At 44.3% G+C, this 275518-nt stretch overlaps 18 protein-coding genes and 1 long non-coding RNA gene across 25 annotated transcripts; 9 read left to right on the plus strand and 10 right to left on the minus strand.

Moving 5' to 3' along the window:
• Positions 1-23720: 23720 nt before the first annotated feature.
• On the minus strand, positions 23721-27165 carry si:ch211-151h10.2 (uncharacterized protein LOC567699 homolog). The gene is made up of 6 exons (XM_061072595.1): positions 27157-27165; positions 26928-27064; positions 26658-26838; positions 25285-25368; positions 25096-25191; positions 23721-24069 (listed from the first exon to the last, which is right to left on the minus strand). Exons 1-6 carry the CDS (start codon positions 27163-27165, stop codon positions 23758-23760), a joined length of 819 nt encoding a protein of 272 aa, XP_060928578.1. The 3' UTR covers positions 23721-23757.
• A 1065-nt stretch (positions 27166-28230) lies between these two features.
• LOC133003907 (uncharacterized) lies at positions 28231-29622 on the minus strand. Its single transcript, XR_009678312.1, has 3 exons — positions 29559-29622; positions 29408-29472; positions 28231-28359 (listed from the first exon to the last, which is right to left on the minus strand). It is a non-coding gene; the product is annotated as an uncharacterized LOC133003907 (long non-coding RNA).
• Positions 29623-32902: 3280 nt separating this feature from the next.
• Positions 32903-44517, minus strand: prdm10 (PR domain containing 10). 4 transcript variants are annotated; one of them, XM_061073310.1, is made up of 23 exons: positions 44384-44517; positions 43476-43584; positions 42184-42345; positions 41989-42048; positions 41801-41905; positions 41438-41612; positions 40824-41065; positions 40373-40573; positions 40210-40282; positions 39997-40114; positions 39793-39913; positions 39416-39691; positions 38724-39068; positions 37958-38113; positions 37691-37870; positions 37497-37607; positions 37170-37370; positions 36911-37054; positions 36646-36810; positions 36324-36458; positions 35131-35308; positions 34949-35046; positions 32903-33777 (listed from the first exon to the last, which is right to left on the minus strand). In XM_061073310.1, exons 2-23 carry the CDS (start codon positions 43545-43547, stop codon positions 33577-33579), a joined length of 3519 nt encoding a protein of 1172 aa, XP_060929293.1. In that variant the 5' UTR covers positions 43548-43584; positions 44384-44517; the 3' UTR covers positions 32903-33576. The 4 variants fall into 4 exon arrangements, with proteins under 4 accessions (XP_060929293.1, XP_060929295.1, XP_060929291.1 ...); XM_061073312.1 differs by having other exon boundaries at positions 39416-39688; positions 44241-44517; XM_061073308.1 differs by having other exon boundaries at positions 44241-44517.
• Positions 44518-47768: 3251 nt separating this feature from the next.
• Positions 47769-107644, plus strand: aplp2 (amyloid beta (A4) precursor-like protein 2). Of its 3 annotated transcripts, none has more exons than XM_061072788.1 (17): positions 47769-48078; positions 76040-76213; positions 77095-77224; positions 83763-83875; positions 86792-87030; positions 87296-87501; positions 87930-88097; positions 89961-90094; positions 91451-91525; positions 91879-92037; positions 92921-93049; positions 96686-96785; positions 98602-98781; positions 101353-101432; positions 103312-103389; positions 105216-105371; positions 105634-107644. In XM_061072788.1, exons 1-17 carry the CDS (start codon positions 48007-48009, stop codon positions 105733-105735), a joined length of 2295 nt encoding a protein of 764 aa, XP_060928771.1. In that variant the 5' UTR covers positions 47769-48006; the 3' UTR covers positions 105736-107644. The 3 variants fall into 3 exon arrangements, with proteins under 3 accessions (XP_060928771.1, XP_060928772.1, XP_060928770.1); XM_061072787.1 differs by having other exon boundaries at positions 47770-48078; positions 101353-101435; XM_061072789.1 differs by lacking the exon at positions 87930-88097 and having other exon boundaries at positions 101353-101435.
• Positions 107645-109516: 1872 nt separating this feature from the next.
• Positions 109517-122988, plus strand: st14a (ST14 transmembrane serine protease matriptase a). Its single transcript, XM_061073386.1, has 19 exons — positions 109517-109569; positions 113427-113586; positions 114084-114214; positions 114331-114401; positions 115168-115334; positions 115445-115480; positions 115558-115792; positions 116583-116725; positions 116817-116920; positions 117008-117120; positions 117210-117346; positions 117440-117544; positions 117622-117729; positions 117816-117935; positions 118595-118717; positions 118881-119064; positions 120613-120884; positions 121490-121626; positions 122113-122988. The coding sequence occupies exons 1-19, from the start codon at positions 109528-109530 to the stop codon at positions 122269-122271; spliced, it is 2547 nt and encodes an 848-aa protein (XP_060929369.1). The 5' UTR covers positions 109517-109527; the 3' UTR covers positions 122272-122988.
• A 712-nt stretch (positions 122989-123700) lies between these two features.
• Positions 123701-132768, plus strand: dhx34 (DEAH (Asp-Glu-Ala-His) box polypeptide 34). The gene is made up of 16 exons (XM_061073232.1): positions 123701-124441; positions 125413-125724; positions 126988-127242; positions 127328-127430; positions 127518-127735; positions 127820-127994; positions 128617-128810; positions 128924-129025; positions 129109-129372; positions 129721-129894; positions 130027-130129; positions 130477-130583; positions 130820-131086; positions 131188-131367; positions 132231-132375; positions 132456-132768. The coding sequence occupies exons 1-16, from the start codon at positions 123758-123760 to the stop codon at positions 132596-132598; spliced, it is 3426 nt and encodes a 1141-aa protein (XP_060929215.1). The 5' UTR covers positions 123701-123757; the 3' UTR covers positions 132599-132768.
• A 3172-nt stretch (positions 132769-135940) lies between these two features.
• spred3 (sprouty related EVH1 domain containing 3) lies at positions 135941-141585 on the minus strand. Its single transcript, XM_061073758.1, has 6 exons — positions 141575-141585; positions 138935-139100; positions 138628-138796; positions 138479-138540; positions 138224-138382; positions 135941-136933 (listed from the first exon to the last, which is right to left on the minus strand). The coding sequence occupies exons 1-6, from the start codon at positions 141583-141585 to the stop codon at positions 135941-135943; spliced, it is 1560 nt and encodes a 519-aa protein (XP_060929741.1).
• A 2485-nt stretch (positions 141586-144070) lies between these two features.
• psmd8 (proteasome 26S subunit, non-ATPase 8) lies at positions 144071-147423 on the minus strand. The gene is made up of 7 exons (XM_061073531.1): positions 147290-147423; positions 145831-145903; positions 145637-145739; positions 145379-145544; positions 144794-144894; positions 144529-144640; positions 144071-144277 (listed from the first exon to the last, which is right to left on the minus strand). Exons 1-7 carry the CDS (start codon positions 147392-147394, stop codon positions 144140-144142), a joined length of 798 nt encoding a protein of 265 aa, XP_060929514.1. The 5' UTR covers positions 147395-147423; the 3' UTR covers positions 144071-144139.
• Positions 147424-147526: 103 nt separating this feature from the next.
• On the plus strand, positions 147527-149745 carry nup88 (nucleoporin 88). Its single transcript, XM_061073528.1, has one exon. The coding sequence runs from the start codon at positions 147527-147529 to the stop codon at positions 149717-149719; it is 2193 nt and encodes a 730-aa protein (XP_060929511.1). The 3' UTR covers positions 149720-149745.
• Positions 149746-153505: 3760 nt separating this feature from the next.
• On the minus strand, positions 153506-160130 carry ehd2b (EH-domain containing 2b). The gene is made up of 7 exons (XM_061073045.1): positions 159861-160130; positions 158332-158784; positions 158021-158197; positions 156916-157013; positions 155465-155877; positions 155218-155382; positions 153506-154153 (listed from the first exon to the last, which is right to left on the minus strand). The coding sequence occupies exons 2-7, from the start codon at positions 158550-158552 to the stop codon at positions 153602-153604; spliced, it is 1626 nt and encodes a 541-aa protein (XP_060929028.1). The 5' UTR covers positions 158553-158784; positions 159861-160130; the 3' UTR covers positions 153506-153601.
• Positions 160131-160773: 643 nt separating this feature from the next.
• bicra (BRD4 interacting chromatin remodeling complex associated protein) lies at positions 160774-173525 on the minus strand. 2 transcript variants are annotated; one of them, XM_061073578.1, is made up of 14 exons: positions 173488-173525; positions 171206-171251; positions 171065-171110; positions 168174-170171; positions 167782-167970; positions 165770-166372; positions 165072-165258; positions 164882-164979; positions 164648-164782; positions 164509-164558; positions 164271-164419; positions 164092-164186; positions 163886-163991; positions 160774-163785 (listed from the first exon to the last, which is right to left on the minus strand). In XM_061073578.1, exons 2-14 carry the CDS (start codon positions 171244-171246, stop codon positions 161984-161986), a joined length of 5499 nt encoding a protein of 1832 aa, XP_060929561.1. In that variant the 5' UTR covers positions 171247-171251; positions 173488-173525; the 3' UTR covers positions 160774-161983. The 2 variants fall into 2 exon arrangements, with proteins under 2 accessions (XP_060929561.1, XP_060929562.1); XM_061073579.1 differs by lacking the exon at positions 167782-167970.
• A 1354-nt stretch (positions 173526-174879) lies between these two features.
• Positions 174880-181087, plus strand: napab (N-ethylmaleimide-sensitive factor attachment protein, alpha b). Its single transcript, XM_061072762.1, has 11 exons — positions 174880-175088; positions 177213-177292; positions 177401-177517; positions 177862-177908; positions 178022-178099; positions 178211-178266; positions 178424-178508; positions 178596-178700; positions 178816-178884; positions 179513-179563; positions 179861-181087. The coding sequence occupies exons 1-11, from the start codon at positions 174991-174993 to the stop codon at positions 179960-179962; spliced, it is 888 nt and encodes a 295-aa protein (XP_060928745.1). The 5' UTR covers positions 174880-174990; the 3' UTR covers positions 179963-181087.
• Positions 181088-182601: 1514 nt separating this feature from the next.
• b3gnt2l (UDP-GlcNAc:betaGal beta-1,3-N-acetylglucosaminyltransferase 2, like) lies at positions 182602-184608 on the plus strand. The gene has a single exon (XM_061072596.1). It carries the CDS (start codon positions 182602-182604, stop codon positions 184606-184608), a length of 2007 nt encoding a protein of 668 aa, XP_060928579.1.
• A 276-nt stretch (positions 184609-184884) lies between these two features.
• Positions 184885-190700, minus strand: bckdha (branched chain keto acid dehydrogenase E1 subunit alpha). Its single transcript, XM_061073097.1, has 8 exons — positions 190429-190700; positions 188382-188558; positions 188204-188290; positions 188023-188131; positions 186660-186821; positions 186367-186573; positions 186135-186276; positions 184885-185723 (listed from the first exon to the last, which is right to left on the minus strand). Exons 1-8 carry the CDS (start codon positions 190534-190536, stop codon positions 185381-185383), a joined length of 1335 nt encoding a protein of 444 aa, XP_060929080.1. The 5' UTR covers positions 190537-190700; the 3' UTR covers positions 184885-185380.
• A 15684-nt stretch (positions 190701-206384) lies between these two features.
• Positions 206385-210817, plus strand: exosc5 (exosome component 5). Its single transcript, XM_061073098.1, has 6 exons — positions 206385-206646; positions 208222-208335; positions 209132-209253; positions 209519-209659; positions 209791-209880; positions 210626-210817. The coding sequence occupies exons 1-6, from the start codon at positions 206541-206543 to the stop codon at positions 210719-210721; spliced, it is 669 nt and encodes a 222-aa protein (XP_060929081.1). The 5' UTR covers positions 206385-206540; the 3' UTR covers positions 210722-210817.
• Positions 210818-212798: 1981 nt separating this feature from the next.
• Positions 212799-217977, minus strand: tmem91 (transmembrane protein 91). The gene is made up of 3 exons (XM_061072446.1): positions 217549-217977; positions 214930-215076; positions 212799-212954 (listed from the first exon to the last, which is right to left on the minus strand). The coding sequence occupies exons 1-3, from the start codon at positions 217975-217977 to the stop codon at positions 212799-212801; spliced, it is 732 nt and encodes a 243-aa protein (XP_060928429.1).
• Positions 217978-240753: 22776 nt separating this feature from the next.
• On the minus strand, positions 240754-257062 carry ppp1r13l (protein phosphatase 1, regulatory subunit 13 like). The gene is made up of 13 exons (XM_061072851.1): positions 256931-257062; positions 250146-250208; positions 249919-250040; positions 248539-249043; positions 247717-247809; positions 247507-247595; positions 246881-247229; positions 246333-246790; positions 245167-245307; positions 244460-244593; positions 243471-243637; positions 242754-242947; positions 240754-242649 (listed from the first exon to the last, which is right to left on the minus strand). The coding sequence occupies exons 2-13, from the start codon at positions 250180-250182 to the stop codon at positions 242614-242616; spliced, it is 2325 nt and encodes a 774-aa protein (XP_060928834.1). The 5' UTR covers positions 250183-250208; positions 256931-257062; the 3' UTR covers positions 240754-242613.
• An 8211-nt stretch (positions 257063-265273) lies between these two features.
• On the plus strand, positions 265274-266562 carry LOC133003010 (optic atrophy 3 protein homolog). The gene is made up of 2 exons (XM_061072597.1): positions 265274-265538; positions 266279-266562. The coding sequence occupies exons 1-2, from the start codon at positions 265397-265399 to the stop codon at positions 266560-266562; spliced, it is 426 nt and encodes a 141-aa protein (XP_060928580.1). The 5' UTR covers positions 265274-265396.
• Positions 266563-271538: 4976 nt separating this feature from the next.
• On the plus strand, positions 271539-272707 carry LOC133003011 (optic atrophy 3 protein homolog). The gene is made up of 2 exons (XM_061072598.1): positions 271539-271680; positions 272424-272707. The coding sequence occupies exons 1-2, from the start codon at positions 271539-271541 to the stop codon at positions 272705-272707; spliced, it is 426 nt and encodes a 141-aa protein (XP_060928581.1).
• Positions 272708-275518: the final 2811 nt, after the last annotated feature.

A 275518-nucleotide genomic window follows, 5' to 3' on the forward strand; every position in this document is an offset into this window, starting at 1 on the left:
GGTTTTGCAACAGTCTTTGAGCCTTTCACTCATTTATGCGTTTCCAGTTTCCCCAGGACCTGTGTCACACAGTGGGTTTCCTTGTGTTTCTGCAGCATCTCTCTGTTCAGATGGTGAAACTCCTCTTAACCGTCGTGGATTCGTAAACATGCAGAACTCAACAGAGAGTCGACCTTGTGTATGTGAATAGGTGTTTGCACGTAAACACACGGCCTGCAGCACATGTTGGTGTATATCAGGATAATTTGGTGGGAATTTTCACGAGCTGCATTAGGCCACAGCTGGGATACAGGTGGTGGGGGGGGGAAGACACAGGACTGGGGTGGTGCCTTGAGGACAAACCCTTGTTCTGAATGACACAAAGACACAGGGAGGAGGAGGGGGGGCCAACACGGCAATTATCCAAATTATTATTGCCCCTAATCATTTACTGTAGGTCCTGTGTGACTGCTGACAGTACGGCTCTGGCTCTGTGTGACGGATGCACCCAGTGAACGCACACTTTAACAAGGGCTGTTTTGTGTGTTTTTCCTGCCAACGACTCGGCGCTGTTTTAAAGTATATGAAGCAACAACAGAGAGGAAAAAAAGAAATGTAGAAAAAAGAAAGCAAGACGTACGGAGTGGCAATTACCTCAGCTCTTGGCAGGAGCTCTAATTAAAACCAAGCTTGTTTCCTTCAGTGAACAAACATGACAGGCGCTGAAGCACAGAAACTTTTTTCCTTTTTTTTCTACCCACTCCTGCCAAAATATTAAGTGAGTGCAGGTGCTCCAGGAATGTCTTCAAGGGTGGGGGGGGGGGCAAGGCAGAGCTGACCTTTGTCTCTCTCTCTATTGTGCATGCAACTCCCCATATGGGTTGTTTGTTTATGTATTTGCGCATGTGTTCCCTCCGAACCCTGACTGGTTTCACGCATGCTTCGGTTTCCCAGCTGAGGAGCACACACACCCAGCGGATGGTCCTGTGCTCCTCTGCAGCCTCGCGGTGGTGGAAAACTGGAGCGAGAGCACAAAAAGCCCAAAAAGAAAAAGGGATTCTTAGGTTCCTCAGCAGGAGAGGCTGGCTGGGGGGGGGGGTGCTGCCCTAAGCAGGACCAGATGCAAGGGTCCTGGCAGCTCCCGGGCCTGATTGAAGGAGGCTCAGTGGCCCCAGTGGAGCCTCACACAGGATCCACGGAGGCTTGGCACACGGGACAATTTCCTCCGTGCGCCCATTTCAAAACACAATGAACACAACAACACCTGAGCACAATGGGGATGATTGGCTGCAGCTCTCAGGAGGTCACAAGGGGACAAATGAAAGACTGGAAGAAGAGGATCAAAGCTGTGAAACGTGATTGAATCCAGGACTTTCTGCCTGAGAGACACACTCTCTAATCGCCATGCCGACCCACTGCTACTAATAATTGCTCATAACTCCTCATCAATCACCATCCGAGGCTGCGGGATCGCACTCATTAGCAAAAGTTTCTCATTTTAAGCAGCTCCAACCTCCGGACGTTCACAGTCACTGTAGCGTGTCTTCTTCCAGCTGTCGGCAGGCGAGAGGAGATGCAGGCCGCCCGTGCAGGTGGGATGTTTTGGCGGCCTCCTGTGAGTCAGACAGCAGAGAGGTGAAGGGTAGAGAGGGACACCTGGTCCAGATTGACACCTCAAGGCCAGGCAGCCAGGTGAAGCGCCCGAGGACAAGGACGCAGCAAAGAGCTGTTTTGACTCATTCGAGTGAGCAGAGAAAGATCCGTTGATGTGTAAGACAGTCCGGCTGCAGGACGCTGAATGTTACTGCTTAACTTTGTTGTTCTTCATTTGGTTTTAACCATTTAATGCAAACTGAAACAGTCGGTCTCTGTTGGACACATACAGACATTGGACAGTCCAGTGAGGAGGTCAGTTCTTCATCAGGATTGAAGCTGTGCAACTTAAACTGAGCGTTCACCCCCCAACCAGCGTGTTGTTACTTCTGTCCTGTGGTGGGAGACACGTGACCCCACAGAGCTTCTTCCTCTTCTGGGCCATAAGAGAATTAAACAACTATAAATCTTTGCTGTATTAAGTTTTCAGCCTTTGCTCCTATCCACATTTTACATATCTGCACCATTCTGCACTGTATATTTTATGTAAATAGTTTTTATTTTATGATTAATGTATTTATCTTAAATTTACTACATCTTTATCTTACTCCTTCACTTCTCAAATACAAATTTTATTGATATTTTTTTGTGAATTTGCAGGATAATGAACTACCAAATATGAACCATGAAACTTAATGTAAGGATGTGGTTTAGGTCGGGGAAAATATCATTTTGGTGCCAAACAGGGTTTTGCTAATGGAGAAAGTTTTTCACTTGTTTGTACATAAACACTGTGCCAGTAAACATCTTGGATCTCTCGTCATAAACCAGTGTCTGAGATGGAAATGAATTCGACCTCCTCAATATATAAGTGGACAATAAGTGTTTTCATTTCACATGAAGTTTGCTGAGCTGGATTTACCTCAGTTTTATTGACCTAGATTCAAATCACCTGCACTAGATTGAACTGAGGCGTGTTTCTGTTTCTTTATATTCATTAGAAATCATTACTGTAGGTACAGTTCTCATTTTTGGTCAAAAAACAGAAGAGAGATCCATGTCTTCCAGCCGTCCACCTCTTCAGGACACGCTCCCGCTGTAGTTCTGGTGAGATGCCGTTCCTCTCAGTCACGTCTGCCTCTCAGATTCCTGCTGAGTCCCACAGCGCCGGGCAAGGCGTCTTGGCAAAGCACCGACAGGGAATTTTCCACAGGTCGTCAGTGGAAGGGCCGCACAGACTCACCTTTGTCTGTGCCCGCGCTCGCCCTCCTTCGCTGAAGACCCTGCTCTCTCACCAGCACACACACACTCACTGTGTCTGCCACCTCTCACACACACACACACACACAGACACACACAGACTCACAAATATACCCTGACATGAAGCCAGATGTTGCCATTTTTTAATCTGAACCATATTTTATTTGTCATTTTGACCTCAAGCCGTATTTTGCATCAGTGACGTGTCGGAAAGAGATTTGAACAACATCTCACTTCAGCCTCTTCTGAATCGTAAACAAGTCGTCTCTCTCTCTGGGTCATTACATGAAAATGCATGAAGTCAAAGGCATGAAATCAGTTTCCCCCTCGTTTCATTGCTGTGACATCATCCTTGGCTGTGAGAGGTGAGAATCTTCTCTCTGGTTATATGAAGTGTGTCGATCATTAGCAGGTGCAGCAGGTCTGAGCTGAACAAGGACCAAAGACACACTGATGGAGCCGAGGAACCACAACTAATAAACGAAGATGTTTGATTCCCAATCAGCATCTTCTCGATTTTGTCACCTAGACAAACACACAACCTGTTACACACAGACTATCATAAACCTACACAAAGTTCACATTGCAAAATCACTGCTCTCTTGGGGCCTGAGCTGCAGTAACTGTTTTTATTTGTAGAAATGTTGATCGTATGTAACGCCGAACACATTATGCTGAGGGAAAAATAAACAATTTAAATGTGTTTGACATATTTAAATGTAATTGTGATAATTGATAGGATGTTTTGCGATGCATCAGTAATGGCCGACATGCTTGGCTGCAGAACCATATTGCGACAGTGTGTTTAATAATAATAATTCCAAATTGAATAAATGCAATTAAATAAATATGATTTACTGAGATAATTGTGAATTTTCTCTCGCTACATGTGGTAGCGAGAGCCTTAAAGCATAAGTGGTTTACATGATGGATATGGAAGGATATAAAGAAATTCTATAAAATATCGTCTTGTTTTGTTTTTAAAGGTGTAACAAAGTTAAAGCTGCATTTAATGCAATTAATAAATATAATTTATCTTGTAAACATTTTGAGATGGTAACAAACTAACGTACAGTTGCACCAAAGCTTAACAATCAGGGTTAAAAAAGTTGTTGTCAGTGCTCAGCACAAGTTCGGGATCATTCCCACGTGAAAAAAAAAACAGACGCTGTTGCCCGACTTCCCGCTTGTCACCCGCCGGGCCGCTCTGAGGCCCCCTGGTGGCAGGGTAATTAAAGCACCATAGCCCAGCCAAGCCGCAGTAACTCTACCAAATCCACAGAGAATGACCTGGAGCCGTGGCCGCTGCTAATCCTGTTTGGGGCCAACGGGACTCGCTCCAGCCGCGGCCGGAAGACGAGGAGGTCGGGGGACGGCGGACAATAGCCGAGCCCAGGGAGAGGGAGCAGTGGGGGGGGGTCGGGGGGGTGGGAAGGAGCGAGGACCTGCATTCACCCTCCCTGCACGTCTCCCTCTGTTTCACTGCTTTTGTTGTTGAGGAAAAAAAAAAAAAATCTGCAGAACCTCCCTCTCCTCTTCACCATTGTGGTGTTATATCTGAGCGGCTCCGCCTCCGATGTTTTTGATTCAGTCAGTTCAGTGAACGGGAGAAAAGGGAAAAGGCCGTAAACAGGAGTCAGGCAAAGATTCACCATCGATAACCACGTGTCCATATAGTTCACGGGTGTGATGGAGGTTTGAATAGCAGCAGCTGACCTACACCAGATTATCCCGTTAGCATTTGTGTTCAAAGCAGAATTTGTTTAGCCTCGCATGACCTGTCCTGTATCTGAACAGGCTGAACTCATGAGCCGCTGCTCGCCGGCCTCACTGCTCATGCACACGATAATCCTCCGACCTTGGGAAGAGCGAGCGGGAGAGGAAGGAGCACAGTGGTGATCCAGCTTCTCTCCCAGCAGGGGGTCCGGACCGGCCACGCCCACTCCTGAATGCCCCTGCAGCAGCCCAAGAAATCCAATTAGACTCCTTCATTAACACACCCGGCAGGAGAGGCACACACACACACACACACACACACATGAACACGCACACCTGCTCGTTCTCACACTCCTGAGCGGTGACGACAGGACAGAAGACTCCGGTGGAATCTGTTGACTCGTTTTCCGACAAGACTTGCTGAGAACTTCCCGTCCGGAGGTCTGCGCTGGGTTTTCCATGATGCGATGTCCCCAGTGGATAGACCCAACGCTGTGTCTCACTGCGACACCCTATTACAGCATGAGCACTACCTCACCGCCCAGGCACCGGCTGCTCAGGCTCACCACCCTGTGACCGCCTGGAGGAGGAGGGAACAGCACAGAGGTGGTTACAGTTAGTGTCCAGACAACAGTAAATAATACATGGAAGAAATGTTAGTTTATACATCTATAAAAAGTCATTACTTATGTGTTGCTAGGTGATGAAAACCGCATTTGGCTGCTCGAACCATAGATATATATAAAGACTAGATGTCTCGACGAACGTCCGCACATGGCGGCCATCTTGCCAGGGGGCAGCTCGCTCACCCATAACATTGTGTTGGTAGTGGTGAATAACCATAACTTGCTCAATTTTCAACCGATTTTTAAACGGTTTGGTTTGTTCTAAACGTCAGAGATGTAGATATGACACTGCATACTTATGAATAATTATGTTATTTTCTAAAAAAATTAATAATATATGCAGTGTCATAACTACATCTCTGACGTTTATAACAAACCAGAGCGTTTAAAAATCTGTTGAAAATTGAGCAAGTTATGGTTATTTAAAAAGTAAGTACCACTACAACACAATGTTATGGGTGAGCGAGCTGCCTCTAGCAAGATGGCCGCCATGTGCTGACATCCGGCTCCGTCGAACAAGACATCTAGTCTTTATATATATCTATGGCTGAAACACCTCCGTCACATTAACTTGTAATTTCATTGTCGAATAGTCTCCAGTTTGACAACTTACATTTCTAGAGCTGCAGGGCAGTCGTACCAAAACTCATTTCAGTGAACCTCACAGAATCCATTCAATCTACGTCTGCACGCTCACAACTGATGACCAGCGACAGGTACACAGATTTAAAAGTGAGAGACAAGTTCTCGCAGGACAGAGAAAACTATCGCTTGCACGTACGTGAACAACTGCATCTGGAACTATGAGGTCCAGATGTTGATGAGAGGCCAAAGATGGAAAAAGTTTCCAAATCCCTGCAGACAGGTCAATGGTCTCTGTCCTGTCCACTGTCCTCTGTCAGTTTGACTTTGAGCTTCTGTTCTCACCCTTTGCTCCTGATTCCAGCCGCCACGCTCTGGTTCCTCCGGTCAGGACCAATAATTACAAGCATCATTTATCTCGACACCACTGAGCTGTGACCGGGAAACTCGTCGTAGAACGAAAATAACTGTAACTGTGTTAATTGCTTCCACTGAACCGTGATGAGCTGTGTCTCCTGTTTGGATTGTTTTTGGTGTTTGTGTTCTTTTCATCCAGGAACAACAATAACCGCTCACTTCTATAGGGCAAATAAACCTGAACCTTGATGCTGATATTCCCATAATTTGATTAGATTCAACTTTATTGTCATTGCACAAGTACTTATACAAAGAAAGGCAGTTTAGCATCTAACTAGAAGTGCAAAAAAGGCAGTGAAAGTGCAGAGTTTTGTGCATATTAAAGTGAAAATGTAAATATATAACATCTGTACAGTAAGAAATATATATGTGGAATATTACAGTATTAACAGGAATTGTAAGATCTAAGGACGATGAATACACTGTGAGCAGGATAAAAATATAAATATATATAAATATGAATACACTATTGGTGGAATATACAGCAGTAAAAAACAGTCAATGCAAATGTACAAATGAGGAGAGTCCAGCGTCCGTTCCCAGAAATCCTGTGATGCATCGTCCAGCCTCGGCCCTGGAGAGTGAGTGGGGGGGGGAGTGCGGGTGGGACACTGCTGGTTAGATGGCAGGTTGGACACTTGGCCACGGACTGGTATCCACAACCAGAGCCGGCCAGAGTAAACAGTGCCTGGAAGCTCGGCACATGCTCTCTCCCCCGTGTGTCACACAATTCGCTGACACTCGGAACAGAAATGGAAAACATGTGCTCACGTAGGGAGTCGAGCGGGAGGGAAGTGTACACAGAGCTCTGTTGTTCCCACAGCGAAGGATACACAACGTCTCCCGACTCCCGCCCTTTTCTCCAGACTCAGCTTCTTTTAAAAACACACCAGGGAATATTTGTTTGGCGTTCCCTTAATTAATATTCAGGCTCGTAGCGCGACCTGGAGTGACTGAGGATTCAAATCTGCTTTGTGAGATGTCGACCTCGGTCAGATTCATAACACAAACACATGACACTCTGTGTACGCTACACTTCAAATTCATAATAATGCAATATGCACCAGTGTAGTGAGCATTATAATTCAATGATTTAGAAACACAGGGGAGATCGGTGCATATCAACGATGATTATATTCCCGTCTTATGTTTTAAATAAATGATAAATCAATATGTTATATGAAGGCATAATAACTAGCCAAAACTACTTCTTTCTTTATTTTGTTAGAATTCTGTCAGACACAAACTATAGTTAAAATATTGAAATCCTTACAATATCAACGATGATTATATCCCCGTCTTGTGTTTTAGATAAATGATAAATCAATATGTGATAATTATATAACACCAAAAACAAACTTTTAATTGTGCAATTGTTTTTGTGTGCACAGCTTCTAAGAGACAAAGGATTTTTTCAAAGGCAGAGATCAAAGCACATCACGAGTCCTTGTTTACACTCTTCTTCTTCTTCTTCTTCTTCTTCTTCTTCTTCTTCTGTGCCTTCATCTATATCTCTGTGGAGCACGAGTCTCTCTCTCTCTCTCTCTCTCTCTCTTTCCCTCTCTCTCTCTCTCTCTCTCTCTTGCACATTCCTGGAGAAATCGCAGAATCAACAGGCATGAAATTCATTTCTCACATGGCCGCATCTGCGCCTCCTAATCATAACCCGGACTGACAATTCAATCCTGTAGTGCCACCACCCCCCCGCCCCTGCCCCCCCACTCCGCCCCCTGTCTCACTCAAACCTTCTTCACCTCCCTCCACCTTCTTCCTCCTCCTTAACTGCATCACCCCCCCCACACACACACACACACACCTCATTAGGCCCAACCAAAAACAATTAACAACGCCAACTCTAATTACAGTAATGGCTGTAAGGGAGCAGGTGACCTGGTTCCATGCAGCCCCCCCCCCCCCCAGCAGGACACCCACCTACTGGCCTGTGTGCTGGGGAGCGGGGGGGCGGTGTTGTGGAACCGGAGGTGGTGTCTGAACCCACTGACTAATGGCTGGTCAGGGCCGGTAAATAGGCTGTGAGAGGCTGCAGCGGGGGGGGGTGGGAGAGGAGGTGCAGCTCGGTCCCCTGGCGAGACATGTTGTCAGGGCTGTTACAGCAGGGTAGGGTGGGGGGGGTGGGTGTGTGTGTGGGGGGGGCACAAACACTCCAATTCATCATCCGTGCGCCGAGAGTTTTATGAAAGTGATGAATGTGTAACGTCAGGTAAACGACTGAATTAGAGTAATGGCTGATTACTGCAATTTACCCAGAGCACTGCCAGGAATATACATTCCAGACCAAAGCACACGATGCTGGAGGATCCCAGATGCTTGGGAGGGGGGGGGGGGTGCAGTTACTGGTCAGTTACAACCAACCTTAAAACCACTGGATGGATGCAAAGGGCCCAGAATACAGCTGCAGGGAACAGGAGGGATGATCACATGTCTGTTCGCTGGACACTGATTGGTTGGTAGACGGCGAGCACCTGATATTAGAGTCCTGTCATTTCTGCGATTGTATTCGCTGTCTTGTTTTAGATAAAGTGAGCAGAATAAAGTGGTCTCTCTGTTTGAAAGGAGAAAATGAATTAACCTGTTCTCTAAATGTCGTTGCCACTGGTTTTACGATAAAGCAAAATCAACGTCCTCATCGTTCACACATATTTCAACTGAGACGAAAAGCTTCTGCCTCCTTTTCATCTTGATCTGAAAATCAAATTTCAAAATAAAAATGTTCTCACGCTGCAAATGAATCGAACCCTGATTCAGCTTGATCCAGACTGAAATTTTGGTCCAAAGAACTTTTTACACCTGTTATTTTTATTCAGACTTTATATATTATTCCTACGATTGTATTCGCTGTTTTGTTTTAAATAAAGTGAGCAGAGTAAAGTGGTCTTTCTGTTTGAAAGGAGAAAATTAATGAAACTGTTCAATCAACATCCTCGTCGTTCACACATTATTTTAACTGAGGCGACAACTAAAAGCTTCTGCTTCTTTTTCATCTCGGTCTGAAATTCAAAATTCAAAATAAAAATGTTCTCACGCTGCAAACAAATCGAACCCTGATTTAGTTTGATCCAGACTGAAACCATTACTTTTGGGTCGGACTCAATTTTGGTCCAAGTTATGTTTATTCAGACTAAACTGGAAAAGGCCAAAGGTTCCGGACCAGACAAATGTAGGACCCCCCCCCCCCCCCCCATGAGACTTTCCTTGATATTGACCCTGCTCCAGATTTCAGACCACAGGAAAAGTTGCATCATTGAGGACGTCACGATTCAGAGACTTGAAAGACTTTGACAGAATCTTAGAAGCAACTCTGCTGAGGGAGAAGTCACCACACTGTACATTACACAACACTACAGAGCCTTATTAAAGGCTGCACGAGTCTGTGTGTGTGTGTGTGTGTCAGTCTGTGTGTGTGTGTGTGTGTGTGTGTGTGTGTGTGTGTGTGTGTGTGTGTGTGTACAGGAGGTGTAGAGCAGCATGCAGCAGTGTGAGGGTCCTGGCAGCGCTGTGCTCCCGGCCCCTCGCTCCCTGGATTAATGCCGATTGTTTGGGGAATGACTCGGAGCTGCGGACCACACAAGGAGACCGGGTGGGGGGGGACGCCGACCTGCGAAGCGGAGGCCAGGGAGAGTTTTTCAGCCTCTCGCCATTTTCCCTCCGTTTTCCTCCTTTCCTCCATCACACACACAAGACTCCTTCTCTCTCTCTCTCTCTCGACAGCTCTCCATCTTTCTGTTTCCCTTTTTACCTTTCACCCTTTGAAAACCAATGAGCTGCACTCGTGCCTCTGCTTTCCAGGGGTCACGATGACACGACCTTTCCCCTGAGTGCAGTGTGTACATGTGTGTGTGTGTGTTTGTGTGTCTGCCTGTGCGTATGAGTGTGTGTTGTGAGTCTCCTGCGGGAGGTCTGACGCACAGTGTGGGAGGAGGACGCTCAGGGAGGGACAGGGAGAGGACAAGGATTCATCAAACAGCAAAGACACTGGATTCAATTAGATGAACTCTCACTCGGGGTGAGTCGTTAGAGACGGGAGGAGAGAGGGAAGCTCGGGAGGAGAGAGGGAAGCACGGGAGGAGAGAGGGAAGCTCGGGAGGAGAGAGGGAAACACAGGAGGAGAGAGGGAAACACAGGAGGAGAGAGGGAAACACAGGAGGAGAGAGGGAAACACAGGAGGAGAGAGGGAAGCACAGGAGGAGAGAGAGGAGCTCGGGAGGAGAGAGGGAAGCACAGGAGGAGAGAGGGAAGCACAGGAGAAGAGAGGGAAACACAGGAGGAGAGAGGGAAGCACGGGAGGAGAGAGGGAAGCACAGGAGGAGAGAGGGAGACACGGGAGGAGAGAGGGAAACACAGGAGGAGAGAGGGAAGCTCGGGAGGAGAGAGGGAAGCTCGGGAGGAGAGAGGGAAACACGGGAGGAGAGAGGGAAACACAGGAGGAGAGAGGAAAGCTCGGGAGGAGAGAGGGAAGGACAGGAGGAGAGAGGGAAACACAGGAGGAGAGAGGGAAGCTTGGGAGGAGAGAGGGAAACACGGGAGGAGAGAGGGAAGCTTGGGAGGAGAGAGGGAAGCTCGGGAGGAGAGAGGGAAACACGAGAGGAGAGAGGGAAACACAGGAGGAGAGAGGGAAGCACAGGAGGAGAGAGGGAAACACAGGAGGAGAGAGGGAAGCACAGGAGGAGAGAGGGAAACACGGGAGGAGAGAGGGAAACACGGGAGGAGAGAGGGAAGGACAGGAGGAGAGAGGGAAACAGGAGGAGAGAGGGAAATTCGGGAGGAGAGAGGGAAGCACAGGAGGAGAGAGGGAAACACGGGAGGAGAGGGAAGATTGGGAGGAGAGAGGGAAGCACAGGAGGAGCGAGGGAAACACGGGAGGAGAGGGAAGATTGGGAGGAGAGAGAGAAGCACAGGAGGAGAGAGGGAAACACAGGAGGAGAGAGGGAAATTCGGGAGGAAAGAGGGAAGCACAGGAGGAGAGAGGGAAACACGGGAGGAGAGGGAAGATCGGGAGGAGAGAGAGAAACACGGGAGGAGAAGCACGGGAGGAGAGAGGGAAGCTCGGGAGGAGAGAGGGAAACACGAGAGGAGAGAGGGAAACACAGGAGGAGAGAGGGAAGCACAGGAGGAGAGAGGGAAACACAGGAGGAGAGAGGGAAGCACAGGAGGAGAGAGGGAAACACGGGAGGAGAGAGGGAAACACGGGAGGAGAGAGGGAAGGACAGGAGGAGAGAGGGAAACAGGAGGAGAGAGGGAAATTCGGGAGGAGAGAGGGAAGCACAGGAGGAGAGAGGGAAACACGGGAGGAGAGGGAAGATTGGGAGGAGAGAGGGAAGCACAGGAGGAGAGAGGGAAGCACGGGAGGAGAGAGGGAAGCACGGGAGGAGAGAGGGAAACACAGGAGGAGAGAGGGAAGCACAGGAGGAGAGAGGGAAACACGGGAGGAGAGAGGGAAACACGGGAGGAGAGAGGGAAGGACAGGAGGAGAGAGGGAAACAGGAGGAGAGAGGGAAATTCGGGAGGAGAGAGGGAAGCACAGGAGGAGAGAGGGAAACACGGGAGGAGAGGGAAGATTGGGAGGAGAGAGAGAAGCACAGGAGGAGAGAGGGAAACACAGGAGGAGAGAGGGAAATTCGGGAGGAAAGAGGGAAGCACAGGAGGAGAGAGGGAAACACGGGAGGAGAGGGAAGATCGGGAGGAGAGAGAGAAACACGGGAGGAGAAGCACGGGAGGAGAGAGGGAAGCACAGGAGGAGAGAGGGAAATACAGGAGGAGAGAGGGAAGCACAGGAGGAGAGAGGGAAGCACAGGAGGAGAGAGGGAAGCACAGGAGCCAACAGTGACAGGAGACACGAGACTGACAGCTGTGTTTACAGAGAGACGGGTGATGGAAGATGGAGCCCTGTGGATTCTCTCCATCCAGGACCAGAGCTCCCATGACTCGGCCCCAGATTCTCCCAGTGACTCGATAGTGTTCATGTGGGAGCAGCGTGCAAATCAAACACGAGCTGGATATCAAATGGTTTTCAAACCCTGTCTGTGACGGGTGAACTCATGGTGTCTGGGAGAGGGCGGTTTGGGGTTCTCCAAAGACAATTACAGAGTGTGTGTGTGTGTGTATGTGTGTGTGTGTGTGTGTATGTGTGTGTCTGTGTGTGTCTGTGTGTGTGATGATGGTGGTGGAGGGGTGACGTGGAGGTTGTAGCCGCAGATCTTCTTTTAACTGTGAGACGGCGAAAAATAACAAGACAGGAAACCCTTGAGAAATGTTTGAGACTGTGAAGTGGGATGGGAGGGGGGGTTCCAGAAAGGGCAGTGTTTGTGTGTGTGTGTGTGTCTGTGGTTCTCTCTCTCTCTCTCTCCCTCTCTCTCTCTCTGTCTCTGTGTGTGTGCAGGGTGTGTGTCATATCATTGTCGCTAAGGGAGTAGGATTTTTTCCATAATACAGAATGTTTACATGTGAAAGAGTTCTGGGGTTTTCAAACTCTCTTTTCAAAAAGCTGTGTGATTTGATTTACTTTGAAAAACTGTCACATTCAAGCAAAAATGTGTAAAAAACAAAATCTATTCCTGAGAGATTTGTCAAAACTTGAACATCTGCTGCATCGTGATGGTGAATAAACTCTTTCCAGTCTTATACTGGACAGGTCACATTCACAGATTCATACAGCTCTTTGAAATATGTGAAATAACAAAAACTTTAGATTTGTCAAAGTTAGGGTTGCAAAAGTCCGGGAATTTTCAAAGTTGGAAACTTTCCATGGGAATTAACGGGAATTAATGGGAATAAACTGGAAATGTTGTGGATAATTTATACTAACTGTATTTACCTTGTCATATACAGACATAAATATAAACATTTTGTTTTGTCATAGGCTGATTTGAGCCCTGAGGAAACTTTGGGCACTTGACTATATGCTTCTGCATCGTTGTGTCATTCTTAACATAGGTCTTTGCACAGTATTTGCAAATGTACACAGCCTTTCCTTTTACATTGTTTGGGGTGAAATGTCTCCACACATGAGAGAGTGCACGTGGCATTGTTCTGTAGAATAAGATGAGAAAAAAGTTTGTAAAAAAACACTAATGCAATGCCCGAGATATAAATAGTTAGCCAAACAATTGGAATCGTCTGTAAACATATTTTACAATTGATGGATAAATGAATGGAAATAGGCTAGATGAACAGATGAACAATCCTCAATCAGCATGCTCATATATTTTCCCCAGTAATATCATTGAAACTTACCTGACTAGTCCTGCACTCTACAGCAGGCCTCAATAGCCCTGCTGTAGAGTGAAGGATGCTGGGAATTATCTGTGCATGTGATGGAAGAATGAACAGTGGAGGGTTGAAACTCAACGTGCAGTGTGTGCTGTGTTCCATACATCTTTAAAATAGAGTTTTGAATGAGGCTTTTATTGCTCAGCATTTAATTTGCTTATTTTTTTTTTTCAAAATTCCCATAATTCCCGAACTAAACTTCCCATGTAAAGTTTCCGGAAAGTTACCGGAAAGTTTCCGCCCCTTTACAACCCTAGTAACTAACACTAGAACAGTTCTGCCAGCACTCACACACTCACAGACATCAGAGCCACCAATGTGCCTGATTCTTTTCCTCAAGATCAATGAATTATTCTCTGGGAAAATTGTGAAGATATCAAAAAATTCTCACAATGTGAAAGAAGATGAATGTGTCACGAAACTTCAATTAGTTCTGTCTCGATCCTTCGTTTGTCACAGAAATCTGCTCTGTAGTTCTACTGACAATCTGAATATTTTCTGTCTTCTTCAATAAGTTATTGTCACATAAAAAACCTTTGTAACAGTCAAATTTGTGACTTTTCATAATGCAGGAAAATCATACCTGAATGATGTTAACAGAGCCATTGTTAAATCAAATAAACAATCTTTAACACATCTCTTAAACATCACTACCTATGATGCTATCGTGTAAATCTGTAAATATGAAACATCCAACTTTCTCCTTCCATCTGACCCCCCCTACTTCAACTGTAACCAGCTCCTCCTTCCTCCCCCTTGTACACTACCCCCAAAAAACCCACCCCATAGTAGTCTGCCCCTCTGCTATGCAGCTGCCAAGAATAAGACAGGCTGATGTGTAGGACCCCATGGGGGGGGGCTCACTCCACTGAATTCAGCCACTTGGCTCTGTTTATTTAATATTCAGTCAGCTGTGGGGAGCAGGGTTAGCCACAGCTTATAAAACTCAGTCAGCATGACCAAGATATAACCCCCTACCCCTCCCCCCCCATTCTCCAACCACCACGCACACGCAGACATGGACACGCACACACACACACATGCGTACATACAGTAGACATGGACACACAACCTGACACTGATACGCTTTAACATGAAGGATTCAGATCCCAACACAAGACTTTCTGTTTTTATTCATCTTCTAATTTTCTTTCAACAACAACGATTATAATAATAACCATATATGGTTTTATGGAACAGAGGAAAATCATAAAAGAGCTGAGTGTGTTGAGTCTTTGGCAGAAAATCTACTTGAATAAAAGAAATAAATGTGTAACTATAGAACAGGACAAACGTCCGCCAAGCAAAACCAGGCCCTTTAAATTCAATCAGGATTCACCACAGACTCATAGATATCATTTCCATAAATAAACCCACTTGTTTTCATCTAAAAACAGGAATTATTGCCTTGGAAATTAGTAAAAGTGTCCAAAAAAAAACTACATCGTGATCCACAGACTCTTCTGATAATCCGTCTGGTATTTTTTGTGAAATCCTGCTGATCAACAAACAAACGCAAATAAAAACAATCGTCTTCGAAGAGGAAATAATAACAACCTTTGTTTCAAATGGTGCTAAAATAAATACAGTTGTGTTAAAGTGTTAAAGCCATGAAAAAACCACAACAACATTCAATGGGCTCTTCAGACTCATTCTTCCAACGAGCTTTTAGTGGGAAATCCTGCAAACAAACATCAAACCCAACCAACAGAAGTGAATCCTCTTCCTCCTTCGCAGATTTTAAATGTAAACTAGTTGCAACACACAACAGCCTCACTAACGCAGCGCAGCTAACGCATACATTCAAACCACACTGGGCCAGTTCGCCCATTAGAAACAAAGTCGAGAGAGAGAGAGAGAGCGAGAGGAAAAAAGAGGTTCCGCGATTCCGTCCTTTGATCTCCGTCTTATGTAAACGATCACACTTTCTCCTCCGTGCAGATCAAAGTCGAACCCGGAGACGTAATGAGCTTAACTGTGTGACTGCACAGAAACAAAGCAGGAGGCGCTCAGCACATGAGCCGCAGCACCACCGGGTTCACCAGCGCCCAGGGTGGACCAGTATGGATCTGTGTGTGCGTGTGTGTGTGTGTGTGTGTGTGTGTGTGTGTGTGTGTGTGTGTGTGTGTGTGTGTGTGTGTGTGTGTGTGTGTGTGTCTGGGTCTTAATAACTCTCACAGCAGCCCATACTCACTCTGCCCAGCATGCTCCATCCATGACTCGACTGGAAGGCTCCATGGCAACCTCCAGGGGTCAGAGGTCACGGGGAAAGGTTGCTTTTATCTGCTAATGAGGTCGGTACCTGGGGCTCCTTGTCTCTCCGCCTCTGTCTCTCTGCATGGGGGGGGGGCGGGGGGAGCGGTGCCCATGAATGCCTGCCAAGTGACACCAATGCCATCTTCACTCATCCCCGGCTTGTATCAGGTCCCGGGCCTGGAGGGAAGATAACAAACGGCTCAGAAATTGCTGCCCCCCCCCCCCAGTCTGGCTCCTCATTGTGTGATAAGTGTTCACATGCAAATCAAAAATCACCCCCCCACCCGAGCTTGGTGGATGCTGTTCCCGCACCTTCAGCTCGGGGGTGTGATTGATCGCCTGCACACACCAGCTCGGTTTGTGTAGCGCTGCACTTAGTGTTACACACGTCTCTGAGTGACGTTGTGTTATTCTTTGCCTCTAACGCACTAATCAGTCGTGTTGAAGGAGTCGGGACATGAAGAGTCAAACAGAGCAGGTGATTAACACTCTCTCTCTTTAAGCTACAAGTTCTGAGCAAACTGTAGATTATTCTTCACAGAGCTGGACTGGGGAATAACCACTGGGCCATGATGATACATACATGCATTGATTGAAACCTCAAAGTCTTTTTAATATTTTATTTCAGAGTGGAATCTTATCGCTGAAACTCAATAAAACAATGTAGAAATAATAATGTGAGCTACAAGTTCTGAGGTGACCGTAAATAAACATCAAATCATCATTTTGATATATGCATTGATTAAAAACCTCAAACTTCTCTTTCAAATATTCTAGTTTTCAAATGTGCAAAAACAGGCAGAATATATTATAAACTCAACAATCATAACACACAGACGACCAAAAAATTCAGGAGACTCACTCATCTTATATCATAAGCTTTGTTTCGCTGAGACACTTCCAGCAATATCCCTGAATTAAACTCTGAAATCTAAATCCTACATTTTAATCCTGATCCCAAGATTTACAAATAAAACCAATTGTGTGATTTTAACATCTCGTGTCTTGTGTTGCTATAAAAACAGAGCTTCTCAGATTTAATTCCTCTTCTTAGAGAGTTGAAAATTTCCTAATTTCTAACTTTGATGCTTATCAAGAGGAATTTGGGGACAGAAAATGTTCAATTGAATGTTTATTTAATTAATTCTTCAGTCAAATTACGTCTTAAATTCAAATTTTCATCACAATCTATTAATTTATTATTAATTTATCGATATAAGACACTTCCAGCAATATCCCTGAATTAAACTATGAAATCTAAATCCTACATTTTAATCCTGATCCCAAATCAGCGGAGCAGTTTCTCCTCTGAGTGATGGAGCCTGAGAAGCAGGTCTTCTCCATTGAGTGAGATGTTAATTCCCGAGGAAAACACACTTCTCTCGCCAACCTGCCCTCACTATATCACACAAGGCTCATTGGCCCATGTGCCCCTTCAATGGGGCAACCAGGCGCCCTCCCACCCCCCCACTCTCACACACACGCCCCCTGTCATGTTCGCGGCACTGAGGAAGGAGTCCATTAACTCTGATTTAGTGGCAGTGTGATGCCGTCCCCTTTGTGAGCTGGTGACATCCAGTGAATAGGAATCAGAACTCGCTCCCCCCCCCCACCCCTCCTCCATCTTTCCCTCCTCCTCCTCCATCTTTCCCTCCTCCTGGCTCCACGCTGGCTCCTGGCTCCCTATCTCCTTTGGACTGATACCCGTAAAATATTTTATCTAGTGTAGGTGTTTTATCTAGTGTTGCCAACGGGACGGACAGTTGGATTTCTCAGGATTACTCCTTAAGAAATAACTTTTTTTGGACACATCTGCGACCAGATGCTGCTTCTTTTGACTTGATTTTCTAAATGTCCCATTTAACATTTTATTCAGGCAAACACTGAGCTTCTGGAAACATGGAAACTTAACCCCGACAAAGGGTCCTTCATCAAAGAAGTGGTCAGCTGATTAGAGAAGATGTAAACAAGCCACAAAATCACTTTAAAGCAGCAAAATGCAAGATTAACTGCCGGTTATTTTAAGGTATAAAAGCTGCTTAATGTTGCTTTAATTGGGGGTAAAAACCGAAAGTTAATGCCCTTCAGATATTGGTAATAATCCCTTTTTACAGTGTGCATTCATGATGTTTATCCAGAAACTTACAACACAAACAGACGTCAGTTCACATCCTTTAAGTCACATTCAGGGTCCAGTGTCTGAAGCATTGTTTCTGGGCGTCTGATTGTTGGAGCTCATCTGTTTCTGGATAAACATCATGAATGCACACTGTAACTGACTTGGACTCTTATCCCGCACCCACGTCTCAATTCTGTGTTACATTAACACACATAACATAACAGCATATTGCATATTGCACATCCACATTTCTTTCCTGCTTTGCTTTTTACTTTTTATTTAACTTTTTATATCTTGTATATAGCTGTTTTGCATTTTACTCTTTATTTAAATGTTTATGTCTTGTATATATTTTTGTTTTGTTTTCTATACAGTTATTTCTTTCTTATGTGAAGTACTTATTGTGTTTTTATGCTTTATGTTAAATGTATGCACCTATTTACCAAAGAAAATTCCAGGTAGGTGTAAACCTACTTGGCAATAAATCCTTTCTGATTCTCATTCTGATTCTGATGTAAAAAGGGATTATTACCAATATCTGAGGGGAATTAACTTTTGGTTTTTACCCCCGATTAAAGCAACATTAAGCAGCTTTTATACCTTAAAATAACCGGGAGTTAATCTTGTATTTTGCTGCATTAAAGTGATTTTGTGGCTTGTTTACATCTTCTCTAATCAGCTGAACACTTCTTTTGTTGAAGGAAACTTTGTCGGGTTAAAGTTTCCATGTTTCCAGAAGCTCAGTTTTTGCCTGAATTAATTGTGAAGTCCGACATTTAGAAAATCCAGAGTTCAGAGCAGCAGCATCTGGTCGCAGATGCGTCAGAACCTTTCCAAAAGTTATTTCTTAGGGAGGAATCCTGAGAAATCCAACTGTCCGTCCAGTTGGCAACACAGATAAAACACCAACACGAGATAAAAGATTTCACATGTATCGGTCCAAAGGAGATAGGAAAAAAATACCAGGAAGAAAGATTTAAGATGTAATATTTCAATGTTGCAGACATCTGGAATCTTACATTTATCACAAATAACTCTCGCTGGGATTCCACTCCTTCAAATGTGGCGCAACGTATTTCTCAAGAACGTTACATTTTGCAACTATCAATTCATGGAATGACGGTTCAAACCTGAAAAGAATAAAAAATGCACTTTGGGTCTTAAGCATCAGAAACAGCCTTTAAACTGGTCCCACAGCTGTTCCCCATTGGGATCAATGGCTGCTGCTCGTGACCTCTGGAGAATCCATCCAGTCTTGACTCACCCCCCCCCCCCCCCCAACCTCCGGTCAGTGGTGTCGACGCAGAAGGTGAGCGGCCATGTGACGGGGGGGAAACAGGAGGTCACAGAGGTCAGCCGCGATTATTCTACCCCTCTCTCTTGAAAAAACACAATAAGAGAAATATTTACACAAACAGGAAGCTTAGCGTTTCCTAATGAGTGGAAACAGGTTGAGCATTCAGTCCCTGCCCCCCCCACCCGCAACACACACACACACACACACACACACACGATGGGAGAGTTTATGTTACACACTCTGGAGAAGGGGAAATGTAAAGAAGGAGTCTCAGACACAAAGCCTCCTCTGTGGTCGCTGCACCGAAGACGTATTCTTTACAGATCTTCACAGTTTTTACATGGATACAAAGTTCCTCCAGTACAAAGAGGGGGGGGGGGGGGTCACCATGAACAAGAGTGAGGTGAAGTATCAATGTCACCTCGCAAGGATTTAATAAAATATAATATATATTATATGAGCAGTATATGAAAAAAAAGAAATTGAAAAAGCTGCAAACTTTGCCTTTAAATTTCTTTAAAAACACATTAAGTTATATTGAATATTCCTTCTCATATACTTGTTAATATATTGTGTGGAAAATCAAATGACCATAATAAGTATTATTAAATTATTATAATTCAATGTTTGTCTTATTTTCTGCTCTGAGCACCATTTCAGTTTTTTTTTAACTAGTTTACTCACAACATATCATTTATCAAATAACAAATTAACAATCATTCAGTATAATAACAAATCATAACCACATGTGCTAAAGCTCCAGATCTGATTTACCTGAAACAGGTGAAATGTAAACAAAGACTCGATTCTTCCTCTCAGGTCTCAGTCTTCACAGGGAATGAGGCCTTGTGGCCCAGAGCGCCTCCTACAGGCCTCTGCAGGTATCACAAGTAGTGGATGAACAGGTAGATCACAGTTTATTTATATTTCTAACATTTTACAGAAATCAAGCTTTGTTTTTATGAGATATTTTACATTCACGGTTATGAATTCATCACTTGTTTATAATATATAACTTTTTGTGTTTTAAAGATTCTCAATGTGAATAGAAACTGATTTAAAATGTTCTGCTGGAGAAGCGAGTCCTTCTCCGACATTAGATTCTCGGTTGTGGAAACTTCCAACGTGAAGTAAAGACCCATTAACGTGTTTGAGTCTCGGCTTCCCTCCAGACACGTTAGATCGACCATAATAACTCGCACGTTTATGGACCTTTGCTCCCCAAATGTCTACCATGTTGCTAATTGCGTCCATGTGGTGCCGGTGTTTTGATGTTTTGTCTCGGCGTGCAGCTGCACGTTGTGTTTCCAACAGCCTCCGGTGAAACGTGCCGAGGCCTCAGCGTTATCTGTGTCAGGCGCTTTAATAGCAGCCATGCAGCGACGCTCTGTGATTCACCGGGAGGCCTTCGCTCTGTTTCTCTCTCTCTCTCCTGAACTTCATATTCGCACAGCTGAGTTTCTGGGCTGTAATCAAAGTTCCCATTAAAGCGTCCAGCTGAGGACTGGTTTGGTTCAGACTGTAACGTCCAGCAGACACCTGCAGCTCGTGGAAACAGTGTCAAAGGAATGGAAGAATAAACACTAATGACCTTAAGACATTAGAACTAACGTTTGATTTGATAGTAAAGTATCTGTAGGACGTACGTGTAAATGTATTTTGTATATATTTAGAGTTCGATATTCTTTTCTTCTGATATACAGATACAGCTGTAAAGAATTCTTTTTTTACATTTTTGTTGACATAGTTGCTTACATACTTTGTAGGTTTATCCATGATCAATTGGTGAATTAGTCAGTCAGTTAGTTAGTTAGTTAGTTAGTTAGTTAGTTAGTTAGTTAGTTAGTTAGTTAGTTAATTGATTCGTTTGTTTGTTTGTTTATTCGTTCTATTGAAACCGTTCTTATTTTATGAACATTTATATAAGATATTCATAGAGAGGATAAATTCAGGTTCCCAACTTGAAACCTTGTCCCATGAAACAAACATTGTTAACTATTAACCAGTCCATATTACTACACACTAACAGTTACACCAGTAAGAATAAAGGACATCTCATTAAAACAAGACATTGAGTGACAAGTAAAAGATGACAAACGCATTTTCTTATTATCTCTCTTGTATTATTTATTATCATGTCCTAACAGACAACAACTGCCGATCAAGTTCAACCAGGTTTTTTGTTTTTCACATTGTTTGAGAAAAATGTGATTTGAGGACTTCAGGAAAAGCTGCTTTGCTACAGTAGCTGTGAGACATGACAATGTTGTCACAGACTTTAGATCATTGGACATATGTTTATTTGAAGAGGACACACACACACACACACACACACACACACACACACACACACACACACACACACACACCTGTCCATGCTCTGCTTCTTCTCTTTAGTATTTATCTGTCCTCCTCACTTCCTCTGCAGCATTTTGTTGATAATATTACTTTGCACCCTGACACTGTGAAGGAAACACAAACACACACACACAAACACACACACACACAACCCTACAGGGAAGTGGAATTAAAAACAGTTTATTTAACTTTGCACTTGAAGGTTTTGTGACGAGGTCTTCAGTTTGTCAGTATCAGCTGGCGGCCGTGCGTCCTGACTCTCAGTGCCATCATCACAGGAGGGATCAGCGCTGTGTGCACGCCGCTGACACCCGATCCTGAGTAATTGTCAGGATAAGGCGAAGGATTGACCTCTGCCATGAACCATATTTTCTGAAACAACACACACACACTCGAGCCGGCTTTGAAACGGCCTCGGCTCCGGGACGCGGACGGGACGGCGAGGAAGCTGCTCATCAACTTTTTTGAGTGTAACCAAACAAAGCCAGTGGTAATTTCACTGGCTCACTCTTACATTCTGAGCAGAGCAGATAGCCCCCGGTGCCCCCCCTGCCCCCCCCCACCCGTCCCTCTGCTGGCCGTGACATCACATGCCAATTATGTGAGCTCATCCAGTCGGGCCTCATGAGAACACGGAGCAGAGGTTGTTTGGTTTTCCATATTCATACAGCGTGTCATAACACATCAAGCCTCTGGTCACTAACTTTAAAAAAACCAAACACACAACACGCTTTACATTCCCCCCCGCTCCAGCCAGACATGGTGTGTTTGTGTGTCTGCTGTTGTGACAGCTCGGATCCTGGAGGATTCAGCTCGCATTCTTTTCATCCCAGATCCCCCCCCACCCCCCCCTCCAGGGGTCGGGGGTCCCACCTCTCCCAATCACTGCCCCTGTGTGAGGGAATCAGACAGATGGTCAGCAAGTCCACGGTCACACGACACCCCCACACCCCGGCGTACTGTACGCTCTCCCGGGGTCCGGCGTGATTCTCCTGGATTCAGCCGGAGGAGGCGGAGCCCGGTTCAGTGTGGAGCGGGGGGGGGGGTAATTGAATTTGGATCAAAGACATTCACGTCTTTCAAACAGGTCGAGAGAGGGCTGCTCAGTTTTTTAGTAATAACAGAAACGCTTCCGGCGTTGACCTCCAGTGACCCCTGTATACCTTTCCTCCCTACCCCCACCCCCCCTCTGCCCTCGACCTGAAATCCTTCGCTTTGAAGAACTCAAGTCACGGCTCAGGCTGATCGAGAGAGACAGAATGAAAAATTGTTGTGGAAAAGAAAGAAAATCTGGGTTTCCTTAACATGCGAGTTGATCCTCCTCATGGACGAGTCATCGGTTCAAAGGGAAACAGGAACAAGTCACTGGGACAATACAGATCTCCAGTTAAACATGAAACTGGGGATGTTTGATGAAATCAACCAGAAAATTAATATTCTGAAAACACGTAAAACATGTGTCTGGAATCCATTTGTAAGAAATATGGAAGATTCTCAGGTTGTGACCGACCCGACCTCGAAGAAAGATCCATGTGTTTAAAGTTAGAGTCGATTCGAGAGAAAAGGTCTCGGCCATGGTCGGTCATTGAATACAGATCTCAGCTGAACATATATATATTAATGTTGGATCATTTGTTGAATGGCTGCTGTGAGACACTTCAACTGTAATGACTGGTGGAAGTGCGCCCCCCTGTGTTTAAAAAGCGAGATGACACCCCTTGGGACAGGTTTTGAAATTACATAAAGGTAAATAATGATCCCCACTAGGACTCTGGTTTTATTGTTTTGCTGTGTTTCTCCCAAGTGGGATCCTGTTATACTGTATACCTAAGCAACATGTCTATATGATGTATGCTATATCATGTATGGTGGGGTGTGCAGGTATGCAATGAAGGTATGAGTGGATATCATTATGTGCTCACTTTGTATTGTAATAGCTGCCTATTTTTGAGACAAATATGTGCGAAGTCTGTTATTAGAGTAAATTCTCAACCATATACCACTTGTTCCTGTATAAAGAAACATTTTTAATTTGCCATGTACCATGCCTAAGAAAAGTTAAATAAAAACTTAAGTTCAAAAAAAAAAAAGCGAGATTACATATCAAGAGAAGATGAAGAAATTCTGGATTTCTGATACAACAACAAAGTAAAATGACACAACACCAATATATAGTTATTTTTGAGGAAACCAGCAAATGATCAACATTTGACAATGAAAAGTGTTTTCTGTTTAACACACACAAGCACATTTTGATAAAAAACAAATCATTTCCTCTTTCCAGATTTCCGCAGGCGTCCGATAGTAGAGGAGAAGGTCAGAGCCGACCTCTCGCAGAGGGAGAGAGGATTGTCGTCCTCCAGGTCTGTTTCCATCGAGGAGACGGAGGTGGAACAAGGCTCCAGTGATGAATCGCTTGTGTGTCCCAGACCTGGGGACCCCTGTGGTGAGGCTGGACCTGAACCAGCCAGGGGCCTCACGTGTCCTTCCTGGTCCGCCTTCCTGAGGCCCTCCAGGTGGGCCTGGAACGTGGAGGTCTGTTGTTCCAAGGAGAAGAAACTCTCCTGCACCTTGTCAAACTGCAGTGAGAGAGAGGGGGGGGGAGTTAACCCTATGATCAACACAGAGCTGTTTGTCTGAGGGGCAGAGTTGACTGTACCTGCAAGTGATCCTCTCCTCAGGCAGCGAAGAGGTTTTAGAAAGAAATCAGTGGAAAGAGAGAGTGAAATAAAAGGGAAGAACATCTGGTGCCAAATGGGAAGAGAATTGAAATAAATTTTGATGCAAATATGAATTTAAGACGTAATTTGACTGAAGAATTAATTAAATACACATTCATTTGAACATTTTCTGTCCCCAAATTCCTCTTGATAAGCATCAAAGTTAGAATTTAGGACATTTTCAACTCTCTTAGAAGAAGAATTAAATCTGAGAAGCTCTGTTTTTATAGCAACACATGAAATGAGATGTTAAGTGGCAGAGATCTCGTGCTTCGGCTTCACACAACTGGTTTTATTTGTAAATCTTGGGATCAGGATTAAAATGTAGGATTTAATGCAATTTTTGGAAAGCGAGCAAGTGGAAATTAATGAGTGAAACAGAATAAAATAGCAGCACCTAATAGGATGAATATTAATTGTAACTAACTAATATTATGAATAAGAGAACGTTATTTTATCTAGGCTTTTGATTTGATTGATTGGAATTTAATTTAATTTATCTGTATTTGTATAATTATGTCTTTATTTACTTCCATTTATTCTTATATTTTTATATATGTATTTTTTTTTTATTATTTTATTTAATCTTATTTAAGTTATTTAATTTCTGCCTCTTTTTCTTTACCCTGAATGTTTGATTGTGGGTTGGGGGTGTTCATAAACGTTTGTATGTTTCTTAAATAAAAAAAAAAAAAAATGTAGGATTTAGATTTTAGAGTTTAATTCAGGGATATTGGTTGAAGTGTCTCAGAGACACGAAGGTTATGATATAAGATGAGTGTGTCTCATGATTTTTGGTCGTCTGTGTGTTATGATGTTGAGGGGGGGGGGGTTAACCCTTAAACAACATAGAGCTGTTTGTCTGAGGAGCAGAATCCACTGTACCTGCTCGATGTTGGTCTGCAGCAGCAGCTCGGGCCAGACGGACTCGCTGCGGCTGCTCACCCTGTGGCTGATGTGAGTGTGACTCCACGTTAACTCCTGTGAAACACGGGAAACAGATGATTTCTGTGTGAAGACGGCAGGGAGATATCACAGGTGAGAGATGTTTGTGTTGCACGAGGAGAGGATCACCTGCAGCTGCCGTGTGCCGTCCCTCAGGTGAGTCTGGCAGCACTGAAGTCGGCTCCTGTAGTGACTCAGGACTGCAAATAAATTCTTTGCCAGACAAATAAAATGAGAAATTAGGTCTCAAAGGCGAAGACAGAGCAAACGTTGATGCACCAAGATTCAAGCATATTTCTTATTTGACTTATTTAACTGTACTAAATATTGCTGTCTCCTTGCACTGTGTACCCTGTACAACACTCCGCTCCATATACACTTACTTACTTCACATCATATGTGATATGTGTTAATATAAACCATATTGATTTAATATATCATTTATACAATAATATTGTCTTTTGCACACTCTGTCTACATATTCTTACACTCATAGTATATTATATTATCTATTGTATAGTCAAATACTTATATTATATATATATTATATTTATACCTCTACTATATATCATACTCTTTGTATATTCTTTGTAAATATAAGTCTATATACACATATTTATACATGTGTACATGTTATTATTATCTTTATTATTATATTTACTATTATTATTATATATACTGTTGCTGCCATTATTACTATATACTGCTATTATATTGGTATAATTACTATCATATATAAATATATATTATGTTATATTATATACTATATATACTGTACTATTCTTATATACTGTCTAACAATAACATTACCATCATATCATCAGTACTATTACCATCATCTTGCCACTGCACCTTATCTACCTATTTATCTTGTGTTTCTGTTTTTATTCTTTCTAACTCAATATTTTTTATTTTATTCTATTGTATTTTATTTTATTGTATTCAAATATACCGGCTGCTATGACAACTTAATTTCCTTTCGGGGATGAATAAAGTAATCTATCTATCTATCTATCTATCTATCTATCTATCTATCTATCTATCTATCTATCTATCTATCTATCTATCTATCTATCTATCTATCTATCTATCTATCTATCTATCTATCTATCTATCTATCTATCTATCTATCTATCTATCTATCTATCTATCTATCTATCTATCTATCTATCTATCTATCTATCTATCTATCTATCTATCTATCTATCTATCTATCTATCTATCTATCTATCTATCTATCTATCTATCTATCTATCTATCTATCTATCTATCTATCTATCTATCTATCTATCTATCTATCTATCTATCTATCTATCTATCTATCTATCTATCTATCTATCTATCTATCTATCTATCTATCTATCTATCTATCTATCTATCTATCTATCTATCTATCTATCTATCTATCTATCTATCTATCTATCTATCTATCTATCTATCTATCTATCTATCTATCTTATTTCTATTAATACAACCAAGCTGCAGACAGACTTCCTGCTTACCTCAGCGTCGGTCCGGGCCAGGGCCACGTCTCCCTGGTCCTCCCCCCCCTCCTTGGTGAGAGTGACCCCGGTATGCAGCTCCTCCAGCTGAGCCCAGAGGCCGGCCACGCCCTCCAGCATCTCCTCCACGCTGGCCTCGAACTCCCCCTGCACCTGGACCAGAGCACGCAGCGACCTCATCCTGTCAGAGCCGAGCGCGACACGTTAATGAAACTGAAGTCGTGTTCAAAACAAACAGGAAAAGCAGATGGTGTCAGTGCTGAGCTTCACCTCTGCTGGAGGTAGGTGCAGAGGAGCTTCACTTTGTGTTTCAGCGTGGAGACTCCGTCCTCCTGGTCCAGCCTCACCTCTGACCCAGGATCAGCCTGTGATCCAGGATCAGTCTCCTCAAGAGCCAGAGACACTGACTGCAGGGGGAATAGAGGAGTGGGTTAGTTTGATGGGTTTAGTTTGGTTGAACAAGGCCATTTAAAGGACTTCTTTAAAATACTTATTCTACCTGTTGCATTTCATATCCGTTCTATACGCCGTCACATCTGTTCAACACATTTCAATCAGTTTAAAAAGCAAATAAACATTAAAAAATATCTGTTTTCCTATTGAGATTTAAGAAATGATTGATGTGACATTCATCAAAAAAGGTTCCAACAAATTAAATGATAAACCAAACACGTCACATTAACCAGAATGTCACTCAGTAGATCTCAGGCCTCCAACAGGGTCCAACTCTCTGACCCCTCGTGAAACCACAATTACCTTCACTAGATCCAGATCCTTATTTCAATCTGCACCAAATTGCACACACTCATAAATAAAATCTCATTCCCACGTCTAATATTTAATGTGTTTTTCCCTAAATCCATCCCTCATCCATGTTAATCCATCGTTTGTGCCAAACTAACTAACTGACAGGAGAAGACATAACTTCCTTGTGAATTAAATAAACTTAACATTAGATGGAGGAATATTGTTCAAACTAGATTAAAAGTTGAGAGCGAGAGGTTTTTATGAAGATGATATTTATTTTCTGAAAATCTTACTCTCTTTAGCCAGGCAAAAAGGAAAAGTTAAAGTTTGGCCTGAGGCCGGTGCACGAACCAGCGGTCGTGTTCTTAATCCAACGTGTCAGAACATTTGTAAATAAGGTGAAACTGAATCTACTGTAGAAACAATGATGTTGAACATCTGGATATTTTTGACCTGCCGGTGAATTAAGTGAAAAAACCACGTGTGGGACAAACCGGCTGAAATCTCACCGCCTCTTTACTGAATGTTGCACTCACAGGAAAGACAGATGGAAAAGAAACATTGAAATAAATCTCCTCTGGCTGTCTGGTTGGTTCAGACGACAGCCGCTCACTGATGCTGAGTGTTTCGCCCGGGGTTAAAATATCTGTGTATTCCTGAGTGACACGTCGGAGTTCTGTAATATGTAATATCACCTACAAAAATGTTTTAACACAGATCTACACGCAGAGAGAAAGTTGAACAAGCAGAGGAGATGACAGGGATGGCTGGAGGCGGCCGGGTGTGAGAGAGTGAGGCTGGTTCGACTTGTCTTACCTTTAGCCTGGAGAGCAGAGCCTGGATGTGGGGGACGCTGGGGTCCGGGAGCGGCTCCTGGAGGACACACAGCAGCAGGCTGTTGACCAGGGCGAGGGCCAGAGGGACGTGGAGGACTGGGCTCCGGGACGGGGACGCCCTGCAGGAATAAAGACACGGTGACTATTGTTTTATTTTGCAGTGATCGGCCTAAAGGAGGACATGTCCCTCTGCTGCTCATCGTCCTCCACTGGACACCAGCATCAAACTCAAGTGACCCTCTGGTTCTGCACCAATCTACTCGAACTTGATCCTTTGCTCATCTGGATCTGCAGCAGTGGCTCAGGAGGGAGAGCGTGTCGCCTTCTAACCAGAAAGTCTGTAGTTCAAGTCCCTGACTCCTCCATTACGCATGCTGAAGTGTCCTTAGGCAACATCCTGACCAAAACTGATAACTGGTCTCTTCAGATTTAGCTCTCAGTACTTCTCTTACTGAACTGAAACTTTGTTTAATATCGTCATACGTCATGTTTCTGGATTTTTTCACATTGTGTCCATCCTATTCCTGTTAGTACTTCCTCCAAGGAGATTTACTTTTCTTCTGCATTTGTTTGTTTGTCTGTTAGTTTGTTTGTTAGTAGAATTACACAAAAACAATGTAAAACAGGTGAAAGGAAAGTGAATCTATCACACATGGTCCTGAGAAGATTACAAATCAGGTAAAAACATATATTTGAGGTGTAGGAGGGAGAGGAGGTTATGCTTTCAGTTATGAGTGTTTGCTTGTTTGTGTGTTTATTTGTTTGTTTGTTAATAAGCAAGGTTAAGCAAACATTACTGGACAGATTTCTCCAAAACTTGACAGAAAGATGTGATGGAGATCAGGAAGGAGCTCATAACATTTTGTGCAGATCCAGGATTAGTTTTATCATATTTTCATTACTTTCTCAGGGAATAATTCACGGATCTTGATGGAAATTAATGTCAAGGCGACTTAAATCTGCAATTTGGTGCAGATCCAAATAAAATAGGGTTTCATAGAAGGAATGAGTGTCACTGAAGAACTGAAACATGTGATTTGAAAAACTATTCATGCAAAAATAAAAGTGTACACAGGTGTAAAGATGAAGACACGAGTGGTTCCTCTGCATGCTTTGAAATGACACTTCTTAATCTCATAAATAACTATGAAAATAACCACGTCTCACCATGAACACTGGATATTTCTGTTTTCCGTCACCTCCTCCGGCTGTTCCCTCTGCGGTGGCCCCCCCTTGAAATAAAACAAAGACCCTGAATAAACATGAGAGCATTAATATGCAGGATGAAGTGAGATCCGGCTCTCGAGGCCACGCTCACCTGGTGGTGTCCTGGCTGCAGGCAGAACCTCAGGGCCTGGACACAGCCTCCCAGCACCAACCACAGGAAACACACCAGCAGCAGCCTCCAGCACACATCTGGCGGCGCCTCCACTTGGCAAACTAACCACACTACACCCACTGGGGCAAAGTACCAGTAGCTTCTCCAGGGTCGCAGAGTCCTCACGACCTGGGACCAGGCTGACGGACGAGGCTGAGAATCAACTGAAGATTCGATCTGTGGAAGTAAAGAGGTGATGGAGAGAGATCAGTGGAAAGAGAGAGTGAGGAGTTGTTATTTCAAAATAAAAGGAAACAACATCTGGTGCCAAATGGGAAGAGAATTGGAATAAATTGTGATGCAAATATGAATTTTAGACGTAATTTGACTGAAGAATTAGTTAAATAAACATTAATTTGAACATTTTCTGTCCCCGAATTCCTCTTGATAAGCATCAAAGTTAGAATTTAGGACATTTTCAACTCTCTAAGAAGATAAATTAAATCTGAGAAGCTCTGTTTTTATAGCAACACAAGAAACGAGATGTAAAAGAGCAGAGATCTCGTTCTTCGGCTTCACACAACTGGTTTTATTTGTAAATCTTGGGGTCAGGATTAAAATGTAGGATTTAGATTTTAGAGTTTAATTCAGGGATATTGGTTGAAGTGTCTCAGCGAAACAAAGCTTATGCTATAAGATGAGTGTGTCTCGTGATTTTGGGGAAGAGAATTAGAATAAATTGTGATGCATATTTGAATTTAAGACTCAAAACACATGAGGTGAACTAATTTGACTGAACAATAAACATTCATTTGAACATTTTCTGTCCCCAAATTCCTCTTGATAAGCATCAAAGTTAGAATTTAGGACATTTTCAACTCTTTAAGAAGAAGACTTAAATCTGAGAAGCTCTGTTTTTATAGCAACAAAAGAAACGAGATGTTTAAATCACACAACTGGTTTTATTTGTAAATCTTGGGATCAGGATTAAAATGAAGGATTTAGATTTCAGAGTTTAATTCTGGGATATTACTGGAAGTGTCTCAGCGAAACAAAGCTTATGATATAAGATGAGTGATTTTTTTTGTCGTCTGTGTGTTATGATTGTTGAGTTTAAAATATATTCTGCCTGTTTTTGCACATTTGATAACTAGAATATTTAAAAGAGAAGTTTTAATCAATGCATATATCAAAAGGGTAATTTCCCAAATCAGCTATGTGCAATTAAATCAACCGTCACCTCGGAACTTGTAGTTCAAACCATGGCAATTTCCAATATATGCAAATATAATTGGCAATAAAAAGAATTCTGATTCTGATTTCCACATTGGTTTCATTTGTCGGTGCAATCAAGTATTGAGTTTCAGTGATTAGTTTCTATTTTAAAATAAAATATTAAAAAGACTTTGAGGTTTTAATCAATGCATTTATTTATTTCATGATGGACCAATGGTTATTCCCCAGTCCAGCTCTGTGAAGAATAATCGACAGTTTGCTCAGAACTTGTAGCTCCCGTGTAATAAGCGTTTCGATGTGAACTCTGACAGATTCTCACCCTAATGGAGCAGAACAGCAGTTTTCTTTCCTCAGTCTGAGGAGAGAGAAGCTCTCAGACGTCTCCTCCCTGCAGCAGCGGCTGATCAGAGACCTGTCACTCAAACCCACAGCTCTATACATACCTCAGCAGATCTCCTCTCCTCTCTGCAGCCCCCCCGTCCTCTCTGACCTCCTCCATCCATTTACGGCCTCCTCCTCCGGCCGCCCTCTGACCCGCGGCGTGGACGACCGTCAGCTGAGGCATGAGAGCAACTCGGGCACAGACATGCTGCCGGAAACTAAAGTGACTCGAGCAGCCCTCACCTGCTTGATATGTGATGGTTGCTGTGACAGGACGAGCTGGTTAGACTGGTTCTACTGGTAGATTAGTTTTATTTAGGCAGCGACTCTTTCCCTTTCCCACATTCTGACAGAGGAATGTTTTAAACATACTGGTCTCAATTGTTGTGAGGACAAGCCCTGCTCCACCCAGGAGACAAACACCACCCGACCAACAGTCACCTCAGTCTGAATCACAGTCACAGACGTGTGGTGTTGGTTCACACCTTGTGAGCAGCCTGCAATAAATTCATCCTCACAAGACGACACGTTTCAATTCATTCATATCTGAGGTTTTAACTCATTCTATTGTTTGAAGATGCTGCAGAACTTTGCTGTTGCTGATGAATTAAAACCCGACTGATGAAGACGAGCACATTTAAAGACGCTGAAATTATCGGGACATCTTTTGCTCCATAGTCCAACACATTCATATGGAAGTGAGCAGAAAATCATGTGCACATGGAAAACAATACAAATGTTTAACACATGGTTATTACTATTCATAATAATTGCAGTTATAGTAAATGGAATAGTTATCATAACATTTCTCCAATATTTTGATAAAGTATGTCTTAGTATACTTTAAATGCCATATTTTAACTGTTTTGAAGAGATTTTGTTTATCTTATTTTTGTTTGTTTTATTCACAAATCATTTGTAATGCAAAGTGCAATATAATTTACTATTATAATTATTGTTTATACTGTCGTAGACCTGCATCAACGTGTGCAACACCAGCCTTAATCCCATTGTTTTCTATGAACAGACATGCCTTGCTTGTGAGCACATCAGTAACACAGGAGGATTTTTCATTATATTTTATTTTTGAACTCTTCCTGCTGAATTATAGTCTCATTTTCTCAGTTAAGTGCAAAGGAAATATGAGATGTGATGAGTGAAATTATACTTTACTGGTCTTTGCCCTAAAATACGAAGCTGCACTTTACAGTTTTTTGTGGGGAAATAATTGTTCAGCTGCAAACCTGTGATGCTGCGTGTAAATATTTAACTAGTAACACCTGAGGCTCTAAAGTGATATGTTGTACTTTCAAGTCATTTTCTTTGTACGTGTGAATCACGGAGGAAAATCAGTTTTTTATTTGGCTCCAAGCTGAAGGATTTCTGCACCGGGTTAAAGACATAACCTCCATGTGTAGAAAGCTGAACATTTGTCTTCTCAAGACAATTAAAGTGTCGGGGAAAGAAACATAAAACTTCTTCTTGAAATCCAGTGTTTCCTGTTTGTGTACAGGTGTCTACCACAACCCTGTGACATCACTGGTGGGTGTGGTTACAGGTGTAACAGCGGTGTCCCCATGACGATCCCCTTTTAGATATTTCAATAATTCAAAAATGTATCCATGGTAACTCTGCATCACCTTGTAAAATCAAATGTGATGTTTGATTTGTAATAACTGACCCACAAAGCCCTTGAGATCATCCAATGAAGTTTGGTGACGCAGAACTGATTGTGTTTGCTTTTCTAAAGTTTTATTACAAAAGCACAGACGTTGTAGTTGTTGACAATGAAGAAAGAAAAGGAGTAAAACAAACCAGCATGTGAATTAAAACAACAAACGTGTGACACATTTCAAGGAGGAAGTTCAGGGAGAATTAAATCACACCAGATTTCAGCCACAATGACAAACACACTACACAACAGAGGGTGTGTGGTTCACTCACACAAACACAACGAGCCGTCCTGTACAGTGTCCTCCATATTTTTCCACGCTCTCTCCAGACTTTCAGTTACAAATATTTTACTTCAAGAAATGTCAATAAGTTTATAAATATGTAAAATGGCAACAAAACAAAGTGTAAGAACTAAGCAAAACAAAACTTGTGCAACTTTTCCGGACATTAACGTGATTTCTGTAATATTTCATATTCACACAGGAACCCTGCACATATCTCTGAATAAGTCCATAATTTTTCTTGATTCTGTTTTCCTTTTTTATTTCTGTTAAACTGACAGACACATAAAACTGTGCTCGTCACCTTCATCCCTTCATTCTTCACTTCCGTATGAATCTGTTTTTTTCCGTTTGCATATGACTTTGTGTTTGCCCGTTCGTGTGCGTACGAGCGTCTGAGGTCTGCATGCGTGGTCGGTCTCGGCGAGAGTTCGTCACTTTGCGCTTCAGGGTTTTGTGATGTGAACTTCACTGGCGCCGCTGCTGTTGGTCGTCGTGGTGATGATGTACTGGGTGGGGCCTTGGGAGTTGTTGGGCTGCTGCTGCTGCTGCTGCTCCAGCTGCTCGGCGTGGGCCTGCGTCGTGCCCTGGGGAACCGGCTGCTTGGACTCCAGCTCGGTCTGACCCTCGGAGATCACGTAGTGCGTCTGCAGGACGGGAGAGAGAACGTTTCTGTTATCACATGATGTCACCACGATCAAATCACTACAACTGAAATGCTTCTGTCCTGGAACTTCAGGGTAAGAGACACCGACGACTCTGACCCGCTACAGATGATTTGTTTGAAATGACGCCAAAGTATCAACAATGATCATCACACAATGATCGATACTTTTCTTTAATGAGTCAAATTATAACTATATGAGTCTACCTCAGTCTGCCCTCCCCTTTTCTACTCTTTTCATCTCATTATTATGTACAAACCCGCTGTCCATCCCTTTAGTGGCTTTACCCCATGCACGGACTTTACCTTTACCACTACTTATTCTTATATATTTACATATTTATATATGTATATATTTTTGTTGTTTTTTATATATATATATATATATATATATATATATTTTTTTTTTTTTATTGTACTTTCCACTCCAGCAGCACAAGAACACTTCCCTACTGGACACTGACACAATCACATCATTGCATCCCATTCCTGTATCTGTATATATATTCTCCGTATGTGATTTATGTATGTATTGTCAGTGACGTGTTTTAAGTGTTAACTGTATAAGCTACTGGATGTTCTAAATTTCCCTCAGGATTAATAAAGTATCCATCTATCTATCTATCTAAATCTTTCTTCATAGCTGCGAGTGCAGTCGTTCATAATTCAGCTCGTCTGTTTTGCGCTGACACACAAACCGATACATGCACTCACGCATGTGTAGTCACAAGTCAGACTGGGTAAAAACAACAGAATTTGTATGAGAATGGTTGAAGAGCCGGAGGAGATGGTAGCGTGTTGAGTTTGGCTCGATTCGGTTGTCGGAGCACAGAGTGAATTATAGAGACACAGAGAGGAGCAGTACAATACTGACTGAGCCGTTAAAAACTGTAAAATATATTGTTTTTAAGGTCCCAACATGTATTAAAAGACAAAACACTGTAAGCAGATTACTTGATACCTGAATTTAAACAGTATTTGTGTAGGAACTATTCTTTTCTTAGCTTTTTTAACCATTTAAACAGTTGATTCCTAATTTCTGGTTTCCACTTTATAGGGAGAACGATCTAACTGCTTCAGATGTACAGGATCCTGGTTTCCTTAACCACACCTTCACTGGTCTTTTCCTCCCAACACGAGTCTGCGTCACTCACCGTTTTCACCTGGTTGTTGTTGACTCCGGCCCCAGGCTGGCTGGCCTCGGTGATCACATACTGTGCGTGAGGTAGAGCCATCATCTGGATCTCCGACGCTGGAGCGAAGAGACGTAAACATATTAACCAACATGCAATCCGACAGTAGAGAGCCATCACACTATAAAGCACACGTGACTTACAGTAGCCTCGGTAGTTCCAGTTCCCGGGGATGTAGGCGTGCTGGACGGTCCCCTGCTGCGACTGGGAGCTGCTGGTCTGCAGCGTGTGGCTCTGGGATAAAGTGACGGGGGTCAACTGGGTGGGGCTTAGCTCCTGACTGGGCTGCTGGGAGGTGGGGCTTAGTGGCTGACCAGTTACCTGAAAGAGGGAGGAGTGGTTGTTATCAAGTTTAATCCAATTTCCTTAAGAAAATACAGAGGTAATATAGCAATTGATGAACAACTCTGGTCAGATTTGTGCCAGAACAGTCTGTCAGCAACGGTTAAAGCCCGGTACAGACTTGTGCATTATAATTGTCTTCATCAACTGTACCTCACCCCACAGAAGCAACATAAATCCAAACCTAAATTGTCAGAAATGTGTTTTAGATGTGGTATAGAGGTTAACTCCTTCCTACACTGTACCAGGCTTTGCACAATGGTGAGATCCTTTTGGTATGACTTTTGTAATGCCTTAACTAAGATCACAGGAGTTACCTTTCCATTGGATCCTGACCTATGTTTACTGGGAAACTTCACAACTTTCAACGGGTCTTTAACGAAGCTCCAAATTAAATTTGCAGAAATTGCTTCATGTGTGGCCAGGAAATGTATAGCAATGACTTGGAAGTCTGATTCCCCGACTCTCATAGACCAATCGTCTGTGGAAATGAACAGTTGTATTCCTCTTGAAAAGATTACATATAGTCTCAGAAAGAAATATAAGTTATTTTTGAAAATCTGGCAGCCTTATTTGGAGTACATGGATACACCACCAACAGTACCATAGTACCAACAGACCAATCTCTATGATGGGTCATCCTATGTACCAACTTTTTTTTTGTTTTTTGTTTTCTCTTTGGGCGGAGGGAATTATTTACTTTATTTATTTAATTAGTTTTATTTCATCTATGTGTGTATTTTTTTTAATTTTGTTATGTAATTTTCTGTAATGTTTAATGTAGAGTGTACTGTATGCTCTGCATGTTCTCATGTTGTGAAAATCTTTGGAAAAATAAAATATTCAAAAAAAAAATACAGAGGTCAAATACAGAGGTCAACGAGATACTGACATTATTTTAAAACAAAACAACAATTAATACAGGTCATAAATAACTTATGTTTACTAAATTCTTCATGGAATGACTCCCAGAGTGAGTGTGATGAGGGTTTACCTGCGTGGCGCCTTGCCCGGTGCCTGGCGGCCCGGTGACCTGGATGTGTTGGACCTGGATGGAGTGCTGACTGTAGCCGTGAGGGTCGTGCAGCTGACTCACATCTGTCGGGTGCTGTGAGTGTGGAGAGGAGGCCTGTGGAACACAGAGAGAACAACAAGGACACGTTAAGGTTTATAAAAATCACCTCAACCTTCAGCCACAATGGTTCATTTACTCCTACGTTAGACGTGCAGGTCCTTCAGTCTACACTGACTATCAAAGTAAATGACTGTGATTGTGAGGAAGGACGTTGTTTGGATACTCAGATTCTGGATCTTACCGGAGCCACCTGCACCACCTGCAGCTGAATGTGCTGGGACTGGTTGCCTCCGGTCTGAGAGACGGGGATGTACTGGATCCTCTGGTAGTCGCCCTGCCCCGTGCGGTAGTCTGTCGTGAGTGTTTGTGAAAGCTCGGTCATGGCCTGCGTCAGCAGATCTGTGGTCTGTGGATAGAAGTATTTAATTAGTTGATCATTTGTTCTTATTTCCTCCTTTGTTTCTGTCTTTCTTCTTCTGTATCGAGTGTTCAGAAGTCTTTCTTACCACTACAGTCTCGGCTGTGGCTCCGTCTGCACTGACGACGGCAGGAGAACTACTGATGACAGCTGTGGTCAGAGGAGCCTGGATGGAGTTGGCGAGCTGAGCAAACTCTGGATGTTTCTTCCTGATGTGCTGCACCATCTTAGTCTGAGACACGAACACAGAGAAAGTCATCTGTCAGGTCTGTAGTTGAATCGTGTTGAAATGTACACTGAAGATTCTCCCTTGGATAAAACATGTTTAACTCAGTTTCGGTACAAACCTTGCTGCTGTACTGCTTGGCGCAGTGTGGGCAGCAGACCGGGGCGGTGGCGATGGTTCCGGTCAGCTGCGTGTGTGTGCTCAGCATCGGGTCCGGTTCCCCGGGAGCAGCTGGTCGCAGCTTACGGATGCTCGGAGGCAGTTCTGACCCCGGGTGGTTCTTCAGGATGTGGGCTTTCCTCTTGCTGGCACTCTTATAGACCTGCACAGAGATCAGCTCATTACAGAGACCGATGCGTATCAAAATGAAGACTGTTGTCCTCTGATCTGATTCAGGTGAAGATGTCAACACTCACTGTTTGAAATAACCGGAAGTGGAAAAACCAACCTTGTCACAATACTGGCAGAAGTAATCTCTGTTGGGTTTGATGATTGGCAGCGTTAACTCCGGCACGTCATCGATCCGCATCTCAGGATGACGCTTGGACAAGTGATTAACCTGAAAGCAGAAAGATAAAGCTGTGAAAGGTGCACTAAAAATAAATAAAAACAAAAAGAGCAGTTCTGTGACTTGTTGCTCACCAGCATTCCTCTGCGTCTGAATCCCATCATGCACACTCGGCATTTGAACATGAAGCTCTCGAAGTCCGAGTTGGGCACCTTCAGCTTGAGGGTCTTGGAGCGGAGGATCCGATCGGCCTTCTTGGCCTCTCGGTCCGGATTGTGCATCCGCTGCATGTGCTCCCGCAGCTTATCTTTCCTCTGAAGGTCACAGGAGGGTTACGGGTTAGACCTCACAGATCTACGCACCACGACGTCGTCTCTCGGGGTTTTCAACACTCATCTTACCTTGAACTGTTTTCCACATGTCGAGCACAGGAAGTCCTTGCGGTCCGAGTGGCGCAGCATGTGCAGACGCAGCTTGTCCGGCCGGCAGAAGGCCTTGTCGCAGTGAGGGCACTGGAAGATCTTCTCTGAATGGAAGCAGCGTATATGCTTCTTCACCTGAGGACCAGAACATTTTTTAATAATTTGAAAGCAGACTTTAAAAAGATCTATTGCTTCAGTCAAGAGAACAGACATGGGTTTTTGCTTTTCGGTGATTTAAAAGAAATATATTTTTAATTAAATTAGATGTTTTTGTCGAGAAAGACATTTTTTACAAGACCTGGACCAAATGGACTGAGTATGTAAAACCAGTTAGATCTGATTTTATTTGAATATACTTGTGTTTTGTGTGATCCTCTTTTTTTTTGATGTGATGTGCGCTCCCCGGTTGTGTTCTCTTTACCTCTGTTATTGTTCCTACATGGAGTTATTTAGGTCCATAAAACAAAACCCCAGAAAGGCAGAATGAACAAAATCACCCAAACTTACTACATCCATCAGTCCTAAAGCTGACTAAGCTGTATTTAATGTATGTGATGGAAATGTGCTTTTCTAAATAAAAAGACAATTTCAAAAAATAAATTCCACTTCTTGACATATTTAACAAACTAGAACCTAACCAATATGGATTTTGAGGGCTGATGCCAATACCGATATCAGATTGAATATATCGGTTAATGATGATACATCAGTTGGGCACAAAAAAAAGAGACAAACATTTACTAACCTGGATGAAGTCCGTGAACTTCTTCTTGCAGGAGGGACAGGTGAAGCACCCGTCCACAGCATGCACCACTATGTGGTCTTTGAGCAGGTCCAGCTTTTCAAAGGTGTCCTGGCAGAGGAGGCAGGCGTAGGTGCGGTTCTCCGTGTGCACCAGCAGGTGGTCCTCCAGGGCCGAGTCGCTCATGAAGCTCTTGCTGCAGATGTGGCAGGTGAAGGTGTAGGCGTCGCGGCCGTGGACCCGCAGATGCTGCTCCAGCTTGTCTTTGTCCCGGAAGGCCTTGCCACAGTGCGTGCACTTGAAGGGACGGAAGCTTTTCCTGATGAAAAGGTGCTGCAGTGCTGCATTCTGAGACAGAAACGAGAGAGAGTGAGAGAGGAACTACTGAGAGAAAACTTCCAACTGTGCTTCCTGACATGGATCTGCAGAGACACGGGAGGAGGCGGATTGATGCGATGGAGTTTGCAGGACGGGGGAATATCCGGAAATGTCGCATGAACATTGACACCATGGAAAAATGACAAAGGGAATCTTTGAACTTGGTGTTTTTCTGGCCTCCTCCCCGTCCCACCTACCTGCACATCCATCTTTGAAGGAGACACGCATTGAGGGAGAGAGACACATGGTTTAAAGGCAAATCACAGCCACGCTGAGTCCAACAGACTACATCTAAAACACAGAGTCTCCCATCTTACCCGTATCCTCTTGGCCCGGCGCATATCCTGAGACGTGAGGTGGCCTTCTGATTGGCTGTGCTGTGCCGGGTCCTCCTTCAGGGACACAGGCAGCTCCGGGATGGAGGGTGGGATGATGGATTCTGTGACCGGTTCCTCTGCTGGAGGTATGAGCTGATCCTCCAGCTCCGTCCCGACCTCAGTCTCCAGCTCCAGCTCCACCACCTTCAGCCCGTTCTGAGCTGCCTCCTCATGCTCCTCCAGCGGCTGCTTCTCCGTCAGTTCCAGCATCTCCTGCTTAAAAAGGATATTGGAAATTTAGATTTCTGTTTTTAAATGTTCTTAAACCAATTAATGAATCGAGTAATCAACACAGGAAGCAATAATGTGACTCTTACTGTTGTCTTGTCCTCACCAGTCTCTACTGGTGGATCCAGGCGTATAAACTTCGGCGGCCGCCCTGGTCTTCTTCCTGTCCCAAACCTCTTCCTGCTTCTTCCTCGACCTCGGCTTTTGGATCTGACAGAGCAAAGACAGTGAAGACGTTGCCAAAGCTGTAGTGCAATAAAAACAAAAGTGAGAATAAGAAAGTGAAGTGTTACCTGGTCGCAGCGTTAAACTTGTCGTCGTGCATGTTGAGATGCTGCTGCAGCTGTTCGGAGCTCACAAAGCGACAGTTACATTCGTAGCACGGCCAGTTCTTCTCTTGCTCATGAAGGACTGAAGAAACGACAGAGAGTGAGGACCAGACTCTTAGAATAGTTTGGAATGAGACATGTGTGATCATAAGCAGCTGAAACAAAGTGTGGACTAACCTTTTCTCTCTTCTTCCGTCACGTCGTGGATCTTATGATGGACAAACTCTGCATATGATGCTGCGTACCACACCTGCATAATAAACAAACTTCAGTGATTAGGACTGAGTCATAGTTTATCTCCACCAGCCAAATATCCAGCTCTTTACGCAGGAGGACTGACCTTGAGCTCTTGTTTCGGCCGGACGTTCTTGATGGTCGTGTAAAATATCTCCGAGCCGTACTGATACGCCACCAGATTCTGCTCCAGGTGGTTCAGAGCAGGTCTCACGAACATCATCCAGTTACAGCTGTCCTCATCAGACAGGTCCAACCACATGTCGTTAGACTTGTGTTCTTCTTTGTCTCCATCCAGCACACACAGCTGCAGCGAGCAGAAAGGAATTCGATGAAAGCACACACAAAAGGTTCTGGTTCCAATAAACATATAAAACTTATTCCAAGCCAAACTAAAACCACCAGTGATTCATGTGAAGTCACTTCAGGTTTTAAAGGTTCCTCTCCCCAATAAAAAGACTAAAGGTAAAATAAGGTATTGTTATTTGAACGTTTAACACTGTGCTGCTAAAAACCAAAATAAAAATGTCATAACTAATGGTTGTCAACTGATTTACTTTCAGATGTAGGTAGTGGTCCTGCAGGTCGCTCTGAGGAACCAGGGGTCCTTCCACCGGGCCGAACTGGGTGCGTTTTGGGATGTGTCTCTTGGAGAACACCCCCCCCAGGAAGCGATCCATGTAGAGGACCAGGGGCAGACTGGCCCGGGCCTTGGACACCACGGGCCGGCTCGGGATGGGGTGCAGCGGACCGTGCTTCAGACAGACTGAGACGTTGGCGTTGTTACACTCCTCGCACCCTGAAGAGACACAACAATGTGAAAGTCAGAATCACCACAATACAAAAGCTGATGAGGTTTAGCTGTTGAAACCTGAAAATCTAAATCCAACATAAATCTCTTTGACGATCCAGAACAACAGCTCTGCAGAAAATGTTAGAATTGTGCAGGTTTTCATCTTAAAATATTGATAAAATGCCCCAATCATCATATAAAGGCCCCACTTTGTGTTATTGTTGTAACTAAACGGTGTCAACAGCAATATTAATACATCACATCTGTGATTTCATTGCTAGAAGGCTATTTTCTCCTGTCTTATCTACTTGAGTGACAGAGAGTCTTGACAGAGACAGACGAGAGACGCCTGTTTTCACTGAGGAGGCCGTCACTCACAGAGATTGTGAGGGTTGAATGATTGAGGCTGACAAGGCTCCCACTCATCAATCTCAGACTCCTCTTCCTCTTCCTCTTCAGAATCATCTGTGGAGTCCGTCGCCCCGAGGGGACTGGAGGGGGGCTCGGCCATGTCCGCCATGGAGGTGAGGGAGGTCGACACCGACAGCTGCTCCTGTGTGTTCGATCATGTCAGAGAGATAATTGTCAGTCTGTTGTTCTACGTATCGTAAGTTCTCTTCAGGTTTGGCCTTATCATGTGCAACAGTTCAACAAAAATAAAGTTATAAGTGTATTCTTAGACAGTTTTACACAAATCTTCTGAACGTGTAAAACAAAAGCTGCATTAAAGTGTTTCTTCACCTGCGTCACAGGCTCCAGAATCGCTTGTGGGGCGTCTGCTACATTACTCAGAACGTGCAGATTGGCAGTGTTCATGTTCTGTCCGCTGGGCAGCAGAACCGTGACCTGCAGATGGAAGTCAGCTACGTTACGGTTCTGTAAAAACAATGCGTCACACAGCGCGCTAACAACGTGAGGTAAACACCAACCTGCTGGGTCGTACCATCCTGCTGAATGTAAGCCACCTGTGGCTGATCAGCAAATACAGCCTGAAACAAAAAGGTACGACAACGGTGTGAGCAAACCATGCATGTTGTACATTTTTCATATTATTTGATTTAAATCAAAAAGGTCAAAGCTGTTTTTTTTGAGATTTCATCAGAACATCTCCAGCCCAGTCTCACCTGAGTGCCGTCTGCAGGGTGGATGTAGACCAGCGTGTGTTCTGCAGACTCCACCGAGGCGAAGGAGTTCCCGTCCGCTGTGTAAACCACCTGCTGCTGTCCCCGGTCCGCCTGCTCGCCGCTGTAAACTATCTGGGCCACGGTGCTGCCTTCAAAATGCACCTGGAACCCACGTGCACAAGTCTCAGAAAAGGGTTTGAACCACCTGCAGCCCGAGTGCACCCTCTGACCGGGACTCAGCACACATGAATACACTGCTTTCCTTATTTAAAAAGGTGCTAAATCTAGAGTTTGGTGCAAACATTTCAGGCACTAAAAGTAAAGCTTTTGAAATTAAAGTCATGAATACTTTTCATTTATTATTAAGTGGGCAAAACAAATAAAACCACAACGTCTCAGTATTAGGTGTCAGCGCCCGGCAGCAGCTGCAGGTAGCTAGGAGACGCTGCCTCAGTGGATTAAGTCTGAATCCGTCTCTTCACATGACCCAGTACGGACCCCCATCACACGGATATGAGGGCTTAGTGGGGACCACACAATCTGTCCACATCCTTGTGGAGGGGAAGGAAAACCACTACATGGAAAACCTCACTCTACTCTATTAACTGAAGTTAGAAAAGTAGATGGTGAATGTTCAGCAGATGAAGAAGTGGGTTTTCTAGTCCAGCATGTGAAAAATCTGACCACCATAAAACCTTGACCTGCAGCCACTCTACTGGTAAATTCAGTCTGATTGTTTTCTATTTGGCAAACTTACATAACGTTTATTAGGGCCCGAGCACTGACAGGTGAGGCCCTATTGAAATTGTAAGGATTATTACTATTATTCAGGCAAATTAATTGGCTTTTTGAGGGCTTTACCATGCTCAAATTCTTATTAAAATTTGGAGAAAGTTAGAAAGTGGTGAAAATGTACGTATTCTGGAGGAATTTTCAATGGGCGTCGCAAAATGGCTCAACGGTTCCCCCCGAGACCCCCGGAACGTGTTCACATTGACCGATCTTCACAAAAAATCGATACGTGGTCATGTACAGTGTCTCATGACCAGACAAACAAAAAAGTCTGGTTCTATGTTATATTATAGATCTTTTTGTTAGATTGTTATTTGTATCTCTATCTCGTAAACTGACCTTGAGTGCTGTGAAAGGCTCCTATAAATAAAGCGTATTATTATTATAATTATAAATCTGAGAAGCTGAACATCCTCCTCTGATGCAGCGGATGTGCGACAACCCTTCCCCCCCCCCCATCCCACAGCTCTGTAAGGTGTAAGTGTGGAGGCCGTGCAGACCTGAGTGGCGTTCTCTGAGTCGCTGCTCGCCGCCTGACTCCACACAGCGGAGGGCTCCTGCTTGGTCTCCATGGCAGCTCACTTCCCTCCGGAGACAGCCGGGGGAGGCCTGTGATGCACAAGGACAAGAGGATGTGGATGATTGAGATGAGATAGGATAAGATGAATAATGTGTTATTAGAACTTTGCAATATATTGCAGCAGCAAGAGTGAAAAAAGGCATCAGAAGGTAATACGTAGGTGTCAGATTATGATTAATAACAATGCATTGAGTGACAGGGAGTGGGGCTGGCGGGGTCAAAGGTGAATCTGTGCAAACTTGAGTGGATTTCTTTATTGTCACAGCTGTTGTCAGAGTATTCAGGAGCTGGACGTGTGTGTTTGGGAAGAAGCTGCAGCCTGGAGGTCAATAGGAGCTGAGAGACCCCCGGGATTCGAACCCGCAGCTGAGGCAGAGGTTCGAGTCTCCAGGAGCCAGAGACAAGCAGCGTGTCCCCGCTGCAGCAGAGCCGGGAACCGGAGCCTCTCCGCGGGGGGACGAGGCTTCCCGAGGCCGCACGGAGCTGCTCCGCGGGGGCACGGAGCTTCCCGAGGCCGCGGGAGAGAGGGATAATTCTGCCTAAAAACAACCGCCTGTCACCGGGGAAGCTCCGGGGAAGAGCCGAGACCCCCCGAACCCTCAGAAACCCACTTGGTATAATCAATAACAAACCCGATCCCCCCCTGTTTTAACCCTGAAGGTTCGCAGTCCCAACCGGACCATACCACAAGAAGCCACCCGGGCAGAAACCCGGGCATCCGCCGCGCCGCCACGGTAGCTCCGCGGCTAAATAGACCCGATGTGACGGAGACCGAGAGGACATTTAACGCTCATCGGGCCCCGGGACGTGGAGCCGAGGCTGTCATACCCAACTGAGGGGGCTATCGGGCGGATTGGTGTTCGCGGAGAGCCGCCCGTCCCCCCGCTTCCAGTTGGGCCCAGCCCTGCCGGAGCGGCCGGGAACAAGGAAGACCCGGCGCCATTTTGGGAGCAACTACCGACAACCGTCGCATCCGAGGAGACACGACGGGGAAATTACGACTCGAAACCGGGGAGAATCCGTCGAAAACACCGCGGACATTTGACGTGTATCCGCGGGAATAGTCCGGAGGAGCGGGGCTGCGGCGGCGGCCGTGGAGGAATCCCGGCTTTTCTTACATTTAGTGGGAAACGGACAAGTTGTTCTTACCTCAGAGTTGGTAGCTGCAGAGATGGCCGCATTGCATATATTAGCATAATCTGCCTGGCAACACGGAGGAGCGTGGCCTCCGATTGGTGCTTATTCACTCTGAGGAGAGGAAATAGCTTCTGGTTTTGTTATTATTATTTTTCTTTAAATATCAAACACAACTCGTGCGAACGTTGACATTTTATAAAATGTCCGAATGTTAGATTTTCCCGTAAAAACGTTAAAAACGTTCCTGCAATTTACTGAGCAGGTTTATGTCATTGCCGTTTCAGCCAATCAGAAAAATCCTTCGTTGGAGTCGACCAATAGAATTAAACCTCTCATCCAATCGTTTTTTTTTTATTCCTCTAATAAGAATTTCAAGATGTTGATAACGTCACTATATCTTTTTTGTTATTAATGTAGTAAATTTAATTTATATACAATATATTTAAGGCGAAACATTGTGAATTTACTATCACATGAAATATTTCAACTGCAATTAATTATATTTGAAAATATTTAACATTCAACCTTAGGTGAATAAATCCACAAATATGATATTGTAGTATTTGTCTAAATAAAAAGTATTTTGTGAACCATGATTCATGTTGGTTTTATTTTGAAGTGATTTTTTGAAGCAGTAGATTTTCAAGTCTTCACCATAGACTGGTCTGCACTAAAACTGCCTAATCTGATGTAATGCTATAATATGGCCACTAGGAGGCAGTGAACACACTAATTACGATCAAGACTCTCTTCTGCCTCCAGTGGTCATGTGGCGTCGATGCAGACGTGATGTCATAGTCACACTTCCGGGGAATACTTTTTTTTAAAGGATACAGCAAAGTCAAAGTGTATATAAAGAACATTTTAAACAAAATAAATAAATACAGAAGACGAAAGAAATGTTTTTTGTCTGTTTAATAAAGACTAATAAGAATTAAGAAACATAAGAATGTGGGAGGAGCCTTTTCTTTAACCTCTATTGAAGAGGGACGGAGAAATAATTGAGAATGACCCACATTAAAAATTATATTAATACACACAATCAGTAAAAACAGCTGGAGACAACCAGTGGATGTTTATTAGGAAATACCTGACGTCCCAGTGTCACTGATTCCACCAGAACTGACACAGTCTGTACATCTGCAAGTGGAAATCTGTTTTTTAGACAGTTAATAAAGGCTTCATATAGAAAATTTAAAATGAAGTCATAAAGAGAAAGAGATTGTGTCTGATGAGCTGTTAAATCCAGAAATAGGCCGAGCCCCCCTGTGTGACCTGCTCCACCTGCACGTCTGTTACCTGGGGAACTAAAACTGACAATTACATTTTCTTTCCCAGTGGCGTTTCTGTGCCGAGGATCAAACTGACACGTCCCAAGATTACACTCAACGCGTGCAAATTCATTCTATTCATTCATTCCAACACGTCTGTCGACTGATGCTTTGGAAATTAATAACCGCTCTGAATGTCCTGCCTGCAGCAGAAATTCAATTTACATGATGTTTCTTTTCTCTTTCTTTTTTTCAATAAGCCACAAGAGAGAAACACTAATGACAATCTACAAGGAGGAAAAATGAGTTGGGGGCAAAATAATCAAATCATGAAAGGCCAATGTGTGTGTGTGTTTGTGTGTTTGTCTCTCAATATAACCAACTGACAGAAGACGTTTTTATTTGTCAGACACTTTCAAAACACAGAAAATTCCTGATGTTGGATCATTTGTGTTTCTCATGAACCTGTAAGAGACCTTTTGTTTATAATCACTGTTCCACTTTCATCCATAACAAGTTAATTCTTCATTCTTCTGCACTTAAGACACATGTTGATATTCCTTATCTCTGCTGTCTGTAATAATGCATTTCACAGATATAGGTTTACCCTTTAATTGATGCCTGTTTTTCCTCGAATGCACAAATGATGGATTGCTGCTTACTTTAATTTCACACTTTGCACAATGATAATATAAACCCTTTTATTCTATTCTATTTGATGATGAAACAGCATTAGAGCTCAGATACAGTCGACAGCAATCAGAGGCTGCATGCATTGGTTTACTTTTTTATGACGTCATCATGTACACGTCTCACAGAACGTTTTTATTTTACAGTATTTTAAACAAAAAACATACAAAACACTAAAGTATTTAGATACAAAATATTAGATTAGATAAGATTCAACTTTATTGTCATTGCACAGTACAAGTACATATACAACGAAATGCAATTTAGCATCTAACCAGAAGTGCAAAAAAGGCAGTAAAAGTGTATTGAGTATTGTGCATATTAAAGTGAAAATGTATTAAATAAGATCTGTACAGTAAGAAATATATATGGAATATTACAGTATTAACAGGAATTGTAAGATATAAGGACGATGAATACACTATGAGCAGGATAAAAATATAAATATATATAAATATGAATACACTATAGGCGGGGTAATCAGGTAGTAAAAAAAAGTAACAGTAGTGCAAATATACAAATGTTCAGTGGTTGGAGGAGGTGTGTGGCAGTGTGTGGCAATAAGAAGTATATGAGTATTGTGCATATTAAAGTGAAAATGTAATAAATAAGATCTGTACAGTAAGAAATATATATGGAATATTACAGTATTAACAGGAATTGTAAGATATAGGGACGATGAATCACTATGAGCAGGATACAAATATAAATATATATAAATATGAATACACTATAGGCGGGATAATACAGTAGTAAAAAAAGCGTAACAGTCAGTGCAAATGTACAAATATAATATATAAATACATTTTCATCAAACCTGTGAATATAAATTATTAATTAGGATTCCATAATAATACATGTGCCATAAATTATGCCCATAAATATTGTGACCGACAGGGGCAGCAGAGAACCGGGAGGAGATCCAGAGGGAGGGGGCAGCAGAGACCGATAGGGGGCAGTAGAGAACCGGGAGGAGATCCAGAGGGAGCGGGCAGCAGAGACCGATAGGGGGCAGTAGAGAACCTGGAGGAGGAGATCCAGAGGGAGGGAGCAGTAGTGACCGATAGGGGGCAGCAGAGAACCGGGAGGAGGAGATCCGGAGGGAGGGAGCAGCAGACACTCAGCTCCCCGCCGCCTCTCAGCTTCAGTGCGGCTTCACATTTCCACAGGAGACGAGTCTCAGTCCGACCTCCAGCATTTTCTCCCGAGCTCCGGTAACAAAACCAGCGGAGCAGGACCCGTCCCTGCGCCCGGGACTCACACACCACTACCCGGGATCCGAGCCTCTTCCCCGGGACACACACACTCAGAGGATACGAGTTCTCCACCGGAGCTCCACAGAGACCCTGGAAGATGGGTTCAGTCCCGGCCATATCGGTCCTCTTTCTGGGCATCGTGGTGCCAGCGCTGGCCGGATACATCGAGGTACGTGAACCGGTCGCTTCCCCGATTAATCGTCGGTTCGGTCGATTAATCGGTGTTTGCTCGATTTTTAAGGGGCCTTTATTTGTCCTGTTTTCCACAGCAGGAATCTGTGGCTCCATTCTGCTGAAAAACACTATTAAATCACATGTGTGTTGTGTTGTGTTGTGTTACTGTGACTTCTATTGAACAGGCTGTGATTACACCCCCCCCCCAGACACACACACACAATCCACACACAAGTAACGGTATTTATCCATGTTTACAGATTTGCACAACACTTATTTTACACAGTTTCAAGGGCCTGGAAGTTGTTTTCTTTGTGGCAGATTCAACATTAGATCTTTTTCGTTACACAAAGATTTCAGGTTTGTTTTTGTCCACTTGATTCCTGCAGCAGTGTGTTGATTGTTGAGTTGTGTGACCCTGGAAGGTTCTGTAACAGGATTAAAGCTGCTGGGGTTTTCTGCAGCAGAGATCAAATGAAAGACAACTGGTGCTGTGTCAGGCCCGTGGGGACACACATGGGGGGGGGGACACACATGAGGACACACACATGGACCTCTAACAACATGCTGCACATCACGCCTGTGTCCCATCCTGTGTGTGTACAACCCTGCAGGAGGAGATTGTGTACTTTCTTGCTCAGTTTCCAGCTCGATGGCCCGTGTGAAGCAGGCAGGCCTCTCTTAATGTCATGCATTCACAAGTTTGTCGTCTTGTTTTGATATTAAAAGCACAAAAACACCGCACGAGTCCCAGTTGTGAGTCCGAACGTGGCTGCTCCTGTGCAAACACACACACACACCCCCACCCACACATGTGCACACACTTCCTGACTATCCTATTTTCCCAGTGGATCACCAGTCATTGTCCCCGAACACCCAACGCCTGCAGTGTCAGACGTGTGTGTCATCGGACGACAATGCACCCAATTTCAGAGCAAACAGGCCCAGCGTAGACCCCCCCCACCACACACACATACACACACACGCACACACACACTGCCCATCAGAGGGCAAACACCACTGTTGAAAAAACCCATGACAAAACATTTTAACAAGATATCTCCTGGCTCGGCTGTGTGTTGTCCAGAGTGGTTATCGGGGGGCCGCTCCTCCCTGTTCCCCCCCTTTGCGACTAAAATCCTCGGCCATTTTGAGGCTGGTATTGGCTGACATTGTGTGGGGGGGAAATAATGGTTATTATGTCCCCAACCAAATCTATGCAGCTGCACTCTCTCTCTCTCTCCACAAAGGCCGGTCCCCTCTGGATGATGGTCTCCTCAGTCGGCCTCTCCCGGCTGATCGATATCTCACAGACTCTCCTGAGATGATTAATGGGTGAAATCAATGCATTTTCTGATCAGTCACCCAGATTAAATGGAGATGTGTCGGCCGGCTTCACTGTGGGGCTACTTTCGAGGATTCCTGGGGTTTAATCAATGGCTGTCCTGTTTGATACAGCATTGTTATTTGCACTCAAACACGATGTGTATAGAATATGGATTTTCCAGATTTCAGTTTTTCATGCCTGCCTCATTCGGCCCTGAACGCACACACCGCTGTTGACAGGAAACTCGAGACTCACTACTGGAGTGATAACAAACACACCTGAACATTCACCTGTGGGTAAAACAAACATTGAACACCTTTCAGTTGGAGAGAGAACAGAGGAAAGCAACTCCCCCGGAGAGATTGTTATCACGCATGACTCCTCAGGTTGCATTCCTAGTTAACCATAGTCAAATATTACTAATCCACAATCAAATGTAGGAAGTTAAACATCAAAATATCCGTCTCTATTGAAACGTCGCTGCCCTTTCTTGTGGAACTCTCATTGTTTGGACCATGTCAGGCCTGCGATGCCAAAACCCACCTGCCTGCTGTGGACGGCTGTGGTCAGTGAAGCCGGTGGTCTGTGGGGTCCGGACCTGGCTGACGAGCCTGTGGACCCTCAGCCGAGGTCCGGACCCGGCTGATGAGCCTGTGGACGCTCAGCCGAGGTCCGGACCGGCTCAGGAGCCTGTGGACCCTCAGCCGAGGTCCGGGTCTGACTGATGAGCCTGTGGACCCTCAGCCGAGGTCCGGGTCTGACTGATGAGCCTGTGGACCCTCAGCCGAGGTCCCGGTCCGACTGATGAGCCTGTGGACCCTCAGTCGAGGTCCGGGTCCGACTGATGAGCCTGTGGACCCTCAACCGAGGTCCAGACCCAGCTGAGGAGCCTGTGGACCCTCAGCCGAGGTCCGGGTCCGACTGAGGAGCCTGTGGACGCTCAGCTGAGGTCCGGGTCCGGCTGATGAGCCTGTGGACCCTCAGCCGAGGTCTGGGCCCGGCTGATGAGCCTGTGGACCCTCAGCCGAGGCAGAGTCACGCTGACTGCACTCACTGCCCCTGGACCTTGAGCCTGGATTTACGATCCGGCGTTGAGCTCCACGGAGACGCTCTCTTCTCTCGCTGCCTCTCAGGGAAGGTTTATTCCCGCTCGTTCTGCTTGTCACCCGCTCCTCGGCTCTTTGTGTGCGATGTGGTGGTCGAGGTGTCATCGGGCTCCGGGGTGGGGGGGCGGCCCTCTTGTTTCCCAGTTCCTCCTTTTGTGAGCATTTGGGCTTAGCCAGCTACTTCAGCTGTGTAAACGCTTTTGTTTTGTCAGATACCTGTGAGAGTGCCAGATTGTGACCTTTTGTTTCTTCAGCTGTGCCCCCCCCCCCCCCCCTCATCTCAGCATCCTTGAGTCACTGCACTGGCTTCGGTTCAGAACAGGCTCTGCCCTGGTGATTTATAGCTCTTTGCACTCCTATTCTCGCCCTTTAATTCCGTACCCCTCTTTTGGTAACATGGTTTTCTTTCCCTCTCTTGTTCACTCGCTTCCTAGCTGAGCGGCTCAATCCTTCTCTGGAGCAAATGTAGAAGACGAGTGAAGGCTACAGCCATGCAGCAGATTAATGGAAAAACCAAATATGTGGAACAGTTAATGCATTCGGAACATTTTATTCTCCTCTGACTTAAGCTAGCACAGATTACCACGGCCGTGACACACTATGTGGAAATCACAGTGTTACACAACATCAGATTTTTTGTGTGTGGGTCATACAATTTCAAAATAGTGGTGTTTTGGTTCCACTTGGCTTTTTACTTCAAATACATCACGTGATTGAGGTTGTGTGGAAACAGATAATAAAAATGAACTCGTGCTGGAGGGGTGACTTTGGTTTTATGGCGTCTGCACGTGGACCAGTGGCTTCAGTGGAATGGACAGACCGATCCAACCCACAGGAGAAGAAGTATGAGAGAATTCTGTTCAGCGTATCCCAGAGAAATGTCTGTGGTTCTGTGCTCATTGCTCCTCGGTTGCAGTCGTCTTGCAGCAGCATTTCTCCTCTTGTCATTCAGAGTCTGTGCCTGCTCGGCTCTTGCGTACTTGTATTAAAGTCAGCTCCTATGTGCTTCGGTGTGCGTGTGTATTCGCTCTGGATACGAGGCGATAATGAACAATTGCTTGTCGACAAATGGGCCTAGCTGGCTGTGATTGTCAGGGCGGGTGCTGTGGAGCCGAGCGTTAGCCGGGCTGAATGATTCCCTACCAGGGTCTTTTGTGTGGTCCTGAATAGCCGGGACAACGAGGGGTGTTGTTACCGTACAGAGGTGATCGAGATCTGGAGCAGAGACGGGGGCGATGGCAGACTGTTGGCAACAATTCACGCCTGGAAAAAAAACAACCCAAAACAACAATCAGCAGCACTTGGGTTTGATAATGATCTTTCAGTTCATTGTTGTGGGAGGTGGTGCAGAGCCAAAGCCGTTTCTTCTCTCTCTCGTCAAGGCTGTGCAGATGACCTCTTTGACCTTCACGTTCGGTCCTGTCAATCAAATTGACGGCAGCAGCAGCAGCATGTGCTCCGTCAGCTGAGAGGCGGCCTCGCTCGCCCCCTGGAAGTCGTAGATAAGCTCCTGAAACCTTGCTTTTCAATTGTAGGGACGGCCCCATATCCCCGTGAATCCTCTTAGCGGGAAGGAAACACTGGGTGCTGGTAGATCTGCGAAGGGAAAGGTACTAATCCCAGAGCCTTCCCCTCCTCCTGCTGCTCGCACTCGCCCACCGACTCAGTCAAACCCTGGTGTTCACGCCCTGCAGAGGCAACCCGATTTCAGAGCACACACACTGAGTCACCTGTGTGTAGTATCAGTGTTGTGTGCTCGACATTGAGCTCTGATCCCTGCTCTATGAGGAACACAAGGAAGGGAAGTCTGATTGAATCCAAGCACCCTATTCTCTGCCTTTTCATTTCCTCAAAGATTCCTTCCTGCCACTCCACGATTCCTCAGCCTCCGTGTGTCTCTCTCTCTCTCTCTCTCCGTCTTCTCTTTCACTGCAGCGGCTGTTTCTTCCTCTTCCTCCTGGAGCGATTCCATAAACAGTCACTCTCTCAGCTCATCCCGGGGATTTAAATAGAGAGCGCTCATCAGACGAGGCTTGTTCTCATGATGCCTGGCTTTGTCTCCCAGGCTCTGCGTGCGCTCTAACTCTCCCAAATGAGCGCTGTGGCCTCCTCTCGTTCTCCTTTTTTTTTTTGCAATTGGAAATGCATGTTTGTGTATCTGCGTTCTAAGTGTGTGCGTGTGTGCACAATCCTGTTACAGCTCGTCTCATCACATATTTAGTCCGGGAGAGATCCTGGGTGGTGGGATATCGGTGTGAGTGGGTTCAAGTCGACACACTCATCACTGCATGTAGGCCAATCTGCACGTCCTCCCCAAAGACCTGCAGCTGAAAAGGTGAACGCCACCAGACCAGAGTTTAGAATGTGTTATTCCTTCACGACAATAGTCCGGGCTCAAACATGGCTGTGTGAGAATTCCTTTTGTCGGTTTATATGCCAGAGTGCTCAGGAATGCATGGCCTGAAGTGCAAATGGCTCGCTGCATTGTGCGTTGAGCGGCTCTCTTCCTGTGATCGCAATGAGAACGACTATTCGCTGAAGTTCACGAGACAAAAACATCCCCTGTAATCCGAGAGAAATGAGCCTGGCTGTTTCAGACTTTATTTTTTAATGTAGTTTCTGTTTGAGATTGAGAAGGCAGTGAACGTAGGTGGGTTAAACCCTGTCACCCCCTCCCCACTCTCTGTGTGTGTTAGTGTGTGTGTGTGTGTGTGTGTTCGTCCCTGTAGCTCTTCTGTGAGTCACTCTTGCTGCTTGGGTTTTTCTTCCCATGAATAAAATATCTGGTGTGCTATCTATGAGTTATAGTGCACTCGTCCCTCTGCCTATGGGCTTGTACGTCTTTCCCTCCGTCCCGGTCTGTCCCGGGTATGAAGACGCAGCCTGCTGTCCCCACCTTGTCTTCCTCACTTGTGTGCAATCCCAATTTTGTAACATCACCGAGTCATTTGCAGACACACGCATTGATTTGTCTCCTTTTTTTTCCTTGTAGCCGGGAATAAAATGGAGGCAGGCAGCTAAGAATCAAAGAGCCAGTTAGCTCTGTGCCAGGCGACGGTTCCCACTGTTTGCTGCACCAGAAAATAAAAAGAGCAGAAATGACTCAGGAGCTGAATTTTTTGAGTTTTTTTTCCTCCGCTGTGGTTTGAAATTATATTCCCTGGATTTTGTTTCTCTTGCCAAAATAAAGAGGAGCCAAATCAGACCCAGCTTCCCAAACTTCAGTTATAATTGATGTGTCTTTTCTTAGGGCTCTGTTGATTTTGTATCTCATAGTGCATCATATGCCTCTGTCCTTAATTCTCTGGATGTCTTATTTTCTGTGTCATCACGTTCTGTGTGTTTTAAGACATGATTGAGGACGGTCTGTGTTCTTACTGGTTTTGTGGGAATTTCTCTGGAGGGTCAGGTTGTTCTCTGAACTTATCTGCAGGACCCAGTCTGAACACTGGTTGACACATTGCACTACTTCTGATAAGATGGTTGAATGACTGACAGCTGCCACACTCAAAGAATAAATGCTTAAGATTTATCATATTATATGATATAACCTGACCAACATTGAGTTTAAGGCGCCGATGCTGATATAATATTTGGAAGTAAAACATTTCCTATATTGATATAGATCATTTAAACTGCAATGATTCCTAAGATGTCTATCAAACATAAATTTAATTGATTCATGGTATTTTACAGTTTAGATATAAACTTTAATATATATACCAATTACATAGAACTTAATTTAGGAAAATAAACATTGTACTTCAAATGTAAATTCACATCTTCTCTGCATTTTTAATCTGTAAAATACGTGTTTTCATATTGGCAAACATAGACACAGACATTAATGTCTGTAAAAGGCCCAAATCTGCAGATTTTTATCGGCTAACTGATTAATCAGTCGTGCTGTAATTAGAAGTTGGATTGCCACTCATTTGGATTATGGGATATGTTGCACAAATCGGTTATTATGCATTTTAAAAACGTTGTGTTTATCATGACTGTCTCATTCTTACTTGTTTGGGTTATGTCTGTCAAGTATCCATCATTTTAAGTTTATTATTTAGTTACATGTGTTATCCAGATGGATGGAAACATGTCCAATAAAAATATCAAAATCTTAAATATTAGTCTGAATATTCTTGGAGTGTATAAAAAGCTGAGTTTTGCTGAATAATGCAGCTCAAACCCTCCGTTCACTGCCAAAGAAAACACAACATGTTAGATCCAGTCCCCCCCTGTTCCTTCTTCCTGCTTCCCAAGCTTCTGTCGTATCTCTTCTCCCTGTATCTGGTGCTTTTAGTGGAAATGGTATCCTCCGCCCTGGCTCCACGGACTCCATCCTGTTTCTCCCTTTTTCTTTCCTCTGGGGTAAGAGGAAAATGTCAGTACGGTAAGAGATAGAAGCAGTGCAGTGTAACTGTATACCCCCAGAGAAAGGCCTGTACTGCTGCCTCCTCTGCCTCGGCTGGGCGATGGCCCTGTTAGCAGCCGGTCTGATACAGCACTTTCTCAAGGAGAAGGTGGCCAAGGACAAGCAGCAGCTCCGTCGGATGGTCCACACAGGACAAGGAGGAGATTTCACCTCAGAAGGGAGAGAGAAGCCCACAATCCACCTCGGTCCTTTGAGGCAATAGATATCATTTCCTTCCGAGTTTCCCCCACTATACTTATGTTTAAGCTCCTACCTTCAAACTCTGTAATTGATTCAATGAGAGGTGTTCATGCATGGTGAAGAGCTAAAGCCTGCACATCCCCTCCCTGCTCCCACAGAGGCAATAAAGAGAAGGAGGCTTGTGTGTTGTATAATTTAAGTAAAAGACAGTCACTCACAACCTGGCTGGAGTTCATTGGACATCGTTTCCAGCGTCCAAAATAGAAAATGACGGAGTGGGGGGAAATGAATGTAGCTTGAATGCTACCAGGGCGCCATGGGAAATAAGGGACACTCATATATAGTATATACACACAGACAGTGCATATGTAATTTCACAAATACAGAAGCTGAGTCTGACCTAAACTCAACAGGCATTTTGTCTTTTGTGTCCGAAACTGACCCGAGACCAATTTCCCCTGATTACAGGCACATATGAATATCATTTTTAAAACCCCCAATGGGCCTGTATATGAGGTTGCTGCACTGTAAAGTTCCCCAAGTGTGTCTCTCTGCGACATTGTGTGTATTATTGTGTGTATTCTTGTGTGTTTTACTGCCTACTTAAGTACAGTCGGAGGCAAATATAGCATTCTGCACCAGCCCTCGTTGTGCCTGATCCACGACCCTGATGTTATCCTTGTAGAGCCCGTTTATTTCTCCTCTAGCTAACAACCAGTAGATGTTTCGTTATTATAACCCCATTCTCACTGAAACATTCATGGGAAATGACTTGTCTGGGAACAGCGATTGTGCACCCAACCAGGGATTCTGATGTTGAAGGACTCGTGTCATTTGGCTTCATATGTAAATCTTTTGTTACAACCGGCTCCATTTTGCATAATGCTGCCCTGAAAGTGCACTTTATTCATCACAAGCTGCAGCTCGTAAACGCTGCAGCTGAGCAACCTCCTATCAGCCATTTTGATCTGAGATAAAAACCAATCAAGCCCTCCAGAGAATTCCATTAGTTTGATGAGATATGATATTCGCTCCGAGCACAGATCTGAAATAGCTGTTTTTCAGACAAACCCATTAAAAGTCATTTGATCTTCTCTGGCTAATTATAGAGCCTTCTGAGCAGCGGGCCGCCTCCTCGTGACTCCACCCCCTCCATTCCCCACCTCCCCTCCAACCGCTCCCTTCCGTGTTCATCACATCCCGTCCTAATGTTTCAGGAGCTGCTTTAGTGCCACTGTGCTATTATTGAGGCGCTGGGAGCTGACAGCAGATGGAGATTAGGGGTGGGAATTGGCAAAAATGTGACGATTCAATAGTATTGCGATTCGATTCTGCGATTTATTGCGATTCATGTCCCCCATATTATTCAAAGGCATTACAAAAAATGAGGAAAATAAGACTGCTCAACTCACTTCAATAGGTCACATTTAATTCTGTGAACAACATTGTCTTCTACACATTAACTGAAGTGCAAAAACTAAGAAAGGGTAGTGCAAAAACTTTGTCCTTGAACATTCAGGACACAAGACCTTTGTAATTATTTTCTGAATAGGAGACCTCTCACATGAACACTGAGCTCAATCATATAAATAAGAGTAACCTAGAGCTTCAATCAAATTGAGACCTGCAAGGTCATGACCCAAAATGTTAAATTCATTTGGGAATATTGGCATTTTTGTTCAGAAAAAGGAGTTGGTCAACATGCTCAGATGTTAAAGTTCCTCTCGGCCGTTACTATATCTCCTGCAGTGGAGAACATCCTTTCCGCACACACACTAGGTATCTTTTAAACTCTGAAACTCTCCTCGTCATGCTTTGCCAGCCAGGACTGTTACATATATAATTTTTTTTTTTTTTTAATATTGCAATACTTTGTGCTACAGTATCGATATAATCGCGGGCGCAAAATATCGCGATACTAGCAGAATCGATTTTTTTCCCCCACCACTAATGGAGATTGCGGCCTAGTCACACAAGGGGCGCAGGTATTTGTCAGTAGTCTCCGTAATCAGGCTGGTTTGGATTTTCCAGGAGTAACAAGAGGCGGAGGAGGGTCTGACCCAGGTTGTTCACCGAATGAAAAGACACAGGAGGTGGGAGAGCAAGGTCAAACGCTTGAGAAACAGCTGAGTTTAGCAGAACAGCAGAGAGATAGATGCTCCTGCTGTGAAGTCCTTCTCCTCCATAGAGACACGACTGATTAGCTGTTGCCCTCAGAATGTCTCACCAGAGTTATATTCTTCACCAGTCTGATTGAAATACCCCCCCGTCCCTCCTCCCCTCCCCCTGCTGAGAGGTTGAGGCAGGGCAGAGTGGGGCTTAATGACAGATAAGCATATCTATATTACATCCATCATTTTTCCCGCGGTAAAGCCGGCCCTCCCGTGCATCGCCTGCAGCATCGCATCTAATGCAGACATGTGGGTTGTGACTGTGCTCCACTGCTCTGTGTCTGGGGGGGGGGGCACCGATTCATTTAGAATCAGCCCGGGTGGTCACGGGAGAGTGGCACCGCACGCAGGGCACCGGAGTCAAACTGCCGTCTGCTTCCAACTGGTAATTAGGGTAAAGTTGAGCGTCGTTAGAGACATTTGTTTAATGTAATCATCTTCGTCATTATTCTATATGATCTCAAAAACATGGTCCCTGAGCTAAAGATTAATTTTAACATCAAGCTGCAGAGGGCTTATATCATATGTGAATAGGGTTGCAAAGGGGCGGAAAGTTTCCGGTAAATTTCCGCAAACTTTCTGGAAACTTTGCATCAATTGTAAAATATTTTTACAGAAGATTCAAATTGTTTAACTAACTATTTATATCTCTGGCATTGCATCAGTGTGTTTTTACAAACTTTTTTCTCATCTTATTCTACAGAACAATGCCACGTGCACTATCTCATGTGTGGAGACATTTCATCCCATCCAATGTAGAATGAAAGGTTGTGTACATTTGCAAATACTGTGCAAAGACCTATGTTAAGAATGACACAACGATGCAGAAGCATATAGTCAAGTGCCCAAAGTTTCCTCAGGGCTCAAATCAGCCTATGACAAAACAAAATGCATATATTTATGTCTGTATATGACAAGGTAAATACAGTTAGTATAAATTACCCACAACATTTCCAGTTTATTCCCATTAATTCCTGTATATTCCTGTATATTCCCGTATATTCCCATGGAAAGTTTCCAACTTTGAATATTCATGGAATTTTGCAACCCTATATGTGAAGGATTTGGCCGTCTCATAGTTAACTGCTTGAAAATATTCCCGTGGAAACGACTCAGACTTACTGGTTGAGGCGGCACTGAGTTTATTATGCTTCTTATCTGTATTGTTTTTAATATCCTTATGGGTTATATAATGAAATGTATTCGGTTTTCTTCACCCTACACCTTTATGATCTACATATGCATTTGTTTCTCCTCTACTTTCCTTCCCGCGTAATAGTTTTTGTCCTTTTTTAATGCAAAAATCGAATTTGTGAACCAAATAAACAGAATGAATGAATATTTTTTAATGACTAATGGTGCAACTGAATTATTTAAGGAGAAAATATGGCAACACACTGCTTATGCATTCATTTTTGCTTGCCATGGAATTGTTGCATCGAATCCAAATATGTTGAAAGAAGCCGTAGCATCAAAGTCAGACCCCTGGCAACACCAGTGAGGTCAACAACCTTCCCCCCCCCCTTCAGCATTCCCACGCAGTACATCTGTCACCTGCTATCATTTCATGTTGTCAGATATTTTGGAAACATCGCCGCGTGTCCTTGATCCCGATCTTTCTCCCGTCGTTCCTCTGGCTGCTCTCCCGCTCCGGCTGCCTTGTAGCGGCTGAACGTGATATTTCCATGTTGTCCTTGAAACTGCTTTTCTCAATGTCAGCTCCCACCGAGCCGCATTACCCCCCCCCCCCCTTCCCACTGATTCAGACACAGTGTTCTTCCTCCCCTCTCCTCGCTCTGAGCTGACTGTACCACCCCCCCCACACATTCTAGGACAAATTGGCTTTTTTTCGTGTCTTACTTTGTTCACTGGAACAATCCGTCCCTGCGCCTCCCCTCACCTCCTTCCCCTCTCGCTCCACTATCTCTCTATTCCACCTCTCACCCCACGGCTGCCTCTTACCTCCTCAGTTCCCCAATTTCTCTTCTGCTTGCTCAACAATTACGTGCTCATTAAACCGAGGGAGCCCGGGCCGCTGAGAGAGACGTCAGGGACGGAGCTGGAGGCCTGAGCGAGGTGCCGAGCTACTGAGGTTCCTTTATTGACAAGTCTGCCTGCCTGTCTGTCTGCCAGCCGGCCGGGTCCTGAGGAGCAGCTGCGTGGAGCTGCATGCTGATGATGAGCACAGAGTCATCCAGCAGGGGAAAGGGAAAGGCGGCAATGGGAAGTGACAGAAGGAAGGAAGGAAGGAAGGAAGGATGCAGCACTGGGTTTTCAGCCACGAGGAGGAGAAAGTGAAGAGAACACAGGTCATTTCATCCAAATCCTCTCTCCTCAGCGCAAAAGATGAAGCAGTTTGTTCTCTCCAGCGGACGAGAGAGAGAGGCACACTCCTGTGTCTAATCCTGCTCCTTTAAACTGCTGAGAGTGCAGTTCAAATTGGGGAAAGAGAGTCGGCGTCCACACAAAGCTGCCCACGGGAAACACACACAGGCCCATAGTTCACAAACTGAGCCCCGGTCTAACAATTTCCTAAGCCCTAAATCTCCCGTGTAGCCACTGCCAGCGCCGAGCCGGCCGTGGACTTTTTTCCCGCCCGGCTATCGCTTCTCCACAGGCTCTCTCTCTCTCCATCTCATCACCTGAAACCCCCCCTACAGAACCCCAATACCCGGCAACCCTCATTAACTCCTCTGCCTCTGGTGATGTCAGGCTTAGACGTCCACACGGCGGCGATATGGCCTCCTTGCACCCGCACACACATGCATGACCCGTGCTGCTCCTCCTCCACTCACCGGCGGGATATGGAGAGACCTCCCACCCCGGCACAGAGAGGCTTTTAATAAATGCACAGGCTATTGGCGATTTAATCATGCTAATGTGTACGTTACAGCGGGAGAGCTTATCGGCTATTTGATCTCCAGTCCTGCTCGCTGGAGAGGGCCTTAAGCAGAAGCTACAGGAGGAAGAATGGAAGTAGAAGTGAAAACCCAGAGAGAGCAACTCAATTTAATCTCTTGACCATGGAAATGAAGAGGAAAGAGAAAGTGGCGATCATTACACGGAAGCGAATCTCTAAACCCGCTCATGCATAAATTGGAAATAGGGGGTGTCGGGTTTAGGGCTAAATACATTGTTTGACTTGGAGGTGAGGCTAGTTGTTGTGTGTTTATTTTAGTCATAAACATCTGGCCCAGTGATGTCAGGAATGTAATCCGCTCTCGGGCACGTGGAACATAAGCCTGGATAGAGAGGGCTGAGAGGGTCGCCGGCTCACAGAGAGAGAGAGAGAGGGAGAGAGAGAGGGAGGAGCAGGTGGAGAGGTAAAGAGATAATTGAGGCGAGAGGAGAGTCGTCCAGAGTGCTCACGGCGATTTGACGTGAAAGGAGGGAGACGGAGGTTTGAAGGAGTTGCTCATGCGGAGAGCTTTTAGTGGTCAGGAGGGAAGAAAGGCCGACTCACCTCAAAGACGCCGTCGGTGGCGCCACGCAAAAAGAAAAGTACCTGAAAAGGAACCTGAATCTTCTCAGTGCTCGAGTCATTAACGCCAAATGAGAAGCAATTATCATCATCCGGCAAGAAATAGCTTTTACACTCCAGCGCCTTATTTATGCGATGGTGCACCTGCGTAGCTTAGCAACTAAGCAACCCGCTCCGGGTGGAACCCTCGGTGTAATTATCTGTTTATCGCTGCAGAACACTTATCAGTTATTTCTCTGTTGACTGACTTTAACGCGGATAGCATCTTTCTCTCCGAGCAGCAACACACAACTTCGGCGATGAATCTTTTTGCCTCTTATGTTGTTTTTGCATATTCGAAATCAGATGGTGGAGGTTCAAATTCAATTAGGGCTCTAATGAATAAACCCCCCCCCCCCCCCCCCCGGCAGGGTTGCATCTATTACTTACCGATCAATTATTTATACACTCTCGCTTAATCTTTTATTTTTAACGATGACAGCTAATTGTTGTGCTACGCAGGAGAGAAGTAGATTTGTTTGTCGTGATTGAGATATTATAACAGCACAAGTCCATGTCTTATTTGCTGCTGCTCGCCCTCTCTTGCTCCTCCCCCTCTCCTCCTCACCCTGTCTCTCCTCCTGCCTCCTTGGTCTCTTCCTAAATCTCCTGACAGTGATAGGACTAACGAGGAAGCCGTAGTCGAGCTCTCGCAATCTCTTGACAGGTCTCTCCCGAAATTGGGCAGAAGATACTGCAAACGGTTCACCCCCGAGCAAAGACGCAACCAATTTGCTCCCTTGCGTCCTCCTCTCTTTCATTCTCCGCCCGCTCCTTCTCCTCCTCTCCAGCCAATCTGCTCGGGCATCTACCTGATGGAGTCAGGTAGGGAAACCCAAAAGCAATATTAAGATATCTGTGGATAACCCTCAGGGCGCTGAGTGATGCGGCTGGAGAGGAGGAATCTTCCAGGGAGATGCGTGCAGCTTGAAATCTATGTCAACTTGGAGACGGCTCTCCAGTCCCTGCTCCTTACTCTGCTTCACTCGCAGCCCCTCCCGTCGGAATCCAAGAATAATGAAGTACAAGGTGCAGGAGCCCTGAGTGTCTGTCTGACACGTCGCAGATAACAGCTGAGAGAAAGATGGCGAAGGAGACACAGCATCAACAGCACCGGGTGTGTGAGGGAATGTGTCGGAAGGAAAAACAGTGTGAAGTGCTGGAGGGATTAAAAATGTGGAGGAGTGATGACCTTTGCTCTGTGATGACAGAGAGTGGTTCAGCTATTTACTTCAGATCATCCCCCCCACCCCTCTCTCTCCCCATGACTGGCTGCCCTTTGGTCACTGACATACATTATAAATCTCGAAGGTCCACTTTGCATCAGTTAATAGCTTTGTCCCCTTGTAAAACGACTTGTGCAGTAAAAACCTCTCTTCCCAGGAACAAAGTCTCCCACACAGACTGATTTAATCGAACTGAGAATTAGAAAACAGGCGCCAGCAAAACAAGAAAAGTTTTGGTTTCTCCTTCCGTCACGGCTCAGTGACCAAGGAAACTCGTGGTCATGTGTTTTTTATGAACTCACTTGAACTTCAGGTCATCGAGTGGACTTCCTGTCTTTGTGCCTCACTGGCAGGTGAAGGATTCAACATTTTATACAAATTATAGTTACACTTTAGTTATGAGTTACACTCTATTTCCAGAAATCTCCGTCCGTCTGTATGTTGTGAACATATCTTGTCAAAGGCTCAAGGAAGTACAGTGTCAAATTTGCTGCCAATTGGACACAGGATCAGATCAATATTAATAAACTTTTGATATACAGGTGCCCGGAGGCTGGGACCCATCAACAAAAGCCTGTTCAAACTATGGCAATGATTGATTCTCTATTATGAGGTTCTGTGTACTGAGTCGAGTTTCAGCTAACTTTAAATAAACAGGTGCAGCTCTGAAGACTTTACTTGACGTTGATCAATAACTGTTGTTCTGTTCGACAGTTTCAGAAAGAAAGCTGCAACCAGCACTACCACAGACCTTCAGACAGCCCATTCCAAACATGCATGTGTAGAACGGGCAATAGAGCAACTTAGAAAAATTCCATAAATAGAACATTAATTGCATTTTTGGTCAAAATCTTGATGAATGGCTGTTTTTACCTTATTCGACCTCCAGTAAAATCAGGAAACTTACAGAATGAACCCCGTGAACAGCATTACACTGTTCACCAGAATCAATTTGAATCTCTTGACAGTGAAAATGAATTAAATTACCCACAAGAATGTCATTACCTTTATTAATCATTCTTCTGACAGAATCTTTCATTAGAGGAGAAAATGGCGTCTACACCCATGACATCTACTTTGCCTAAAAAATCTCCTCTTAGCTCTCCTTTACAAAATATCTCCAGATGAATTATGGTTCTAATGAGTATGACACCCCTGGACTTAAAGAATGTTGTGTTTTCTAGTGTTTATTTATCTTTCTGAACGAGCAGCATTAGACTGGGCAGACGTGGAAGACGAGACCCCCCCCGGCCCACCAACTGGAGCTGCTTATATAAATAGACTGGACACACCGTCTCCCCAGTGAAAAGCCAGTGTACCACAGGGAGGAGGAATAAAAAGTACTTTGCTCTAATTAAGAGTTTCTTTCTTCTCTTCTCTTGGCCTAGCATCACTCCACCTCTCTGCATTTACGTTAACATGGCAGACGCTTGGTATTCCACTTTCCATGAACACACACAAATCTAATTGCTAGATCACAACGGTTACACGCAACCTACAGTCTGGAGTGCAGAGGTGAGAGGGACAGAAGGAGGCACTCAGTAGAACGCACAACTCCACCAAGTCCCCTTAAAGTCAATTAACCCACAATCTAATTACACACACACACATGAGTCCTGGAACCTTTACTGTCCTGCCAGTGTTGCGTATGTTGTTCTCAAGATGTAAAAGCCAATAAGTATTCATGGCTATTTACGCCCAGAAGTTCAGTGGCCATCATATCTTCGTGCCGGGAAACTTGCAGCGTCAGTGTTTAGACTGTGGAAATGTATAATAGGAAATAAATGCTTTCACCTGGGTGTGAAGGAGAAGGAGCTGATAAAAGCCTGTGTCTCCTGACTGATAATATATCCTCATTGATGACAAAAGCCAGATGTTAATAATAATTACTAACATATATAAATATATATTATGTTATATTATATACTATATATACTGTACTATTTTTATATACTGTCTAACAATAACCTTACCATCATATCATCAGTACTATTACCATCATCTTGCCACTGCACCTTATCTACCTATTTATCTTGTGTTTCTGTTTTTATTCTTTCTACCTCAATATTTTTTATTTTATTCTATTGTATTGTATTTTATTGTATTCAAATATACCGGCTGCTATGACGACTTAATTTCCCTTCGGGACGAATAAAGTAATCTATCTATCTATCTATCTATCTATCTATCTATCTATCTATCTATCTATCTATCTATCTATCTATCTATCTATCTATCTATCTATCTATCTATCTATCTATCTATCTATCTATCTATCTATCTATCTACCTATCTACCTATCTACCTATCTACCTATCTACCTATCTACCTACCTACCTACCTACCTACCTACCTACCTACCTACCTACCTACCTACCTACAAGCTTAAGTTTAGTGCAAATCCATTAAGCAGTTCTCAGCTATAGGTTTAAAAGTTATCCTTGAACAACTACTCAAGACTTTCAAGTGCAAACATGAATCAAAACTCACTTTTCTCTGTGTTGAACATGCTTCAGATGCTTTAAACCGACATAAAGGAGACTTATTATCTCGTGCCACCCTTTGGCAGCTGCACTTTCTAATTCTAATTTTACACCTTCAAACTGGGATTATAACGATCAATGGAGGCATGTGTTCACCGTACGACAAATGTGTTGTGGAGCTGAAGAATGGACGCAAATACCACTAACAACTGGCTGCTAACACAGACAAACTGGTGTGATCGGTATTGTTGAAAGTTGTACCATTAGTGTTTACTCTCTCTCTCGTGCTGTAGTTGCATCAGATGCAAATCTGCAACCAGAATTTCGTCTTATTTTGGCAGCAGAAGTTTGCAGCGGGCGGCTTGTGTTTACAGAAGCTAGCGGACGAAACTCGCTGTCTGACAGAGCGGACGTGACCAGGATCTCCTCTGTCAGTCCTGCTCCTGTCATGAAGTCAGGAAACAAACACACAGGATCACGGAGGTTTCTCTCCGAGTCAAAACATCTTCAAACCAAGTGGATCTGTGTCTGTTCTTTTCTGCTTGTGCGTCATTGACTCTGGGTTCATGTCGCCTCTGCTCACATCGTTGATAAAACAAGACGAATGGCAGCACTAACAACATTGTGTGGCTCCAACTGGATCTGTTTCTAAAATAAGGTTATTTATTCCTTTTATTTACATTCTGCACCACAAGTCTAGAATATCTCTTCGACCTGTCAGCCCACTGGGATGTCGCCCATTGGTTTGTGAGCTACCGGAACCATCTTGGAACCATATTTGGGGGATGGGAGGGGGTGGAGCCTGGCTGGGAGCTTGAGTACACCGCATGCCCACCCACACCTGTGACCAGCACCCATTGGACGGTTCTAGCTGTCAATCAAACAGTATCCATGCCCCCAATGCATACGATTTGGATCATAATTTACTGCTTCACCCTGACTCTGTGTGGCGCTAACCTCCCGCGACACTTCCCGCTAACTACAGTTACTGAGCTTCTGATCACGGTTTCCCTCAGAACTCACGCGGTGACTTTCTGTCTGGTAAATATTTAAAAAGAAAGCAGCGGGCAGATGGGGAAGGGTTTTCTGAACGCCAATGTGAAAACGAGCACCAATTTCCCCCCAAGGTTATCTGGGAAGTGAACACACAGCTTTGTGTTGTGTGTGTTTCTGCAGCATGTGTGTGCACTTGGACATGTATGTGCATTGGGACATGTATGTGCAGACCTTTGGAGCCGAGGGTCATTCTCATGTGTGCACACAAGGACACGGCTTCGAGCCAACTGGAGCAGAGCAGCTGTTATTGTGAGAGTCGTCCTCTGTGCCATTCGCTCAGCCTCACATCTCTAGTGTCTCATATGCCAGTCTCTCACAACTGTGGCCTCATTCCCTCTTTCTGCATTCTGTTCTCTCTCTCTCTCTCCCTCTCTCTCGAATCCCCCCTCCGCTGCCGTTTCTCCTTTTCTCCTTCCTGTCTTTTTCGCTCTGTCGCTGTGAGCTTCTGATGATCTATCTCCCTGCTTTCTTCTTTCCCCCCATCCTGCTCCACTTCTTCAATCTGTCTCTCTCTCTCTCTCTTTCGCCCTCGTCTTTTCCCTCCTCTCTCTTTTCCCCCCTCTGCCTCTCTTTCTTCTGCAGCCTCAATGTTCCTGCGTGTGAATAGCTGGGATGCTTTTGTAGAGGGGTTTCCATAGTGACGGGCCATTTGAACAAGTCGTCATTCACGTCGGTTTGCTGTAGGCCGGGAGAGAGAGAGAGGCCATGTTATCTCGACCTGACACACAGGCAGACCTGCGCCGCTCAATCACACCAACGGTTACCTGGCAAACAGCGAGCTGCTTCACATCTTCTGGCTGGAGCTTAATTAGGAAGGCGCCTCGCTGCCGTTCATCTCCGAGCAGCGAGCGCAGAGACGTCAGGGCGACTCTCACACAGATCAGTGTGCAGCTCAATCACAACTCTCCTTGGAAACTGTTAGTGAGGTTTATTTTGAGGTGGGACACGTGGAATATTAACACCAGTAAATAATTACCACTGAACAGGATCCAGTTTACTTTAAAGTCTAAAGTCTAACTCTACTGGGTTTTCATTTACCCTTTTCCATTTGTTATTTTAACTGATATTAGGAAGTAGAACATTTAAAAAACAATATATGGGCTGAAATATTTATAAAAAACATACAAGTAAAATAACTAAATAGGAATATAACAAAGAATGACTTAATATAAAATAATCATGTGTTTTATAAACATATGAACATAAATCCACATGTTTTCTGCATCATTTATTCTGTAAAAAACAAATATATATATATTTAATATAATAATAAAGATAACACTATTTTGGTAGCACAACACACAAACAAATAAAAACACAGTCATAAAATAATAAAGTTTTCATATCATTATAAACATTATATTGCTATGTCTGATGGTCATATTAGCCAGTCGGGTTCTACTTTTCACCATTTTGATATTTCTGTAGTCAAGTTCCATCTAAATTTAACAACTGGTGCTGTAAATCCAAGTTATTCTCTCATATCTATCATTTATAGTCTTTTGTTTATTATTGGCACTTATTGTCTTAGTGTGACGTTCAACTCATTAGGTCCCAGTTTGATCTCTTCAATGGGAAACTCATCAGGTGAGATAACAAGATCCAGTCTGATAAACTTGTATTTGAGAGCAAAAATACATTTGAAATCCAATCAATTGATTCTCCTTCAGCCATCGAGGATGAGTAATTCCTCCGGTAACAGGTGGACATTTCCTCAGCAAGTCTCCTAGAAATCCTTCATCACTTTGAAGTCTCCCGGCTCCATCGACGCTGTTTCCTTCCTGAATATTTTGTTCCTATGTTTGAGACATGAGAGGAAATAATGGACAGGGCTGCATCGGTGGTATTTACGCTGTGGAGCCGCTGCGTACAGTCTCATTAACAGAGGCAAGTTCAATCAAGCACAGGCTGAGCTTGGACCAGCGCTGGTCACGGTCAGTACCAGTGTCTCCCCCGGTGGACACAGGGTGTGAGGTGACAGTGTTGCTCTGCTCACTGGGACACAGCAGACTGTCCTGTCTGCTCTCGTCTGGGTATGACTGATGAGAGTTTAATGAGCCACGAGAGGTGACTGCTTGTGAACAGAGGCTTCATATCCAGCTCTCTGTGGAGAATCTCCTCCAACTCCAGAACGCTGCTTCCAGACAAGCACTGAACTCCAGCACATTCCCTGAAATCTTCTGGAGGGGCTGAAGCTATACGAACACAAACATCTGAGCAATTTGCCCCTGACATTTTCCAGGAACTTTTCTGGCCAGCCTCTAAAATGTCTTAAAAATAATTTAGAAGAAGTCATTTGCTGCTTTCAGACTCAGACATAGATCCTCGTTATTGTTTTAAGAAGATTTGCATATATCAACTCCAATGTCAGAGTCGGGCTCTCTCCATGTTTCTACGGGCTTTACCCGCCTGGCCTCCGAGTATAAAGTCTGTATAAGAGGAAGTGAAAAGTCAGTTTACGAGTAACTGTAAATTTCACAACTTCACGTCATTGTTTCGAGGGAAATGACGCCGGGGCTGACTGGATGGTCTGTTCCTCAAACTGTGGGGGCAGCTCTTGGCGCTGGGGGCTTCACAGCGGTGGCTCATAGAGACGATCCCATACAGTCTGGAGACACTTCAAATGGCAAAGACAAAAGGCCATTTCATTCAGACACCGGAGCTCATTTGCATTGCAGTGATGGGTTGCCCTTTTGATTCAGAGTCTTAAGAACATGACACCTTCCTCCCTTTTATTATTCTGGTTTTACTGTCTGCCCTCTCTCAGGGTGGGAGGTGGTGGAGGTGTTTGCCCAGAGGGAAAATGTCACTGTCCCTTTGTCGCTGAAATGTCCTCCCACTTCTCGGCCGTTATCTGCTGTTTGTATAGTGACGGTGTCGGTGGCTCCGGCTCCGGCCTTCCCACGGTAGTTTGATGAACAATTAAAGGAGCGTTTAGGACTTTTGGAATAAGCTTAAAATAAGATCATCTGTAAAGATCCTATAGATTCAGCCTGATCACTGAGTGACCAGGCAAAGCTGGGTGATAAACTGTATTGATATAATATTAGTGCACTGGTGTGGGAGTAGATACTGTGGCACATTGGATTCTTGGTAATCAGTAATACTTTATCATCTGAATGATTTGGGTCGATATCCTCTGGAGCCACATTTAACGAGAGGAGGATCTGCTTTTCTAAACATCTTTGAATTTGTAAAATTCGCGTTATAATGAGATATTTGACAGATAATTAACTTTTTCTGGGTCTTTTCAATGTTATTCATTTCTCTGAAAATAATGATTTGTGTGTTTGGAAAGTAGCTGCGTGGAAACGAGTGATTTGAAACTATAATTTTCTCCTTAGCAGCAGCTTTAATGTCCCGACTATAAACTGCTCTGTGAAACTCCTTTTCTGAAAAGCAGTAAACACCAGAGTCCGTTCCCCACAGAGCTCAGATTAGCCTGCAGGCTGCCTCACAGTAATGATGTCATTAAAGTAGATGAAAACGTCGTCTCTTCACCTCCCTTTTTATTTTTGAACAGCTGAAAATGTGAAAAGAAAAATCCACAGAGGTGTTTTTCCCGTCTCGAGACCAACAGAAATCTCTGCATCTCAGCAAAGTTCTCGTTAATCAGTGACTTAAACTCCGGCTGTAATGACCCTCCCGGGAAACTCAGCCCAGGATACAATACACAAGCATATGTTCTACTAAAAAGTGTTATATAAAAGCTATCATAGACACTAATAAAGAAATTAAAATGCTGTAATTGCTTTGCTGCACTTATTAGCACAGCGTCGTGATTGCAGTGAACGCTGCTCCCTCATATACACATCAACACTTTTTATCGCAAGCAATAAGAAATGGAATTCAGTAATTGTTTGATGTGCCTACATGTTGTGCATGTTTTCCTGCACATGCGTGTCGGGCTTTCTCACCACTGTCTTTCCTATTTAAGCATTAAGTCACCACAGGGAAGGATTAGCTGGATTAACAGTGCCGGGCATTTCTCCGCAGAGTCACATGGACACTAAGCATTCTGGGAACCCACGGGTCCCGACCGGTGACTCGTTCCCGAGCTGCTTTTAAAAGAGCCGGACTCCGAGGCGGCTTCACCATGCCACCGCCAGAATTAGACGCCGCTCTGTGAGGCCTGTGGGCTTTCATGTTGACACCAGAGCTGATTGCAGTGGAGCTGCTTGTGTCTCCAGCTCAGGCAGTTCACCGAGTGTTTGTCAGGAAAATATCAGGAACCACGAGCGAACCTGTTCATTAGACCGTCTGGAAGTTTGTTTACTGTTTGTTACGGCTGTGCCAAAGTTACCGTCTCTGTGTCTGTTTGGAGGATCATCACCGCGGCTCAAAACCCCAGTGTTATGAAAATTATTGCTCCTCATTTATTAATTTCTCCCCCACTGTCCTCTTGGTGTGTGTTCTTAGCACGCACACACACATAAACACATAAACACTGCTGCTCACGCTTCCCTTAGTGGTTGTTCTGAGACCACACACGTGCACAAACACTTATAAACACACACACAAACACACTGCTGTTCACACTTCCCTTAGTGGTTGTTCTAAGACCACACACACACACACACACACACACACACACACACACACACACACACACACACACACACACACACACAAACACACGTACAGAATGGATTAGCTTCCTTGCGTCCTGCCCAGATACTGTGTGGAAGGTCACGTTATAAGTAAAAAAATAAATGAAAACCTCATTAATTAATACCACGTCCGTGTGTGTGTATGTGTGTATGTGTTAATTAGTGCCACTAGTCCAATGCTGCTTTCAGACATACACCGAACTCTGGATATTCTCCTGAGAGTATTTGAGAATGCAAAAAATGAGCCCTGCACGAAGAAGATGTTGGTGAAGACATAAACTTGTTAAGACAGGATTTCAGAGCTTCTTGGTACAAGAACCGATGCCGAAGGCTGCAAACAAAATGATTTCCACTGCAGAACAGACATTTTGTTTTGTTTTGAACTTGTCTGACTCTCCTGCTGCGTTCTTCATATGTGAAAGGTAAAAGTCCAGAGAAAGTCCAGATCTAAATGTCCTGAAAACCGGCTTTAGCTGCTCTTTCCTGTTTCTTTCATATTTGCTGGTGTCTACAAATAATCAACATTTCCTCCCTTTCACATCTAGAGGAAACTATTTTCTGTCTTTTATAAAAACAGTTTGCACAGACTCTGAAATCACCCGAGCTGAACCGTCCATCACAGTAAATGTAAAACTCTAATTTGGTTTGTCAAAGTGTCTTTGATTTGCAGTTATTGCAGCAACACTCAGCATTTTGTCTGTGAATGGGTTCACTTGCACTCGGCTCGCCGTCAATCATCCACAGCAACTAATGAAAGTCACGTATATATTTCAAATGATCTTTCAGATTCATGCGGCACAGTCTAGAAGAATAACAAGTAAATCTATATTAAGTGTGAATCACAGCATGATTGATGGTGTTGTGTAATTCAGATGTCTGCAGCCCTTCTGCTTTAAGTGTTGCCAGGTAACGTTATCAAAAGGAAACAAGTACAGATTTACCTCCTTGTGTGTGTGTCTGTGCGTGCGTGCCTGTGTCTCTGTGCGTATGTGTTACTCATTAGAGCAGCAGACTCAGAAGGTATATTTATCTGTTGCGAGAATAAGAGTGCTTGGCGTGTGGATTGGATGTTCAACGCGTTATTTCCCGGCAAGCGCTGTCATGCCGGAGCTTGTTTTATGTGAAACTTGGCTCGTTGCACAGAGCAGGGTAATAAAACATGTTTGTGTGCACGGCTAGAGGCAGCGACAGACTGGTGGTGGGTTGAAAACCAGCGAGATGATGCTCAGCCCACACGGCTATTGTGGTGGCCGACCTGCACGTTGCCTCACACTGTTCTTTATTACATTACAGTCTGCGCTCATTTGGGAACATGTCAAACTGCGATGTCAAGTCAATCAGCGAATCACCTTCCCCGTCTGTTTACCGTCTCAGCCGAAGCTCCCTGCCTCTCCCTTTTCTCCCGACTTCCACTCCCTCCTCCTTCTCCTCGGCCTTCCTCCCTCTCCTCCCGGCTAAGCCTCCACACAGAAGCAGGTGCTCACACGTACTCATGATATAACATCCCGCGGTGAGTCAGTGGCCCGATGCTGGATGAGTTTCATTTTGTGAGGTGTGGCGGAATTTGTTTTCCAGTGATGCCAAAACCAGAACTAATCCCATTTTAGGAACCAGAGCAAATGTATCAGCTCGAGCTTCAAACCCTCGTAAAATATATCAACATGACAGGATTGAAAACATTAAAGATATGTTATTAGCACCTTATTGTATGCTGGATAAATCTCAATAGATCAATCTTCATGCGTCTACATCTACATCCCACCTTTCTTTCAAAATGTTGTTGATAACTCATCCTGTAAATCCCAGTTAATAACATGTGATTACAGACTTTGGGGAAATCCAGCCGACACTTAATGTCTTGTAAATCCTCCAGGTCCATTAGGCTGAATCATCACCAGCAGCTCCACGAGTCTTCTGAGGCAGGACCGTCAGTATCAACAACAGATTTCTGCATGAGAAGTCGATCGGGCGAAGAAGCTGCAGGACGAGTGATCCTGAAGTGCAGCTGTCACTGTCGATTTAGCGTTTCTTTGTTTCATCCACTTCTGAACTTTAAAGCGAAGTCAGTGCTGGCACGAAGTCCTGCCCCAGAACCTCTGTTTCATGTGGAAACTCGACAAACTGCAGAAGCAAATTACTGTCAGGTTCTTTCATGTGACCTTTAAGGAGTTCAGTCACATCAAATCAGAGTGAAAAGGCAAAAAGCTGTGTGCGACCCACAGTTAGCTGCAGTTTGTTCTCATCCTCGGCTTCTTTCTGTGTCTCAGGGCCATGAGGCAGATTTATGGTTTTCTTCATTGAAAGTCGCCTTCACTCGTAGCTACAGTTTTGGAAAGTGCACGTCAGGTAACGGCGGAGGGTTCTGCATGTCTACGCATTCAAATTCGACTTTACAATCAACGGTGTGGCCTAGGGGGCAGAGTGGGCGTTCTCCAACAAGAAGGTTGCCGGTTCAAACCCCACTCTTCCCCATCTGCATGCCGAAGTGTCATTGGCAAGATACTGAACCCCTAACTGGCCCATCATTAATGTTGAGTGTACTAAATATGCCAGTCGCTTTGGATAAAAGCGTCAGCTAAATGACATGTAAAGTAAAGTAAAACCCACAGCATCTTAGCAAGTTCCATGCTGACACACTGAACACATTGTTCAAAAATGCAAATGTCCAGGAGCCTGTTCATCTCAAATTGAGGTGTGGTCAGGTGGATTGTTTGCTCTTTGCTATCTTTAGGAATCAGTAAGTGAGGAAGTCAGTGGCACAGTAGTTCATTGTTATTTTAGGGAAACATTATCGAGATAGTAATATGTGCTACAGGTGCACAACATGCTTGCAAATCCTCTCTTACTCTGATTGGTTTATTCCATGTTACACCCAAAACAAACGTTTAACTCCAAACTGTGTTTTCCATCAATGATCTAGTCTTTGGCTGTCCTGCATATTCTTCTTTGTCCCAACACAGTTCTCCTATAATTCTCATAATAACAAGAAATTTTCGATGTGACGTGTTGCTCCATTATTGCATTGTGTGTGCTCACTCACGCTATCATCCAAAAAGTTGTTACCAACCACGCAGACAGTCAGATCTCAAGCAAGAACTTGTCTTCCACTCTCTAGTCCACCTGTTACCACATGCAGTTTCAGCTCCAATGAGTTTCAGACCTCCTATTTAGATGTTTAAAATAAACCCTCAGAGTGACCTCCTCATTTTCACTCGACTGATTCAGTTTCATAACGGCTGATGGAATAAATGAGGAGTGGGTGAAGTCTTGAATACACGTCTGAGTCATGATCGTCCAGGACTGAGTCAGAGCCAGATCATTCTTTTTTCGTCAGATTCAAGATCAGACAGAAACCCTGAAGATGTCTCAAGAGCTAAGTTGGTTCTTTCTCGTGTGTGTGTCTGTGTTAAAGGAAGTCGGCTCTTTCAGCAGAACTAACTGCTCGGCCTGTTTGCTGGAGACCAGTTATCCTTCTGGCTCAGGTAACAGGAGTGATGACAAAGGAGCCACAGATGAGAGGGAATTCTTCTTCTGCCTTGCTGCTCCTCCTCCTCCTCGGGCCCTCAGTCATTTCTCAGGCTCTCCACAGCCTTCATGGCACTTTGCTTTGTCTGGCCCTGAGCGGCTCTCTCTCTGAAGTACTCAACGAGCATGTGACTGCAGATTTAAGGCAGTGGTATTTAACCACCTCCTCCCTGCTTCCCCTGCAATTGTCACACTTGAGGAGTTAGAGACACACTGAGACTTCGGGGTGTCGGGAAAAGCTCCGGCGCTTGTTTTTCCACAGCCGCAGAGTCTGGTTGTGGTCAGGCTGTCACTGCCTCCCTCGTCCTCCTCCCCGAACGTGCGTCTCTCCTTATCCCTCATTTCCTCCCCACCTCTCCGCTCCTCTCGTACAACCCCGAGCCAATCTGACAAAGGAATGAGAGGGAGGAGAGCAAACAAGCCTGTGGTGGTGCAGAGAGAGAGAGAGGGAGAGAGAGGGAGGAGTGGAGCGGGACAAAAACACAGAGATGGAGAGAGAGCGCGAGAGAGCGAGAGAGGGAAGGAAGGAGGGGAAATGAGGTGGAATCTGAGGCTGTTGTGCCTCCAGGATCAAATCAAGACAGTCCAGTGTGCGTTCGCTTCACTGCGTGGACGAACATGTGCCAGTTTTCTCTGAGTTTCATTTGATGATTGTGTATCATATGTGTGTACACAGGCAACCAGTGCGTGTGCGGCTGAACGTATGCATGCATGTGTGTGTTTTTGCCCGGTGCGACACTCAGTTAATATGTGTGTGTGCGTGCAGACTGGGCTCTGGCCGGCTCCGCAGCTCATCACACACCACAGCCAACTGGTGATTACACAGCACTTGTTTTGTCCTCTCTCTCCTCTGTTTGTCGCCCGTTATCAGCCGGCGAGCCTGCACAGAATCAGACGGAGAGCTTTGTCTAACACGCCGCATGCTCGAGTCTCCTGCTGCAGCCGGTTTCCCTCCGTGGCTCGGCCGCTGCAGAGGACACAGCGGGCGAAGGTCCCAGCGAACAGTCAGACATCCCCTCATCTCTCTGGGGCTCGGGCCTTGTTTACTCAGCCAGTGACGAGGGGATGGGTTCTGTTCCACTTCCCCTCTGGAGGCCCCCTGCTGTGTGTTTGTTGGATCGTTTTGGAAGCTAAGCAACCTCACCTTGCTAACTCATCAGAGTTCCCTGTGCCGTGACCACCCCGAGAACCGGGCAGGCGTTAGCAGGCTGTGATTTATTGTCTCGGTGAGGAGCTGATGAGTTGAACGATGCTCGGCCCGGCACAGAGTCATTTGAAAGGCAATCACGGGAAAGCTGATTACACAGTGGTTTTGGACAGTCGGTGTGTCCACTCTCTGTGGGGGGGGGGTGAAGGATGGGGCAGACTGGGTGTTGCTGCTTCCTGCCGCCTGGGTTCAGTAAATGATGATAGGAAGGACAACACAGGGGAGAGAGATAGCACATTTCCTCTGCTGCTCAAAGGGCCGGGAGGTAAACAAAGATGGGAAACTCACAGAAAGACACAGAAGTGTAATTTAACAAATCCTGCGCTGTACTGCAGAGCACACACTTTCATTAAATTACACGTGTTGTTGTGTACATCTGAAGGGGATAGTGGATCAGCAACCCTTTGTGTTTACCTGAAGAGTAAATGAAACATCCTTTGGGGGGGAGAGTCCAGTCCTAGGAGGTCTGAAGGAGCAGAGCTCTGCCCTCAGCCTGGAATGTCCTGGTTTGTGAGGCGTGACGGACCCGAGTTTTCTTTCTCCTCTCTCCTGCTTCTCTCTGTGCAGAGAAGAGAGGAGGAGAGAGGAGGAGAGAGGAGGAGAGAGGAGGAGAGAGGAGGCTTCTCTCTGGGTGCAGCCTCTCAGTCACTCGATGGGCATCAGAGCAAAGAAAACAAACCCTTGTGCACAAATCCAATCAAACCCCTGCTCGTTTGACCGTCCACTCGGCCAGACATTCCCAAGGTGCATTTAATTTGTCTCGTGTCTGAGCCCCCCACCCCACCCCACCCCACCCCACCCCACCCCACCCCACCCTCCTGCTCTCTCAGCACTGCAGCATTGAGTTGCGGTAGCAGCCAAGTGTTGACAGGCAGGACTGATGGTGTTTCTCCATCACGTCTGGTGTAGTTACCCGCTGCAGTACGTGAGCAGATCCGGCCCCATGTGTTCAGACTCAGAACCAGGCGGCTGCGTCAGGCTCATAACAGTGTTTATGAAAGAAGTGAGTGGAACAAATACTGTCTGTCAGCCAGAGACCTCCAGGGCTTTTATGGGTTTTGTAATGATTGACTGCATTAACCCCCCGTCTCTCTCTTTTTCTGTCTGCAGGCACTGGCAGCCAACGCGGGCACAGGCTTTGCCGTGGCCGAGCCGCAGGTGGCGATGTTCTGCGGGAGGCTCAACATGCACGTCAACATTCAGACCGGCCGCTGGGAACCCGACCCGTCCGGAACCAAGAGCTGCGTAGGAACCAAAGAGGGCGTGCTGCAGTACTGCCAGGAGGTGAGTCCCTGCGGCACAGACACACATCCAACCTCCAAATCCAAATGTAACACACTCAGAAATATCACTCCCCTACCATGCACCCCATGCACAGAAAGCGATATTATTTGATTAGCCTCCTGATCCATATCCCCACCTCAATTTAAATGTTGATTTCCTGATCCATACCACATCCTCCACCAAGTTCTCTGGTAATTAGTTTTTGCGTAATCCTGCTAACAAACCAACCATCAAACAGATTTATATTATTTTACAAGACATACAAGTAACTGGAGTGATGTAAAAATAGAAAAACAAAAAATTTAACATGTGGGCATTTATCATCTAATAGGTAAGTGTTATATAGGCAAAGGGGAATTGGCTGGCGTCAGTTTTCATTTCACTGTGATTTATCGTGAGAGGCTTTTGAGCTGCTCCTGAAAGACGGACATTATTCTCAGGCCGGGTGGCAGTTCTATACGCTTCTTTTCGAGCTGTCTTTATAATTAAGGACATGTTTCTCCACAACATGGATATCCTCGCTCTTATTTACTTGTTCCTGCCGGTGTATCTCCCAACCCAGGAGGCTGCTGGTATAACTGTCGTGTTTTATTATGCAGCTGCCCAAGAAGCAAAGCGCCGCTGTAGATTTTTCCAGCAGCCTTCTCTTCAAGCCTCAGTTGCATTTATTGATGGCATTTTAATGGCATTTGGGGAAAGAGTAAATTGCGTGCTCTTTCACGGTCGAGCAGATGGCATCTGGAGTAGAAAGCGCGGATTAAAGGATCCCTCTGATGCTCATCGCACCTTCTCCCTCCTGCACACAAGCATGTTGAGAAAGAAAATAATTTTCTCATTATCTCATACACACTTTCTGCTTCTTCTTCTTCTCCTCTCAACAGATGTATCCCGAGCTCCAGATAACAAACGTGGTGGAAGCCAACCAGCCCATTCGTATTGAGAACTGGTGCAAGAAGGAGAAGAAGGTGTGCAAAGGCCACGCCCACATCGTGGTGCCTTACAAATGCCTAGGTAAGCTTCGCCACTGATAAAAGTAAATCAAGGAAACCACTTAAAAATACTGTAAATGGGCTTTTATATCAGCTGGTCCACCATTGCCCACCCCACATTCATTAAATATAATGAAGGAGAGATTATGATGCATCTTAACCATAAGCAGAGGTGAAATGGAGCAATATTCGAGTCGGATTCAGTCGACTGATCCAGGCCTTGAGCTGCAGATTGAGCAGATCCGGGCTGGATGGGGGGGGGCTAATGTCTCTGAGAGCAGATAGCTACGGGCGAGACAGCTATTATTGCTGCGGAGGCTTGTTGAGCAATAAAGCACAATCCTATTTCCCTCCTAAGACAGTGGCCATAAACCCACACAGACACACAGGGTCAGCGAGAGAGAGGGGGGGCGGGGGGGTCCGAAAGGAGGCCGGCTTTATTACTCCCCATTCCTCCCATCGCCCGAGCCGTCGTACACACCTCTCCACCTGCTCGGTCTCCTGCAGGATGACTGTGATCAGCAGTGGCAACTAGGGTTGGGTACCGAGAACCGGTTCCAATATGGAACCGGTTCCAATACAACCGGTACCTACCCGGACCGAAATGCAACGGAGATTTCGGGGGGGGGGTCTCCGAGTGATGGAAAAGTGACCCTCAGTCTTCATTTGGCTCTGGCACCGAAGTCAGAGTCACGAGTCAGAGTGTGTATGTTTTGTATTTATTTTTATTTATTTAAGTATAGTGTAAACTTTTGTTAACAGTTCGTATGTTATTCATAGTTTTAAGTTAAAAAGGGTTTTGTATTTATTTATATTTATAATCTACTTTAAACAGTTAATATATTTGGCAATAAAAAAAGCCTTTCTTAGCCAAGTATCGTTTTGTGCACTTTTTTGAAAAAAGTATCGGTTCAGGCACCGTTTAGGAACCGGTATCGTTTTAAAAGTATCGGTTAGGAACCGGTATCGGATAAAAACCAAACGATACCCATCCCTAGTGGCAACGTGGTTATACTCTGCAGAGGCTCAGACTCTGTAGCCTCTGATTTACACAAAATACAGAATCCTCCCGCTGCCTCTGACGGCGGCAATAACAGAGAAATAGATCTGTGAAACAAGGCTTCTCGATGCATTTGTCCAGTTATGCCAGCAAGGAAAAGAGAAAGCATCTTCCTCTGTACGGCGAACGTTTCCCCGGCACTCTTCCTCCGTCCACAAGTCTCTGGCTGATTGAGTTGTGCCGCTCTCCGAGAGGAAAAAGCCATTAGCAGTTGCACTGGACTGTGAAATGGGCGACCGTTCAAGAGCCTTTTTGGCAAAGGCGCAGAGAAGGCTTTTGGGAAATTCACGGGACAGCAAACACCACAACTGGAGTGTCCGCTCGCTGGCCGGGACAGGAATACAGATGAGAGAGGCTCAGGCCCGAATTCTGACTCCCAAAGTTCCCCCCAGTGTGCTCTCATCTTACATCCTGGAGCCGTGTCTGTCTGTGTACCTGCCACACCTGATACCCTCGGCCATGTTGCATCAATCAACAACCCAAGACCTCTGATAATGACTCGGCAACAGAGCCTTGACTGCCATTTAAAGGTGACGTATTATGAAAATTCCACTTTTGTAGTGCTTCTACACGTTAATTTGGGTACCTAGCATGTCTACCGTCCCAAAAACTCTGGAAAAAAACAACTCCCGCGATTTGTTGTGGTTCCTCTATGTCAGAAACGAAAAGCTAGATGGCGTCGAATGGGATTACGACCCGAGCCGACGTCATAGTCTCGCTACACGGCACTCAAAACAGGTCAATCTGAGGAGGGCTGCTTTAGACAGGGTAAAAAGGTGCCGTTTTAAATGATCCTTTTGGTATTTTGACCAAAATATGTTTCAGACATTTCATGAAGACCCCAAGGAACCATATCAACTGCGGTAAAATGGGCATAATATGTCACCTTTAACTAAAACAATCCCATTACTGTTTCTAGAGCGATTAAATGGCTTCATCGCTTGATTTTTGAAACTTTTTTGTCACAGTTGTTAAAGGTCAGTGAACTCAAGACCCATCGAACGCCAAAGGCTGTGACTCTGCTGCTCTGTCGCGTTGCAAACGAGGAGCCTGAGCCTGAGGGAACAGACACAGATGGAGCAAGGAGGATAAACATAAGGTGTTGGCGAAGAGGAAGCTATCGCGAGGGTTTCAGCTTAATGATGTAATGGAGCGTGTTAGGGGCTTAATTGGAGGGCTCTGATGATCACACACCACGAGACACGGCATGTCTCTGCCGCCGCGCTGCGTCTCATCTCGCCCGGTGTGTAATTTGTCAGGCCCATCCGGCAAATGATGAGAGCCGCTAAATGATTCATTATTTGTACCTTATATTCATCACCCTACATTAATTACAGCGGAATCAAAAAGAAAAAGGAAATAGAGCAAAGGGAGGTGAGCTATAGCTCGAAGGATATGATTAAAAGGAGCAGAGCAGCAGCCATGTCAAGTTAATAGGTTCGTATGAATAATGCAAAAGCAGGGAAAGAAGCTGGAGAGAGAGAGAGACGTGGTTTGTTCCATCTTCACGTGGCTCAGACACAGAGCTGCAGACCTTTTGCGTGTTTCCTGTCCCCAAACAATGGCTCCACAAATGAATGGTTTTCGTTCCATGGCACTCTAATCCCTGCAGCATGATGTCTTTGTCAAACAGCAGAGGATTATTATTTTTTTTTTTTATTATGTCTGGAACGGTGGGAACAGTACGGCTGGCGTGTTGGTTCCTGTGCACGTGACAACTTCTCGTTTGAAAAGAGCCTGTGAACGAAGTGTTTTCTGTGTAAACAACTGATTTATAACTTTGTTATTGATAATTGGCCGATATGAGAATTTCACAGACATATGAACAAAACATTTTTATTTTACAGAATACACAATGCAGAATATATGTGTGTTTTTAATGTAAAACTAGAAGAGCCCATGGAGAGTGCATACTTCCTTAATATTTTCTAAATTCAAGTTATATGTGAGGTTGTTATATGGTTGTATGTGCTTTATATTTATTAACAGTCATAAAGTTTATGGTTAAACTCTAAAATATCAAGCCTCACTCTCCTTTCTCAATATGGTTTGAGAACGACATCTTAGGAATCATTGCTGAATTACTATTTTACATACATATATATATATATCAGCCGATATGTTGGTATCGGAAACTTTTTACTCCCTTATATCGATATTGGCATCGGTCCCCAAAAATCCAGATAGATCCTTTCCTCACAACCACCTTAATCACTTATTATCACATTAATTGACTTCTTCTCCTTCGCTCTCATCTTGAACTCGTGCTCCCGTCCATCTCTATTTTCAAGGAAGTAAGAAGTAAGAACTTAATCAGTGACTTTTACGGAGCTGACGCACACTTCTCTGTTCCTGTTGACTGATCCTGTTGATTCCACAGAGGGCAGGGCGCACGGTGACAGCTGCTGATATCATCGCAGGGTCCGAGTCCTGTGAGTGTGAATAAGTTGATAAGGAGCCACACCTCGGGATGTTTGTCCTCCTTCCCCCCTGGACGTGTTCCCAAATGAGCCTGAACTATGAATCACGGGGGTGTTGAACTGAAACGTTTCTATTTCGCAAATTGAGATTACTGGACAGGTAAAGCTTCTAGTCATGTAATGCAACGATGGTTAAGGATTGGAGTATAATGTAAACATTCTTTCCATTATGAAACCTCCACCGACAGCTTCCTCCTGGTTGTAGTCACGTCTGCTGCTTGTAATCCCTTCATGTTGGCGGATCAGGTTTCTCCCACTTGAGAAAGCACAAATCAAAGCAGCGCACTGGAACCTGATATCGAGCTTTGACTGATTGCCAACAGCAAACACTAGATAACAACTGCATCCAAGTTCATTTGTGTTTTATTAATATTTTATGATGCTTTTAAAGATCTTTTGATATTCGTCAGTGGCTCTAAAACTCAATGGTTAAGTGGTCAAATATTTAACAGATTGAACCATCAAGTGCACTTAACTTCTGTTATTTGTATTTTTTTTTTTAAGATCTCAATGTGATTGCGCTAAATGTCATTACAGCCGGCTTCCTCTGGAAAGCCCTTGAAACACAATAGCCTGGTTGTCCACCAGCAGATCTCAGTTTAATTGAATCCACCACCTCCTCTACTGAAGGTGTCTCCGGTTCATCGTGTACCACATGATACCAGCAGGTTCCCCCAGTGCAGCCGGGCGTGGGTGCTGGAGTGTGTCAGTGATAGACGGGAGGTTAAAAGAAAGGTGGGTGAATAGAGGAGGTGGAGAGGAGGTCACAGAGAAAGACGAGCACATGCTCTCTCTCTCTCTCTCACGCACACACATAGAGAAACACGCAGAGCACAAACAGCTGGTCTCCAAACACCCCCATCCATCACCCTCTGCAGTGCGACTGTGTTTGACGTCTGCTTTGGAAACCAACGCACAACCAGACCCGCCTGTGAGAGAGCGACAATGAGACAGAGAGAGAGAGATGAAATGAAGAAGGAGAGTGAGAGTGAATGAATCAGTTTGCTTCCGGTGAGAAGGAAATGGAGCCGAGCTCTCATTTCCTCTCCCTCGGTTTCACCCTGTGACGTTAATTGAGGAGGAAGTTAAAGGGAGAGAAGTCGGACTCAGATCCTTTTCCGTGTCCAGATGCAACAGCAGCAAAACAATGTTAAAGGATTGTGTGACAAAGTCAGTTGAGGTCATTTACTCCAAATATGACTCATGTAAAAGTACAGGATTATTATTATAACATTACTGTGTGTATTTTCTCTGGGTATTCCAGCTTCCTCCTACAATAGAAAGACATGCAGATTGTGAGTGTGAATGGTTGTTTGAGTAATACGCCCCAATATCAGCCATGAATCTCAATCTGCAGAGCGAGGATAGCTGTCACCTAAATGGAAAAAGAATCAAATGTTACCTCTTAAAGATGTATTGGAGTGGAAGCAGTAGAATAAGAAGGAATTTAGTGTTTAGTCTTTAGTCTTTAAAGTGTCAGAAAGGATTTTAGACCGCAAGGTGACACCTTTAGGTTTTTGTGTCCAAAGTCAAATATCTTCTGTTTAAAAAAAACAGAACAACATTTTCTTATTTGAGAAGCTGGAATCAAATGATGTATAGCATTTCCACCAAAATAATTAACAAATTCTGGATTAAATTCAATTTATATACCTTTATTATCATTCCATGATCATATTAAACCTAAATATGACCATGCGATGACAATAGAGACAATTTCATTATTTAATCAAAGATAACCTTGGATTTATGGTGGATTTACATTCATCCCAATTTAAGAGCACCTCTAATAAAAGACCCTACTGTACATTTTACAATTATTAGTCAGAATTTTTGAGTAATTTTATGTTATCCATGAAACTTAATAATGAACTATTTCAAAACTAATGATGACATGAGAAACTGTATCTTAATACAGTACTTGAATAAATATATTTATAATATAATATATATAGTTACTCTCCTCCTGAGTAACTAAAATAGCAGGGAAGGGTGGGGGGGGCAGAGGGTGGGAGGGGGGTCACTGTGTCTCCTGGGCGGAGATGAGAAGCAGCTGCTGAGTCCTCTGCTATTTCCAGCTCTCTCCTCTTCCTCTCCTGCCCTCTCATTTTCCAAAACACGGCCTTGTCCTCCGCCCGGCTCACGTGAAGTCCTCCGGCAGCGCCCCCCCCCCCCCCCTCAGGCCGGGGTCCCGTGAAGACCCCTGGCCACGCCCCCCCTCAGGCCGGGGTCACGGTGGAACCACTGAACCAGCAGCTACAGGACGGATCCCAGCCTTGTCCTGAAACCTCCAGACCCTCATTTGTGTGTTTCCAATCCGCTCATTCCTCGGCCACACTGATCTCAGCCTGGACTTTGCCCTAAACCTTCCAACCCCCCCCCCCCCCTTCCTTCCTTTTGCTTTGTCTGCCTGACTCTCTTTCTGCTGGCGCTGTTTCTACCTGATGGACCTCCTCACACTTCCAGCCCATCAGCAGTCGCTGTCTTTTCTAATCTGTCTTGTGACCCCCGGCACCATATGCTCACACACGCATTGGTTTTCAACACGAAGCAGGGAAAATTCAAGATGCCTTTCAAATGTTTTTAATTCTGCCGATCTGGCTCCTCGTCAGCGACTCTCCATGAATAAAACATATCGAATTGAATTCATCAAGCAAATGATATCACTGACTCACAGGGAAAGTCTGGCCCACGTGTATGAAAGCTGATTTTCCTCCTGTACTGTTTTGACAGCAGATTGACGGACGTGCAGAGAATGGAGGAATTCAGCTGCACGTCCAAGTGTCAGATACTGAAGTGAAATTACAGTGAAATTGAAAAGACCAGGGAGCTATGAATTATTGAATCAGGCCCCATTCATCTCATCTGCTACTCATTTTTTAGTTCCAGTTGGTGATTTATTGTTTTGGACCCAGGCAGGGTTGTAGACCAGCGATCAGGCACGGGAGGGATTTGTGTGTGTGTATGTGTATGTGTGTGTGACTAACAGGCATATTGGTCCGTGTGATTTGCTTTTACAGTGGGCGAGTTCGTGAGTGACGTGCTCCTGGTTCCAGAGAAGTGCAAGTTCTTCCACAAGGAGCGGATGGACATGTGCATCAGCCACCAGCAGTGGCACGGCGTGGCCAAAGAGGTGAGGCAGGAAGGACTCCACAGGAAACCGTGGGAGGCTGAATCTCCGAGATACCAGAGCAATGGGAAAATAACACTCCTCTGGCAGGAAAAAGAAAGCATCAGCTAAAATTTAGGAAAATCAAATAACTAAATGTTGATTCCCTTCTGCCCTTCATCCCACTTTCCCTCTCTGCTCCCTCCTCTTCCCTCCCTGACATCTTTCCACCTGTCTCTGTGAGTCTCCCAGGGCCTCTGATCACAGGCCGACTGGGAACACTCACATTTCAGCTCCTAATCAGATTAGTGTTGTGCCTGTAATGCTACTAATTCCCCCGGGCAGCAACAGAGCCGGCCCCTGGGGGCCACTCTCACCATGACAGTGAGAGCAGCAGCCCATTGAGCCCGTCAAGCCTCTTCCGGAGTCTTACACCTCTCTCACACCAAAACTAGTACATTTTAAACCCACTAGAAAAGGCACTTGACACATTTCCCGTGGCCGGAAGGAGTGTTTGCCTTTCAATGTCTCTCCCCCAGAGATTCATGTACACACGGTCAACTGAGGCGCTCTCTCACCTCGTTGTCTTGCCAAATTATCGCGTTCAGGCGGGTGTCACGCTTCCATTACTGCTGATCTGAGCTGGAGCTGATTTAAATCCTGTGAGTCTTTCGACCCAGGAGTGAATGTCGATTGAATCCATTCCCGTTGCAAACAAAAAGCCAGTTTAAAACTTTACTCTTCCACAACATTTATAACAAATGCATCTACAGCCGGAAGATGGTACAAAACGCACATTTGACCTATAGTTGACAATGAAATTTGTTAGATTTGAGTAGTAATAAATCTTCCCAGTGAGAAGAAGATTCATGAACAATATTTGTTCTTCACCAACTCTCTCTGTGACGTCCCTAAGCAACAGAGCGACTAATCCTCAACTCCTCCTGCTGAGTTTCTCAGCGGCGGCGATTTAGACCGAAGCTGCAGCGGTGTTGAAAAATAGCACGTCAGTTAAAGAACTGCCAGACTTTTTTGGAAGTGTGACCCATTAATCACTCCAGTCAGCATGTGACACAAGAACGAGCTATAAAAAATCAGTGTGTGTGTGTGTGTTCAGCCGCCGGACAGATCTGTTTACATGTCGGGTCACAGCTCTGCCTTGTCCCCTAGATATGGGAAATGAGTGAAAAACGTCTAAAAACACATCACATCTCACAATGCTAAAGAAAGTGAACAAGCCCCTTTGCCCAAATCCATATCGAGAGTTCTTCTTTGTCTCATCCTTCCATCAACGTTTCATGAAAATCCCTTGTGTAGTTTTTGCGTAATTCTGCAAACTGACAAACAAACATGGACGGATGTACTGAGGCGTCGCAGTCACCTGAGCCCGACTGGGTACACACTCGTTTTGTAGGCTTGAAAGCAGAAGATAGATAGATAGATAGATAGATAGATGGATAGATAGATAGATAGATAGATAGATAGATAGATAGATAGATAGATAGATAGATAGATAGATAGATAGATAGATAGATAGATAGATAGATAGATAGATGGATGGATAGATAGATGGATAGATAGATAGATAGATAGATAGATAGATAGATAGATAGATAGATAGATAGATAGATAGATAGATAGATAGATAGATAGATAGATAGATAGATAGATAGATAGATAGATAGATAGATAGATAGATAGATAGATAGATAGATAGATAGATAGATAGATAGATGGATACTTTATTAATATAGAAATTTAGGTCATCCAGTAGCTTATACACTTATACACCTCACCAACATACATACATAAATCACATATACATAGGGAGAACATATTACAGATACAGGAATGGGTCTGACCCTAATATTTATTCTGCTGTAAATAGTGTTTCCTTGAGGAAGAAAACACCACAACTTGTTGATTCCTGAAGTAATAAATGATGGAGAAACTATTGGTTTGAAACATCTAGGGTATTATTCCTAGAAAGGATGAATTGATTAAACTTCACATGCTCCTCCATCCGGCTCCATGAACTGTTGATGAATAAATAACGCTCATGTCAGTGAAGCCCAGTCCATGTGCCCGGTGGATTTCACCTGTATCTCTCTCCCTCTCCCACATTCGAAAAGTGTAAAATATTGAAAGATGATATTGAATCTTTCATTAAACTCATTTTTTTTTTTACTTATTCTTCCATCAAATTTCTAATATGTTTACATTTCACTGGACATTTGAGAAATGTGCCTTTATTTCATTAAAGGTCATGGTTTCATTGGTTTGAATTATTGTTCCACTGGATTGGACATGTATCGTATATATTAACTATCACCATGAAATAATTTAAACTTCTGTTATGGTTTAACCCAAAAGTAAAAAAATACGTAAATATATATTGAATAAAATACAATTATTTGATACTGTTGAAGCCTGGAGAAAAGTCTGTATTTGAGAGTTACCAGTTTGTCTACAGACAAAATATTCGAAAAAATTGTCAAATACGGAAATATGATATTGAACTTTACTTATTCTTTCATAAAGTATCTACTATGTTTACCTTTCACTGGACATTTGAGAAATTTGCCTTTATTTTACTAAAGGTCATAACTATTACTCATTTTTAAGTAAAGTATGGTTTTAAAAAAAGTAGTAGAGTAAAAAAATCTATGACCAGTCCTGCTACACTTATTCCATGTTCTCCATTTATGACACACATATACATTTTAAGTTACTTGACAGAAATCCATTAAGATTAATTTTCCTTTCCCTTCGTTTTCCTCCTGTTGTTCATTAATATGCATGCTAACTTCAAACAGAGTTTTCTGTCATCTTTGTTTGCCCGTCAGTGTTTACAGCTTCCACTGTGTGTGTGTGTGTGTGTGTGTTCGGTGGATTTCACCTGTATCTCTCTCTCTCTCTCTCCCTCTTCCCCCCCGTCAGGCCTGTGCCAAGAGCACCATGATGCTGCACAGCTACGGCATGCTGCTGCCCTGTGGCATCGACAAGTTCCACGGCACCGAGTACGTGTGCTGCCCCTCCTCTCGCATGGTGGAGTCCGCCCCGGCCCCCCTGCCCTCTCAGGAGGAGGACGAGGACGAAGAGGAGGATGAGGTAGAGGACGAGGAGATCGACGTGATCACCGAGGCCGACCTGGAAGAGGAGGACGCCGTGGAGGACAGGTGGGCAGCTGTGAAAGAGTGGAAAGGGTCTGTGTGGGGGGGGTGTGGTCATGGTGGTGATGGCGTGTGTCTTTGAGATATTGCAAGTTTAATACCCGCTCTGTGGCGAAGGGCAGGTACCAGCAGCCATCTGGATGAGATACAGCACTGTGACATTGACCTATGGCAGCTGCTCTGCCTCGTTTGATAAATCATTCCTCTTCCTGGCGTCCACCCCTTCACTCATTACTCTCCGCCTCCTCTCCTCCTCTCTTCTCCTCCTCAGTGAGACGGCACCCGAGGAGCAGCCCACACAGAGGGAGGAGCCGCTGGACGAGGAGGACGAGGAGGAGGACGAGGACGCGGAGGAAGAGGAGGAGGAGTACCACTACGTCTACGAGGACGAGGAGGTGGAGAAGGAAGAGGAGGAGGAGAGGAAAAGCAAAATGTCAGAGAGCCAAGATGAGGACAAGACTCTGCAGGAAGTGAAAGGTTTGTAATGAGCTGTTTTAAATTATAATATACAATCCTCTCTCTCTCCCCCCTGCCCTCACCCCTCTCACCCCTTCCTTATTGGCACTTTGCCTACCACTTAAATATGATCAAACCCTTTCAACTCTTAAACTATAGTCACTTACCTTCACATCTCAGCCAGACTGTAATAAGATGAGTGTGTGCATTAACATTTAGCCTCTTCCTGATCTCACAGCCGACACTTTGATGTTCTGTTCTTCATCAGGGAGCAAGGACGCGTCCCGCTTCCTTGTTTGTAGCCAAACTGACGCTAACTCCTTCTCATCACATTCCCAAAGCAGTTGCTCCCACATGTTTCATCCTGATCGTAGACGTAGTGGTAGTTAGAGTGGAATGTCAGTGCTGCCCCTAGTGGCCCGATGATCTAACGCGCTGTCCCCTGGCAGCGGTGTGCGCCCTGGAGGGCGAGACGGGCCCCTGCCGCGCCTCCATGCCGCGCTGGCACTTCGACATGAGCCAGAGGAAGTGCGTGCGCTTCATATACGGCGGCTGCGCCGGCAACCGCAACAATTTCGACTCAGAGGAGTACTGCATGGCCGTGTGCAAGCGCCTGAGTAAGTGTCACGTGACCGAGGCCGCTCTGACAACACCCCCCCCTCCCCCCTCTCTCTCTCTGTTTGTCTCTTTCCTGCCGACCCTGAAACCTCTAGTAGACGATAGGTAGATGATAGAGGTTCGGTCTGTTGCTGACTCGTGAACAGATCACATGACGTCACCATCACCACAACATTCACCACTGAGCTCACTCCACTACATCATTATCTATTATTTTATTATCCCACTGAAATGCTGTTATTGGTTATTTTTATTATTGTAACGTTTTTATTATTTTCCTTATTAATTGTTTAACCTACATCTAAAACTTAAATCTCAATTATTAATCAAAATTACCTATAGCCAAATATGAAAAACCCATTTATATTCAGTAACAATGACAGTAACAGATTACAATCCAAATATATGATATAAATAAATGTCTTATACAATTTAACAAATTGATTGCTCATTATTGAGCATTAGTTTGAATTAACGTTCCACTGGATTGGACCTGTATCGTATATATTAACTATCACCATGAAATAATTTAAACTTATGTTATGGTTTAACCCAAAAGTAAAAAAATACGTAAATATATATTGAATAAAATACAATGATACTGTTGAAGCCTGGAGAAAACTCTGTATTTGAGAGTTTCTTTGGTACCAACCAGTTTGTCTACAGACAAAATATTCTAAAAAATTGTCAAATACGGAAATATGATATTGAACTTTACTTATTCTTTCATAAAATATCTACTATGTTAACATTTCACTGGACATTTGAGAAATTTGCCTTTATTTCATTAAAGGTCATAACTATAACTCATTTTTTAGTAAAGTATGGTTTTAACAAAAGTAGTAGAATAAAAAATCTATGACCAGTCCTACTACACTTATTCTAAGATCTCCATTTATGACACACATATACATTTTAAGTTACTTGACAGAAATCCATTAAGATTAATTTTCTGTTTCCTTCGTTTTCCTCCTGTTGTTCATTAATATGCATGCTAACTTCAAACAGAGTTGTCTGTCATCTTTGTTTGCCCGTCAGTGTTTACCTCTTCCACTGTGTGCGTGTGTGTGTGTGTCACCAGTGTGTGTGTGTGTGTGTGTCTGCTCACACTGCACTACCACTGCCATAGCTAGAATCCCACCAGCACATGTCAACAAGCGCCGCTCTTCCATCAGCTCAGACTCAGTTCATGGCAATAACCAATTGGATTTTTGATTTTGATTTTACTTCAAAAAATGAAAATGATTTTCGGGACTGAAGCAGTAAAGGATATAGAGTTTAGAGGAGGATATATATATCTTTATCCGTTGATCCTTCCGTGCAGCCGTCCTGTTTTTGATGGGGGGGGGGGGTGAAGCGATGAGGTCTCTATCCGTTCGCCAGCCTGGAGCATTTGTTGTTTTTGCGAGTTTCAGCGACACAGCGAGCGAGTCCTGCGTGACTCTGTAGCAAGGAAACCAGAACTGAGCCCTGTGGCTCCGCCTCAGCCGTCAAACACGGAGATATTTCCATTAGTGTTGGAAACGCGGCCTGTCAGCAGAAAGCCGACGGGAAGATGAGAAGAATTCAAAAGGAAAGACTGTCAGATTCCCTTAGATTCACCCGAGTTCAGGAGGTTGGAAGAACGCCAATGAGAGGAGTGCTTCTGTGAGGATTTCTGTCCAACTTCAATCTGCATTCCGCTTCCTCCTGCTCCTCTCTCTGAGCCCTGTCTGTCTGTCTGTCTGTCTGTCTGTCTGTCTGTCTGTCTCACTGTGGTGAGTGGCCTGGACGAGCCCGTCTGTCTCTCTCTGTGCTCGTCACTCCGCCTGGTTTGTCAGTCTGCAGCCGCGCCCACTCACCGTCTGCCTCTGAATCCGCAGCCGTGTCCCCGACTCCTCAGCCCACCGATGATGTGGACATCTACTTCGAGACGCCGGCCGATGACAAGGAGCACAGCCGCTTCCAGAGGGCCAAGGAGCAGCTGGAGATCAGGCACCGCAATCGCATGGAGAGGGTGAGTGAGCCAGTCGAATCAGGTCGCTACTTACCTGATTGAAGAGGCAATGAGTGAGACCCCTGCTGCAAATTGATTACATGAGCGTCAAACCCAGAGAATCAAAGAGGACTGGGCTTAGTTTCTGGAACAAAGACATTTCACCGAAAGCTACAGCAAAAAGGCTTTTGTTCCGGAAACTACAAATCAATGCTCATTCACTAAAAAGCAAAGCAACTGTTCACTTTTCATTAAGGGCTCTCAAGCCTCTTTCAGGGTTCCTACGGTCATGAAGAACCTGGAAAAGTCATGGAAATGTTCAATGTTTATTTCCAGGCTTGGAAAAATGCTTGAAAAAAATGAAATCCCAAATGTTTTGGAAAAGTCATGGAAATTTGTTATATTCATATTTTCATGTGGTTCATTTACGCTGAGTTTTAAACAATTCATATGCTTTTAAAAGAAATACGCTCAAAATATATACGCAAGCACACTCTCTCATATTAATTGAAAAGTTCGGTGGGGAAGCAGGTGGGATAAAGCACTATGCCAGGGAAGTGTAGATTTAACCATAGTTGGCTGCAAATGGAAAAGTACATGCCATGCATTACAACAGACAAGGACCTCAATTAAACTATTGTCTCATTCATTTGTGTAATTCAAGGTATACTGTATGCTTTGAAATTCTCATTGTTAGCTTAAAGGGACTCTTACCTTTGTTGCATTTTTACACTTTTTTTGGATAAGGTTAAATTGGTATTAATAAGGTAATGACACTCTAAAATGCAAGACAGACCCACCAGGAGTTAAAACAAACAATTATATCACTCTAATAATATTTAGTGAAAACGTCAACCAATAAAATTCTTCGGACCGAAGGACCTTATTGGCCGACAGACCTGTCTGTTTGCTGCATGGACATGCAGGTTTTCCGTCTGCTTCTTGTGGCGCATTCGGGCCCGTCATCATATGTGAATGTAAATGTATATAACTTACCGGTGCTTCTGAATCCGAATCCATTGCTTTGGTAAACAAAAACTCACGTGCGTGCGCGGAGGCAGTAGATTGTAAGTCTGCTTGTAAATAAAGTTTCTTCAAAAAAACACCGCGGATGGGAACGAGGGGGTGGGGCATTGGAGGAAGGCGGGATGATTTGAATGTGCTGTAATTCTCAAATGCAACAAAGGTAAGAGTCCCTGTAAATACTAAATTTTGTCACTTTTTCATGTATACACCGAGATCTCACAAAATGTTTGGTCATGGAAATTTGGTTTAAAGTCATGGAAAAGTCCTGGAAATCCATCGGTCAAAATGTGTATGAACCCTGCTCTTTGCATCATTCTGTCTCCCTCTCTCTCTCTGTCTCACTCACTCCAGGTACGGAAGGAATGGGAAGAGGCCGATCGCCAGGCTAAGAACCTGCCCAAGGCTGAGAGACAGACACTGATCCAGGTGAGACACTGATCCGTCCCCTGGGAGTCCCCCCCCCAGTCCTTTGTCCCGGTGTCTGGGTGTGAGATGTGACGGCTTCCAGTCACTGGATCCCTCACTCCCTACATTAAATATCTCTCTTCCCCCGGCTGCTCTATCTTTATCGCTCTGAGGCTAAATCAGGGCAAAGCCTGAATGGGGAGAGACTTCTAAATGAGTCCCCAGCCCCCCCGACGAGCCTCCGAGGCGACAGGAACTGAAACCGAGACCTGTTCTCCTCTGTTTGGTTAAGGAGGCGCTGAAGGAACTCTGTTGTCTCACACTGTTCAAAGTGCATGTACATATTTATGTGTGCGTTTTGGTTTTGTTTGCAGCACTTCCAAGCCATGGTGGAGTCCCTGGAGGAGGAGGCAGCCAGTGAGAAGCAGCAGCTGGTGGAGACTCACCTGGCCCGGGTGGAGGCCATGCTGAACGACCGGCGCCGTCTGGCCCTGGAGAACTACCTGGCCGCGCTGCAGGCCGACCCCCCCCGGGTAAACACCACGCGGCAGTGCATCCTCTATCCTCTATCCTCACCTCCCTCCGTCTGTCTGTTGTGCTCTCTCTCTCTCTCTCTCCTCAGTCCGTGTGCAAACACATTAACACACACTCACACGTGTCTGTCACGCCTCACACTACTTACGGCCTGTGGCTTATCTCATATCCTGTAAAAAGACCCTCTGCCAGCTCGCAGTTCATCAGGAGGTGATTACTGCAGCCAGGAAAACACACAAACCACAATCCTGCATGAGCACAGAGTCAATCACATTTGAACCCTCAGATATAATAACCCCTGGGACATGTTTCTCTTTCATATAATTCCATAAAATTATCTTTCGATCCTAAAGCCTGAACACCGTTTGCTTCTATGATGCAAAGTGTTGGTCCTGAGTGTTGGTCTCCTACTTTTGGATTTGCTCCCCAGAGGGAGTAACTTTCATACATATATTAAGAATGTATGTTGCCTCTGTTATATCTCCAGCTCTTATGTGTTGAGTGCATCTTCTGTAGTATGATGGTATTTTAATGAGGTGCTGCAGAAGATGACGAGGCTGAGATCACTTCTGTGTTACCCCTCGACTTTAGAAATGAAAAATGTCACGACAAATAGTGTCTGAACATTCTCCAGACTTTGCCTTTTCATATTTAAAGATCCGCAGCAGGAGATTGTCCCAGTCAGACGTGTTCTCCACAATAGGATCATTTCCAGAGCCTTCAGGCGATGGATGGCGTCTGAGCATAGCACCAGCACACAGGGCACTACATGTATTCAGCTGCAGATATCACATATTCTGTTTACACTGCATTGGAACCGCTGTCGGCCCTTATCACTAAATACAATCATACTAAAAGTCTGTATCCCCCCACTCCCTTTAGCCCCACCGCATCCTGCAGGCCCTGAGACGCTACGTCCGTGCGGAGAACAAAGATCGTCAGCACACGATCCGACACTACCAGCACGTCCTGGCTGTGGATCCGGAGAAGGCTGCTCAGATGAAGTCACAGGTCAGTGTTATCAACCTATCAAAAATCAATCCATGACTCGTATTCATCTCAGAGAGATATAAGTAGGGTTGCAAAGGGGCGGAAACTTTCCGGAAACTTTCCATGGGAAGTTAAGCTCGGGAATTTGGGGAATTTTTAAAAAATAAATAAATAAGCAATAGGCCTGCTGTAGTGTGCAGGACGAGTCAGGTAAGATTTGATGATATTACTGGGGAAAATATATTAGCATGCTGATTGAGGATTGTTCATCTGTTCATCTAGACTATTTCCATACATTTATCCATCAATTGTAAAATATGTTTACAGACGATTCCAATTGTTTGACTAACTATTTATATCTCTGGCATTGCATTAGTGTTTTTTTACAAACTTTTTTCTCATCTTATTCTACAGAACAATGCCACGTGCACTCTCTCATGTGTGGAGACATTTCACCCCATCCAATGTAGAAGGAAAGGCTGTGTACATTTGCAAATACTGTGCAAATGTTAAGAATGACACAACGATGCAGAAGCATATAGTCAAGTGCCAAAAGTTTCCTCAGGGCTCAAATCAGCCTATGACAAAACAAAATGTTTATATTTATGTCTGTATATGACAAGGTAAATACAGTTAGTATAAATTACCCACAACATTTCCAGTTTTTTCCCCTTAATTCTCGTTAATTCTCGTTAATTCCCGTTAATTCCCATGGAAAGTTTCCAAGTTTGAATATTCCCGGAATTTTGCAACCCTAGATATAAGAAAGCATAAAGCATCAAATCGTCCCATTTGAGAAACTGGAACCAGCAAATACTTTAGCATTTTGGTTGGAAACACTTATCTTAGATTTGAACAGTTAATCGTGAACCGACTGCGTCGTCCTTCACGTTCTGTGCATTTCATTTTTTGGGGTTAATTGGCGTCCTCCTCTCCCAGCCTAGTTATGACAATAAAGATGTTCTGTATGAGAGGCATCGAATCTGAAACCTCATGCTGAGCCACTCCACTCCTCCTGCTCCTGCTCTGACAGGGGGAGGATAATGATGTCTCAGCCGCTCCGCTCCTGTTTTCTAAGTGCGTAGGAGGTGGAGAGAGAGAGTGTGTGTTTCTCTGAGTCGAAGCCCGGGAGGAGAGAGAGTAGGCTTGTCTGACGGAGGGGGGGGGGGGGGGGAGGGGAAGGGAGGGAGGGAGGGCGTTTCATTCACTTAAGCCTCAGCCCCGAAGATTAAAATTGCGCAGGTCTTGTGTAACGCTGGACTCTGAGCCGCTGCTCGGGGATTTGGCTGCGAGAAGCTCCTGCGTTAGATGTACCCGCCCGTGTGTGTCAGTGACCTTTGACCCCATTTATAGTTGTTCTCAACCATCACAACAACACAGGGAGGAGGTGGAGGAGGTGGAGGAGGTAGAGGAGGGTGACGGCCACCGGGGGGGGTTCTGTTTACATGAATTGTGGTGATTAGGGAGCTGGTGAAGCCCCCTGTGTGAAGTCATGAGAAGAGAATCTGTGTTGTTGTGTTGCTTTCATTGTGTTTATTTGTCGAGTCCCTGCTCGTCTCTTCACTGAATCCTGCAGCAACATCGAATCTGTCTGTTCAGTTTAGTGCAGCTTGCTTGTGGATTTGGCCAAACCGTCCTCTGACGTTTTGTTCTTAATATAACCGGGACTTTTCTGGGATCGAGATTATTCTGTTTTCCTAAGAAAGCTTCACCTGTTAGGTTGAGGCAGCTTGATGCAGGGAAATCTAGATTCCAGCCGTGGGACGTATATAATCTTTGCAGGGTTGTTTGTGTATCGTGCACAGGAAGGTTCTGCAGCCTCTCGATGGGGAAAGGTGCATTACTGCCATCTGTTGCTGGCTCTGGTGCACTGCAGCCGTGTGTCCGAGGATTCAAAAAGTCAACCATCACGGTGGGAAATAAACACCGGTTACCTGCCAAGACCCGGTCAGTGGCTGGTGGCTTTTCATATTCTGCAAAACGCTTTGGCAACAGAGATGTGGAAATGTTTCTCCTCGATCAGCGTCACGTCGCTGCTCGACACCGTGGACGAGAGAACTCTGACAACCTATTGGATCAAAAGAGTGTGTGTGTGTGTGTCTGTGTGTGTGTGTGTGTGTTTCATACCCACACTGTGAAGCAGCGGTGATCATTGGGACTGACAGGCAGTCGATCCTGTCGAGTCGGTTCAGAGCTTCTGCTTCTGATTTGAATATTACATGCAGCAACTTGTTTCATGTCTGTGGGCAGACTGGCTGTGAGCGAGTCTCGCTTCATCAGGGGGAGAAATATCTCCTCTCTACCAGGAGGAAGTTTCTCCCGTTTCTGTGACAGGTTTAAATTTGTGAACACGAGCAACTCGCTCACTTTATACGATTTATATTCGGAGCAGAGAGCAGTCTGCTGTCTGGCCACGGATATGTGATGGATTGACTTGGAGTATATGTTCTGTCTTTATTTGGTAGGCCAGAATAAGTGTGAAAAAGAGAAAGAGAAAGATGGGGTGACACACAGCAAAAGGGCAGCAAGCCGGAATCGAACCTGCGACCGCTATAGATGCCTCAGTAAATGTGGCGGCCAGATCTTCCTGTATTTAATTTGACTAAAAAGTACAGTTAATTCCAGGTGAATCTATCGCTCGGGGAGTTGTTTACTGCTCATTGTGTTGTTACCTTATTGTGTTAGAGTTTATGTGTGCAAAGTTACGCAAAACCTACACAACAGATCACCATGAAATTTGATGGAGGGATGCGGATCAGGATAAACGGGTCGACTACTTTCTGATATCTATGGGTGTGTGAAATTTGGTGCAGCCAGATTGAATCTGATGGGACGACTGGGCCCTGGCACCGGTGTGCGTTCTACTGGGAGACATTCCAGTCGTCTTCTTCATCTTTTGTCCTTTTCTTTTGCCTTTTGGCGTCGTCTTTTCAGAGGGATTGAATCTTCTCGTCGTGCTAATACCAGTTTCTGAGGATGAATCTTAATCTCTTCCTCACTGCGCCGCCATGTCTCTCCTGCCTCTCCTGTGTGATTCCCATAAAGAGAGGATGTAATCTGTCATGCTATTAGGTGACACAACTTGTAACCTTCCTGAATGACAATGAGCACGACAATGGAGTTACACAAGGATTTTCTGGGATAAAGGAATATTTTTCTGGTCGGTTAAATGTGATTTTTCATATAAATACTGTTGGGATGAAGACTTTTGTTCTAACAGTCGTCGGCACTGGATTAGACTTGAAATGATTATTCAGCTTATGGAAAATTGTAATGAATGATTCATCATCTCAAGTAATTCATCCCAAAAGAATCCTGCCTCATCTGTTGAAGGCCATTAAAATCCATTTATTCCCAGTATGTACGTTTTGAATTAATACATTTCTATCGTGTTTATCGTGTTTAACTACTTTCCTTTGTGATTTTATTCACATACTTCCTTATTTAAATGAGATAAATTCAACAAATCGCTTGTCATATATATGTTATTATCTTTTATTTTCCACACTAGCTAGCTTGGTTTGAAGTTGCCAACCACCAGGAGATTTTAGGGATCACCAGCAAATAGAAGATGATCCTGTTCTGAATTGTCCTCAGGAATATATCGTCTCCGTGCAGCCAAGAGGTTTGACTTTTTTTATTTTTTCCATCCGACAGGTGATGACCCATCTGCGTGTGATTGAGGAGCGGATGAACCAGAGTCTGTCTCTGCTCTACAAAGTACCTTATGTGGCCGAGGAGATTCAGGATGAAATCGGTGAGTCGTGTTCATTCACAAGCCTCCAGGCAGAGAGGAGGAGGAGGAGGAAGAGGAGGAAGAGGAGGAGGAGGAGGAGGAGGGACAGTGTGCATTAATAAAAATGAAGCGAAATGAAAATAGGGATGGAATTCGCACATGTGCCAGACAGATAAAACCAATGCATCACATTTCCTCTGGTGATTTTTTTTATTTTTCCTTCTGCAACCAGACAAAACAACAGTCTTCTCTTCGTGCACAGGGAAACACAGATACGGGAAAAGACCAGTAGAGCGATTATCAGAGACCGAGAGAAGTATTGTCTCCTCCTCCGGATGAATTTGTGGAGGGGATTTTAATTCAACCACCACTATCTCCCTTTGAGGGTCTCAACAGCTTTAATTTTTAATGTTGGATCCAAAGCCGAGGATGTGTTCATCTCCAGTGGCTCTATTTAACACCTTCAACGTCTGGCACATTTGTTTTATTATTACCCTTTGTCTCCTTTTCTTCATTAAAGGAACCACAGCATGGTGGTGGTGCAGCATAGATTAAAGTGGGTGCACTGACAGAACTGGGTCACAGCTCTCACCATGCGAGCATCCTGTTGGGAGACGTGCAGATTTACATGGAAAATAGCTCTCAGAAATAAATACTAATTGGTAGTTAGCAGGAATGGGAGCATTTCTTGACAGGTGGTGTTAGCATGTGCCAGCTTTAGAAAGCCGCCTTTTTCCACAGCCGGTTTAACGTGGGAATGTTGCACTTGTTTTCCACCCTTGCCGTTCTCCATCAACGGTACGAACATGGAATGTGGAGGGGAATAGTTTGTCTTTCTATCGGCTGTAGAGGTTGTCCCTGTTAAGACTTGGTATTAACATCCGTCCTGAGAGAGTTCCTCTGTTCACACCTGTCAAAAGAAATGAGTCGTGAGTGTGTCTCCCACTTCCCCCGCTGCGTATGCATATGAATATGAATGTCATCTGTTTTGACAAAGACCAAATGATGTTGTGTTTGCACAGCTTGAGTTTACAGATGTGTCCCACGTCCCTGTGTTTGTGTGTCTGTGTGCGTGTGACGGATGAGCCGGGAGGGGCTCGGTGAGTCTCATGCATCTGGATTAAAACGGAAAGATTTGAAGAATTTAACAAAAAGTATCACTGGTTCTGTGGTGATCAGTGTTGATGATGTGGAGGTGACGAAGAAATCAGAAAACAGTCACTGGAAAAGCGTTAAAACACATTGGATTCAATCACTCAGATGTTAATACCAGGTCTGAACAGGGTCACAGAGCTGGAGTCAGTGTAATATTCTGGTTTGAACGTCACACAGTGGTTTGTCAATGCCGTTTTGTTGGTTTCGTATAAAGAAGCAGAGACAACAGGTTTTGGAATTACATAAAGGTGAATAATGATCCCCACTAGGACTCTGGTTTTATTGTTTTGCTGTGTTTCCTCCAAGTGGGATCCTGTTATACTGTATACCTCAGCAACATGTCTATATGATGTATGCTATATCATGTATGGTGGGGTGTGCAGGTATGCAATGAAGGTATGAGTGGATATCATTATGTACTCACTTTGTTTTGTAATAGCTGCCTATTTTTGAGACAAATATGTGCGAAGTCTGTTATTAGAGTCAATTCTCAACCATATACTACTTGTTCCTGTACAAAGAAACATGTTTAATTAGCCATGTACCATGCCTAAGAAAAGTTTAATAAAAACTTAAGTTCAAAAAAAAAGAAAAAAGAAGACAGCATAACGAGGGGTCGTCTTAATTGCATCATCGTGGGATCTTTGTCTAAAAGTTGCTTTTCTCTGTCGTTCTCCCTCAGACGAGCTTCTCCAGGAGCAGAAAGCCGACATGGACCAGTTCCTGTCGTCCATCTCCGAGTCCCAGCCGGACGTCACCGTGTCGTCGGAGGAGAGCGTGGAGGTTCCCGTGTCCGAGTCCGAGGACAAACCCTACCGGCCCTTCCAGGTCACATCGCTGGGGTCGCGCTCGGAGCCCGAGGGTGAGCAGAACAGAAACAGCGTGGGGAACAAACCGCCCTCACACGTGCCTCTCTCTCTCTCTCTCTCTCTCTCTCTCTCTCTCTCTCTGAAGGTAGCAGCAGTGTTGCACATTGAGGAAGAATAGGTTTACAATGTGTCTCCTAACAGTGGAAATGTGCTGCCCGGGCCGTTGGTTTGGAACTTATCTGCGGCTGCACAGTTTCCCTCCGGCCCGGCCTTCAACACAGCACCAGAGAAGTTCAGATAAATGCACAAAGCCTCGGGCTCTGCTGCAGAGTTGGAGCCAATAGCTTAGGGGGAGGGGGTGGGGGGGGGGAATGAGCAGTCATGGTTTTCTCTTCTCACATTTGTGCCGAACAAAAGATTGAATCCTCAAGAAGAAGGGAAGAGAAAGTGACGGCTGGAACGTTTCCAGCTTGATTGAAGGAAAGTTACCAGTAGCTCCCAGTGGAACATTTGATTTACAAGCCAACTCCCCACGGCGCTCAGACGCAGCCGGCTCCTTGTTTTCAGTTTGGTTATCTCTCTAAATTTATTTTCGGACTCCTCCCTGCTGGACTCTTTTTTTTTCCTAATCAATTAACACAGCTTGATAATCCTGCTTTTCTCTTCTCACTTAAGTTTTTCTCTCTTCTTCCCTTCCCCTTTTCTGTTTCTGTTTTTTTTTCTGTTGCTCATTTCTAATGCCAAGGCGATCTATCAGACTCCCCACGTGCCTTCAAGAAAGGTTGGTGCCTCTGTTGCATCTTGTTTTCCTGCCCCCCCCCCCCTTCCCTCTCATCCCCTGAGCCATTTCCATCGACTGATTTGTTCCATTTTCTCCTTTTCCTTTTCCTCCTGGTGCAGTTTGGGATCCTCTCTCTCCCTTTCTCCCTCTCTCTCTCTAGCTCTCTCCCACCATTTCTGTTTTATCAGACGCCTTCTGGTGGTTAATTTTCGACTTTATTATAATTTTTTTTCTGGATGACTCACGTTGACGGTGTGCTTGGGTGTCAGTTCTACTTATGCTTTTCATCACACTCGGATTATCACCTCAGGCTGAATAGAAAAGTTCAGAGGCTTCTTCTTGCAGCGGTAGAGATATGTCACAGGCAGATTTTCTCTCTGAGAGTCGTCGGTCGTTCAGTTGCTGTCTCAGAAACTTCGACAAAGACACACACACACACAGACAGACACACACACACACACACACAGACACACACCTCATCAGTCTCCCTCTCCCTGATGGGACCGGGGTGATTTAGTGATCCTGTCTGAGACTCAGTGTTTCCGCCGCTGACCCGCTGTCCAGATTAAATTGGCCCATTTGTCCTCTTCACTCGGACGAGGTCGCGTCATCTCTTTTGTCTGATCTGAGCTTAACCTTGTGAACCCACTCAGGAGAGAGCGACACCTCCCGCCGACGGTTGAATCTAAATTATATATTGATTAATCTATTCTTTCTGAATATTGCAACCCCGCCTCAACCCTCTGCATTCGAGCTGAAGCTATGAATATTCCCTGTGGACTCGTCAGTCTATTATTTTCTCCATTAATTTCAAAACGTTGTCAAAGGAATTGTGGCAAAACGTCCATCAAGATTTCCCAGAGGTTATCCAAAACCGTCGCTCACCCAGAAATAATTCGACACCAGATAAACGACTCAAATTCTGCATTTTTCCATTTATTTCCTGACGATTGACTCGTCAAATAGTAACTTTAGCACTTTTTCAAATCGATGCCGATGAGAGGTCACATTGATCCCACTCAGAGGTCACTCCCATTGTGGCGTTGGTGTGTGTACCCGGCTGTACCATGTGAGCGCTGCTGCTGAGTGAGGCTCGTAAACACGCGTCATTGTTCCCTCGCTTAATCCAAAGGCAATTGTCCTAATCTGAAGCGTTTGGCAGCGGCTGACTGGCAGCAGCGGCAGCAGACAATAAGCCGACACCAGACTCTGCTTTACATTGTTCATGACCCTGCTCTCGCTCTCTCGCTCGCTCCCTCGCTCCCTCGCTCTCCTCACGGCTCTTGGTTTATTCATGGCATATCTGGTGTGTGTGTGTGCGTATAAATAGATCCTATGCTTATTTCAGACCCATCAGTCTAACATGCATATTTGACTCTCTGGCCCAGTTTTTTTTTTATTATGTCTCCTTCGCTCGGTGAAACCCACACGTTTTTTTAAAATTCATAAGATCATCTGTTAAAAAACCTCCAGGGGACGACGGAGGATTTTCGAGAGCAGGATGACTCATAATTACCCAAAGAGGTTTTCTTTTAATGAGTCCACACACGTACTGGATGTTTACAGAGAAATCTCAGCTTTATGCAAAGCGCCTGTTTTTTGAGAGGGCCTTTTGTAGGAGATGTAAGGTCAGTGTCATGTTGGTCCTCACACTGCTCACACTGTGCTGGATGGAAGAAAGGGCTTTGTTGTCCCCAGGAGACTGAGGCGACAGTTGTCAGGAGCAGAAGCTGAATCTATCTGTGTCTCAGCTGCCCTCCATCAATACCACCATCCCTGTGTGTTTGTCTGTTGCCCTGTGCTGCTCTGCCTGTTGCTCACCTGCTCCCTTCGCCTCCCGCAGGCTCCGCCATGTCTGGTCTGGACGGTCTGATCGGTGCCGAGGAGAGAATCATCAACAGCAAACCCAAGATCAGCGAGAAGGTGGTAAGAGATCGCGCCGCTGTTGGTTTGTCCTTCTGTTTCGGCCTCTAAGAATTTTCTGAACATCTCAACTCGCTCAACACGTGAACTGAGAGCAGCGTTGTTAAAGCACGAACACTGAGAAGCTCTGTGAGGATATTGGACGGTACAGGGTTTCTGCAGTGTCTTAAAAAGTCTCAAATTCAATTATCTGGAGTTTAGACCTTGAAAAGTCATAAATATATTAAAATACAAATTACAAGAGCAGACTGGATAAATCGAGGATTGATTTTAAGATCCTTAAATCACCTATAAAGCGCAGCACGGTCGGTTGTATTGTAGAGCCACTAACTCCCAATGCTCCCAGTCACGATCGAAGATCTTCCAACTAAACCATTAAGCCATTTACTGCCTGTTTTAAACTGGTTCTAATGGATATTAATATAATGGACGTTATTTTCTTCAAATAATCTTTCTTACTTTTGTCGTGTTCTGTTTTGTTATATTTCAATGATTTTTTTTTAATTAAATCGTTAGCTTATTTAGATGACTGCTTAAGTTGTATTATTATTATTAGAAATATTTTATTGATCCTTGTGGGGAAATGTGTTTTTATTACAGTCTCTCCTGCCAAGAAGAAAATAGAAATATATGCAGACCGAGACAATAACAAAAAATAGAAATACAAAAATACCGGAAGGATTATAAAGGACAGTTTATGTAAAATATGTGCACTATAATACAATATATGAAGAAGTGAAATAAGAAATATGTAAAAATACATTATAACTTATTAAGAGAACGGTTATTCTCTATGAGGCAACTTCCCCTTAAATTAAATCATGGGGAACTAAAGATATCTGTCTTCATAGATCTTAAATGTTATTCATTATGGTCATAAAGAGTTTTAGATGTAAACCTGCAGAAACCCTGTTTTACCCTCTGAGTTTAATCCTGTTTTCTACAACAGACAATTCTCCAGATTTCAAAATTTCATCAGCACAACCTCAGTCCGAGGTGAGAGAAATAAATGAGTCCAGTACAGCAGCGCTTTCACAGAGCTCTCTCAAGTTCAGCTATTAACGACTCGGACTATTCCCGTAACTATGTTGTCATAGTTACAGCGATCTCACACAAGGCTATTTCCACGTCTCTGCCAGGCGACGTTCACTCATTTCAGCCCCACTCTTTGTTCTCCGGTCATCGCACGCCACTTCCCTTTGCACCCTTCTCCCTCACGGCTCGTCAGGCGACGCTCGGCTGCTGAATGTGTCCTGCGAGCCGCATGCTAATCCAACACCAGCCGTAAAAACAATTGTGTATCTGTGTGTGTGTGTTTTCATATGCATGTGTTTCTTTTTTTGGAAATGCCAGTTTTTCTACGACGGAGCAATCTGGGGTTAAAGAAGTGACACAAATTGTGGTGACACCTGTTGTGTCTCACATTGTTATTATTTACTCTTTAGAATCCTGAGAGAAACAGACTCCGGACTGCTCTGTCTCTACAGAAAGCAGATTTTAGTTTCTGCCTCCTGAACACACACACAAACACACACACACACACACACACACACGCACACACATACGTCCACTCACCGGACTCCAGATTAAATCTAACGAGTGGCTGACAGTCTGTTTTAGAAGAGAGTCGATGCTGTTGATGCTTCCAAACCTCCTCCCTCTCTCCTTCCAGACAAAGTGTCTCATCACCAAAACAGACGATTCTTAACAGTTAACTTTGGTTGCAACATTCACAGCCTCTCGCTCTGTCCTCCTTCCTCTCTCTCGCTCTCCCTCTGTCTCTCCATCAGTCTCACACAGTCTCAAACACACACACACACACACACATACGCTCACATTGTGGTGAGTGTAACCTGGGCTCCCCTGTCTGTGTTGACAGGTGATTGTTGACAGCCTGGATGTTAAAGAAGTGGTTTACAGTGCAGAGAGAGGCAGCGTTATGCATGATGATGAGCTGGTGAGTATAGCTGCGACCTCCACAGGGCTATCTGGGGGGGGGTGAAAGAAGGAGGGAGTGTGTAAACAACCAGTTCTGTAGCTGAGAGGTTAAAAAAAAAACACAACGTTGGAACATATACCCATAATCCCTTCTCCTGTTTTAAAAAGGGATAAATATGTTTTGGTTATTTCTGCATGGACGCATGTTTGTTATGAGAATGTACACATTGGATCAGTTCAGTTCAGTTCATATGACGAATGTGAATCCACACAAACTGGCCGTGCTCGGTTTATGTGTGAGAATGAGCAGGAAAAGAAATACAATGGCTGTCTGCATATGATTAGTTTGTGTCATATGTGCCAGATCACATCGTGAGGTTGTGTGTTTAAACCCAATTGGCCAAGATGTGAACCATCTTTTCAAAAAGACACGTTTCATGCATGTGTACACACGTGTTCACAAGTCGAACGTTTCCTACAGATCCTCCGTCCAAAGGATGTTGTCCCTGCATTCACTCTGGTTTTATGACATAAGAATCAAGAGTCAGAGATTAACAGATTCACACTTCAATGAATATTAATATACAAACGTGTAATTTATTCCTGCTCTGCAAAGTTCAAATCAAAATCTGAATAACAGAAAAGATTCAATTCCAAATGGATTAAATTTCCTGGGAAAGAAAATAAAAGAGTGGCTCATTATTTTAAGGCAAATTATAAAAGCTTGACCGATAAATTGGCCAAAATATTATTATTAGCATTTTTTATATACACCAGTATTTAAGTTCTATGCGTTTGGTTGTATCTTTCTCTTAGGTTTATTTATAGTTATGTTATATAGTTAAACTGTAAATAAGAAATTATATTTTTGTAATATGGGTTTTTTTTAAATATATATAGCTATCAGAAATTTTCTACCCCAAAAAATATGTCGGTCGGGCTCTAGAAACTATTGGGTTCTGATTTTCAAACCTTTTCATTGTGATTATTGACCAGCATAAAAATTTACTCTGGTATAGATAATTTCTGGTGATAATAATAATATCCATGACGAGAATTACTTTGAGCCTACATGACAAACAAACTTTCAGATCCTCGTAAATAGTTTTGACGAGTTCCTCTGACTGGAAGTAAACTCAGATCGTTGAGCCTCGGACTTCCCGGTGGAGACTGAAGTTCTCAGCAGAGCAGATCCACTTCCAGATCAACTGGATATCTGCTCTATTTGTGTGCAGACGCTGAGTTATTTATATTAATGTGAGGCTCGCGCTCGATTTAACTTGTGAGCACTTCGGAGAAGTAGCAGCAAAACATAAGAAGACTGTTTTTGTCAATCAGAATCAGAATTAGAATCAGAATTATTTTAATTGCCAAGTATATTTGCACATACAGGAAATTGCCTTGGTGTGGTTGGTGCATTCTACATAAATAACAATCAGACATTAAACAACAATATAAATATATATATATATAAAACAATATAAAACAAAAACAATATATAGTGAGAGAGTTATATATACAGTGAGAGAGTTACTTGTCAACTGAGGTTAAACTAAGTTAACCTCTTAGTTCCCAAATACCTCTTAGTTCCGAAATTGTCAAAATGTTGATGTATTTATTGATTTAAAGTTTTCTGCACCTTTAAAAATGGTTAATTTGATCATGAAACAACTATTTAAATGTTTATTCAGTGTCATGAAAATATAAAATTGAGGATTTGTTTAATTGTCTTCATTATTACAGCAAATGGGCTTCAGTGTATCTCCCTGTGTTGCATGTATTGTCTCCTCACTGTCCCCTCTCTGTCTCCCTCTCTGTCTCCCTCTCTCCCGTTCTACCTCTCAGGAGTCCTACCGTCCCCTGGGAGAGGACTTCAGCTTCGGGAGCAGCGCCCTGATTGGCCTGCTGGTGATCGCCGTGGCCATAGCAACAGTGATTGTGATCAGCCTGGTGCTTTTGAGGAAGAGGCAGTACGGCACCATCAGTCACGGCATCGTGGAGGTGAGAGCATCTCGGTGTGGAGGTTTGGCCTCGAGGGGGTTTACCACACACTCAGTGAACTGCTATCCATCTTATTAAGTGTCTGATTTACAATAAACGATCCCGTCTCGTGCAAATGGAGCCTGGGTAATGCAGGATTAATTAGATTATCGTCCCGGCTGCATTTGCATACGACACACACAGCATGTTGTGCCGTTCTGAGCCGAGCTGTCAAACGTCTTCTCCTCTCGTCGAGGTCACACGTCCTGTGTCTGTCTCGCAGGTCGACCCCATGCTGACACCGGAGGAACGCCACCTCAGCAAGATGCAGAACCACGGCTACGAGAACCCCACCTACAAATACCTGGAGCAGATGCAGATCTAACCGGAGCCTGAGGGTGGCGCTGTGGAGTCTCGACAGAGGACGGGGAACATACTACTGACCAATAACACATGATGCTATTGTTACAATTATTTTCAAACATCCAAACTCCATTTTACTGGTTTGTTGAAAACAATCCTTAAATAATGCTACTACTTCTACTACTGCTACCGTTGTACTATAGAGCTCCTTTTGATCATGTTTCTTTTGAAGAGGTGACATTTCTGCCATTTTGCATTTCAGAAAAATGTGATCCTGCAGATTTCTCTGTAATTATCAAGACGACTCTCTCTCAGATCAAGATGTATAACATTTCTTCAGATGTTTTCTTTATTTTTTTTTTTATCGTGAGGCAAAAATCAAGCGAAATCTAAGCGTTTTATTGTCTTTTGGAGAAGCCGTCATTGAAGCGCCCGACAGACGCTCCACTTTAATCCTCCGTCACCCGAGCAGTTTCTGATGGTTCCTTTAAAAAACAAAAAAAAAAATTGGTGTTTTATTTTGTTCTTTTTTTCTTTTTCTCTCCTCTCAATAGATTGCTTGTATATGAAGGTTCTTTGTACCGATTAAAATGTATAGTGAAACAACAAATGAGAAAAAAATGAAATCATGAATTATTTACTTTCTGTTCTTTGTTACGATAACAGACAAAATATACATAAGACAGTTTAAATATATATATATAAATATATGAGAGTAGATGTTTTTATTCCACCTTTCTGTTCCCAGGGAAGAGGGTCATGAGTTTGTTTAGGGTTCTCGACTCGGTGGCGAGGAGTGTTTGCCGACACGCGGCGGGGGGGCGGAGCTGTGCACAGACCCCCAGCTCTCACACATCCCACAGAACCTTCTCTGAACCTTCAGAAGTGAATGTGACGGCAAATCCCCTCCATCACAAACACAGCCCTTATTAACAGTAAATTAAGAAATGCAGATTGACACGTGTTACATAGTTGAATGTATTGTGGAATTTTTTTTTTCCAATTCTATGTAGCTGACGGGCTCCATCGCGGATTTAACGCAGAGTCGCACATATATCGTGACAGTGGACATGAAACGGCTAATGATTTTGTTTTTTTTGTACAAATCGTCCAAATCAAAAACTAATTACTAGAGCAGCCATCTTGAAAACACATGTGGGGATGATGTACACACGTTATTGGAGCAGCTGTTAGCTTTGCTGGTCATAAAGCAGTAGAACAGTCAACGATACAGGGTCGGCCCCAGAGTTATGAACAAGAGGAAACCCCCAAATGTTATGAAAATTCAATTGTGACCGGACAAAAACTTTAAATTACCAAATTTGGGGGATTCATGGGAGTAAAAATCCAGTTTTTTGGGGGTTGGGCCCTGGACCAACGGCCCCTGTAGACATCCTGGAGCTGGGGGGGGGGCGGTGCAGGCAAACAGCGACAGAAAGACAAAGGCCTGGAGAGCTGGTTTCTAAGAATATAAAAAAGAAAGAGTATAACTTGGGTATATTTAAAGGTAGAGAATGACACGGACGAGTAAAGTGAATCCTAGAATCCTCTTCTCTCTCTCTCTCTTAGTATCGTCTTCGTATGCCTGTATAGTTGATGTTGCAATCATGGCTTTTTTCTGGAGGATTACCTGTGGTGTGCATTGTTCTTATATGAAATGATATGATCTATATTTTTAAGTTTGTTTTCTTGTTTTCTATTTTTTTCTCTTCCTGTGACAGTATCTCTGTATGTGACTGTCTCACTATGCACCCAAACTGGCTTTCGATCTTGTAACTGCCTGCTTGATTGTGGGAGGGGACCGGGGACTAATATGATATAAATACTAGTGATTTTTAAATAAAAAAATGAAAGAAAAAAATTTAAATGATTGACACCAATGGAGATTCATGGTTACAGGGGGATACACATCAATAAACTCACAACTTCCAGATGGACGTGTCGTCTTTTCATGGACAGACTGTCGTGGACTCGAGAGATTGTACGTTTATGTTTGTTCATAAAGTAAGAGAGAAGAAATGAAAAATAATGATTTGTGGTAATAAAAGAACAAGATATTTAATGAATACCTGGAATATTAAATAATTAAATACATTTACTTCAAAGACAGAGCAAAGGATTGCAGAGTTTGGACTTGGGTACTGATAATAAAATTATTTTTATTCAAAAAGTAAGAAAGTGAATGTTAAAATTAGGATTCCTTTTATATATATATATATATATATAAAAATTGGATTTAATTGAAACATTTGAATGATAATTATTTTAGGACTACAACTATTATCATTATTGATCAATATGTGGTATAATTTTTCTTGCCATTAATATCAGATCACATTTATTGATCCCACATAAGAGAAATTAGTAAATTGGAAAATTACATACAACCAACATATACAATCCAATATTAATTTACTCTATATTTATGCAACATGTCAGTGAATTACAGACTTTATATATTTGTGCAATGTGTCCCTTAAATATATATATATTGATTTGCTTTGTAAATTGATCGATTTTGTGTTTGCATTTAAATTCTTTTGTTTGGTCGATAAATTAAATAAATATAAAAATAAAATAAATATTTTATCAAATATTATAGATATATAAGCTATTGATAATTGGGTACAAAATAATATTTTGTGAAATAATTTAAAACATATTATGCTTTACAGAAAATAAAGAATACATATATATTCTCGTTTTAAAAACTACAAATACATTTTTTGTTCACAATAATGTAATGATGGTCAGAAGAAAGAGAAACTTTATTCTTTAACATTTAAAATGCTTTACCCAAAGATGTGAGATTGTTTATTGAAATTAGATTTTCAAATAAAACATTTTGGTTAAATACTAATTAATTTTTTTATATATTTAATATAAATCTTACAAACAGGAGTTCTGTGGGTTTATTTAATTTCTGGGAAAATAGTCTGGGAAAATTTCCTCTACGTGGGAGGAGGTCAAAGTGAAACTGTGAAACATCTAATCATCATCATCATCATCATCATCATCATCATCATCATCATCATCATCATCATCATCATCGTCATCGTGGGTGTAAAAAACATGGAGACGGATGACTCATCACTATTTCAAAATAAGATCCTGACCAGAAACCATCACATGACTGATACCAAAAATAGACTGTAAATTAATTAAACCATTATCATATCAACACTGAACCGCATAAATCCTGTTCTTGTGTTTTTAAATCAGTTTAAACACTTTGAAACTCAAACTGATTCAAAACTACAGCAAACTATAACTTTGAAAAACTTTAAAAAATCCGTCAAAATTGATTTTTATTGATTTCTGGAGATTTTCTGAGTCGTTGGTGATTTAAAGAACATTTCAAACAGGATAGTGTATATATTTTTATGTTTATATATAAATGCAGAGTCGAGTTCTCACCTGGGCCAGGTAAACAGGAAGTGGCTCCAGGTGGAGACACGCCCTCAGAAACCTGAAGCTCCCGGAAAACCATTTCTCTCTCACTGGTTTCTTCCCCTCGATGGAGGCAGCAGCGTCACACACAAGTAGATCCACCAGCAGACCCAGTAGACCCATTACATAGAGCAGACCCACCGACTGAAGAGGATCCGTCTCCATCGTGGTTTTCTGGTCTCAGGTGATTTCATCTCGGTCGCTTCCTGTGCAGGTTGCTCGTTTCGAATCCGGCCGCAGCTTCAGCTCGGAGACAAAAACAGGCTGAAACCAGAAAAGAAACCCGCAGAGGAACCCGCAGAGGTCACAGGAACCAGGACTTTTACTTTGTGTTTCACCAGTTCTCTACTGGTGCGGGGCCCTGATGGACTACATGGATAGTGGGCCGAGGTACACCCCCAACAAGGTGAGACACCTGCTCTACACACATATATATATATATATATATATATCATATAACCCGATGAAACCACATATATCATAAATCCACCTGAAACTTTACATATATACCCTGCTTATACTATCCTGCTGAAACTCTATATAAATATATATATCCTGCCGAAACTATAATTAGATTACCTGCTGAAACTACATATATATATGTATATATCATATATCCTCCTGAATCTTAGCATATATACCCTGCTAAAACTATCCTGCTGAAACTAAATATCATATAACCTGGTGAAACTTTACATAAATAACCTCCTGAAACTATACATATCATAAATCCTGCTGAACTATACATATTCTCCTGAATCTATCCACATATATCCTGATGAAACTATATATCATATAACCTGGTGAAACTTTACATAAATAACCTCCTGAAACTATACATATCATAAATCCTGCTGAACTATACATATTCTCCTGAATCTATCCACATATATCCTGATGAAACTATATATCATATAACCTGGTGAAACTTTACATAAATAACCTCCTGAAACTATACATATCATATATCCTGCTGAACTATACATATTTATCATATATTCTCCTGAATCTATCCACATATATCCTGCTGAAACTATATATCATATAACCTGGTGAAACTTTACATAAGTAACCTCCTGAAACTATACATATCATATATCCTGCCGAACTATACATATATAATATATATTCTCCTGAATCTATGCATATATACCCTGCTAAAACTATCCTGATGAAACTATACATGCATAACCTGCTGAAACTAAATATCATATATACTGCTAAAACTAAACAAATGTAACCTGCTGAAACTATACATATATACCCTGCTAAAACTATCCTGAAACTATACAAATATAACCTGCTGAAACTAAATATCATATATACTGCTTAAACTAAACAAATATAACCTTCTGAAACTATATATTTCCTCCTAAAACTATAACCATATACCCTGCTAAAACTATCCTGAAACTATACAAATGTAACCTGCTGAAACTATACATATTTCCTCCTGAAACTATACATATATACCCTGCTAAAACTATCCTGCTAAAACTATCCTGAAACTACACAAATGTAACCTGCTGAAACCTTACACATATATCCTGCTCAACTAGTTTGAAAGTCTCAGATATGATTGCAGGAGTGTGGGTGTCACCGGGAGCAGAACTGTGGTCGGAGCAGATTTGTGTTGAATCGAACGAGAAGCTGCAGCAGAGACCAGCTTCTTCTGGACGTAGATAAAAGTGTCTCAGAGACAAATGGATGAAGCTTCAGTAAACCTGAAGCACACACACTCATTTAGAAAGACGTGATTGTGTGTGTATGCAAACAGGTTCAACACAACAGTCTCACACACTTGTTGTTGTTTGCCACTGAAGGTTAAACGGGTTCAGGTGTAAGTTTAGCTAAGTTAAGGTTATTTCATTGTAATCTAGAAACCAAACTTTACATTTCACTGATACAGTTTTGCCGTGAGCGTAAAAAGGAGCAGGAAGAAGAAAAGTCTTCAACCTGATGCCCAACCCTTTTTATTATCTGTCTTTTGCTGATTCACTTTCTGAGTTGATCAAATAATCCAACATGTCGTTGCCGAGTTTCACCTCTTGATTCATTGAGAGCAAATATTATATTCTAAAGCTGCACAATCCTTCATTTCTCAGCTCTGGTCGGTTTAAGTCAACGGTGCAATTTATAATAGTCGGTCACAAGATGAAGTTTGTGTGTCACAATCATTTTTTTGACACATGCATTTCCTGTAAAGGTTTATTGAAGGTTTGTTGTTCCCAGTCTAGGGTGAAGCCCGGTGAGGCAAGTTGTGATTCATCAATATTTACAGATGCAATCCAGGATAAGAAGGGTTGGACAATACGGCTTAAAACTATATCAGGATTAACGTTTTCGTTTTAGTCGTCTGATAAACATTGTCTGACATTATTCTTTTTAAGTTCAAAGACTGATTTGTCTCCTGAGTGAAGGTTGAGGTTTTAAACCCTTCTTCTTCTTCTTCTTCTTCTTCTTCTTCTTCTTCTTCTTCTTCTTCTTCTTCTTCTTCTTCTTCTTCTTCTTCTTCTTCTTCTTCTTCTTCTTCTTCTTCTTCTTCTTCTTCTTCTTCTTCTTCTTCTTCTTCTTCTTCTTCTTCTTCTTCTTCTTCTTCTTCTTCTTCTTCTTCTTCTTCTTCTTCTTCTTCTTCTTCTTCTTCTTCTTCTTCTTCTTCTTCTTCTTCTTCTTCTTCTTCTTCTTCTTCTTCTTCTTCTTCTTCCTTCAAAAACCTTCCCATCAAATGGACTTGCCCCTTTAACAGATTTTTGAAAACTCCTACAAACACACCAGTGCAAAAAGCTGCAGAAAACAAGCAGTCGCTAAAACTCCCAAAACCTTCGACCTCGAAACCAAACTGCAAACTTTGAATACTTGTATCTGTGGAAGATGCTCGTCGTGCAGCAACTCTCTGGGAAAAAGTGTGCATCCGTCTCCGAGCTGAATTCCTCCAGGTTCCTCCGCCCTGTTGTGACTTGTTCTGCTCGAGTTCTTCTGATGTGTTGACGAAGAGTCATTCAAGATTACTCCACACGTCAACAGGGACAAACACAGGGAATAAACAACAGCTGTGAGACGACTGGGGAAGGGATCGACAGTGAATCTGGTTAATGAATCAATGTCATGTACATTTATTTATGAGTTTTCATTTATTTCTAAATTCACGGATCATGATGGGAAACATCTGGCATATTTAGGGGAACAACGATTGAAACACGCTTCTTTACACACCCACTAATTATTTACACTTCATGAAATCTTCCATGTTGGATGTGGAGATTTATGAGAGTTTTTACAGTTCTGCTAATTCAATAAACTCTTCCCAGTCGAGACTAATCCATCTTGTTTATGAGGAGTTGTTGTGTTTGGACACGTTTTCATTGTTTCTTAATTTAACTTGTAGCTTCCGACCTTTAACGTCTCAGGCGGTGAATTCCTGGTGCTTGTAATGAACGAGCCGGAGGTTTTGGATTTCACGTTGCACAGTTTCGGTAGCGACTCTTGAAAATGAGAATTCAATACGACAAAGAAAAGTTAAAAAGTAACCGCTCGGTGTGAAGGCAACACATTTTCATAATTGGGTCAAAGTTCCACTGCAGATCTTCCTGTTTGCAAACCTGATCTATAACAAAATCAAGCTCTCAGGAAGCATTTCTTTTTCTACAGACACCACAACGATTTTATCTACTTTTAAAACATCTTATCTATTTCAATGGCCCATGAAGTGTTTCTGTTTCTCAGCCGACTTTACTTTCATGCCCCAGTTCAGCTCAGAAACTTGTTGTGTTCCACCTGAGATGTGTGAGTAGTTTGCTCCAAGCAGGTTTGACTGGATTTTACATTGTGAAACCTTTGTACTCTCCCCCACTCCCCCCCCCCTCTTCTCCTTGAGGTAACCACGGAGCCGTGACTCACGCCTGACGTCTCCCTCTTGTTCATTAACAGTAACAGACGCTGAAACTCTGCTTTCGGTCCCTTTTTTACGAGCTGCTCCAGTAAAACTTTAAAAGGTTTTAGTTTGTGTTTAGGAACAAGTCGGTAGTTTGTCTCCTGTTTGAGAATCTCTCCAAGTTGACCACAGGCTGATACATTCCTAAAATACACAAGTACCTACTCGCTTTCTGCAGCCGTCACTTATCTTCTCTTTATCATCTCTTCCGGTGCAGAGACGCAGCGTTGTTGTTATCTTGCCTTTTGTGAAATAAATAATCAAACGTGTCCGTGTGTGTGTGTGTTTGTGTGTCTGTTTTTTCCTCCCCTGTGTGTCCCTCTGTCTTCCAGGACAAAGACTGGGACACGGCCGTCCAGTTCCTGCCTGCGTCCGACAACAAGAAGCTCGAGAAGAAAAAGGGTCCTGGGAAAATCGGGGCTGTGATCGGTGTGATCATCTTAGCTGCTGTTATTGCTCTAATGACCGGACTGCTGGTCTGGCATTTTAACTGTAAGTACCACACACGCACAGACACACACACACACACACACACACACACACACACACACACACACACACACACACACACACACACCATTAGCATATAGTACACATGCTGTAAACACAGGGAAACTGAATTAACAAAGATGGGAAAAGTAAGAAGAATATCATATTTTACTGTGAATGCAAAGTGCTTACAAGTGCAAACGGGTAAACAACCATCTTTGTCATATGTAGTATTTTTCATTGTTCAATTTGTGCGTGTGTGAATTTGTCGTTTTAATATTTAGAAATTGTTTTTATTGTTATCAGATGTGAATCTTTATATCTCTAAGGATATCTCTCACTTGAAGTAATTACACCAGAGGGAGTTAACATCACAACACAAATGATAGAAGAAGAAATCTTAGAGACCAACATATAATACAGAATAATCTCAATGTAAACTGACGAGTACAACACTGATCTTTGTGTGTGTTTGTGTGTTTGTGTGTTTGTCGCTGCAGTCCGCACAAAAGTGCGGGTCAAGAAGATGTACAGCGGCTCCATGCGGATCACCAACCAGGTGTTTGACGACAAATACGAGAACTCGAACAGCTCCGAGTTCAAGGCGCTGGCGAAGCAGGTGACGACCCAGGTGAGAGCTGGCCCACCCGACACCACACCCACCCCCCCGCTCCGTCCTGACAACTTAAAATGTTGCTACGGTAACTCGGTAACTTTGCATTCACGCTCTGCTGTCGTCTATTCCAGCTTAAATCCATCTACTCCAGGAGTCCGCAGCTCACCAAGTACTATGTGAGTTCTACAGTTCAAGCTTTCAGGTAAGACACTGAGAAGTAGATCTGTTTTCAAATCAACTGACATGTGTTGTTGTTGTTGTTGTTGCCTCTGCTTGTAAAGAGTCATGTTTCCATTCCTGCTCGTCTGTGTTTGTCGGTGAGCAGGATCTCAGACACAGGTTAACAAAAAGCACCGACATTCAAAACACACAAAACTTTCAAGTTCAAATGATTGTTGGTTTTTTTTAGCTCAAATTATATCAGTCTGTCATAATAAAAAACCCAAAAAGATAAGTTTGTATATAAAGCAACAGTAGAGTAAAGATAATCAAAACATAATTAACCTAACTTCCGCTAAGGCCCAACAGTCTCTAGATCTGGATCTGTAACACGCATAAATATCAGTTCTGAGTTTAATCCTCAAGACTCATAAATTATATTCGCTGGGAAATGTCAAAAAATTTCAGACATTAATAAATATCAGTCTTTGAAAGATGTCAAATTTCTTCCCTCAAGATTCATGAATTATTCCCTGGGAAACTGGTGAAATGTTTTTATTTCTTGAAGCCTCATCTTGAAATGTTTAAGTCTCTGTCATGAGTCACCGAGATAAAAGTTCAAACACTGAAATCCCAACTAAGGAAATGACTGTAGCTGGATTAAAAGCTACCACCAATCACTAGATAACATAATTTAATACCAGACAAATAAAAACCTGGATGTATCGGCACAGATTCATGAGTCTGAGCCTGTTTATTACGGTGATGATGTGTTTTTAACAGTTTATTCCTGGTGTCCTTGCTCCTAGTGAGGGAAGCGTCATCGCCTACTACCTGTCGGAGTTCTCCGTCCCGTCGGGCCAGGAGGCGGCGGTGGACAGCGCCATGTCCTCCGTGGAGAAGCTGGTGGACAAAGAGCAGCGCACCCGGCACAGACCCGGCAACTCTCTGGTCCTGGACGACGTGGTGTCTTCAGGTAGAGTCAGACTCCTCAGTGGTTCGGTCCGGGTGTTGTTGTTGTTGTTGTTGTGTCCAGCTCCTCATATGAATGACGTGTGTGTCCTGTTTTCTTTTGTCCTCTCTCAGCACTTGATACTCGCCTCCTGTCGTCATCGTTCAGCAGTAAGTGCTCACACTCTATTGGTCACGATGGTATTTGTGCTGTGATGGCGCTAACTCCTCTTGTTTCCGTCTCAAAGGGTTTTTCAGTTATTCAGAACACGCCAGGACCAATCGCATCGGACAGATCCAGTCCCCGGGCTTCCCCAACAGCCCGTACCCCCCCAACACCTTCATCCAGTGGCAGCTCAGAGCCGACCCCAGCTACGTCATCAAGCTGGAGTTCGACACCATGAATCTGGAGGAGGACTGCAACAACGATTTCGTCAAAATCTACGACTCGCTGGTGGCCATCGAGAGCCGCGTCATGGACGAGTGAGTTCTGTCCGGGGCTCTTAGGATTCTAGATCAGACAGACGTCATCCTGTGTGGAATGTACGGCCCTCTGCTGGTCAGATGTTGTGAGTCTTTGTGGTGAAACATTTCACTGGACTCCAATTGTCGAGGTCGAGCCTCATGGCAGAATTATAATTCTTGCAAAGTAACAGTTTAGTCTGAATCTTTGAGCATCTCAGCTAAAAGAAAGATAAACATTTAGTCAGAGAGCAAACTGGACCTCAACAGGAAGCTCAGGTTTGCTTCAGTGATAAATAAGAAACATAAATTGGGAGAAATAAATACGTTTGTTGTAGCTTTTGTTTAATTAAACTCAATAATCAATGTTTGATAATCAAGATTTAATGATAATTTTTTATACAGAAGTTAGGGGGAAAACATCAGAAATTTAGTTTCTGGTGTTTGTGTTTGAGTCAATAGAAATAAGTTATTTAAAGAACAATGTGAACATGCAGTTTAATGCAAATATTGTCAAGGATGAGTATTCACTGGAAAGTAGGTCAGTGAGGAGCGTTACTGGTTTACAGGTGTGTCGAGAGAGACAGTAAAGTTTGTTGCACAGGCCGAATGTAAAATACATTTTATAACATGTTGTCAAAAGTGTGATAAAGAAAACGAGCGATAAGGAAAAAGTAGTTTCCACCATTGGAGGGTTTTTGCTTCGAGACCCAGAACAGCATCAAATGTAGAATCTTTGAGAAAAGACCCTGTCGTGTGAATCAGAGAATTTGTGTTATTGATGTTGTGTGTTTGTTTCTCCACTCCCCAGGATGTGTGGTTACTATTCCCCCAGTGAACCTCTCACCTTCCTGTCCTCGGGGAACGTCATGCTGGTGACCATGGCCACGAACGAGCGAGCCGACTACCCGGGCTTCAGAGCACAAGTCTCACAGACGAAGCGCGGAGCCAAAGGTTCGGAACCGATGTTTGTCTTTGTAACAAGCGCCATCGTGCGTGTGTGTGATATCTGTGCGACACTTACACGAGTCCCGTTGTGTGACAGGCACAACGTGTGGCGGCCAGCTGAGAGGCGACAAAGGCAGCTTCTCTTCTCCCAACTTCCCAAACTACTACCCCCCCCGGATGTCCTGCCAGTGGTCAATTGAGGTGAGACGTCATTTTTCATCTGCACGTTTGTTTTCTGAACGTCTCCTCAGGAATGTTCATGACGTCTGAACTCTATCCATCGTTCAGGTCCCGGATGGAAAGGCAGTGAAGGTGACGTTCAAGAAGTTCCTCTTGTCCGAACCCGGGCAGGAAAAATACAATGACTGTCGGAAAGACTTCGTGGAGGTCAACGGGAAGAGGTGAGTCGGCGCCTTTTGTGCGTTTTCCTTTCAGAAACCCTAAGAGACCCGGAGCAGACGTGTCACCTCTTTGCTCGTCTCCTCCTCAGACTCTGCGGAGAACATCCCGACGGGACGTTGACTCAAACCAGCAAATCCAACACGATGACCGTGGTGTTCTCCTCCGACGCCTCCTACGTGGACCGAGGCTTCAACGCCACGTACGAGGTCATCGACTCCAAAGATCGTGAGTGATTCGGTTTCCAAACAGGCAGAGATGATTCCTGAACATGGTAAGACGTGTTATCTGACCTTTTGACCCTCCTCCCCCCCCCCTCAGCCTGTCCGAAGCAGTTCCAGTGCAGCAACGAGCGCTGCATTACGACGGATCTCAGGTGCGACGGCTGGAACGACTGCGGCGACATGAGCGATGAGTTGAAATGCAGTAAGTACGATAAACTAATGCCGACGAACACATAGAGTTAGATACGCAATCATTTCTAACCCTGTTTTTTCCTCCAGCGTGCAAAAAAGACAGTATCAACTGTAAGAACGGACTGTGCAAGCCCATGTTCTGGCAGTGTGACGGAGTGGACGACTGCGGAGACGGGACCGATGAGATCAACTGTGGTAAGAGCCATCAAGCCAACGTATTCCCACCTGAGCTTTGTTTGTTTAAATACGTTTTCTTACGATTTGATTCTTTGTTTTTCAAGGTGGATGCAAATCTGGACAAGTGGCCTGTAAGAATGACAAGTGCGTCTCTGAGAAGAGTCGCTGCGACGGGAGGGACGACTGTGGGGACGGGTCGGACGAGCTGGACTGTGGCCGGGGGAGTAAGAAACTTCTACAGCTTCTTTTATTAAAGTTCCAAAGTTCTTCACAAGAGGATAAAAGAATAATACAACCACATGAAAATCCACCCAGAGATGATGATTTCAAACAGTTTTTAAAAGCATCGTCACTTAATGAATATTTGAATATGCTCTGCGTTCAGGTGACTATGTGAAATATAACAGTTAAAGGGATAATCAAGCAGCTCTGAAGCCACACTGAGCTTTTTCTTTATCCTCTTTTAAATATTTGTTTCAGCTGAAATATTATTTAACCGCTTCAAAACACTCGTTAACCCTGGTTCCCTGTAGCAGCAGCTGGAAAAACCTCTCGTGTTTTAACGTAGCTCAAAGGATTAAAAGGTTTATTATCAAGTGTAAATAGCGTTAATACAGTAAAACAGGGGGTCAGAGGTGGGATTTTTAGTTTGTTGTGGAGTTCTTTAGCCCACAATACTTTCTCAAACAACTTAAACAATGTAAAATTATCTCTTCCACCTCTAAGTGACCTCATCCACCTGCTCTGTTTTCCCTTTGGACACTTTTACCGTCTTGTTTTGTTCTTTCAGTAAAAGATTTTAAAACTTTGATAAGACCTTGAGAATTAAGTGACCACAGAATTTAATGTTGTCTTCTTCCTCTTCCCTCCTCTCTCTCTGCAGCCTCTGGCATCCAATGCACTGAGCTCACCTATAAATGCAAGAACAATAAGTGCGTCAGCAAAGTGAACCCGGAGTGCGACGGCACACCGGACTGCGAGGACGGCTCCGACGAGGAGAACTGCGGTGAGTCCCGATCGGAAACGAGCTCCGTGTCGGATTCAAACTGTACTTTATCTCCGTCTGCATCGTTTAGCTTCCGTGACAAAACAAATGTGAACCTCCGCCTCCTCGAGACGGTGACAAGCTGCAACAAGCCTGTGAGTGATTGAGTGTTTCTGCTCCTCAGACTGCGGGAGGAGCATGTTCAAGACGTCCCGCATCGTGGGCGGCCAGGACGCCGAGGCCGGGGAGTTCCCCTGGCAGGTCAGCCTCCATGTGAAGAGCTACGGCCACGTGTGCGGAGCGTCCCTCATCAGTCCACGCTGGCTGGTCACCGCCGCCCACTGCGTGCAGGACGACGCCAAGACGAGGTAGAATCCCACCTTCGGATTTGTGAACTCACCGGAAAACAACAAATCTGTTCTTGTCAGAATAAGTGAAAGGGTGGGAAAGCTGGAGGCGTCTCTCACCCACTGCTTAGAGGAGCGGTGATGATTCAATTTTCATTTAGAAGATGCTCTAATCCAGAGGGAATCAAGACGGGAACAACACTAATGATGTCCAAGTCCTGTCACATTGTTTGAGAGAATCTTAAGATGCATTAGAGTCGTCTGCAAATTCTGAAAAAGTACACAAATTAATCCAAGAGGCCTTTTTGTGAGATTAGGCAAAGCAGGGGTGTAAATGATAATCTAGCGCATGATGGCTGAATTCCATTTAGCTGCTTCGGTTTCAGAGTCCTGCTGTTGTGCATACGTCACATGGTCACATGTTTTACTGGGGACAAAAGTGGATTCACTGGATCGGGTGCAGACATATAAAACCTTAATTGCTGTGAGGTTCAGGTCGAGCTTGTTTGTTCCCTCGGATTTAGATTCAGACAGACAAATGAAGAGGAGGAGTATTGGGAGGTAATTCAGTAGGAATGGAAAACATGTTGCAAGAGAACTCAGAACTAATCGTCCTCCAGCGTCTCTGTAACATCCAGACTGTCGGTCATGGCCAAAGTATTTAAATGGTTTGATTTTTATTGTGTGAAGCGAAACAAAAACTACAAACCTCATTAACACTGGTATTAGATAGAAGATGTGACGTGAAACTGGATTCACTCTGCTTTCATTCTACATTATTGTTTGAAAGTTGAAAAGTTTTTAGTTGGTTGAACTACCTGCAAACGTTTCTACGCTTTTATTCTTTCATACCAGCAACTCTGGCTTTACATGTGTTATCAGGTTATTTTAAATGTCCCCAGAGATTTGCATATATGCATAGATCTTGCATTTCAATGGGACTTTCCCAGACAAATACAAAAAATAGATACTGGTGTGTGTCTCCTACTATTACATGATATGTTATATTTGTCAAGGCCTTGGATTTATAGAATATTGTCATAAAACAAACACAGTAAAAACATTCCCGTCACAATAGATAATTAGTTTTGTCTTTGCAGCCGATGTAAAAAGTCCCAAACATTCTTCAGTTCTTTGTGTCATAACAAAACAAACCTGTTGAAGCTGCTGTAAACGTTTTGTCAAAGTGAAACCTGAGTCGTCGGTGTTTTCACTAACAACACAAAGCTGCGTGTGCGTGACTAGTTTAACACGCATGAACTGTTCCAAGCTCCCAAGTTGTACATGTTTGTTTTTAGTCCTGTGTCCTCGCTCTTATCACTCTCAACTCAATGTAAAGCTCAGTCACATCTGGATGTTTCAAGTATTAATTATTATATTTTCTCTAAAATGACTCCACAGAGCGATTTTTACCGTCAGAACAATTGTTATTTATCTGAAATAGTCTGTTGACTTTCTGCAATTCAAACTGTAACCTGGAACAAGGCCACACCTCTTGCACACACATGTTCTGATGCGATTGCACCACACGCTGTGCCTCTGATCTCTGGGACTTGTGTGTGTCCTCAGATACTCTCAGCCCAGCACGTGGGAGGCGTACATCGGCCTCCACATGCAGGCGAAGACCGGTAGTCCCGCGGTGAAGAGGAACCTGAAGCAGGTCATCTCGCACCCCAACTATAACGAGTACACCTTCGACAACGACATCGCCCTGATGGAGCTGGACAGTCCGGTCGCCTACTCCGACTACATCAAGCCCATCTGCTTACCGGCTCCGACCCACGACTTCCCAGTCGGTAACACGGTGTGGATCACCGGGTGGGGGGCCACTCGAGAAGGAGGTGAGTCCAACTCCTCCCTCAGGGTTACTTCTCATTGGTGGTGTTTTTCATTTAGTAGCAGTCCTCATTGCTGATTTTTTTTAAACAGATGTGCAATTGCACCCCCTGCAGGTCGGATAGAATAATTAATTCCTAAATACAGAAAAATCCTCAAATTACTTTAATCTTTTTAAAGCTTTGCTCTGCATATCTGTGTGTTGTGAAATCAAATGTGCCTGTGGTTTGAAAGTGATTATATTATGATTTTGTAATGAGTCTGGATTTTATACAGTGATGCCTGATTTATTCATTTATTATTATTATTCCCTGAGAAATTGGTGAAAACGTCAAAAGACACCCTTTCTTAAAATGATAAAGAAAATGATTTTCTGGATCTACACCTAATATAAATTATTCTTACATATATGTATATATATATCAGCCAAATATATACAATAACAAACAATCACAGATTAAAATGTAAAATAAACCAATGAAATCGATAACTTTTCTTTAATTAACTCCAGCCATTATTGAATGTTTAAGGACTTTTCGAGGCTCTAATCTGATATCATGACATTTGGATCCTAAGCTTTGTCCTCTCTGTGTGTTTGTCTGTGACGCAGGATTTGCTGCAAAGGTGCTGCAGAAGGCCCAGGTCCGAATGATTAACCACACTGTGTGCGATAAGTTGATGGGGGGGCAGCTCACCTCTCGGATGTTGTGCGCTGGGATCCTGACGGGAGGAGTCGACGCTTGTCAGGTAATAAAAAGACTTTGGACCCACACACTGACCGACTTTCTTTCTTTGGGTTTCTCTCAGTTTCTCTCTCGCTTCTTTGCATCGTCTTAGAACAATGCTTGACTACAATTTTTCAACTTTTTCTATACTTTCTGATTCAAGATTCAAGATTTTTATCGTCAAATGCTCAGAGATAACATGAAGCAGTCACTGGCAATGAAATACTTGGGTCACAGGCTCTCTTTAAGCAATGCTCAGTAATTTCAACCAAAAAAAAACAACATAAAAATAGAAATAGTATGAAATAGAATATCAATAAAATAGAATATCAAAAATTTAAAATAGAAGATAAAATATATATATCTAAATATATATCTTTATTTAAAAGAGGGAAACTAGAAAAATAAGAGGAAAATAGAAACGGTGTCCCACACTGCCCCCATGTTGTACCTCTATGGTAACACACGTACTAATATGAGCTTCTCTTTGTGTTCTGTGTGTTTTCAGGGCGACTCTGGCGGCCCCCTATCCTTTCCCTCCGGCAGCCGCATGTTCCTGGCCGGCGTGGTGAGCTGGGGTGACGGCTGCGCCCGCAGAAACAAACCTGGCATCTACTCAAAGGTCACTAAGTTCCGTGGCTGGATCAAAGAAAAGACAGGAGTCTAAAACCACTGTGAAACGCTCAAAGCAGACCAGAGATATGGACGTGAACATGTGCTGATGAGAAGAACCTCAGCACAGAGAGTTGCTCCGATTTAAAACACCAGTCTGACTTTCCAGCTGACGCACAACGCTCAGTCAAGCTGCAGAGAGAAACGCTTGGAAGAGCAATAGCAACATGTCCACTGGCATTTAACATTTTTACAGTCAGGGTTGATGAAATGTTTTTAAATGTAAATAAGAAGTCATTTTTTGTGTGTGTTTTGTTTTTATTGTCATTTTAGTTTCTTTTAATGGAGAGCAATGTTATTTGTAGATTTCAGGTGTGATTGTTACACATGTACACACAGGAAGGGCACGTCCACTTCCTGCACTCTGACAGAAGCCATCATAGAAATGTCCCGCCACCTTTTTCAAGTTGTCTCTGTTCTCAATTTTATAAATTAAAACCCAAATGGACAGCAAGCTCCTTCCACCTTACCTCCTATGGCTTGGTATAGTATGCATTTTATCATTGAGGTTTAGTCCAGCAGCAAACATTAGAGATTTGTGATTGTTCTCTCCTGAAGCCATCTCCTCATCATGAATTGGTATTTTAACATTTTAAACTGCGTGTGTGTATCTGAATAAAACATACTGGGTTTTATTTTTTTTTTAAATCTTTCGTATTTCATCTGCTAATGTGACTTTTCATCCATTCGACACAATATTGGAACAATGTGCCCTTTTTAATCTGTGTAAATGTGTATATCAGATGTTTTTAAATAAAAATATTTCTATTATAACCTCCTGCCTCCTTCACATTTCTATTTTCATGCCAGGGGCCGACTATCATGTGAATTAATGAGCTGTATAATGTTGTAATTGTAATAATAAAAACTTGAGATGAGCTTCATTTGATTTTTTGCCAAACTTGATAAAAAAGAGCCTGATCAAATTCTTTATTTTGTAATAGACACCAAATCAACCTTTGAATAAACCTGTGAATTATGAACGTTGTGGGTGTGTTACACTAAAATAAAACACGTAATTATCAGACTAAATTTTACATAAATATGATGAATTATGTTAATGTGTATGTATTTATGTACTATTTACTAATTTATTCGTTTATTAGGGAGAGTAAATTCCCACCGGAACCAACATGAGTTCACAAACCTTCCGGAAGACTTTGGAGAACGGAACGGAAACGGTCCCACCGTGTTATTGTTCCCCTGTTCTCCTCGGAAGCTGCAGCTGGATTTGTCTTCAGTTTTATTTGTATTTTGTCCTCGTAGGTTTTTGTTTAAAGTTGTTTCGACCTGAAACTTTATAAAGAACTTACCGGCTGCTTGTTTCTGACACCTGAGGAGAAAAACGGGTTGAAATGGATTCTGTAGCTGATTTAATTCAGAGGAATCTCTATCTACTTTAAAGTAAAGACCCAGAAATGTGAGTTTTATTTACTATCAGTGATTAAACCTGAATCCTGTTGAGTGACTTGGGGATTAAGATGGATCGCGACCGGAGGAGGGACCGCCGGAGCTGGGACTGGGACGACCCGCAGTGCCGAGCCCAGCTGGACGAGGTGTTCTTCCGCAGGCACGACTACATCCAGGCCGGAAGCCCGGAGCACCGGGACTTCTGGAGCTTCTTCGACCGCTTCCAGAGGTTCAAGACCAAGCGGGAGATGGCCGGGGGGCGCCGGGAGGACAATGGCTCCCAGGGGGGGTCTGTGAAGGTGGATCTGGGGCTTCCTAAGGAGTACGATGCCCGGTACCGGATCAATGTGTCCGTGTGCACCCGGGACGTGGAGGAGCGCCTGGGGAAGTCGGAGCACCGGGGCCGGCAGAGCTCGTCGGGCCCGGGCGAGCAGGAGACCTCCGACCTCCGCCTGGCTCTGCTCCACTTCCTGGACTTCACCCAGAGGCAGAGCTTCGGGAAACTGGCCAAGCTGCGGCGGGAGCAGAAGAACCTGCCCATCTGCCAGTACCGGGACCGGATCGTGGAGCTGGTGCGGAGTCACCCGGTGGTCGTGGTGGCAGGAGACACCGGCTGTGGGAAATCCACCCAGGTGCCCCAGTACCTGCTCTCAGCCGGATTCACCCACATCGCCTGCACCCAGCCCCGGAGGATCGCCTGCATCTCCCTGGCCAAGAGAGTCAGCTTCGAGAGTCTCAACCAGTACGGCTCCAAGGTGTGCCACCAAAAACACCAAATACACCATGGACACATAATGACGACAATAGTAATAAATCAAAGTTAATAGTCAGGTAATGGGTGGGAGAGTCTTTCCCTGGAAGGAAGAGTAGTTCAGTCTTGTCAAGGTTAATCTTCAGGTGGTGTGCGGTCATCCACTGAGAGATGTCAGTCAGACAGGCAGAGATTCGTGCTGCTACCTGTGTTTCAGATCGGGGAAAAGAGAGGATTAGTTGGGTGTCATCAGCATAGCTATGGTAGGAAAAGCCATGCGAGTGAATGACAGAGCCGAGAGAGTTGGTGTACAAAGAAAAGAGGAGAGGACCCAGGACAGAACCTTGAGGGACCCCAGTAGTGAGAGGACAAGGTTCAGACACAGATCCTCACCAAGTTACCCGATAAGTGCGTTCATTGAGATAGGAAGGGAGCAGGGAGAGAGCAGAGCCTGAGACACCCAGGTCCTGAAGGGAGGAGATATGGATCCTGTGGTTCATTGTGTCAAATGCAGCAGAGAGGTCTAGAATTCAATTTGACATTCATCCGACGCATAGGAAAACTAGAATGTCCCTCAGGAGAGCACACACATCCTCCAAGGCCCGGCAGTCCCCTTGAATTCAATCAAGCTGCACCACATGTCACACATTAAGAAATATCAGTATATCTCCTGTTATATGCGATAAAGTTTTATCATCAACATGTGGAAAAATGCAATGAATCTGCACCAAAATGTAACCGGCTCTTCCCTGAACCGCATCACACCCATCCACCAAGTTTCATGGAAATCTGCTCTGTAGTTTTTGAGTAATCCTGCCGAAAAACCAACAACCCAATGGACACTAAACACATCACAGAGGGAGAGTAGTACCATGTTTAATGAAAAATCAAATAGACAACATATATAAACAGTAGAGATAGACAATTTGAATTATTATTTGCAGCAATGCTTTAACTGTGAACCTCATTTTTTAGGTGGGGTACCAAATCCGCTTTGAGGGCACCCGGACCCCGGCCACCAAGCTGCTGTTCCTGACCGAGGGGCTGCTGCTCCGGCAGATCCAGCAGGACCTGACGCTCTCTCAGCACCAGGTCCTGATTGTGGACGAGGTCCACGAGAGACACCTCCACTGTGACTTCCTGCTCGGGGTCCTGCGCACGCTGGTGGCCGAGCGGCCCGACCTGCGGCTCATCCTCATGTCGGCCACCATCAACATCAAACTCTTCTCCAACTATTTCAGCAGCGCTCCGGTGCTGCAGGTGCCCGGCCGGCTGTTCCCTATACAGGTGAGAGGAGGTGGTGAAGGACATGATGAAGACAAACATCTAGTTGTTGATCTGTAATTACACATTTTTAACAACCTATCATACAAAATTGAAGCATTAGATTAGGAAATTGTGTTCAAAAGGGAATTTTAACCCGTGTGTTTTTGGCTGTCATACAGATGCTAAATTAAGTGGAGATTGTTGATTTCAATATAGCATATACCAGGGGTTTCAACCGGGGGTCCGCGGCCCCCTGGTGGTCCGCGACGGTATTGCAGGGGGTCCGCGAAATTCGCTTTGATATTTCATGATATTTCCAGATTACTCTTGAATATCATGAAAAATATCTAAAATAAGAAAAATATGTCTAAAATAATATAAAGGTGATCATTAGGTTAAACTTAAGTAGGCCTCAATTGTTTGTGTGATATTGTATGATTATCATTTGTGACATATTCTGCATTACTTTGTCATGTTCCCTCTTCAGCTGTAGCCCCAGTTTATGTTGATTCAACATGTCAGCTACATGTCTGTACATTTAAGTCATGAACGTTATATATTGATGTGCATATGTTCTGAGATGCAGTACAACTAGAAACTGCATTTTAATTTTGTTTTCAATTCTTAAGCACTGAAAATCAACCGTTTTTGTTGTTTTTTACACAGATTTTTCTTGATTTGTTTGAGGTTTTTAAATAAAACCAACATGGAAAACCAAATGTTAAATCTTCCTTCTATCCACACATCAGTCAGCTGCGGATTACTTTCTAGTCAAAGTGGTGATCCCTGGGAAAAAGCCAGTTGAAAACCCCTGGCATATACAATACATAAACAATTTAGGTATGAGGCAAATTAGCGACATTAGGCATAATGGGGTATAACCGTAATTTAACAAATTTTCTAGTCTCTGGTATCTAGATTATTATATTGATGCTGCTTTTGCTTGAAATTGAATAACAACATATGTTTCTGTACAATCATTGCTGTTCCATCATCACAGTATTTCAAATACAGCTTAATATCTCAAAATAACTTTGCTGCCCAGTACCAAGGGGCTAGTGTGTATTTTCCACTCCGACCACTAGATGGCAGCAGAGTGCTTCCAATACCTTCATGATATGTGTAGTTTTTGCACCATCAGGCATTAGTGGGATAAAAAGACCGGAATGGGGTTTGAGGCGAATTTGCGACATTCGTCTACAAGGGGTTAAAGGCTTTTGTGAGTTTATTAAACGTATATTTTGATTAACCTTCAACATTTCCTCATCTGTTTCCTGTACGAAGGTGATCTACCAGCCCATCCCGACCGAGGAGCAGCCGACCCGCACTGAGAAACTGGATCCCCGGCCGTACCTGCGCATCCTGCAGGGCATCGACCAGCGTTACCCGCCTGAGGAGCGCGGCGACCTGCTCCTCTTCCTCAGCGGCGTGGCGGAGATCTCCACCATCCAGGAGGCGTGTCAGGTCTACGCCACGCACACCAGCCGCTGGATCGTCCTGCCGCTGCACAGCACGCTCTCCCTGGCCCAGCAGGATAAGGCACAGTCAGCTTTATGGACATGTAGTGTTTGACGTCTGTAGTTTATCACCTTTAACTCTCTTGTTTTGTGATGTCATCACTCAGGTGTTTGACATTTCTCCTCCTGGGGTGAGGAAGTGCATCATCTCGACCAATATTGCTGAGACTTCAGTGACAATCGACGGGGTTCGCTTTGTTGTCGACTCAGGTGTGTAACTGTTTATCCATAGCTGGAAATGAACCTCTCCCAGAATCAGAACAACAACTTAACGTACTTTGATTTGTTCATTTACAGGAAAGGTAAAAGAAATGAGTTTCGATCCGAAGGCGAAGATGCAGCGTCTGCAAGAGTTCTGGATCAGCCGAGCCAGTTCTGAGCAGAGGAAAGGTCGAGCCGGGCGCACGGGTCCAGGAGTGTGTTACCGCCTCTACGCCGAGTCCGACTACGACGCCTTCGCTCCGTATCCTGTGCCTGAAATCCACCGGGTGGCGCTGGACTCCCTCATCCTCCAGGTCTCTCCAGCACAGCAATTCAACCCTTCACCTTCCAATGTTCAATTCCAGCTTTATTTATGTGTGTTACTTTCTGTCTTGCAGATGAAGAGCATGTCTCTTGGAGATCCTCTTTCTTTTGTCTTCATCGATCCACCTCCAGCTGCCAGCATCCAGACTGCAGTTACTTATTTGAAAGAGCAGGGGGCGCTAGATGGTTCTGGGGAGTTGACCTCTATTGGGAAGTTGCTGGCACAGCTTCCTGTGGATGTGGTGATTGGTAAGATTCCCAACCATAGATTTATATATAAAGACTAGATGTCTCGTTCGACGGAGCCAGACGTCCGCACATGGCGGCCATCTTGCTAGGGGGCATCTGGCTCACCCATAACATTGTGTTGTTTAACCATAACTTGCTCAATTTTCAACCAATTTTTAAACAATCTGGTTTGTTGTAAACGTCAGAGATGTAGTTATGAATTATTCATTTTTTTTTAGAAAATAACATAATTATTCATAAGTATGCAGTGTCATATCTACATATTTGACGTTTATAACAAACCAAACCGTTTAAAAATCGGTTGAAATTGAGCAAGTTATGGTTATTTACCACTACCAACTCAATGTTATGGGTGAGCGAGCTGCCCCCTAGCAAGATGGCCGCCATGTGCGGACGTTCTTCTCCGTTGGCCAGCAACGCAGACGAGACATCTAGTCTTTATATATATATCTTCCCAACAACCGAAACCATATGGTAGTTTGTTTCTGTTAATCAGTGGTTAAATGAAGTTCATAAAACAACAAGTTAATTTATTAGATTGGTCTCTTTCAGTTTATCACTGTACGTACAGTTGCAGCTTCATATTCGACTTGTGTGTTTGTGTGTGTGTGTGTTCCCTCAGGGAAGATGCTGGTCCTGGGCTCTTTGTTTAACCTGGTGGAGCCCGTGTTGACGGTGGCCGCCGCCCTCAGCGTTCAGTCCCCGTTCCTCCGCAGCTCGCAGCACAATCCAGACTGTGCCACCGCCCGGCAGCCCCTGCACAGCAACCAGGGAGACCCCTTCACTCTGCTCAGTACCTTCAATGCCTGGGTGGAGGTCAGCAATGGAAAAACATTATGTTACAGTGACTTTTCAATATAAACAGGTTGGTTTAAATATAAGGTCTGGTCTTTATTGTAGCTGAAGCGGTTCTTATTTGGAATCGACAGGTGAAGAAGGAGAGAGGAGGCGGCTCCAGGAAGTGGTGCAGGAGGAGGGGCCTGGAGGAGCAGCGGCTGTATGAGATGGTCAACCTGCGCCGGCAGTTCAAGGCAGGATGTTCACACAGCGGCTCGCACACGTTTTAAATGAGTTGACATTGTTTCTCATTACGAGCTTCCTCTCTGGATGACAGGAGCTGCTGAGGAGCCACGGCCTCCTGGAGTCGGAGAACAGAGACGTCTCCGCTGGGGACCGCGGGCAGCGCAGGGAGAGGCTGACCGAGAGGAGGAAGCTGCATCAGATGAAGAGAGATCACGAGAAGCAGGAGAACAGCAAACGAAAAGTCTTGAGGCTGGAGGAGGGCCAGGACGGAGACATGTCCTCCGGATCGGACACAGAGGAAAGAGGCAAAGGCAAGAAGGACAAGGAGGGACCGGGACAGAACGTGGACATTCAGGTGAACTCAGAATACAGTGAAACCCTTTTACATATATATAAACTCTATGTTGTAATACTATATAATGTATAACTTCAGTAACTGCTGAATAATACTGCATGCACACATTCTTAGAATTTTAAAACAGGCAAAAGGCAAATTTACCTCAAATAATAAAAGTAATCATTTCATAGACAACATTTTCAGAGATAAGCATCTTTGTTTGTCAGATTTTTGTCAGATTTCACTGCTGCAGTTTGGAGAAAGACCTTGAAGGAAGTTGTGTGGATTCCAGCATCATTATATCACATTGTAGAACTGGTTGTATGTGTGTTGTCTTGAACTGTGTCTGTTGTTCTCCTGCAACAGGAAGTGAAGTTCAAGTTGCGTCACAACATTTCCGAGCTGCAGGACGCCGTCACCGTCAGTGCGGACATGACCTCCCGCCAGCAGGCGCTGCTCAAGCTGCTGCTCTGCCGAGGCCTCTACCCTCAGCTGGCGCTGCCCGATGAACACAACTCCACCCGCAAGGACTCGGAGCAGGTCAGACCTCCTGCTGCGCCTCCCTCCTGCCAAGGCTTTAACAATACAACCAGTGGGAGGACTCGTGTTAGTAATGCTGTTGTTTCATCGATTTAAAATAACAATTCCACTCCATGATTTTCATTTTTGTAGGTGTTTCACACGAAGAACAAGCAGGGAGTGGTGATCCACCCGACCAGCGTGTTTGCTATTGACCCAGAGGTCTTACATGTTCCCGAGGACGAGAGCAGAGAAGGTACGACATGAAGATCATTTAATCACAAGAAACTAGAATCCCACTCAGAGAGTTCAAACCTCTGCCAAGGCCAAACAGTCCCAGCGTGAAACCACATTTAAATTCACAAGATCCAGTTATTCCTATTATTCATTATTATTTGGATCTGCACCATATTGAACCTGATCCAAACTTGAATGACTTGCATCCCTGCAACAAGTTGTGAGGTAGTTTAGTCGAGTAGTTGCTGTGTAATCCTGTTAACTAACAAACACACACACACAGAAATAACCTCTTTGGTGTGATACCCGTCACAATGAGCCGATGATCAGGATTAAATCCGGCGTCTCTTTGCCTCCCGCCTGCAGGACCGGATCGGGGGGGCAGCAGCCGACACCAGCTGCTGGCCTTCGTCACTCTGCTGGAGACCAACCGGCCGTATCTGTCCAACTGCGTCCGGGTTCCTGCTCTGCAAGTCAGTCCCACAGGAACCTTCCTGCTCCCAACACCGATCCTTTCATTAACTGCTTTATAGTTTTTCTTTAATCATCCTGGATTAATCCTGATAACGTCCGTGTATGATCCTAGTTTTTAAATATTATCTGTCCCATCATTATTGGTCGAAGCTCCTTTTGTTTATTATGGTCTGTTCCATTCCTACCCACATGATGCTCGAGTATCAATATTGTGTGTTTGCATTTCGCTCCCCAGGCTTTGCTGCTGGTTTCAAACTCTGTGGACAGTAACGCTGACTGCACGCGCCTGGTGGTGGACGGCTGGCTGGAGGTGGAGCTGAGGGAGGCAGAGGAGGCGCTGAAGGTGCTGTCCACGGCGCTCACTCACAGGGCGGAGTGGGAGCGCCTCCTGCGGGTCAAGCTGGAGCAGAACACGGTGGAGGGAGCACTCAGCCAGGGGGTGTCCCGCAGAGTCCTGGAGAAGCTGAGCGAAGGCCTGGTCCGCTTCCTGCTCTACACTGAGGTACCGAGGCCGCACTGACCAGGAGGTTACAGTCTCATGTAGCTCTTAAACATCTTGATCCAAATGTAATGACTTCACTTTCCCTCCCCCCCAACCCCCAGGTCACTTACAGCCTACGGCGACTCGCAGCCTTCCAGATCCAGAACCTGTACGTCGGCCCTCAGCCTGAGTCCGAGTTGTCTCACGACGTGAAACCGCTGTTCCCAGGAGCCGAGTCCAAGCCGCACCCGATCAAAGGAGGCCTGCGAGTCTCCAGCTTCTTCACCTACAACTGTCTGGCTGTAAGTGTGTCCGGGGAGAATTCACAGAAACATCCAGATCTCTTTTTGTCAGAGTTACAAAGAAACGGATGTCCAGATATATTTGTATCGTGGATCTTGGGGTGAACTGTACTCGCTGGGGTAAAGTTAGAACTTTTGACTTTAACATCTGAACGTAACCGCTGGAAAGTGAGTTAAAATCCCTGAACTCACTTTCCTCAATAAAAGGTTGAGGAGGTATTAAAAAAGTCTGATGGCTGGTTTGAGCTGTAGATTTCATGTCTCATACATTTAAATCCTCTAAATAAGTCTTTAGATGAAAAGTCATGTGTTGATGAGTAAACATGGAATTAACCGAAGAAGAGAGGATTTAGTTTGTTTGAAAAGCTGAATCAAGGACAGATGGTTCCTGACGGAGCTGGACTCTACCTCTGTCCAGCTTGTCGATGACGGCCTGCGTGTCTCCAGCTTCTTCGCCTACAACTGTCTGGCTGTAAGTGTGTCTGGGGCGAATTCACAGAAACATCCAGATCTCTGAGTGACAAAGACAAATAGATGTTTCAGCTGTTTTCTAAATCATTCCATGTCCGGATATGTTTGTTTTGTGGCTCTTGGGCTGAACTGTACTCGCTGGTGTAAAGTTAGAACTTGTTAATTTAACATCTGAAGGTAACCGCTGGAAAATATTAGACAGGGTTTCTGTTGGTCCCTCAAATCCCTGAACTCACTTTCCTCAACAAAAGGCAGAGGAGGTATTAAAAAACGTCTGATGGCTGGTTCGAGCTGGGAATGGATTTCATGTCTCATACATTGAAATCCTCTAAATAAGTCTTTAGATAAGAAGTGAAGTGTTGTTGAATAGATTGCTGTGTGTGTGTGTGCAGGACTCTCGGGATCTCTACAGTGAGTGTTTACGGACTTTCTGGACTTGTCCTAACTGTGACCTCTACATGCCTCTGACTCCACTGGAGCGCATGCAGCACGAGGCCACCTGCAGGCCGGCGGGAGAACAGCAGCAGCAGGGGGAGGGTGAGGAATTTGTCATTATTTTAAAATCTTGTTTTGATTATTTAATGCACCAATTAAATGAGGGATTGTGATTTTTTCAGAACCGGAAGATAAAAAACCAGGTCCTTCGTCGATGTCCAGTCTTAATCGAGTTTACCACTGTGACGTCTGTGATGAAGACTTGACCCTCACCTCCACCGAGATCCTCAAACACAAACGCCAGCACATGTACTCCACCAAGTAGCAGACGACTACACAAACATCAAACCACAACATCTCAACACAAATTGTGTCTGTTCTGTTGAGGACGGACTGAATCTGTGGGATCATCACTTATCATCATGACACATTTGACATCCTTCTTTCCTTCTTTTTGTACTTGTGAAACTTTAAATTAAAGTGTTATTACTTCCCTCTGAGGGTCACTGGGTTGATTTTGTGTAGCGTCAATAGGAGTGTTTAAAAACAACTCTCCGTAAAGGAATGTTCCAAAATATAAAGAGATTATGTTGGTATTCCAGATGTTGACAAAACAAAAGAGCTGATTCAAGCACAGAATGATTTTTACAGATTCCTCTTTTTGGGATAATCCACTTTGATGCAGTCTTTGGGAAAAGAGCCGAGTGAGAGAGAGAGAGAGAGAGAGAGAGAGAAGAAGACACTGATTTTAAAATATAGAGTGAGGGTTTAATAATGATACAAACCCACGATATGTAACACCTCAAAGCAGCACATTGGCACAAAGTCAGAAGTAAGACAGCACGGAAGATAAAAACCTGTCTCAAAAAAATAAAGAATCAGAATAAATATCTCAATAAATAAATAAACAGGTAATATCTCATTAATTACTTTGAAAACTAATAAATACGTACATTTGAAAAATATGCACATTGGCAGAAATCAATAACCCCGAAAAAAGAACAAAAAAAATAAAAGAAGTAGTACTTAACACAGAGTTACTTAGAAATCATAAGTTATTGATTACTCAAATCAAAAGGCACATTTATTAAGATGTAAGAATGGGGCCTGCAGTTGTGATCACATGACTGTCAGTACTCCAACACCAGTTCTGGACCAGAAGTAGCAAACTGTGTGCAATGGCTTTACTAGTTCTGTATGTCTGCACCATTAGTGAACGTGTGTGTGTGTGTGTGTGCGTGTCAATCACGTCTATGCAATGCAGATTTGTGGGGATTGTGTGTGTGTGAGGGAGGGAGGAGGTCCCATATCTGAGAGGTCAAGGGTCGTGCTCATCAGCGGTCGAGTGTCCTAACCCCACCCACCCCACCCTCCCCCTGTCTGTTCCCTTCACTCACTTTAAGTCACTTTGGATAAAAGTTCTTGGCGAAACCTTAAAATGTAAATAATCAGGTGAAGCTTCTGAAAGGTTCATTCTGCCGAAATCTGAGGGTTCATCCGCTGATTCCTTCCACTTGTAGTGAAACTCATCAACACTGGTTCCCCGACACAGAACAGATCGATCTTTACTTTCTAAAGGAGAAAACCTCTGGATTTAAAAGAGTAATTTCCCCCATGGGTTCTCGATTGAGGTCTTTCTGGAATGCTCCGTGCATTTCATCCGTTTCTTTGCGGTACTTTTTAAAGCGAGATCACACAAAAACAACCGATGGTGTCGATCTCTTTCTCTAACGTTGAGAGAAGGGAAGTTTTCCCAGGGAATGAAAACCAGGATCTTGGTGAAACTGAATCAGGCACGTGAAGGGAACTGATTTCCACGAGTGTGCAGAGTCTGGTGCAGCCTGATTGAATTTAAGTAGAAAGTCTCTGGATTTAAAAGAGAAATTCCCCCAAAGGTTCTCTTTAGAAGACCTTGTCATCACGTGATGCTCGATGCGTTTAGATCTTGATTCTTCATCTACGAGAAAACATCAACATCTTTACTTGACCTCTTGTGTGATAGATCTCACTTTGCGTGACTGTTAAACACAAAGTGGAGTTTACACAACCAACCTGATATCACTGAGGAGAACTATTAAGATTCTGTTGACGAGCTCATCTACCCTCATCTTCCCGTGGCCAGAAGTAGAAAAATAATCCATCAATCTGCAAATCAAAAAACACAGAAATGCAGCGTACGTCACCAGAAGCCTGGGGGGGGGCGGGGGGGGGATTTGTCTTTAACTGTAAACTTACAAATAACATAATCTTTAGTTCCCTCAGAACTTTGAGTTTGCTTCCGACTCGGGGACAGTTTGAAAAAGGGTGTTTGGGCAGGACTTCCACTAGCAGCGTTGGTGTTTTGACTTCATACTTAAAGCAACATTAGCATTAACACTGTTCCCGAACAAAGACTCCTCCTCCTCCGGTCGTCTTTCCCGACTTGTTTCCTGTTTCCTGTTTCCTGTTTCCTGTTTCTCTTTTCTGCGCGATATCGAAACACATTAAGACAACCACACTTTCCATTTCCAACACTTTTTTTCAAATTCTACGCTAGTTTTTAGAGCGACTGGTACAAAAATACTCTCCATACGTTGTTCATTGCACTTGTTTTTTTTTGGTGGCCTGGACACATCTACAGATTAGTCAGCATGGGGTCCTTTTTAGGGCGGGGGGGTGGGGGGGGAATAAACTCGCTCAGAGGCCTCAGTTGAAAAGCACCGTGACTGATTCAACACGTACAGCCGTCGAATGGGATCTTTTCTATGATTGATATTGAAAAACATGTAGAGATGAAACAACATGTCCAGAGTGAGGGAGTTTAAAGTTCGACGCACATTTGTGATTTCTTTTTCTTTTCAGAAAACAAAACTATTCTCGTGATTGGTTATAAAATGAATCACATCAGGACTTTTAAGTCTTTGTGGTTGTCATTGCAGCTTTCCCTTAACTGTAATTGTCCCTTTGCGTTGGAGAAGGTTTTCCCTCCAGCGGTCGACACACAGCAGCAGAGGTTCTCAGACGCTGATTCTCTCTCCAGAACTCGCTCCTTGACCCGGGTTTGAGAAACATCTGAGGTAAACTTAGAGGTAAAGGGTGATATCTCATCATCAACAGGCCGACATGAAACAAGTAACGCCCCCAAGATCTCGTGTTTGTGAATACGTGATAGTGTGTGCCACTGGGGGTTCTGTCAATATGTTATACATTTAATAAAATATACCAATTAAAATTATTACAATCATATATATAAACATCTTTTGTTTTTTGTGTTTTTCTTTCTAAATAAAAAAAAACGGACATTGGAAACAGTGTACACATCATCTCTGCCTCGGCCGCTCCACCTGCGATGAGAGTCTCTGACGGCTGACTGGAGATCAGCCTGTGGTTCATCCACCAGGAGGCTGCAGATGATTCCCACAGCGCCACCATGAGGCTGCAGATGATTCCCACAGCGCCTGGTCTGAGTGCAGCGCTCCTCCAGCAGGCGGGGCCAGTGAGGAACGCCCCGGGTGGAAAAGAGAACGAGCGGAATGCAGTGGAAGGCCGTGGGGCGTCGGAGGGCCACGTTAAAGGTCTGGGTCGACTGAGAGCGCTGTTCCACCAGCTGAGCTCCACCCCCTCTGTCCCTATCCACACCCAAACCCCCCTTTGGTCCAGGGAGCCCCTCCCACCCCAGAGCCCGCCCTCATCGGACCGCCTTGTGCTTCCCGCCGCAGCAGCCGCAGCGCTCGCCGCAGCGCAGGCAGGCGCGCAGCGGCAGGTAGCAGCACATGCAGGGCACGCAGAGCGACAGCGCCAGGAGGGCGAGCCAGCGGGCGCAGCAGAGGGGGTGCGGGTGCCCCCCCATCGACTCCTCACACGAGCAAGGATCCCAGAACTCCCCCTCCGAGTCCGACATGCAGTGGTAGAGCAGACTCTCTGCGCACCACACGCAGGTCCACTGGCGCAGGCAGTGCACGGCCGGGTCGGGCGCGTCCCGGCAGCGGCCGCGCCCGTTGTCTGACGCCACGAACACCGAGCGGCAGTACACACACCGGGAGGAGCAGGACCCCCCCTGAGGACAGGGGCTGTCGTCGTCGGGGGAGATGGCGCCCTGGTCGCCGCCGCTGGCCCCTCCTCCTCGCTTACGAGTCCGCGACCGGGGCGTGGCCAGGGAGGCGTGGATGCAGCACGGCGAGGGCGAGCCTTTGCAGGTCTCCTGGGGCGAGCCGGCGCCTGAGGACACGCCGGACACGGCGTTGGGCGTGGACAGACAGGTCGGGGAGGACGAGGACAGACGCTGAGACGCTTTGCTGTCCAGGCACACGCTCACCTCGCACGCCGCCGTGCCCACGCCGGCGAGGTCCTTCTCAAAGCGAACCACGCACAGCTCCGACTTGTCCTGCAGGCTCCCTCCAGCGCTGACCACCACCCCCCCGGTCAGCCCCCCCACCATAGTCCTGGTGGCCCCGGCCCGGCGGTAGTCCCCATAACCTCTGGAACCCCACAGGTCTTTGCACGGGTCCACACTGCGGAGGTCCCCCTCCTCCAGCAGGGAGATGGTGGGTGAGAGGGGGGACAGGGGGGAGGAGGAGGCGGGACCCAGAGGAGGACTCGGTGGAGCAGGAGGTGGAGGTGGGGGGGAAGGGGGATTCAACACAGACGTCATTTGTGAGAGCTGTCCCGGCCTGGAGTGGATCTGTGGACAGGATGTAGAATCACAGGATGAGTCAGGAACAATTACAGCTTCTCACCTGTAGGGGTCAGAACCCGGGTGAGATGCACTTCCTGTGGGACGTCAGCAGGTCGGAAGAGCCGAGTTCAACACGGAGACGGAGAAACCAAGAGCTCGAGCTTCAGCTTCCTGTCGGAAACACCTCGTCTCTGATCCGGAGACACTTCCTGGTGATGGTGACGTAATGTGACATCACCATCCCACCACATTTGCATAATGCACGCCCCCTAATCAAAGCCAGGTAGAGCTAGAGCGGAAGAGGTCGACCAATCACAACAGAGAGGACCAGCTGGCCAATCAGAGCGGCCAAAACCAAGTGTTTCCGACAGAGGCTGAAGAGAGGAGCTGCAGCAGTGGATCGCAGAAGAGCGAGAAAATCTTTTCAAGTTATAACACTAACTTTAAAATTATGAACCTGATTATAAACAGGATTCATCTCCTTTAGAATGTTGTCATGACGCCCACTATAGAAACCAACTGGGCCCCAGAACCCTCTGTAAGAACCCCCCCCCCCAGTGGGATCATCATGGGAGGGAGGAGAGTTCGGGCAGAAAAACGGAGCCGGACGTCACCACATGGCGGCCATCTTGCTACAGTCAACTCGCTCACTCATAACATTGTGTTGTAGTGGTACTTACTTTTTAAATAACCATAACTTGCTCAATTTTCAACCAATTTTTAAACGTTCTGGTTTGTTATAAACGTCAGAGATGTAGTTATGACACTGCATAAATTATTAATTTTTTTTAGAAAATAACATAATTATTCATAAGTATGCAGTGTCATATCTACATCTCTGACGTTTATAACAAACCAGACCGTTTCAAAATCGGTTGAAAATTGAGCCAGTTATGGTTACTTACCAACACAATGTTATGGGTGAGCAAGCTGCCTCTGGCAAGATGGCCGCCATGTGGTGACGTCCGGCTCCGTCGAAACGAGACATCTAGTCTTTATATTAGGGCTGGGCAAGTTAACTCGTTTTAATCGAGTTAACTCAAGTGATGAGTTAACTCGATTGTTTATCCGCCAATTATTTTCTTTTTTCCTGTTCTGCAGCAGTCAGCAACAGACTTTCACAAAATAAAAGCCTGACTTTCACAATAAAACAATAAATAATCAAACCTGAGTTAATGCGAGATAAAATAATTAATCGAGTTAACTCATCACTTGAGTTAACTCGATTTAAACGAGTTAACTTGCCCAGCCCTACTTTATATATATCTATGCTCACACTGACCGATGATGCGTTACCTGGGCGGGGGTGTGCGTGGTGCCGGCGTGGCCGGACGCGAAGCTGAACTCCTCCGACATCACGAAGCAGCTGGACGACGACTCGCTGGTCACTATGGTAACGGGCTTGGGAAGCATCTCCTTTCTGCTGTTGGAGGACGACTCACTTCCTGTATGGGACTGGCAGAGGCCGCATGTCATCCAGGAAGTCAACACAACACCAACTGAGGCCCACATGGAGGAGGAGGGTCAGACAGGAACTGCTCAGGTACTCACAGCTTGGCCGTCGTCCTCGGTGTCGCCCTCTTCTGGCGTGGAGGAGGAGGGCGAGTCCGAGCCTTGAGGGTGACACATCAGAAGAGAGGGTTTAGTTTGTTTTCAGAGCTGAATCAGAGACAGGTGCTTCCTGTTGGAGGCGTGTCTACCTCGGTCCAGCTTGTCGATGACGGCCTGCAGACCCTTCTCGAAGGAGATGGCGTCGGCCGGACTCTGGAACGTGAGGCCGAACTTTCTCTCCTCCACACGCCAGTGATGGAAGATGGGGTTCACCTTGTTGTACACCAGCCCCCTCTGCACGGCACACTCCAACACCGGCTGGACACACACAACCCCAGCAACACAACAGTTAGTCAACACCCACCGAGATGCACACAACCCAACAAACACCAACATGCATCTACTACAGTCTCCAGGAGGAACCAAAGCAGCCAGAACACACACGCACACACTCACTGCTCGGTCTCGCAGACGCTCGCCACGGATGATGTGTTCTCGCCGCCCCCGGTCGTCGCGGGTCCGCCCCTTACAGATGACCACATGACTGAGGCCGCCACCTCCAAGGGGAACCCAACCGCCACTGGAGTCGTCACGTGTCATCACCACTGCACGAACACGCACACTGTGTCAGGGAAGCAGAGGAGAGGAAGCAGATTAAACACGAGCTCAAGACCTACATCTCTTAAGGGAATAAAAAAGAACGCTTGCTGACTCCAATGCTGCTTTCCCCTCTAACTTTATAACATTGTATTTTACAATTAAATGTAGATAGCCTGTTATATATTTGAAGACCAATGTCGTCTGTATGAATATGAGAATGAAAGAACAAGGAAATGTTTTGGACGATCTGAAGTGGTTCATAGCTGTTAATATTGAGGTGATATAACATATAGTAATTGTTGATTTTCAATCATAAATACTGACGTCTGTAAATACACACTTCAATATATTTCCCATATTATAACGCTCATTCTTGCCAGAAGTGCCTTTTGAGTAATTAATGCTTTATGTACTAATTTCTAGTTTTATGTAGGTGCACACAATGCATGTTCTCAACCTCCACAGCCAATCAGTGAGGGAGGATGCAGAGTAACTTTCAGAGTGATGAGAGTTTTCATCTTTGTTGAACTGAGATAAAAACGATGAAGACGAGTTGAAGCAGCAGCTCGGCCTGTTGCAACATCCCAGATCAAAAGCATCAGACAGTAACAGTGATGGATTCGTATTAAAACACAATGCACACACATGACTGGGAAGAAATCTGCTTTGCATTTGGCATAACAACAAATAAGACAAATATAAAACCCAACATGTCTGCTGCCATGTGAGAATCAAAGCTGGGATGATGAGAATAAAGAGGGGAAGAAAAGACAGTGTTGTTGTAGAGGGAGAGAAATGGTCAAATGGGAGGATGGAGGGAAGCAGAGGAGAGTGAGCAGATAAAACACACACATACATGTAGGTGCACACACTTGCTACACAACATGCATGTTTTCAACCTCCACAGCCAATCAGTGAGGGAAGATGCAGAGTAACTTTCAGAGTGACGAGAGTTTTTCATCTTTGTTGAACTGAGATAAAACGATGAAGACGAGTTGAAGCAGCAGCTCGGCCTGTTGCAACATCCCAGATCAAAAGCATCAGACATTAACAGTGATGGATTCGTATTAAAACACAATATGACTGAGAGAAATCTGCTTTGCATTTGGCATAACAACAAATAAGACAAATATAAAACCCAACATGTCTGCTGCTGCCATGTGAGAATCAAAGCTGGGATGATGAGAATAAAGAGAGGAAGAAAAGACAGTGTTGTTGTAGAGGGAGAGAAATGGTCAAATGGGAGGATGGAGGGAGTGAGGGAGGGAGGGAGGGAGGGCGGGAGGAAGAATGAGTGTTTCCCAGATAGATGTATCAATGAACGCACCCATTCGCCATCAGAGGCCCCGGCAGCAGCTCGACATTCAGCTGCGGCTTCTTTCTGCTGCTTTTTCAAATCAAGGCCTTTATATATTTTTTAAAAATTGTTGCCGGATCATTATTATTTCTCCTCCACACGCACGCTCATTCTCTCCATTCCGCCCCTGCTGCACACGCTCATTAAACACACCCCGATATCATGTTAGCTGGTTTTTTTTTTTATGAATGGGACGAGAGGAGGAAGAGGAAGAAGAGGAGGAAGAGGAGGAAGAGGATCGCCGCCGCCGCTGCTGCTTCATATCCTCAGCGCACATTTTTATTATAAGGCCTATAATAAAATGTGGCTTGAGAGAGAGAGAGAGAGAGAAAGGGAAGAATGAACGAGTGGGTGAGAGGATGGAGAGGAAACGATGGATGGGGGGAGGGGGCCCGATTGGAAAAGGGAAGGAGGAGAGGAGGGGTGAGGAGGATGAGGGAGAGAGCGAGAGAGAGAGAGAGAAAAATCACATTTCATTCATAAAGTTTGGCTTTAAAAAAATCATAATGAAACCCGGAGACACGTTGATGAAAAGCTCAACGCCTCCATCCCTCCCTCGGCTCTCCGCAGCCATGTCTTGAATGACGCGACGCTGCCTCCAGGTTATCAAAAAAAAAATTGGAAAAAAAAAATGAAAAAGAATAGAAACTCGCCATGTTTCTGTTTCCTCCTCAAACATGTTGTTGTTGTTGTTTTGTTTACGCACCGACTCGTTTCATCTTTAGATAACAAAGCGTTAGATCGAGTCTCTCCCGGAACGGAACGCGTCCGCTCGGCTCTTATACATCCTCCTGTGCGTGTGCAGCCTCTCCTCTCCACATGCACACAGTTATCCCGGTTTGGCACGGCACGGCACGGATCGGGTCTGGTTCGCACACATGACGGGAGGATGGAGCTGATCCGAGGCGACGTGAAGCTGTTTTTATTCCTGCTCCTCTGCTGTGAGAATAAAGTGCTGGTTTGGTGTCACACTGATGGCGCTGCTCTTCTGTCTTATCCATTTCCTGGCGGATGGTGTGAGTGTGTGTAAACATATATAATATATAAATATATATGTATATGTATAAATATATACATATATATAGTTATATGTATATACATGTAGGTGCAATGTTAAAAATTAAAATGTTAGGACTTACTCGCCCTCCATGGCTCGGTGTTGCCCGCCGCTTGCAGCAGCCCACCCCAGGGTCTCCTCTCTCCCTCTCTCTCTCTCTCTCTCTCTGTCTCCCTCTCTCTCTCTCTCTTTTCTATCCTCCTTTCAGGAAACACTCGCTCACATTCTCTCTCTATCTCCTCTCATTTCCCCTAATCTTCCCCTCTCTCTCCACCTTGATGTCGTTTCGGTGTATCAGGATAGGCTTGAGGTTGCAGCAGCCATTTTCCGCTGGCAGCATCCTCCCTCTCTCTCTCTCCCTCCCTCCCTCCCTCCCTCCCTCCCTCCCTCCCTCCTCTCTCTCTCTCTCTCTTGAAATCACTCCCTCGCTTGTTCCCTCTCTCTCTCTCTCTCTCTCTCTCTCTCTCTCTACCTGCCCTGTGCCAACACATCCGCACTAATCATTGACAGCATCGTGGCTTTAGGGAGGACTATATGGTTTGTCAGTGGAACCATGTGATTTGAAATCATTGAGAGCCAGTGACTGATGTGGATGTATGAGCAGCAACGTGGGTGGTTAAATAAAAAGCTGTGTAAACCTTCCATGACCTCCTTCTATTCACAAACTTGTTCTATAATAATATTTTAAATAAAACTGATAGGTAAAAAATTATATGTTCTCTCCGTTGCATCTTTGCTGCCGTCTCTGTTTTTTTTAATTTATTTTTTTTAAATTAAACACAAGCAGAACCTCGTTTGTTTCCACATGATTATTGAATCTTTAACAGTGTGTATGAGGTCGTTTCCTTTTGTAAACAGGAGAGAGGACACGTTCTGTTCCAGCTAGTGTCCTTCATAGGATCCTAGAGCTGAGGTTTCAGCACCATGGACAGCAGCACCTCTTAAAGAGATAGTTCACCCAAAAAATGAAATTCACTCATTATCTACTCACAAATACAATACAATTGAAGTAATCTGAATATCGTGGCTAACGGACACTTGAAATACCACATGAGAAGTACGGAGACATTTTAGGTTTTCTTATGTTGTTGTTTTTACGTTTGACGGAGTGGTCACTATTTACTTCACTTGTGTTGGATTTGGCTGCAACGCTGGTTACCCCTGAAACTCAAGAACTTCATCCACCACCTCCATCGACATCGTGGTGAACTTTCATTTTTCCGGTGAACTATTCCTTTAAAGACGCAGCACCATCTGTGTAATCAGTGAAATTAAACATGTGAACTATAAGAATAAAGTGACTTTACTTATTTAGATCCATGAATAAGCAAATGTGATCAGATGTGTTTTATTATCCAACTTGTGTTTTTTAAATTATAGAATAAAAGAGATTTCAAGTTGTTAATGCAATAAGACCTGTTTGAGTATGAGGATAGAAAACAATAAGAAAGGACAAAAAAAATCATGTTTACATATATTACTGATTTTTATATATTTTTTAAAAAAACTCATTCATAACTATTTTTATCAATGGTCTTGTATTCATAAATCTGCATCTGTGAATACATTGAATAGCTAAAATTATTGTAAGTTTTATATAACATTTAATCATTTTTGAAAAGTAACCGAATATAACAAAAAAATACAAGCAAAAAATATATATCAAAGAGTTTAATTAATGTATAGTGTATAAATAATGTATTTCGTTGTTGTTTTATGGTGTTAAGAGTGAAAATGCTGCTTTACTTGTCTCTTAATACTGACTCATTAAAAAGAGGGGGACACAGGAGGTAGAATAAAATAAATGAATTCACCGTGTTGTCCTAGGTCATCAGATCTATGTAGTGTCACTCTCACTAATGGCAGGAGTTTACTGTAAACACACACATATGGTCTTTCTGGTTACAAGCTGCTTTCAGTTTGATGCTCGATACTGAACTAACAGATACACTCTAGAAAGCAACCTGCACATCGAGGTCCAGATGTTTCCTTGTGGTGGGGACATCCCTTTCTGGATCAACTATGGCACATTGTGTGATGAAGTTACACACGTCAGTTAACCATTAATAACAACTTAGGGTTTCATTCTTTTAACAAGTCGTCAGGTTTGCAACTATGAATGTTAGCCTGGGTCTTGAAGTTGCAAACTTTGGTCACCTGCTTAAAAGTGTTGATACATTATTTTATAAATGTTCTGCAGATCATAAGCTTTGCAGCTATTGATAAATTTACTTTTGCAGAAATTACCCTAATTAATACAAAAATGTGATAAACGGACAACAAAACATGTGTCAGGCTGGGAGAGCTTACTCTAAAATTTGGCAACCCAAAGGTAGCTTTTATTAAAGCCTTGTTATTGATATATAAAGTCATATAACCACTTTTCACGCTTTTTATACATATCAATTAAATCTATGCCCACAAATTCCTCAGGGTTGTTGAACAGGTGTGAGCTTCCTCTGGTCACCACTGAAATATCTGAATCTTGCTCGTAACGAGTGAAGACAGAAATATAAATATCTTGTTTCCTGGGAAGAGTTTGAATTGTAATGTTTCAAAAATCCAGTCATTCAAACAATTTACTCTCTAAATTATTTATTGCAGACAAAAAAAAATGACAAAAAATGAGTGTGTTCCTGGGGGCGGATTACACAATCATTTCCAGCTGTCGTGCATATTCGATGACCTGTTGTGCCAGCTCGGTGGAGGGGATGGTCACCTCCTCCGTCCGCTGCTGCTGACTGGTGAAGGAGTAATAACCGTCGGGGCTTAAACTCCATCCTCTCTGCAACGGAGAGAACAATCAGTTTGGACCATTTCTACTTTCTGTCGGGAGAGAATCTAGGAAGGAGCTTGTAAAAACATGTAAATGGTTAACTAAAAGGTTTTTGCACCGAATCCAAATTGTGATATTAACCTCCATGAAAGGAGTTCTAGTATTTAAATGAATATCTGCAGAAATCGTCGTACATCTCTGGATAGTACCTAATTTAAAGTTTAATCTTGCTTCCCACATTAAAAAGGAAATTTACAAACCTTCTTGGCGTAGTCAGTCATCTTTTTAGGGGTACTGAAGAAAAGCACTCGAGTGGCTTCAGCGAACTGGATCTGCTCGTACGCTTTCTCTATGCACCCTGCGATCTCATCACTGCAATCACAAGCTCAGTTTTAGATGAAGTTATCTTTTAAAGACAGCAAAAAGATAAAAGCTCTTGGATGCAGAGGTTATACAAACATACAGAAGGATTGGCATCAATGCAAGAAGTGCAAAAATGATCACAGACTTGATATCAACCCTTACCGAATTGTGTCAAGCAGAATATCTATAAAAAACGTGTAACTCTCGGCAGGAATGTTTCCTTTGGCAAGAAAGACCTTGTTGTAGTTTCCCTCCATCAGGTACTGAGAAGGAGAAGGAGTTATTAACACAGTATAGTGTAAGTAGAGAATTCACAGACCAGGCATGTCTGTGCGGTTATTTTTGACCATTTTACCAATTATTTAACAATGTTATTTGTCTGCAATTAAAAAATTAAATAAAATCTGGCCATTCGGAAAGTAAATATGAACTATTGGAAGCTTTCCTATAGAATGAAAACTGTACATGTAATACAAGGTTCAGGAGAAGGTGAATATTATCATCTGAGTGAGTTAATTAATTTGTTTGAGGAGCCCCACTAGCCTCACAACCTGCAACCAGTTCCTGCTGCTGCAGTGATGCAATGATATTTATTCAGGGAATTGATTAAGATGAGAAGCCAAATTATTTGACGGAACAAGTTCAGTAAATTAAGGGCATTCAATTAATTTGCTACTAAGAAATGCAGAATAAAAGTACAATATCAAACCACAGATTTGTTATCTGACTAAGAATAAACTTCAGTACCTGCTCTAAGGACACCGGGTGTCTGATGTAGATGTTGGTCTGAATATCTCGAGCACTCAGCCGCTCGAGTTCTGTGTGAAACTCAGACACACGGTTCTGTGAGAGCAGGAAGAGCAGGTTCAGGCCCAGCAGCTGGTGCATGTAGGCAGCTTCAGGCAGTTCATTCCTTGATGAGAAAGGTAAAAGAAGAGCGATGTAAGAAGTGAATTACATGTCACAAAACTCGTAGACACGTGAGGAATGAAACGGGGACATTACTTGTAATCAAAGTAGTAACATTTGAGCTGGGCCATGTATCTCTCGAAGGACGGGATGTCCTTCTTCAGGATACTCCACAAGGCTCCGATTTCAAGGACATCCCCTGAAACATAAACACAGATCGGTGTTAGAGGGATGTCTGCTTTAAAACTGTCTTACTACTGATCCGTGAATTAATATGAACGTAAACTCACGAGCTAGAATGAGCTGCTGCTTGGTGAGCGCAGACCCACTGGTCGGTAAAAAGTTCAGCTCCAGCAATGAAACCTGGAAAGAGATTTGGGTCATTTTCCACAAAATGTCAGACTTCAGATCACACATCGACTTAACTTATGATATAACATTAAGTCACGTATCCTCAAAAACAGTATTAAATTTGATGTTAGGGAATAAATCACAAGAGAATCCTTTATAATTCCCGCTATTGTGAATGTTGGCCATGCTACAAAACGCAAGGGGGTAGTAAACATAGTTATAAATACATAAATGCAAAGTAGAAATACTAATAAAATACACAATGTCAACTTAATATATCAAATGTAAACAGGACAGAAAATATAAGATATAAGAAAATGAAAAGTTAAATAAAGATTTGTGAGTTTGTAAAAAATATCCTCCGAGCAAAAACAACATTGGCAGCTATAATTTCATAAACATGAACTGTTGTCTGATTATTGATCATATCAGAGCAACAAATCACATAATTACTAATAACAATAAGATTTAAATTATGATATAACATTAAGTCACGCATCCTCAAAAACAGTATTAAATTTGATGTCGGGCATTAAAACACAAGATAATTCCCACTATGGTGAATGTTGGTCATGTTACAAAAGCAACAGGGTAGTAAAAAGTTATACATATATAAATGCAATGTAAACACAATATTAGACAATTTAAACGTAATATATCAAGATTTTAAATATAAGATATAAGAAAGTAAGTATTGTAAAGTTAAATGAAGATTGTTGAGTTTGTAAAAAATATCCTCCGAGCAAAAACACCATTAGCAGCTATAATTTCATAAACATGAACTGTTGTCTGATTATTGATCATATCAGAGCAACAAATCACATAATTACTAATAACAACCTCCATTGACATGTTTGTTTTGAACGTCAGACCCAGGTGCAAACTAGCTTCACAATGAATAAGCGCTAACACGTTAGCACCACTGACTGTAGCTATTCATCTTTAATCTGTGGAAGCAACAAACATCGAACACAAAAATAACACACGTTATTCCCTGGAACCCGGAAACGTTATTTAACCGATTGACCACGATAATCTGGAGTTTATACAATCAGGTAAACTACACGTTAGCGTTAGCATGTGGCTAGCATCTGGAAGTTAGCATCGTTAGCACCACTGACAGTAGCTATTCATCTTTAATCTGTGGAAGCAACAAACATCGAACACACAAATAAAACACGTTATTCCCCCAGAACACTGACCACGTTATTTAACGAGAGTCTGGAGTGTGTATACAAACAGGAAACTACACGTTAGCGTTAGCATGGGGCTAGCGTCCTGGAGGTTAGCATCGTTAGCTAACAGGAGCTAACGCTTCACGCCGCGTTCCCCCGGCTCCCACTCGGACACTTTACAGAGCAGGACACCGGGAACCAGGACCCGGGAACCAGGCTTCACCTTCAGCTTGACGAGCAGGTCTCCGCACCGGCTCAGGTTCGGGTTCTTCTTGTTCCACTCGGCCTTCAGGGTCTCGTACAGCCCCGAAGTCTCCTTATACGCCATGGTGATTCTGCAAAATAAATGTGCGACACCGGCCGTCGGAATACGTTAAAGGGCCAACTGTCGTCACACGCTCGCCGTTGCCATGGTTGCGTGCTCGCCCGCCCACCACCGCGACATACGGCAGTTTCCAAGATGGCGGCGTTCGGCGCGGAACGCTGGGTGAGCGAGTTGCCGAACCACACGATCTTCAGGCGGATCCGGGAGAGGTCGGACCGGGACCGGGACCGGGAGCGGGCCCGGGGCGAGAGGGGGGTCGCCAAGAACCTGACCTTCTGCCTGGGGGGCGACCTGTTCGTGTGGGACGACGCGGAGCGGAGGTTCCTCACCACCAACCTGCGGCAGCTGAACGCGGAGCCGGAGGGGGGACTGGGGGACTGTGGTGGTGGTCTCTCTGGCTGTCAGACCCTCCTGTGCACCGACCCGCCGCTGTTCGAGGTGACCCGGGTCTCTCTGAGTCCCACCGGGCACCACGTCGCCCTGGTGGGCCAACGCGGGGTCTCGGTGCTGGAGCTCCCGCAGCGCTGGGGCAAGAGGAGCGAGTTCGAGGGCGGCCGCAGCGAGATCCAGTGCACCACGCTCCCGGTGGCGGAGCGGTTCTTCACCAGCTCGCAGGCCGTGAGTCTCCGCCAGGCCGCCTGGTACCCGAGCGACCGCGACGAGCCGCTCCTGGTGCTGCTCACCTCCGACAACACGCTCCGCTTCTACGGCCTCAAGTCGCCCCACACGCCGGTGAGAGTCCTGCCGCTGTCTCAGTCCGATGATGGAAGCAGCGGCCATCCTCCGGTCTGCTCCTACGCCGCCTCGCTGGGGGAGATCGCGGTGGCGTTCGACTTCGGGCCGGTGTCGCCTCCTCCCCGGCAGCTGGCGGCCCGGTTCCCCAAGGAGCAGCTGGTGTACCCCCTGTACATCCTCTACGAGAACGGGGAGACCTACGTGAGCTACACCAGCCAGACCACCGGGGTGACCCTGAGCAAACCCGTGGGCCCCCTGCCCATGTACCCGGCAGCAGAGGACAACTACGGCTACGACGCTTGTGCCATCCTCTGCCTGCCATGTGTGCCCAGCATCCTGGTCATCGCCACGGAGACGGGCACCCTGTACCACTGTGTGGTGCTGGAGCCCGAGGAGGAGGAGGAGACGCGGGCGGTGGAGAAGTGGATCCGAGGCGCCGAGGCTGTCCCGGCTCTCTACGTGTTCGAGTGCGTGGAGCTGGAGCTCACGCTGAAGGTGGCGACCGGGGAGGACGAGGAGCCCCCGGAGTTCGACTTCACCTGCCCCATCCGGCTGCACCGGGACCCCCTGTGCCAGCACCGGTACCACTGCACCCACGAGGCCGGCGTGCACAGCGTGGGCCTGATCTGGGTCAACAAGCTGCAGAAGTTCCTCCAGTCCAAGGAGGAGGAGAAGGACAGTCTCCAGGAGCTGGCTGCCGAGAAGCGCTGCATCGTGGAGCACATCCTCTGCACCAGGCCGCTCCAGACCAGTCAGTCGGCTCCGGTGCTCGGCTTCTTGATCGTGTCTGACCTTTCCCTCGGCGCCACCATGATCTGCATCACCAGCGCCTACGAGTGCATCCTCCTGCCCCTGCTGAGCTCCATCCGCCCCCCCTCGCCCTCTCTGCTCTGCTCCCACCTCGGCCCGGGCTCGGTGAACTCGCCTCTGCGCGGGCTGGCCAACGACTCCTTCGAGCAGCACATCCGCAACATCCTGGCCCGGAGCTCCACCAACCCCCTGGTGCTGAAGGCCGGAGACAAGGACACGTCCCCGGCCCCCCAGGAGTGTCTGCAGCTCCTCAGCAGAGCCACGCAGGTCTTCCGCGAGGAGTACATCCTCAAGCAGGACATGGCCCGCGAGGAGATGCAGAGACGAGTCAAGCTCCTGACGGGCCAGAAGAAGAAGCAGCTGGAGGAGCTGGCTCTGTGCACGGAGGAGAGGAGGAGTCTGACGGACGCGGCGGAGAGGCTGGCCGACAAGCACGAAGACGCAAAGTATCGTCAGGAAACCATCATGAACAGGGTCAAGAAGGTGCTGGTCAGCGTGCAGAGCCAGCTGCCCGTCCTGTCCAACAGCGAGAAGGACATGAAGAAGGAGATGCAGACCATCAGCGACAAGCTGAAGCACCTGGACAACTGCATCAAGCAGGTGAACATGAAGATGGAATACCAGAAGACGCAGGTGGACAAGGACGCGCCGGCGGCCAGGACATCGGTCTCACTCAACGCCCAGCAGAAGAAGGTGGTGCAGGACGTCCTCAGGGAACAGGGACAGCAGATCGGGGACATGATGAAGCAGATAAAGGACATCAAGAACCACTTCAGTTTCTGAGCTCCGTGGACATCACCAGAAATGGGTTGTGGGGGGGGGGGGGGTTTGAATGTTCTGTCGAGTTGATACAGCCCAGTTATTAAATTTTGATAAAAACCTCTGTGCTTTAATTCTCAGTGTATGTGATTTGGTTTCATATACACTGATGGAACTTCCTATGTTGCTTGTTCTCTTAATTGAAAAATAACAGTTTTGCCGTCATGACAATGTTGAGTTTTGAGTCAAAGCAGAATATGTCGTGTACATGCAGGTAAAATTTGAAATGTATTGAACTATTTTCAACATGTTCGGCTCACTTTTGGATAAAATAATAAACTTTAAACATATGTATAACTGACTTTACTCATTTGAGAAAAATCTAGCCTAGAAACATCTTTCACAAGCAAAATTATAATTAATTAAAAATATATATTTACTGAAACATCCACAAAAACAATTGTAAAGTAAATGTAACAGTGTCAAAGGATTTTAAACGAATATGTTCACAAACTAGTAAACTGAAAGTTGTCATATTTATGAAGTGATCAGTAGCTCATGTATTTCCCAAAAGAAATGGGGTCACATTCATAGTCCTTGTTATGTCCAGCTGTGTCTTATAAATACATTATTAACATATCTAAGTATGATGCTTCAACAGTACTAACAAGAGGCAGTAGAATGTCACTCAGTAGAGCTGATAGTTCAGAGAAAGACAAACTATCCTGCACATGATTATTTAGTTTTTATCGTGGAAATATAAAAAGAGAAAATAAATTAGTCTGATAAACTATATTATTTAGTTGTCATGTCGTAAACAGTAGATATGAATCTATTTAACTCTTGTGTCTCTGCTCCAGAGCAGATACACAAGAGTTTTTGTCATACATATAAATGGTGTTTTTGCCTATGCAAATTAGGACATATTCAATACGTGTGGAGCTCATTTACATATTCAAATTCATTTCAAAAGAGACTTGTAATAGAAAAAAAGTTACTTTTCATGTACACTTTTACCATGTAAAGTTTTATTGTGGTAGGAGTAAAGGAAAAAATTAAGCCTACTTGGGTGTATTTTGGGCATATTCGATTAGTGTATAGCTCACTTGCATATTAAAATTCATTTTCAAAGTAACTTGTAATACAAAAAATGTTACGTTTCATGGTTACTTTCATTGTGTAAAGTTTCATTTTGATAGGAGTAAATGAAAAAAATAGCCCCTTTGGGTGTATTGTTGCCGGGCCTTATTGGCACACATTGATGAGAATTAAACATATTTCCTCAACTAGGATTTCTTAGGACTTTTAGTATGTTGTTCTAGACACCTCATAGAAATAATCTAGGCTGAAAAAAATTATTTAAAATTACTTCTATTTTTGGCTCCAAAATGGGTTACTTTGCGTGGACTATAAATATTGTTAAGTCGTTTCAGATGTTCACTCAAATAGCAGCCTGCTAAAAATGCATGATATTCTAAACCAAGATCTGTTCATCATTTCCTGAAAAATTCACATGTATTAAAAAAATGCCCAGTGTTGCAATGAACGGAAATATTCGCATCTACACCTAAAGTGAATCAGACCCCATCTTTCCACCATGTTTAGTTCGTGTATTTTGTATAATCCTGCAAACAAATCAATCAAAAAACATGTGCGCTTAAATAAAACATATTCAGATTTATCAGAGAGTCCTGACGTGAAGATGGGAACAAATTTAAAAAGGAGTTAAATAAACTTCATGACCATTTTGCAGCTTGTAGACTTTGGAGCTGTTAAATTGTATGATGTCATATGGACATATGGCGTTTCTGTTATTTTATCCACTACATTCATATCAATGAGAAAAAGCTTAAATATTAAGCACAATAAAACTACAGTGGAATAAACACCTTTAAAACTGAATAGTACAACCAGAGTGGGTTCAGAGTGTACCTAATAAACTGCCAGCTGAGTGCACACGGGCTCAGGTCTGCCCTCTACAGGTATAAGACTGGCCATGCAGTGTGAGGTGGAGGCCTGTCTCCAGCAGGGGTCACCCCCCCACCACAGCTGCTGACCTCCAGTGTCTCTGCTTTTCCAGGGGACGAGGAATTCCCCCTGTAAGCTCCCAGTGACGTAGGAGGAGACCCCGGTTCCGTTGACTAAGCTCCACTGTTTGGGGGATGTCTGTCCTTGTTGAGTGTGTGTGTGGGGGGGTGGTGGGGTCCTCCTCTCTGACCCCTGACCCTCAGAGCTGTGGTGGAACCCTGCAGCTACAGATCTATGACTCAGAGTAATTACATAACAGTCGAGCATTGTTCAAGCTGCAGTGAGGAGTCTTTTTACTCTGCTCTCCAAAATGGCGTCGATGGCAAATTACTTGAAAATATACAAGAAATCAAGTTAAGGAACTTTATCTCCACTCGTCCTGCCCCAGGGTTTGTTGTCCCCCCATTACTAGACGTCTTCCCCCCCCTCATAACCACACACTTTCACAGGGGAGGGTGTGGTGATGCTACACAGCAACACACTCCAAACAGGGGATGCTGTTAAACCCTCTCATAAAGGTACAGTGTCTGGATCCTGTGTGTGAGGAACCTTAGCAGACCCTTGGAAAAGGGAGATATTAATAACTCGTGGGCCGGCCCACCACATTCCTCACATGTGAGTCACTGTGAGCCAGAGAGAGAGAGAGAGAGAGAGAGAGATGGCGGAGAGGGAAGAGCTGTTTCTCATTTGTGTTTCTTTCCATGGTGGAGTGGAACAAGGAGGCGGGGAGGAGGAGGCCCCCCCCTTCGCTGGCAGAATCCTGGAAGCCTAATGTGAAGCACACGCATCTCAATACAGGACACATAGTTCAGCAGCACATAGTTTACACAGGATGAGGCCGGAGGTTGGAGTGAGGGTGTTGATCTGTGTGTGGATGAGAGGGAACGGGACTGAGCTTCAGTGTGTGGTGGAAGAACGGGCAGAGGGGGGGGGAAAGGATTCAGATGGTGGGAAGGAGAGCCTCGGAAAATGGTGGTATGGGGACTTGGCAGGGGAGAGTGTGAGTCACTGTTTATGTGGTCTGTCACCGAGAAACCAACTGAGCTGCAGAGAAAAGAAAATCCAAGGGAGAAGCAGCCCAGCGATCACTTCTGAACAACGTCCCTTTCAGAATCCTCTCAATGGTTCTTCACTATTTAAAACTATGTATCTTACAAAAGAATCACAGCAGAGACCAAGACACAGTCAGAGAATCTTTATTTGGTTACAATAAAAGTTAAACATTTGGTGGAGCTGTGTACAGTAGTCAGTGATATATCAGTCATTCAGCATGGAATCTCAGCACATCGTGTTCTTTAACTGAGGTCTGCACAAACAAAACAGCAACAAATACACACAAAAATAATAAGATATAAAGTCAGCAGAGAACTGGTGGCGTGCAAAGCGTCAAAGTGAAATGCGTTCAGGTTATTAGACGCGTGCTGCCAGCTCGAGTCGAAAATAAGAATAAACAACAGGTCTTGTGATTGGAATTAGTCTTTTGCTGTGAAATACATGTTGAGTTCTGCTCGCTCAGAGGGCGCCTGCCTTCATCTGCTCAGCAACACAAGTGGATATATCTTTTTATTTTTAAAGTTCATAATAAGAAGCTAAAATTGCCGGAGCCAAGAGGAAGAAGCAACCAGACCCGTGTGACGTCTAAATACACAATCTTTTTTCATTTTTTTTTGTTGTTGCAGTAAACCAAATGCAAGCCTTACACTTTAAATACAGTTTGTTTCATAGTACAAAGACAAAATCAGTCTCATAGGAAAAGGGGACACATGTCACTTTTTGGGACATTGGTCTGGGGAGAGGGGGGGGGGGGGCAAGAGCGAATAGGAAGAGTTGCAGAGATGTGACGGCCGGTAGAGGAGAGTCTCTCTCAGGGGCTCGTGTCTACGCATCGGAGCCCTTCTGCCTGCGTTTGGACGGGGGGATCAGGCGGCTGGGCAGCTCGGGGGGGAGACCGTGGCCCTCCAGCTTGACCTCGATCAGGTGACTGGCCAGAGCGAACTCCTCGTCATCCAGCATCCCGTCGTGGTCCACGTCCGACAGCTTCCAGATGCGGCCCAGCACGGAGTTGGGCAGGCGGGAGCTCACCATCCAGTCCTTGGCCTTGGGGCCGCTCAGCTTCCCCTCGTTGGGCGCCAGGTTGTAGAAGATCTCATCGTACTTGGGCTTGTCTTTGGTCACCACCCAGTCCTCCTCCTCGCCGTCCACGCCCTCTCCGTTCTCCTCGGCGAAGGGGTCGCCCTCGTTGAACGGGCCCACCCGGTTCCCCATGAAGGCTCCGCCCTGCACGCCGGGCTGGTCGCCGGCCTCCAGCTCCTCCTGCCGCAGGAGAGGCATCAGCGTGGCGATGTCGGAGGCCAACAGCTCGTCCAGCGCGGCCATCAGGTGAGGCTTCAGGGTTTTGAATTTGCTGAAGTCGTGAACCATCAGTTGCTCCTTGGGAAAGAAAAGGAAATGACAAAAAAGTGTTAGCTAGAAGACTTGAAGACTAAAGTTTGGTTAATTACAGAGAAGGATTTACACCGGTGAGAACATGAGGAATCAATCAATCAATCAATCAATCAATCAAATTTTATTTGTATAGCCCATATTCACAAATCACAATTTGTCTCATAGGGCTTTAACATGGTGTGACATCCTCTGTCCTTAACCCTCAACAATTATACAATAATATTGTCTTTTGCACACTCTGTCTACATATTCTTAGACTATTAGTATATTATATTACCTATTGTATAGTCAAATACTTATATTCATATTCATACTTCTACTATATATCATATCATACTCTCTGTATATTCTTGTTTACGTAAGTCTATATACACATATTTATACATGTGTACATGTTATAATTACTATTATTATACCACCATTACTATTATATATACTGTTGCTGCCATTATTACCATATACTGCTTTTATATTGGTATAATTACTATCATATATAAATATATATTATGTTATATTATATACTATATATACTGTACTATTGTTATATACTGTCTAACAATAACATTACCATCATATCATCAGTATTACCATCATCTTGACACTGCACCTTATCTACCTATTTTATTGTATTTTATCTTGTGCTTCTGTATTTTATTCTTTCTACCTCAATATTTTTAATTTTATTCTATTGTATTGTATTGTATTTTATTGTATTCAAATATACCGGCTGCTATGACAACTTAATTTCCCTTCGGGGATGAATAAAGTACTCTATCTATCTATCTATCTATCTATCTAAGAGTCAGGAAAAACTACTAAAAACACTTTTAACAGGTTAAAATATGTAGAAACCTCAGAGAGGCACATGTGAGGATCCGTCTCCCAGGACGGACACAAGTGCATCAGATGTCAAGTGTAGGAAAACATCATCGGGATTAAAGTTTTTAGCAGCATCGATGAGGGTAAACATTTTTGAGGGATAACTTCAACACTATATGTCAAGCAGTCCTGCAGCATCATAGTCTCTGGTCAGCAGCCATCTGACTCACCTGCATCTTAGTACAGTCTGGGAAGTCTCCAGCAGAAATGTTGTGCTGCAGCTGGATCTTGGAGAAGATCACTGGCAGCTGGTAGATCAGATTCTTCTTCTTATTGTCTTTTCTGAAGACAGAGGGCATCTCCTGCTTCAGGTAGCTGATGATGTGGGCGTGGACCTGGGAGAAGGAAGAGCACAGCAAACGTTATAACACCTGTGTCGTGAAGAGAGGTTGAAACACCAGCGATGACGATACACACCCGAACCAGACGAGCCCTCTTGACCAGGTCGTTGAGCTTCCGTAGGGCGGCGTTCCGAGGAAGGTTCTGGATGTCGGCGAACAGATCCTCCTCCTCCAGCTCAAACAGCTTCCGGTTGTCGGTGACCATCAGGGGCTCTGACCAGAAGGAGCCGATGTAGACGCGCAGGACCTCGGGGGTGTTGAACACTTTCCCCAGGGACCACATGAGAGCACCGTACACCCGCATCAGCTGCTGGGTGCCCACCATGTCGGCCTTGTTGAGGACCACCCGCAGCTTGTCCTCGTTGCCCTTCAGGGCGCCGATGGCCTCGGCGAACTCGTCGGATATCTCCAGCTTGTGGGCATCGAAGAGCAGGATGATGCGGTCCACGCGTTCGGCAAACCAGCGCAGCACGGCTGGGAAGTCGTAACCTGTTTGAACGCACATGATGAATATCAAAGAAAGAGAATCCACATTCGTGTCTCTTCAACTGGTGAACACAGGGGTCAGGAGAGGGTGGAGAAGGTCGACACAGACACAAACCCGTCGTCTGCTGTGTGCACGTCAAACCTCACGTCACACACATCTCAGTCAAATCTATATTATACATTTAAAATAGGAGCCAAATAAAACCACTTAATTTTTGGTTTACTGATTTGTTGATACTGAAAAGGGTCAGTTCACCCAAATAACAAAGTTTAGATAATTCACTTACAATCCAAATCTAAAGTTGTTTTTACCCACATCATAGCATTTTTTTTATAGTATTTTATGTGATTGTCTGATATTTTATTTCACTCTTCTCTTGTATTTTGTTTATAACTTCTTTATTTTTATTGGATCTTCTTTTATTGTACAGCACTTTTTTTTTATGTGACTCAACTACGTAAGAAATCATTTGGATTGTCCCGAGCAACCGGGACATCGTTTTAAAACTATTTTAATATATTGGATGAAACACTGTGCAAAGATTCATTTATTGTTGTGAAATCCACAAACAACATTCTGTGCATCGTTGTATTTTTCCGGAGAGAGAGAAAGGAATCTTGTCTGTCGGATATTTCAAAACCTGAAATCTGCTGGACTGACCCGAGCAGAGTTCACTGAGGAAACATGTTTTTCACTCTCCACTTAAACTTGTTAGTTGCTCATGCAGATTGAATTGAATGGTGGGTGACTCGACGTGTGGATGAAGAGTGAGATGATGATGATGATGATGGTTATTTCTCCCGATGTGCTGACAGGTTTCACTTCTGTCTCTGCTCCTGATTAGGATTTTTACTGCTGCCGAGTTCTGCTGAGACGGTTTCTCCTCCCGCTGCCAAGTGTTATTGTGACAGAGCAAACTGCTCCCAGGAGTTAGCCAGGCGTGCCAATGAGATGAGTTGGTGAGACGATGCTCAGGGGATGTTGTGTCTCTGCGGGACCCCCCCCCAATGCCCTCTCCTCACCTTTTCTGCTCTTCATACCTCGGCTCACTCTCTGCTTGGCCCCGGACAGGATCCCCGGGGAGTCGATGATGCTGATGCTCTCCAGGACCTGGTTGGGCATCTGGGCACACTGGAACCTGATCGGTGGAAAGAAGAACACTCAGATAGAAACATGACAAAGGTCACAGAGGTCGCCCTTATAGGAAACTCTGTCAGCGTCGATGGAAAGAATCTAAATCATGTGCAAAATGGTTAACTGGTATCAAAGAGGCCAATGTGATGTCAGGGGCTGATTGGACGACATCCCCCCCCCCACCCCACCCCTCCCTCTGCAGGCCATTGTGTGCAAGTAGGCCTCTCATTGCCTCGACGCTTCCTGAAGGAAAATGACCACTAGTGCCAGAATCAAACAATAAGGTCTGCTAACGATGTGTGGCCTAGAACAACAACACCACTTCCTGTATTTTATGAACTTAACGAGCCCAGCGGCTCTCGGAGCAGGAAGTCGACGCAGGAGGAGAGACGACAATACGTACGCAAACACACCCTGGGAGGGAGGGAGGGAGGGAGGGAGGGAGGGAGGGAGGGAGGGAGGGAAGGTCTCTGCTGGAAAACTGGCATCGGAGCTCCATGTTGGAGACGCGTTAACAGGAGGTCACTGTATGAGCCTCTCAGGTCAGGCCGGTTCCCTCCTGTTCCCCTGCTAGTGGATCAAACTGCTCTGTTGTAGGATATTTGACTTTCTTGGTTTCCAAAAGTGGAAAAACAAACAGAAATCTGGCAGCAGAGACGTAGACTCACAGATTCTCATAACGCGTGTGACTTCATTTTGTTTGTCTCTGCCCCGGGGGGGGGGTTTGGAGGCCTCTGACCTCCACTTTCAACTTGCGTACATTGCAGTTCCTGCCAGAGAGCCTTAGCGTTCGTCATCCTCTCGGGGTGATATCGCTCCCTTTCTCAGTTTTTTCCACAAATAAGGCGAGTGCCTCCCCGCTCTGAAATTTGGCACAAGCACTTGAAATTCCAAAGAGCTGAAAAACATGTCTGTTATCTCTCCGTTCCCTGTATGGGCTCCCTGCTGGAGTCGGCCCGTTTCTCGCTGATGTGTATCTGGCTGCCTCGGTGGATTCTTTACACAGCTCACCTGTTGAGGAAGGTGTTTCCGAACGGGTTGAGTTTCCGGAAAGGTTTGTTGGGGTCCACGATGAGGGCGTTCCCGGGGATGACCCCCTCCACCTCGCCATGCATGATGGCGGTGAAGCAGTCGGTGGTGGGCTCCGGTCCGATCCTGCTCCCGGGAATATCCTGCTCCAGTAGATACCTGTGAGTCACAAACAAAACTTGTGATTTCCTTCATTACTCGCACTTAAATAAACGTAACACTCACACACTAGTGAACAGGTTGCATGTCCGATGGTGTAATGTCTTTGCATGTCCGATGGTGTAATGTCTTACTTGATGAAGGTGGTCTTCCCTGTGGAGTACTGACCCACCACCAGCACCATGGGCTTGTTATCGAAATCTGCATCCTCCAGACTGGGGGAGTGGAAGTCATGGAAACCATAGTACTCCTCCAGAGGCATCAGCTTCTTACGATACAGGGACTTCAGTCCTTCTGTCACAGTGCGGATCACCTCCGGCGCTTTCTTCACATTTTTTCGCCCCCAGCGTGACATGCTGATCGACTAATGAGATTGTGATTCTCTTACAATAATCCCTGACAGAGTTGCGTCTGCTGTTCAGAGCTGTATTTCCTTTGGCTGAGCCCTGGAAAATCTTCAGATGTTTCCTGTATTTACGCGACTGCTGCTCCCTCGGCCTTGAAGCCTCCTCTGCACACGCCAAGAGGAACGATAGGGATGAGGATTTCTTTGCAAGTCGGGATCTCCCCCTGACTATTTATATTTCCTGGAATGACAAAAGTTAGAGGTTAATCCAATTGAGATTAATCCAGGGGGCGAAAAAAGTGTCTTTGTGTGTCTGGACCCCGGTGATCAAGATCTGCCACAACCTAGAGTAAGGATGTGGAATCTGGTGTAAGCCTCAGCCCACCGGGAGCGAGCCAAGCATTGTCCAAGCATGCCTGGAAAAAATTGGTGTTCATGCTGGAAAACTTGCAAACCCAGCCCTGTGTCGGGCACAGACACAGCTCACTGCTCTACAGCGAAATGAGTAAGACATTCCTTTCATCCCCTGTATACGTGCACGGCTCAATCCTCACGTAAGGAAAAGACCTCCAGACGAAGACTATACAAGGAAAAACTCATTTAACCTCTTTTAACCCCTTAAAGTGAGAATCTTATCCGACTCTGTCTAGATAACCAGAAACACTGGATGGGGATTTGAAGTCGCAGCTCATTATTAGAAGCAGAAGACATGCATCAGCAGACGGTAACTCATCTATGAAGAGCTTCTTCTCTCTTTAAAGTCCCTCTTGAACAAGGATTAAAGGAAAAATGTGCCCAGAGGAGACGAAGGCCGCTGAGCACAGACTAATCACAAGACTTGTGTGGACAGGGTTCTTGTCAAAATGGCGAACCCCGGGGATCTACAGAGGAGACATTAAATGTGATTTCATAAAAAACAGCTTTGTGCCAGCAGAGACGTGTGGGTACGAGTTGATTTCAGGCTTCCCCAGAGATTTTAAGTTTGGTTAAGGATCGACTGGGATGAAGTTCTGAAGTTAAACGACAGTGGAAAAAATGCCTTGTGGGTTTGTGAACCACAGTTGCAACAGTTTTTGGACTTGGATCAAGAAACGTATTTTAATTGTAGCCTCCAGGAGCATCAAGCAACCGAGGAGTAACACTAACGCATCGGAAAGAAGGAATGGAAAATGACTATTGACAAGTTTATAGACAGGACTGATACTTATACTAAAAAACATTAAACTGCTGCATCACAATCTGGATATATTGAGTAAAAGTACAAATTCAAAGCTGAGTGCTCTAATCATATTTAAAGTTTTGAAAAGCAATAGTTACCAAGTTCTTATGGAGAAAGCGCAGACCTCTTCCACTCTCCCTCTCTCTTGCCCTCTGGAGTGTGGAAAAATATTTTGACACAAAAACAGTGGAAGTCTGCTGGAGGAGCTGCAGCTACTTGTATGGGTGTAGCTGTGACAGCGAATGGGAGCTCTCAGCAGAGCGCCAGGGCAGCGGGACTACACAGGATCCTTCTTCTCCAGGGTTTAATGTACTTCAGATGAGCTCCAAAATCTGGCGTGGATCCTTACTCTGCTTTCTGAAGGAGCACACACACACACAGAGAGACACACACACACACAGAGAGACACACACAGAGAGACACACACACTACGCAGAGGCAAACTTCTCTCTGAGTTGAATGCACCTCCTCTTCCAGGGATGCCGAGCAGCACTAACACTGGGCTCAGGGCAGGGATGAGCTGTGGTCAGAGGGTGTGGAGCTGGAGGAAGAGGGGGTGGGGGGGGGGCTGTGAATAAATAATTTGGGTGGAGTCGTTTTTTTTTTTCCTCCTATAAACATGACATAACCTCACTGTCTACTTATGCATAATTAGAATGATGAACACAGCCTCGTGCTGCACCCTTCCACATTTTTCTGTTTATTCCCCCCCCCCCCCCTCTACTCCTTCAACATGTCATACGTTTACAGATGTGATAGCTTCACCCCTCTGTAGCTCCTCCCCCTCTCCCAAACTCCATGGACACTCCAGGCACTCAAGCGAACAAACAAGCCCTACTTTCCCACTTCCATGCACCACCTGCTGGCTGCCTGATAGAGAACACACCCCACCCCAGTCCCACCACCCCCCCCCCCACGACTCTCACGCAGCACGCCATCATTCATCATCCAGAGGAATGCAGCCCCGAGGATTAGGAAACAACTGGACAAATGACAGACGGGGACCTGCAGTGATTCATAAAAGAAGCAAGGTTTAATTTACAGTTTTACTAAATGTACATTTCTTTTTAAAAAGTGTCAATATACACAATAAATACAATACAAAATTAATCTGTAATACTATACTTCAAATTCTCTCACGGCCTTTTTTGTACAATATTATTGTTCCTTTTTTTCCATTTCAATGCTTGTGCTGTGTTTATGTTTGAATTGTCCAACAGGCTTAAAAAAAAAAAAAACAAACACACACGCACGCACACACACAGGAGGCAGGGACACAGTTGCAGAAATATGAAACAAACAGACTTGAGAACACAGAAAATCGACAGTTAAAAACCGGCCTGCCCCCTGCTGCTGACTAAAATGCATGAAGTCCTAAACCTGTGAGTAACATGAAGGGGTGGGGGGGGGGCAAGTGTGAGTGAAGGCGTCATCTAAAAACAAGAACCTGGAAAACTGTCTGACACTAGAATGCAGAGACTAAACTGAATTTCCTCATGAGTTCATTTACATCTTGACACAGTTCCCACGAGCAGTCAACAGGAAAAACAGCGTCAACATTTCCTCAATGCTTCCCTTAACATGACTTACTGTGAAATTCACCTGATGTTTATATGAAATACATGTTAGCATGATGCTTAAAGAAAGAGAAAAATGTCATTTAAGCATCAGTGAAGCCAAATTACCTTCATGATAAGAGCATTCAATTTGGTTGGTGAAGGAAGACACTGAGTATTTTTGACCTATCACAGCATGAACCTGGTAGAATATCGTTTCACATCTCAGCTGCAGGAACCCAATTTAAAAAAGACCTTCGCTGACCTTTGAACTGTTGAATCAACTTGCTCATTGGGAAACTGTTTGAATCAGGAGATGAACCGTTGTGGACCGGTGCTCGGGCCACGTGAAAGGAATGTATGAACAGAGAACATGAACCTCGGGGACAGTTTCATCTGGTTTCTCGACGGGACACAAACAAAGCGACAGGCATCGTCAAGTCTGCAGCTCACAGAGACCGTGTGACCTTCGACCTCACTCATGACGGGTCTGCCTCAGGCTGGAGGTGACAGAGAAATGTCTGGACAATTCAAATGGACAAACAAAACCAGCACAGCTTGGCAGAGTAGTACAGTGATACTGTTTTCACAGTGACCCCCTTCACCCGCCTCCAGTTCTGTCTCTGAGCTCCCACTGGTCAGTCCGGCCTGGGGCTGAGGGGCTGTTATCTACTTTGAGTCTGGGGCACCAGGCTGCCGTTGTGGCCACGCCCACCGACCTGAGGGTGCTGGGCCAAGGAGGGGGAGGAGGAGGCAGAGGAGGGGGGCTGGACTGAGGGTCTGTGGTGGGACGACGCTGCCGAGCCCCCCGGGCGCTGGCTTTGGTGTTGGTGGTGCCTGCTGTTGCTTTTGATGTGGCGCCCGCGGGCAGAGGGCTCCTGCTGCAGGTTGAGGATGCTGTCGATGGCGCACTGCAGGTGCTCGTTCAGAGAGTCGTCGGGGGGGCTGCCGCTGGAGAAGCTGGCGTTGTCCATGTCGGGGGAGTCCGATTTGCAGCGTTTGGCAGGAAGTATAGAGTCTCGTGTGAAGGACTCTGGCGAGGGGGGCCCAGGTGCATGCTGGTCCATTCTGAACGTCCCACCGACCCTGTGTCTGTTCTTCCCCCCCGCCCTCTTGTATTTACTTACGTCCGTCTCTTGCTCTGCGTGCTCCTCCGCTCTCTCCTTCGCCCCTTCCTTGTCTAGGAGCTGTGGGAGGTGATGGTGCTGTGTGGTTTTCATCCCACGGTTAAACACCTCGTCCACCTCCTCCAGCCCCTGCATTGCACTCGCCAACCGGCCTCGGTCGTGGCTCGACTCTGTGTGCGGGTGCGAGGGCTCCCGGCCTCTCTTCTCCACCTTCACACTGGCTATCACTGTCCGCTCTGAGGGGGGGGATGAGGCCTCGTGCCGGGGGGGGGACGGCGTGGGCCGGGGGTAGGACAAACTTTCATCTCCTCCCCCGGGGACACCAGGTCTGACACGGGGACTGATGTTTTCCCGATAGGTTTTCCGAAGGGGGAGGCGGCAGGTTGTTGGCGAGGGGTTGGCGGTGGCGGCGGGATTGAGTTTGACCCCCCCGCCGCTGTCGTGATGATCTAATGTCCCATTCATTTGAGTGGAGGAGGAGGAGGAGGAGGATGACGAAGTGTGAGAGGAAGAGGTAGAGGAAGATGGGGCTGCATTGGGAGGAAAATTACCTCTCAGTGTCGGGTTACATTGAGGGGTTGCTATGGGGACTGATGATTCAGAGGAAGCAGTGCATACGGGGGACTGAGTTCTGATGACTGTAGCAGGGGGGGTAGACACCGGGTGGGACTTTGGATGTGGAACAGCCGCTGCCGACTGAGGCTGGGACTGCGGGAGGGACTGGCTGCTCTGCTGAGGCGTGTGCACCGGGTCTAAGGCCGTGTTGTGGACCACCTTGCTGAAGCCGGTTTGATCCTGCTTGATCTTCAGCTTCAAGCCGATCCTCCTGCGAGCCTCGTAGGTCTTGATCGGCGGTTTGCTGGTTCTCTGCGGGACGGCGTCGTCATCGTCGGCTGCTGCTGCTTGAGAGTTGAAGGACGACGACGACGAGTAAGACGCTGCCGAGCCACGACCGTAGGAGGAGCTGTGGCTGGTGGGTTCAGCCTTACTCGGTGCAGCCGGATGCGGCGGACAGCTGCTGGACCACGACACAGAGGCTCCACCTCCACCGTGCTTTATTACTAGTTTGGTAGAAGGGAAAGGGCTGACGGAAGCGGCGCTAGGAGCAGGAGCAGGAGGAGGAGCCGGAGCAGGAGCTGGAGCTGGAGCTGGGGTGGGTGCAGGGGCAGGGGGAGGGTTTGGGGCGATGTTTGGAAGAGGGACGAGGGCAGGAGGTGCTGGAGGGGGGGCAGCAGCAGCAGCAGGTACACCTCCACTCACTGACGTGCGCTCAGCAGCAGCGGATTTCTCTTGGGATGAAACTCCACTCCCCAACAAGCGAGCATTTGCAACAAACTCCTCTGCAATAACACAAAAAGAACAATATCATCAGCAAACACATACAACCAGTGTACGATTTAGATGAAGATAATCACGTAGGAACAAACAGTGGTAGGGTACCTGGTCTCTCCTTAGCCAGAATCCTGTCCTGACTCAACGCGACCTTCTCCTCCTGAATGAACATCCGGTCGATCATCACCATCTCTGCCGAGGGGCCCAGTCTCTGCTCAGGTTTAAACGCCAAAAACAAATCGGTTCAAAATCAATTCAGGAAAAAAGGAGACAACGAAAAGGCCTGCGTTCGGAATGCTGGTTCAGATACTTACTTTTGACTCTGCAAAGAGCAGGGAGCGGTATTTATCCAGCATGGCCTGGGTCCGTTTCAGCAACTGAGAGGAGACTTTCTCAAATTCATCATCCACTGTGCACAAGAGAACCAGAATGTTCATAAAGGTCTTGAATTAGGGCACTTAACTGGATTTTGCCAGCACTAGAGGCTTGTTACCTCTTTGATAGTCTTCAGAGGAGTTGGCAGTTCCCTGGTAGAGATGGTAAGGCAGCAGTCTGTGCAGTGTGTCATCAATGGAGTGGAAAGGAGCACTGTAGTTTGGGTGAAGCACTGAACCCTGCTGTTTCCTCAGCTGTTCTAGCATCCTGCAGTGACGTGCAGATAAAGAAATATTGTTCAACGAAAATAGGCTTTTGAGGGTTAAAATAACATTTAAATTGCCCGAGGTACGAACCTGGCTTCTTTACTGGGCTCTGCACTGAAAGGCATATTCATTGTTGTTGTCTGCGATGTAAAGAAAAGAGATGAAAACCAGGACTTAAAACCTTCAGATTGAACTCAAACAGAGGCACTTTCTTCAGAGTCGTATTTACCTGAGGTTGTGCGGGAGCTAGGGGCTGTAGAGCAGGCATTTGAGTCAGACTACCTCCTATCACCTGGATCTGCATCCCACCTTTCCCCAGAGTCATCCCTCCGACTGAGCTGATCACTCCTGGCTTTGGCTGAACCTGTGGGGACAGATATCATTTTGAAATTATATATAAATATAAAACACAACAAATAGGACCAGGGTGGAGTTCTTGGAGGATCTTTGTAGTGTAACTGACCTGTGCAGGCTGGGTAAGGCTTGCAGGAGTGACAGTCTGATTCACCATTGCTCCAGCTGGCCCTTGGGCTCCTGAGAATACCTGTAAGTCACTTGATGCTAAAATAAGAGGAAACATCGTTAAAGAGAGACATTTTTAAAAGTGTATTCAGGATCTTTGGGATTTACATCAACAGTAAACTGCGTCCAACCTGGAGCCGGAGTTTTGACGAGCACTGGTGTCGGCTGCAGCACAGAGGGAAGTTGAGCAGGTGTACTGGTTGCTGATGAAATCACAACTTTATCGACAGGCACATCTTGCTGGGAACTGAACTGACTGGTGACTTGAGGCTGAGGCTGAGCTGGCTGCGCGGCCTGCAGCAGGATGTTCTGCTGGACCTGGAAACACATCCGAACATGCTTTTCATTTAAATAAGAAACTGAAGATGACCCGAGGATGTTTACAGGAGACTAAACAAACTCCTGATTGATTGATAAATTGCATATCTTATCTCCAGGGGACTTTCTACAAGAATTTTAAAGAATGCAAAAGTATACTCGTTGAGTCTAAGTAGCAACCTAATTTGCAACTCCATTAATGAAGATCTATAACAGTACGAGCAGCATCAGATCAAAGACAAACAGAGATAAGAATAAGAAGTAAATAGTGAGTAAATATATATTGTTTTTTATTGTTATTCTTATGTGTGGTGTATTTATTGTGTTTTTATGTTTCTATGTTCCTTGTATGCACCAATAACCAGAGCAAATTCCAGGTAGGTGTAGACCTACTTGGCAATAAATACCTTCTGATTCTGATTATTCAACTGTGAAGTCAAAATACACAAGACGGCTTTAATGGTGAAACCTCTGATTTCATGTAAAATTCATAACATTCAAGTAATTTTACCTGGTGCAGCTTATCCAGCAGCTGTTTCTGCTGCGGCGACGGCTGGGCGATGCCGGACAGGGTCTGGATCTGCGCTCCCACCAGCTGCAGGTGGTGCTGCTGCTCTGCTGTCAGACCCGGGAGGGGAACCTGGGCTTTCAGGACAGCAGCGGCAGAAGTGCTGACAGGAGCTGCGGTGAACTGGTGCTGTGCAGCTGGTGCCTGAGGAGGCTTAGGTGACTGTGACATAGGAGGCATCTCTTGTTGATAGGGGGCCGGCTGAGAGGCTGGCCGCGGCTGAAGCTGAACTTGAATGTGTGTCTGCTGAAGCTGTGGCTGCTGCGGCTGGCCTTGCGAAACACTTTGGGGAGATTCTGTAATCTGGTTGTGGAGAATGAAGATCTGAGACGAGGGCGTGCAGGAGCGGGAGGGAGTTAGAGACTGTGGCTGAGGCTGGGAGGGAGGACGTGACTGCTGCTGATGGAGCGGTGACTGGATCTGCTGGCTCAGGGTGAGGGGGGACTGGGAGGGCTGAGGGCTGACGGCCACCGGGGGCGCTGTCATGGCTGTTGACGGGGACATGCTCTGGATCTTCAGGGGCTGCTGATGTCCACTAGAGGGTACCTGGAGAGGTGGAATCACAATATATTGATATAAGTATCTGGGTCAAGAATGTACACAATATAAAACACAGGAGGACATTTAGGGACATTAAGCACAAAAATTAAACACACACAAAGTTCTACATGCACACAGTTTAGAGTAAATGTGATTCTAGTGCTTGGCTCTAGATTAGCAAGATACAAAATGGGGCTGGGTGATATTCCTCTATCACAATCAAAATTACAACGTGTACAAAATTACAGTAAGAGGCCAAATGTGTCTTTGGCCGTATGTAAAATACTTGTGATATTTAATGCAAAGACAGTATTCCACTGTTTGTGATTGCATTAGATACAACTCTTCACAAATGTAACACAAAAACCTTCATACTGGTTTAAACATATATAATAATTTTTCCGTTAATCATATTTCGTGAAAATCAATTAACGGAAATTCAGAATTATCGCCCAACCCCAATACAAAACAACACAACTAGGGTAAAACAACACAGATAACAATACAAAAAGCAAAGTGTTAGACTTTACAATCGAGTAGCTGCTTAAGTTAAAGGAGTAGAAACCCAGTGATTTCTTTTCTAGTGCTTGAGGAGGATTACACATAAAAAAGAGAGCAATGATCATTTGGCAAAAAGGCAAAAAGAAAAAAAACAGTCGACATAAGCAAGAAGTCAAGATCTGCAGGGCTTGTGATGGTTAAGTAGAAAGTGATCTGGAGGCTTCGGGGACGGGGGGGGAGGTCGGGGTAGCATTTGGCTTTGGGGTCGTTACACTGGTCAAACTAGGGGTTACAGGGAGTAGTGGCACTGTGAGGACACAACAGTCTAAATGAGAAGTGCAGGACTGAGAGGTATGGATTGATTTATCAGTCATTGGTCAGTGATGCAGAAGATGGAGGTGAGTTGATCAAATTGGATTGAGGAAGGTGAGTGGGTTAAATCATTGTTAGTGAAAAGGTAAACAAGGTGACACCTTGCTAGCTCTGTTATTAAGCACGAGCATGGTTTCTAGACTCGGTTACAAAATGCATAGAATGAATGATAGACAAACCAAATTAGTTAAACAATTAATTTGAGTTCAGTTCCAGACTCCAAAGAGGTTGATAAAGTTAAATGTTGAAATGGCACAGTGGCTACGACACAATGTGTATGAAAAACTGGAATGATGGTCATGCTTTTTCTACATATATATAATGAAGCAATGTTAGAAACACACAGGAAGCTGCAAGCAAATTAGTAATGTTTTGCATTTAGGATCTGCAGCAGCGCAGCAGTGAGAGCCATGGAAGCAACAATGAATGCAGAGGAGAAGAACAGAGCAGTGATGGGTAGAGGTAAGATACCCTAACGTTGTGGTAGCAGCAGCGGCAACAAGTGGGGGGGGGGGGGCTTAACATAAAGGGGGCACTTCTACCTGCTTTACCACTGCTGTCATGTGGGAGGGGCCAGGGGAAGGACTGTGGCTCTGACCCACCCAAGAGTCAGCTAACTGGCTGTCATTGACAGCGGGGGCCAGAGCAGTGACGCTGTTGCTGCTGACGATTACGGACGCTGGTACGCCCACGGGGGGGGTGGACTCATTCTCTGTTTGGTGGTGCTGCTCCTGATAGGAGTACGTTTACCATTTCAGGACGAAGGAGGGAAGGAGGAAGAGGGTTGGAGGGAAGGAGGGGGGAGTAAAATAGTAAACCAAAGAGGTCAGACCAAGATATCACTCCGTGCATGTTATTTATTTGACTGATGAAACAATGTTAACTCTACACAACTGTAGCAAACGCACACAAAAAAAAAGAGTGGAGCACTGACCTGTTGCAGGAACATCTGCAGAGACTCCTGGCTCAGGATCATGCTGGAGCCCTGGTTGTTGGTGAGCAGCAACCTGCCCGGACTGTGCTGAGCCTGATGGGGGACCAGCCCCACTGCTGTGACAGGGGAAGAGGTGGACACAGACATGGACGGAGAAGAGGAGGGCACTGTGATAGCCACGGACACAGAAGGTTGCATGGTGAGAATGGAGGACTGCTGCACATGCTGCTGAGAGGGATGAGCAGCCTGGTCTGTGGAGCTGCCCAGAACAGTCACACACTCTCCAGGCTGGCCTTGACCCATGGTGGCTGCTCCTGTGCTGCTGCTGTTGGGGACTCCGCCCGGCTGAGGTTGCAGGGCAGGCTGGAGGGTGACCGCCGGGCTCAGACCCTCCACTTGACTCAGCATGGTCAGGGAATTCTGGAGGGGCATGCCCTGTATGACTGTTTGGGCATGACCCGAGACCGTGTGGGTCTGTGTCTGGTTTTGAGTCTGAGCCAATGAGACAGGCATCTGAAAGAGGGTGGATGTGCCCATCTGGCCAGACTGGAGCTGAATGGGTCCAGAGAGGATGTGGGCCCCCCCAGGGTGGCCCTGTGAAGCCAGCATCTGACCCAGGTTGATATTCTGGTTTGTTAAAATCTGGTTTGCAATGAGCTGCCCATTAGGACCCTGGCTAGTTATGATGTGGCCCCCAGGGTGCTGAGTCAGGATCTGCCCACCTGCCTGTAGCTGTGGCAGGAGAAACTGGTGGTTCTGACCTTGCAGGACTGTCTGATGGGGAAGAACGATGCTGCCTGATTGGTTTAACAAGTGTACGCTGAGGGGCTTGCCAGATTGTTGTGCTGCTTGTTGCTTGAAAAGGGCTTGTTGAAACTGGGTGCCTTGTGTTGTGGCTTGAGTACTGAGGACAACGTTCGAGCCCGGCTTGCCTGTCAGGAAGGCTACATTCTGAGAATGCCCTAAAGCCTTGTGGGCATCGTTCTGCAGGGTTTGGGCTGTTGGCTGTGACTGCTGTTTGAACAGTTTCGGTTGGATGGCGCCCCCATGGGGGGGTTTAGGTTGAATGGGTGTTGGTGTGCGTTGGATGATCACGTTCTGCATGATTTGGCCTTGATTCTGCGTCTGAGGTCCAAGTCCTGAACTTAGAGTGTTGCTGCCAAAGCCCACAAGCCCAGCAGTAGCCGTCATTGTACTGCCACTGATGCTGTTTGTGCTGCTGACACAGACAGCTGGTCCATTTAAAGCTTGAGATCCCAAAGTGGCTTTATTACCTTGGATCAGAAGTCCACCTCCGGAGCCTCCAAGCCCCGCCTGAGAACCAGCACCTGATACCTCTGGCCCAGACTGGTGCAACTGGTAACCTCCCATGGCTTTAGCCAAGATTTGTTGCCCAGACTGATTGATAGTCATGACTGTGGGCTGACCCACAACCTGAATCTGTCCGATACCCAAATGTCCAGACTGACTCCCATTGGGAAGACCTTGGAGACTTGAAATGGGTTGAAGCGTCACATTCCCCAGGCCCACAGGCTGCATAAAGGGCTGAACACTAATGGCCTTGTTCATGACCTGGGATTGAAGCTGAAGGCCCTGCTGAGCAAGCACTGACCCCAGCATGTCGGCCGTGGCATTGGGGGGAGGAGCGGTGGTGCCAACACCTATGCCTACAGCAGCGCCTCCAGCCCCAGAGAGGCTGGCATCAGGCAGCGTCTGAACCACCTGTGTAAGGCCTGGAATTCCAAAGGAGCCCAGGTCCAGCTCAGCCTCGGCCTCCTGTAAGCTTTGCTCTGTGATGTTGGCTTCAGCCAAGCTCTGCTGCAGGATGTCACACGGCTCGTGGTTCGACCCAATGCCGTTGCTCCCACCCTCGCCACCTGGGGACCCTCCCAAGATGTCTTCATCCTCCAGGAAGTCCAGGTCAACACTGACTCTGGGCAGGCCTGCCGGCTCACTGGCCGACAGCTGGACAGCAGGCTGGACCTCTGGAACATGGCCCTTAAAAGGAAAGGAGGAGAGGACACAGGAGAGAAGTGAAACCAGGTGATGGAAGAATACTGATGGCTAGATACAGATGGGATGCAGAGGAGCAAAACAGAATTAAACACAGAATTGCACACATGAAAATCCCACAAAAACCTCTTGTCAAATCGCGGCAAAATCACAGCTTGTAAAGTGTAGGTGTGGTTAGTGGGAAGGGAGGGTATTTGGAGTTGCATGCTACATAGATGGAGAGAAAACAGAGGGAGGAGGATTGGGGGATGTTACTCACCCCAGTGGTAGAGAAGAACGAGCTGGAGGGGTCGCTCGAACCATCCAAAAGGTCGTCAGTGTCCAACTACAGACACACCCACCCATGATAGGACAGACAGAAACCAAAGGCCCCCAAACCAGCAGGCAAAAGCCACAAGGACAGAGAAATACACAGACAATCAAACAGAGGAGGAGGGCAAGGAAAGGACAGAGCACAGTCCGGAGAACCCAGACCGCCGAGAAACAGCGAAAAGATAAGCGACGAAGGGAGGGCAGGGGCAAAATGAGAGGAATAATTCAGGGTTGGGAAGTGTTAGTATTAGCATTTTCTCTTTTTGTGGATTGGCCTCATAAAAAAGGGAAGGCAGGCTGAAACCATAAACCGTGCAATCCAAAGCAAAGACGATAATTAAGCAGAGAAAAAGCAGTTAAAAGGGGAAAAAGTATATAAAAGCAGTGGGGGGGTGGGTGGGTGGGTTTCAGGGTTCACTGAGGCCTAATCTGAACCTGACCTAAGAACGGAGTCACCCGAGACTCCTCTCATCGCTTCAATTACAAATCCATTTTTTGTTTTTGGGGAAAAGAGAAATCACAAGGTGCGACTTCTTTAAGACAAAGAATATATCTCTTGTACTCACATGGGTCTCAGATCCATGAAGAAAGTCATTGAGAGCTTCTGGGTCACTGCAGGAGGGAAACAATGAGATTCACAACATGAAGAAAGACGACCGAACAGTTCCAGTCAAACCAACAGAGCAGGTTCTCAAACAGAGACTTACCAAATTACATCTAGAAGGCACCTGCCGTCTTCATCATCCATGACAACTGATGAAAAGAGGAGCAAGGTGTTAAAGTTCGGAGATATACTTCCCTATTAATGCACATAAAAACAACACAAACCCCAAAAACGACTTGTTGACAAAGCTCATACTATTTAAAACCCTCTGTGTACACTACTGCGCATCTATAATATTATCCCTGTGATGTCTGGGCACTGATTTTTATATTGTACTTTGACAGGAAGAGCAACATCTGATAATGAATAACCACGAGGGCAGGATTTAATGTCATATTGTTATTCATTATTTATAATCATTGTATAATCATGTGCTTAGTTACAACTTTCGGTTTGTAGGACAGAACTACCAAAACTCACAAATCTCAGTGTTTTGCTTTTTATATAATAATGACTTCATATAAATATTGTCCACCGGGCCATAAATAAACACATCAAGTTATTCTTATTGTTTAAAAGGCTCTTTTTTTGAGTTGCACATTCAAAAATCAAATTTGGAGTAATGACTCAGAACATGAAATCACAGCTCACATAGCTAGCTGACGTTAAGATAGAAGCGTTTTATGAGAATAAAGCAAAAGCACAGAAAAAGATTGGACATTAACAACTACACCAAATGTGTGAGTTTAATGTCATGTTGTTATTCATTATTTATAATCATTGTATAATCATGTGCTTAGTTACAACTTTCGGTTTGTAAGACAGAACTATCAAAACTCACAAATCTAAGTGTTTTGCTATTTATATAATAATGACTTCATATAAATATTGTCCTAGCAAATTCCACCACCAGGCCATAAATAAACACATCTAGTTATTCTTATTGTTTAAAAGGCTGTTTTGTTGAGTTGCACAATCAAATTCAAATTTGGAGTTATGACTCAGAACATGAAATCACAGCACGTATTGCAGGCTGACGTTTAGTTAGAAGCGTTTTATGAGAATAAAGCAAAAGCACAGAAGCAACAAGAAAAGATTGAACTTTAACAATACCAATATTTATGTCAAAATAAATGTTACTTTGTATAAATATTGGTAAAAAGTGAGTAAATATATACTGGTTTCCTATTTTTTATTGCTCTCCTATGTATGTTGTATTTATTGCGTTTTTATGTTTCTATGTCCATTGTATGCACCAATAACCAGAGCAAATTCCTTGTATGTGTAAACGTACTTGACAATAAAATACTTCTGATTCTGAACAACTACACCAATGTGCGAGTTTTACATTTTTACATCCCAACATCTGCAACATGTCGTGTTATTTATACATTTTTAAAGAAACCATCAGTAACAATAGGAAACCCTCCAGCAGGAGAAGTGTTCGCTTCCCACCGAGAAACAACGGAGGAGAAATAAAGACAACAAATTGAAAACGCGCGGTTTTCACCGGCTGGGGATGTGACCGCCGCTGGATTCTTTCTGTTTTTTTGTTTTACCTCCAAAGTCTCAAAATGCGATCGTGCAACAAAAAACTTCCAGCGACGCGGTCACAACAAACCCGCAGAACACCCGAGGACCCCCGGCCGGAGCCTGGTACCGAGCTCCGGCCGGGGGTCGAAGCCCAGACTCGGGTCCGAGCAGGAGCCAGTGCGCAGGATATGAATGGAGACTCTGCAAGCGGTGCTAGCTACATGCTAGCTACATGCTAGCTGGTGTTTTCAACGAGCTTTCCGTGCATATGTGACCGATTCCTTTCAACACACGCAATCCCACCGCCACGCAGCCGAGCCGGAGACCCGACTTCCCCCCGACGGTCGATCCCAGAAGCTGCTTTTACCTCCGTTCTCAGCATTTTGATGCATCTGGGGCTGGACGTCGTTAGCTTAGCCAGCTAGCTAGCCCCCTTGCTAATAAGCCCGAGCGGCTATCAACAAGATTCAGCTAGCTCCGGAGCCTTTGACATTCAAAACAAACCCAGCGACGGACACATTGCGAGCAGCCGCTTGGCACGTCGCCTCGCTCGGCTTCAGCCCCGGGCAGGGGAGGGTCGAGGGCCGGGGAGCGAGGACGAGGCGCCGGGGCGAGCTATGCGAGTGTCCCTGCAAGCAAAATATGAGTTAATGTTGGAATAGTCTTGGATGAGGGGGGTATGCTTGGGAATTCGCAGGAGAAGGAGCATGTTTGCCGGGCGGTGCAGCGGCGGGGCGGCTCGATGGCGCCGGCGGTGCAGCGGGCGGCGGCTCGGCCCGGGCGGGAACTAGCGCAGGTTAGAAGGAGTTTTGTGGAATAATAAAGAAAAATGCTGTTTTATAACAAACTCACCCGAGACGAGAGAGGAGCAGGCAGCGCGGGGTCTCCAGGACAACCTCGCACGGGCTGCTGTGCAGGACCCAACTACAGGCCGGAAGCAGCAGACTTCCGCTGTGCCTGATTGAAATCTGTGGCCCTTCTTGGGGGGGGTTCTCATAGAACCTACACATTCAGTGAAGGTTGAACATCCGCCAGTACTAATAACAACAACAACGAGAATAACATAATGATTATAACAACAATAATAATTATAATAATAATAACAATAATAGTGATAATAATAAAAACAATAAATCCATGCGTTATATAATGTTATCCCATGTTAAAAAAAACTGTAAGAAATTAGTTGTATCCCTGATTAATACAGAACAAAAATCATGCAGTACATACAGTTCACAGTTTGGGCTGTGAGATAGATAGATAGATAGATAGATAGATAGATAGATAGATAGATAGATAGATAGATAGATAGATAGATAGATAGATAGATAGATAGATAGATAGATAGATAGATAGATAGATAGATAGATAGATAGATAGAGTTGATTGATTGATGTATAAATAGATGTATAAATAGATAGATAGATAGATAGATAGATGGATAGATGGATAGATAGATAGATAGATAGATAGATAGATAGATAGATAGATAGATAGATAGATAGATAGATAGATAGATAGATAGATAGATAGATAGATAGATAGATATGAACCCTCTAAGGAGAGCAAAGAAGCACCGTTATGAACGACTGATTGTTTATTTTATAGTATATATTTTGTTTACCACCTCTGAAGTACCGTCCTTGTGTTGTATAGCCATGATTTCTGTATCTGTTATTGTCTATTTGTGAACAAAAATGTAAATAAATAAAAAAAAGAAGTCCGAAAAAAATCTCAGAAAGATAAATGATGTAGGCTAAATATTCTGATAGTAAAACAAATAGCAATAAAATACCATATTTGGTAATAAATATATAATATTAACTACTGTGTGTTGACATATTTATTTGGGATATTTGTGAAGTGACTGACCATGTGATGTTTCGAATTGCTTTATAAATCAGATAAAAGGATAAACGGATGATGATCAGCATCATAGACTCACTATTATGTTTACAATAAGATGCCCTCAAGTGTTATCGGAGATTTACCCCTTACAGATTGATGAAGAAATACATGATATAATTTAGATGTTGTTAGTTTTTTTTACAATACATTAAGCTTATAGGTTGTTTAGTGCAGTTGTTAAGTGGTTAACATATGGCGGTTAGGACACTAATCTAAAGCAGCTGTTATTTATTTTACAACAACAACAACCATACACGGTGGCTCTTTTTCCTTGGAGCGCCTGAACGCATCAGCAGCAGCAGCAGCCGCCCCGCGTCACATGACAGAGGTGAGGGCTGTGACGCGTCGCCAGCAGCCATTAGCACTGGTTAGCCCGGGCTCGTTGGACTTGTCTCTCCTCGTTTCCGTCCTCCACACAGCGGCGAGGCAACACAAAAACACACAAAAATGGACAACAGCGGGAAAGAGAAGGAGGCCACGGCCCTGATGGCGGAGGCGGACAAGAAGATGCGGTCCTCGTCGTCGTTCTTCGGGGCGATGTTCGGGTGAGTCGGGTTCGGGTTCCGGCTGCTGACGGTGTCAAGTCCCCCGGGGGGACACGAAGCAGGAAGACGAGAGGAGACAAAGTGTCCCAAACTAAAAAAGTGTTAAAACTCATTGTCCCCCTTGAGGAGGACATTTGAGTTTTGTTCCGGATCACAACAGGAAGTGTCAGAGTCTCAATCCAATGCTAATGCTAATGCTAAGTCCTCCTCTAGCTAACGTGCTGGTGTCAGACATTAAAGGAAACATGGGGCAATTTCTGCTAAATGTTTGTGTGGAAGCGATGCAGCTGTAGCGCCACCACATGGGCAGGTTGGGCAAGGTCACCCCCACGTCGCTTGTCAGGCACATTTGTTTACAATAGGTCATTTGTTTACAATACGTCCCCCCCCCCCCCACACAACTATCCACCTGTGCAGATAACAATGGATTACTTCTACTTATTAATATTAAAAAGAGCTGGAAAGCATTTGGAGAAGTCATGGAAATTTGTTATATTCATATTTTCATGTCGTTCATTAAACGCTGAGTTTTTAAATAATTCATATGCTTTTAAAAGAGATGCGCTCAAAATATAAGCAGGCATACGCTCTCATATTAATTTAAAAGTTTGGTGGGGAAGCAGGCCGGATAATGCACTATGCCAGGGATGTGTAGATTTAAACTATGGTCACTATTGACTATTAATTTGTGTCATTTAAGATATACTGTATGCTTTGAAATTCTCATTGTTAGCTTAAATACAAAATGTTGTCACTTTTTCATGTAAACACTGAGATTTCACAATGTTTGTTCATGGAAATTTGGTTTAAAGTTATTGAAACCTGAAACCCAAACCTTCGCCACCAGATACAATTATTTTCATGTCGTTCATTTACGCTGAGTTTTTAAATAATTCATATGCTTTTAAAAGAAATATGCTCAAAATATAAGCAGGCATACGCTCTCATACTAACTTAAAAGTTTTGTGGGGAAGCAGGTGGGAAGTGAAGTTTTAAACATGCTTGGCTACAAATAGAAAAGTACATGTCATGCATTACAACAGACAAAGATCTCAATCAAACTATTGTCTCTCTTTCATTTGTGTCATTTAAGATATACTGTATGCTTTGGAATTCTCATTGTTAGCTTAAATACTTAATGTTGTCACTTTTTCATGTATACACCGAGATTTCACAATGTTTGGTCATGGAAATTTGGTTTAAAGTCATGGAAAAGTCATGGAAATCCATTGGTCAAAATGTGCATGAACCCTGCTGCCCGGAAGTCAAACCTGCACCACCAAATACAATAACACACATTATCTCAAGGTTCTTCACATAGAAGATCGAGACCACAACCAGCAGATCTGTGGTTCCAGTGGAGACAAACTGGGAGAAACCCGTTAGAACCAGACTCACTGTGGACGGAAGAGAGGACAGACCAGAGGACAGTTGTGTCACCATCGGGTTCCATCTCTACCAGACTCGTTGTTGTAATGAAAACAATAAGAGTGATGGATGTAAAGATGTTAATATAAGGATAATTGTTGTCTCATTCCTGCAGCTCAAGAGAGAAAGAGGGACAATGGGATGGAAAAAACACAAAGTTAGTGGCATGTAGTAAAATTAATACATGTTCCATCCTCATTTTATACCATGATTATCACAATAAAAGCTTCTGCATCTCAAGTCTCAGTTTTTTGTTTTAAAGGTTGTTGGCCAACCTCTGGAGCAAATCTATGAACTCCATAGACACACACTAAGATTGGCCAACAGCATTGTTTCTGATCCCGATCAATGTCCTGAACAGTGAATATAGATTGTTAATAATTAACCAGATATATGAGGTGAGACTGAAGAAATGCATGTGTGCACCAGTCAATCCTAAATTTAAATATGCAACTTAATCCCAGATCAGGTGTACGTTAAAGGGCCTCGAACATCGTCATCTTTTTGTGATTTTTGACGTTATGTTTAATTAACTATTGTCTCGTCAAGTTTTTTGTAATTACATTGCACAAGATTGCAACTGGGAGGGAAATGATGCAACTTTCTGAACTTCTACTTTTCATAATTGATATCTGTATGACCTAAGAGTGTGACTAAGAAGTTAATGTTAAACTGAACGTGTGTTCTGTCTCACAGGGGTTCCTCCAAGCTGGAAGAGGCCTGTGACATGTATGTGAGGGCAGCCAACATGTTCAAAATGGCCAAAAATTGGTGCGGTAAGATGAGTTTTACAATTTAAATGAATGAGCGTGATGATTTTCCTTTTCTCTCTTTACGACTGTAAAAGATCCTCCAGCTTCTGAAATGCAACATTCTCTCCTCAGCTGCAGGAAACGCGTTCTCCCAGGCCGCTCGCCTCCACCTGCAGATGCAGAGCAAACACGACGCAGCGACCAACTTCATAGACGCTGGAAACGCCTTCAAAAAAGCAGATCCGCAAGGTAAGCATTCCTCAACTCCACCTTCACTTTACGCAACTGTTGAGGTTTCACGTGAAATGCTCCTTTTACGAGCTGCTTCACCAGCTCCAGGTGAACATGTACATACCAGCAAAGATAAGATGGTCATGGCGGGTTAAATAGAGAGCTTTAAGAGAATTATTCACGACTCTGCAGTTAACAAATCAATACCTGTGTCAACACCTCAGACCTCCACAACTAGTTTCTTCTAATTTGTTTATCTTGTAATTTAACCTCATTTTTAAATTCAGTTCCCTCATTGACTTAATTCACTGAATAACAACAGTCATGTACCTTTGTATTAATGTAGTTATTTTTCTCAACAGAGGCCATAAACTGCTTAAACCGAGCTATTGAGATCTACACAGATATGGTGAGTCTTTAACATTTTAATATGACTTTTTTTATGTTTAGCATCGTATTTACTTATGTGAAATATAACTCTTTCTGTTGATCTCTTCTCATGTTTTCTTTCTTTGCTTCCAGGGCCGCTTCACCATCGCAGCCAAACACCACATCTCCATCGCTGAGATATACGAGACGGAGCTGGTGGACATCGACAAGGTCAGATGATGTCATTTTATATATTAAATCAAAATCAGATTGTTTGCCTCTGTTTTAAACTGTCATATAAAATCATGGTAACGCTCTATTTACTACTTCTGTCCATTCCAGGCCATTGCTCATTATGAACAGGCAGCAGATTATTACAAAGGGGAAGAATCCACCAGGTGAATATTTTAAACGAGTAACATTTCCTCTTTGCTTTTCTCTTTGCGTATTGTATATATCTCATGAATTTGTTGTCCTAATACATCTTTTTTTAATAATCATATCCTTCCCGTGGATGTGTTTGAACTGAGAATTGTCTTGTTTGTGTTTGTTTAGTTCTGCAAACAAGTGCCTTCTGAAAGTAGCAACCTACGCAGCTCAGCTGGAGCAGTACCCGAAAGCTATCGAGATCTACGAGCAGGTGAGAGCATGTGGTTTCACCGGGACATCCGAGGCACCAGGGGCCGTAAAAACAAAACAAACCCTGAACTGTAACTTGTGATTTCAGGTGGGAACCCACGCGATGGACAGCACGCTCCTGAAATACAGTGCCAAGGATCACTTCTTCAAGGCAGCGCTCTGTCACTTCTGTGTAGACATGCTGAATGCAAAAGTAAGTTGTTGTAGCACAGAAGTGGAACACACACACACACACACACACACACACACACACACAGAGCAGCTGTAGCACGAGCCTCTGCTCTAATATTCATTCTTTTGTTTCTCAGCTCGCTGTGCAGAAGTACGAAGAAATGTTCCCGGCCTTCTCAGACTCCAGAGAATACAAACTGGTGAAGGTGGGTATTTAAAATCTAAACATCAGATACACAAGTCAGTTTAGTGGAGCACACAACACCTCTGACTGCAGTAAGAATTGTTTTGTTTAGATTTTATATTACCTTGGAAAATTGTGTCCACATTGAATAAGATGACATTTGCTCTGTCCAGCTCGTGTTATATCATCCTTTAATGAAAACAACAAACAATTATAGATGGAAAAGAATAAAAGAAGATGGCAGTTGTCTGTGACGCTGCATCATCTGTTTGTTTGCTTTTCAATTGGTCTCATCATCACTCCATCCACATGTGTCATTAATAACACGACTGCTTTGTGTGCCTACTGTCTAGTGGCTGTTAGCTGCCAGGATTACTATTTCCACACTCATGTTGTTGTTGTGTGTGGATTTACGACACAGTTTCATTCCCACTTGAGTTCCCTGTGTTCCCTTTGTGTCCCTGTAAACCTCCTGGGCTTGTTGAGTTCCGAGCAGATCACCCACTTCCATGAAGTCGAGCTCTATCTGATCACTATCTGATCATCTTAAACCTATTTCACCACCAGGTTTTCTTAGGCCGTCAGCATGTTGTGTTTTCTATGATCTCTGATGTACAGTATCAAAAATAGTCCTGTTTTTATCTAAACAGAAACTGCTGGATGCCTTTGAAGAACAGAATGTGGAGGCCTACACTGATTCGGTGAGGAAACGGTTTTCTTTCAGCAGAAGAAAGACATTTTAGCCGAAGTTTGTGATCAAGCTTTCCTTTAGTTTCTGCAGCAATTAGTTTTAAAATCCAGGTTTAGTTAAGTGTTCGGGGTCTATATGCTTTAGTGAGTCTTTGGTCTGAGAATCATAATGTCAGTTGACGAGCGGGTACTTTCTCTATTGTGTAATAAAAAACCTCACCATGTAACCTAATGCATATTTCTCTTTATTGAGGTGTTTTTCCAACCTTTGGAATCAAACTGACGATGTTTAACTTTCCGTTTCTCAGGTGAAAGAATACGACACCATTTCCCGGTTGGACCAGTGGCTCACCACCATGCTTCTCCGCATCAAGAAAACCATACAGGACGACGAGAGCGACCTTCGCTGACTCCCCCCCCCCCGGCCCCCCAAAGCTCTCAACAACAAGCTTGCATCCTTCGTTTTTGCCTCGAGCCCTTCACTTCCTTTCTAGAAGCATATCTTAAAAAAATCTTGAACATTAGACCTTATACATCTTCGCAAATACTGTTTTCCTTCGTACCATCTGCAGTATTCTCTCTTGCCTTTTTTAATCTGCTCAACTCGATGCTCCAAGATGTTTGCTCTTTATAGTTATGAACACTATTTACCTGAGTGCACTCAGCACACAGTATGTTAGTTTATCGTTATGATAAGTGTATTGGCCCAGTTTTATTTAAAAAGTTTCATAATTGGGCTGCAATACCAAATACTCATACCAGCACATTTACAAAATAAAGACTTCATTTTATTTTCATTAATGTATAGATGAATGAGAGGATGCCAACTTATTAACACTTCGACCTGCGAGATATATATTTTTCAGAATGTGCTTTAGAATCCAAGGAAACTGACCAACATGCCCGTTTGGACAGAAGCGGTCAAATTGGTTTTTGGTCCTTTGGAAACCTGGGTCATATCAGAGCGTCTCTAATTGAAACCGCACTTCATCTCAGCTGCAGGGCTCCTCTCCCAGCAGAGAGGCCAGGAGCTCCTGAAGTTAAACCCCCTCTGCCTTATACCGCCAAGTTCTCAGGACGCAAACAGCTACATTTGCTGAAAAAGAGATAATAATAATAATATAAGCGTTATCGATGAATTTGCTAATTGTCTTTGTAACTTCCACTTAAAGTACTTTAATTCCACAAAAGAAGGTGAAAATAAACCTTTAAACATTTGCCTGGTTTGGTCTTAATGAGAAAACTAAAGAGCGTTTGCCACCGTATGGGAGATATTTCAAGTTTTGTTTTTGTTATTGACTGATAAGTGTTTTGTTTTTCTGTCTTAACCAACCAGGCTGTACAAATACGTTCTAACAGCCTGCACCGAGATGCAATACAGTGAAGAAAAAAAGGAAGTTTACTGATCTGAAAACTATGCTCATGTATCCTGGTGATGATTATGTGAATAGACAGTTTGGTCTTAAATGATTTGTAAATCAGTGATGTTTCCTGTCAAAATGATTAAATAAACCTGTCTTGAGTACATCCTCCCACTGGGCGTGGCTTGGCTGTTTGTAAAGGGATCAGCTGACGTCATCTACCTGCTTGTTCTCACATCACCTCTTCAGTTGCGTTAGAGGACACACGGGCACGGGTACAGATTATGCAGCTTTGGGGACTGGCAGACTACTGAATACTCATTTATTCTGGTGCTTCGTCTTTGGATTAGTAAGTTTTTTTTAATGAAACTTGAATGATAAATTGTCGTCTTTGTGACTGGTTTGATCTTATTTTCCACCTGCAGATCAAAGGTTTCACCTGCTTCGTAGGAGTCTTTGTAATTCTGGGTTTTTACTAAGTCTTGGCTGTTTTTTCAAATGTCAAACTTTACATCCTAGTTGTGTTGATCCTAGAAAGCGTCTTACATGTTTAACTCACACGACAAGGTGTGATATAAAGGGACTCGCATGTGTTTCGTGATTCCCCAGACCGCAGGTGCCTTCCTCATTTATTTTTCAAGAGCGTGGTCTCTCAGGACTTTTGACCTGCGCCTGTTTGCCTCTAATGAGTCACCAGAGAGAAGGTGTGTTCAAGTGCAGCTGTAATCACCTGCTGCACGTTCAGAGTTCCTTTTTTCTTTGAACGAAGCAACAGTTTCCGCTTTTTTTAGCTGTACATATTAACACAGAGTAAATAGGAGATGTTTTTTTCATATTTATGCTCCATAAACTCAATGTCACAAACCACGGTTATGCAAACATAATTTCTTATGTTATTTACCTGTGTTTGTCCACTTTAAGACTTTTATACATCTAATAATTATCAGGGTGTGAGAGTATAAACACAGCCATGTTGTAAATTACTTATTAACGTGAGTTTCATGTTACTAGGCAACATGTGTATGACCAAGAAATGTCATTGATCAACTTTATTTACTTAATAATACAAATAGAATACAATGTTTTCATTCACATCTTTGCATCGATTATTTGATCACATAAAAGTTTTCATATCAGCAAAGAGAAACACTGATATGACTGTGAAAGGCTCAGACTTGTCTAACACCTGATTTGTTTATAAGTTTCCAAGAATGAAAGGAAAATCATTATTGTGATTTGTTAAATTGACCAATCGTACCAAACTGACATAACTACTTTGTCACATCTAGCTTAAAAAATATATTTAATTAAGTCAAGAGGATTTCTATCAGAATTAGTTGCGTCTGCTCAGATCTTTAATCCCAATTTGACAGTATAACATGTTCATATCATTGTAATGTTAACTTATATTTATTGTTAATCACTATATAGGACCCGAGCACTGAATGATGGGAGGCCCTATTGAAATTGTGAGGATTAGTTCTATTGAGTTTCAAGTTTGCTAAAGGCTGACACGTTTGTGATGTATTCATTTACACAAAGGCGTCCTGTCAAGTATTCAATCTTGTGTCGGCAGGTACGGAGAGCGTGTCGCCTCCTGGCAGAGTCAGTGTGTAACCTGAAGACGACAACACCACAACCACAAGGACCAGCTTACGTTACAAGGAGCCACACAGTTTAATATGGCAATGAGATGCATCCAAGCCTTCAGTGCCGTGGTTCTCCTCCTCACTTTGTTTACCATCTTCTTCTCATCCTTTCACCTGGGGACCACCTACAGCCACCAGGATCAACATCTTAGCCACCAGGATCCACTGAAGCCTCTTGGCCACCAGGATCCACTGAAGCCTCTTGGCCACCAGGATCCACTGAAGCCTCTGAACCAGCAGGATCCACTGAAGCCTCTGAGCCACCAGGATCCACTGAAGCCTCTGAACCACCAGGATCCACTGAAGCCTCTGAGCCACCAGGATCAACCTCTGAACCAGCAGGATCCACTGAAGCCTCTGAGCCACCAGGATCAACCTCTGAACCAGCAGGATCCACTGAAGCCTCTGAACCACCAGGATCCACTGAAGCCTCTGAGCCACCAGGATCCACTGAAGCCTCTGAACCAGGATCCACTGAAGCCTCTGAGCCTCCAGGATCCACTGAAGCCTCTGAGCCACCAGGATCAATCTCTGAACCAGCGGGATCCACTGAAGCCTCTGAGCCACCAGGATCCACTGAAGCCTCTGAACCACCAGGATCCACTGAAGCCTCTGAGCCACCAGGATCAACCTCTGAACCAGCAGGATCCACTGAAGCCTCTGAGCCACCAGGATCCACTGAAGCCTCTGAACCACCAGGATCCACTGAAGCCTCTGAGCCACCAGGATCCACTGAAGCCTCTGAGCCACCAGGATCAACCTCTGAACCAGCAGGATCCACTGAAGCCTCTGAGCCACCAGGATCCACTGAAGCCTCTGAACCAGCAGGATCCACTGAAGCCTCTGAGCCACCAGGATCCACTGAAGCCTCTGAGCCACCAGGATCCACTGAAGCCTCTGAGCACCGAGGTCCACGACAGCGGTGTGAAAACGCCATCCTCCGAGCAGGAAAGCTTCACGCAGCCTGACCCTGTTGATGTGCTCAATGTGTCTGTGTCTGAAGACCTCAGGAAGACCATCCCTAAAAATGGAGCGTACTGGAACCGCCTGCTGTACTTGGCCCTTAGCATTCTGGACCAGGGGAAACTGGCTCTCAGAGGAGACTGGTCAAACTGCAGGGAGACGAATGGGGAGCGGCTGCAAACCAACGTGGACGACCTGGCCTCCTACCCTGTCTTGTTGCAGGACTTCTTGCAGGGCATGAACTGCAGCGCCTCTCCAGTCCTCATCGATCAACCCAGCAAGTGCAGCTCAGGTCCAGAGGACGGAAACGACCAAACCTTCCTGTTGTTCGCCATCAAGACAACTCCCGGGAACTTTGAGGGGAGACAGGCGGTGCGGGACACCTGGGGCAAAGAGAAGGTGTATCGGGGGGGCCTGAGGGTCCGCACCGTGTTCCTCCTGGGTACCCCCCCGCCGGACGCCATCGACCTCAGCACATTGGTCTCATTGGAGGCCAAACACTTCGGGGACATTTTGCAGTGGGATTTCCAAGAATCCTTTTTTAACCTGACGCTGAAAGGGAATAGTTTCCTCCAGTGGACACTAACAAACTGTCCTCAGGCCTCCTTCATCTTCAGTGGGGATGATGATGTATTTGTCAACACACCAGCAATGCTCAGATTCCTGAATTCTCTGCAGGCTTCTCATGCATCTCACTTGTATGTTGGACACGTCATAAGGACAGCAAGTCCCCATAGGGACCCCAACAACAAATACTACATTCCTATGAGCTTCTATGATGGCCCGTACCCTGCTTATGCTGGTGGAGGTGGTTTTGTCGTCTCTGGAGAGTTGCTGAAGTCTCTATATTATGTTTCTCGTTTCATTCCCTTCTTCCCCATCGATGATGTCTACACTGGGATGTGCGCTCAGGCACTGGGAGTTTATCCTGAGGCACACCCAGGCTTTCAGACCTTTGACGTCAAGGAGCAGGATCGTGGGAATTTGTGTGTCCATAAAGGTCTTATAATGATCCACCAGCGCTCGCCAACGCAGATGAAGAAGCTGTGGAAGGGCATTAACAGCCCCCTGTTGACATGTTGAACTACCCATGAGCAAAAGCCACAAAAGAGCTTTGCCCTCTAAGATGAAGCAGCAGCACAAGGAATTGTATCGTTGAAATCTTCCAAGGACTTGAAAACACCAAATAGCTGTTAACGTCTTTTGAAGTTATATTTTTAACAGGTCAAAATATTTTTGAACTTAAATTACTGAAGAAGCATTTATTATTTTTGTCTGTTATCTGTAATTTGTCAAGATACTTCACATTTAAGTGGAAAACACTCTACGGGTTTAAATGAACAAAATAAACCAAGACAATTTTAAATTACTACTTTTGTTTATTTTCCACAAAACACCAAATATGTAACAGGAGCTAGATGGGTGTGTAGTTCTGGGATTAGTGTTGTCTGTAACAGCATTATTCACACCCATCAGACATTTGTGAGTTCTAAAAACCATTTAAACACATTTTTAAATCAGTTGCCACAGTGTCACAAAAGGAAACCTGATAAACACCATGATCACAGGAGAGAGAGGAGAGAACAGAGGTAAACTTCCACCATTTATTGCTTGATTTGTGTGGTTGTGTTTATATATAATTGAAGAACCGGGGGGTTGAAACTAAAGTGTGATTTAATGTTCATAGAAAACTGTAAGTCTACTAACTGAAGGCACCAAACCCAGAGGTATGAAGTACAATCTGCAGAAAGGAATGACACGTCATATCAAAACTACATCTTTAAGAAACAGTCTCAATACTGACCCACTCCAAAGTTTAACCATCACATAGGGAAACCTGGACATGTCAGGGTAATTATTTAACATACTGGTCAAGTGGGTAGTGCTCCTTGTACTGCTGCACGTGCCTCCACATGGATTGTCTCTGCCTTTCCAGGTTGGGCGTCATCTCCTGGTACACGTCGGTAAACATGAGTTCGGGATTGGGCTTCAGGCGCTTCTCAGCCTTCTCAAACGCCTCCATCACCGTCTTACGGGACTGCTTCCTCCAGCTCCTCTCGTCGTCCTCGCTCCACCAGTCCCGGGCCGTCATGTAGTGTCTCAGCCGGGAGATGGGGTGGTCCTGCTTGTCCCAGTAGTTCACCTCGTCCACTGAGCGGTAGGCCGAGCTGTCGTCGCTGGTGCTGTGGTGCCCAATTCTGGAATAAGATCAGATCTGCAATTAACTTTCCTTAACAACATGTTCGGGCCGAGGAGATTTTTCGCTCTGTGCTACCAAGTCCTGTCACTTCACTGACCCTCTAAAATATCAATGCTATACATAATACAATTCATAGAGAGGTGGAGAGATAAATCCACGTAGTCTTGTAAAATTCACAGATAGACTCAACCAGTTATTTGCATATATATATTAATTTTTGTGTAATATTGTACAAATCATGTTCCTCTTTGGAAATCCCACATCAGACTACACAGTTTTGTCAGTTTGAAATTATTATTAATATTTCTAATAGTGATGAATCAGTAAGGACGACGAGCTTTATGCCATAAACAGGTTTTTGTGCCGTCTGTGGTTGTGTAAGCAGAACATTCAAAACCACTCAACCAACCTGTAGGTCATTGCTTCGATGAGGAAAGGCTGGTTCTCGGCCACAGCTCTGCGGCGAGCTTCCTTTGTTGCGTTGTACACGGCAAACACATCGTTGCCATCGACCCGGATGGACAGCATTCCGTAGCCTGGACCGCGAGCAGCTGCTCGATCACACAAAGGGGAAGTGTTGATAAAAGCAGATTAGGGTCGTAAAACTAGATTTTGTAGAAAACCGCACCAGGGCTTCTTACCGATGCCGTCCCCTCTGTACTGCTCGTTGGTGGGGGTGGAGATGGCGTAGCCGTTGTTACGACAGAAGAAAATGATTGGGCACTCTAAGGTGGCAGAGAAGTTGAAGCCAGCGTGTGCGTCCCCTTCGCTGGCGGCTCCCTCTCCGAAATAACAGATGACAGCGCGGTTGGTGTTTTCTCTCTTGGCTGCATATGCAGCTCCAGCCGCTGAAACACACACACATGCGGTGTGAATAGATGTTTATAGGTGTTATTTATGTCTTAACTAACCAGAGAAGTTAACACACACTCACCCTGAGGAATCTGAGTGGCCAGAGGAGAGGAGATGGTGACAAAGTTCAGGTCTTTGGAGCCGTAGTGGACAGGCATCTGACGACCCTTGCCGAGGTCATCAGCATTAGCATAGCACTGAGCCATGAACATATCCAGAGGAAAACCACGATACATCAACACTCCTGTAGGGAAACATTAGGAGTTTTAACACAATTCACCTCAAAACAAGAAAACCTAATGGTCTCAATACCAAGAGTCCATGGAAGGGGGTGAACGACGGGTTATTCAAATGACTGGGGGTGGGCAAAATGCAGAAAAGCAAAGCAATGATTCAATGAAGGGTAAAGAGGGTGAGAGAGTAGTTGGGATGTCATGGAGACCTATCTAAAGTGTGTATGGTGGCAGGAAGATATTTGAGGGGGGAGAGAGGGACAACAACATAACAAACATAAAGACTCCTGAATAAAGAAATGATATTTATATGTTTTAATGCATTTTGTCTTATTTCATGTAAAGCATGCCGAGAACTGGATAGAACTTTTGATAAAAAGTCATTATCTTATCCATTTCTGCATTAATATATATTGTTTGCGATGAAGAGCCTGTGATACTGTCTGATGTGATCTGCTGATATAGACAGACAGGGATTATTCTGAATGACCGAAGCTGTAGACACGTCATGTGATTCACTGACTGCATCAACGCTTTGTTCGCCTCAGATATAATCATTCACCAGAGCGAGCAGCAGCAGACCTGCTAAAACAAACAAGCTCGGAGCTGAGCTACAACCGCTGCTGACTCTGATCAGCTCTTTAACGCAGCTGAGCTCCTGGTCACAACAACTCTTACCAAACAGGTGGAAAAATAAATAAAGGTTAACGTTATTAAAAAAGAAACTCTGTTCTGCTTTTCTAAATTAACAAGATTCAAGTCCTGAGGCGGCTGTTACAACCGGAAAAACCAGAAAAACTAATAAAAATTCCATTCTTATTCTATTGTATTGTAGTGTGTGTACTCTTTATAACTCAACAATGGAGATGGATTTTTAATTACTTAGGAAGGTATCTTCAGATAATATGGGGGTCTGGTGAAGGGGGGCGACAATAGAAAACGTGTTGCGTGCACAGCAGAAGTGGTTTGTACAGAGTTTATGATGATGATGATGATTTATTATTCCATCCTTCATGCCAAAGTTGGTAACATATTTATGGATGAATTTGTGGTCATTGTGGTTTAAAGGGGATGGTGCCCATTTGTAATACACTCCAATAAATTGCTTGATCACTACAAAAACAAGGTTTAATGAATTGAAAAAGTAACTTTGTAAATAAAAAGGAACTTAATCAAGTTAAATTATTCAAATCCACACAGTTTGATACGTACCCGCTTCTCTGTATTGACCAAAGACCAGGTCACTGGGGTCAAGAGCAGCAGCACTGCCAATGTGTGTCCCCTCCTCACCGTAGTTGGTCATGTAGAACGAAATCCGTCCCTGTTTCAGAAAAAAACCTGTTCAGCCGATTCCGTGGTGAAACAAGGAAAAGCAAGAGGAAAAAAAACGCACCTGTCTCTGAGACTCGTAGAGAATGCGGTCCATCGTGTTCAGCAGAGTCATCTTCTGATAAAAGTTCAAAACCGTCTCTTTGGAGAGCTGAGTGGGGAACAAACGCACAAAACAACACATGAAGTACACACTAGAGTGCCACATGAAGTAAACCGGGTCGTGTGCAGACGGACTGTACCTGAGGGTCTTCAGAGGGGTTGATGATATTTCCCTGCCTGTCCATCACCCGGTACACTGGGATCCCAGAGATCACATTGGGCTGGATAAACTCAAGCGAGTCCACATACTCAGCAGACGCTCCAGGGAACTGAGGCTTGTCCGGCGATGAGTCGAAGGGCTGCTGCCGGTGCACGGCCTGAAAGATGGAAGACAAGCGATTGACAACAACACTCTGGTTGTGGCACATTGACTCCGCCAATACGGCTTCATCTTGGTCTTAATGATGACATCCAGAAAAACTGACTCTTATATTCTCTCATTTACTGTTTTAAAGACTTCCCAAAACTTCTGGGATCATTGACATGGAAAATGTCAGCACTACACAGGTATTAAGAATATACAGCACCATTTATCTTTAGTTATAATAATGATAATATGCATTGTTGACAATTGGGATAATAACATAATAGTGTTGTTCTCTTTTAGGTGGAAATTATAAACTGTGTAGCAACGGATACAATCTGTTTATTCATAATTTCTATTCTAGAGAAGAAACCCTTTTAACCAGTTAGCCATTTTTATATCCTCAATGGATGAGTTATTCCACTATGCGTGAAGGCTTTGATATTAACACAGGAAATTAGTTGAGAAGGAACTCAGGATTTATTTGAATATCAAATCAAATGTTTTGATATAGAAAATTCACTTTACAGGGAAAAATGTTGTTGTGCTAAGTTCTGTTATAAGATATAAGATGTTGGGGCAACCCAGAATAAACATGGGCTGGAAATGGGGAACACAGGTAATAGATGGTCCCATGTGGGCTAAACTATATAAAGTGAAAAGAGCAGAACATGAAATTGTATCCAGCAAAGTGATAAACATACAATTTCACATTGCACCCTCACAAATAGGTTTTAGCCAATTTAATAAACATAGAGATAATTAAAAATGAGTAAATGTGGCTTCAATCTGATCCATTAAGAAAATTCAGAGCTCAGTGTGAACATCTGGAAAAGAAACAAACGAATAAAAACAGCTGCGACGTTTATTTCTCTGCACATTTGATTTAAAACGAGATTTCCACTTTCACCCCCCACACACCCCTGTCCTCGACCAATAGGAACGAGGCTAGCTAACTTTAGCATTAGCCGCGTTAGCTTCGGAGCGTCCCAGCGGCGAACACAAGGTCAAGCTACACGTTGAATTCTTACAAAAACACGCGTACACACACTAAAACAAGTGGCGACGTCTGTTTGATTCCACAAGTAGAACAAACTGTGTGTGTCTGCCTGTGTTTCCTCTGTGGGGTCGACAGCTAAGCTAACAAGCTAACCCGGCTGAAGATGGCTTCGCGTTCGACACGCAAAGAGGAGAAATGAGGGGTTAAGTAAAGAAGTGAATTAAAACACTTCAGAGACATTAAACTCTCTAATTACTCTGTGTTAACTTCATCTGCACATCCTATATTCAAAGTTTATTTCAGTATGTCACACTCCGACCTATGATCACAGTTTATAGGCTTGTTATTGTGAGTACTTTACTGTGTACTCCAGTACTTTGAGTATCCTAGAAGTGTATTGTGTGCTATTTACTTGTGTAGTATGTACAGTTTTCTAGTACATTCTACTTGAGCTATTTTAATAAGCAATACGGAGCAAATAAACGGATATGAATAATTAAAATGGCAAGAAAGTAAATGATACACAATAAAATACTGCAATACACAGTTGATTAGTAAATATACCAACAAGACACTGACTTCAAGGGATGACAAACTATGAAGAGACGAGTGTGCAGCGCTGCATTTAAAAGACAACGTGATGACGTATGACAGCTGCACGGTGTTTTAATTAACTACATTATATTTTTATTACATTTTTAAGCTAATTCATCTGATCTGTTCTAGTTCTGCTTCTCTCTGTGTGCAATGCCCTTGACCTGCTGCTGTACACAATGCGTCACCGGCGAGTCACAACCCAGCTTCGGTCCCTGGGTTGCGTTGACGGTTTGTGTGTCTGTCTGTGTGTTGTGTGTCTGTCTGTGTGTGTTTTGTGTGGACTCACGCTGACTCTCAGGCTTCTGTGTTGCAGCAGCCTCGTCGCCCGGAGTCCCGTCGCCACCCGAGCAGCCTGGAAACACGCTCCGTACATTCTGTTGCTCACAGCCGCCATGTGAACGGGAATCGAACTGTGACACCGATTCGACGGGACGTGTTAACTGTTGTTGTTGTATTTTGTTTGTATCGCTTTAAAGCTTTAAAGGCTGCTGCTGCTTCTTCTTCTATCCACAGCACGGCCACACTTCCGCCCTCTTCCTCTTCTTCTGGGGTTTAATGGCGGTTGGCAAACCAGCTGACAGGCGCATTACCGCCACCGTCTGGACTGGAGTAAACCAAACGAAACAAAAATGTAATAATTTTTCTTTGGCTGTGCTTCCTACGGTGGCCGAGAGAGGCCGACGCAATTCAAATAAGGAAAACGCACGCTAATTGAAAACACACGTGCAGATTAGGGGGAAAATAACATAAATTTTGACGACACATGCGCTTCATAAAGTCCCAACACAAGCAAATACCAAAATGTGTTGAAAATAGCGAAAGCGACAGTGCAAATGTTTTCAGGGTACCCAAAAAAAGTGATGAACCTGGCTGTAGTTCAATGCTTTGTGAAGTTAATGTAGTCACACGTAAGTGGTGTTGGAATTCTACCAGGTAGACAACACGCAGGGACCATAGTATCAAGTCTTACAGCTACCAATGCCTTGTCACACAGCAGTTTGTTTCAATTGTTGTTGTAAGGCAACCTGGTTGTGTCTCCACTTATACTTATACATGGAGACACAACCAGTTCTCAAACCTTGGTAGAGGTTTATTTTACAACCAGTGGGGATGTGCCTGAGAAAAGCTGAGTGGAGCACAGTGGGCAGGATGGATCTTCGTTCAGCCACTGCTGTAGGTTTTTGGGCGAGGGGAGGACGTCATAGGCTGATCTAAGCAGGAAGCCATTCCATTCCCCAGAGGTCCTTCCCGCTGATCTTCCTTTTCTCTATGCTCTCCAATTTCATCTACTGCCCTTGTCCTGCTTGAGCGACAGTCTTTGCACATCCTGCTGCCTCCTCCTGACGCCAGATTTCAAGAACTACCGATGTTTGCTGCTTTGTAGGACTTGGCTTGTTCCAAAAGGTTCATTTAGAGATTAAACAGTTAAAAATAAAACATTTAAATGAATCCTGTGATGAACAGGAAGCCAGTGGAGGGAGCACCGCACAAGTGTTATATGGCCCCTCGAATGTATTGTATCGTTTTGAAATTCAAGGGCAAGTATATTTGCACATAATCTGCAAAGCAGAGGAAAGAGACATCATATTTCTCAAAAGTTGATGCTAGGGGCAGCGTATATAAAGAGATTAGGATGGGGCCTAGAACAGAACCTTGAGGGATACTACATGTAAAGTGGGGCTGTCCCGGAGGAATAATCACCCAGGTGGACAGAGAGACTTCTATCCGTTAGGTAGGACTGATACCACCTGAGTGCAGCACCTGTACGGTCAAAACAATTACCCACAATTATCAACAAGATAGACCCATTTTCCAAAGCGTCTGGTTTAAACATTACACTTAAATAAGTTAAATTTCACTGATGATGTCTGTTCGATTTCTGTTATTTGTGTTGGGACATGGTTTTTGTCAAACCAAAGGCTCTCTTCGGCCTTCATGAGAAGTCAAGGCTTGAAACCACATGGTCTTTGTTCAGGAGCAAGCCTCCCGAACTCAGTCTCCCAGGATGCCACAGGTTCCGTTGTTCTGGAAAAAGCCAGAGCACAGGGAACTCAGTCTCCCAGGATTCCTCAACTTCACACAGAGGTGTGAAAAGCCTCCTATTGGTCATTCTGCTCCAGCTCAAATCTTCTCTTCCCATCTACGAGAGGAACGCAAAGTTGTAGCTTCCAGCTCATCTCATCAAGGCTCCCTCCTCTCAAATCTAGCTCTACCAAACTCCTAGTAGCGACTCGAAGTCCTGCAGGAGAACTTCGAACCAGCAACTGAGCCCCACAGCTCAACAGAACCGCGCAGGCAGAAACCTTACGACCAGCCCGGAGACTTCAGAGAACCGCGAACGGAAATGCACTTCTTTTCTCCCTTTCCAAGGACGGGTAACACACCTGGGCTTAATAATTATACTAGGGTAAGCGAGACTGTTTATTCGATTCTGTGTGATGTTTATAATTTTGATATGTGTTGTGATATTGTAGTTACAAGTTGGATGAAAGTTAATGTTAGTTATGCTCTTCACAGGCTTTCTTTGCATATCTCTGACTATTTCATTCTCTGACTTAACATCCACACAGACACACAGTGGTGCCCCTAGATAACTTGAATCAATTAAAATTATGATTTAATATTTTATTTTAAATATTATTATTTTTATATTTTATTTTGATAACCAAATTTATTGAATGCCGAAAGGCACACAATTTTATGGTATCACTTTTAAAGCATTATTGCACAACATTTGTCATTGATGTATTTAATTTTGCATCATTATGCTAAATAATAGGGTCCCCGCATTGTCAGTGCTATGGCCCTACAGTTGACATCAGAATCAGAATCAAAATTCTTTTATTTGCAAAGTATGTTTGCACATACAGGAAATTGCCTTGGTGTCATTAGTGCACTGAACATAAAACAACAATATAAAAACAACAATATATAACAAAATAGAATGAAATATATACAGTAGAGTGCCTACTTCCTCCGAGACCGGATCCAGATTGAATGTGGAGGTGAGGGGACTGGGGGAGACGCAACTTCAGGTGATTTAATTTTGAACATTTAAATAGGTACTCTGAGAAAATGTCCTTTATGTTTTCCTTTTTGTCCAAGGTTAGAGGGACTGGGGGCAGAGCTCGAGAACAGCAAATTCCTTTGAACCCTTCCTATTTAATGAAGAAGTGGGTTCCTTTATCCTGTGAAACACTTACTCTTTCAAAAGGGATTGTTTTCGGTAAGATGTCTATTAAATGTCTCTGTTTGTCTATGATGTATAAAATGTTGCGTGGCAATGCTTAGATAGTAATAGACATTGTTAGCGCTCTGGCCCCACAGGTGGATCAGAGAGGAAGAAGCTTGTAATTTATATCCAAAGCATTGGACAATATCCATGAGTTCAATTTTATGCAGATAGAGCACAGCACTTACTGAAGATGACCATGGAGTCCCCACAAGTAATGTGGGATAAACCACAGATCACGATCGACATGGTTCGTCCATTCATTCAAACCTTCTCAGAGGGGTTAACAGCAGTCCAGTGGGAACTGTTAGAATCTGGAAAACCTGACGAAGCCACAAAATTTTCCCTGGCAGAGCTGCTTTTGAATTTGATGTCAACCCTCTCTGGGGTTTTGGTCAAGCATTTAAAAAGCGACGTCTGCATATCGGAGGAACTTGTGATGGACAGTATCGGCGAACCAGTTTCCCAAGGTTTTGCTGAAGTTCTGAATACTTCGTTATGCTCGTCTTTCCGTTCCTCCAGCTTGGAGAGACTGAAATCTTCATTGGTGGAAGAGGTCACAGTGAGTGTCAACAATGCTCAACAACTTTCCTCTTCATCACTGCCTCGGTCAAAACGAGTCACTCCCACAAGCAAACTGAACAAAATGGTTTCTTATGCCTGCAAGGTATTGAAGAAATTTGCTGGCAAAATGAAAACACTATGCTGCGTACGAAAAGCCAGAGTGTCCATTACTGACCCGGAGGTTGAGACTAGACAGAAAGGCTCCTCAGAAGAAATTGTTGTGAGTGAACAGATCAAATCTGTCAAGGAAATAATTGAAAAGGAGGTGAGTCAGATCACAGATGTGATTCTGGATGTTGTGCCTGACGAAGAGTACAACCTGCTACAGTCTCAGTCCCGTCTGGAGATTAAAAATGCTGCAGATGCCATTGTCCAGTTTGCAGCGATGACGGAACAGAGTGAGTCTGCAGGTACAAGCCCCAGAAGGATCAACTCTGCGGACAGTGTGAAGAGGAGGATAAAGAACTTTATCGTGGAGACTTTTGGTAAAGCATATATTCACAGGATTGTTGCACAAACCAGGGCAAGGTTTCACCCAACAGCCACAGCCAAGAGCAAGGAGGAATTGCAGGCACTCAATGCTTCTATTGACGTTGTGCTTCTTACAAAGGATGATGCTGATCAAGACTTCTCATCTGGTAATAATTTAACACTCACACAAGAGCTGAGTGATCTCCTCTACGTTCACATCACATCTCCAACTTACAACTCGCCTGTTCCCAAGTCAGAGGATCCCATGCTTGCAGACATATGGGACAGAGTGATTAATTTCCTGTCAATTATGGACTGGTGGGTGCAAAACCATGCTGATGACCACAGCACCAGAGTGGCACAGGCTTTAATGGAGTCTGGGTCATTATGCGATGTGAACGATGATCCAGCTGATTACGACCAGAGTACAGCCGATCCTGACCAGATCCCATTCGAGCCTGACCAGATTCCATCTGATCCCGAGCAGAGTCAAGCTGAGTCTGATCTCTCTTCAGCTGATCCTGAACAGAATGCAGCAGCACTGACACAAAACAAAAATGCTTTTATCCGGATTCTTGTGATAAAGCTCATGATGAAGACACTGGATCAGGCAAAAATGATCTGGATCTACTTTCAAGACCCGCAGGCAACCATCCAACGGCTCACTGAAAACATATTAGCTGACGTTGACGATGCCAAAATCAACATCACTGCAGAAAAAGTTGCAAACCTCCAAACACCCATTTTCAAGGACCTGAGCAAGAAGTTCGGCTCTGCAACTGGATTGCTGGCTGCCATGGAAGCAGGGGACACCAAAGTTGAGAAATGCATTGCCCTCTTGTTGATAGGTCACCTGACAAAGCAACGTGGTGCCATCGTCAGCTTCTTCATTTAAATTTTATTTAATTTGAAAGTCTTTGTCTGGGTGCCTCGATGGTCACTCGTCAGTGGTGTTGGAATTCTGCTAGGTCAGGGGTAGGCCACCCTTACTATCGTAAGAGCCATTCTGCCCCCTCTTCCCCCAAATTAAATCTGTCTGGAACCACAAAACATATTTGATAACACAGCTTATAAAGTTATATATATATAGTTACGCTATATATATATAAAATTTACAGTGTTGCATTTATTAAATTATAGAACGACAATAAAAAAACTTGACATTTTATTGCTATTTCTACCTGTTACAACAAAGGGAAAAACCAAACTCTTGTGAAGAGGAGAACAAAAAGCATTGGCATGTGTAGGCCTACTTTGAAATCAATGAAACACAGAATTATGTTTTTTTGCTCATCTCCAGCTCTGTACTTTTCATCAAATGTTGTGTGCTTGCTCTGGAAATGTCTTTCAACATTACATTTTTGGTTGTTTGCTTATTGCTCGCCACATCGAGCATACAGGTATGTCAGCATCGTTGGCAGTGAAAGCAAATTCATCTGTCCATGCACAATTAAACTCTATATTTACCTCCCAGTCTTTTCTTTTTTGGGATTTATCCATGGTTAGTTTACCAAGGCCGGTGGTTTGAAACTCTAGATTTGCAACCTGCAGGGAAGAGCGGTGGGCCGTAGATGTAATAGGATGTGACGCATATTTAAGTTGACGAAACATTAAAACAAAAAGTGAGAGCAGGTCAGACTGGAGGCGGAAACAGGAACTGAACCTCGGTTCAAACCAACTGCAGCTTCTGCTCTGACCAAGAAGTTGCAGCGCTGATCTCTGAGCAGCTGAGACCAGAGAAAATCTGTGTTTTCACTGTTAAGAAGCAGCCAGTGAGTCAGTGACCGGCTGCTTCACGTGAACGTGCTCTGATCTCACAGTGTGTGACTCTGTGAGATCTGTCTACTTACGAAACCACATTTAAATTGACCAGATCCAGATTTTTGTTTGGATCTTCACCAAATTACACACACTCAGAAATTTCAACTTCAGTGGTTTCTATTGAACGCAACTTCAAGTGATTTCATTTTGAACATTTAAATAGTTAACCAATATGTACTTTGAGGAAATGTCCTTTATGTTTTCCTTTTTGTCCACACATTACAGGGACTGGGGGCAGAGCTTGTAACAGCAAATGCCTTTGAACCCTTTGACCTATTTAATGAAGAAGTGGGTTCCTTTATCCTGTGACAAACTTACCCTTTCCAAAAGGATTGTTTTCCATAGGATGTCTATTAAATGTCTTTGTCTTTGATGTATTAAATGTTGTGTGGCAATGCTTAAAATAATGCTTAAATAGTTGTTAGCGCTCTTGCCCCACAGGTGGATCAGAGAGGAAGAAGCTTGTAATTTATACCAAAAGCATTGGACAATATCCAGGAGTTCAATTTTATTCAGATAGAGCACAGCACTTACTGAAGCTGACCATGGAGTCCCCACAAGTAATGTGGGATAAACCTCAGATCACGATCGATATGGTTCGTCCATACATTCAAGCCTTCACAGAGGGGTTAACAGCAGTCCAGTGGGAACTGTTAGAATCTGGAAAACCTGACGAAGCCACAAAATTTTCCCTGGCAGAGCTGCTTTTGAATTTGATGTCAACCCTCTCTGGGGTTTTGGTCAAGCATTTAAAAAGCAACATCTGCATATCGGAGGAACTTGTGATGGACAGTATCGGCGAACCAGTTTCCCAAGGTTTTGCTGAAGTTCTGCATACTTCGTTACGCTCGTCTTTCCGTTCCTCCAGCTTGGAGAAACTGACATCTTCATTGGTGGAAGAGGTCACAGTGAGTGTCAACACTACTCAACAACTTTCCTCTTCATCACCGCCCCGGTCAAAACGAGTCATTCCCACAAACAAACTGAATAACATGGTTTCTTATGCCTGCAAGTTATTGAATAAATTTGCGGGCAAAATGAAAACACTGTGCTGCGTACGAAAAGCCAGAGTGTCCATTACTGAACCGGAGGTTGAGACTAGATCAGAGAGTGACTCCTCAGAAGAAAGTGTTGTGAGTGAACAGATCAAGTCCGTCAAGGAAATAATCGAAAAGGAGGTGAGTCAGATCACAGATGTGATTCTGGATGTTGTGCCTGACGAAGAGTACAACCTGCTACAGTCTCAGTCCCGTCTGGAGATTAAAAATGCTGCAGATGCCATTGTCCGGTTTGCAGCGAGGACAGAACCGAGTGAGTCTGCAGGTACAAGCCCCAAAAGGATCAACTCTGCGGACAGTGTGAAGAGGAGGATAAAGAACTTTATTGTGGAGACTTTTGGTAAAGCATATATTCACAGGATTGTTGCACAAACCAGGGCAAGGTTTCACCCAACAGCCACAGCCAAGAGCAAGGAGGAATTGCAGGCACTCAATGCTTCTATTGACGTTGTGCTTCTTACAAAGGATGATGCTGACCAAAACTTCTCATCTGGTAATACTTTAACACTCACACAAGAGCTGAGTGATCTCCTCTACGTTCACATCACACCTCCGACTTACAACTCGCCTGTTCCCAAGTCAGAGGATCCCATGCTTGCAGAGATATGGGACAGAGTGATTAATTTCCTGTCAATAATGAACTGGTGGGTGCAAAACCATGCTGATGACCATAGCACCAGAGTGGCACAGGTTTTAATGGAGTCTGTGTCATTATGCGATGTGAACAATGATCCAGCTGATTACGACCAGAGTACAGCCGATCCTGACCAGATCCCATCTGATCCTGACCAGTATCCATCTGATCCAGAGCAGAGTACTTCAGATACTGAGCAGAGTTTTTCTGAATTTGAGCCGAGTCAACTGGATCCCGACCAAAGTTTATCTGATCCCGACCAGAGTCAGGCTGAGCCCGATCTGACTTCAGCTGATCCTGAACAGAATGCAGAAGCACTGACACAAAACAAAAATGCCTTTATCAGGATTCTTGTGATAAAGCTCATGATGAAGACACTGGATCAGGCAAAAATGATCTGGATCTACTTTCAAGACCCGCAGGCAACCATCCAACGGCTCACAGAAAAAATATTGGCTGACGTTGAGGATGCCAATATCGACATCACTGCAGAAAAAGTTGCAAACCTCCAAGCACCCATTTTCAAGGACCTGAGCAAGAAGTTCGGCTCTGCAACAGGATTGCTGGCTGCCATGGAAGCAGGGGACACCGAAGTTGAGAAATACCTTGCCTTCTTGTTAATAGGTCACCTGACAAAGCAACGTGGTGCCATCGTCAGATTCTTTATTTAATTTTTATCTAATTTCTAAGGCTTTCTCTGGGTGTCTCGATGGTCACTAGTCAGTGATGTTGGAATTCAACCAGGTAGACGACACGCAGGGACCATAGTATCAGGTCAAGTCTGAGGGTGGTGGTGACAATATGTGATGGGACTGCAAACCAACAACTGCCAGTCTCCGGCTTGCTCTAAACGACCACTCCTGGTCAGTGGAGGAAGCCCTCTTTGTCCCTGTTCCCCCTCACAAATATTGTCCTTTGACCTGCCTTGCAATACAAAAAGTACGACAAGGCATTAGTAGCCGTTTGCTTCAATTGTTGCTGCAAGGCTTCTGAGAACCTGGTTGTGTCTCAACACATACTTACCTTGGGAAAGGCTTATTTTACAAGCAGTGAGGATGTGCCTGAGAGAAGCTGAGTGGAGCATAGTGGGCAGGATAGATCTTCGTTCAGCCACTGTTGTAGATTTTTGGGCGAGGGAAGGACGTCACAAGTTGCTCTAAGCAGGATCCATTCCTGCTTGCTTCCAATCCCGAGAGGTCCTTCCGGCTGATCTTCCTTTTCTTTTTGCTCTCCCATTTCATCTACTGCCGTTGTCCTGCTTGAGCGACAGCCTTTGCACATCCTGCTGCCTCCTCCTGACGCCGGGTTTCAAGAACTACCAATTTTTGCCGCTCTGCAGGACTTGCCTTGTTCCAAAAGGTTCTCCTCTAACCAAGGAACCTAGAACCGAAAATAAAACAAAATCCAAGACACAAAGTTGAGGTCAAATTCCAGTCACTAGGAATATCAAATGTTATTTTTACTTATAGGTATAGAAGGAAGAATGTGACGCTTATGTTTAGTTCAAGAAATTGCATACTTTTTAAAACTAGATTAGGGATAAAATGCTATCTAAGACTCATTGGCATAATGTTATACTTGAATATACTTGACAAACATGTAAGGATTCATAAAACATTGGAGCCTTTCATGTTTAATATTGGCCAAAATATATCTTCTTTTCTCAGTAAAGGGTTTATATAGTAAAGAATTAATTTAAAGATTAATTACTGAAAATTTTGGATTGTTTTGAATTTTGTAATGACTGGGTCTTTTCTACTGTAATTGTGTTTGTAAACCAAGTCGGTTCTATGCTCCATTTTGTTTTGCCTGCTTTGTGATTTTATATAACATTTCTATGATTTCACTTTATTAATTTCTATGAAAGAGTTGTATCGTCCTATTATGAAAGCTTAAAAATGAATAAACACATTTGGAAAAGAAAAGAAAAGGAAAAAGTACAAAGTGGAGCACCAAGGTCTCCCCATGGTTATCAATGTCAGTGGTAAATGTCAATTTTATTCATACAGCACATTTAAAATAACTTGGTTGACCAAAGTTCTTCACAAAGGAAAAGCTACAACAAGAAAACAGCAACACGCAATACATCAAAAATAGTAAAAGTAAAACGAGATAAAACAAAATAGAATCAAATGTGCTGGGATAAAAACGTGCTCAACTCAAAAAGGCCAAAGAGAAGAGATGTTTTCAACAATGATTGGAGTGTGCAAGAGAGGGGGCAGATCTGATATGGAGTGGTGAGCTGTTCCATAAGTTTGGGGCGACTAGTGCAAAGACTCGATCGCCTCTGCTTTTTGAGCCTCGTTTTAGGCAAGTCCAGGAGCAACTGAGTGGCTGATCTCATCTCTCTAACTGGAGTGTGATCAAGAAGGAGTTCAGCTAGGTGCCCGTCCATTTAGAGATTTAACAGTTAAAAATGGAAAGGAAGCCAGTGGAGGGAGCACAACACAGGTGTTCAATAGTCCCTCGTATGTATCGTATCGTTTTGAAATTCAAGGGCAAGTACATTTGCACATCATCTGCAAAGCAGAGGAGAGGGACATCATATTTCTTAAAAGTTGATGCTAGGGGCAGCGTATATAAAGAGACTAGGATGGGGCCTAGAACAGAACCTTGAGGGACATCACATGTAAGTGGGGCTGTCCCGGAGGAATAATCACCCAGGTGGACAGAGAGACTTCTATCCGTTAGGTAGGACTGAAACCACCTGAGTGCAGCACCTGTACCTCCCACACAATTACCCACAAGTATCAACAAGATAGACCCATTTTCTAAAGCGTCTGGTTTAAACGTTAGACTTAAATAACACTGATGATGTCTATTAGATTTTTGTTATTTGTCTCTGATTTATTTGATTTTGCATCGTTATGTTAAATAATAACAGGGTCCCCGCATTGTCTGCACCTGTGGAGGTGAGGGGACTGGGAGAGCCCCCTCACTTGCACCACAGAGGATCAATCAGCACAGGTCCTGAATGCAACTTCAGGTGTTTTAATTTTGAACATTTAAATAGTAAACCAAAATGTCCTTTATGTTTTCCTTTTTGTCCAAGGTAACAGGGACTGGGGGCAAAGCTCGAAACAGCAAATGCCTTTGAACCCTTTGACCTATTTAATGAAGAAGTGGGTTCCTTTATCCTGTGAAACACTCACTTTTTCAAAAAGGATTGTTTTCGATAGGATGTCTATTAAATGTCTCTGTTTGTCTTTGATGTATTAAATGTTGAAATGGCAATGCTTAGTATAGTAATAGTAATAGACATTGTTAGCGCTCTGGCCCCACAGGTGGATCTAAGAGGAAGAAGCTTGTAATTTATACCAAAAGCATTGGACAGGAGTTCAATTTTATTCAGATAGAGCACAGCACTTACTGAAGATGACCATGGAGTCCCCACTAGTAATGTGGGATAAACCTCAGATCACGATCGACATGGTTCGTCCATACATTCAAACCTTCTCAGAGGGGTTAACAGCAGTCCAATGGGAACTGTTAGAATCTGGAAAACCTGACGAAGCCACAAAATTTTCCCTGGCAGAGCTGCTTTTGAATTTGATGTCAACCCTCTCTGGGGTTTTGGTCAAGCATTTAAAAAGCAACGTCTGCATATCGGAGGAACTTGTGCTGGAGAGTATCGGCGAACCAGTTTCCCAAGGTTTTGCTGAAGTTCTGAATACTTCGTTACGCTCGTCTTTCCGTTCCTCCAGCTTGGAGAAACTGACATCTTCATTGGTGGAAGAGGTCACAGTGAGTGTCAACACTACCCAACTACTGTCCTCCTCATCACCGCCTCGGTCAAAACGAGTCACTCCCACAAGCAAACTGAACAAAATGGTTTCTTATGCCTGCAAGGTATTGAAGAAATTTGCGGCCAACATGAAAAAACTATGCTGCGTACGAAAAGCCAGAGTGTCCATTACTGACCCGGAGGTTGAGACTAGACAGAAAGGCTACTCAGAAGAAATTGTTGTGAGTGAACAGATCAAATCTGTCAAGGAAATAATTGAAAAGGAGGTGAGTCAGATCACAGATGTGATTCTGGATGTTGTGCCTGACGCAGAGTACAACCTGCTACAGTCTCAGTCCAGTCTGGATATTAAAAATGCTGCAGATGCCATTGTCCGGTTTGCAGCGAGGACAGAACCGAGTGAGTCTGCAGGTACAAGCCCCAAAAGGATCAACTCTGCGAACAGTGTGAAGAGGAGGATAAAGAACTTTATCGTGGAGACTTTTGGTAAAGCATATATTCACAGGATTGTTGCACAAACCAGGGCAAGGTTTCACCCAACAGCCACAGCCAAGAGCAAGGAGGAATTGCAGGCACTCAATGCTTCTATTGACGTTGTGCTTCTTACAAAGGATGATGCTGATCAAAACTTCTCATCTGGTAATAATTTAAAACTCACACAAGAGCTGAGTGATCTCCTCTACGTTCACATCACACCTCCGACTTACAACTCGCCTGTTCCCAAGGCAGAGGATCCCATGCTTGCAGACATATGGGACAGAGTGATTAATTTCCTGTCAATTATGGACTGGTGGGTGCAAAACCATGCTGATGACCATAGCAACCGAGTGACACAGGCTTTAATCGAGTCTGGGTCATTATGCGATGTGAACGATGATCCAGCTGATTCCTACCTGAGTTTAACTGATCCCGACCAGATCCCATCCGATCCCGATTTTGAGCCGAGTCAAGAGGATCCCGACCAAAGTTTATCTGATCCAGAGCAGACTCAAGCTGAGCCCGATCTGACTTCAGCTGATCCTGAACAGAATGCAGAAGCACTGACACAAAACAAAAATGCCTTTATCAGGATTCTTGTGATAAAGCTCATGATGAAGACACTGAATCAGGCAAAAATGATCTGGATCTACTTTCAAGACCCGCAGGCAACCATCCAACGGCTCACAGAAAACATATTGGCTGACGTTGACGATGCAAAAATTAACATCACTGCAGAAAAAGTTGCAAACCTCCAAGCGCCCATTTTCAAGGACCTGAGCAAGAAGTTCGGCTCTGCAACAGGATTGCTGGCTGCCATGGAAGCAGGGGACACCGAAGTTGAGAAATGCATTGCCCTCTTGGTGATAGGTCACCTGACAAAGCAACGTGGTGCCATCGCCCGATTCTTCACTTAATCTTTTTTAATTTCTAAGGGTGCTTCGATGGCTTCCCCCCCCCCCCCCCCCCGTGTCAATGAGGAACTAGTGAGTGCAAAACCAACAGGTTGACAGAAAAATGTGCAAGCCTCCACATCCCCATTTCCAAGGACCTGAGCAGGAAGTTCGGCTATGCAACAGGATTGCTGGCTGCCATGGAAGCAGGGGACGCAGAAGTTGAGACATGCATTGCCTTCTTGTTAAAAGATCACCTGGCAACTCCAGATTCTTCACTTTATCAAATTTTTATTTTATTTTGAGGGTTTTCTCCGGGTGCTCCGGTTACCCCTTTGCCCCAGAATAAAATAATACAATTGTAATACAATATTTTTTTAATAAAAGAATACAATCCGCCTGTTTTTGCGTACATTCCTCATTCAAGGTTACATTGTTGTCATGATCCAAAATGGTGAGTAGATTACGGTTGTGGATATTATTATGGTTGGATTATGGTTAGCCTTTCTTAAATAATATATATACATTTGATTAGCTATGTTTGCAACAATCATTCGCACCACCCAGTTCACTGTTACTTTTTAACAATTAACTTTTTAGTTAACTTCGTGTTGTTCCTGGGTCGGATTGACCCAGAGTGTGTATGTCTGTGTGTGTGTGTGTGTGTCTTTGTGGGGTGATTTAGACCCACAGCTGATTCCAATTGTAATCTGGACCCATAGAGAAGCCGGTGTGTTTCTCTCCGTGTGCCATTCTCCCCGACCAGGTCACAATGTCACGTCAAGCGCGTTTCACCAGAGAACAGGTTCTCCAACAGCTATTCTCCCAGCAACAATCATCTGATCCCGAAGAGGAAGAGCAAGACCGAGAAGCGGACAGAGGAGATGGAGAAGACGACCGAGACGACGGCGACGAAGACAACGATGCGCCACCTGTTCGTCATGCCGACGGTAGAGAACATCATCCTGGAGATGCTGAATCAGGAGGGTCGTCCAAAATACGGCGACGACTGGAAAGGGATGGACGAGACCGACCTGTGCGCCTATGTAGGACTGGTGATCTTAGCGGGCGTGTACAGGTCCCAGGACGAGGCACCGCCAGCCTGTGGGACGCCGAGAGCGGCCGGGCTATATTTACGCGAGTCTAGACGAGCCACGGACAAATTGGTGGCTGTGCAAAAGGTCTGGGACACGTGGGTCTACATCCCGGGGCCCAAAGTGACCGTGGACGCAGACTGGTTCCATTCAGAGGTTATTCTTTTTTTTTGAGCTTCAGGACCAACGGACCACCTCCACTGCCTGAGTCAGTGAGCTCCAGGACCCCCTTCCGGACCCCCTCCCTCTGACAATTCTCATCTCTTCTCCTCCTCTTCTTCTCCCTAGGCCGGTGTCCTTTCCGACAGTACATGCCCAGTCAGCCGGCGAAATACGGGATCAAGTCCTGGGTGGCCTGCAATGCAAAATCCAGCTACGCTTGGAAGATGCAAGTTTACAGCTGATAGCGGAGCGGCGGACCCCAGAACAGAACCAGGGGTTGCGGGTAGTGCTCGATGTCACGGAGGGACTGCACACTGGCAACGTCACGCAATGACTTCACCTCCTACAACCTCGCGGCAGCTCCTGGAGAGGAAGATCACCGTGGTCGGCACGGTTTGGAAGAACAAGCCAGAGCTGCCGTCCGGGTTGCTCGTGGTCAAGGGAAGAGAGGTGTTCTCATCCAAGTTCGCATCCACGCCCTTCACCAAAGAAAAACAGGAACTTGGTGCTCCTGAGCACGTGGCGGCCAACGTCAACGACCGTGAGGACTGGAAACCGGTCATCGTCCTGGACAACAACCGCAACAAAGGAGGCGTGGACAACCTAGAAAGGTGATCAGAACGTTCAGCTGCAGGAGGCTGACCTCTCACTGGCCCCTGGTCATCTTCCACAACTAGGGGTGTCACGATACCAATAATTCAGTAGTCGGTGCCAATACCAGTAAAATAACACGATTCTCGATGCCAATTTCGATATCACAGTAAAAAAGAAAGGATTTTTCTAAGATTCCAAAATTGCATTCTTTGGATGTTGTTAATGTCATATACGGTAGTTTAATGTGTTTGCGCATATACTGTGTATTATACGGTAGTTGAGGACGCATTTGAGTGACGTATGTGAGTGACGCATAGTTGTGAGACACGTTATGCATTAAAGCGAGCTTAGCATTGATTTACAGTTAATATGAATCAGAACTCACCTTGAATTCTTTAAACAAATCCGGATGATGGTCTTTCAGGTGCTTTGCTAAATTGGAAGTATTACCTCCCTTGGTCTGAAGACCACGTTAGCATTGTTTGCATAATGGCTTCTGCGGATTAACGCCACGGTCATCTGCCTCAAACGCAAAGTACTTCCATACACGACTCTTTGTGCCTGTTTTATCAACAAGTCGAGGTTGGGCGAACCATAGGGGCGAACGCTGCAGCTGCAGTTGCCATCTTGGTTTTCTGAATGTAAACATCGATTGGCGCAGCACCGATGCTAATGCTAAGTTGTTAACAGCTGCTGGCATCGAATCTCACTGTGCCTACGGTGCTTCAAAAAAAATGGGCATCGTCGGTGTTTTGTTAACTTAGTATCGAAAGGTATCGTAAGTATCGGTTCTCGTGACATCCCTATCCACAACATACTCGACGTCTCTTCCTACAACGGCTTCATGGTATTGAGAGAGATCAACCCCGACTGGATGCTGGGCAAGCGGAGGGTGTTCCTCGAGCAGCTGGGAAAGGCTCTCGTGACTCCGTTCATCGCACGAAGGGAGCGCCGCGGTTGTGAAGTCTGTGAAAGCTGCAGCAACCCCAGAGTAAGAGGAAGAGGTGTCAGATATGCCCCAGGAAAAAGGACTGTAGAACTCACACCGTGTGCCGCGGGTGTAACAAACACATCTGCAAGGGCTGCTCACTGGTCTATGCCCTATGTGTGCATGCTAATATGTGAGGGGGCCAACAGCCGGAGGAAGCAGGGACAACAACAATAATTTACAAGTTAACATTTGAAACCAGACTGAACAAATGTAAATCTGCATTAACAGTCGAATAAACCTTTAATACTAACTAGTTTAAAAGAAAAAGTTGTTTAGGTTAAATAAACATTTAAAACTATTACTAGTTTAAAAGAAAGAACTATTTAGGTGGAATAAACCTTTTAAACTATAAGTCGTTTTATAGAAAATAGTATTTAGGTGGTATAAACATTGAAAATAGCTGTACTCACACTCCAGTGTCCGGTCCTCCAGGTCGTTAGATGGCGCTGTGACAGTGCGCGATGTTTTAAATATTACATTTAAAGTTGACAAGAGGAAGATGAAGAGGAAGAAACCTGAAGGATATGGAAGAAGCATAGACTGTATATACAGGGAAGAAGAAGAAGAAGAAGAAGGGGAAGAAAGAGAAGAAGAATAGCGCGTCATCGGTGTTTACTGCTGACACGTGACGTCATCAAACCTCGACACACGCTGGCTCCTGAATGGCGGTGATGGAGGCTCCTTGCTCCTCCAGCGTGATGCTGCGGGACTTCGCCTGCGAACAGAACTTTCTGTCCCAACCGGACGGGTCCGCGTCCTTCGTCCACGGTAAAGACACATGTCCCCGAGCGGCCTCCGTAGCTCTGCCTATAGATTCACACACCTCGTTGTGTCAATGGTAACAGCGACGTGACGTCACTGTCCCAGTTAAATGTTCACTTTAGCTGAATTATCACGTTTCGTGGCAAAGTACTAGTTTGTAGTTTAGAGCGGAATCTGGCACGAGTTTGTCTATGTGGACAAAAGTATTGGGACACAAGTCAAATCATTGAATTCAGGTGTTTCTTTCTGTGTCATCGCTAAAACTAGACCAATAGATTAGATTAGATTCAACTTTATTGTCATTGCAAAGTATTTATACAACGAAATGCAGTTTAGCATCTAACCAGAAGTACAAAAAAAGGCAGTAAAAGTGAAGAGTATTGTGCATATTAAAGTGAAAATGTAAATTAATAGGATCTGTACAGTAAGAAATATAAATGGAATATTACAGTATTAACAGGAATTGTAAGATATAAGGACGATGAATACACTATGAGCAGGATAAAAATAAATATAAATATGAATACACTATAGGCGGGGTAATACATTAGTACAAAATATGTGCAGTGAGAGAATATGTGCAGTGAGCAGATTGCACATGAACTGTTGTTTTGCACAGACAGATGAATAAAGCTCAGTTAAGAGAATTTAACCCGAGTTTTAAATCCATAATGGTGGTGCATGTAGTTCTACTGGGAGCAGAGCTGGTTGTACAGTCCCGCTGCTGCAGGAAGGGACAACCTGAGACACCTCACCTCCAGACACCAGTGCTGAATCAGGCTGTGGCTGAAGGAGCTGCCCAGTGCTGTGATGGTGTCCTGCAGGGGGTGGGACTGGTTGATTATCCTCCATCCTCTGTCCCACCACCTCCACTGGGTCAAGGAGGGACCCCAGGACCGAGCTGGTCCTCCTCATCAAGACATCCCAGTAGAACTACATGCACCACCATTATGGATTTAAAACTCGGGTTTAATTCTCTTAACTGAGCTATATTCATCTGTCTTTGCAAAACAACAGTTCTTGTGCAATCTGCTAACTGCACATATTCTCTCACTGTACATATTGGTCTAGTTAGCACGCACACGTAAGGCATAGACCAGTGAGCAGAACTGGTTGTACAGTCCCACTGCTGCAGGAAGGGACAACCTGAGACACCTCACCTCCAGACACCTGGGCTGTGATGGTGTCCTGCAGGGGGTGGGACTGGTTGACCATCATCATCATCCTCCTCCTCCTCCTTTGTCCCACCACCTCCACTGGGTCAAGAGGGAATCCCAGGACCGAGCTGGTCCTCCTCCTCAGGACATCCAGTCTCTTCCTGTCGGCAGTTGAACAAGTTGTAGACTGGAGTTTCATAAAAACTCCTGTAGGTGTAATGTGGTGTAGAAATCAGGAATGACATTTGAAGCTTCTAGATTTAAGGCTGTACTATTTTTTTTCTCCAGTTGTAGACACGTTTCTCCCCCCATGCAATCTTATTATTCTGTTCTATTCTGATGTTCTTCAGCTCAGGGGACAAATCAAAATGCCCTTTTAAGGTATTTTCTGGTGAATAACGTCATCTGCTGATCTAATTTGAAGGAGACACGAGTGTGTACGCTGGAGTCTACGGACCGGCTGAGGTCAAGGTCAGCAAGGAGATCTATGACCGGGCGACTCTGGAGGTTCTGATTCAGCCCAAAGTGGGACTTCCAGGTGAGATGTGTTCATTTTACAGCTTTCTACCTGTATTCTGTTCTCATGCTGCTATACCACAACACACCACCAGGTGGAATACGTCATAGATAGATAGATAGATAGATAGATAGATAGATAGATAGATAGATAGATAGATAGATAGATAGATAGATAGATAGATAGATAGATAGATAGATAGATAGATAGATAGATAGATAGATAGATAGATAGATAGATAGATAGATAGATAGAAAGAATATAAAAAAAGAAGCACAAGATAAATACGTAGATAAGGTGCAGTGGCAAGAGGATGGTAATAGTACTGATGATATGATGGTAATGTTATTGTTAGACAGTATATAAAAATAGTACAGTATATATAGAATATAATATAACATAATATATTTATATATGATAGTAATTATACCAATATAATAGCAGTATATAGTAATAATGGCAGCAACAGTATATATAATAATAATAATTAATATAATAATAATAATAATAATAATAACATGTACACATGTATAAATATGTGTATATAGACTTATATATACAAAGAATATACAAAGAGTATGATTTATTATGATATGATATATAGTAGAGGTATGAATATAAGTATTTGACTATACAATAGATAATATAATATACTATGAGTGTAAGAATATGTAGACAGAGTGTGCAAAAGACAATATTATTGTATAAAATGATATATAATATCAATATGTTTTATATTAACACATATCTCATACAGTAGTAGTAGTGTATCTGTTTCTGACTCACGTGTGTATCTCCACATTTATTCATGTCTCAGGTGTAAGGGAGCGATCACAGGAGCAGTGTGTGAGAGAAACCTGTGAAGCGTCTCTGCTCCTGTCTCTGCACCCCCGCTCGTCCCTCACGCTCGTTCTCCAGGTGCTGCACGACGACGGCTCAGTATCCTTCAGTGAAGCTCGGGGCTGTTTTGTGTATCCTGTGTGTGTGTGTGTGTGTGTGTGTGTGTGTGTGTGTGTGTGTGTGTGTGTGTGTGTGTGTGTGTGTGTGTGTGTGTGTGTGTGTGTGTGTGTGTGTGTGTGTGTGTGTGTGTGTGTGTGTGTGTGTGTGTGTGTGTGTGTGTGTGTGTGTGTGTGTGTGTGTGTGTGTGTGTGTGTGGCATTGAAATGTTCCCCTGGTGCGTGTTGTTCCTGACCGGTCCCTCCAGCTCCTGTCCTGCTTGCTGAATGCAGCCTGCATGTCTCTCATGGACGCAGGCCTGCACATGAGTTGCCTGTTCTGTGGAGTGACCTGTGCCATCGACGCAGATGGTCAGATCATCACAGACCCCACCGCCGCTCAGGAGAAGGTAAATCTGATGCTCACAAAACCCGAGCCAGCACCCTGAAGTTTACAGGAACAGCTGATTGTTATAAAACATCCTTTTATTACTGTCAACACTTTCACGTCACTGAAACTGTTGATTTCTTCTTCCACCAGGAAAGTCGAGCTTTGATGACCTTTGCTATCGACAGCAAAAAACACAACGTATTGATGACCTCAACCAAAGGATCGTTTTCAGTTAACGAGGTCCGTATATAAATTTGTTTTTTTAAATCAGAAACACGGAAGCATTATTTTGCTGAGGTGGTCAACTCCTCAGGTCCCTACAGTCGACATGTGGATATCACAGATTTCTGCTCTTGTTCCTATTGAGAAGTTGACTCATGACCTTAACCACAAATCAGTTAAGTTTTGGAGGATCTGGGAACTGGTGCATTCCTTCTTACAGAAACCATAACTCATAATCTTTTTCTGGAAGGGGAGGCCTGACTGCCTTTTTATTTTATTTTGTTTCATTCTATTTATTTTATACACGCTATTCCCTTGCCTGTCTCCTGTCATCCTGCTGATTGTGTATATATGTATGTTTGTGTATACATGGATGTATATGTGTATGTATATATATATATGTGTAAGGATATATATTGCAGGGCTCACTGTTAGTTTGGGGTGGGCCTTTTTTTTGTTTTGTTTGTTTTGTTTTCTGTTAAAAACGAATAAAAACCAATAAAAAGAGTATTAAAAAAAGAAGAAAAAAAAAAAGAAACACTGAAGCATTGTCAAATTTGGTTCCATAAACCTTCCAGATTTTCAAATTTCTATTTTATTTATGTTCTTCATCATATCTGTGTTTACTGCTGTGTCAGCACTTTCCTTCAGGTCTGATGATGATGATATGTTTTTCTGCCTCTTTCTGTTCTAACACCACAAACCTTTTTAATATTTAGACTTTTCTCTAAAGCTGTTTTTTTGCTCTTCCTTCCTCGTGCAGCTGCAGCAGTGTATAGCCGTCAGTCAGAAAGCCTCAGAGAAGCTGTTCCAGTTCTACAGGGACTCCGTGAGGAGGCGATACTCCAAAAACCTCTGATGGCGAAGCAGCGCACTTCTTCTGGTCTTCTCTTTTTCTTTTTATAAAAACAAATGCAAACAAATACTGATGTTGTAATAAAATATTAAGCGAATACTCTTGGGCTTCTTTTGCCTCATTTGGGTTGTAGTCAGCTGAGCTGTGGGAGAAATGAATAATAACTGATCTCACAGAGGAAAGATAAATGTCAAACAAGTGCATTTATTAGGATTCATTGTTTTTTCAGTTTAATATTTACATGTCATACAAGAAGGTGAACTGGGAAAGAATTGAACATCTCCTGTACTAATAAATCCCAATTCTCCACAACCTTTGACCTTAATCGACTCCTGTGACTTGTCCGCTGAGCTGCGTCCAGTCGTTGTTTGTACAAGTGACACAAAGTGAGACAAATCTGTTTAACACCAGTGTGATCAGTCAAAGCAAGTCCCTGTTCGATGCTCCCTGGAACAACAACACATGGGGGGGGTCAGTTTGTTATCATGGATGTAAATGTGCAGTGGAGAGGGAGGACAGTTTGGGACTTTGGACAAGACAGATATCACACGTGTGGAGATGATAATCAGCTCCGTCATGATACAATGATAAGGAAACAAAGTGATGTGGTGATTTGAGTTGGTTCTAGTTCAGCTGTGGACTCTATAAAAACTAAACATCTACATAGAAAATGTCAACTTTTAATTTACAGACACTTTTTTAAAATATTAATTTGAAGTTCCTTCCTTCACTTTTTTGTTTTTGTTGTAAATGGCACATTTGAGCTCAAACCAATATGGCTGGAGCTTCTTTTCATCAAAGCTGCTCCTTCGGCGATTCAGGACCAAATACTCAAGGAGGTGGTTGAAGCTCGGGGGTGCACGTGGCAAACTGGCCATGCAGGTGTGATGGAAACTGAGCTTTTGCCGTCTCATGCACCTCGTGTCTTGTCATCCTACTTTTTTTAGCAACTTTTTTCCTTGCTCATCCAAACAAAGCGTTACCCTGTTTTGTTTTCACACGTTCAAACCTCGAGAAGCGAGTTCCAGAAGGATCTCAGGAACAGGGGGAGGAAATAGCAGAATCTATATTTAGGGAGCATCAGCCCGGATGTGTCTATTACTGGAATAGTTCACAAAAGAATCATTCTCAAGAGTTTCTTCCATGTTTTTGGCACTTTTCCTGCAACTCTCTGCAGTGCACTGTGATGCACTTCCTTTATTTCTACATCTTATCTTCTATAACACCAGTGTTCACACCGCAACCTTCATTTTAACACTTCTCTTCTATATTAATCTTCTTGTATAACGGCACTGTGTGTTTTTCATTTAGAGCTTTAGTGTATTTCCACATAAAGATACTTATTCAACTTGGCATAAAGGAAGCAGAGTCATTCTGCAGGAGCACAGTGAGCGATGCTGCATGTGAACTCAGGGGAAATGGATGTGCAGTGTGCAGTGTGGCCCCCAGGGGGCCCTGGCTCTCCGGCCAGAGGCGTAGAAGGAAAATTCAAGGTTCTCTCAAAGAGTATTGCCCCCCCGGCCCGTCGTATGTTTTAAAAAGCTTCCAGCTTCTACCCTGCGAGTGACAGTGCTGGCTCAGGTCCTCCAGGATTCAGCCGCGTCCTCGACCTTGCTGTGACCTTCTCATAAAATCCGCGGACTCCATCGCCGCACACTGTCCTCCGCTCAGCCCCCCCCGGTCCGGTCGTCCCCCCAGCTTCTCCCTCGGCCCCCTCATTAGGAATCCATTGTTTTGTGACTCTGATATCAAGGAGTGTTGTGTTGACATCTGCTCAAACGTAGGGCGACGACTACAGCACACATTTAAAGGTTTTGGTCACTTAAGACATCGGGTGACAAAATAAACAACAGTTACAGACTGAATTCTTCTACATGGAGTGAAACTGAGTAAAGGTCAGTGGTTATTCTTCACATGCAAGGAACGTCCTCTGAGTTTATGTCCTCATCCCATTGGACGATGATGTGTGGATAAAACATGGCTGCAGACGGGTGGACAGACACAGATGATTTTACAGGTGACGTGTGGTGATATTGATTAAACGTGTGGGAGGCGTGTCCTGGTTTCGCGGGAGCTGCTTTTACGGCGGCTTCCCGGACAGGTAGGAGATCAGCGCGGCGATGGCACAGATGTACGTGATGATGCCGAACACGATGGAGAGCACCGAGAGCCACAGAGCCTGGCGGGAGGCGGCGTTGGCCCCCTGGAAATCCCCCTGAGCCGACGCCTTGTTGGTCTGAGAAGAGGAGGAGAGAGGAGGGTGAGATGAGGATTAGAGAGAGGGAGAGAGAGAGGGAAGAGAGGGGAGAGAGAGGCATTTGTCATCGTTTGTCAGTGTCGTCCGTGGCCTCCACTTTCCTCTTCCACTCATTCCAATCACACGCTAAACCCATATTACGTCCCATCTCTGAATCACCCCCGACGTTTGTGCGTCATTCATCACTCTCTCCCTCCCTCCCTCACTCTCTCCCCCCTTGTCTTTGACTCTGACCCCTGTGATAGGTAGCACTCAACAATATTGGAAATCTATCACCTTGGGGGCTTCTCGTTATGACTCTAATTAAACCTTAAAGAAGGTTATCGATCTGATCAAAAGGCCTCTGCAGCGTGATGCCAGTTAGCTGTGTGGCTTTGCAGTAATGGGATTTTTTTTTCCCATTCTGCACTGCTGAGGTGATGCCTGTATAAACTATGGGCCCCTGGCGACTGGAGATAGAGGCGTCAGGAGCCTTTTCATGCTGCCAGTGGTAATAGTGACTGATGTTGTTCCTCTTGCCCTTCGACCTGCTTCATATTTCCACCGGCTCGGCCTCAGAAAGAGAGAAAGAGAGTTCCTTCTCTCCACAGTCACTGAGTGCTGCCTCCTTGTGGGAGCTGCTGGTTTCCTCTGTAATAGTCACCATGTAAAGAACCTTGACATCAGGCATAGTGTCATTTATCTATACAGGTGAAGTTGAAGTGGAGATATGATTTAAGCATCTTACTCCAACGTTATTTATGTCAATGTGTTGTTGGTTAAATAATCTGAATGCATCAGTGTCTATTCTGTGAGACCAGGAGTGGGTGGAAGAATTTACCCCTCTGTGTTTCACCAAAATTCTTATTTTGGAAAGAATCTCACTTATTGTTGAAGATAACTTATTTGATGTCTTTAATGATTTTATATTATTTATATTTCACTTAAAAACAAATATTTGCACCAGCTTCAGGTGGATTTTAATGACTTCAACTGGACACAGATATAAATTGAGTTTGTTCAAATTAAAGTTAACAAACTGTATTAAGCTGTGTTACCACAATCGATATTTTTTAATTATTAATTAAAGTATTCTTTGAGTTATAGAGCATCATTTAATATCTTACTGGATCTTAATAGCCTCTTGCGATTAATTATCCTCCGAGAGGAAGTGATAATGACCTCGGAGACGATTTGAAGTGGATCCATAAATCATGTTAAGTAGTTTAAACTTCCTAAAGCAGTCAAACTAATTCACAATATTCAGAAACAGATTTTAATTTACAGTCTTTTTCTTTACAGTATACATAGTTCGTTTATTGATCAGCAGGCTTGAGCCATTTCTTACGTCTGGCGCTAAATCAGTGATTTATTGATTATTGATTTTGATCTATATTTTGATTGATGATTGGCTCTACTTATCCTTCCGCGACCCTCAAACTATAAAGGCTATCGATAATTGATGGATGGATTGCTTAGTCAATTAGTTTTCTTTTGGCTAAGTGACCTTGTGAGTCCAGATTATATTATGAGTTATAATATGTTGTTGTGTGTTGTATTATGTTTGTCAGATATTGGAAAACCTAATGTCCCTGACTCCAGGTCTGTGATGGGAAGGTTGTGAATGTTGTTTTTGGGCTGTGACACCATTTAATCAATATAACACCATAGAATGAAGTTTAAAAACATCTTAAATAATTTTTGAATATGGCACAAGAGGTTTTTTAAGAGAATAAAATGATCATCTTGGTGCATCCCTCCTTCAGATTGAAGTTGTCTCCCTGTCTATAAACTCCAGAGCACTTCCATAATATCCACAGCACACATAACACTGGACCTGTTGTTTGTCTGCACACACTGCAGAGGGTCAGACATCAGCGTACACTGTGAAACACACTGCCAGGTTACATCTCGTCAGATTGTGTGTGTGTGTGTGTGTGTGTGTGTGTGTGTGTGTGTGTGTGTGTGTGTGTACCTTCTGTGAAAGGTAGAAGGCAGCGATGCCGAGGGGCCAGAAGCAGCAGAGCATGGAGAAGAAGGCCAGACCCAGGTAGTCCTGAGGGATCATCAGAGGGAAGTTGCTCTCGCTGTCCGTATCACTGAAGTCGTCAATGGACGAGTCCTGGGATTCAAACAGAGTGAACTTAGGGTTGTGTTCAGGTGAGAGGATCTGAAAACTGAAGACTGAATCAACACCTCTGATGGAAGCTGCTCGTGCACAATCTGTGTGGTCGTGTTTTCTATCTGATGCAGTGGAGATTACTTGAATATAAATTCACAATAACTAAGAATCACATTTTAAAGCTGCAAAATCTCTCTCTATATAACTTCATACGGACTATTTCTTCATCCAAAGTCGGTCCAATATAGATCCAGCCCATTTCTCTTGATTTTGGTGATATAGAACTTTTTATCCACATCAATGTAGCAGCAGATCCTTTAAAAACCAAGGCTCATAAACTGAATGGTCTGTTTTTTTGTATTTTGAATGAAAAGTCCTTTTTATATTCCTTCAGGAATGGAACATTATTCAATCTAAACTAAACCCCACAAACGATAAGACAGAGTTGTGTTCACGTCCTCCACAGCAGCATGAAGACTCTGCTCACGCCGGTGAGATGATGTGACTGAATGAGGTTAGTCTGCATGTGCACCAGCTCAGTGACCGCAGGTGATTCGTGACTCACGCGTGTTTCTGAAACAGCTGCAGATTCAGTCGGACTCTCCATCGCTCTCTGACCCTGTCGCCGTCCTGCGCTGGTCTGATTCTGACGTGTGAAATAATTGTGCATCTTCCAGAGATGCTCCTGTAACATCTGAGCAAACGCTTCAGCGCTGACATGTGTTTAACGTTCACCGGTTCTGTGAAGCGGTGACGGAGCCGCTCGCTCTGGAGTTACCTTGTGCATCAGCATGGATTTACCTGGAGCATAAAGCAGTTCCCATGGCGACAAGAGGCAGATAAACCTCACGTTGAGGCAAAAGACACTGAGATCATCTCTCACTGTGACGAGCAGCGGTCATCAGGAAGTGAAGGGGGGATCCAGTATATGTGTGTAAATGAATGGAACCTCCACAGCTGCCACATGGGGCAGTGGCTGAAAAGCAATCCTATGGGCCAACTGGGACGGTTCAGGAAGTGTTCACCAAAATACTTTTTCCACCAATAAAAGGCTCAAATTGTTATTCTGGGTCTTTGCTAAGAGTCTGGAAACATTACACATCTCACTTAATGAGAAGTCTCACCCTCAAGTCTCATGAGACACTTAGTTGTTGCAGGAAGAAGGAGATGGAAATGTGAGAGAGTTGGAGAGATTGGATTTGACTTAACTATTATGGCTGAATCTGGTTTGGACAATATTGATGAAGCATTTGATTTTAATAGACAAACAACCCCTACTTGTTTGAGCTGGAGTGTTCGGATGAAGAGGTTCCACAAATTGACATATTTCATGTTAAGGCTGCTAAGTTAAAACATTCTCTATTCACCCGCATTTAAAAACATAGGGTCCAAGCTGGAAAAATACCAGAATTCCAATTTAACTGAGCATTTGAGGTGAAAGAAAGTTGGAGAAGGAGAAGTTGTGTTGTTCCTCTTCGAGGTCATTCGAAGGGTTTAATCCCACCGGCCTGCGTCTTTGCATCACTGCTCCACAACCAGCATTAAGAATTCAATATCTTCTGCTGTTCTTTTGTCCTTGTGGAGCAAACTCTCGTCCCGTGTGTGATTCCACTGTTTGTCCACTCGGGCGCGTTTTCAATCAAAGTAACTTTCGTCAAACAGCCTTCAGGCCTTCGCTCCACAGTGGGTTGTAATTGAAACTTTAATTTATCCTCGGTGGGAGACGTCATGATTTAAACAAACCTGCAGCTGCTTATTTGTGACATTTACAGCCCGAACGTTCTCAAGTCGAGTCGCCAAAGCATCACATGACCAGGGTGAAGGTTTTAAAGCTAATTTACATTTCACTCCAGGGCAAGCTTTGCTCAGTGATCTATGAAATAGAACTGGCATCCTCCACCGCAACTGTAGTGTCATTACCTGAGCCGCAGCAGGAGAGGAGCTTTATGTAATCTGCCTTTTTGACAGTAAGCATTCAATTGCTGCCTGAAATACTCGGCTCGCTCATATGTCTATTTTAAGTTCTTCGTTCGCTCCCTGGATCTATTCTGAGAATATTTTTTTAACTTTAAATGTGAAACTCCTCTGAGGAACAAAGAAGACGTGGTTGAGATTAGTTGATCAAATATTATAATTATTTGATGTGATGATTAGTCAAGGAATTGATTATTTATTTCCACATTTGATTACCTCTTCCTGTCTTGTATCAATTCCAACTTTTCTCTGATTTATGCTGCTGATAAATGACAAACAAATAAAGATGAATACTTATAATAAGACTTTTAACCCTGTAGACATTATGTGTTGATGCTCTTTCTCTTCGAGTATCTGCAGATAAATAAACGCCTCGTCCTGTTTCCCTTTAACTTTCAGTGCTTGAGTTTACAACTTGAAATTCAACCACACAAACTCTGTGAGTCAGTGCAGAAGAAAACAACTTTTCTCAATTTCATGTCAGTGGGATTATCTTACATCAGAGTCAGGAAGCAGATCGTCCTCGTCGTCCATGCTGTAGGCGTCGCTGTGGTAGTCCTGCGCCTCGGCCAGCAGCTTCCTCTCCAGGGTGGAGCCCGGCCGGATGTCCACGAAGGTGGTCTCCAGGTAGTCTTTGCTCAGCAGGGAGTCTGTGTGGCCCCAGATGGGCGCCGGTGGGTAAAAAGACTCCATTGTGCGAGGTAAGGAGCAAGGGTCCAGGAGCTGCTGCTGCTGCCGCTCGGGGGGGTGTCCGCAGTAGCTCCTCCAGGCTAAGGGCGGGTAGGCCCGGTCCTCCTCGCACTTCACCAACACGCCCTTGTACAGACCACCAGGGACCTGGGTAGTCACCGGCCCCGGCGCCGATGCCCGGCTGCTGTTGGTGTTTTCTCCCAGAAGAGGGTGCTCCAGCTCATCCAGATTTTCCATCCCTCTCTTTTAATTCCAGCCACACAAGAGGCCACCACATCAACAACCAAATGTAATCTGCAAATCGGTCGGCGGCCGATCCCTGAAGAGCGTCCGATGGGCTTACGCAAAGGCAGCTGCTTTGCTGGTTTTAGTGTTTCACTGGTAATCCATCTTTAATCCTATTCTTTAATTTTTGTCTTATCGCAGGCCTGAGTCCAGAGGCCTACAGCACACGGCAGGTTTATGACAATGTCCTCAGCGTGCCGGTGGCCTGCTCCCGTGTGCCGTCGGATCTGAAGCTGGATTAAAGAATCTCTTCTCCTCGCATGTCATGAACTATTTGTTTCATGGCTTGACGGCTCCGGGTTTGCCCCTTGTCTTCAATTTCACATGATGGAGCGTGTTAGTGTTCATGAATATGTTAATGTCGGCTACTTTCTCTCTCATACAATATGGAAATGTCAATTCTGATGGTAGAGGACCCTGATTGGCCCCCGACAGGCTAATGAAAACACCGGGCACAGGAACTCATGGAAAACGTCTTCATCTCATCAGTGACCCAGTGATACCGGGAAAGTTCCAGATGGAAATGAGCAATGACAACGACTATAAGGAGAAAACCGTCAAGCTGTCAGGACATATAATTCTTTTTTTGTCTGTTTCCTTTCGTGAGTCTGAAAAAAAACAAACAACTGCACTGCCACTGCTTTCAAAAAACAGTTGAAGCTTGAATATGCACGACCTCCGGCGGCAGTGGAACTAGTGGTGCAGTGATCGGATTGGGGGCATATTTGAGGGCAGTTAATCTGCAAAAGCAACGCGGCTCCAGAAATAGAATCCCGTGGTGCACGCCTGCAGGTCAGCGTGCTCCTCCGACGCTGCGGCAGGAAGCGATATCGCAGAAATCAAAGCCGCCTGGTCTTGATTTATGGCGCTGGGTGTTCTGCCTGGTGCCTGCAGCGGGTCCTCTGGGACATGTAAGTTTAATGCCCCCCCCCCCCCCGTCCACCTTAAGAGGGTTTCCTTCAGGACACAGGAGCAGTCGGTGGCTGGCCGTCCACTCTGCTCAGCCGAGGACGATGGAGTCTGTTCAAAGACAAAACAAAGGTCACAGGAAACGTTAGCCTCAAGCTTCATGCACACGGCTTCTGGTCTCTGAGGGTTTCGTGACTGCAGGTTGGATTTGGGGTCTTGTTTTTCTTCATGCACACATTCCCATCATACTACATGACCCCTGACCCCAAATCCCATCAGACACAGGACATCAGCGTCTCTCTATTCAGCGTCTCTCTATTCAGCCAATCAAATCCGGTCTACATCATGGCTTGAATGCCCAGTGGACGTCGAGCTTGACCTTTGACCAATCAGCTTCAAACATTTATCATCTAGAGATAAACTCTTCCTAGTAGCATTCACATCAAGTTTGGTTAAAATTAATCCATGCGTTGTTTTGTATAAACACACACATGCACACACACACGCACAGGGCGATAATGCTTTTGGTTATGCTGCCACACAGGGTAATAGGGGTCTCTCAAACAAAACAATAACAAAAGATTATGTTATGTTCACGGATGAGGTCATTTGTGAAAGTTTAATTCACATAAACAGAAAAGGCAACGACAAGGAAAAACCCAAAATTGTGTGTTTCTCTGGCTTTGAGCATTTGAGCATTTGAATGAATTGTTGCATATTATAACTTTAACTATAACAGGAAACATTTATTTTGTTGCATTGTGTTGTTGCTTGTTGTGTGAACTGTTGAGTTCCTATATCATATTGTGAGGTCTTGACTTTGATTCAGGCCGAACAAGCAGCGGTGGCAGAGGATTGTTTTATCACGATTCCATCTTTCACACTGCGGACGATTGTGTTGTGGTTTCAAAACCACAACACAATACACTTGAACCCACCTGATCCAGCCCCCTAACATGAATCCCAAAGTGAGAACATCTAAAATTAGACACAACCGAGAGGTGGAGAGAAACGCTCCTGTGTGAGCCGACAAGTGAGAGAGGATGAAAATAACAAAGACGCAAAAGTATCTGCCGTGTGTGTGTGTGTGTGTGTGTGTGTGTGTGTGTGTGTGTGTGTGTGTGTGTGTGTGTGTGTGTGTATGTGTGTGTGTATGAAGGGCTTTTCACTCCCGGGCTGTAAAAAAAAAAGGGAAAGTGTCATTTCAACAAACCACATAATATCTCATCAGTAAGTATTCATTGTGCTCCACCGGCTCCAGATCGACTCGGTGGCTCGGTGTCGCACGCCTCAGCGCACAACAGGGGGGGGGGATAAATAAATAAAGTGGAATAATTGGGTGTCTCTGTGCTGGAACTGCTTCGCCGTGCAAACCTCCCTCCCTCCTCCTCCTCCTCCTCCTCCTCCTCCTCCTCCTCCTCCTCCTCCTCCTCCTCCTCCTCCTCCTCCTCCTCCTTTGTGGAGGGCTAGTTCCTCTCCCAGTGAACAAGCTGAGCGATCGTTCAACACACTGACGTCACAACGCCTCCTCCTCAAGACACACACACACACACATACAGACACACACATTCGGTGAATACATGCTCACTCACACATCAGCCTCCCCCTCTCTCTCTCTCTCTCTCTCTCTCTCTCTCTCTCTCTCTCTCTCTCTCGCTCTCTCTCTCCTCTCCTCTTAATCACTGCAGCTTCATTCCAGGAGAGATGCACTCAGCTTTATTACACCCCTCGCCCTCCTCTCCTCACCCCCCTCGCCCCTCGCCCCCCCCCACACCCCTGCCCATCCACCATAAAAAGACTTCTGTCAGCTGTATTATAAGCTTCGCCTCCTTCTTTTCTTTTTTTTTTCGGATTCTGCAACGCTCATAAAACATCCAGTGAGGTGGAGGGAATGTTGCAAGGACGCCACCGCAAATCACCACTGACACTTTTACAAGAGCTCCTCTTCTCTCTCTCTCTCCCTCTCTCTCTCTCTCTCTCCTTCTCTCTCTCACTCTCTCTCCTCTTTAGTCTGGGTACACGACCACACATCCTCTCTCCCTCTCCTTCTCTCCTTCTCTCTCTCACTCTCTCTCCTCGTTAGTCTGGGGCTCGTTCGCTCGCACACGTACACAACCACACATCCTCTCTCTCAGCTCCCTCCTTTGCTTCTGATCTGACTCCATCTTCAACCCTTTTTTGTTTTTCATAATCCAGCCGGTACTGTCAGAGCCACTGTACAAAACTTAAAAACTTGTCTAATACTCGAGAGCTTGTTCTTAAAAATCCCTTCTGCTGCTGACTCCTAACTGATTTTTCAACAACTCTGCAGTCTGATTCTCCATCTCACACACAGCACACACACACACACACACACACACACACACACACACACACACACACACACACACACACACACACACACACAGAGTAATTGCTGTTGTATTTCAGCTGGTACAGATGGAGGAGATGCAGATTGGATGAACGCTGGCTGCAGAACATCGGAGCTGTAAACGCCTGCAGGGTTCTAATAAGAGAACATCTCTGAGAACAGCGATGTCGGTGCTGATAAGACCAGAGCCGTCTCCCCCGATATGCCAAAGAAAGAAAACATTTGAAAACCCCCGAGTGGCAGTTTAATAGCCCTATTGATTTCATTTCCAAAACCCCTTTTCTCACGCTCGCTCTCGCCTCCTTGATCTATGCGGACTGAGAGGACGAGAGGAGCAGAGAGGAAACTGAACAGAGGAGATAAGCAGCGAGAGAGAACCAGGCGGCGACGTGGAGAGCTCAAAGTAACATCATGTTCCTATGGAAACACATTCACCACGCAGCGCAGTGGGCACTGCAGGGTAAATGAAGCAGAGGCTAATTTGCCATTTCAGTGCTGCTCCTCTGCTCGGCTTGATAATAACTGGATGGGATAATTCCAGCGTAGCAGAAACCTTCCAGTGAGGATGTGTTTCCCTCACGTTAGACGATGGAAGGACGGATCGTTTGGACACAATTACTCTGAAATAACAAATGAGCGCAGTCACGCCCGGTGCTGGGTTGTACTCGAACCCCCCCTGTGCAGAATGTGTGCACAAGCTCATTAATCAGTGCATTGTATGCCCTGCTTTGACCCCCCCACCATCACAAACACACACACACACACACTCATTCAATTTCCCTCACATAACCACACATGCACACACACAGATCTTTGCAGCCTTGCATCATTCACTTTTCAGACACACGGTAAACAAACCCTGGGAAGCTTCCCTGCCTCCTGCCTCCTGCTCACATACATACTGTATGTACACATGTCACACACACACACACACACACACACACACACACACACACACACACACACACACACACACAGGAACGCTTGCACAGCTGGTGCTTGTGTGCGATGAGGCCTGAAGAGTGAGAAGTTACCCATCTGCAATATGTTGTGAAAGGTTCCAGCATCTCTGCAGAGTGTGTAGCATGTTGTACTCAGTGTGATGTTATGTGTGTGTGTCTGTGAGCATCATGGGACAAACTGTACAGGGACAGGATATGTTCTATATTCTATTTGTGTGTTTGTGTGTCTGTGTGTGTGTGTGTGTGTGTGTGTGTGTGTGTGTGTGTGTGGCTTGTGCTTAAGTGTCTTCTCCAGCTGCTGCCACTCAATGTGCTTCTTTATTCTCTTGGGTTTACATGGTTGTGCAGTGATTGTACATATGTGTGTGTAACTGTGTAAAACACTGAGAGAGAAGTTACTTGCATGCCTGTTACATGCGTGTACATTCCCAGTGACACACACACACTGTACACACACACACTGTACACACACACACTGTACACACACACACACACACAGGCCTTTTGTAGATCGTTCAAATAGGAAGTGATTTCTAAATTTAAATGTTTTATATTTTCATGTATTCGCCATCAGCAGCACAGATGATCAAACAGATTCTAAACTAATTATTAAAATGGTAAAACAAACACAATAATCCATTTAATCTGTACTTCCTCAACTAAACTACAAAATAGGTCCAAATATTATAAATATTTAATGGGAATCAGAGTTATGTTATGTTTGTTAATCTGACCAAACAACAACAACACATTTTCATAGATTTCATGCTCAAATAAAAATAGGACAAGCTTGATTTTGATAACGACTTTGTGCGACTTGTGTAATCATGTGGAGAAACAAGTTATTGTGTAAGTCATTGTGTGTCGACTGAGGGTATATATAACCTTCTATTGTTTCATATAAATAATACACAGTATAATAAACCCTGTGAACACTGGAGGAGCTAAACATGTACAGAGGCTGCACTGATGTCATCTCCACAGTGTTTACATAAGCTGTGTTGCCATGCACTGACCTGTACATGCATGTGTGTGTTTGTGTGTGTGTAGCACTATTAATCAAATTGTGTTGTTGTCCCATATGTGTTTGAGCAGATTCTCCTTCAGTCTGGAGACAAAACGCGTCGGTTCACACGAGGTAAACCATTGATGTTCAGGATTACGAGGGTTTGGTTCAGCTTTAATTAAAACCACACAGACGTCTTCATTGTCTGACTCAAGATTCAAACCCAAAACTAAACATGTGTCTCTTTAGGTCGAGGTTTAAGGGACGAATATGAATCAATGCAATGTCCTCACAAGTCACAGGATCAAGTGTGTGTGTGTGCAGCGAAGAGCGAAGGAACATTAGAGAGTGAAGTAATTAGCCTTGCTGATATTTACATGATGAGCGATGATGTATTCATGGACTCCACACACACAAACACACACACACACACACACACACACACACGCGCGCACACACGCACACACACACAAAGATGATACACTTTCTTCCTGACCTGGAGATGAAGACGTGCTGGTGCAGGAGTGTCAGGTTGTCTGAGGTTTCAGGAAGCCAGTGTGTGCTGCGTATGGTTTTATATTTCTGCAGACCCGGCAGCAAATAGCTGTACAAACATAAACATTGGAGCAGAGCTGTGTTTGTGTGTGTGTGTGTGTGTGTGTGTGTGTGTGTGTGTGTGTGTGTGTGTGTGTGTGTGTGTGTGTGTGTGTGTGTGATGGGGGTTGTTGTGCTGCTGCTGCTGCTGCTGCTGCTGCTGGGGTTCCACTCCTCTATTGTGCACAAACACACACAGGAAACAAAGCCAATGAGGAGACTCACGATGAAAGCCCTCTTGCTCCTGAGGTGTGTGTGTGTGTGTGTGTGTGTGTGTGTGTGTGTGTGTGTGTGTGTGTGTGTGTGTGTGTGTTTTCTCACTTCCTGAGAACCAGAGGAAGGTTACGGTCTTCATCATTAATAAATCACCTCTCTCAAATATTAGCCCTGAATCGGTCATTGAAAGGTTTCACGGACACGGATCCTCTTACAACCTGAGTCCTGCTCTGATGCATTACTGCTGACACCAAAGTCAAACTGGAATATTAATAAGTTGTTTTTTTATAAATGTAACCTCTCTACTATGACACGGAGCTCTTATAGCAGCAGTGATTCAACCTTCATCACGATTTATAAAGCTGCTTCACAAAGAGGGGTAGATAGATAGAGAGGTAGATAGATAGATAGATAGATAGAGAGGTAGATATAGAGGTAGATAGATAGATAGATAGATAGATAGATAGATAGATAGATAGATAGATAGATAGATAGATAGATAGATAGACAGATAGACAGATAGATAGATAGATAGATAGATAGATAGATAGATAGATAGATAGATAGATAGATAGATAGATAGATAGATAGATAGGTAGATAGATATAAATATATAAATATAGAGAGAGAGATATATGGATAGATCGATAGATAGATAGATAGATAGATAGATAGATAGATAGATAGATAGATAGATAGATAGATAGATAGATAGATAGATAGATAGATAGATAGATAGATAGAAATATAGAAAGAAAGATAGATAGATAGATAGATAGATAGATAGATAGATAGATAGATAGATAGATAGATAGATAGATAGATAGATAGATAGATAGATAGATAGATAGATAGATAGATAGATAGATAGATAGATAGATAGATACATAGAGAGAGAGATAGATAGAGAGATAGATCGATTCCTTGAATATTCTTATTGTGCGTAAAATGGTGCGTAAATGTGCGTAAAATCCAATTAAATGCCAAATTTCCAATTTACCAACGATAACGATGAAATAAAAATAGAGTGTCTCCTCACCTTAGAATCGGAAACTCTGCTCCTCTTCCTCTGCTCCTCTTCCTCCTCTTCCTCTGCTCCTCTTCCTCTTCTTCCTCGTCCTGTCCTGTCCTCGGATCGACTCCTCGGAGGAGAAACAGGGGGAATCCACCACCCCAGTGTTAACCCTGCACCGCTCGGAACGCTTTTACGCACTGTGCTGGCGCTGCGCTGCTTTGCAGGAATTCGTCTTTCGCGTGAACGTGCACCGGGCGCGTAATTTTTCCGTGATGAGCAGATCGCACGTATCCCGGGAGGAGGAGGAGAGGAGGAGGAGGAGGGAGAGGAGGAGGAGAGGAAAACCCAAACCTGCAGGAGGTTTCCCCTCGGGTCCGAGCTGTGAAGAAGATGCCCTGGCTTCACCTGTGCATCCAGGCAGCGGTAACGCGCACGCTCCCCATCCCCCTGCACCGCATCCTGCACCCCCCCACCACCACCACCACCTCCACCTCCTCCTTGGCTCTTCTCCTCCTTCTCCTCCTCCTCCTCACACGGGGAGAAGCTCTCTCATTAATCCTGGTGGCGGCTGCAGAGCATCTCACACAGTGTCAACTCTCTCCTGCCACTCTCAGCTCTTCTCTGTGTGCACCTCCTCCCTCTTCTCCTCCACCTCCTCTCCTCCTGTCTCTATCCCTCTCTCCTTTCTTCAGCTGTGCCACCTCATTACGGCAGAGACACTGGGTCCTAAAGCCTGTATGTGTATGTGTGTGTGTGTGTTTTCTTATTCCAGTCCCTGAGGTCCTCACGAGGAAGACTTGAGGACATTTCGCCTTTTCTTACTTCTTTAAGAGGATTAGAAAAGGGTCAGGGCTTGGTTTTGGGTTGGAATTAGGATTGAGGTTAAAAAAGGGATGGAGCATGATCATGTGACCACACATCACAACAGTGTGTGTGGTCATTAGGATGCCAGGGGGGGGTCTTATGGCTCTGGACAGGCTGCAAATGCAATATCCGCAGAGAGCTGGAAGGTGCAACGATGAGATGAGAATCTCCTCAACGGATGGACAGAGGCGGCAATCAACACAGAGAGGAGGGCGGGCGGGGGGGACAGAGGCTGAGGGGGCTGGAGGAAGAAGGGGGGATGTTGTGTGTGTTTTTTTGTGTGTGTTTGTGTGTGTACTGTATGTGATGTTCCAGAGAGGAGATAGGGAGATGCCCTCCAGCCAGGATGAGTCCACTTTGAGTCGGGCTTCTTCTTCTCTCTCACTTCGCCCTCAGACCCACTCGCTCGCCCTCTGACCCACTCGCTCGCCCACGTTCATCTCTCCGGTCAGAAAACGACTGGAGACCCACAAACGATCCTCGTGGTCACTCTGCCTCTTCCAGTTGGAGGCGGAGCCAGAGGAAGCTCGGGCATCACTGGACACCAGCAATCAATGAAATCCAAAGGGCTTACGCTGAGTATTTAATGAGGTGCACTGCTCTTGGTAAGAATCCACCCCCCCACCCACCACCACCGCCAAATGTGATTTAACCTCTGGGCTGTTTTTCTGTTGTTGTTGTTGTTGTTGTTGTTGTTGTTGTTGTTGTTGTTTGGCTCCTTCCAGACGGTCAACACAGCATCTGAAGCTGCATTTGTCTTTGGCTGCCACGGTGACCAAGGGGCCTCTCAGTCCATCATGATGCAGGAATCAATACACTTTACCCCCCCCCCCTTCCCGCCCATCACTCTATTTTCCATCTCTTTATTCTCTTCCCTCCGTCCTGCAGCTCTCCATCTCTCTCTGTCCTCTCATATCTTTCTCCATCTTCATCTGTCGGTTCTACCTAAAAGCTGGAGGACCGAGGACAGGGGTGGATTCGGTGGGAGGAGTAAAAATGAATACACTGATGATATTGCATAAGGTGAGAGCGACGTGTTTGTGTATGAACGATATTGATTTGACAGTGTAACAGTAATATGACAAACCCACAGTGCGACTACAGGACAACAATGAAACAGCCTTTTAAAAAAAAATGTATTCATCAACATTTCCTTTGATTAAAAGGAAGATAGACAAAAAAAAAACATACAATTGTGTTGAAGAAGTGTATTTTTCTGTGTAAACAAGGTAAAATTAATAGAAACACACACAAAAAACAACAAAATCACATGTTTTACAGATCCTTGCAGATGCTTTATCGTTGCAGGTCCAGGGTCGAGACTGTGGCCACATCACGGAATCTGTTTATATCCCAGAGGGGCAATTTGTTGCACAACCAGCAATCAGTGCATGACAAAACCAAACAAATCGATAAATAGGATGTAAATAAGTTCAATTTAAAAGTCACATGTAAACTCATTTAAAAGCCAAAGACATTAGAGACAAATGAGCTTTTTAAATCTGTTTGTCCTGAATTGAGCCAAAGTGAATCCGGGGGAAGCAACACAAACTCTACACTGACACAAACAACACAAACGCTGTAACAGTGCATCGTGGATTGCGATCGATAAACTTACATTTACTACAATTACTGGCCAAATCGCTTTCACTGCAATTATCATTACTGCTCCATTCGTTTTCCTTTTGTACGAATACGTTAAACGCTGATGTCTCCGTCCTGAGAGACAGATCGTCCACGTGTGAGTCTCTCTGAGGTTTCTGAGGTTTGGTTTTTGGAACCTTTTCCTCACTCTTGCTGAGGGTTAAAGACAAAATTGTGATTTGTTAATATGGGCTTTACAAATAAAACATAACTGATTGCCTCAGTGAGTCAATCTGAGTGGGAGATTCTTCCTTCTAGTCTCAAAATACTCCCCAGTATTGAGCTGTTGTACGGCCTGAAGAGTATATGATCATGATTTCCAAATACAGAAAACTCTTCTTCTTGTGGTCGTTGAGTTTATTTATATATAACGAAGATGCACACTGTTGCAATTAAGACTCAGAAGTGGAGCTGATGAATAAATGAGCCTGTTTTTGTTTCTTCATGTATGAATGCATCGCTCCTTCTTCAGCCGTGAGCTTCTCAGCATCGTCTCCAGCCTTCCTCCCGACTTGTGCTGCTCGGCATGTGCGTGTGTGCGTCTTGTGTGTTGCTTGTCAGCGTCTGAGGCTGAGGGACGTGTCACCGGGTGCGAATAAGACTCTTAACTCCTTACCCACTTATTTCCGACAAGCCGATTCGAAAATAATGAGCTCACGGGGGATTGAGACAACTTCTATAGGTGACAAGGCAGAGACCACCTCACAGTTGGGATCATAGTCGAGCGGTCACGCAGACGCTGATCTGCCACGCGCACACGGCCGGGGTTTTCAGGAAAATACATCGGAGTCAGATTTTAAATTAAGTTCAGCGACAACATTCGTGATTAGACAACGGAGACAGAAAGCTGCAGGCAGACAGAAGAAGGCCCGACGTTATTAGGAGGCTTGTGTTTTTCCTTCCAGAGCTCAGAGGCAGCAACGGCCTCCTCAGCAAACCGTGTGAAGGAGGATGAGGAGAAGAGGAGGGGAGGGAGGGGGTGCAGTATTAAAGCCTGAGGTGGTAAGTAGCTCAATAGGGAAAACACAGCTAATCTAATACCCACTGAGGAGAGGAAACCAAACCACTATGGAGTCCTGGAACGTAATTATTGCTAGAGAGAGTTCAATCTGTGAGGCCCGGCTCGTTACATTATCATTCATTCGTTTCAGATATGAAACAACACACGTGTCCAGGATGCTCCTCCACCGGGTCGGCTGTTTTCCTTTGTTTGTTTGTTTACAGGGAAGCAGGCCTGAGGGACGCATCGACAGTTCAGCGAGATGTGATCTGTTCTCCTTGTTTCAGAGAAGAGCTCACAGGAGAGAGGCTGTTTGTGTGCAGGCACTTTGGGGGAAATGCAAATGCAGCAGCTCAATCTCCCGTCTGAGCTGCATGAAGCTGATGAGGCCTGATTTGTGCGTGTGCGTGCGCTGCAGAGTTTCTACTACAGAAGGAAATGCGGCTCCTGCTTCCTCCATTTCTCCCTGAAAAGACAATTCATGGATAAAAGTCTGGGCTCTGGACTCGTTCGGCTTTTTTCCTCCTGAATGTTCTCACTCGTCTTTCTGCCTCTGGAAGCCTGAATTATTTATCGCACATAAGAAGAGAAATGTTAAGTGTGAGACAAGGACAATCAAAATGGAAAGAGCTCAGCGTTAGACACACCCACACACCCACACTCACACATGATGCGTCAATCCACAGCCCACTATACATGCAGGTAGTTTTATATAAACACACACAGGTTCCTGCAGCGATCCTGTGCATTAGCATCCAGTCATTGTGGATGGCTAAACCAAAAGTGTGATGGGAAATTTAATTCCCTGGTGAGAAAATAGACCATCAGACTGAGTGATAAATTCAATAATATCAAAGTATTTAATTAAAGGTCAAGAGAACAATTTACAGTGAATAGAGTTGAATACAAACAGAGTTTCTGAGCTAGCACCTGGCCAGGTGGGACAGAGCTATCAAAACCACTTCAGGTATTGAAGGTCTGACCATTTGGATGAGAGGAAGGCTGTCTTAAATACACAATCTGACGTCACAACATCATCTTCCCATATTACGCAGAACATCACAAGTTCAGTGGTTGGAACCTATCAGAGAAGAGGCAGCGGTCATCCTCCTCTCCTGAGGGAATAGACATTTGGAACATCAAATAGTATCAAGTCCATCCATGGCCAAACAAACAGACATCTACTGGTATCAGGCTGACGCAAACATTACTTAGATTTTATAGCAGTGTTCTTTAGGTCATTCCACCTGTACTTTGAGCATAGATACGTGAACAACATGTTATTGTAACATTTCATCAGAGAACAGTTAGATTTTAATAATTTTCATGACAAAAAGCTTATCACTAACCTGAGCCATGACCAGTTAATGCATCCCCCCCCTCCTCACCATAACCAGGACCTCAGACATTAACACTTTCCAACAGCAGGATTAACACATTACTTCCTGCCTGCTGCACGACCTCATCTGAACGCTCCAGAGAATCTCCTGCTGCCTTGTTCATGTGTAAAAGGAAAACTCTGGACACTCATTGGGATAATGCATTCTTTAACTAAATGCCTAATCCTAACCAGAACATAAACATAACCCTTACCTCCCCTTTCCCTTATCTTTTCTTATATTAAGCTAAAACCAGCTTCAACCGGCTCTAAATCAGACAGAATAAGAAGCAATATGACGATAAAAACCAGTCACCGGTCCTGATTCACCATTATTTCACTGTGTTATCTTTATAATCCTCTATTCTAACCCACACATGATTCAAACCCGAACCTTAAAAGCTCTTTCCGTAAGGTATTAAATCTAAATGCTCCTCACAAAGATACACGAGTAAATGTTTGTGCACCCGGTTTGAATACGGATGACGCAAGCTTCAGTGATCATAGACGTCTGAAAGAGTGTCATCGTTTAGATGCTCGGAGACGGCTTTGGTTTTCTATATTTGGAACACTGGTCCGCCTGAATTAACAGGAGCGAGAGACCTGAGGGGAGTGACAGAGAGAGAGAGAGAGAGAGGAGGAGGAGGGGTGAGGTCACTATACCAACAAACTGATTGTATGGCCTAAGCAGTGGTTAATAATTGTCATAGATAAATAATTGTCAGTAGTTGGAGGCTGATATAATAATGTAAGGTTTACTCTTTATTTAGCAATTTGTTCAATATATGAGAAACACATTATAACAGCATTCTGTAAACCCCTCCACTGGAATTCTTATTTCCCCAGAGGACACTGTGCAGCTGAGATGTGTTTGATGTTCCAAAGCATTTTTTATTCTATTGTGAAATACTGTACGACTTGTTATTAATAGATCTTTAAAGATGCAAACACACAAGAGAGCAGCACTGATCTTCGCAACAGAGAATATAAGTGCATTTCCCCAAATACGAGAGAGAGAGAGAGAGAGAGAGAGAGAGAGAGAGAGAGAGAGAGAGAGAGAGAGAGAGAGAGAGAGAGAGAGAGAGAGAGAGAGAGAAAGTGACAGGATTGTCTCCTCTGCAAAGTTGCTCACGTGTCAGAGTTCACCAGACGTTGTGTAGATTTACTCCTCGAGATAATCTGTAGTAAGAGAGCTGAACAGGGTGGAACAGAGCGAGGGCTGTAAAGCTGTTCCACCGGGGGAAAGAATTCCACAACAAGACTAACCCTAACCCTGACCCTGACCCTGACCCTGACCCGAACCCTGACCCTGACCCGAACCCTGACCCGAACCCTGACCCTGACCCCGACCCTGACCCTAAACCTCACCGTCAAACAACAGAGATTTAAACCTGCAAACAATATCAACTATAACACTATGATGGTTTCACACACTTTCCTTGAGCGTGTGTCTGTGTCTGAATTTCAAAATTTTAAACTTTGTTTTAATAATGGAAGATAAATAGTTTGAACAGAAGATGATAAATTAGCACAACTTTTCAAAAATCGTGTGCAGTAAGTTGAATGTATGAGTTTCCCTCATCTTTTCTTTCTGGAAGGTTATGAGACAGACTCAGACTTTATTAGCCACATATTGATAAAGCATTGATCGTTGGAGCTGGACTTCTGAAAACTTAAACTTTATCGTATCTGACATAATTCCAGATGAACGCGGCTGCAGCCGTTTGTTTTACGGACAAAACAAAAAAACTTTTTACAGCCACATGTCAACGAGTGTTTGATGCTCAAAAGATTTGGGGTCGCGTATCAGTTTAATCGTTGGGAAAATAGAAAAACCAGACAGTGGGAGAGATATGAAGAGAAAGTTACCGCCCAGAGAGTAACAGTCCTGTCCCGGTTATTGATGGGACACCGCACCCCCCCCCCTTCCCCGGCTCGCCTCGGTGTGTGATTGGTCCTGTTGAAATAAGACCGAGCTTCCGGAGGATTATTAATCCGTCCTCCATCTCTTCGGCATCACCACAGTCGGGTTCACGCCTCTCTGACATCCATCGTCCTGAGGGACACGAGGGCGGAGACACCCCCCCCACCTGAGTCACTCTCCGACCAGATGGAGGCTGTGAGATGCTATAAAGGTAAATGTGTAACAAAGAGTGTATTACAAGTGAAGTAAAATAGAACATGACATTATAAATGTAATCCATTGTTTCTCAGAGCTTATAAACCATTTTTAATTGGTCCACAGGCCTCCTCACTATGATTAGCATCATGTAGCATTAGCTCAAACCACGACTGTACCTGAGCCTCAAAGAGACTCTATAGACTCTTGAGGTCATCCCACAAAATGTCTCTCTCTCTCTCTCCCTCCCTCATTCTGTCCGGTGGCCTGGAATATTCATTTTTCCACTGATGCAGCAAATTCTTCCTTTCTTTTATTCATTAACCTCACAGTGAACTGAAACCGCTGCTCGTTAGGAACATAACGAGCATAACGAGCAGCGGCCACTAATCAGATCGGACACTAGAAAATACCGGAACACCCAGACACACACACACACACACACACACACACACACACACACACACACACACACACACACACACACACAGCCATTCCTGTTACCATGACTTCATGGGAAGTTGCATTGCATTGACTTACATTAATTTCCTGGAGACTAAGGCTTCACTAATATTAACATAACTTAAATTTCCCCTTATCTTAACCACACTCACTCTACCCACACTACCTTAGCCTGTTCCTTAACTTAAACATAACCATCCCCTTACCTCAACCTAAACCCAAACCCAACCCTAACCTGAATCTAAACCTTATCCTCATCTTTACCTTAAGTTAAACATAACCTTATCATAACCTTACCCTTACCCTTAATCCAACCTAAACATAAACCTAACATTTCCCTTACCTTAGCCAACATTAATCTAATTTAAACTTCACTTTAGCTAAATCATAAAATTATGTGATTTGCTCCTTATAAGGAAAAAAGTCTGTAAAGTGACACTGTGTCAAGAGAGTCAGGTCCCCCCAACATAAGAAATACCTAGACACCTCACACACACGCACACACACACACACACACACAGATCCTGATGACTGTAATGAAATGGTGTTAAATAATGTAATAAATGCTTAAGTGGTCATTTAAGTGGATTAGACGTGCAAAGTGAGAGGGGGGGGGGGGGTGTTGATGAAGAAGAAGCTGAGGTTGAGTCACTGTAGTGTGATGGAAAGACAGGGAATCATCCGCTAGGAGGGGGTGAGAGACTGAGGATGGGACGGTCTCAGTGATTAATACCCCCCCGCCAAGGAGTTGGTACAGGGAGGGGGGTGGGGGTTAGGGGGGGTGTTTGGTTAATGGAGCCAGATTAAGAACAATTGCTGCTCGGGAAGTCTGTCTGTAAACGACTTAGAAAGGACACCCGGAAGTGAGAGGAGGAGAGGAGGAGAGGAGGAGGAGAGGAGGAGAGGAGGAGAGGAGAGAGGAGAGAGGAGAGAGGAGAGAGGAGAGAGGAGAGGAGAGGAGAGGAGAGAGGAAAGAGGAGAGGACGAGAGGAGAGGACTAGAGGAGAGGAGGAGAGAGGAGGACGGAAGAGAGAGAGAGAGAGAAAGAGTTAAATGGGCTGTTTGCACAAAGCGATGATACTGAAGCAGCGGGGGATAAGAGAGGAAGGGAGGATGGATGGAGAAGGGGGGGGGGGGAGGAGAAAAACAACAAATGACAGAGCATTTTCAAGTACAGGGAGCAAACAAAGGCTTTTTTTATAAAAGCTTTCAAATCCCACCAACAAATCCGTGCTGGCATTCGTCCTTGATCGTCCTCTTCACAAAGACCTGATCCAGGATCTGATCCCAGCTGTGAACACAAGCGGTGACGGTTCAGGAGATTCCTGCTGAGAGCGGTTTGCGTGGTCGTGGAGGAGGAGAGGAGAGGAGGAGAGGAGAGGAGAGGAGAGGAGAGGAGAGAGGAGAGAGGAGAAGAGAGGAGAGGAGAGGAGAGGAGGAGACGGATCGATGTCACTCAGCTCAGCACTGAGACAAAGGGAAAACGCTGAGGTCTTAGGAGCAATTAGTTTGTGCTCTGTGGCCAAATGTCTGGACAGCTTTCTGTGAACTGACTCTGCTGCGATTCTCTGGGTTTCAGATATGCACTCTCCTCCTCCCCTCCTCTCCTCCTCCTCTCCTCTCCTCTTCTCCTCTCCCTTCCGGATATTCTCCTGAAATTATCCGGTGGTGGTTTTATCTGAGAGTTTTTTGCCTCCTTGTATGAATTCTGGAGAATGTGAGAGTGAGCCCAGAATACAGCAGGAGGAGAAAAGACGAAAAGATTTGAGAGCTTTTGGTGAAAAGGCCCAAAACCCAGTGTTGATAAACAAATGCAAGTAGATTCTACACGTCATGTCCGGCCTCCTGCTGCTCTACCAAGGCACAAGCCCTCTTCTAAGTTCTCAAGAAATGTTCCTCTCCTCAACGCATCTGACAATTTCCTGTTGCCTTCTTCAAATGTGAAGGAAAACTTTGGAGAAAGTCTGGATCCTAATGTGCTGAAAATGTCCCCAGTGAGCCCCTGGTGATGTTTCTAATGCACAATGGATGCAAAACTCCAGAAACCTTAAAAAGAAAACAGGTATCTGAAGATGAAATGAAGAAGAAGACGTCAGTTTGGAACAATAACGAGATTTGAGCTGTTTTCACGCCGGTGCTGTTGAGCTGTAAACAGAAACATGTGATCTCTGACCAGAACACCAGAATGCTCCGGACCTTTTCCTGCTGTAGTGAACTGACAATAATCTCCTGCTGCATTCTTCATGTGTGAAAACTCCAAACCTGATTATCCAGACGTTTTCCTGCAGTTTGTCTCATGTCTCTTTGTCCTTGTGTGGTTTTTTGGCTTCTGTTTTCCTGATTCAGAAACGTCAGCAGCAAACGTCACATTTTCTTTCTCCCGGTGTCACGGGGTCAGCCCTATGTTCCCACAGCCCTATGTTCCCACAGCCCTATGTTCCCACAACCCTATGTTCCCACATTTCTAGATTTTTCTGAAAATTAGGGTTAGGGTTAGTGGTGTTGAGCTCAAGAAACACTAGAAATGTGGAAACTGTAGGACTATAGGGCCTAATTTTGTAATGAATAAATGTGGGAACATAGGGCTGTGGGAACATAGGGCTGTGGGAACACGCTCCCGGTGTCACAATATCCCACTGATTCTCTGCAATCATAGAGAAATGTTCCTCTGACGACGGCCTCAGTAAAACAGGATACAGTTGTGCCTGGAACCTTTCCAGTCGAGGGAACAACATTACAGGATGCTGTTAAATGTAAGTGAGTCACGCTCACTGTCCTCCCGACTGCCGGTGACTCAACATCCTATATTTGTCTTTTCCTCTAAACGTGGCTACATAGCAAATCTCCCTTTTATGACCCTCGGTGAAGCCGGATCCACCGGGGACGCGACCACGTGACGTCGGGCCTGGCAGGAACATTTCTGGGCAGCGGAGGCGTCAGAGGAGGAGAGGAGGAAAGAGGAGGAATGAGAAAGGTTCCGTGCCGGGTCGAGTCCTGGCAGAGTGAGAGCTTAAGTGAAATGGTTCCCCCGTGGGAGAGAGAGAGAGGGGAGAGAGAGAGGAAGGGAGTGGGACTCTTTGCCAGTTTTCTAAAAAGAAAAAGGAAGACATAAGAGATGAGGGAGGACAGAGAAGAGAGGAGAGAGGAGAGAGGACAGAGGACTGAGGAGGAGAGAGGAGACAGGAGAGAGGAGAGAGGAGAGAGGAGGGGAGAGAGGAGAGGAGAGAGGAGAGAGGAGAGAGGAGAGAGGAGAGAGGAGAGAGGAGAGAGGAGAGAGGAGAGAGGACAGAGGAGAGAGGAGAGAGGACAGAGGAGAGGAGGAGGACGGAAGAGAGAGAAGAGGAGAGGAGAGAGGAGAGAGGACAGAGGACAGAGGACAGAGGACAGAGGACAGAGGACAGAGGACAGAGGACAGAGGACAGAGGACAGAGGACAGAGGACAGAGGACAGAGGACAGAGGACAGAGGACAGAGGACAGAGGACAGAGGACAGAGTAGAGGAGGAGAGAGGAGACAGGACAGAGGAGATAAGGAGGGAGGAGAGGAGGAGGACGGAAGAGAGAGAAGAGTAGAGGAAAGGAGAGAGGAGAGACGAGAGGAGGAGGACGGAAGAGAGAGAAGAGGAGAGGAAAGGAGAGAGGAGAGAGGATAGAGGAGAGAGGACAGAGGAGAGAGGACAGAGGACAGAGGAGAGAGGACAGAGGACAGAGGACAGAGGACAGAGGAGACAGGACAGAGGAGAGAGGAGAGAGGAGAGAGGAGGACGGAAGAGAGAGAAGAGGAGAGGAAAGGAGAGAGGAGAGACGAGAGACGAGAGGAGGAGGACGGAAGAGAGAGAAGAGGAGAGGAAAGGAGAGAGGAGAGAGGATAGAGGAGAGAGGACAGAGGACAGAGGACAGAGGACAGAGGACAGAGGACAGAGGACAGAGGACAGAGGACAGAGGACAGAGGACAGAGGACAGAGGACAGAGGACAGAGGACAGAGGACAGAGGACAGAGGACAGAGGAGAGAGGAGACAGGAGAGAGGAGAGAGGAGAGAGGAGAGGAGAGAGGAGAGAGGAGAGAGGAGAGAGGAGAGAGGAGAGAGGAGAGAGGAGAGAGGAGAGAGGAGAGAGGAGAGAGGAGAGAGGAGAGAGGAGAGAGGAGAGAGGAGGAGAGAGGAGAGAGGAGAGAGGACAGAGGACAGAGGACAGAGGACAGAGGACAGAGGACAGAGGACAGAGGACAGAGGACAGAGGACAGAGGACAGAAGAGGAGAGAGGAGACAGGATAGAGGAGAGAGGAGAGAGGAGAGAGGAGAGAGGAGAGAGGAGAGAGGAGAGAGGAGAGAGGAGAGAGGAGAGAGGAGAGAGGAGAGAGGAGAGATAGAGAGAGGGGAGAGAGAGGAAGGGAGTGGGACTCTTTGCCAGTTTTCTGAGAAGAAAAGGGAAGACGCAAGAGAAGAGGCGACTTTAAAAAACAAGTGAAGGACACAGAGGGGAAAGAGAGATGATGGAGGGAAAGGAGGAGAAGATGGCAGATGGCTTCTACACCAGCGTGGTTTCCTCTCTTCTCTCCTGCACGGACCGACCAGTCGTCCTGAAGGCCTGGATGATTTATTAAAGAGAGGAGTGGCAGAGAGAGAAGAGGGCAGCCAGGCAGCCTCTGATTAACCAGGGGAACGAGGGAGGACAAGCACTCCTCTATTATTCATTACTCCACAGGAGCACGGAGCGGGAGCAGGCCTGGAACAACCGAGGAGGGAGAGAGGGAGAGAAACAGAGGTGAAATTGTTTTTGCAAACTGATTCTCCGTGTATTGTGTTTGTTTCATGTTCTTAGTGTGTGTGTGTGTGTCCTTGATGCAGGGCAGACTGGAGTTGTGTGTTTCTGCAGGGCCACAGATCTGTCTGACCACCTCAGTGTCTGAGCATGCATGCCGACATTCACACACACATACACACACATGAACACACACATGAACACACACATGAACACACACACACGCAGGGTCTCCCTCCCAGGCAGTTTGTTGCCTGTCACGTACAATACCCAAATATTTTGAGACATCAGTCCAGTTCTGCTCTGCGCTGTTGGAAATCAGACATGGCATGATCCGTCACCCAACACACACACACACACACACACACACACACACACACACACACACACACACACACACACACACACACACACACAGAGCTGTACAAACCCAACCACTCATCCTTTATAGATATAACTTATTCTTTGAGGGTCGCTGGATCCAAACCCGGCTGACATCACTTTCAATTAGATCATATTTATGAAATTGTACGAGTTTGTTTTTGGAGTTAATATGTTGGAAAAGCATACACACACACTCTCACACACAACAAACACACACACACACACACACAGACACGCACACAGACAAGTTTGTTGTCTCTAAATAATAAAGCACTGCTCTCGCTCAGATCACATTATGAGATGCTTTCCCGCTGCTGGTCTGACAGAACCAATCTCTCCTTAGAAGTCTGCTCAATACTTAAAAGCCCTAAAACATACAACATTGATGACCTGTGGGTCGTCTGGTTTGCATCTCAACACGGAGGCATCATGGAGCCCGGTCCTGTCGGCAGCCGTGTCTGAGCGTGTCTCCGGTTTCATTTACCTCAGCTCTGTGTTCGTAAACCAGATATATGAAATGTGTTTTCTCTTGATAACCGTCTGAACAGATTTCAGATTCCTAACAGTTCCACTTGCGGTCGGATAGAGAGGCAGAACGGAGAAGTTCATACATCATCCTTGTTTCCCATCAAGAAGAAAACAGTGTGGCTCACTCAGAGAGGTTTTCCATTCCCTGGATCACGCTCGTTATCTCCCTTCATTCACTCGTCTCAGCTCTTTCTGTGTGAAGCCTGAACCTGCTCTGTCCTGTGCTTCATGGCCGTGAATCTGCTCTGAGTGCTCTGGTGTGTTTATGTGAGAGCAGGAGTCGAGGCCCCGGCGCCGTTAATGACCAGCATGTCTGAAGTCAGGGCGTGCATGTGTGTAGGTGGGGGGTGGGGGCAGTGAGGTGAATGTGAATGAGATAGAAATACAATTTAAGAAAAGACTGGTCGAGCAACCGCACTCAAGAGTTCATTTCGCTCCATCGTGGTTATAATGGCGTTTCAATGAGGCAGCAAATGAGTTCTGCTTGAACAGATTCACTGTTCAGCAAAAAAAAGTCTCCACTGCAGCAGAGAGAGTTCGATCTCTGAGGTCAAAGAGCAACGAGGAGAGAGAAGTTCCTCGAGCACGACCGAGACATCGTGGTCGAACGGCCGAGATGGAAATGTGTATTTGTGGCAGAAGCGAGTCCGAGAGTCTGAGATCAGCAGAAACAGAAATCCACCTCACGCAGGATCATGAAATATAAACCAACAGCTTTGTCATATGTATAGAAATGTTTCTTTTTCCCTTTTCCCATTTCCTCACACTGTCCAGAAGTTGTCGCCGATACCCGCGATTCATTCTCATCTGTCAAATCACCTTATTTTTACATAATCAAATAACTAATTAATTACAAAATTCACCAGATAACAATCATTCTACCTAAATGACAGAAACCATCCTCTTAGCTTTGGCTTCACTTTTATGGATCATGTCGTCCATCTTTATCCTGAAGTCAGTGATAATACTGTGTTTGGGACAATGAGTGTTTTTATGCAGCAAATATTCCAAAGCAACATAAATCGTTGAAAGTTGTGGTTCCAAAACTTTTTGGCTCATGACCCTTTAACAAATAACAATGTTTTTCTAAGGTAACAATTATTACTAATTACATTTTCAACCAATGTTTGAGCTGTCTGGTTTGTGACAAAAATCAGATGTGTATTTATGACACATAATGTTATACCTGTGATTATGTTGTAATATCTTTAGATATTTGAGATTATGTAATAAGGTTCTATTCTTTTTTCTAACTACGTGTTAAATAGCTGCTGTTTCTTGTGTTATTTGGGGAATAAATGAAGCCTTAATAGAGTTAATAGACATAAATACTATAATTATTATGACTATTATAAGTGTTATCACACTAAGAATAAAAAAAATCAACTGAATCAAGTAAATCCAGTTTCCTTTCACATCGTCTCAGTCAACAGAGGTTTGAAGAAGGTAATTACTCAAGTATTTTGCAATAAAATAATAAGTCATAGTTCAAAATAACCGGATTGACAAAGATAAATAACCATTGACGCTCCACCTCCAGTTTTTACAGTTTCCATTTAACCCAACCCCAACATGCACATGGGCCCCAGAACCTAACCACTGTACCACCGTGCCGCCCGGGAACATAATCTGCAAAAACACAAATATGTTTTTCTCCCCTAATCTTTTTTATCCTTTTATTAATCTCATGACCCCCCCACAGATTTATCCCTGACCCCCTTGTTGGAAAGCACTGATTTCTTTCTCCTCAGCTGAAACCACAGAGTTACTTTCCAAGGAAAAATTTAAAAGATTAATAGCTTAATTGTTACTTCAACATGCTGCAGTGACTCATCTCATTCACCTGAGGAACCTGGTGAATGACACCACACAGGCCGCACCTCCTCGCCCGACTTGTTGACTTGGATTAAGGAAGATAAAAAGGCTTCATGAATAAAGACCTGACGTGGGTGTTTCACCTTTTCTCCTCAGTTCAGGAGGAGCGGATCAGTTTCAGCTGAACATCACATCTCCCACCACAGACCAGTGGGCAGCTCAGGCCACTTAACAAACCTGAATTATTCACCAGGGAATCTGCAGCCGCTCCTCACACCACAGCCACTCCCCTCCCAGTGTGTGCGAGCAAACTGAGCGAGTGTGTGTCGTCATTTGTTATTTTAATCCACTTGAAATTAAAATAATAATCAAATAAAACATTAGAGGGGATCAAAGGACTTCACACAGCATCAACGTTAATCTTCCTCTGGGACTCTGTAGAAGAACTCCAGTGTTCTCTTGATATCAGGGGGTTAGAGATAGACAGCAGATCATAATTTAATCAAAATATTAATCATGTGTGTGTATTTTTTTTATTTTATTAATTAAGCTTATGCATAATAGTACAGCTAATTGATTCATTAAGAATCCCAGCAGGCGGCTCAGTGGAATAGAAAGAGGAGAGGGAGAATAAAAATACCTGCAAGGGATAATAATAAAAAAGAAGAGGAACATAGAGGAATGACACAAACAGCTTCTGGTAAATGTTTCACTGTGTATTAGTTTACATTCGCTGGTTGTGTTGTAAAATCTAAATTCTGTGCTGGTGCTGGATTCATATTTGATTGTACAGTGTCATCTGCTGGTCAGGAGAGGACATTTCTCAGTTTTATCTCCAAAACACACACAATCATATTCAGCTCATACAGTCCTGTAACCACATTTAAAGTCTCTAGATTTACACTTATTAAATATCAGTCCTCTAAACATATTTATTATTTTTCATCAAGATCCATGAATTATTCTCCCAGTGGAAATGTTAAAAAAACGCCCCAACATCCCCCAATGTTACGGAAAGTTAAAAAAGAAAAGAAAATCATGAATAAACCCATTAATCTAAACCAGGCACCAAAATATAGAAGCTTCTTCCTCATGTGATGCCTCCGTAAAATCCAGTTTGTGCATAATTCTGCTATGCAAAGTAAAACATTTTCAAAGGAACCAAAATGCAGGAAGCTCATTTGTGTATCGAGTTAGATTTGGTCCCTTCGTGCCTCTGGTGAGGGGTTAAAGGTCAAGTACACGTGATGAGTGTAACACTGATAACATATCGACTGTCACTCAGAAAGCACATAACTCCACCGAGGCCATTTAGAGCCACAGATAAATCCTCTACATCTGGAATATTACTTGGATGTGCAAACACTCCAGAGATGTTAGTCCCCTCCACATGTTTTCATCAAGATCCATGAATTATTCACCGATCAGACAAAAAACTGCTTCTTCAAAATAGTCAGTTTCATTCATCATCTTTAAAAAACACAAACCCTCTTTCAAACTAACTCCATTTATCTCATAGGCAGCATTAAATGCAAACAGACTACAGTGTAGTTTGAGAACTGAAGAGAAGAAGAAGAAGCAAACCAAAGCTACTGATTTAAAAAGGTTTAAAGTTTATATCCACGTTCAACTCCTCAAACTTCACATCTGTAAAGTCAGGAAAGTGTTTTAGGATCAATCAGCTGATGAGGTCAGAAACAGCTGCTTCTTAAAGGAGCTCCCGAGGCCGTAGAGATAAACACTAACATGGAGGAACCTACCAGCAGAAACAGAGACATGTACAGAGGCGTTCCACCCATTCTCATCCATTCAGGAGGCAGAGCGGGTCGTCCACTAACCGGGTCGGTGGTTCGATCCCCTGCATCTCCAGGCTACATTCCAAAGTGTCCTTGGGAAAGATACTGAACCTCCAACATTTCTTCTGACGTTCCTCTGGTTGATCGGACGGGAAAAGCTCGATATGAATACAACCCATTTACCAATAACAATCCTTTATGGGTTGTACGTGGTGGGGGGTGGAGCCAATACCAGTGGAGAGGCGGACCCTGGACGGGTCGTCAGCCAATCACAGGGTCGACATCCAGAGCTAATCATCCACCACTCACGTTCACACCAACTAACCTAAGATAAACGTGCAAGGGAAGAACACACGGACATACTACACAAGGGAAGTACGCAGCTGTGGCTCAGGAGGAAGAGAGGGTCGTCCACCTATTGGGAACTCGGTGGTTCGATCTCCCAGCTCTTCCGAAGTATGAGATGTGTGAGTGAGAGACAATACTCTGTGTGTATGTGATCTGTAATGTAAAGGAGCAGGAAAGCACGAAATAAATCCAGAACCAGCACAAGTGACGTCGTCTGATCAGATGAGTCCTCGTCAGGAAGTCAGGACGCTTCCTCCTTCAACTTCAACAGTTCTTATTCCCAGCAGCAGGACGGAGCCTTCTCATAATCACACACACACACACACACGATCCTTTCAGACAACAGTGCGAAGCTGTAACACACAGTCCTCCGCACTATAACGTGATGAGGGGTCGGGGGGGCCGTCAGGACGTCGCTCAGCACAGAGACTTTGGTCGCACCTTTGGAAAAAGCTGCAAAATACAAAGAGAGGAAAGTAACCAGGAAACGTTACAATCGTGTTGATGAACGTTATGAAATTCATTGTGGTAAGTTAATAAAGTTATTTATATCTCACCCCAAAGTAGTTGTAGGGGACGAATCCCTCGCGGCCGCAGAGCGACGCCCACCACCAGCCCGGCCCCTCGGGCTTCTTCAGGATGGTCACCATGTCTCCGTCCCTGAAGCTCAGCTCGTCAGCCGCCTGGGCCGGGTAGCTCCACAGAGCGTACAGCACGCCGCTGTTCTCCACCCCCATGGCCTCCTCCACCCCTGAGGTCACACACACACACACGAGTCATCAATCTCTGTAATACTGCAGAAACATGTGGGGCTGTTGGGTCATTATTCTGGGTTGTGTGTAGGGAGTGTGTGTAAAGATGTATGAATTTCCATTTGTTTTTGTGTATTTTGGATGGAAGCACATCCCTAGATTTAGTGGAGTTATTTTTTTGTCATTCATCATGTTTGTTGTCTTGTTTCCTGTTTTATTTTGAAAGCCACATCTGGTCACTTCCCTCCTTCAATCCTTTCAAAGTAAATAAGCAACGAAGTCTCATATGTTCTGGAGACATTTTAAAAGAGACAATTTTGGGAAATATTTGTTTTGCATCATCATTATGTGAATGAGTGATGAAAGACTTAAAAAAGGGATGAAACAACTTTAATTGTGTCATCCAATGATTCATTCTACTATCAATGGCGTCAGTGCTGTGTCATGGGGTGTGTGTGTGTGTGTGTGGGTGTGGGTGTGTGTATCTGTGTGATGGTGCACATGTGGGTGTATTGGCCTCACCCTTCAGGAAGCTCTCACACTCGTCAAACCCGACAGCGTAGGGATCACACTTCTGGGAGGCGATGGCGTTGTCGCTCTCCGTCATGGCCATGACCGCCGCTCCGTTCCTCACCAGGAACTCACACAGGGGCCGGTCGTTACAGGACGCTGAGCAGTGCAGCGGCGTCCTGAGGGTTCAAACATCCAGGGTCAAACGTTAAACTTTTACAGTACCACGAGCAAAACCTTCATCTTGGCAAACCCTTGAACAAGAGACCTGTTCAAGATCCACGAAGGGAACAGAGAAATAAAGTCTCCATTTATTTTAATTTAATTAAAATTAAAATTAAAATTTTCCTCTTTCTTTCTTTTCTCTGCTATGTCTTGCAGCAGTGATGTATGCAATTGTATTGTAATAATCTAATATTCCTATATACATATATATACATATACATGCAGAAGTGTCTTCAGCTGCATGGGGTAGGCTGGCCGGGGATGGGTGGGTCTTATTGTGGGTAGGCCGGGGTATATCCATCAGATTTGTGATTATAATTGTATAATTGTATTGATTACCCAAAGAAAACCAATAAAAGTTTCACTAAAAACTGAAAACTTATAGCCAAAATACCGTTTGTATTTAAGGACCTGAAACCTTCAAAAACACTGGTATGGTCCTTAAGTTTTACCTTAAATACACTGGTATGGTCCTTAAGTTTTACCTTAAATACACTGGTATAGTCCTTAAGTTTTACCTTAAATACACTGGTATGGTCCTTAAGTTTTACCTATTCAATTAAATTCTTCCTCACTGCTCAGGTTTTTCAAAAATGTTGAAAAACCAATAAAAAGTTAAACAGAGAAATAAAGTCTCCAGCACACGTCACACATTTATTTGATTAATGCACAGCAGCAGAATCAAAATGATTGACTTTCAATCAGCGTTTCTTTTGTACAAAACCCTCTGCAGACCACCAAAATCGATTATCTTTATTAATATATACGATATTTACCATCCGTGGCTGTCCGGTGCGCTGACGTTGGCTCCGATGCGAACCAGGAAGTCCACCACGTTGTAGTGACCTCCACAGATCGCATTGTGCAGGGCGGTGATGCCCTCGTCGTTCGGCTGGCTCGGGTCGTTCATCTGCGGAAAAACACATCGTACACAGAGCAGCTGCATCAGGTGAAGTATAAGCAAGTTAAATATGAATCTATTAAACGCCTCATAAAGTCCAAATTCACAACACACCCTGACACAGGCTTGAGTTTTAACAATATGAAATGTTTTTATGGAAGCTGTTGATGTAGGAAGTTAAGTTAGTACTGAAGATAAATATAACAAACAATGTAATAAAGTGACACAAGAAAAGTGCATTATTGTCTGTTTGTGAAATAAAATAAAAATGTAAATAATGTGTGCTTTATGATTAAGCTTCACTTACTCAATCAGAGGTCTCTATTTTATTTAAAAAATATTACTTGTATATACTTATTTACTACTACTACAAGTGACTCTTTACATAAAATGCTTATTGGTGTTATGGTTTTACATTTTTAGGTGTACTTTAACTCATAATATGTGAGTAGTAGTCGTGGTGTAGGAGCAGTAGTAACTGCCGTGAAGTAGTACTATTAGGAGTTGGGAAATTAACGGTATACACAATAAGGTACACGTACACACACACAGACACACACAGACACACACAGACACACACACCTCCTGCACTGCTCTCTGCACCGTCTCCAGTTCTCCCACCAGAGATCCGTCCAGCAGCAGGACCAGAGGACTGAGCCGAGCTCGGGTTCCGCTCTTTTTTTTACGCTCCCGACTGGAGCGACGCAAAATGGAACTGTAGCCCTGAAGGGACAAAAAAAGGAAAGTTACCTAACATTTAAACATTGATTAACAACAAATGTCTCTTTGCAATAAATCAAAAGCATAATAAAACATTTAATCTATAGATCCCATTGTTTGATCCTTTCGTCCTTGACTCTTTCTGAGGGTATAACTAGGGTTGCAAAATTCCGGGAATATTCAAAGTTGGAAACTTTCCATGGGAATTACCGGGAATTAACGGGAATATACGGGAATTAATGGGAATAAACTGGAAATTGTGGGTTATTTATACTAACTGTATTTACCTTGTCATATACAGACATAAATATAAACATTTTGTTTTGTCATAGGCTGATTTGAGCCCTGAGGAAACTTTGGGCACTTGACTATATGCTTCTGCATCATTGTGTCATTCTTAACATAGGTCTTTGCACAGTATTTGCAAATGTACACAGCCTTTCCTTCTACATTGGATGGGGTGAAATGTCTCCACACATGAGAGAGTGCACGTGGCATTGTTCTGTAGAATAAGATGAAAAAAAAGTTTGTAAAAAAACGCTAATGCAATGCCAGAGATATAAATAGTTAGCCAAACAATTGGAATCGTCTGTAAAAATATTTTACAATTGATGGATAAATTAATGAAAATAGGCTAGATGAACAGATGAACAATCCTCAATCAGCATGCTTATATATTTTCCCCAGTAATATCATCGACACTTACCTGACTAGTCCTGCACACTACAGCAGGCCTCAATCAGCCCTGCTGTAGAGTGAAGGATGCTGGGAGTTATCTGTGCATGTGATTGAAGAATGCACAGTGGAGGGTTGAAACTCAACGTTCCATACATCTTTAAAATAGAGTTTTGAATGATGTTTTTATTGCTCAGCGTTTCATTTGCGTAGTTGTTTTTTTTCCAAAATTCCCGAGCTTAACTTCCCATGGAAAGTTTCCGGAAATTTACCCGAAACTTTACGCCCCTTTGCAACCCTAGGTATAACAGATTGCTCTTATCCTCATCAGTGCCTGTGAACCCAGTTCTTACGCTGTAGCCGGGAGGAATCACACTGGAGGTCTGAGGTAACGGTGCAGGAGGTTGAGCCGCCTCCTCTCCCTCTGACGAGCTGCTGGTCTCGCTGCCTGCGTGCTCTCCCTTCCGCTTCATCTCCCTCCTGCGGAACAGTTTGTTGACGAGGTTCTTGTACTGGTTCGGCTGGTAGTGCGACGCCCTCTGCAGCGGCTGCCCCTGGTCCACGGAGCCACGCCTCTTCAGCGCCCGGGGGATTTCTGCCCGGAGAAGCAGAACCGCCGCCGGGTCGTGCATCACCTGGCTCTGGGCCTCGGGCGCCACCACGGGCTGCAGCCGGGTGGGGCTCAGGGGCCGGGGGTTCACCACGCCCCCCTGTTCGACCCCTGGCACGCTGGGCTTCTCCTGGATCACAGGCAGGGGATGAATGTAATCCAGCCGCTCCAACTCTGCGTCTATATCCCCAGGGTTCAGCACTGCACACAGACACAACTCGCCACGTTAGTATCGTAGAGTTACCTGAACAAACATCCTGTGACCTGTGTGTGTGCAGACGTGTGTTTTACCGTCGCTGTACATGGCCGGCTGCCTCAGCTGAGGGGGGGGTGGAGGCCCAGGCTGGCGGAAGACCTCCCTCGGGAAGGGCGGAGCTGGCTGGTAAGGTGTCATGTCCTCTTGTCCTCCGCAGGTCGCCAGCCCTCCCCAGTGCGGGTTCTGGAGACGCATGATGACGGAGAGAGGGATGGGCCGGCGCTCCCGGTTCTCCGTGTTGGTCGGGGGGATCGAGATCCGGGAGGCGATGGGCTGAGGGAAGTAAGGGGAGTGGACTGGGGACGACACTTCCGGAGGGACGGTTACACGGGTGTTACGGGGAAGAGAACTGTGGGAAAAGTGGTGTGATGGAGAACGAGGATCCTGGAAGAGGAAGATGAAACAGAATCAGATGTAATGTGAAGGCTCTGTTATACTTAGGGTCACATTCTGCAGCTCTACTGGCTCATTCTTTTTGATCCAGCTGACAGATTTACTGTAAGTTGCGGTCTCATCGCTTTTATCAACAATTAGGCAACTTCTAACGCGCGAGTACTTCAAGGTGATATAATTATAGGGCCCTGACTTTCACCAGGTGGGGAGAAACAGTGTTCCAAAGGGGATAATGAGGATGTCTGGTTGGATGTGAACCACCACCCACCTTCTTGGGGCTTGGGGACGGAGGAGGCCCATCGAGGTTGGTCTCTCTCCAGCCGCTGTTTGGCACCGACGGCCGCAGCCACTCTGTCTCTGCAACAGGAAAGTGTTGACTCGTAAAAAACAAAGACCACACGTAGACGTGCAGTACGAGAGCCAATGCCACGACCTGACGTAGCAAAATAAAAGCAGAGAAGTAGAAAAGTCAACCAACTGTCGTAGGTGTGGTGAGGTTTTTTCTCGTAGGACATGTCGAGATCTGTCTCGTTCCACTGGCCGGGACTCTTCTGCCGCTGCACACCCTCCTCTGAGAGAGAGAGAGAGAGGGAGAGACAGAGAGAGAGAGAGAGAGAGAGAATTATTCGATTCGACTTTTTATTCTTAGAGCCGAGGAATCTCTGAAAGAGCAGTGACATTAAACTCAAAGAGTGACTAGATTCCTCCAGTCGCGTTGGCCGGGGAACACAAACTGTGTAAAGAGTGGCCGTGTTTCTCTTTCTACTTTTGAACAAACTGGCTGAACAACTATATCGTTTCTCTGGAAGAACATTTACTTTTTTGTTTTTGCCAAAGTCAAGATACATCAAAGAGCTGTTTGTGACATCATAACGCCGGAGGGTCATTAATGAACACTGACCTCATTCCTTTCTCTGGAAAATGAACTCTGAATTAAAAACAACTTCACATATTCAGGAGTTAACGCTGCATATTTTGATTTAAATCACATCTGAACCTCAAACGTTCAACACTAATCTGGTTTCGTTTGAAAAGCTCTTTGCAGTGAAACAGTGAAAAGTTGGATCTCTTAACTTTATCCCTTTTATTCTTTCATAAGCAGCTCGCCAGACTTTCGAAGATCGCAAAGCTGCGCGGATGTAAAAAGGGAAATTCAAAGACCAGAGATATAACCCGGGGCCAGGCTCAGAAGAACCTTCAGAACATTTTAAAATGAACTCTAAAACAAACAGGGAGCCAACGCCAACGATAAACCAGGAGCCAACCATCAGTTTGTTGTGTTTACACTGCAGAGTCTTACCAGGTTTCTTATAATTAAAGTTCCGAGGCAGCGTGCTGGACGTGGGCCTGAAGGCCAGAGGAGACGGACTGCGGTCCCTCCGAGGCGACCTGCGGGCGCTCTGGCTGCTGTCGTACGGACTCAGCAGCTTGTTGGAGAGGGAGGGGCGTCCCGGGCCGTGGTGGGTCGGCTGGTCGACCGGGGGGGCTGCCCGGCTCGGCGAGGGGCTCCTCTCTGCGTAGCCCACCGACCCCCGGGGGCTCCGGTCGTACCGAACCGGGGACTCACGCCTCGGGGAGTGAGGCGAAGGGCTGGGGCTCGTCGGCTGGTACGAGCTGTAGCTGTCGGGTCCAGATCGAGAGCCTGAGGAGCCGGACTCCATGTGGGACGAGACCGGATTGTGGGAGAAGACCGGGGAGGACGGAGTGTTTTTACTGCTGGAGATGCCGTAGTCCACGGGGCTGCCATTACTGCTGCTGACGGAGCTGTTGGACACAGGCCTGTCTCTGGTGACTGTGATGCTGACCTGCGGGGGGGGGGGAGTTATAAATCTGTCAGAAAGTGATCAGGAATGTTCATAAACCACACCTCCTCCATGTTAGCAGATGTGACATGGAGGAAAAGGAGAGGAGAGAAAGGACGTGTTTCAGGATGAGAGCAGCAGCTCGAACCAAGATCATAGATTCTTCACTGACTATTTGATTTGAGGAAGTTCTTGTTGTTTGGAAACAGTCCAAGCTGAAGGATTCTAGCTCATTCACTTTCAACAGGAGTTGTGTAATATGTTACTTCATCTATTACTATCCTAGCTTCAAACTTCATATCCTTGAAGTTACAAAAAATAAACTTAAAGTCAAATATATTCAATAAATCGACAAAAAAACTTCACATCAGGCTGGATAGAGGAGGAAGATGTTGTTCTTCTTCTTCTTCTTCTACTATCACTGCTTGAAGATGTCACTTTGCCAACAACATATATCAGATTAGATGTGAATAATTGGCCTCGGTCTGGTGTGAAAATTACTGTTGGTTTTAGCGCGGTGTTTATATTTGATTTGAGGTAAACCTCAGGAACACATTTCAGCTTTCAATAAATAATGATGAAACAAACCCTCATAAGTAAATCCCAGAAGCAGCTGAGGCCGTTCACACACTTCAAATACCACACTGCAAACAGCTAAAGGGAGAAACCAGCACTCAGGGTGTGTGTGTGTGTGAGTGTCTTTCAATGTGTGTGTGTAATGTGTGTGTGTCTAAATCAAAAAAACCTGCTCCCGGACAAATTGCGACAAAAAAGTCAAAATAATCCAACGTCCATACAATAAAACGGCTGCATAAAATGTCCAATCCACCATATCACATTAACCTGATTGTTTATAATGTCCAAAGTGTCGTGTGTACCTGAGGGCCGGAGTTTGTGTTGTTGTTGCTGGTGGAGGCCTGGTTCATCAGGGAGCTGAACTCCTGGGACAACTCGTCGGCCGTGGCCAGCGATGCGTTCAGGTCATCGTTGATGGTCTGGACTGGAAACAAAGCACAGCAGCAGCAGCAGCACGGACAATTAGAGCAGGAGAATACTTTGAAGTGAGCGAATAGAAGCTGAGCCCAAACAATCCAGGACAACTCACACAGCATGCTGCTTCCATAGCCCGCCTGAGAACTCATGGCTGCGAGGTGGCACCGCGCTGCTCCTGAAAGAGAAAAACCAGCACAGACTTTAGGAAAGTCTCACACCAGCTTCAGCCAAGAATGCTTTTACAGGCCTGGGAGATGTGTGTGTGTGTGCGCGCCTGGCACAGACACGTCCAACCACTTGGCTCTGATTCCACCGCAGCACAAAGATTTGATTGAGCAAGCTCGGCTCTCCGGGTTCCTCCCATTACATTTGACTAAAGCGCTGACTGGCTTCGGGGCGATCAGACGCATCGCTTCAGACTCCCGGCGCTCTCCTCCCCCCCCCCCGGCGCTCTGACACAGAGCCAGCGACTGCCGAACACGTAACCTGCGTGTCTAAACAAGCCTCGGTTTCCTCATGCTTCACTTTGGCAACACTTGGGCTCTGGGCTCACTGGAAAGAACTCGCTGACTCAGCCACACATAATCTGTGAAACCAGGTGTTCCAGTTAACATGACATATGACTGGTCTGGGTAAAGGCTGGTTTCAGACCGACAGGTGCGATACACAGATACTTAGGTATCACACTCCAGACAACTTCAACACAAAGAGCTGTAATTCAACGTCTAATCACTTGTTGTACAATACCTGGACAATAATTAGTCCTAATTCACAACCGTCTTGCAAACCACTGAGAAGAATCGTGAAATTACAACGCTGTAAATAAATAAAAATAGAGTCTTGAGTTCGATTCCGACCCGGACCTTTCTCTCTCCTCATTTCCACAATGCATTGTCCTCTCAATAACAGCTAAAACGCCAATAGTATATATTTAAATAAATAGATCAATAAATGTATATATGCTAAGTAAATAAAGGAGAGCAAAAAAATAGAATCTGTGATCTACGCCTAAGAGTAGACACAGAACTAAAAAAAGCCCGTGTCAAATTGTCAAGTTTTATTTCATATGACCACTTTTTACTGTATTTGGTCATATTGAAACAAATTTAATTTCCAGTTTGATTATTTATTAGAGGGGAAATGTTAAAAATAAATTATTCTCTGGCATCTTCTTCATAAAATTAAGGTTTAAATGATGTTTTTCTCTTTGTGGATTGGAACTGTATTGTATTATATTATACTGCAGAGAACTTTTACTTCACGACCTCCTTGTCCCTCTTGTACTTCTGCACTAAGTAAACAACATGTTATTGACATTGAATAGTAAATATGTGCTTGTTGGTGCTAATGATTATTAGATAATAAGAGGATTATCACACCTGTGTCCTTTTACCGTCCCGCCCATGTTTGACTAATCATGTCCTACACATGGAGTTACACAGACGGACAGAGAGGGAAGTCAGGTGTGAGGATTCAGAGCTAATTCAGTCCCACCCCCCCCCCCTTCAAAAACAACCTGCGGCTTCTCTTGAACCACATTATATCATTAGTTTGTTTGGTTTGTCACAGATTGATGGATTTACCTGCTTCCTCTAACAAGTCCTGTCAACGGGGTTTCAAATCGTTACATATACAACTTTACCAACAGTAAGATTCAAGTGTCCAGTGACTCAAATATTTTCCCCTAGTTAAAAGAGACTCTTAAAACAATGTGGATCTAAAAAAAGTGCCTTAGAACTGAATAAAAAGTTAAAATAGGACCGTTTACATTAGTTACATTTATTTATACTCTGTCATTTTGTTGTACTTATTTTTTACTTCTTTATCTTTCATGTGGCAAAGGTCCTTGTGAGGATTTTAGATTTTAGTTTTGACTTCTATTACACATTGTTAAGACAGTGCTAAAAAAAATGATTTTGTGCAAACTTGGACACAAACAGCAAAGAGGAGACGCTTTGTTAACTCCAGTTTGTCATTGGTCCTGACACATCCACAGGTTTCTACTCAAGCTGAACTTGAACCTCCATCGAATTCCCAAACATCCGGCTCGTTCACTTGATGAGCCAACGCCGGCTGACCTTTAGCCAGGCCGGGAGGAGATCACGTGCTGTGTAAGGTCATCAGACTCCAGTGGGCCGTAGGGTCGGATGATAACTCTTCCTCTCGCTGCTTTGTCCCGGGGACTCGTCACGTCTCGGCCGGTGACAGTCTCACATTCCTCGCCGCTCCTCTCTCAAACAGTCTGGGACGCTTATCTCACACACACAAAACATTTCACTCTCACTGACTCACAAAGGTCTGGTCGATCACTCAGGCCAAACAACAACCGCCCCCCCCCTCCCTTCATCCCTCCTTTCAAACTCTCCAAATAGTTTTCTCTGTAATGACCTTTACTGTGTTTGTTACTGAGCAGTTAAAGGCCATTAAAACAATTAAAGTTCATTACCTATTATGACGGGATTATCTTTTCACCTCTGTCTGTTGGTTTGCTTGTTTATTTATTTGTAAGATTAGATCAAAACAACTGAACAGATTTACACAAACCTTTGAGGAGGGATATGCATATTGTGAATCTGAGTTATTCAATAACCCAAACTCTGTGCAGAATCTGCAGATATCAAATAGTTTTGAAATATTACACCTGCAGTGCAAACAGAAGATAACACAACAGGTAAAAGTCTGTATTTGCTTTTCTTATCTGCATATTTTACTACTGCGCAAATAAACTGAGCGAAACTAGTTTCCTGCACCAGACGAGACTTTGTTCAACGAAAGTTTCAGGAGGAAAAGTATAGAGCAGCATGTGTATATGTATTCTTCTGGTATATGTATTTACTGTTTTTGGAAGAGCTCGTCACAGTGCACACACGGTGGAGACTGTAAAGTTAAAAGCCCAGAACCTCCTATGTGTTTTTATTCTGGGCTTTTCGTCTTTAAACAGAAACATTAATCATGTGAAAATGGAAGGTGGACTGACGGCTCGTGGTCGCTGCCGTGGTCCGGCCTCTGTTCCCGGGCTCGCTGACCTGCGGCCGCGCTGAGGTCACGTTCTCATGAAACGTTTCGAGGAAAACCACAGATTCATTTTCTTTCCAGTTCCTCATCTGGAGCTCAGATCACAGTGTCAGCTGCTTGTGCTGTTTGAACACGCTGCAATTAGCTTCCTCGAGTGGTAACGTCAGGATGAAAGAGTCGAGACGGATACATGACGGTATTCTAAAAAACTTCTGGGGCTCTCTGCTAAAAACTTCCCAACAGAGAAACTTTGTTGGAAAGTGGGGAGTCCAACAGAGAGGCAGATTAAAGGGTTGAAGACAATAATCATTTAGCGTTAAAGAGTTTCAGGGTGTTTCCCAACAACCGTCCCTCCTTCACTCCCACTCCTTTCATATCCTGCACCAACAATTCATGATTACACATCTGACTGATTCTCTTCGGGTGAACTCTGTATTTCTATCCAGGCGTCCATTCATTTCCTCCCTCTCCTGTTTCACAATCGTGGCTCCGTCTTTCATATCCTTCCTGCAGCTCTTTGTGTCGCTCGCTCTTGGCAAAGGAACTTGGCCGGTGTGACGGATTGATTAAAATCAAACCATAACAGAAAGAGAAAAAATTCTTTGTGGTTTTCTTTACATGAAGTCCTCTGGCTGTTTGTCAGCATGCAGACAATACAAATTAAATGATGTCCGCTGGTGGATATAAATCACACAAGGGTATTTTCATGGCTGCAGTCGATTGTTTACCTTCTCGCTTTCACTATCTCATGTACTGGGAAGAGTTTGAAACAAGCTGCGAGTGTTTCTGGATTGTAAGTGGAGATTAAGGCGGAGGTCGATTGTGCAAATGCAGGTGGAGCTTTGTGCTAACGCTGTGTCAAACATCAGGAATCTGTCTCACCTGCCACCCCCATCACAGAGAGAGGCCTCAAGGCTCACAGGTTGTAAAACTTCACCTGTTACTACTATGCAAATTAACTGAGCTGAGCTAGTTGTCTGACTGGTATCAGGAAGAATCACTAAATAAACATTTGTTTTTTATTTATGTTTTTAGGATGAGGCACATCTTTCTGCACACAGAGTAGCCTCTTTAAAAAAGTAAAAGTCCATAACCTCAGGACTCGTACATATAATATTTTCCTCTTCGGCTTCTGCCACCAGCGTCACAGAAAGACGTCCGTCCCCAGCACATCACCTCAGGTCTCACAGGTGTTAAAGCTGAGACCACGGAGCAGTGAGCTGCACTCACATAGTTCTCCGAGTCGAATTTGCATGCAGAGCGATGAGTTCCACGCTGACACATGACCTTCAATAAATACCTCACACATCAGTCAACGCCTCTGTCTTCCAGTAGAACTGTAAACTCCTCAAACACAAACCCTCCGCCCACAGCCACGCCTCTGACCTGGTTAGCGATTGAACTGCTTGAGCTCTCCACCTACACATTCAGCACATTCTATTCCCGACAGCGACTGTTGCAGCCAAAGACAACAACCTCACACAATGCAGCCCCACTGATCTCCTGCAGCGGAGGACAAGAGTCGGCCTCTGCCAGACAATGAGAGCACGGATCAAGAGTTTGTCATCAGACGATAACAACTAATCCTTAACTACAACTTGCATTGGTTTGTGTTTGAGTTCACGTTGCTGGAGGCTTCGACCCTCTGCAGCCTTCAGGAATCTCTCAGTGCTGCACCACATAACAGGCATTTCTGGCAGGTTGCAAGCTGCAGTGTGTCACACTCATGCTGAGGTGCAAAGAGATTAGGGCCGGGCCAGAATTACCAAGAGATGATAAATACCTCAGATGTCTGTGTACATACATGTGTGTACTTGCACTGCTGTTATCGCTCCAAGCAGAGACACTGGTGGCAGTGTAATCACTTTTTTAAATAGCAAGTTACGACAAATATAATATAAAACAATGCCGTCCGGCTGGTTTAGACTGAGGCTTAGTGCAGAACACTGAATCCGGTTCTGGTGGGAGAAACGTTGCATAACTACAAATGTCATAATGGATTTGTTTTCTTCTTTTTAAATCCACACAACTGCACTTAAAATCACCAGCAATACATTTCAAAATAATATCCCCAAGAAATCAGAAGTGTTTTGGCTCCGATCCGGCTCAAACACCATGTGGACTGTTTGCCAGATCTGAGCCACACGTAGGCCACAGCAATACCGCACGTTAACCAAAGGTGGCTCCTATTTGTTTTGTGCTATATGAGCCTGTTAGGATGACCACGCTCACGGCTGGACCACAGCGCAAAAGAAGAACCAAGGCAGGATCGTCGTGTCTCAAGACGAGTTTATTGGGTCTCTCAGGCACCTGGCACAGGTCCTCCACCTCATGCAGCAACCCCCTTCTGACAACAAAATGGCCCCTTATATAGGGGCCTAATTACAGAGGGAGAAACCATTCTCCATGCTGCGAGGCACACCTTTTTGTTCATCATTATCCCCATCACTCTACTATATACCCACAAACACACACATTTATGTACAAACACCCCCACATCCCAATTCCAACACCTTACAATAATCAAATACCCTAATCTGCCCACACCCACACTAATCACCACTTGGATGGCCCCGGAACTATAAATATGTGGCTTGTTTGCTGGGGAGGCCTTTTAACATGCCGAGTCAAGTAGTGCTATCTCGCGCTGTCCATTGATCAATACTGGGGCTGTACGGCCTGCGTCCCTTACTGTACCCCCTGTGGCTGGTCTTGGAGCGGAACAAAGGAGAGATGGTCTAGGGTGGCTCAAAGCTGGGCAAAATGGTTTTGTGTGACCTAAACCATTACAGTGGTAACATCTAACCTCTTGGTTAGGGGTTCGAGGGGAAGGTTTTTTAGCATGACACCCTGGAGACAAAAAACTGGTGAGTAACATTACACACACAAACACACACTATTGCACCTTAACTCATGTCCCTCTCTTTGCAGGTGCATGTGGCCACCACAGAACCCCAGCACAGACCCACAAAGGACAACACATGTAACACCAATCAACTGTTTTTAAGTGTGCAAAGATACCAATAAAGTGCACTGTTTACCACCGCCTGTGCAATTATTAAAGTGTATGGTGCAGTATTCCCACACCCCATCTCCAGCTCCAGGGAACGAAGTTCTCTTCGTTACAGAGCCATATTTACCATAAGGGCCACATGAGGTTCACATCCAGGTGACACAACTTGTTGGCCCAAAAAGAGGCCTACGATTGCTCAGGGATACTTGGGCAACTTTAGGCTCTTGTCTACTTCGAATATGACCAGAAGTGCCACATCGTTGTAAGAGTGGCCCACATCTGTATGGCCTCTGATAGTGTTATAAATATTCAACAATAATGACCCCTAGAAAAACAAAAACACACAATTTCAATCAGATAACAGACAAAAGCCCCCAGGTCCCTGTGGAAGTCACTTCTCTTAGACCCTGGTTCTCATGGGCTGTTAGTGTCTGATCTGAGCTACAGGTGAAGGCTGCTGTGCTGCACATCTGTCCGTCAGTGTGTGTCTGTCAGTGTGTGTGTGTGTGTGTCTCTGTGTGTGTGTGTCTGCGTGTGTGTGTGTGTCTGCGTGTGTGTGTGTGTGTCTGTGCGTGTGTACGGGGGCAGGAGACAGTGCGAGCTGCCGGGCAAAGGAAGGTAACATCTGACTTTCATTAGAGAGAGAGACTCCTCCTCTCTCACAGTGACCGAGAGACCCGTGGTAACAAGAGGAATCCGGAGAATAGAAATAAGTGTTTTAACAACATCTGGAGCAAAGAACACAGCGAACTATCGAAGCACTGGTGATAAACAAGAGAAATGAAAAAGTATTTCCTCTTGAATAATCTCGTCAGACTGTGTAATCTGACGCTGAGGCTGCAAACAGAGCGACTGGGAAAGTTTCTTACCTCAGAGAAAGACCCGGGTCTGGTTCGCTTCTCTGGTCCCGGACCCGAGTGGAAGTGGATCTGATCTCACACGGTTCCTCCTGGACTCCAGCGGGTCTCAGTGTCTCTGTGGCTCCAGATCCAGACATGGAGTCACAGCTGCGCAGTGATTCTGCTCCAGCGGCCCCGCCTCCCTGCGCAGCTGTAACCCGATCCAGGTGTGTCACAGCTGGCACAGGTGCCACCGGAAACTCCACCCATCAGACTCAGGGATTTGACTTTTTAAAGTTTTTAATAAGTTTTCTTTTGAACATTCATTTGTTTCTATTTATATCCATTTTCTTCCTGATTTATGCAATAGGATATAAATAAAGACACGATTGGCTGGTTGGGTCACTGAATTTCTTCTTCTTCTTCTTCTTCTTAATAATAATAATAATAATAATAATAATACAATGCATAATAAGTAATTTGGTCAGTTGATACTATTACAAATATGAGATTCAGATTTACTTTCCCCTAAGTATTTTACACTAATGTATTACAAATATATGTTTAGTGTTTGAGTACCTGTTAAGTAGTATTTATTGATACGTTTTGCTCCCTTATTACAAATATAAAAATGTATCATGTTTCAGTTAAGTTTAAAATGGTGGTAAAATATTCCCACAACGTTGTGTTCAGCCATGATTTACAATTTGTAGTTCTTTGTCTGTGATGTTCTACAAACTAATATAGATGAGGTAGAGTTCCAGAGCCACCTGCTGGTGAGTCAGGGTAAAACGCAGATTTCATGACTCAACAGGAACTGTTTGCTTGGAATTTCAAAATCAAGTTGTAAAGGTTCAGTGGGAAGAATTTAGTGACATCTAGTGGTGAAGTTTCATGTTTCCATCCCCTTCCAAACATCCAAACACCTGTGGTTAAACGTCGCCCGGAGGTCAACAGAGCAACTTCATTTGACACTAGTCATTCAAGTACTTTCAGATTTTGTGACCGCAGACCGAAGCATGAAGTTGCTCTGTGACTTCCGGGCGACGTTTAACCACAGGTGTTCATCGTGTATCGTTTATGTTTCTTCTTCTTATTGTATTGTTGTATTGTTTTTCTTTATTAATCCTTAGGTGCTAGTAGATATTTTATTATTATTTATTATTATATTATATATACATTTTTCAGGTAAATGAATTGGCTCTTTGAGGGGTTTAACATGCTCCAGGGTTCCTACAGGTTTTAACAAGTTAAATTTAAGACTTTTTAAGACCTTTTTAAGACCACTTTGAACGGAATTTAAGACCTATTTCACGGCCATGCTGTCAAAAAAAGTATGAAGGAAAATTACTATGTGTTGAGTGAGCAATGCCATGTTATATAGCACAGGTAATGATGTCACGGAGCATGTTGTGCCTGCGTGCACTTGTAACCTGTTGCGCATGCGCTTAATAAACGGTCTCGTGTTCCCAGACCAAGAGAGAAGAAGGTGCTCTGATTTTTCCTCCCGTGATAATTAGTTAACCAATCTGGTGACTGCAAACGGATAGACCGCTGCAGAGATGTCCACCGCAACAGGTTATGGGCCCAGTCAAACAGGCCAGAGGTGGTTCAGACTTTTATTCGACGGTGATGAGAAAAGTTATGAACTCTGGGAGACGAGGTTCCTCGCGCACATGGAGTTGCGTCACCTCAGAGAAGTTATCCTGGAGGACCCGCGGATAGATGAGGATGACGACGATGCTCTCGCCGAAGATGAGACGAAGAACGGTGAGGCATATGCAGAGCTGGTGCAATGTCTGGACAACAAGAGCTTATCGCTGGTGATGAGGGACGCGAGACGTGACGGGAGAAAAGCACTGAATATTCTCCGCGAGCACTATGCGGGAAAGGATAAACCCCGTGTGGTGAGTTTATATTGTGAACTTTCCTCGCTCCAGAAGGCCAGCAATGAAACTGTCACGGACTATATTATTCGAGCAGAGACAATATTCACGTCATTGAGAAGAGCAGACGAGCAAATAAGTGACGGGCTTCAGATAGCTATGGTGGTAAAGGGGCTACCTGAATCATACAAGCCATTCGTCGTGCACATCACTCAGACAAATTACAGTGTAACGTTCGGCGAGTTTAAAACAAAACTGCGGAGTTACGAGAGTACTGAAAAATATGGGAAGAGTGACGTGAATGTTGAAGATGACAACGTGATGAGGATGAGCGGAGCAACGAGGTCACGAGGACGAGGAAGAGGAAAGAAAATGGACCTGGCAGATGTCGAGTGTTACACGTGCGGCAAAAAGGGACACATGGCCAGGATATGTCCTGACGAATACCAGGTGAGAAGAGAGGAACGAAGATGGGACGCGCCACAGCGAGGAAGGGGACGCGGCCGGGGACGAGGCCGTGACCATGTGAAGAAAGCTGATGGAGAGACGGAGGCAGAGCCCACATCTTTCTGTTTCTTCAGGATGAGTGACTGTCCCACACAAAGAGGAAACAAGAAGGGTCTCATGGTCGACTGCGGAGCGACAACACACATGATCAACGACGCCACGAAGTTCATAACAGTTGACAAGAGCTTCAGACCCGAGGACCACATGATCGAGCTTGCTGACGGATCCAAGGTGAGCGGGATGGCGAGGATGAGGGGAGACGCCGAAGTTTACTTGCTGGACAGCGAGGGACGACAAGTGAAAACGAGGCTAAAGCAAGCACTCTACATCCCCTCGTTTCCACAAAACATCTTTTCAGTCAAAGCAGCAACAGCCAACGGAGCTGAGGTCCGCTTCAAGGACGGTAATGACTGGCTGGTCCACAAGGAAGGTACTAAGTTTAAAATGGATGTGTATGGTAGGTTGTATTACCTTAGCACAGTGGAGAATGAAAATGTTGATGAAGTGTATGGTTGTCATGACATTCAAACGTGGCATAGGATACTAGGTCATTGCAATTTTGAGGATGTTGCAAAATTAGAAAAGGTGGTTGAAGGGATGTCTATTAAAGGGAAACATGACAAGTCCAATCAAAACTGTGAAATATGCACACAGGGAAAGTTTACACAAAGCAGAAACAGACAGGCAGACGCTAAAGCTACAACCGTATTAGAGCTAGTACACACAGACCTATGCGGTCCTATAGATCCAGCAGATAAAGACGGATACAGATATGCGATAGCATTTACTGATGATTACAGTGGGATGATTTTTCCATATTTTATTAAAGCAAAGAGTGACACGACAAAAGCTACAGAAAAATTCATAGCAGATGTAGCTCCATATGGAAAAATAAAGTGCATAAGATCTGATAACGGCACAGAGTTTACCGGGCAGGAGTTCCAGTGTTTACTTAGGAGTAAAGGGATAAGGCATGAGAAGAGTGCACCCTACTCACCCCATCAGAATGGAACTGCCGAAAGAGGTTGGAGAACATTATTTGAGATGTCTCGATGCATGCTATTGGAGAGTAACCTCCCAAAGAAATTGTGGACATATGCTGTACAGACAGCAGCTCAAATCCGCAACAGGTGCTTCAGTAAGCGGCTAGAGCAGACACCTTACTGTGTTTTCACAGGAAAAACACCTAACCTATCCAACATGAAAATATTTGGCTCTGAATGCTACGTATATAAGCAGGATAAGAAAAAGCTGGACTCTAGATGCGAAAAGGCGATCCTTGTAGGCTATGACAAATATAGTCCAGCATATAACGTGTACTATCCTGAGACAGGAAAAGTCCTAAAACATAGGCTGGTGAAATTCATCACCAAAGGTAGCGCAGAGAGCCAGACTCAGACAGATTGTGACATGGGGAATGACACTGAGAGTCATGAAGATACACCACAGCAGATAGTCAACCAGGGTCAGGGACAGCCTAAGGAAAGAAAAGAGTCCAATGTTGAGGAGACTGATGAGGCAGGTCCGACCCAGACAGATAGTACTCAGAAAGAAGAGGGAGAAAGGAGATATCCTACGAGACAGAGAAAGGCTCCAGACTACTTAAAGGGGTACCAGTGTAAAGCTGATTGTAAAAATGACGAATGTGAAAATGTAGATTATTTCTACAGAGTGGCTTATGATGTACCTAAAACACTTAAAGAGGCAATGGACTCTAAGAAGTCAAAAATGTGGGCTGACGCGATGAAAGATGAGATGAACTCTTTGACAGAGAATGACACTTTCACTCTGACCCTACTGCCAAGAGGCAAACAAGCAGTGGGAGGTCGCTGGGTATATGCAGTGAAAGAGAGCCCAGATGGATCTGAGACTTGTAAAGCCAGATATGTCGCAAAGGGGTATGGTCAAGTGGAAGGGATCGACTATAAAGAGACTTTTTCACCGACAGCCAACATGACCTCTGTACGAGCATTAATGCAGGTGGCTGTACAGGAGGATCTCACCCTACATCAAATGGATGTGAAAACTGCTTACCTCCATGCTCCAATGGACTGTGAGGTATTTATGGAGCAACCGGAAGGTTTTGAAATCAAGTCAAACACAGGGGAACACTTAGTGTGTAAACTCAACAAGTCATTGTATGGTTTAAAACAGTCCGGACGTAACTGGAACAAGTTACTCCATGATCATCTTACAGGGAATGGTTTTGTGCAAAATGATGCTGATCATTGTGTCTACAGCAGAAAATCTGAGAATGAGAAAGTGATTCTGTTAGTATGGGTAGATGACTTAATCATAGCAGCGAGTAACAACACCTTACTCAGTGATGTAAAAGAAATGTTGAAGAGAAGGTTTAAGATGAAAGATATGGGTCCACTTAAACACTTCCTGGGTATCGATTTCAGACAGAGTGAGGGAGAGATCAAAATGACTCAAAAGAGACACATAGAGAAGATATTAACCAAATTTGGAATGTCTGAATGCAAATCCAGATCCACCCCATGTGAGCAAAAGTTAAACTTTGACAGTGAGGGTGAGGTTATTGATTCAACAGGATATAGAGAGATAATAGGTAGCTTGATATACATTATGACATGTACCAGACCTGACCTGAGCTGGGTTGTTAGCAAACTATCTCAATACCTAGCAGAACCAAAGCAACAGCATTGGGCTACAGCAAAACACCTACTGAGGTATTTAAAGGGTACTATAGATCAAGAACTACACTACCAGAAATGTGAGGAAAGCCCACTACAGCTGGAGGGATATAGTGATGCTGATTGGGCAGCCGACAGGGATGATAGGAGGAGCACAAGTGGATACTGTTTCAGCTTAACTGAGAATGGTCCAGTTATATCGTGGAAGAGTAGGAAGCAGCCAACAGTGGCATTATCCACCTGTGAAGCTGAGTATATGGCACTAGCAGCTACTACTCAAGAGAGCATGTACCTTGTACAACTACTTAGAGGAATAGATATTAGCCAGCATGTACCAGTAAAGATATATGAGGACAACCAGGGGGCGATAGCTTTATCTAAGAACCCAGTATGCAGACAGAGAAGCAAACACATAGATATAAAGTATCACTTTGTACGGTCTGCACACGCAGAAGGGAAGATATCTATAGAATACTGTCCTACTGCAAACATGGTTGCTGATGTCTTTACCAAGCCAGTGACAAAGGCTAAGTTTGAAAGTTTCAAGGGGTATTTGTTTGGAATGTAAATGTGAACTGGCAGATGAAAAAGTTTTGAAGTTTTTAGAACACTGTCAGTATACCAAATGTTTTATTTTGGAGTTATGTATTTTTGGTTTTTATTTACCACTATAGAGAGAGCTATACACATGTCTTTGAGTGGGAGTGTTGAGTGAGCAATGCCATGTTATATAGCACAGGTAATGATGTCACGGAGCATGTTGTGCCTGCGTGCACTTGTAACCTGTTGCGCATGCGCTTAATAAACGGTCTCGTGTTCCCAGACCAAGAAAGAAGAAGGTGCTCTGATTTTTCCTCCCGTGATAATTAGTTAACCAATCTGGTGACTGCAAACGGATAGACCGCTGCAGAGATGTCCACCGCAACACTATGAAAGAAGAAATAAGTCCCAGAATTAAGTAAATGTATTCCCGTTCAACATATTAATAACTGAAAATAACAGAGCACAGAACTGTGTGTGTGCGTGTGTCTGTAGACCTGGTTGAGAAGAGCTGGCCCAGCACTGAGGCAAAGACCGTATCTCTGAACTTACAGCAGTTGGAACTCCAAACAGGTCCAAAATAGAAACAAATAGAATCAGAAATAACTGAGCCTTCTAGTCAGTAAGGATCAGTGTTGGGAAGGATACTTTCAAAACGTATTCCGTTACAGAATACAGAATACATGCACAAAAATGTAATCTGTAACGTATTCCATTACATTAACTAATCTGAGTAACGTATTCTGAATACTTGGAATACTTCCGGTTTGTATTGCATTTTTTAAGTGTATGATTGCGGCGTTGTTATAGTCAGTGGAGCAGCAGCAGTTTAAACTCTCTCTCCACCGATGCTGCGGGCCCGCTGGATGTCCGGCTCCCATCCACTCCCACCTCTGTGCGGGTCTCACCGGAGGCTGAACCCCCCCCTGCGCCAAGGCTGCCTCGCGCCGTGCAGCGATCGTTTCGGCGTCGGGTCTATTTTTTGCGCTTGACGCGAGCATATCGCTCCAGGAAACACACTGAAAAATGATTTTAAACGATATTGATGACATATTTTATATGATATAAATGATAAAGCATGCATCCCATAGTTTGTATTCCCCTTCTGTTGTCCTGGAGTTTTAAATAAAGAGAGGGGGGGGGGGGGGGGGGGGCGGAGAATACGTAATTTACCCTCGACACCCGACATTGAACGGAGCAAACAGCGGAGAAGTTCTTGAAGATGGATGACATTAAATTGGGACGCTGTTGCAGTTAATGTTGGAGCAACAAGTGACCATATGCTTTTATACTACTGGGTCAACGGGTGATATTATTTTAGCGTCGCTTCAGCGTCCGGTGTGAACCCTGCATGCCTCGCTGGTCTCCTGCAGAGCCATGACAGCGGAGCTCTGGGAGCGCAGGTCGGTCTTCTCTCACCAGGCGCTGGAAGGGCAGCTTGCGGATCAGCAGCTCCGTAGATTTCTGGTAGCGACGGAACTCTCTCAGAGCCAAGGTCCCGGGCCTGTAACGGTCCCGAGCGGGTAGCGGTGAGGCTTCTTCACGCCGCCGGGGTCCGGGCGCTCTTACGGCAGCCCTGGTCTCCAGCTGCTTCCTGGGGGCTTTGCCTCCGGTGGATTTACGAGACAGTGATTAAACTCGTGAAACAGAGAAGTACCGTCATGTAATCCACTGATTTCAACAATGTAACTGTATTCTGAATACCATCTATTTAATTTGTAACTGTAACGGAATACAGTTACTCATAATTTGTATTCTAAATACGTAACGCCGTTACATGTATTCCGTTACTCCCCAACACTGGTAAGGATGCTTTTGTTTGTCAAACAGTTACCAAGTTTGAGTTCAATAAACGATTATTTCAGCATAGAGAAAAAAGGTTGTCCAAAAAAAAAAAAAATGGCCAGAGAAGAAAATGAAACATCAGAGGGTGCTCAGAGCAGCGCAAGAAAAGAGTGGGCAGTAGTTATCAAGTGTGTGCGCGACACAGAGAGGAAGACAGCTTTCCGTTAGACAGAGACAATGTGACCACTGTATGTTAGTAGTAGTTTCAGAGTTCTTTATTAGTTAACTTGCACTTCTGGGGCTGCACGGTAAGAGAGGACACTGTTATCGGTGGGTTCCTCACTTATACGGGTAGATAAGGATGTATATTGTTAATATGGAGGTGTGTAGTCTGCATGCACGTATCTTTCCTTTTATAGAATCAGACATACTCTCTCTCTCTCTCTCTCTCTCTCTCTCTCTCTCTCTCTCTCTCTCACACACACACACGCATCGGCGAAACCACACACTGAGTAGCCTACTGTGCACCGTGCGCATCAGAGCATCGCCGAAACCACAAGTGACAAGCCTAGGTTTCTACACCGCGTTCCACATTATTATGCAAATTACACTTTGCTCAGATTTTCCAAAATAGAAATGCACAGCAAGTCAGTATAATTTCAAAAGTCCAGAGAAGAAAATGAAACATCCCACCCCAACACAAAATAAACCTCTATCTTCTCAGCTCTGCTGCCTAGGCCACAATCTCCTTTTCAATTGTCTCAACCTCAGACAACTGAGGGGGGGGGGGGGGGGGGGGGAAACCCTGACTCTCAAATCGTTACCAAAGTTTGCAGGAAATGCGTTTGTTTTTTGTTTCTTTATATGTTTATTTGCTCGTTTATATTTTAGATTATAATCTCAGGTAAAAGTAACTTGCACGTTTTTTTAATTGCTAACAAATATAATCATATTTTAATCTTTACTGTTATCGTTTTGTTTCCTAGAGCCAGAAAACAATTCAGTTTGATTGTGTGTCAGTATAACACTTTCTGATCCACACGCTACCGCTACCACTCTCGCTCTTTGCCAGCCCCTCCGATAAACCCCAGAGAAGAAGACGGTGAACCGTTTCCACCAAGATGGTCGTCGGTGCCTTCCCCATCGCCAAGCTCCTCTACCTTGGAGTGAGGCAGATGAGCAAGCCGGTGGCGAACCGGATCAAAGCCGGAGCCCGGAGGAGCGAGTTCTTCAAAAGCTACATCTGCCTGCCGCCGGCCCAGAGTGAGTACCCGGGGGAAAAAACAGCAATAACATAATACATGGTTATACCACTTAAAATTAGATTAGATTCAACTTTATTGTCATTGCACAGTACAAGTATTTATACAACGAAATGCAGTTTAGCATCTAACCAGAAGTGCAAAAAAAAGCAGTAAAAGTGCAGAGTATTGTGCATATTAAAGTGAAAATGTAAATCAATAAGATCTGTACAGTAAGAAATATATATGGAATATTACAGTATTAACAGGAATTGTATGATATAAGGACGATGAAGACACTATGAGCAGGATAAAAATATAAATATGTATAAATATGAATACACTATAGGCAGGATAATACAGTAGTAAAAAAAGTAACAGTTAGTGCAAATGTACAAATGTTCAGTGGTTGGAGGAGGGGGTGTGGCAGTCCAAGCCAGGGTGGAGAGGGGGGGGGGGGTATAGTCAGTGGAGAAGGTTCTCATCAATGCAGATGCCAAGATAATTATAGTAGATATATAACTAATGTAAATATATATATTCTTTGTCTCCTAGAACTTTAAGCAAAACAGCCTCTAGCTCTAATTACCATAGACATTTCTATTATTCACACAAAACATTGCAACAGACGACGATCTTTGTTAATGTATTTGCAGGTGTATCATTCAGCACATTTGTGCATATTTGAGAAACCTAGTCTTTTTTTATTGAAAGCCTATAACTTCCATGTGCTTGTGTATTGTTTGTTCATTTCCCTCACAGTTTACCACAGGGTTGCGATGAGAACCAAGATGCGGATCATGGGCTTTCGGGGCTCCACCATTAAGCCGCTGAATGAGGACAAGGCTGTGGAGCTGGGCGCAGAGTTGCTGGGAGAGGCCTTCATCTTCCTCATCGGCACTGGATGCATAGTGCTGGAGTACAGCAGGCAGGCCGCTAATTCCCGCAGCAAAGAGGAGGAGCTGACTGAGACCATCACAACCACGAGGATGATCATGTTAACCGAGGTCAAAACAGATGAATTTAGATCATATAAAATAAAATAAAAAGTGTAAGAAGCAAGAAGTGAAAAGCTGCTGTTTTAAAAAACTACATTACACACAATGCCTTCAAGGTAAACATATCACAACTTCCGGAGTGATCCAAGTTCCGAAGAAATAAATTATATAAATTATAAATTAGAGCCTGTGTTGGATTTAATAAAAAAAACAATCTGGTTTTCTCTTTTAATTCAAGGTAAATAAACTTTTTTTCTTTTTAACTCTCTCTTTACCTTTTGACTCTTTTCTCAAATGTCTTTGTAGCGTGAGAGAAAGCAGGGATATTGATAGTTGCCACAACGCCACCTGGGGAGTTTCACCTCCAGGAATATTAATAAATACTACGTGCGACAGCACAGGTTCTTGGATTCACTGGGGCAAGAGAAGTGTTTAAATTAATAGAGAATTACTTTAATAAATCAAATACATATTACCAAAGACACAATAAGCACACAAAAACACACCAAACACTTGAATTAAAATACTTACAAAAGGGGGAGGGATTAATAAAGCCGACCACCCGTGACACAGCAAACCAAACAAAACGGGTCGTGAAGAACTCCCACCACCAGGAATTGGGTCGCAGCCTCCGGGCCACAGCACCTACCAACAATAAAAAAATTAAAACAAGTCAAGGTTTTAAAACAAGTTAAACAAACAAAAATCAAAAATAACCTGCATACAAAACTATCTAAACACAATATAAATGGGGTTAAGACGTAACTTTATTATACGGGCGTCCCCCCGACGTGTTCCCTCCAGGTGCCGTGAAGGTGTAGCGTGGAGTCAGTGGAGACAAAGATATTTATAATAGTGAGCAGGTCCTTAGGCTGAGCCAGGCAGTCTTTATACCACTCCTCCTTGCCTTGTTTCAGTCATCCAGACACTTGAAGTGTCAGGCCAAAGCAGCGTCTCAGCAACCCGGAGGGAGGGGTCTCCCAAATTGTAACCGATTCTGTAGCCCAGCTGTAGATTTGCATATTGCGTCAGCATTCACTTTGAAACCAGCAGCTTAGTCATTAATAGGTTTTAATAATATCTTCTAACACTGTGCGTGTATCATCAGATCGCTGCAGTGAACGGGACTGAGCCAGAGAACGCACAGAGCACAGAGCGACCTGGAGATTACTTATAAGAAATGAGGAAACTTTCCAAATCATATCTCAGAGGAGGTGAGGATCCACTGATGTGAGGGAATCGGTCCGATGCTCTAAATAAATAAATACTGCCGTGACAGTGGAGCGTGGATCTGCTCGATGTGTGCATGTGAATGGAAAGAACCGCAGTAAAGTGAGCCGTCATCTGGGGAGCCAGCCGCCACTCGGGTTTTTGTTGCGCGTCTACTACTGCCTCATACGGTAAAGCGGTATAGATAGTCGGAGCGCTTAAAAAAGAACGAAAAGACAACTATATCTTAGTTATAGTCTCTCATTTGATTTTTTGTGTTGATCTTCATGACGTATCTGTTCATGTAAATGATGTATTTTTACTGCAAATTGAAGGGCAAGTCTGTAAAAAAGGACCACTGTATTCGTAATGTAACAATATTTGAAAGCTTATTAAAAATATTCCTTGAGACCTTAAAAGTTACTTTGAGTGGATTCTTGTTCATGGTGTCTCTGACTATACTGAGATATATTTTTTGTGTATTTCTACTGTAGAATTACTGAGAAAATGAAAGGTGAAATCTGTGAAAGGACGAATGTACAAGAATCCACTCAAAGTAACTTTTCTCCTGTATATAGGGGGGGGGGTGAACGTCGCCCGTGTCCTCCTGTATATAGAGGGGGAGGGGGGGGGGTGAACGTCGCCAGTGTCCTCCTGTATATAGGGGGGGGGGGGGGGTTAGACCGTTAGACAGTAAGTGGTTGGTGCAGTCGACTTGTTTAACGTTTGACCGGCAGCCACGGACTGGCTCTTAAAGTTTGCCCCCTGGTGTTCAGACCCGGCGTTGCCTCTATAGTATATAAGGTAAAACCATTGACTGTAAAACAGAGAGACACCCGGACAACATCCGGAAAACTAATGTAGCTCAAATCATCTCAACAGAAGAAGGAAACACCACTTACTTTCTCTAAAGGTAAGAACACATTCTATGAGCTCATATAAAACAACATCAACTTTGAAACTTAAATTGTTCTTATTATCAGGTTTCTTCTTCTCACTGTATTGTTGTATTGTTTTTCACTATTAATCCTTTGGTGCTAGTAGATATTTTATTATTATTATATTATATATATTTGTTCAGGTAAATGAATTGGCTTTTTAAGGGGTTTAACATGCTCAAAACGTTAACCAAAGTTTTCCCCCTAGTGTTCAGACCCGGCGTTGCCTCTATAGTATACAAGGTAAAACCATTGACTGTAAAACAGAGAGACACCCGGACAGCATCCGGAAAACTCCTGTAGCTCAAATCATCTCAACAGAAGAAGGAAACACCACTTACTTTCTCTAAAGGTAAGAACACATTCTATGAGCTCATATAAAACAACATCAACTTTGAAACTTAAATTGTTCTTATTATCAGGTTTCTTCTTCTCACTGTATTGTTGTATTGTTTTTCACTATTAATCCTTTGGTGCTAGTAGATATTTTATCATTATTATATTATATATATTTGTTCAGGTAAATGAATTGGCTTTTTAAGGGGTTTAACATGCTCAAAACGTTAATCAAAGTTTGCAGAATTTTAAAAGTAACTTGCACGTCTTTGTAATTGCTATCAAAGAAAAACATATTGTAATCTTTACTGCTATCGTTTTATTTCCTACATCCAGAAAACAATTCAGTTTGATTGTGTCAGTATAAAACTTTCTGATCCACACCAATTGGTGGCGTAATCTCGCTCTTTGCCAGCCCTTCCGAAAAACACCAGAGAAGAAGAAGGCAACGTTTCCATAGATAGGTAGCAGTGCAGCGGGAAGTGAACAACCACTAGGGGCAGTGAAGCACCACCCATCAGAGGCGGAGTATAACTTTAAACCCTTCATATTAAAGACGCCTGTAGCTCAAATCATCTCAACAGAAGAAGGAAACACCACTTACTTTCTCTAAAGGTAAGAACACATTCTATGAGCTTATATAAAACAACATCAACTTTGAAACTTAAATTGTTCTTATTATCAGGTTTCTTCTTCTCACTGTATTGTTGTATTGTTTTTCACTATTAATCCTTTGGTGCTAGTAGATATTTTATTATTATTATATTATATATATTTGTTCAGGTAAATGAATTGGCTTTTTAAGGGGTTTAACATGCTCAAAACGTTAACCAAAGTTTGCCCCCTGGTGTTCAGACCCGGCGTTGCCTCTATAGTATATAAGGTAAAACCATTGACTGTAAAACAGAGAGACACCCGGACAACATCCGGAAAACTAATGTAGCTCAAATCATCTCAACAGAAGAAGGAAACACCACTTACTTTCTCTAAAGGTAAGAACACATTCTATGAGCTCATATAAAACAACATCAACTTTGAAACTTAAATTGTTCTTATTATCAGGTTTCTTCTTCTCACTGTATTGTTGTATTGTTTTTCACTATTAATCCTTTGGTGCTAGTAGATATTTTATCATTATTATATTATATATATTTGTTCAGGTAAATGAATTGGCTTTTTAAGGGGTTTAACATGCTCAAAACGTTAATCAAAGTTTGCAGAATTTTAAAAGTAACTTGCACGTCTTTGTAATTGCTATCAAAGAAAAACATATTGTAATCTTTACTGCTATCGTTTTATTTCCTACATCCAGAAAACAATTCAGTTTGATTGTGTCAGTATAAAACTTTCTGATCCACACCAATTGGTGGCGTAATCTCGCTCTTTGCCAGCCCTTCCGAAAATCACCAGAGAAGAAGAAGGCAACGTTTCCATAGATAGGTAGCAGTGCAGCGGGAAGTGAACAACCACTAGGGGCAGTGAAGCACCACCCATCAGAGGCGGAGTATAACTTTAAACCCTTCATATTAAAGACTCCTGTAGCTCAAATCATCTCAACAGAAGAAGGAAACACCGCAAGAAAACACCACTTACTTTCTCTAAAGGTAAGAACACATTCTATGAGCTCATATAAAACAACAGCAACTTTAAAACTTAATTTGTTCTTATTATCATGTTTCTTCTTCTCACTGTATTGTTGTATTGTTTTTCACTATTAATCCTTTGGTGCTAGTAGATATTTTATTATTATTATATTATATTATATATATTTTTTCAGGTAAATGAATTGGCTTTTTGAGGGGTTTAACATGCTCCAAACGTTAACCAAAGTTTGCAGAAAATTGGTTTGTTTTTTATTTCTTTATTTGCTTATTTATATTTTAGTTTATGATCTTAGGTAAAAGTAACTTCCACGTTTTTGTAATTGCTATCAAAGAAAAACATATTTTAATTTTTACTGTTATCGTTTTATTTCCTAGATCCAGAAAACAATTCAGTTTGATTGTGACATTCACTTTCTGATCCACATGTCAACAAAAGGTGCTGATAGTGCGTCCTCTCGCTCTTTGCCAGCCACACCACAGAAGAAGAAGGAACTAGATATTTTGTTGATGGGTGTGTCAAACGGAGGACCGCCTTCATACACATAAGAGAATAGACTGTATAAGAGGCACTTGCTGGAGCTCAAGTAACAGCTACAGAAGAAGAAAACACAATAGGAAAACATATGAGCTCATATACAACAACAGCAACTTCCAAACTTAATTTGTTCTTATTTCATTTGTTTGTCCTTCTTATTGTATTGGTGCTAGTAGAAGTTTATTTTATTATTATAATAATTGTTGTATTATTTTTTCATTACTATTATTATTATTATTATATTATGTTATATACACATATTTTCAGGTAAATGAATTGGCTCTTTGAGGGGTTTAACATGCTAAAATCGTTAACCAAAGAAAATCATATTTTAATCTTTACTGTTATTGTTTTGTTTCCTAGAGCCAGAAAACAATTCAGTTTGATTGTGTGTCCGCCAAGATGGTCGTCGGTGCCTTCCCCATCGCCAAGCTCCTCTACCTGGGAGTGAGGCAGATGAGCAAGCCGGTGGCGAACCGGATCAAAGCCGGAGCCCGGAGGAGCGAGTTCTTCAAAAGCTACATCTGCCTGCCGCCGGCCCAGAGTGAGTACCCGGGGGAAAAAACAGCAATAACATAATACATGGTTATACCACTTAAAATTAGATTAGATTCAACTTTATTGTCATTGCACAGTACAAGTATTTATACAACGAAATGCAGTTTAGCATCTAACCAGAAGTGCAAAAAAAAGCAGTAAAAGTGCAGAGTATTGTGCATATTAAAGTGAAAATGTAAATCAATAAGATCTGTACAGTAAGAAATATATATGGAATATTACAGTATTAACAGGAATTGTATGATATAAGGACGATGAATACACTATGAGCAGGATAAAAATATAAATATGTATAAATATGAATACACTATAGGCAGGATAATACAGTAGTAAAAAAAGTAACAGTTAGTGCAAATGTACAAATGTTCAGTGGTTGGAGGAGGGGGTGTGGCAGTCCAAGCCAGGGTGGAGAGGGGGGGGGGGGGTATAGTCAGTGGAGAAGGTTCTCATCAATGCAGATGCCAAGATAATTATAGTAGATATATAACTAATGTAAATATATATATTCTTTGTCTCCTAGAACTTTAAGCAAAACAGCCTCTAGCTCTAAATAATTACCATAGACATTTCTATTATTCACACAAAACATTGCAACAGACGACGATCTTTGTTAATGTATTTGCAGGTGTATCATTCAGCACATTTGTGCATATTTGAGAAACCTAGTCTTTTTTTATTGAAAGCCTAACTTCCATGTGCTTGTGTATTGTTTGTTCATTTCCCTCACAGTTTACCACAGGGTTGCGATGAGAACCAAGATGCGGATCATGGGCTTTCGGGGCTCCACCATTAAGCCGCTGAATGAGGACAAGGCTGTGGAGCTGGGCGCAGAGTTGCTGGGAGAGGCCTTCATCTTCCTCATCGGCACTGGATGCATGGTGCTGGAGTACAGCAGGCAGGCCGCTAATTCCCGCCGCAAAGAGGAGGAGCTGACTGAGACCATCACAACCACGAGGATGATCATGTTAACCGAGGTCAAAACAGATGAATTTAGATCATATAAAATAAAATAAAAAGTGTAAGAAGCAAGAAGTGAAAAAGCTGCTGTGTTTTAAAAAACTACATTACACACAATGCCTTCAAGGTAAACATATCACAACTTCCGGAGTGATCCAAGTTCCGAAGAAATAAATTATATAAATTATAAATTAGAGCCTGTGTTGGATTTAATAAAAAAAACAATCTGGTTTTCTCTTTTAATTCAAGGTAAATAAACTTTTTTTCTTTTTAACTCTCTCTTTACCTTTTGACTCTTTTCTCAAATGTCTTTGTAGCGTGAGAGAAAGCAGGGATATTGATAGTTGCCACAACGCCACCTGGGGAGTTTCACCTCCAGGAATATTAATATATACTACGTGCGACAGCACAGGTTCTTGGATTCACTGGGGCAAGAGAAGTGTTTAAATTAATAGAGAATTACTTTAATAAATCAAATACATATTACCAAAGACACAATAAGCACACAAAAACACACCAAACACTTGAATTAAAATACTTACAAAAGGGGGAGGGATTAATAAAGCCGACCACCCGTGACACAGCAAACCAAACAAAACGGGTCGTGAAGAACTCCCACCACCAGGAATTGGGTCGCAGCCTCCGGGCCACAGCACCTACCAACAATAAAAAAATTAAAACAAGTCAAGGTTTTAAAACAAGTTAAACAAACAAAAATCAAAAATAACCTGCATACAAAACTATCTAAACACAATATAAATGGGGTTAAGACGTAACTTTATAATACGGGCGTCCCCCCGACGTGTTCCCTCCAGGTGCCGTGAAGGTGTAGCGTGGAGTCAGTGGAGACAAAGATATTTATAATAGTGAGCAGGTCCTTAGGCTGAGCCAGGCAGTCTTTATACCACTCCTCCTTGCCTTGTTTCAGTCATCCAGACACTTGAAGTGTCAGGCCAAAGCAGCGTCTCAGCAACCCGGAGGGAGGGGTCTCCCAAATTGTAACCGATTCTGTAGCCCAGCTGTAGATTTGCATATTGCGTCAGCATTCACTTTGAAACCAGCAGCTTAGTCATTAATAGGTTTTAATAATATCTTCTAACACTGTGCGTGTATCATCAGATCGCTGCAGTGAACGGGACTGAGCCATCAGGCGCACAAAGCACAGAGCGACCTGGAGATTACTTATAAGAAATGAGGAAACTTTCCAAATCATATCTCAGAGGAGGTGAGGATCCACTGATGTGAGGGAATCGGTCCGATGCTCTAAATAAATAAATACTGCCGTGACAGTGGAGCGTGGATCTGCTCGATGTGTGCATGTGAATGGAAAGAACCGCAGTAAAGTGAGCCGTCATCTGGGGAGCCAGCCGCCACTCGGGTTTTTGTTGCGCGTCTACTACTGCCTCATACGGTAAAGCGGTATAGATAGTCGGAGCGCTTAAAAAAGAACGAAAAGACAACTATATCTTAGTTATAGTCTCTCATTTGATTTTTTGTGTTGATCTTCATGACGTATCTGTTCATGTAAATGATGTATTTTTACTGCAAATTGAAGGGCAAGTCTGTAAAAAAGGACCACTGTATTCGTAATGTAACAATATTTGAAAGCTTATTAAAAATATTCCTTGAGACCTTAAAAGTTACTTTGAGTGGATTCTTGTTCATGGTGTCTCTGACTATACTGAGATATATTTTTTGTGTATTTCTACTGTAGAATTACTGAGAAAATGAAAGGTGAAATCTGTGAAAGGACGAATGTACAAGAATCCACTCAAAGTAACTTTTCTCCTGTATATAGGGGGGGTGAACGTCGCCCGTGTCCTCCTGTATATAGAGGGGGAGGGGGGGGGGGGGTGAACGTCGCCCGTGTCCTCCTGTATATAGGGGGGGGGGGGGGTTAGACCGTTAGACAGTAAGTGGTTGGTGTTTCCTTCTTCTGTAGAGATTATTTGAGCTACAGGAGTTGTCCAGGTGTTGTCCGGGTGTCTCTCTGTTTTACAGTCAATGGTTTTACCTTATATACTATAGAGGCGCTCAAGGAGCCCCGCCTCCGATGGGTGGTCCTGCACTGCCCCCTACTGGTGTATTCACTTCCAGGTCTTGTGTAGAGATGATTTGCTCCAGCGCCTTTTATACAGTCTATCACAGTCTTTCTTTTATGATCATGAAAGATTTCAACAATGCAAACAAGTGGTGCAGTCGACTTGTTTAACGTTTGACCGGCAGCCACGGACTGGCTCTTACCCCCCTGCCCCCTAGTGTTCAGACCCGGCGTTGCCTCTATAGTATACAAGGTAAAACCATTGACTGTAAAACAGAGAGACACCCGGACAGCATCCGGAAAACTCCTGTAGCTCAAATCATCTCAACAGAAGAAGGAAACACCACTTACTTTCTCTAAAGGTAAGAACACATTCTATGAGCTCATATAAAACAACATCAACTTTGAAACTTAAATTGTTCTTATTATCAGGTTTCTTCTTCTCACTGTATTGTTGTATTGTTTTTCACTATTAATCCTTTGGTGCTAGTAGATATTTTATTATTATTATATTATATATATTTGTTCAGGTAAATTAATTGGCTTTTTAAGGGGTTTAACATGCTCAAAACGTTAACCAAAGTTTGCCCCCTGGTGTTCAGACCCGGCGTTGCCTCTATAGTATATAAGGTAAAACCATTGACTGTAAAACAGAGAGACACCCGGACAACATCCGGAAAACTAATGTAGCTCAAATCATCTCAACAGAAGAAGGAAACACCACTTACTTTCTCTAAAGGTAAGAACACATTCTATGAGCTCATATAAAACAACATCAACTTTGAAACTTAAATTGTTCTTATTATCAGGTTTCTTCTTCTCACTG

The sequence above is a fragment of the Limanda limanda genome, chromosome 6 (genome assembly GCF_963576545.1).
Source record: "Limanda limanda chromosome 6, fLimLim1.1, whole genome shotgun sequence".
Classification (NCBI taxonomy): domain Eukaryota; kingdom Metazoa; phylum Chordata; class Actinopteri; order Pleuronectiformes; family Pleuronectidae; genus Limanda; species Limanda limanda.

Coding starts and splice junctions, on each gene's coding strand:
- st14a (XM_061073386.1), top strand. CDS start 109,528: ATGGACTACATGGATAGTGGGCCGAGGTACACCCCCAACAAG. Junction 115,481..115,557: donor CCTGTCGTCATCGTTCAGCA/GTAAGTGCTCAC, acceptor TCCGTCTCAAAG/GGTTTTTCAGTTATTCAGAA. Junction 117,730..117,815: donor GACCGATGAGATCAACTGTG/GTAAGAGCCATC, acceptor TTGTTTTTCAAG/GTGGATGCAAATCTGGACAA.
- spred3 (XM_061073758.1), bottom strand. Junction 138,541..138,627: donor CATCGACAAGCTGGACCGAG/GTAGACACGCCT, acceptor GTCACCCTCAAG/GCTCGGACTCGCCCTCCTCC. Junction 136,934..138,223: donor CCACGCACACCCCCGCCCAG/GTAACGCATCAT, acceptor TCCTGTCCACAG/ATCCACTCCAGGCCGGGACA.
- nup88 (XM_061073528.1), top strand. CDS start 147,527: ATGGCGGCGTTCGGCGCGGAACGCTGGGTGAGCGAGTTGCCGAACCAC.
- prdm10 (XM_061073310.1), bottom strand. CDS start 43,547: ATGGAGACCAAGCAGGAGCCCTCCGCTGTGTGGAGTCAGGCGGCGAGC. Junction 40,574..40,823: donor ACCACTACCTACATCTGAAA/GTAAATCAGTTG, acceptor TGCTCGCTGCAG/CTGTGTGTGCTGGATGGAGA. Junction 37,871..37,957: donor CATGTGGAAAACAGTTCAAG/GTAAGATGAGTG, acceptor TGTGACCTTCAG/AGGAAAGATAAGCTGCGGGA.
- psmd8 (XM_061073531.1), bottom strand. CDS start 147,394: ATGGCGTATAAGGAGACTTCGGGGCTGTACGAGACCCTGAAGGCCGAG. Junction 145,740..145,830: donor GCAGCAGCTCATTCTAGCTC/GTGAGTTTACGT, acceptor TTTATGTTTCAG/GGGATGTCCTTGAAATCGGA. Junction 145,545..145,636: donor TGTTACTACTTTGATTACAA/GTAATGTCCCCG, acceptor TTTCTCATCAAG/GAATGAACTGCCTGAAGCTG.
- tmem91 (XM_061072446.1), bottom strand. CDS start 217,977: ATGGAAAATCTGGATGAGCTGGAGCACCCTCTTCTGGGAGAAAACACC. Junction 215,077..217,548: donor ATCTGCTTCCTGACTCTGAT/GTAAGATAATCC, acceptor TTTGAATCCCAG/GACTCGTCCATTGACGACTT. Junction 212,955..214,929: donor CCTTCTACCTTTCACAGAAG/GTACACACACAC, acceptor TCCTCTTCTCAG/ACCAACAAGGCGTCGGCTCA.
- dhx34 (XM_061073232.1), top strand. CDS start 123,758: ATGGATCGCGACCGGAGGAGGGACCGCCGGAGCTGGGACTGGGACGAC. Junction 124,442..125,412: donor TCAACCAGTACGGCTCCAAG/GTGTGCCACCAA, acceptor CTCATTTTTTAG/GTGGGGTACCAAATCCGCTT. Junction 127,243..127,327: donor CCCTGGCCCAGCAGGATAAG/GCACAGTCAGCT, acceptor GTCATCACTCAG/GTGTTTGACATTTCTCCTCC.
- ppp1r13l (XM_061072851.1), bottom strand. CDS start 250,182: ATGAGTTCTCAGGCGGGCTATGGAAGCAGCATGCTGT. Junction 247,596..247,716: donor ACCTCACCACACCTACGACA/GTTGGTTGACTT, acceptor TTCCTGTTGCAG/AGACAGAGTGGCTGCGGCCG. Junction 242,650..242,753: donor TCCCCTACAACTACTTTGGG/GTGAGATATAAA, acceptor TGTATTTTGCAG/CTTTTTCCAAAGGTGCGACC.
- ehd2b (XM_061073045.1), bottom strand. CDS start 158,552: ATGTCACGCTGGGGGCGAAAAAATGTGAAGAAAGCGCCGGAGGTGATC. Junction 157,014..158,020: donor GGAAACACCTTCCTCAACAG/GTGAGCTGTGTA, acceptor TCCACCGATCAG/GTTCCAGTGTGCCCAGATGC. Junction 154,154..155,217: donor CAGACTGTACTAAGATGCAG/GTGAGTCAGATG, acceptor TTCTTTCCCAAG/GAGCAACTGATGGTTCACGA.
- napab (XM_061072762.1), top strand. CDS start 174,991: ATGGACAACAGCGGGAAAGAGAAGGAGGCCACGGCCCTGATGGCGGAG. Junction 177,293..177,400: donor AATGGCCAAAAATTGGTGCG/GTAAGATGAGTT, acceptor TTCTCTCCTCAG/CTGCAGGAAACGCGTTCTCC. Junction 178,509..178,595: donor CTATCGAGATCTACGAGCAG/GTGAGAGCATGT, acceptor TTGTGATTTCAG/GTGGGAACCCACGCGATGGA.
- aplp2 (XM_061072787.1), top strand. CDS start 48,007: ATGGGTTCAGTCCCGGCCATATCGGTCCTCTTTCTGGGCATCGTGGTG. Junction 77,225..83,762: donor GGTGCCTTACAAATGCCTAG/GTAAGCTTCGCC, acceptor TTGCTTTTACAG/TGGGCGAGTTCGTGAGTGAC. Junction 101,436..103,311: donor CCAAGATCAGCGAGAAGGTG/GTAAGAGATCGC, acceptor CTGTGTTGACAG/GTGATTGTTGACAGCCTGGA.
- bicra (XM_061073578.1), bottom strand. CDS start 171,246: ATGGATGATGAAGACGGCAGGTGCCTTCTAGATGTAATTTG. Junction 170,172..171,064: donor TTCATGGATCTGAGACCCAT/GTGAGTACAAGA, acceptor TTTCCTTTTAAG/GGCCATGTTCCAGAGGTCCA. Junction 165,259..165,769: donor TGCTGGATAAGCTGCACCAG/GTAAAATTACTT, acceptor ATGTGTTTCCAG/GTCCAGCAGAACATCCTGCT.
- bckdha (XM_061073097.1), bottom strand. CDS start 190,536: ATGGCGGCTGTGAGCAACAGAATGTACGGAGCGTGTTTCCAGGCTGCT. Junction 186,822..188,022: donor TGGTCAATACAGAGAAGCGG/GTACGTATCAAA, acceptor GTTTCCCTACAG/GAGTGTTGATGTATCGTGGT. Junction 186,277..186,366: donor GTACAGAGGGGACGGCATCG/GTAAGAAGCCCT, acceptor GTGATCGAGCAG/CTGCTCGCGGTCCAGGCTAC.
- LOC133003010 (XM_061072597.1), top strand. CDS start 265,397: ATGGTCGTCGGTGCCTTCCCCATCGCCAAGCTCCTCTACCTTGGAGTG. Junction 265,539..266,278: donor CTGCCTGCCGCCGGCCCAGA/GTGAGTACCCGG, acceptor TTTCCCTCACAG/TTTACCACAGGGTTGCGATG.
- si:ch211-151h10.2 (XM_061072595.1), bottom strand. Junction 26,839..26,927: donor TGCACCTACCTCCAGCAGAG/GTGAAGCTCAGC, acceptor CGGCTCTGACAG/GATGAGGTCGCTGCGTGCTC. Junction 25,192..25,284: donor ACGGCACACGGCAGCTGCAG/GTGATCCTCTCC, acceptor CGTGTTTCACAG/GAGTTAACGTGGAGTCACAC.
- LOC133003011 (XM_061072598.1), top strand. CDS start 271,539: ATGGTCGTCGGTGCCTTCCCCATCGCCAAGCTCCTCTACCTGGGAGTG. Junction 271,681..272,423: donor CTGCCTGCCGCCGGCCCAGA/GTGAGTACCCGG, acceptor TTTCCCTCACAG/TTTACCACAGGGTTGCGATG.
- exosc5 (XM_061073098.1), top strand. CDS start 206,541: ATGGCGGTGATGGAGGCTCCTTGCTCCTCCAGCGTGATGCTGCGGGAC. Junction 209,254..209,518: donor TGCTGCACGACGACGGCTCA/GTATCCTTCAGT, acceptor CGGTCCCTCCAG/CTCCTGTCCTGCTTGCTGAA. Junction 209,660..209,790: donor CCACCGCCGCTCAGGAGAAG/GTAAATCTGATG, acceptor TTCTTCCACCAG/GAAAGTCGAGCTTTGATGAC.
- b3gnt2l (XM_061072596.1), top strand. CDS start 182,602: ATGAGATGCATCCAAGCCTTCAGTGCCGTGGTTCTCCTCCTCACTTTG.